The sequence below is a fragment of the Botryllus schlosseri genome, chromosome 10, assembly GCF_051294905.1.
Source record: "Botryllus schlosseri isolate E-star chromosome 10, Bs_hap1, whole genome shotgun sequence".
NCBI lineage: Eukaryota > Metazoa > Chordata > Ascidiacea > Stolidobranchia > Styelidae > Botryllus > Botryllus schlosseri.
The window spans coordinates 23,401,890-23,690,247 of record NC_137245.1 but is presented as its reverse complement, the minus strand read 5'-3'; the positions used below and the strand labels follow the sequence as shown (position 1 = coordinate 23,690,247).

Here is a 288,358-nt window from a genome sequence, read left to right as displayed (position 1 = left end):
ACAAAATTTCTGCTTAACTGTGACAAGACTAAAAAGACCAACTATAACCAGCTGATGGTCTGTGGCGGCTCAAGACCAGTCATATTTATGGGGGTCTGAAAGTGTGTTATTAGGGCCCGGATTATACGACAGTCATTTGTAAGATTACAGATGAGCAATAAACACTCAAGTGGTCAAAGCAATAATTCGTAAACCACATGCGGCCCTTCAACCGGAATAGTGGGAAAATGGAACCCTGATATATGTTTCATTAGAAGTATAATCCACATTGTCAAGCCCGCTCAGCCAACTCAAGGGTATAGACACGATCAAAATACGAGATTTCCTAAAACAACACGAACCCGCAATACTACGCAAGCTATGCCGAAATGCATCGTCGTTTCCCGGAAGTTCTACTTCATTCGGTTTTACCGGTAATGCTTTGTACGACTGTCGCATCGCAGCGGCCAGTACATAGACGTCTCGTTGGGCAGAATGGAATAAGTATTTGGTTACACATTAACATCGAACTTGCACGATAAAGACACATTAGAGGGCATCGTCTGTATAGATATTTGACACCATCCTTGCGCCATGCAAGCACAAAGCGAGGGCGTGACGGCGTAAGCATAGATTGCCTGCAGCCCTACGCGCAGTGGCCATCGCATATTGTATTGTCAGCAGTGATTCTGGCAATTTGATTTGGACAGTACATTGATCACTTATATAACACGGGAAAAGTTGTCACTGGGTATACACTACTCATTCGACGCAATAGGAAGCTGACTAAGCAAAACTAAGGTGGGAATTATGTTGCCAGACTAGGAACTACATATCAACTGGTATATGTCACGTTTAAAAAGTACAAACAAAATAGCGTCGAATAAAACCGACATGCAACGCAAGCATAACTTTATATTTGCTTATTATCGCCAGTATATATCATTACTGTAATATGTTTCTTGTCACTCATAACCCGAAATTATACCATGTCCAAAGCCCTGATATTCTTTCACTGCCATTGCGACACCAAATACAAACAAAAACTTTGAATGTGTAACTGAACGCGTATTTTATTTCGTGATTATACAATATCGTTTGGTGCTTTGTGAAAGAATTCCGTGATTCATGATAGGTTGGAAAACAATGCCACAGCTCACAATATCATTAATTAAGGACATCTACAGAGATCTACAGTTCTACACCTCTATTCTAGATGCATGACTGGTAAATTCCATATCCAATCTCAACATGAACTGGATGATAACTGATTTTGTGAGATACCGGGAAAGTAATCCATACCAAACAGCGGCAAATTTCCGTTATCATAGTTCAAGGCGCTATTGTATACATTACGCCTTTTATCGCTTGTGGTTACATGTTCCGGCCGGCGTAACATTTTCCCATCATAAAATGTCGGTATTTGCTGAAGCATCAAATATTATCGTTCCGTCACGTTCGTACTATGTCGCATTGGACTTTGAAATTATTGTAATACATCAGTACAAACGAATATCAATATCCATATTGAAATAAACCCTAATATTTTCAGTTATACAGAATTGAGAAAAACATCGCAGATCAACAATCGCATCACCAAATATGACGTCATCGGCATGAAAATTAGAGTAGCCGAGCTCAATGTACAATTTTTAGATTATACTTGAACTCATTTTTGGCGCAAATTAGGTTGACGGATTTTGATAAAGTCTACTCTGAGGTACATAAATGGAAGAATAAAGGGCCTTTCCCGACGACACGAAATCTATCGTCTCGGTCTTTTTCCACACAAATAAATTATCCATAATTATGATTAATTGTTTGTCAACGGCAGAATTCATGGTATAGTTGCCTCCCCCGATTAGAGCTTCAGATTTTCACTTATGCTTCGCAGGACCTCACCTAAAATAGTTTCCATCTCAATAAATGCTTGGTGGATCTGCAGAGTCGTATACTTGTCAGTATTGAACCAAATTTGGTGTGCAGCGCTTTTTAGTGTAACCTGACAATTTAATCAGTGAATGGCCTGAATCCGGAAAAATAAGTTATTTTTGAACAGCCCTAATGAGCAGTGCGCATATAGGAAACGGTGGTAGCAGAATATCGCTTTCGTGGCGATTTCGACTCATAGGTTTTGTGTAATTGTATGACTTAATGTTTCGATAGGTAAAGTCCAGTAAAGCGATATAATTTCGTTTAATATTGACGCTGAATAGCCTCGCATAGGATCGACTCCGCATGTAAGAAATTGTTGTTGCAGAATATCGCTTGCGTGGCGATTTCGACTCATAGCTTTTGTATAGTTGTATGATTTAATGTTTTGATAGGAAAAGTCCAGTAAAGCGATATAATTTCGTTTAATATTGACTGAATAGCCTCGCATAGGACCCGATATATTAATTTTTCGCGAGGCCATCAGGCAGCAATTCACACTGAATACTACAAAGTTAACGCGTTATTATTATGCGAGATCTACGATGCGTGATGGTATCTTAAGACTCATTCTTTGTTTAGTGTTGGGTCAGGCAGCGTGCAATGACCACCATGATAAACCTATGACCTCAATACACAGGAAACTGAAAAATCCGGGAACGTTTCATCATCCGCGAATTTTATAGTTTCGGCTGGGTGTAGCGTTACGTCGAAAGAGCGACGACGTACGTATCGTGTCGTTCACAACATGCCTTTGTGTCAGACAAGAAACGCGACACCACAAATGATATCGAAATCTTTTTGCGCAACCCATTCATCTCTCGACCAACACAGGAGCGGGTAACAAGAGATAGCGTTCCATCGAATCCATATACACAAAACGAAAGTCATAAAATCGGTTCAGTTCATGTCAAATCTGCGTTTCTTCTCGGAAGCACGATAATGGAAAATGCCTGTTCAAAAAGCTAGATATGTCGAGCTCCTGATAACTTCGCATCTGATCAGGTAAAATCCCGTTTCAAAACGAAGTACAAGATAACAATTTTCACGTATATTGACGACGCTGTATACGCGTGTCATCTGCATCTCCATTCTCCAAGGAACAGACCAGGGGCGAGCAACATACAGTCCACGCGGGTCGATTCAGGAATCCGGTCCGCCCAGTACTTCATTTTCCCCATATCAGGCCCGCCGCCTGGAGACGTTGCCCGCTCCTGGAATAAACGATAGTATGCGTAATAGATGGTTATGGTTATACTTATACTGGTACCGAACTCATTATTCGACAAGTTGCAAGGTTAGAGCCTGTCACTTCGTATTCGCCATGAAAGTAATGCACATGCGTGGAACAAATTTAATGGTATAAATTTTACCGTAAGTTCTGTCGTTCTTGCGATAGATTCAGTATCTTTAATGAAAATTGAGGGGAATTATGCAGTTCGGTGTTGACAGCTATTACGGTATGCTGTTTCGGTGTGCGAGATGCCACGTAGCCACAAGTGCGTTGGTCGACATGGGTGGTGGGTCACTACTTTTACGAATAGCAGTAATTGACCCGCGAGCGGGGTTGCAGCCAGCTCACGATGTTCCGAGTCATTCTCTGCTTTTAATTTTTTGCTCAAGTCAAGTCGTGCCTTGCCATCGGGTCAGGTCCGAGTCAAAGTCATGTTACGAGACGACGTGTCCGAGTCAAAGTCACAGTTTTCAGTCAGAAGCCATTTGCGAGTCATTTCTTGAGATCTCGCTCTTGTGACGTTTGAAATATAACACATTAACGTAATTTATCATGAAAAATAGTCAAACCACATAGCGTTTTGTTATCGACATTTATATCACTGTGTGTTGTGAATCGAGACATAAACGAAAGATCACAGATTCACTGAGGTAAGATGGGCGGATGCGCTTGATCGCCAAACGCATGCAGTCTCATTTTTACATCTATAACTCGGTACTGTGTCCGACAATTTAGCATTCAAGTGACCGACGCAATGCTAAATCGCACAAAATGCATAGCCATCATTTCTTTTCTATTTTGATAAGTATCAGGAATTCCAAATCGAGATACGATGGAATCGCATTACGAGCGAATCGTCAACATCGAAGCGAGATTTTATGAATAGCCTCGCCTACGGCTATAACCGTCAATGGTTAACCCAGCAACCCGCCTTTTTGCTTCTTGAGTACGGAGGGCAAAAATCATGATACCACTACAGATTAGTATATTAGTGCGCTCTAGCTTATTAATATTACACCGTGTTCTCGAATAGAGAACAGGATGAATATTCATTACAAATTAGTGAATGAAACGATGATATGTTTAAAGTTACGGCTGTAGCTGTCATATTAAAACTATGCTCTTGAGTCGGGAACATTATGGCAATTTGTACAAAATGTACAGCTATTCGCCAGTTGTTTGTGTCGTGCAAGAGCTTTGATCATCCCTATCTCATCGATGTCATCGTGTCCGCGTTCCCCCACGGACGGATGCCATGTCATCTAGCCACATATATATTTTATCTACCAGAGATGGAAATCTACAGTCTTCATAATGATATATCCGTGCCTTAGCAATTAAAGTGCAGTTGGTGAGCATTCGGATAGTCTGTCATCGATAGTTCTGTATATTGACATATCGAATGACTATAACGCTGCTTATTTTTCCTATTCGATCACGTTATGTCAATAATAGCGTTAGCAGCGTACACTATGCCGATAAGTTTGCGTCTCGTTTGCAGACTATACTGACAAAGCTGTTGTACAGTAAGCGCATTAGTTTTTTTAGGATCGATCAGCTGTGATCTCTGACCGAGTCCGTCATATACGCCTAGCAAGAGTCTTGACGATTGCGTAAACGCTGAATACAATAAGATTCGCATGGCTGGCGAAGAGTATAACCACAGAATGACAGTGATTGTTTCGAGAGTGTAGAGGTCACGTGAACTCGGCTATTTCTTTGGAAACTCGGCGTACCGCTGACGATATACGAGGCTTCCAATATCATAGTTTCGCATTAATTGATTATGTATTTATCCTCAATTGGGCTAATCAGATTCCGTGGTGCGGATAACGTAAACTTATATAACAATTCGGCTTTTGATATGTGTCCGCGAGTAAATATCGAGAGAAAGAATACATTTTGCGGATGTGGTAGTACCACCGCGCTGTTTATAAATATGTAATTCCTCGCGGTTATGTATCTGTGAAAGAATATTGACATATGACCTAGCAGTGTTGAGATATATTTCGTAAATACTGAATCGAAACGACAGTCCCGTTACCAGCTGATGGCTGATATAGTGGGAACGCATTAGGGAAAAAGGGATTGAGTGCATCTAGCGTGGTGCCAGTATCAATCATGTGTGAAATGTCTCCTTCTGTTTTGTAAGCAGTCCCTATATATATATAAATGCCGGTACGCAAGACACCCTGAACTAATGATTCAATGAATGAATGTGAGTTAACAGAGAGGCAGCCCAGAATCAACTTGAAGGAAACATTTGCACCGAGCTGTCGGCATTCAAGCGGATTCTTAGTAGGAATAATTTTACCTGCATGGAATTTGAAATCTCATCCTCAACATATTATATATATGGGATATGTATCGCACTTGCATCCTTCAGAGGAGCGCAAGTCGTCATGCATGCATTCCGTAGCAGAAAAAGCGAATCCGATAAATCTGGCTGGAATACGAAAGAGATCAAAAAGATACACGCCATACCTTCAGCGCCATGGGTACCGCTACTTGGTAGCGTGCCTTTTCTTGGACGACACCCATGTCGTACCATTTCGAAATGGGGAGAAGAGAAGAAACTCGGTAACATTTTTCGAGTGAAATTTGGTAGATTGGACGCCGTCATTCTGAACGATTTCGACGCCATACACCAGTGTTTTGTGCGTCACTCTCATCTTGTGGCTGGTCGTCAGCAAAATCCGTTGGTAGTGGAACTATGGAAAGGGAACGGCCTGTTGTTTTTGGATTACGGCGACAAATGGAAATCGCAGAGTGTTTTCTGTCATTCTTCGTTTAGAAAAGTTCTTGGTAATGGCAAAATCCAGGAGATAGCAATCGCGGAAAGCAAGGTGATGGCTAAGGCATTACACATGCAACTGAGCAACCAGTTTACTAGCGAAAGTAACATATACGGAAACCATAGAAAGACCAATCTGAACTGCAACCAGAACAATTGCCCTTGCGTGGCTGCTAGTTATCATTCACGTGACCAACTTGATGACGAATGGACCTGCCTAAATCCTCTGCAAATATTAAATCAAGCTCTCGCAAACGTGGTTTGCCGGGTGCTGTTCGGGCGCAATTTCAAACCGGACGAGACGGAATACTGCGACGTAGTAGCAGGTATATATATATTCCAGTAAATTATTCGAATATATAAGCTGAATAATCCTTTGAGGACCATGCCAAATACCAGTATTCAACCATTATCACGCGATCACATTTCTGACACGAAAGATTTCCGCAGACAATTTATTTCACCATATACATGACGGACGTAATTATATATACCTCATCGATATCGTAGTACCAATCAAACTCCATTACTGGCAATAGCCATCCGTATTCTGTCCGTGGAACTGAACCCGTTTTCGATCATAGTATACATTGACTATAGTCACAGCCTTGTAGCGTAACATCAAGGAAAATATCAATATTTGCGAATTCACGCCCTATCGCTGGTATACGCCCACGCCTCAACGAGCCAATGTCAGGTATGTGATCGACATCGTATGACGATGCTTATCATGTATACCTCTACTTTATCGACGCGGCTTCATTTATAACTGTTTGAAAATATATCGTGTTGTTCGGGCCTAATAGTGCTTTATAAGCTTAATATTTTGTAGCGATCGGTCGATATTCAATTTGACCATATAGAGATATCTCGCTAGCTCGCTCCTATATAGTTCCTGTAGTAATGTGGGGTATGAAAGACTAATGTAAATGCGTTACGATTTATTCTGCTTATTATGTTAAATTTGACGTAAGGCCGTGGTCGCTAATTAGAGTGACTTTCCAAAATGAACCAATTTAACGCGCAAGTGCCTGTGTAAACTGTACAGTGTACACCGTGTGAGTGTACCAGCGCCAAGTATGTATTTCTGTTTTTGTTTTTTTTTGTTGCCAAAAACGGTAGCAATCACTTACGTAGCAGGCACATCTAACAGTCAAGTCTGACATTACTTTCGCCGTAAAATTTTGATACGCTCTCAATCCATCAACGAATATTTAAAATGAGAACAGTGCGATAAGCAGAGATGCCGAAGAGAGTAGCTTGCCAACCAATCGATCGTTGCTATTACCAACCGATCACGTGACCGAAATCCCGCAAATAGCCCGTTATACATACATTGCTGCACGGTGCACAGTGCACAGACTGCACACTAAAGGGTTCAGGGATCATTTGAACTGAATTTACCAGTGACCTTGCTATCATCTCATATGGGCGCTTGGATTTTTTAACATTCTCTCGAAACGAAAAAGATCGACAGCAAATCGCTCATGAAGTCAATTACAATATTTTGGTATACATGCTGTGTTCTGCAGTGTTCGCTGCTCATAGTGGGAGAAAACTTGAAGTTAATGCTAGTAGCACTCGACGAGGATTTAGTCAAAGGCACCGTAACCTCTACAGGTGGTAATTTAATTCGACTCATTGCCGCGCTGCGATGCCGTTTCACGCTCTGACAACGTGAAACGTACCTAGATTGGGTTCACGCTTGAAATATACATACAATCGAAAATCAGCAAGGATCGATCAATGTAGTTGGTCCTCACACAAGGAGCCTATCATTTTGCTAATGATTGTTTCAGAATAAATGTAGCTCTAATCAATCCACCTGTTTACGGCCCTATTTGGGCATACAAATTTGCCGGCTACGAAATTTCAGAAAGAATTCTATTTTCTAAAATGCAATGATCGATCTATCTGAAAATTTATCATCAACAATTTACATGATTGCAGAATGCAGAATGACCAATATGCATTATTGCAGCAACATGATGTCATTCCTATTGTTGTTTTCTTATGTCATTAATGTATCCTCCCGTCACCAAGTGATAAAAATTAACATCCGAACGCAGCGAGATACGGTGTGGTATCATGCGAACTCGAACTTTTTAAGACATAAGGAATGTGTCATCTATTTGACTCGACTGACTCAATTTCGAAATCGAAAGTAAAGCAATCCCGATTAAGAATCGCTGACTTAAATACTACGTTTAATCAAGCTTTTCTGTCAATTATGCTCGTTACAATTCCTCGGCGATTGCAAACTATATGGGTATATGTTATAACTAGGGCAATATTTTTTGACATGTCAAAAAAAGTCAAAATTAGCTCAAAGATGTAGCGTTAGTCAGAAAATGTCGAAATTGTAAACGAAGTCAAAATTTTTTTAAAACCTGCATTTCGTTTGTATCGTAGATTTTGCACTGTCGGGGAACTTATCATTTGGCATTTTACAGCTTGTAGCCTACTTCATAGACCTACCGTTGTAGTCGGCCCATTGTCTGGTCATTGTGAATCATGAACATTCAAATAAAACAAATAGGTTGACATGGTGTTATGCTCAACGTACCGCAAAATCCTAACTGAAGCATGACTGCGTGGACATTGCATAGTTCTTATATCAAGAAGCGCATGATGAAGAATTGTTATGTAGACACCATTGTCAAAATGAAGCAACACGGTGTGTCACCAGCAGTGTAGTGTGTAGTGTATGCACCAGTGTTGGGTCATGACTCGAGTCAGACTCGAGTTACCTCTTTCGTATGACTTGACTATACTAGAGTCGCTTTACTAAAATGACTTGTCTTGACTTGACTCGGCGTATCAGAAATGCGGATCGACTCGTGACTCGGAGCAAAATTCACGAGTCAATTTCAAGTCATCAAGTAATCGGGGTCGATAAAAATCACAGTAACTTGCATATGTTCGTGCTGTTCGCGAAACGCTGGTGTAACCCGTGAGAGCGACCAATCATTCAATTATCGTGCGTTTTACTGAGCCTCCATTGTTCTCTCACAAATCAATTAACCGAAAACGAAGTGATCGAAGCTTACAGCCTACGTTGTCGTAAACTAGTATAGAAAGGTCATTAAATAGCAAAATGTGTATTTCTGTTCTCTGTTCTTACCTTAACCAAACCTCTTGTTTTATTGAAATTGTATTCGAATATAGTTTATATAGTCCTCAACCATTGTCGCAGGCTCGATTTATATCATATCAATTTGTAAATGGGTAATCTATGGCATCTTATCAATTCGTTTCTCTATTCTCTATTTTGGCTGGTAACTATAAACTGCGGCTATGCAATTACTTATGTAGTTTAGCGATACAGCGCCTTCTTTCATGTATATATTTAACTCTATATTCGTTCATCGGTTCAAAATCAATGAACACTCAATCTGTTACTTTCAGACAGCTAGTATAATTCAATGACGTGATCATGCCTCATACTCTGAAAAGGCAACTTGTCTGAATTGTGACTTGACTCCTGACTTGACTTGACTTGACTCGACTTGACTCGAGTCACGTCCAAAAATTGAGTGACTTGACTTGAGTCGAGTCAAAATGTGCAATTACTCGAAATGACTCGTGACTCGAAGGTAGTGACTCGATCCCAACACTAGCACGCGCGCACAACTTCAGTGTTGTCTGCCAACAACTACTACAGCTACTGTTGAGCGTTCTTTGTCCATTCTTGGCAAGCTACTCAGTGAGGACAGTCACTTTCTACCCGAGAATGTAGGAAAGTATCTTTCGTATGTATACAGATTTTAATTATTTCTACCGTAATACATGATGTAATGCTGGAATTCTTCATAGGGCCAGATTCCGTTGAAATCAAGTTTTTCACGAAAAAATTGTCAGTTTTTGAGTCAAAAAAGTTTTTTCAGGACGAACTACTTCGTAAGGACAGACAGTTCGAACCAGAAATGAAGATAAGTAGTGCAATTTTAACATTATGCGGGAAAACACCTAATTTGCGTACGTTAGGTCGAAATTAAGTATATTTTAGGCCAAAATTTTAATTTTTTAGGTCAAAGTCTTCCGTTTTTAGGGAAAAAATTGCCCTAGTTATATGGTGAATAATAACATACGTAATCCACCCTACTGTTGGAGAGTGTCCACGATACAGTCACAGGCGTGCATCCCACAAAAGCTGCTGTTCGCCTTTACAGAAACCCCCATACAAGCACGCAAGAGCTTCGAAGCCTTCATGGCCGCGTACCTCATACCCGTCTTGCGCAGAATCCCGCCTTTTCGAGGAATAATCAACGAGGCGCTGGAGCTGAGATACGCGACTTTCAAGATGATCCGCGAGATTGTCGACGAGCGTGCGGACGAAAGCGCCCACGACGGCGGCAGACCGGAATTCATCGATATGTACCTCGATAAGATCACGCAAGAGCAATCGCTTCACGGCGATTCTACCTTCACCGTAGAGCAACTGCACGCGACTTTGTTCGACATATTCACCGCGGGTTCGGAGACATCGTCGTCGACTTTGATGTGGGCACTGTTATATCTCGCGAGAGATGATGACCTGCATGGGCAAATCCGAGACGAAATCACAAACGCACTGGCACACACCGGCGGGGAAGTGACTGAAGAATTAATACCTTATCTTAATCTCACGCGGGCCGTGCTCCACGAAACTGTTCGTATAAGACCAATCTTAGCATTGGGCGTGCCGCACACAGTAACCAAAGACTGTGACATCGCTGGCTATCGATTTAGCGCAGGGACAGTCGTGATGCCAAACGTGTGGTCTGTCCACCATAACGAAAAGCAATTCCCGGAGCCAGACGTCTTTGATCCTAAGCGGCACCTTAACGAAAACGGGAAGTTCACGAATTCGAAATACGTAGTGGGGTTCTCTATAGGCACACGGAAGTGTCTCGGGCGGAAAGTGGCCGAAGTGGGCATGCTATATCACCTGGTAGCCTTGGTCCGAGATTTCGAGTTTCGGCTTCCGAGAGTTTGGAGCGATACGAAGAAAAGATACGAAACGATGAAGATTGACCTCAGCGGTATCGAAGGGCAGATTCTCCTTCCGCCAACGTATTGCTTGGAATGGAAAGTCATACCGCCGCCTGATCAGTAGATGATCAGCAAGTGATCGTCTGAAGTGATCAAAATATTCGTATCGCAGTATTCGTAGCTGTTGGTCAGTTTACTAATCCGCGAACCCGGATTGATCACTCACTATCTACACCATTTTGCCGTTGTGCGTTTTCTGTCATGCACGAACACGTGTCTTAGTCAGAGGTAGCCAGTAACGAAGCACTTCCCGTTTTTCGTAGTACTCAATTATGCTTTGCCTTCTTGGAGTACTTACTTAAGTCATGATTTTTTTTGTACTTAACAATTTTCAGTTTCTAAGCAAATTAAGTCTAAAATACCTATTTTATGACGTTACTTCTACATGAGTAACAATGACGACTATACTTTGACCACCCGTGGTCCTATTCCGGATGCATCAGAAGGGTAACCATCATCTTGCCCAACTCCCTGCCCCGGACTCTATTTATGCCATCTATCACAGGTACATGGCGGACCGAAATAGCATTTAGTACAATCGGCTATAAATAACGTCTTTATAACGTTGAATAATGACCGAAAGAATATAATTTCTTGCCAATAGGTAGGCCTATTGAAAATGCCTATCTGCGATGCAACATTGGCGTGTTGGTAACTGGATCTTACCACTTCATTCTAGTCGGCACCATATAGATCCGTTTGTGGTGACGCAATCCTTTCTCTTGCACTTCAATCTGGGCTTGACCTGGAAGTCGTTAACACCATACAATATGTGTATAGGTATTTTTAATGTATACTTTTAATACAACTGATTATTGTCCCTATATTGAACGCGAAATGATTCCGTTATGTTTCCGAATCGTCATTCAATCGAACATTGCCACAGTCAATAATTGTAAGCGATTACGTTTTCCCTTCACTAATAAGGTGTACTTTTTTAAATAATTGGTATAGGGGTGTCACGTATGAGACAATTATGATTAGTTCCGACACTGACTGCCGTCTCAATTTGATTTTCATCGTGAGTTGCCACAAAAGACGAAAAGTGTTTAGCCATTTTTGATGAAGCAGCATACTTTTTTGCAATAATTTCAAACGTTTTTTGATGTTTTGTATTTTTAACACGAAGAGCTCTTCAATTTTAACCACCGCATTTATCCCGCTGTGGCCTCGAGAGTCATAGGTACGCATATACTGATACCTTTTTTCATATTATATATTGATGGATTTAATATTCTATATAGAATCTATATATATTAATTAGATATGGAAATATGTATTATTATATATGTAAGCATATGCTTCTCTATTGCACTGCCTGCGATGTATCCCATGTGTGATCCAACTTAGCATTTTTAAATCTACGCTCGATTGGTATGTAACCGTACAGTATTATTTTGGAATCCAACTATAATATATATATATATCATTTTTCAATTACACGATTGCACAAATTCCATGTGTGCGGGAAACGGGGTTAGGATATACCATAAGGATAGGGGTGTCAGCACTGAAGTGTTGCATTTTGGGACTTTCATCATTTGGCAATATGCTGGAAGTAGTCCACATTAATAGCGTGCTATACTTTTTGAACGGAGATCTCAAACAAAATAATTGCAATCGCTCCAATCACTGAAGTTGTTATTTACAAATCCTGTAATAGACCAGTTACGACGTATGATTGCATGCGGACAGTATTATAGGGCAGTAGTCGGGAACCTATGGCTCTTTTGGGTATAATATATGACTCTTTGACATATTTGTTTTTAATTTTGTACTTAATTTTATTGATATTGCAGCAACTATTTTTTTTGTAACGGCCAGAATAATTATTCTCGTGACAGCATGAACATGTATATGAGAGTTCAATGCATGGGCGTATCCAGGGTTAAGGGCTCGGACCCCTTTACAAAATCCTCAAATTAAAGTTGCCTAACGGCAGCGACCAATATCTCTCGCGAATTCGATGTACCAGGGATCGCGCGCTGCGTATACTCTAATCTTGGATTGCACCATATGTTGGTTTATAAAGAGAATAGCATACATGGAGAATCCTGTATGACAATCCAGTTTTAAAATACACATTGTCTTCCCGATCTATACGCCGATAAATGAACTGCCTTGGAAGTGACATGCCAATTACAAATTCAAATTACGAACAACGCTTCGCTATCCACGTCCAAATTGATAAGTAGCTTTCTATAGCTGCCGAATTACGATACCTAAGTGTTGGAGGTTTACCTAGGCTCCGCCTCGCCACCTCATTCGCGTCAGCGGTGTCTTACAAAAGCCTAGAGGTGGGCCGTGCTATAAGTCGGCAGTTACGGAAAATAAGAAGAATATCGGCCTGGTGTAAATGACCATAGTAGTCGACAAACACCATGAATACCCCCGGGGAAGCGAGTGGCGCAGTGACACCAATGGTTGGTGGTTCGAGTCACGGCTCTGCCATGTTTCTATGTGTCGGAGGTTTATCTGGGCTCCTCATCGCCGATCTCGCTGTTAATACAGCGCCTTGAAAAGCCCAGAAGAGAAGAGAGAGCCGAACTCTGGATAGATGGCAGCTAATAACCAGAAAGACGAAGCAAGACCGCAAAAGACCATTGTGTTGATGCAATTCATGTGCTGGGCGCAAATAACCATATATGTGCGATAAGCGCCAATGTTGTAATAAAACAAAACAAAAAAAAACCATGAATACCCCCAGAACAAAAATAACTGCCGTTAAAATGTAGACTTGTAGTGCAACGTTTATGTTACCGCCGAATTGAGAAGTCGATCAATATTTAGTTTTTTGGAATCAGTGCTATAGTTAGGCCTATATTAGATTATTATCGGTTATAATAAATTCTGAGCTACTTACGATGAATTGCCCTATCCCAGGATGATTAGTATGCCTACGAATTTTTACAGAGAATATATGGCACCGGCGACGAATCCTATGTAGTGAATTCGAATTATAGTACCACAATGATTCCACGAATTTTCAATAATGACATAACAATTGATTGACACGTATGGCTCTTTGGGAGTTAAAATGGAAAATATAGGGCTAACATGGCTCTTCAGACGAAAATGGTTCCCGACCACTGGTATAGGGAATATGATTGTTCAGATTTTTATTATTTTTAGAAAGATGCGATAATGTTCGATAAAGTTGAGATTCGAGCCTAGAGTCCAGTTTGTTCAAGTTTCAAGCCTCATTGATTTACGTTACCCAAATACATCTGAAAATGATATGTACAAGGGTTTATCTAATAGGGGCACCATGAGATATTCTGCTGAATTATGCGCCGTAAATCCTCGATATAAATGTCAATTACTTACTTTCATGTATAGTATGTAGTGACGCAATCCGTATACCACCTCGGCGTAGCTAATACCCGGATGTACGACTTTCCGTGGAGTCCTACGTGGTTGCTGGTAAAGGTGGAGTATGTTGTAGATAGCTAACGCATGCAAGCGGATACACGTTTAATAAATATGCGTGCTGTTAGCTTAATCTGCAAAGGAAAAGAAAATTAAATAAAGAGTTGGATTTGATGATTTTATTGGGGTTTTATATTTTCATCCGTTCAAGACAAACACAATGGGCAATGCGGCACACAATGCGATGTAATGAACAGATATGAGAATGCGATGCCGAAGCAACCAGTCACGGTTTCTTTAATCTGGCATCCACTTCGGTCTATAGTGCCCGATATGTCTATTGTTAGATATTAATCTTTATTCGGCTGTCTTTCCATTTTAGACGCTTTGTCTATTTTGGCCGAATTTCATAACTATTTTGAAGCGGAATTTGGACTACACTGTAAATGAGATAAAGCGCAATCGCCAAATCTGCCGCTTGTGGCAGCACAATATCGTGCTAAAGCGCCACGACCGGGAGTGACCTTTAGTGCTGTTCTTAAACTTCCTCTTTTTTCGGCCGTTTCTCGCTCTTTTGCGATGTGGTGTGATCGCGATGACAGGGAATCAGCATGCGGATTTTAAAGCTTTCTTCGCGAGTGACGGTACTGCATGGCAGCACATCCAGAAATTGGAAGGTGAGTGAATAAGTAATATAGCTTCCGCAATGTGCCCTGACTAGCTAATCGAGACAGTTTGTGCAGTTATATTCAGTACATCTTGTGTGGAGTTGGTTGAATGCTGGTGCCAATTGTGATCTATTAGAGTGGTTACTATGCAGCTTAGGTTATTATTATCGTGTACTTTTGATAAATGTCTAACGGACAGTCTTGTTATTGGTTGTGCCCCTTTGTTGGGAGTTCAGATCGGCTTACAAAACATTTGCTGAAACGTCAAGTCTGATTTATACATGCAAGCTCTGTCAATTAATGTTATGTTCAAATTTATTTCATATCTCAGAGAATAACATAGATTCGGATATTTTCACTAAGCTTCGTGATAAAGACCTATTGGCAAATGACGTACCAAATGACATACCGTCTGGCGTCTGTTGAGACTGCAAGAAGTACGAGCTAATTAACTATGGAAGCTCCGTTCATGCAACTAAATCTTGTTGTTACAGTTATGGAAGAAACTAGCAACTAATGGAGGTCCAGACAATACACGCCATGAATCTTTCTCAGTCGCAGACCCAAACAATCCGTGCGGTGAATCAGCGTCACTCGCAGAGTCGGACACCACCTTGCCTGTGGATGAGTCGCTCCGTATTGATGTAGAATCAGTCGCGCAGTCAGATACCACCCTACCCATAGAGCCATCAGTCCGGGAGGATATATGACCTTCAGCCATGTCAATACCGTGTAATCATTATTTTGTAATATTTTGCTATGAATTGAGCTAAACTGTCTGTGTCTGCAGCTCATATCTCGGGGAGATGCCGGAGCAACCAATGCAGATCTCCATGTGGATGTTATGGTATTTATCCGCATAATTCTAGTAAGATTCTATCTTATATTTCGATCAATATTGCAGCCGTCGTGCAGTCCCAAAGACCCTGAACTCATTGCTCCGATGCCCTTGCTGGTATTCAGCTTCAAAGTTCAGCAAGCGCTCGAATCACGTACACTCGTACAGCTTATGTAGACCGCAATTGGCACAAAGGCTTGTCTCTATTCAAGCATCAAGATACGGACTCCGGCGTTCTCAGCTAACGAAGAAAGAGATTTCTTGGAACGTTCCCTACCATGGGCGACATCAGACTAGTGAGTATGCATGCAATTATCACAACTTCTTATTGCTTTGTTATAGAGATTATGTGCCAAGGCTGTTTCTTCACTGTATGTGTATGGCAGGGTTGTAACCAAGTCACAAGGCTCCGAGTCGCAAGTCAATGTGACATTTTTAGTTTTGACTCGAGTCCAGTCGAGTCATTTTCAATTGCCACCACCGAAAATTTCACTTTCACTGAGTCGCCTTATACAGGCTATTGATTTTGTTGAAGTCGCCAAGAGTGTGACAACGCCTTGGGTCAAGTTTGCAGACCTATAGGAGGTTTAGGGTGTGTTATTTGACTTCTTTTAGAGCAGGGCCGGCCAACTCGTGGCCCGCGAGACGGTTTTGAGTGGCCCGCGAGGTATTTTCCGAAATTATTAATGTTATAAAAAATGGATTGCACAGATTGCGAACTTGCAAGGCCAACCAAAATTTGATTAGAATGGAAGCAACACTTGAGATGTGATGACTAAAATATCAGTTACGACGCATTGGCATTTCCATGAGCCAGTCACACTTTGGTAGATCTTCGTACACTACAATGAAGTAGAATAATTTGAGATAAATTTATCAAAAGTAAATATTGTCTACACGCTTCGCGCAACATGCTGTCACTCGATTTTTGCTTTTAATATTGGTACCCCTTTGTGAAAATGAAAGAACGCTTAATGTATCAGATTGAGTCCAACTATATTCTCCATTATGAGACACAGTGTCGTTCTACATATGCGACCTAGCGTTTGCGCTGGCAGAAAGACCATCGACCATGAAACCTAGGCACAAAATAATTGACGCATGTTGGTCGAAGCTTTCGAAATTGATATTTCCAGGCGCTGAATAGTCCAGTCCTGGCAAACTGTGCCCAGCGATATACTGCAGGCCCGCAATATAGTCAAGTGACAATATTATTGAGCTATGAACTTGAAGAAATTTCCGCGCTTAGCGCGGCTAGTGGCCCGCGAAATATTTCGTCGATCGAATGTGGCCCTTTGGCTGAAAAGGTTGGCCAGCCCTGTTTTAGAGGGAGGGTTATCGCTATGCTCTTTCGCTTTTTGGGGGGAAATATTCCCACATTGCGTATTTTCTTGCTGCGTCCCTGGATAAAATGTAATTGTTCCCGGTCTCGCCAGAATTTTTGGCTTGCTAAAATGTCTGTTAAATGGCAAAGTGTAATGGCAAGTATCTCATACCCTATTAAATCATCCAAAATTATAAATGCAACTTTTCACTGCAACTTTTGTCAAAATTAAGAGCAACTTTCTCGCGATTTTAGTGCAAAAAACTTGCCCTAATGGTCACGCAATCTGTATTTCAGACAGCTAGCAGTTCGTTTTCTATTCTTTATTTTTGGCGGATGGTAACTAGGGCTATGCAATTACTTGCTAGGTTTAACAGTTCTGCGTATATGCGAGCGATACAGCTCCTTATTGCGTGCATATTTAACCTAATATTCGTTCATCGGTTCAGAATCAATGACCACTCCATCTGTATTTCAGACAGCTAGCAAAATGCAATGATGTAATCATGCCTCATACTTCGAAAAGGCGACTTGACTTGAAATGTGACTTGAGTCGAGGCACCGCCAAAAATCGAGTGCCTTGAATTAACTCGAGTCACCTTTGAAAATCGATTGACTTGACTTGACTCGAGTCAAAATCTGCAATGACTCGTGACTCGAAGGTAGTGACTTGATCCCAACACTGGTATCTATCTGGTTACATTTTCAAGTACCAGTACCAATAGATGAACTCTCAATTGGGTGGTTATACTTTACTACTCTCGAGATTACATGGAAACGTCGCTCTTGGCCGTCGGAGTCTCTAGTCTAGTCTAGTCATATGACTTGGTTCGAGTCATGCGTAATGACTCGAGTCCAAGTCGAGTCGATACACATATTGACTCGAGTCAAGTCGAGGCATCAGAAAATCGTGACTCGAGTCCGACTCGAATCGAGTCATGACTCGAGTCATTACAACCCCGTTGTATGAATATATTCATAGATCTGATCATATTCTAATCATTCTTTTAGACACATACATTCTCTTACAGGTAAGGGAAGATAACTGGAATTTGATCGCACCAACCACAGTTGAAGAGATCAGAATATACTACGAAAGAAGGATGCTCATATTGGATAAGATATTTTAGGTAAATGCGGACTCGCAATTTCATTCTGAATTAAATTTGATTGATAATACCCCCTCAATCATTCAATGTTTTCAGTCCAATACTAATGAAGTGAAGCTGCAACAATTACAATCACAAGTTACCGATCTGAGAATAAACTCGAAAAAGAAGACCGCAATATCTGCGTTATCAGTACAACAGGTACTTGTTTATAAGATTAATTTAACTTTCAGTTTATAACGAATGTATCATTTGAAAATCACGCAATAGCTTGATAACTATGATGACCTTGAGAAGGTTTTTATTGTGAGCATTATTGTTGTAATGTCAATGAGTTTCGTAGTGCCTTCTGTTAACACAGATGATTGTGCAGACCAGGGGCGGTAAACCCCTGGCCCTCGAAATGGTTTGGAGTAGTTACAATAAAAAAATTGCCTACATTTCAGGCCCATGACATTCACATCAACAGCAAAACGTCCGAAGCTCCACATTTGGTGGTTTCAAAGCATGGAAATGGAAAGATACAAGGATGGATTCTGGCTGATGGCCAAACGAGCAAAGGCCTGGGGCGCAACAAGACGGCTACATTGCCTCTTCCACTCAAGTGCCTCACCTCAGCTCAAGACCCGCATTTTCCGTGCCACTGTCGAGCAGGCTCTTCTCTACAGAATAGAAGCACTCACGCTTACAGAAAAGCTGGCTAAGACACTCAACGCCAACTACGATGTACTCCTCCGCTACGCACTCGGCATCCACCACCCGGAGCACATATCCACCAATGCACTGCGCAAACTCACAAAAACGGTCCCATGCCGTTTGCTGGCTGCTGAACGATGCTTCCGCCTAATCGGTCATCTAGTGCGGCATCAAGACAAGCAACAAGTTGCCGCCATCATCAACCACATTCCGACAGAGCCATGGCGCAGAGGTGGCTGGAATAGAACCACATGGCGCTCGACAATAGAGAACGAGCTAGCGCAACGCGGGCTATCGCCCGAAGACGCCCACGATCGTCCACGCTGGAGGCGCTTAACAAGGGCCCAAAACTGATTATCTTTATGTTCTTTTGCCCTTTTCTTTAATGGAAAGTCGATATATCTATATTGGGACCTGTCTTAGCCCAAAGAATTCCAGCTCCTGGAGTTCGTGCAATATGTCGTTGTCTGTGACAAGAATAATCAATATGTATCCACCAAACTATCTGATTTTTTTCATAAATTCGAACAGTCTGCTGCAGCAGAAGACCTCTGTTAGCATTCCATTAGGTTTTACAATCATTTGTTGGTCCATTCGCATTTGAAGTTGGCAATTCTACTCATGTCTTGTCATATACTGTTGAAGTAATCTGACATTGCAAATATTCCAGCAGTGTCGCTTATCTTTTCGTTATGCTAGTTCCTACTTTTAGCTTGGCATCTAACTGTGAAGGCAGTCAGTACTTTTGAATTTGCACCACCTCGTACTTATTGAAGTGCTAGTGCTGGCTTGTACAAGCAATCTAGTATGGAAAGTATCCCAGGAACTTGATGGTTCGGTGTCCCTTATCTTTTGTCTATACTTGTTCCCACTTTGGCCATGACATCTAGATATCAATAAGTTCTATAACTTATTTGCACCTCTGAAGTTCTACGTCTGGCATGACTTGACATGACATAATGGAAGTATTGTCAAATAGTTCAGTGCTGCTTAGCCCGTTAATTTACAAGTTTGTTCTTCAATCTTGACCTCTATGCTATACATTCAGGTATATGTGCAAGATTTGTAAATTTTGTTTAATGTCTACAAGTGCATTTTTTGATAACATGTTTTCTTGAAAGCATGCACATTAGGGTTGTTCAAAAAAAACTTTTTTTTCCAAATCTCACTCGCCTAGTGACTAAATCGTCAGGTTGTCCAAGAAAACGATGCACACCAAATTTGACTCAATTCCAACCAGTAACGGCCGTGCAATCTTGAATTGAAATTTTTAAATTATTATTAAAAATGAAAAATGAAAAATTCTCAAATTTTTCTGTCAACCCCATGAAATTGTTGAGCTGTCTTCAAAGACGATGCAAAACAAATTCGAGTCAATTCCGACCAGTAGAAGCGGAGTTATGTGAGTTTTTCGTTGATAAATCGCGGATTATCCACCAATCAAGGATAATCCGAGAATTAGCAACTAAAAACTCCAATAACTCCGCTTCTACAAGTCGGAATTGGCTCAAATTTGTTTTGCATCGTCTTTGAAGACAGCTCAACAATTTCATGGGGTTGACAGAAAAATTTGAGAATTTTTATTTTTTTATTTTTAATAATAATTTAAAAATTTTAATTCAAGATTGCACGGCCGTTACTGGTTGGAATTGAGTCAAATTTGGTGTGCATCGTTTTCTTGGACAACCTGACGATTTAGTCACTAGGCGAGTGAGATTTGGAAAAAAAAGTTTTTTTTGAACAACCCTAATGCACATCACTTGTTTCGTTTATAATAAAATGTTCATATATTGCTGGTTTCGAACAGGATAAGTCGTCGAGTACGCCAGATTATTTAGTAATCCATATCAAGCCGTAGCACAGCTCAGATAGCGCTTGAATCATGAAGCACTATATATATAGCACATAAATCTTAAAACACAATATACACAGCATCAAGCACATTTTATTGTGATATCTTTTTGAACATGAAACGTGATATCTTTTATGCTTTTAAAGACACTAAATTATTTACAGTGTAGTAGCCTACATGGAATATCCATCTTCCATACAACATTTAAATAAAATCTCCGTCATTGCCGAATGTCAATCTATATATGATACGAAATGTATTATGGATTTGCGCTAAGATTTCGAATTTCAAATGCGGGACAGGATTTTGATTTGAAAATATCGTTAATTCAGGCACTTCTAGGAGTCTGGTAGAAATACACTGTACACTACCGCAGGGGTCGCCCACTAAAAACGGGTCGAGGGCCACTTTTCAAATTTCCTAAAGGCCGCGGTCAACAAGAATGCAATATCGATAGAAAATAGACCACACAGTTGAGAAACCCCGCTTTTAAAACTTTACGTCAGCATACAACGCTCTGCTCTCTAACATCGGCGATGAGCATAGTACCACAAAAGAAGTAATAATTTATTTAAAAAGTACCAATACAACAAGAAATATCATGATCATCAACTTCATTTTATTTTGAACGATGAGCTGCGCAGGATACCTGACAACGGTTTTCAGCGAATCGATATTGGGGCTAGTGAGAGACGTCGGTACTTCCTATAGCTGAAAGACCATCTCCCCAGGTTGGTCTTGTGGAGAAGCGCTAAGCCGTTTTCTACGCGTCTCTGTCCTGGCAGTGTCTGGGTCATCGCACGTCAAGGCAATATGCCCATTCACACAGCTCATTCTCCCCCGATAGAATGCTGTTGCCATCACCGAAGCCGTTTCAGCTAGTGAGGAATAGTGATGTTGGGCACAGGTAAATATCTTATTTTGAAACAACAACCAACAACGACATTTCGAAACTGAAATAAATTTCAGCTTTTTAAAATGATTTACTTAGCGTTCTCCGAAATCTCAAATCAGATCGCTGGCCGCAAAATATTACGTCGCGGGCCGCGTGTTGGTGACCCCTGCCGTACATCGCTTTGGCGATTCGTGGGCGACGCCTCTCGACGGGCCTCTAAAACGAGAATTCTCAATCGTGGTTTGTTGTTGCCTATCAAACAAAACGTCAATCGTGGTTTAAAACCACCTCGAGCCGCCATGAACGGGTGCCTTTATTTTGTGCTAGGAAACTTATGAAAATTATGGAAACTTATGAAACTTATGAAAACTTATGAAACTTATGAAACTTATGAAAACTTATGAAAACTTATGAAACTTATGAAACTTATGAAAACTTATGAAACTTATGAAACTTATGAAAACTTATGAAACTTATGAAAACTTATGAAAACTTATGAAAACTTATGAAACTTATGAAACTTATGAAAACTTATGAAACTTATGAAACTTATGAAAACTTATGAAAACTTATGAAACTTATGAAACTTATGAAACTTATAGGCACCCTCTGTAAATGGAAAATAGTCAGCGGCACCCTAGCATTATCGGCCTTTTTTGGCTAGCAGCACACTGTAAACTACCGGAAGATTTGACAGCACCGATAGACACACGGAGGTGATCTCTGACGAAGCTATTTTACCTATTCGGTGACCGCGAGTAGGCTTTGCCTTCTTGTACTATTCAGGGTTGCCATCGACATGGACCCAAAAATAAGGACAGTCGAAAAATTAGATTAGCATGAAAAAGAGTTTTTTTTAAATACTTTGTATTTATACGAGCCGAGGCATATCACATTCCATACTTTTCGCCAAAAATAATCGTTGACGAGGAATGATTGCTGGTGTTTGACAGTATGGAATGCCCAGGTACCTCTACAGCAGCTTCCTTGTAGTCTGTGGTTGTTGGTGCTGATCGACTTGTGGGAAAATTATTCATCGACTGGTTCAAATTAATCATTATGACATACTTCTTGTGTTTTGGGTTATGAATGTGAGTTGAAATAGCGGTCTTTCCTGTGGCCTCCAGGTTAATGTCACAATTGCAGATATTGCAATCTGCGAAACACTGGCCCTTCAAGCTTCGTTAGATACCTTTGAATTCTATCTCATAATCGTCACGAAAAACGTTTTTACGCCTGCTCATTTGAACTAATCAGATTTAGCCTTATTAGTAGCTAAAACTATATGCGCAAGTGCAATATAATTTAGATAAATTTATCAATTATTTACGGCTTTACTACTTTTTAACCAATGTGTCGACTGCACTGCGCCTTTTCTCACTACTCAAGAAATGCTGTCTTCTCCGCAGCTTGAACCTATTCTGCTGTAGACCAAACAGCAGGAACCTGGTACTGCTGTTTACTGCTAAAATGATGTCCGCCCCGGTTGCTTAATTGGTACAGACGAAACTGCTATACCACCACTCACTGCCCTAGCTATCTCACCACTTAGAAGTCAAATCTTGTGGTGTGGACGTCACGAGAGTTCCTTTCGTTTATGATGTCATGAAATCTCGACGCAAAAGCATAATTTTAGAATATTATGCAACACAGATACCAGAGGAAAGCAATCGAAGTTCAGCAGTGGTTGAAAATGAGACAAAATAAGGACGCAAGTCGAAAATAAGGACATTTCTTAGAAATAAGGACAGTTGAGTTTTTTAAGACGTGGCCCTTCAAAATAAGGACAAATCTTAGAAATAAGGACGGTATGGCAACCCTGACTATACTTAAAACTATGCGGTAACTAAGTGCCAGCACGCCTAATAAGAGAATGGGGACTGTTCTGATTGCAATATGAATTTATAAACTTGAACATCGACGACGCTTCATTTCTTAGTGGTAATTAGGAAGGCAATGAGGTTTTAAAAACCGCATTGTCTCACAGGCGCCGGTATGTCTTCGATCAATCAACGCATCGTACAAAACTGGATTAACCCTTCTCGGCACTCGATACGTCTGGTAAACCGAGTTCGCGTGGATATTGGTTGTCGACTTGTCGGCATGACAGAAATAATATTTTTACAAATAAACTTCACATCGAGACCGACGGATTATAATTTAGATCAGTGGTTCCCAAACTTTTTCGGTGTCAGGGTCAAATTTAGAATTTCAGAGCACGGTCGGGGCCGCACGAATACCAGGGCAATTGAACGGACCCAAAATGTCATCAAAATATGATGATTGGTCGATGTGCGGTGATTCTATCTACAATTCTACATATAATTTTTAAAATCATAATCATTGGGAACGATAAGTAACAACATAGTCATACGTCACATATGAGTGTATCACGACTTCGCGAGTATCTTCAATAATATCGCGAACCGAAAAGGTTGTCTTAAAGCAGAGGTCTCAAATTCAAATGTGCTCGCGGGCCATTTCCTAGTTTTTGATGACGCCGCGGGCCGCAGCATCAATAATCGGGATATTCAATGTATAGGTTCCAACTAGGCCTTATTTGATGGGTCCTTGCAGACAGGCATTTCAAAAGCATCGTGGAAATGTGATTTACTATTGCAATATTCACGCTTGACACGAAATAAAATCACATTTTCAAATATTCCCATAATTTTTTTGTTACGCGTATAATTTTTCTAATTAATAAGCTATAGACATAATACGAGAGGATGCATCACGACATCGTAAAACTGTCGGGTTATAATGGTGCAGCTAGTAGACCTTTGACGTGCCACAATTTTATGTAGTATATTTTAAAATATAATGAAGATTGATCTGATATCAGAGCATTTGAGCGGTGTAGCCTAACCCTGGTTTTGTTAAAGTCGTGATAAATATAGGCTATTGTTATTGTCATTGCCAAAGTCAAATTAAATCAGCGTTAGATTTTGCCTTCGATTACTATTGGAAGATATCAATAACAACTTGAATATAATAATTATTGAGCCACAGTAATAGCATTGCTTCTTAGCCTTTTTAGCGATCGTACCCCTTGTGCTTCCAGTGAGATTTCTCATAGCGCCTGTCCATTTTCAACACAATTTCTGATGGCACCTATATATTATAATCAGAAAGCCCATTCACACCAGACTATTTTCCAGTTGAATAAATTGGCCAAGAAAATATTCCACAGCATATAGGCCTAATTCCACAATGCATCTCGCACACCCTGATGTGGTGCTTCGCACCCCGATGGGGTCTACGGACCCTATTTATGAACCACTGGAATAGAACTGTCTAATCGACGAATAATTCAATGGTGTTGCAGCTGTAGAGCGCAGTGCTACCCTACTCGCCTACGATAATAACATGGACAAAGAGAACAAACAACACCCAGCATGTAACCAACTATACGTCACAGGGGTTATAGAATGCCAATGGTTATATAATCACCCAGTCAATCCGAAACGCAGTAATTTTACGAGGAGGTCGCACCAAACCAAATCACAATTTCAAGTCACGAATCATGATCTATCGTCATGAACTAAAAATGTGACGTAATAACTGATCTTCTACCTCATGGTAACTTCTAAAAGTGACGTGATAGTGAAGTTTGTTGAGAGTCCAGTGATTTTTGTAGTAGTTTTAGATTGAACTTTAATCTCTTATATCTAAAAAATATATGGCACTTGAATATATTGTCGAATACTGGAAATTCCATAATGCCGTCGCGGGCCGCACAAAATGCTCTCGCGGGCCGCGTGTTTGAGACCTCTGTCTTAAAGCATAGTTTAAGTTTATCTAAATACTTGAGTGGCATTGACGTCGACTATTATTTCCAAGATAACAATTAAGCGTCAATCAGCAAACGCGACTGTGTCGCAATCTTCATATGCTAAATTGCCTACGCGTGACCCAATTTGATTGCCGCGCGGGGAAAGTTCAAGATTGCGCAATGTGCACAATATCTCAGATGCGCTGGTAGACGTCTCATTGTTTTGATGTACTCTTTGTTCTCTACAACAGATTAAATAAAAATGCTAACACTCCGGACGAAGCTTTAATTCTTCCACAATTAGGAACAATGTTTATGTAAATTGCAATGTTAATTTCGGAGAATACCAGATGCCCTGATTCCGACATAATTGTCTACTTAAAGCGAAATGCTGGTAATCTCTAATTTATTTCTGATATTTTTCAATGCTTTACAATTTTGAATCTAATCTACTTCTGGTTTTCCGGAAAATATTACTGAACTGTATAGTCCGGAACGAACCGAGGTTGCTGTACGGACATTTGCCATTCTCGTGCTTATAACAAAGAGCTCTGATTTGTTATGAACTGAATTTATCTCAATTTCCACAACTGGTCGTGAAAATTATCCGAGTTATCCAACTTCACACTGACAACGCCCACGGTTTTTACTTGGCATTCGAAATAAATTTAAGCAAAGTAAAGGTGAATGAGTCCAGTATAATTCACGGTAATAATTTTTTTCTTTCCAGTAAGGTTTATAATATAGGATGAAGCGGGTGCGGACGGTTTCAACTAAAATTGATTGATTTTTTGGCTTGTATTCATTATATCATTGCGATTGTTGCTTTACAATGTTTTTTTTTTTTAATTCTCTACTAGCTACTGACGATTGCCCCTGACCTGTTTCAGCCGAAAATAATCGGGTTCATTTCAATAGGAAGATATTCTTAAATTGTATATTGAACGGCTTTTCATCCAAGAGCTCTTTATCTTCATAAGTTTCCATAAGTTTCATAAGTTTTCATAAGTTACATAAGTTTCCATAAGTCTCATAAGTTTTCATAAGTTTCATAAGTTTCATAAGTTTTCATAAGTTTCATAAGTTTCATAAGTTTTCATAAGTTTCATAAGTTTTCATAAGTTTCATAAGTTTCATAAGTTTTCATAAGTTTCATAAGTTTTCATAAGTTTCATAAGTTTCCATAATTTTCATAAGTTTCATAAGTTTTCATAAGTTTCATAAGTTTCCATAATTTTCATAAGTTTCCTAGCACAAAATAAAGGCACCCCCATGAACTATTCACTCACTCACTCACTCTCACTCTCGCCAGAACTCTTCAACAGTTTTGCTTTGGTGATTGTGATATGTGCCGCGAGTGAATATCGAGAGAAAGTGTACATTTTACGCTATAGTACCAGCGAGGTGTTTATAAACACTGCAGATGATTCCTAGTGGTCATGTATCCGTGAAAGAATAGCGCTGCTACCTGCTGATAGCAGATACAGTGAGAACCAGACATGGGGTGATTACTTCGTCAATGTAAGTGTAATCGCAATGGCTGGCGAGTAAGATTACTTCGGATTACGCGATTACGATTACTGCAAAATCTCGGAGTACTCGATTACGATTACAATTACATTTATGTTGCTTCTGAGTACTTGAACCTGAACACATATTGGAAGCCTTCAAACGATGATTGGTGCGGTATCGCAGCAAACGATAAATCTAGTACAAAACTATACGCACGCTCATGCAAATGACACCTCGGGTATGGTATATCAGTAGTCCTTAAACTATTTGTAGGCCACGACCTAAATCTGAGTTTAGTGGTATCTCGCGACCCAAGCCTCACACATACAAAAATCATTTGTAATATTAGTATGCTATATACGCTTTTAGGACATGTATAGAGAACGCACAGACGACAGTTGCACGCAAAGAAATTCTATGTAACATTTCTATAACACGCTATTTCAAAGTTGGATGCTCTTTTCTCCTCTGCGGGGCGCATTTGTACTGCATTTGTACTATTGTCTACTCAGATTGCAAGGACGTAACTGTGCCGGTGTCGACGATTTCGACTACGGATATATCAATGTCCAAGCGGCAGTCAATTTTGGCCAAGGTCTTATCGCCGCAGATCTTGTTGGCACCGCACTTTTCCGAGCCATACGCTGACCATAACTTCATGTCTTCATTTGTTACGGCGAGGAAGGGGTTGGTATCAAAATACTTGTGTGTCATAGTCCCGCGCCCCCTTGTTTCACAACCCTACACTAAAGCATCCCAAAAAGCATCCCAACGGTCTCCGAAGGTGTTTTCTAGAGAAATCCATGTCGGATAAACCTTATCATGGATTCAAAGCAATTTGTGTAATACAAAGGTCGACACATTTTCATGATCAAACCATATTGTAGTAGCGACGTTTCTGCATGTCTCGCTTATTGGTGATAGTAATATTATATACACTTATACGTAATAAAAGATCGCTCTGATGCCGTCGCGACCAAAAATTCTACACTTCGCGACCCATGTTTAGGTCGCGACCCATACCCCATACCCATAACCCCTGATATATATATCATCATGCGTTTTTTTTCAATACTTCGACGTGAAAATGATCCTGTTTTATTTGACGAGCACAAAATAATCTAAACAGTAATTACGTTACTATTTAAAACTAGTAAGAGATAGTGGTGTCCATGATACTATTCCATGATACTATTACATCGAATATCTATCTATTCACAACGTGTGGATAATCCCTGGCCAGTGATGAGCAAAGCTACCACTGGTGATACAGTCATGAGTAGGCTAGTCTGTACATTTGTTTACTACGCGTGGAGAATTCCTTACGACGTACGAACAAATATAAAACTTGTGATGTAATAATAAGTGGTGGAATGGAGTGGAGTGAAGTGGGGAGAAATGGAAATCCCGACCATTCTGCTATCAATAACCTGATGTAAATATCGCATTATTCTTTGTTCACTGATGTTCAGTTCATGTCATAGTCATTGTGCATCAAGTTAAATGAGATCATTCTTTTACAAAGAAATCGATTAGATATGTGAAATAGTCGATTGCGGCGACGATTACTGCAGATTTTTTTCGAATGTAGCCTTATGCGATTACGATGACCTGGAAATGCTGTAATCACCGTAATCGTTTAGGATCACAAATCGCGATTACCCCATGATACGAATGAATTATGGATTTGGATTTGGGCTTAGATTCGTATTTCAATTTGAATGCAAATTATTGTTATTCGGTCATATCTATGAATCTGAATCAGACTACAATTACACCGATCCGGCGATTCAATGGGCCTCTACAGCGAGAATTATCAATCGTTGGTTTGGTTAAGACCATCCCACCCGCCACGACGCATTCACTCTTAGAGATGTTCGCCATTTTTGGTTTAGTGATTTTGATCTGTATAAATTTTGTGGTTGCGGTAGTGTCACCGAGATGTTTAGAAATATGTAATTCTTGGGGATCATGTATCCGTGAAAGAATAGCCCCCCTACCAGCTGATAGCCGATATAGCGAGAACGCTGTAGGGAAAAAGGGCTTGAGTACATTAACTTCAAACTAGCGAAGTACCAATATACCAATCATGTGTGAAATGTCTTTTTTCCCGTGTTGTAAGTAGCCTCAATATATAAATGCCGGACACTTGGACTCATGAATGAATGTGAGCCAAGACAGACCGAAATCAACTCGAAGAAAGCATTTTCAACCACAGTTGCCGACATTCAAACGGTTGGCTAACAGGAATAATTATATCTGGATGGAATTTGAAATCTCATCCTCAACATATTATATATATGGGATATGTATCGCGCTTGCATCCTTCAGAGTAACACAAGTTGCCATTCATTCATTCCGTAACAGAAAAAGCGAATTCGCAAATACTGGCAGGAATACGAGCAAGATAAGAAAGATACAAACCATACCATCAGCACCATGGGTACCGCTACTTGGTAGCCTGCCTTTTCTTGGACGATACCCCTGTCGTACCATTTCGAAATGGGGAGAAGAGAAGAAACTCGGTAACATTTTTCGAGTAAAATTTGGTAGATTGGACGCCGTCATTCTGAACGATTTCGACGCCATACACCAGTGTTTTGTGCGTCACTCTCATCTTGTGGCTGGTCGTCAGCAAAATCCGTTGGTAGTGGAACTATGGAAAGGGAACGGCCTGTTGTTTTTGGATTACGGTAACAAATGGAAATCGCAGAGTGTTTTCTGTCATTCTTCGTTTAGAAAAGTTCTTGGTAATGGCAAAATCCAGGAGATAGCAATCGCGGAAAGCAAGGTGATGGCTAAGGCATTACACATGCAACTTAGCAACCAGTTTACCAGCGAAAGTAACATATACGGAAACCATAGAAAGACCAATGTGAACTGCAACAAGAACAATTGCCCTTGTGTGGCTGCCAGTTATCATTCACGTCACCAACTTGATGACGAATGGACCTGCCTAAATCCTCTGCAAATATTAAATCAAGCTCTCGCAAACGTGGTTTGCTGCGTGCTGTTCGGGCGACCTTTCAGACCAGAGGAGACGGAATACTGCGACGTGATAACAGGTATATATACATTATACATGCCATGTAGCACATGTACTGTTTTTGCAATGGCTTACAAACAGAGCAGAACCGCTAAACCGCCGTTCTGTCGCACTAATCGCACTGCATCGTCGGAATGAACTAATTTAACTAGACCAGTGGTTCTCAAACTTTTTGAACACCCCGTTCAGATGCTTTGCCGCCCCTAGATTGAGAACCACTGAACTATATGGACGAATTTCGTATACCTTGTATCCTTGATGTCGGTGTTAGATACCGCAATACTACATAAGAACACCAAGTAGTTTATTGGGTTTTTACTGAAAAAGGTATTCCAACCACGGAGCAGGTACATATAGCATAGCCAAGTCTTACATTTTTACGCGGTAAATTTCTGATACGTTCGCAACCCTGCAACAAATATTTCATATGAAAACTTTGCAATAAGCAGAGAAGCAGGAAAGAGCAGCTTATCAACCAGACGATCGTTGCTCTGAACAACCGCGATCACACGACGGAAGTCCTGCAAGTAGTCCGTTACTCATCCATTGCTTCAAGGCGCTCGCGTACTCGCGAAAAGGTTCAGAAATCATTTGAACTGAATTTGCCTGTGACCTTGCTATCATATCTCACGCGCGCGCTTGGATTTCAACATTCTCTCGAAACTAAAAGAAAATCGACAACAAATCGCTCATGAATACCAAAGATAATTAGAATATTTTGGACTGCGCATATCGGGAGCTAACCTTGTATATAATGCAAGTTAGATTCGAAGACTTCGCCAAATGCACTTTGACCTCTACAGATGTAAACTTAAATCTCTCAATTCGCCCTTCGATTTCACGCTCCGTGTGACAACGCGATACGTACCCGCATCGGGTTCAAGTTCGAAATAAAAATATTATCGAAAATATGCAAGTATCCATCAATGTTGTTGGTCCGCGTGCAAGTAGCCTGTATTTTTCTGATGACTGTTTCAGAATATTTAGCTGAAATCAATCCTTCTTTTTAAGGTCGTATTCGGACATTCAGATATACTATTGTTTCGGACTTTTGAAAACGTATTCGATTTACTGAAGCACAATGATTGAACTATCATCAGATTCATTATTAGGGTCACAGAAGGACTTGCATGCAGTATTGGTTGTTTTGCTAATACATTAATATATTATTACGTCACCAAGTTATATACTTCTACACACGAATACACCGTAATCCTGCGTGGTATCGTGCGGACATTTAAAAGAGGGATGCGAAGGAATGTCTCAGTTCTTTGCGCTTTCGAAATTGAAAGTGGCACAATCGCCATCGTTCATCATGCATGTGCGCATACCTTGAGGGTTTCGACAATCACTTCCGATAGCACTATGGCATTACAGCGCCTCACCCCAAAACACATTCGAGACAAAAACAGCGATCTGCGGCATTACAGAAACATTGCAACCGGCCTGTTATTCGATGAGGATTCAAAATTAGCACCAATTGACCCATTTCCTCACGATCGAGCTCGAGTAAGGTCCTGACAATTTATTGGCATATTAGATGCTTGATGTTTAGGCAGAGGTGATCACAGTAGTCTACATTGCAACCCAAGTCAAATTAGAAGTCATATTATTTTCATTAGTAAAATCGTGATAGTGGCGCCTATCGCATCACGGATTTTGTGCGCCACGCCAAGAGTTACAATAGGAAATGAAATTATTTTCGTAAATTTCTACTCAATTACACGTATCAATAGCGAATTCCAAAAAAACGCCAAGGCGACTTTAAACTGAGGTACAAAAGCAAAGGTATGAATAATAATAGAGTAAAGCAGATTTGGATAAGGTGGTGCGTGGTAAATCGAAATTTGACGATGCATCTTCGCGACAACGCAGAATGGCCGATGCCTCCAGTGCTCCACAAACAGCGACTTCCGAAATTATATATTCTATTACCATGATACTCGGTCATTTCTCCCGGATGCTATGATAATTTCACTTAGGTAAGTGATGCAAACCAATCCAAAATTTACTTTCTACTTTGCGCAAGTCCAAGCGTAAAAAGTAAATAGTTTCGCGTCACAAATCTTTCTATTAGAAGTAGGCTTAGTCTGAAAGCATAACCGCGCTCGAGTCAGTCTAGGCTACACGCATTGGAGCACTCCGAAAAAGCAGTAGTATTAGTTACTGACCAGTGACCACCTCTGTATTTAAGTATGAAGTTTATCCACTCTTCTATGTCAATTATGCAGATTCCTCGGAGAGTGAGAACTACATGGATCCGGATATCTTACTTTTTTAATACTGTTTTTAACGGAGGTAATACATACTATTTTAAAGGGATTTACGGAATAGAGGCGATCCAATACGGTTCGCCGATAATAACAAGTCGATATCGCACTTTGAAAGAAATATGGATAGGGCCATTGAAGATGACAAATATCTGCAATATTCGTGATGTCAGAACATGGTAGGTAGTTAGGAGTCTGGAAGTATAATCTTCGAATACTACAGTACTACTACAGCCTGGAATTTTGATAAATTTCATCTATCTTACAGGAGTCATGATGCAGGCTTTCTAGTTTGTTTTATGTCCAAGCATAGCAACGGCTGTAAACATGTCCAATATACGCTCTGAAGTTTTGGAAATGTATCTCAAGCTAAATGGCATGTACCTATAGAATATCCGCTGAATACACCGGTGTTATCGGTGAAGGTGCTAGCCATCGGTATATGCCCAAAACTCGATATCGGTCGTGCTGTAGGCTACAACAGACACAGCTTGCATTCCACAAAAGCTGCTTGCCTTTTCAGAAACCCCCAGACAAGCACGCAAGAGCTTCGAAGCCTTCATGGCCGCGTATCTCATACCCGTGTTGCGCAAGATCCCGCCTTTTCGCGGAATCATCAACGAGGCGCTGGAGCTGAGACACGCGACTTTCAAGATGATACGCGAGATTGTCGACGAGCACAAGTACGAAGGCGCCCAAGACAGCGAAAATCCGGACTTCATCGATATGTACCTTGATAAGATCGCGGAAGAGCAATCTCGACAAGGCGATTCTACCTTCACCGCCGAGCAAATGAACGCGACTTTGTTCGACATATTCACCGCGGGTGCGGAGACATCATCGTCGACTTTGATGTGGACGTTGTTTTATCTCGCGAAAGATGAAGTCCTGACAAAGCAAATCCGGGAGGAAATCACAGACGCGCTGGCACACACAGGCGGAGAAGTTACAGAAGAATTAACGCCGTATCTTCACCTCACCCGGGCGGCTATCCACGAAACGGTACGCATAAGACCGATTCAATCCTTTGGCATGCCGCACACAGTAACCAAAGACTGCGACATCGAGGGCTATCGATTCAGCGCTGGAACAGTTGTGATGGCTAACGTGTGGGCTGTCCACCATAACGAAAAGCAATTCCCGGAGCCAGAAATCTTTAACCCGCGGCGACACCTAAACGAAAACGGGAAGTTCAGGAATTCGAAACACGTAGTAGGGTTTTCGATAGGCACACGTAAGTGTCTCGGTCGGAAAGTGGCCGAAGTGGGAATGCTCTATCACCTGGTAGCTCTGATCATAGATTTTGAGTTTCGGCTTCCGAGAGTGTGGAGCGACACGAAGAAAAGATACGAAACGATGGACATCGACCTCAGCGGTACTGAAGGGCAGATTCTCCTTCCGCCGACGGATTGCTTGCAATGGAAAGTCATATCGCGGGACGATCAGTAGACAATGGTGGTCAGCCGTAGTCATTGTTGGCGCCGAAGTAACGTATAGTAAATTTCTATTCGAGTACAAGTAGACATGTAGCGATTTCAGACCCAGAAAAGCAAGTATTATTGGCCTATTGAATAGAAAACTTTCAAGTTGGCTTAGAATTAGTCTAAACCAAATGAGTAAGTAGATTGAAAGTAGGCGAAATACACTTGAGATAAAAATACTTCGTTTCTAGACACCTCTGAAAATGAAGAGTGTATAATTACGTGACGGATTGACCCACATTTTAGCATGGGACTTTGTAAGCTCCCAAAATCAATCCTGACCCTTACCAGAGGTGGTCAGTAACGCAGCACTTCTACTTTTACGGAGTACTCAAGTATAGGTTCTGTCTTCTTGCACTGTTTACTCAAGTGGTTAACATGACAGTGATTTTAGGCTATAAAATACATGCTTTTTTACTTACTTGAAAATCGCGATGTTTCACTACTTGAACTGGAGTAGAGATTCTTGAGGTTAATTCTACTTGAGTACCTACGATTACTACGTTGACCGCCTCTGGTCTAATTCCGGCTGCGCTATAGAAGGGTACCCAACCAATTTCCTAACACATTACCCCGGATTCCATTTAGCCTGAATTTACAGGTATATAGGCTACATGGTGGGCTGAAAATAGCATGAAGTACAATGGCTAGTAGCGTCTTTACTAAATATTATTGAATACCGACCGATAAGTCAAATTTTATGCCGATATAGGCTCCTTGAAGATGCCTGTCAACGATCCCAGATTTACGTGATGGTAAATTGATCTTACCACTTCATTCCTCAACAGAGTCAACACCATATAGATCCGATACAGATCCGTAGTTGTGGTAACGCAATTCTCGCTCGTGCAATGCAATATAGGCTTCACCCGTATACCCTGCTTGAATGTTTACTGCTGATTATTCGTGTCTTTTATTATTTTTTTGTAATTTTTATGTCCGTTGGTGCACTCTCATATTCGTTAGTCTTGATATACCTACATCTTGCCATATTTACTCGTTTATAACTCCGCTGGGTGGCGACTGAATCGAAGACCTTCCGGTCCCCCGCCCTCTCCCAATCCATACCACGTTGCATGTTGTGTTTTTTAGTGAGATGAATAAAACATACTGATAGACTGACTAACCAGTGACCATACAATATTTTATGTACATAAGCTCTTTTTTTTTAGATTTTTCTAATCTACCTGATTATATTGCCCCAATATTGAATGGAGCGCGATACTATTCCGCTAAGTTTCCGAATAGTCCTTTTATCATACATTGCCATATTCGATGATCATAAAATTCGTAAGTAGTAACATATTTCCTTTTCTAATATGGTGCGACTGGAATATGCGTGTCACGTATGAGACAATTAGTATTAGTTCCGAATAGGACGTTGTACATTTGTGTCATTGATATTTCGCGGCATATTCACTTCGACACACGATCTGTGCAGTGTGCATGTATACCACAAGTTAATGATGTGCATATGCCGCTGGGCAAGAAAGGTGCGGATATGGCCTTGTAAGGCTTTTTAAGTCTTGCATCACACCTCCATGCTATCAATGAGCGCCAAGCGGGAAAGACATGGATACCAGTGTTACTATAATTAGGTACTGATCTGACCCGACCGGGGATCGCACCCACGACCTACAGATCAAGAAGCCGTACGCCCACCATGACGCTATCTTACGCTATCTTGTCGACTCTGATTGTCGTCTCAATTTAGTTTTCATCACGAGTTGCCGCAAAAGACTGAAACTGTTTTAGCAATTTTTGATGAAGCAGCAATATATTTTTTGCAATAATTTCAAATATCTATATTTTTAACATGATGAGCTCTTCAATTATTCCGCTGTGGCCTTGTGAGTCATACCTATAGGTACACGTCGAATGATATCGTTTTATTCATATTAAATATTGATAGATTCAAGCATCTATATATAATATATAGAAAGATTTCAATTAAATATGAAAAGTAAGTATGTACTCTATCTCTTTGCAAATTCTGCTCTGTTGCTCTACCTGATGTCTCCCTCGTGTGATCCAACTCCATTTCTAAATCCATACAATATTATCTTGGAGTCCAATAATATAATATATATCGTTTTTGTAATTTTCAGAGTAACACGGATTTTGTGTGTACGGGAAACTGGGTTAGGATATATTGTAAGGATGTGGGTGTAAGCACTGGTATTTTATGTTTTATGCTATTCTATTTTTCCATTATTGTTTCAGAATAAGTAGCTGGAAATTAGTATACCTTTTCAAGGTTGCATTTGAAAAAGGAGATTTTCTGGGAACCAAACCATCATCTAGCTTCGAAATTGTGAAATGTATACGATTTACCGAAACGCAATAATTGATTTATAATCAAATTCATAGAAAATCATCAAGGAGCGATCAATACATTTAGTCTGCCAAATAAATCATTCACACGACTGCATCGTCACGCCTTTGTGTGACTTATGCCTCGTACCCGAGAATGTGGATCACTTCCTCCTCGCATGCCCAAAATACGATTGGCACCGAGCATATTTGATTGATTTCTGCTTGAATTTGAAAGTTGAGTTCACCACATACAACCTTCTCGTACGGCCAGAACTTCTCTCGCCTCTCGTTGAGTTGGTCCTGGCCAGCAATGTTTTGATTTGAGCAATTTTTTTTTAAGTGCACGATTTGCGATGTGTAATACGACATTTCTGTCGTGGCGCACCAGACCGATAATGTGACAAGCGCCACAATGTCCAATTTTCAAAATTAATAATAATAATTCACACGGCCAATGAGCATGGTATTTCATGTTATGTTCTTTTTTCATATTGTTTCAGAATAAGTAGCTGAAAATTAGTACATATTTTCGAGGCTGTATTCGGACATTGAGATTTTCTGGGAAATATACAATCATCTCGCTTCGAAATTGTGAAATGTAAGCGATTTACATGGTTGATTTATATCAAACTCAAATTCATGAGCAAAATGATATGTCAAGGCTCGAATATCTACACTCTACACCAGAGGCGGGCAACTTTTCAAGTTGGCGGGCCGAATGTAAGAAAATTAGGTACTTGGCGGGCCGGACTGCTGAATCGATACATTATTCGCCCATTTATCCACATATACAAGGAATAAATCGTATTTAATGAATGTATTTTAACGACAGCAATGCAACTTCAAAGCCATTCCTCGCCAATAATGACGAAGACAATGTGGATTTGTGAACAGCATTGTCATACTGGCACCACCATGTCTGCTTCTCTCTGATCAATCAACAGACGGTGCAATCCTTCATTACGATTTCAAGGCGTTCGATAAGCCCGGTACCCCAAATTTACCAAGATATCAATGCATTAGGGTTTAGTAGGTGACGAGATAGCGTGGTTGTTTAACTGTGTGGTCTGTTTATCTCGATATTGAATTCATGCAGACCGCGGCCTCGAAAATTGAAAGTAGCTCGCGACCCGTTTTTAGTTTTGAAACTAGGGTGAAGTACATCGTAAATGCCGATAATGCAAGTCTTCTCGCTTGCTTCGACGAACTCACGCGTAAGCTCCACCCTCGCTCTCTGCACTATGCACAAACATGTGTTAATAACATACAGTCACTAAAATTTGATGTAAGCAATTGGTGGGGAATATCGGAAGACTGGCGGGCCACATTATCATGTAAGACGAAAAACTGTCTGCGGGCCGGATCCGGCCCGCGGGCCGTATGTTGCCCGCCCCTGCTCTACACCTACCGGGTTACAGAATAACCGATATGTAGTATTGCCATGATGCCATGCATATTATGTTGTTTTCTTGGGGTATTAATCTATTCTTCACGGAATGATAAAATTCTTTATCCAAATGTAGCGAAAGAAGTGGTATCATGTGAGCTCTTGAACTAGTTACGACGGAAAGAATGTGCCTGCTATTTTACTTTCGATACTGAAAGTAATGCATTCACCGTCGCTCATGCAGCTCGAATGCAGTGTGTAGACCTTGACGGTTTCGAGAATCACTTTCGACAGGGATCGCCATTCCATCTTATTTTGGTATAACCTCCGAAATACATTCGACACCGAAACAGCGATCTTCGGTATTGCAGAAATGTTGCAATCAGCCTGATATTAGAATGGGCTTAGAAATAACCCCAATAATCCCACTCCCTAACCAAGGAGATGGAGTAAGGTCCTGTAGTTTAGTCGCACATTAAAGAGATGACTAGGATATTCAAGGAGACTTGATCAACATTGTAGAATCACCTTAAATTCCTACTCTACAACTCGGGTAAAAGGTGACGCATGCTTTCTTAGTATAAATAGGAGACGTGGTAACATTATCAATTTCACCATGATCATCGCGACATTCCAAAATGACCAATGACTCGACAAACAGAGCAATTTTCGAAAACCTACATTCAGTTACCATGATACTACGGGCCCCGTACTAGGCTATTTCTCCCGGTTGCTGTGATAATGTCACTCGCAAAAGTGTGGCTAAGTAAGCGAAAAACTACTTTCGGTTTACAAGTGTACTAGTATGAAAAGTAAGTAGTTTTGCGTCAAAAAACTGCCAATTAGAAATACCTCGGGAATTACCACATTTGTATTTAGGTACTAAATTCACAACATGGTATAGTGGGGAGTCAGAAAGCTATAATCTGGGACCGCTAGACTGGAAATATTGATACATTTCTGATAGCTTACAGTCTTCCAGATACAGCCTTTCCATAGGTTATTTTATACCCGAGTGTAGCAATTGAAGTAAAGCTGTTCCAATTAATAAATTCTCTGAAGTTTTGGAAATGCGATTTAAGCTGGATGCCATATCTTTCGGATATCGACTGAAAATATCATGGTTTTCGATGAAGGTGCCATAGTTATTGGTTTTATCGGTACCCTTTCGAAAACCAGATAAAGGTCGGGCTCTACTCTAGAACACAGTCATAGGCGTTCACCCAAAAGCTGCTCTTCTTTACAGAAACACCCATACAAGCACGCAGGAGCTTTGAAGCCTTCATGGCCGCGTATCTCATACCCGTATTGCGCAAGATCCCGCCCTTTCGCGGAATTATCAACGAAGCACTAGAGCTGAGATACGCGACTTTCAAGATGATTCACGAGATTGTCGACGAGCACACCGGCGAAGGTGCCCAAGACAGCAATTATCCGGACTTCATCGATATGTACCTTGATAAGATCGCTAAAGAGCAATCGCGAAAAGGCGATACTACCTTCACCGCCGAGCAAATGAACGCGACTTTGTTCGACATATTCTCCGCGGTAGCGGAGACATCGTCGTCGACTTTGATGTGGACGTTGTTATATCTCGCGAAAGATGAAGATTTGAAGCAGCAAACCCGGGACGAAATTAGAGACGCACTGGTACACACAGACGGAGAGGTGACAGAAGATTTAATGCCGTATCTCAACCTCACCCGAGCCGCTATCCACGAAACGGTACGAATAAGACCGATCCTAGCCTTGGGAGTACACGCACCGTTACAAAAGACTCCGAAATCGCGGGGTATCGACTCCGTACGGGCACAGTCGTGATGGCGAACTTGTGGGCTGTTCACCATAACAAAAAGGAATTCCCAGAGCCAAAAGTTTTTAATCAAAGACGGCATATCAACCAAAACGGTAAGTTCAGGAATTCAAAACACGTAATCGGTTTCTCGATTGGTACGCGCAACTGCCTCGGGCGGAGGGTCGCCGAAGTGGGCATGCTGTATCACCTGGTAGCACTGATCCGAGATTTTGAGTTTCGGCTTCCGACAGTTTGGAGCGACACGAGGAATAGATACGAAACGATTGAGATTGACTTCAGCGGCATCGAAGGGCAGATACTCCTTCCGCCGGCTTATTGTTTGGAATAGAAAGCTTTATCGCCGGATGATCCGTAGACAGAGATGGTTGGAAGAGGTGGTCGAAGCATTCATCGTTGGTACTCCAGTAGAACTATAACGACATTAATTAATTTTTACTGATGTTCAAGTAGAAGTAGCGAAGTAAATCGTAAGTAGAAAAATATTCCAGGCCTAATTTCCTTAGAAAACGGAAAAGTTTCAAGTAGAGATTTTCGAGGTTTCTTATACTTGAGTGTAGAGAGGTGAAATATACGCATACCCTAAAATACTTGTTTCTGCGTTCTTGAAAGTCACTACGTTTACCTGTGCTTAAGTACATATTCACGATTTTGCTCCTACGAGAGATCCAACGATGACTATTTTGACCACATCTGGTTTTATTGCGGATGCAATAGAACCATACCCAAATTCTTGCCTACACCCCAATCAATACTACGGTGAGCGTATATAAAATGTCCGCCGGTGTGTGCTAAACAACTTGCGTGCGAAGTAATTTGGTGCCATCAATGCAGCGCTGATCGCTCATCCGTGATACCTTAAATATATTTCCGTTAATTCGATTTACTCAAGCCTCAGGGGAATTGACGAAACCAATCATGACCATTAGACTTGGATCCAAACTGGAGCACTGGTGACCAATGACCGTATCTCCATCATATACCTCTGTTGAAGATTATCGTTTGATATCGGATAAGATAACATTCAGATTATATTTTCATCTGAACAAGACACACAAAATATACAATGCGATGGAATCAACAGATCGCAGGATGCCGAACCACCAGTTGCGGTTGCTGTCTCTTAAATTGGCACCCACCTAGGCCTACCTAGTACCCGATGTCGCAGGTATTTCTTCTATGTTTGTCTCTATTCCGCGCCTCTTTGCTGCTCTTTCCATTCTCTGTAAGTGCGTTCTTTCATCGGATATATCAGGGCTTTTTGTCGCCGTAATTACAGCGAGTCGTAGCAATACATACACCACTCTTCTTTATAATTCCTTGACCATTTATATGCTATCCTTTTGCACTTCTAAATCAGCGTGCAGAGTGCATGGGTCATTAAATCATGCTTTGCGTTTAATTGCCGTCAGTATCAGTATGCAAAGGTGGGTGTATGATTGATACGCCTCTGGTCGATAGACCATCTTCGGTTGAATGAGCATGTGTAAGAAGATGAAGTTTACGGTAGGGGACCAACTGTGCAAGCGGTTACAAGTCTAGGTATAATATTCAGTTGCGTGATGGTGTGGCGTATCTTCAAGGGATGCATATGGATTTAGAGTTCGAAAAAACCGGCTTAGGAGAATTTAGGCCGAGTTATGATCAGATTTCGATTTATGATTATTCTAAAGCTGGATCTGGACCTGAGCATGGAATTTCTAATGGTTGACAATTTCCCGTCATTACAGGATCTGGACTATACAAAATAATTTATGGAATTCGATTTGGACCTAGATTTTCATTCCCAATGCAGAACAGGATTTTGATTTGATAATATTGAATTCGATCATATCTATCAACCTGATTGATAAACTTTACACTACAACGATTCAGCGATTCGCCGCCGACGCCTCTCAATATGGGCCTCTAAAACGAGAATTCTCAATCACGATCTGGGACCCTCATCAAACAGCCATGATCCAGTCACGATCTCAATCAGCGCTTTTCAACCTTTTTGGTTTGGTGATTTGATAGGTGCCCAGAGTAAATATGGAGAGAAAGAGTAAATTTTGCGGTTGTCGTAGTATTACCGAGGTGTTTGTAAATATGTAATTCCTAGCGGTCATGTATCTGTGGAAGTATATCGACAAACCAGTATTTTCGATTTACTGCGTCAAAACTAGAGCCCGACCGATTATCGGTTTGCCGATAATATCGAGTCGATATTACACTTTGAAAGAATTATCGGTATCGGCCATTGAAGCTGATAAAATATCGGCTATTTTCATGACGTCACAACATGATGGTAGGAAGTCGGTGAACTATAATTCTTGACCGCTAGACTGGGAATATTGCTATATTTCGTACAGCTTACACTTTCAAAGTGCCCAGATGCATCCTTTCTAGTCTATTTCATGTTCAAGTATGACAATGGCTGTAAAGTTGTTGAAATAAAGGCTCTGAAGTTTTGAAAATGCGCCTTTTGAGGTAGATTCCCCTTTATTTGAATATCGGCTGAATATATCGGTGTTATCGGTGAAGATGTCAGATATCGGTTTTATCGGTATCGGCCCAAAAATCCAATATCGGTCGGGCTCTAGTCAAAACTATAACCTCGTTACCAATGAATACCCGGTATGTGGGAATGCAGTAGGGAAGAAGGGATTGAGTACATTTACTTCAAATCAGTACCAGTACTAATCATGAGTGAAATGTCTCTTTTGGGTTTTAAGCAGCCCCTATATATATAAATACCGGCATACGCAAGACAGTCTGGACTAATAGGCTAATGAATGAATGTGAGCTAACTTAGGGGCTACGACCTCGAAGAAAGCATTATCGCCGCGTTGTTGGCATTCAAGCTGTTGGTTAGCAGGAATAATAATATATGAATGGAATTTGAAATCTCATCCTCAACATATTATATATATGCGATATGTATCGCACTTGCATCTTTCAGAGGAGTGCAAGTCGCCATGCATGCATTCCGTAACCGAAAAAGTGAATCCGAAAAATCCGGCTGGAATACGAACAAGACCAAAAAGATAAAAGACATACCATCAGCGCCATGGGTTCCGCTACTTGGTAGCCTACCTTTTCTTGGACGACACCCCTGTCGTACCATTTCGAAATGGGAGAAGAGAAGAAACTCGGTAACATCTTCCGAGTGAAATTTGGTACTTTGGACGCTGTCGTTCTGAACGACTATGACGCCATACACCAATGTTTTGCGCATCATTCTCACGTTGTGGCTGGTCGTCAGCAAAATCCACTGGTAGTGGAACTATGGAACGGAAACGGCCTGGCCTTTATAGATTACGGTGAAAAATGGAAAGCGCAGAGTACTTTTTGTCATTCTTCGTTTAGAAAACTTCTTGGTAACGGCAAAATCCAAGAGTTAGCGATCGCGGAAAGCAAAGTGCTGGTTAAGACATTACGCATGCAACTAAGCAATCAGTTTATTAGCAAGAGCAACATATACGACAACCATGGAAGGGACAATCTGAGCTGCAACCAGAACAATTGCCGGTGTATGTCTGCTATCTCTAATTCGCCAGACCGACATAATTATGAATGGACCTGCCTAAATCCTAAGCAAATGTTGTTTTCAGCTCTCGCCAATGTGATATGCCGTGTGCTGTTCGGGCGCAACTTCAGACCGGAGGAGACTGAATACTGCAACGTAGTAGCAGGTATATTTATTCCAAATAATTATGCGAAATGGAGTAACCCTTTCGGGACCATGCTAAACCTGGAGAACGATCAGCGGATCTCACCCTATACCGATGTCGCTGTATTTCGCCCCCTTGATAGGCTGTAGTGTATGTGTTATCCTTGCGGGCGTATGAAAGGCTAATGCGAATGTGTCACAATTTCAATCAATCAATTTATTATTAACAATTTCATCATTTCCATACACCATAAGACTGCGATATAATGAAAAGACAGGAAGGTGTCGAAACGACTTGGAGTAGTCCTTGAAATCAGACACCAACCTGGCCTAGGCGATGTAAAAAGGAGGCATGCACAATTGCACACTGAATAAAAAGTAAAAGAATATAATATAAACAGTGGTTCTCAAACTGGGGGGGGGGCGTCAAAGCATCTGAAAGGGGCGCAAAGCCGCAGTTAACTTGAAATAAATTTCGCGTTCGGCGCGATTTACCGTCAATCCATAGCTTTTTGCTTCGTACATTGTCCGAATTTCATATTTCAGAATTCTCTCATCACAGCCACAACCTTCAGTGCCGTCAAACTATCCGTTGGGATTGCTAGCATTCTGATTGCTGTCGTTAATACTTTTTGATATCATGATAAGTGGACGCGAAATCTTTCACTATCACAAGGGGGCGTGTCGAGAAATGTTTGAGCACCACTGATATAAACAGACAGGTGACAAAAAGAGGTGGCATGTGTCGTAAGGCGAGTTCGATATGTCAGGTCGTGGTCCGGTCACCTTGAGGACTGATTAGTATCGCTTCAGTGAAATTGCCTATATTTCGACTTGAATGTGGACATAACCAGCGACCACTTATCACACTAACTCACCGGAATAAACCAACATCACTAGCCGATGCCTGCTGTGTACTAGACGACTTTGTGCCTTGTGTCCTTGATGTCGGTGTTAGATACCGCAAGACTACAAAACAACACCGTGTTAATGCCAAAAATATTATGAAACTCTCACGGAGAGGGCACGACTAAGCTATAGCCACGTCTCAAATTAGTTTCGCCGCGACACTTTGATACGTTCACAGCCTTAATACGAAGATTTAAAATGCGAACTTTACCGTAAGCGGAGACGCGGAAGAAAGCGGCTTGCTAACCAACCGATCGTTTCCATGAGCAACCAATGACGTGAACGAAATCCCGCAGACATTGCTGCAACCTCTCTAAATTTAAAATTCAAGGATCATTTGATCTGAATTTGCCAGTGACCTTGCTATCTTATCTCACATGCGAGCTTCGATTTCAACATTCTCTCGAAGTCGACAATAACTCGCTAACGAATACCAAAGATTATTAAAATATTTCGGTATACACTCCACATGTCGGGAGCTAAACGTACATTGAATGCAGGAATATCTAGCTTACTAGATACCCCTGATAGAATGCTATTAAGAATCGAAGAGGATTTAGCCAAATGCACAGTAACCTCTAAGGGTGTTAATTTGATACTACGTATTCGTGCCCTGCGATTTCATGCTTTATATATACAGTTTCGAAATAAATAAATATATATATTATAGAAAATCATTAAGGAGCGATTAAAACATTTGGCATGCCAAATAAATCATTCGCACGCGCACGGAGCATGGTATTTTATGTCTTATGTTATGTTATTTTTTCATCGTTGTTTCAGTTAAGTAGCTGGAAATTATTACACCGTTTTTGAGGTTGTATTTGGACATTGAGATTTGCTGGAAAATTGTTAAATGTATACGATTTACCTAAACGCAATGGTTGATTTATCATCAATTTCATGAGCAAAATGATCAACCAAGGCTCAACTATCTACAGTATTGTATTACATAGTAACTAATATGCAGTATTGCCGCAATATGATGTATAGCGAAAGACGTGGTATCATATGAACTCTCGAACTTTTCAAGACAGTAAGAATGTGCCGGCTATATTTTACATTCGAAATTGAAAGTACTGCATTCGCCGTCGCTCATCCGGCACGTGTGCAGCATGCGTACCTTGGCCGTTTCGAAATTCGCTCTCGACAGTACTCGCCTCCAGCGTATTACGCTGTAGCCCTCCAAATACATTCGACACCAGAACAGAGAGAGATCTGCGGCATTCCAGAAACGTTACAACAGCCTGATATTCGAATAGGGTTAAAAACAATCCCATTTGTCCCTCTCCCTAGCCAAGGAGATAGAGTAAGGTCATGAAATTTAGTCGCATATTGGACAGCTTACTGGAATATTTAAGCAGAGCTGGTCATCATTGTTGTTTGTTTTTGGGGTATTCATGGTGTTTGTCGACTACAATGGTCATTTACACCAGGCCGATATTCTTCATTTTTATTCCGCAACTGCCGACTTATACCACGGCCCACTTCTAGGCTTTTTGATGATAATTCTGGGATGATCCACCGATCAAGGATAATCCCAGAATTATCAAAGAAAAAATGAAATAACTCCACTTCTACGGCTTCAAATTGGGTCAAATTTGTTTTGCATCGTTTTTGAAGACAGCGCAACAATTTCACGGGGTTGGCAAAAAAATTTGAAAAAAAATATTTTTTTGCATTTTTAGGCAAATTCAGAATTTTCAAACTGTACGAAATTCGCAAATATTGGTTGTAATGAATTCAAATTTGGTGTGCGTCGTTTTTTAAGGCAACCTAACGATTTAATCACGTAACCAGCAAGATTCAGGAAAAAAAGTTATTTTTGAACAGCCCTACTAGATAAGTATAGGAATTATAAAGTCGACCTCGGTCGGACTCGAAGCTCGAACCCGCAACCCATCGGAGTTGCAGCCGTGGATTATGACACGGCGTTATCTCGCCACCCCAACATTGCGATTCAATTCTACGTAGAAGTAGAAGTATCGCCTTAAATTTCTACTCTTCAACCTCGCGTAAATGGTTTAAAGAAAATAGATTTGATGGAGGCGACGCGTGCTTCTTGGAGTAAATAGGAGTAGAGGTCACTTTTTCACGATGCATGTTCGCGACATTCCAAAATGACCGATGACTCCATAAACAGAGAAATTTTCGAAAACATACATTCAGCGACCATGTCACTAGGCTATTTCTCCGGGTTGCTGTGTTAATTTCACTTGCAAAAGTGAGGCAAAGTAATCCAAATACTACTTTCCATTTACAAAAGTTCAAGTGTAGAAAGTATGTAGTTTTGCGTCAAAAAGCTTCCAATCAGAATTGCAAGTAGTCTGACACCATAACCATACTCGAGTAAGGAAGTCAAACCCACTCTAGCACTCGGAAAAAGTATAAGTACTTCGGGAACGACCACCTTTGTATTTAAATACTAAGTTTATTAACTCTTCTATGTCAACTACGTTGATCACATTCGTCGGTGATTGCAAACTACTTCCATCCGGATATCTTGCTTTTATAGCACTCTTACTAACAGTCGTATCACACATCAGTTGATACCGCACTTAGAGAGAAATATCGGTATCGGCCATTAAAGGTAAAATATATTCGTGACGTCACATAATGGAAATATTGTTACATTTCTTATAGCTTACAGGCGTCCAAATACAGTTATGTCATGTCCGAGAATAGCAATTGCAGTAAAGCTGTCTCCATTAATGTTTTTAAGTTTTGGAAATGCGATTAAAGCTTGTAGATATCGGCTGAAAATATCGTGGTTTTCGATGAAGGTGCTATAGTTATCGGTTTGAAGCGGCACGCGCGCGAAAACCAGATATCGGTCGTGCTCTACTTTAGAACACAGTCATAGGTAGGGGTGCATTTAAAACAAACGATGTTTTAAAACACTTTGCTTAAAACATGTTTTAAACAACGTTTTAAACAAATGCTTTTTGAAAAAAAAAAATTGTGTTTTTTAAAACGTTTGTCTAATTATGTCATAATTGTGTGAATACGTCCAAAAGAACATGTAATATGAACCTACGGATGATTTGCACCCAAAGTAGTCAACGTATACGATGTAGGGTGGCTGGAACCCTCGAAATCGTCGTCGGTTCATCAGTTTTTGCACGTGCACGGGTGTTCTGATGATGATGACCGCCGACCGTAAAAATGCCGCATTACGATGTAGTCCTGGTTAAAGATATTTTTGGTCGGTTTATGACAGTGATCGGAAGCCCTTTTCGTCGAAGGAGCCATATTTACCCATCATTTTCAGTTGTCAATTTCAATCCACTGTGACGTCAAAATCAAATATTCGTGGCGTCACGGCAAAACAAAATACATTAAAAGACATGTTTTAAACAAGGGCCATGTTTTTAAACATGTTTGTTGTAAATTGATTTTTGTTTTCAATGTAACCCTAGTCATAGGAATACACCCAAAAGCTGTTCGCCTTTACAGAAACACCCATACAAGCGCGCAAGAGCTTCGAAGCCTTCATGGCCGCGTACCTCATACCCGTCTTACGCAAGATCCCACCTTTTCGAGGAATAATCAACGAGGCGTTGGAGCTACGAGCCGCGACTTTCAAGATGATCCGCGAGATTGTCGACGAGCACGCCGTCGAAGGCGCCAACGACAGCGAGAAACCGGAATTCATCGATATGTACCTCGATAGGATCGCTAAAGAGCAATCCCTTCGCGACGATACTACCTTCACCGTTGAGCAACTGCACACGACTTTGTTCGACATATTCACCGCAGGTGCGGAGACAGCGTCGAATACTTTGATGTGGACGCTGTTATATCTCGTGAAAGATGAAGATTTGAAGCAGCAAATCCGAGATGAAATCAGAGACGCGCTGGTACACACACGCGGAGAGGTGACTGAAGAGTTAATGCCGTATCTCAACCTCACCCGAGCCGCTATCCACGAAACGGTACGCATAAGACCGATCCTAGCCTTGGGGGTACCGCGCACCGTTACTAAAGACTGCGACATCGCGTGGTATCGATTCCACTCGGGCACAGTCGTGATGGCTAACTTGTGGGCTGTGCACCATAACGACAAGCAATTCCCAGAGCCAGAGGTATTTAATCCAAGACGGCATATTGACCCAAACGGGAAGTTCAGGAATTCGAAACACGTAATCGGTTTCTCGATTGGTACGCGTAAATGCCTCGGGCGAAAGATCGCCAAAGTGGGCATGTTGTATCACCTGGTGGCTCTGATCCGACATTTTGAGTTTCGGCTTCCGAGAGTTTGGAGCGACACGAGGAATAGATACGAAACGATGGAGATCGACCTCAGCGGCATCGAAGGGCAGATTCTGCTTCCGCCGACTTGTTGCTTGGAATGGAAAGCATTATCGCCGGATGATCAGTAAACAGAGTTGGTCAGAAGAGGTGGTCAAAGCATTCGTCGTTGGTGCCTCAGTAGAACTATAGAACGATTGTCATTAATTTCTACTTATGTTCAAGTAAAAGTAGCGATTTTTAAGTAAGTAAAAAAGCTATTCTAAGCCCAATTTTGCTTAAAAAACTAAAAACTGTCAAGTAGAGAAAAGTAGTCTAAAACGTATCCAATTGAGAAAGTTGTGCAAATAGGCGAAATATACTTGAAGCAGAAGTACTTCGTTACTAAACACCCCAAAGGGTTAGTGACGAAGAACTTTAACTTTTGGAATACTCAAGTGGGTCCTTCCTACTCACACTGCTAACTTCAGTTGTTATAATTTAAGGCTAGTTTTACTTAGCAGTTTTGAGATTTGTAGATAAACATAGCTTAAAATGCTTGTCTTTTCGTACTTCGACGTCGTTACTTTTACCTGTCCCTGAGTAAATATTTACGAAGTTGCTTCTACATCAGTACCAACGATGACTACTTTGGCCACCTCTGGTTTTATTCCGGATGCATTAGAAGAGTACCCTAACTCTTGCCTAACACCCTACCCCATACTCCATTGTCGCCTAAAAGAACAAGGACATGGCGGGTTGCAATAGCGTGAAGTACAATCGGCTTTAAGTATCGGCTATATTACGTTGAAAAGATTTGAATATTTTTGAATACCGACCAAAACTCAGATTTCTTGCCAGCGCGTAGGCCAGGCCTATTGAAGATTAGTTCTGCGATGCAGCATTGGCGTGGTGGTAAATGGATCTTACCACTACATTACTCGGACACCGTATCGTGTGGTAACACATTCCTTTCTCTTGCACTTAAATCTAGGTTTGACCTGGATGTCGTTACCACCATACAATATGTTGTATATATATATTTTTGATAAACTTTTCTAATCCATCTGACTATTGCCCCTATGTTGAATCGAGCGTGAAATGATTCCGTTAAGTTTCCGAATCTTCATTATATTAAGTATATTCAATCACCATACGTAATTACATTTCCCTTTTTCTAATATTGTGTCTATTATATTCAAATAATTCATATGTGTGTGTCATATGTGATTTTCATCTTGAGTTGCCGCAAAAGACGAAATGTGTTTAAGCCATATCTGATGAGGAAGTATCTCTTTTGCAATAATCTCAAAAGTTCTTTGATGTTTTATGTTTTAACATGGGTAGTTCTTCAATTTTTACGACTGCAATTATCCCGCCGTAGCCTCGAGAGTCATAGGCATACATATACAGTATACATCTATGGAAAAGTAAATATTATTTTGTCTGTAAGCATATGCCTCGCCGTTGCACTGCCTACGATGTATTCCTCGTGTGATCCAACTTGACATTTTTAAATCTACGCTATATTAGTATGTAGCCACATAGTATTATTTTGAAATCCAACCATAATATATAAAGCTATAACTATCATTTTTTAAATATTTGGTATTGCAAGATCTGTGTGTGGTGGAAATCGGGATAGGATCTAGCGAATTCTGATGCATTACATCATGCATTCGTGATATGAATGCCAATTACTTCCTTTCGTATAGTCTTAAAAAATGCCTGTATTTGATAATGATTAATGACATGCACAGGAAGAAATTTGCTTCCATAAATCGGACGCCCGTCGGTGACACCTCGCTTGAGGAATATATTCCGTATTTAAGTCGGTTTACTCGACAGAATCGTCGAAATCAATCAAAATTAGTTGACTCGAATCCGAGCCTCATGATCAGTTCTAAATGTGAATGACCAACTTGACAGAATCTTTATTGGTCAATCGTGCAAATAAATAACATGCAAATCAATAACATACAAAGCAAGCTTGCATTTGGGTGAAATATGATACACATATAAGCCAGCTATAGACGGGAAGCTCCATGTATCAGAGTCATCTAAACCGAGCCACTCGACCGGGAGCATCTTGCTACAGAAGTCGTTACACCCAATGACAATGACCGGTCAAATTTCAAAAAATATTTGGCGGACCGGTGTACTTTCAAAAGTTTAAATCAACGCAAAACGTGAAGTGTGCAGCCGTTTTTTGCAGGTATAGGGTGCTGGATAGAGAGAGAGAGAGAGAGAGAGATTTTGAGGGTTTTGATCGTTAATAATTATGTTCATGATGACATCCATGTGATTTTACCCTAGTGAGTCTGCTGAGTTGAAGTAAAATGGCAATGAAATATTTAAGGGTAAATTCGGTAATTTTGGGCTTTTTAGGGGTATGAATATCTTCTGACAAAGAGCCAATCTGACAAAACTAATGTGATATTCGTAATCAGCAACCTCAAATACCCCGGAACCGGCTCTCGGATGATCTGCCTAAAAAAATTGTTTTCATTTTGTTGACTAGTGTTATACAAAAATAAATAACAAAAAATTTGAAAATTTCCTGTTCACCCCATGAAAGTGTTAGGTTGTTCATAGAAACGATGTTCACCAAATTTGGTTCAATTCCAACCAGTAGAAGCGGGGTTATTATCGTCGAAAAACTTGGATTTGAATAAAATAGTATTTACGGTGGGCACCACTATAATAAATAATTAAAGAATGGGTCACCTTAAATACTATTTTATTCATAATCCAAATTTTTCGACGGCAATAACTGATGATGAGCATATGAACAATGAGCATGGATTTAGATTGAAATGCAAACATATTTTATGATTCTGGCCGGATTTCGGTATCTGGATCTACGAACACTTTTAAGGACATAAAATTTCCAATAATTTCGACTTTTCAGACAATTTTTAGCCATTAGCGGATTTTGACTTGGATTTCAATCTATATTCTGGAACAGGATGTGGATTTGAAAACATTCAATCCGCTGATCTTTGGCGACGACGAACATATGGCTAACGTAAGCAAGCGGTTACATGTCTCGTTCATAATAAGTCGCGTGATGGTGTCTTGCAGCCGTTAGGTAAAACTGCGAAGGAGAAGAAAATTAATATTGAATTTGGATTTGATGATTTTATTGGGGTTCCCTTTGAAAATTTTGAAATCTCAATACCCTCCCTATTACTTTCAAAAAAATAACAATGCATTTATATTAAAAATCTAGTGTATACAGTTATGGTGGGCTGGACAATCTGGACATATACAAATGATAATTTTAAAAAAGTATCATTTTGCAATTTTTTTCATGGCCATTGCCCAAAGGTTAATTTAATACTAATTAGAGTTGGATTTGTAAAAAATAGTGTATGATGGAATTGGGATTTTTGATTATTATGAAGCTGGACTTGAAATTGGACATGAAATTTCAAATAATTTTCTATTTCCACGCAACATTTGAATAAAACTTCCGTCATTACCAGATGGATATGGATGACACGAAATGAATTATGGATCTGGGTTTCGATTTGAATCTTGAATTCGGTTCGGAATTTTGTTCGAAAAATACTAAATTCGCTCATATCTATGAATCTGATGCTAATACACTTGACATTACAGCGATCCGATGATTCGTGTCCGACGTGTCTCAATATGCCTCTAAAACGAAAATTATCAATCGTGGTTTCAGATATCTCCAGCCGTATCGAGTGCGCACTCATTCTAAGCCGATATATCTTTGAAATTGAGCAACGCAGCTGAAAATGCTGCCAGTTGCGCAGTTCGAGTGAAGTGTATGTCTCGTAGACCCCGGCCTGGGCGCCATGATTCGAGCATTAGGCTATAAATCCGATTCATGAAATAATTGCAGATATTCAAGTCTAGAAGTGAGGGATGATTTTTTTCGAGTGTTGAAATTATACGCCACCAGCCTTGCAGAGTTATATTATCTACATTCTATATGGCAACTATAGTTTCGATATCTGCCCTAATTGATTCATTCAACCGAGAAACACGCGGGATCCAAATGCTGCGGGCTAGATAACGCTTGATTGTATGTAAACCATATCGCGGAGCAAATAATCTTTTGATAATTTGGAACACATCGAATCATACACATATATATTACTAATGCTAAATGTTATGGGTGCAAAGGCGCGAATGAATTAGATGCTGATGCTGGTATGAGAAAACCGGTCAACTATCCCAACCACGCCTACGCAACACCACGACCTCTACACTGTGATTGGTTTATCATAAACCGGAGAGTCTTACTTTACAGTAGCCTGACAAATGCCGCAGTGTATTGACAGTCTTTGAAGTCAACCTATACATCTTAAACATGAAAGGAATATCGTATTGTTTCCATCCGAACGAGGAAGGTCCGCTGCTGCAACTATCAAGATTGTAAAGTCCAACTCAAGTTTCATGTTTTTGTCTGAATCGATCAGCTGACGACGGCTGAGCGCCTGAGCGGGTTGGAAAGGTTACGTAATCACGTCGGTGCAGGAATGTTTTGTACAAAAGGACGCAGATTCGCAGAATGAACAAAGCTCGCCCGGCTGTATCATCATAAGTATGAGTTTGTTGTTGTGCCTGCGCAGTCAGGCGTTGCACACTCACTCACCTCTGGCTAGTCTGGCAATCAAATCGACATCGCGACAGGCTGGTATTTGCATTCGTGTTCGACCAGTTTAACTTTTGTGACTAGGCATGCTACAATGAAAAAAGGACAATTGTAGACAAATCTATAGATTTGGTATTGGCAATCGCCTATTGGGTACAAATAAGCATGTTGCAGTCTTAGTGCAAGGTTGGCAAGGATCTAACTCAGTTGGAGAACATGAGGTATATGTATTACTTTCAAAACAGAAAATTATATGATCACCTGAACAATCTGGCAACCCACATACCTTTCTGCTATGAACCTCCGACTATTTTCAAAATCATGAGAATAAAGTCCTTAGTAATGTTCGATTGCAATCCACGCAAATGTGTAAAGCCAGTATACCTCTCTATAATCTCCTACCCAATTCTTGATAATCCAGCCGCTACATATCCTACCCAGGGTTAGAAATAGCAAGTTTTTGGATTGGGGATGAAATTGTTCGCATCAAAGTATCTACACGCGGCCGTAATTATTTAATTAGAGATTCCGTTCTCCTTATCAAAGGATGATAAGTGTAGTGACTTGAAATAGTATTGACAATGCAATGCCATAACCCCATACTCTGCAGGAATATGCATTATTGATATCGCAATTGAAAGTTAGAAAAAGTATATATATGACTGAGGGTGTTGTCAATATTTAGACAACTGTCCGTGCATAGATTGGCTTAAATTAGTAAATAGCTATTTACAGTATGAGACGAATCCGGTTTTAAGGCAGTTTTAAATAATTCAGTCAATCGTAGCCAATCGTGCTTGAGATTTTAAAATTATCATTCAAATTACCGTCGTCGGTGTCATAATGTTATGGAGATTTACGACCATATCTGTACAGTCTGACGACCTCAAAAATCCTCATATAACACACGGCTACAAATACAATACCGACCGTTTATGAAAGAAATCGAGCACGAATACGTCTAAATACAAGGTCTTGTTTTGCACAATGTAAAGTTGTGTGAACTCCTTCGTCAGGTCAATGTGCGGCGATGGCTCACAAAGTGAATCTGCTGTACTTGCGTAATCGGATAGAAGGCTGTACTGTACGTACGTCGTACAGATTGTGCGCAACACGTGATTCACCGCTTGTGAATTATTAGTTAGCGTTACATCCTGCCTTCTTCAGCAAGCAATGTTACGAGCGTTTCGAAATGTGAAGGAGGCCATACCGCTGTCAGCAGATCCGCACAGTGTGCTTTTATAGCGGAATGTCATCAGAGCGCTTCTATTCGGAAATCACGCCATATTCAGTTCACCTTGTTGTGATAATGGTGGCGTGTGGGTCGTCAGTGAGTAACATCGTTTCGCTTCATGTTAGTTCTCAAAATTTGCAAATGTGTTGTACGTAGATTTGGCATAACGTAATGAATTGTTCTTCCGTTACGGATTTTGACGCTGGCGATTATGCAAATTCATTGGCGTTTGCACTGCCCATTGTCAGTGAGTCACATAGTTCCAATTAGGACGATTTCTTGGAAACCTTCAGATATTCGGTTCTGACGCATGTAGGACGATACATACATCTATTCTGCATACGGTTTAATACATTGTTTACATGTTTTTGATGTTTGGCTGGAATGCGATAATGCCGTATATTTGCGAATTCGCAGTACGCTAAGTGTTATGTAATCTCCTATCAAAATCAAGACGTCGCCAATTTTGTGACGTTAGGATTGTGACCACTATTGAGATTCCAGTTCGATCTCACATTTCACAAAATGCTTGTTCACTTTCGCCAATCGCAAATCCCCAACCAGATCTTCAATAATGTTACCCATACGCCATTGCCATATAGTCTGCGGCGATATCTATTGAAACTGATGCGAGAATCGTGGCCAATATGTGTTCTTTGTAATGTCACAGGCGCTTAGGTGATTGTCTTGTGTATGCGATGCACGTCATTGGCTAGTTCGGATCAACTGGATGGACCAATATGACTATCCGGCATTGGAAGGCGGGTGGGGTTGGATGGTAGTTTTGTCGGGGTTTTCCATTCACGTCCTGACTAGAGGATGTCTGTTTTCTACCGGAATACTCTTTGCCGAGTGGTCCTCGTACTTCAACAACACAACCAGTGAAACCGCGTGGATAGGATCCATCGCTACCGGCTCCGCCTTGATGATCGGTGAGAGAATGCTTAATCGAGTGACTCGTACGACGATAATCTGCTCAAGTGCTCAATATGTTCTGTACTTCGTAGTACGGCCGAGAGTGTAATGATGACGCCCTATATCCCGCTGTAGTAAATAGTATTTAGAAATATTACAGTACTTAAAATGCCAGCGTTCCGGATGATGGCTCGGCTAGAAAAGTGCGTTGTGTTCGGCATCCAGAATACTGAACACGAATTATTGCAATTTTCCTCTACCGTGATTTCGTCATTATTCGCTGGACGATTGCAAATTCAAGATACAGTAGTGAGGCGTCTTCACATTGTAACATACACCCTACATAGTAGTTTTTTTCTCCATAGCATTTTTTTTTTCAATTAACGTGCTCAAACATGTCCCATCAAGTCAATCGTAAAGGTAATGTCGCCATGGTAGTATGTAGATACTAAAACATCACGATCATGTGTATACTTAGTATCTTAGGTCAGGATGTGTAACGTACGGCTCACAGAGAAAAAAATGGTGCGGCGGACGAAGTAGTGACAATTTGGAACCGTGTGCGGCCAGTCAAATGGGATCTTAGTTTAGGGCTGATAGAAGGGTGGATGATCACTAAAATATGCATATAATGAATTTGCACATGAATATTTTTGAAAAAACTAGTTCAATAACTTGAAATTCTTGCGTATTATCTAGTCGTAGGGGAAATCTTACTAAAATACAAACACGCGCTCCGCCGAAGACAAATACCAGACCAACCGCAAATTTAGCAAGTTCGAACATTATTGCATCATCAACTAGAGTAGACGATGATCGATTATTATCTCTAAACAGATTTTCAATTCAATCGCTTCATGGCACAGGTCCGTTCGCGAGCAAGATGGTGGAAAAGTTTGGATACAGGAGGACATCGATTGTTGGCGGACTGCTATCTTTCGTTGGACTTTTCGCAAGCAGCTGGGCCAACTCCGTCCTCACCTTGTGCTTCACTTATGGAGTCCTGGCGGGTAACGAAAACCTGCTTTCTGTGATAAATCGGTAGCGAATTCTCTGTGTGTCGCACTGCAGGTACTGGGATGGGCATTAGTTATCTCTGCGGCGTGGTGGCTGTTGGCGAATACTTTGATAGAAGACGGTCTATTGCGTTCGGTATCGCGTCGTCCGGAGCTGGATTCGGAGCAGCCGTTATGGCGATTCTCCAACAAACTCTAATTGACGAGTAGGGTAACAAGAATGGTGTTGAAGCTGAGAACAGCTATGTGATATTCCTTTGTGCTTTGAAGATATGGCTGGAGAGGTTCCCTCATAATTCTTGCCGGTCTTAGCGGTTTGAATCAAATTGTCTTCGGCGCGTTATTGCGTCCTCTTTCCTCCAGTATTAACTGGAAGTCAGACGAACGCAAAGCTGTTTTGAAGAATCATATAAATTCTACAGATACTCAGCATCTGAACGCAGGTAATTCACTTACTATCGATATTTGTGCGTATATTTATGTTTGTTCTGGTGCAGGAGCTCTTACTAGAATATAACTATAGATTCATGATATAGTTATGGTATAGTTTTGTGTGAGTAACTGATTTGCGTCTATATCTATACACGATTTTTGACAGTTGGGGTCGAAATTTTTTTTAAACCACAAGAGCTGTTTACGTCATGTAGTCAACATCATTTGTGATTGATACCGCTGACAGGTTCATCACACAATAGAAAGTATCCGCGATCGAATGATGTCGAAGTTTTTAGGCAACAACGCTATCATTTGCAATTCCTTAGACCGCCCTCTAATTACTGATTTTGGAGGACACGTATGATGATGAAAGCATCAATATGGGTTCATATACGGATAGAGTAGGCTCGGGGCCTACGTGGACCCCAGCAGACTACATATAAAATAACACAAAATCGCCACTATCATATGAAGCAGTCTTAATGTTGTCAATTATTGTTCTCGCGGTGTGATTTGCATGAGATATGTGTTTGAAGCGTAGTGCGCGATTGGCCAGCACGCAAACGCGAAATGCTGTTATTCACTTTTACTGAATTCACCAGAAAAGCTCTCGGCATTAGATGGTGCCCTTCGCATTGCCTTGATCTGAATTCCAGTAATAATGTCCAGTAATGTTGCGCACGGAGATTAAAGACGAGCAGTATACCTGAAGCAATATCCCCTTGCTTTATACTTATTTATTTATTTCATCCATTAGAATGCAGATGCTATGTTTCACTTTAACAGAATGGAAGTCAGTGTTTACAACTCGCCTGCGAAACTGCATGATCTTGCTAAAGCAAACAGTAACACTACACTATACCTGATACATACGTCATTCTTGCCGCCGGCGAAGGTTACTAAATTCCTTAGTAAAACCGACGTCTTCTATTATTATTATGCCTACTGCGTGATTGAACCATCCAACAGTTTGATTTTGCTCTACTGAGAGCCTGTCATTCTAACATGTTGATGTGACTATCATGTGGATAAAATGTGAAGGAAAGTGTCGGTTCCACAAATTCATTCCATAATACCATCTCCTGCATTTCATGTTTAAATGCTAAGAGTGTTAGTGCAACTATTGCCATTTCTACTTCGAGTTGCGTGCGCATGTCACTGTGGTATGATGTGATGGCCTGATGGGTGTAGCGAGGGCTGTGCTGTGCATGACCAACAAGCGAAAACACCCGTAAGTCCGGATATGCAATACTTTAGCTGCATAACGACAGCCTTTCTGAAATGGCGCAGTCGTTTCATGCATATAGCGGTCTGGTTTTGCCTACTGATATATCCCCCGGCCATGCCGCGTTAACTATATGCTATACATTTTGTTGTTCGATATTTCCTTGAATAAGTACTCTTCGTTTTGAGTCTGCTGTGCACTGAGAGTTGGTCTCAAATTACAAGGTATGGGTGAAAGTATTTTTGCAGCATCCATTTTCCTCAGAAAGTCACCGTTTGAGCTCTCGAAAGAACTTGCACGAGGTGTAACATGCCATTCCATACCTCTATGGTATTGAGGTCACGCGTCATCACCCTTTGCTGCGAAATTTCTGGTTGCCGAACGAATATGGTGGCTCGTTGAGGAAAATAGCTGCTGTTAAAAAAATATTTTCACATTTACAAACATTAATTTGAGACCAAATCATATTTAGAGCGCGCAGAGCTTTTTTTGATGTTGGGTTTCGTACTGAAACCGGCATAGTATTATTTCTTGTGCGAGAATCCTGCTGAACAATATAAATACAGTATAGACTATGTGGTGATATATGGTGTACGATTTGGTCGTTCAGTTACGCGTTAACATATAATGATTGATCTCGAATTGAAACCAATGAAATGTCATTATCTCGAATGGGTGTACTGTACAATTATTCTGTTGTACTCTAGCATGTCACTTGCATATCGAACATTTACTTGACACTTTCACAGTCACAGTATAGCTGAAATAGCAATCGCTTCTGAAATTTGATCAATATAAATAATTTAATATATCCGTCGTAAGTCAAGAATTTAAACGCCTGAAATACGCCGTCTGCATGATAAATCTTTGGTGTTGAATGTTGTTGAATCCGTCATATTGTGTGTATTCCAATTTTACAGCCGTCCGGAAACACGTTTTTCCAGTGTCGTAGGCGTTCTACGTCGGTGCCAGTAAGCTACAGGTATCCAATAGATAATTACCACCGTAATAAGATAACGCGCAGATAGCTTTCTTTACGTTGTGCGTCGCAAATTTCCTTTGTATGAATCACAATTGGACGTGGCTTGATTGATTGCTTGCGTTTCAGCGCGCCGTTTTGCGTATGCCGCTGACATATCTTTCCGTTTCACAATAAGCACCGAATTTCAGGAAGGCCTAAACGGCCGGGGAGTGGCAGCAGTTGGAGTGTGTTTCCGGCTAGCGTCAACGAACTCTTGGACGAACTTGACGCAACAGAGGCAGCTTCTCGACACTCATCACCACGCTTAAGAGCTGCAGCGATGTCTCCGTCGTTGCTACTAAGACGGAAGCAACTGCTTGCATTGGAAACTATCAATCACGACTCGAAATTGGAAGGGTACGACCCTGGCATGCACACCGGAATTGAGATAGTTTTGAGCGACGCAGACGAAGACTGCGACGTTCAATATTTCAACTCATCCTCTGCTTCAATACCGGCTTCATCAAATCATTTGAAAATCACCTCAAGCGACGCGATGTATCTCTCCACTTTGAGCATCGCGTCCTCTCGAAGAGCAGCCGAAAAGATATCGAAAACCAGAACCAATTGCGAAGAGCCCGATTGCAATATCTCGAACGAGAGCGTTTTGTATCGCGAAACAGACGGGAGATTGTACGAAGGGAATAAGATCTTGGTGTCGGACGCAAGTCGAAGTCGCAACACAAGAGTGCTTTGCAATTCGTCCTTCTTGATCCTTGCGATTAACCAGTTTTTCACGGGGCTTGGTATCATGATTCCCTTCGTGCACCTGTCTCAGAAGGCGATCCTGATGGGATTCAGCTCGAAACAAGCGGCTTACTTAATATCCGTGATTGGTAAGTATATATTGCTGTATGTTGAGTAATATGGACTGATATATATTTAGGGCTCTTCAAAAACGATTTTTTTTCTCAAGTCGTACTGGCTACTTGATAAAATTGTTAGGTTACCTAATTTCAGCCTACACACAAAATTTGGTTTAATTCCAGCCAGTACCCGCTTTGCTACAGGAGGAGAAAGTTTCTCTTTATTATATAAAAATAAATAATGAAAAATTTGAAAATTTTCTGTTCACCCCATGAAAGTGTTAGGCTGTCTATAGAAACGATGCTCACCAAATTTGGTTCATTTCCAACCAGTGGGAGCGGGGTTATTGCCATCGAAAAAATTTGGATTTGAATAAAATAGTATTTACGGTGACCGATTCTTTGTTTATTTATTATAGTTGTGCTCACCGTAAATACTATTTTATTCAAATCCAAATTTTCGACAGGGCTCTTCAAAAATGACTTTTTTTTCTCAAATCGTACTGGCTACTTGATAAAATTGTTAGGTTACCTAATTTAAGCCTACACACAAAATTTGGTTCAATTCCAGCCAGTACCCGCTTTGCTACAGGAGGAGAAAGTTTCTCTTTATTATATAAAAATAAATATTAAAAAATTTGAAAATTTTCTGTTCACCCCATGAAAGTGTTAGGCTGTCTATAGAAGCGATGCTCACCAAATTTGGTTCTATTCCAACGAGTGGAAGCGGAGTTATTGCCGTCGAAAAATTTGGATTTGAATAAAATAGTATTTACGGTGACCGATTCTTTGTTCATTTATTATAGTTGTGCTCATCGTAAATACTATTTTATTCAAATCCAAATTTTTCGACGGCAATAACTCCGCTTCCACCGGTTGGAATTGAACCAAATTTGGTGAACATCGTTTCTTTAGACACCCTAACACTTTAATGGGGTGAACAGAAAATTTTCAAATTTTTTATTATTTATTTTTACATAATAAATAGAAACTTTCTTCTCCTGTAGCAAAACGGTTACTGGCTGGAATTGAACCAAATTTTGTGTGTAGGCTTAAATTAGGTAACCTAACAATTTTATCAAGTAGCCAGTACGATTTAAGAAAAAAAGTCATTTTTGAAGAGCCCTAATATATATTCATATTCAAATTCATACACGTGCGTATGCGTTTCTACGGCGTCACTATGTATTACCGATTCACCGCAAGGATTGTTGTTGGGGGCGCACGGGTTTGAATTCGAAATTGAGCCTACAAAATATAGATTTTGTGCGAATTCTGATTCAAAGTTATGAATTTTTGAGAAACCTTATATCGTATTATAATTCGGATTTCAACCAGTATTTTCGAATCATTGGGAACATCCGTGTAACATCTGAGATCATTCGAAGAACTATCAGACACTGGTTTAGATTTGGGACATGATAGCGAATGAATCGAAGATTTAGATTTGATTTAAAGCTGAAATCTCGAACTATTTTTGCATTTGAGAGGTCATATCTGATCTAAATGATATTGCATTAACCAGTGGCTGTTACCGTCTTTGTACTAAGCCCTGTGAGTCACGAGCACGGAGCTCGCGGTTCGAGATTCTATAAAGTCTTGAATATGCATGAGAAAATATCTATTCAAGGTATCGGCAACACTGTGGGGAAAGTCACGCTTGGAATTATATGCGACATGAGATGGTCAAACCCGGTGGTTGTCTTCATCACGACTCAGTTCTTTCTGGCCGTGTCGGTTGCCATCTACCCTATCGCGTCTGCATACGGAATCCTGGTGGCGTCGTCGGTTTTGTTCGGCTTTTTTTACGGCAATTACTGCGCCATTCCGAATCTGGTGGTTAAATTCGTCGGGCTGAACAATCTGGCGGAAGCCATTGGATACATAAATTTCTTGGAAGGTGCCGCGGGCATGATCGGGCCCCCATTGGCAGGTAGGGATCTATCAAAGCATTAATAGACACTGCTGTAGGGAGAGCGCAGGTCCATGGTTTTTCAAGGTTGCAGTACATACAATACAATAGGATAGGCGAGTTTTACATATCCATTTATGTCATGAAAGATATTTGAATCGCCGGTAACGAAACAGTGTATCATCAACCGAATACAAATCGATTCGTAACATGAATTGACGCGTTTTGTTTTCAGGGGCAATATACGACTCGAGCAAAAGCTACAACGTTGCCTTCGCCGCCTCGGCAGGTTTTCTCTTCGTGAGTCTTGCAATCCTCGTTTTGCAGCCTTTACTTCACCAGAAACGTTGTACCTGTTCGTCGCGATCAAACATCACCGACTCATTGAACCGCATGTATCAACGTGACGACGACATAGTTGTGGATTACAATGACAATACCATACGTAAAGGAGACCCTAAAATCGAAACACGGCAATAATCTAGCAGTGCATTGACATTCTAGTATGTTCTTCGTCCATAAATTCGAGTACAATGTACAATTGTACGTACATGTACATTGTACTATGTGTACACCAGGGGCGGGGGCAACTTCTCCGGTCGGCGGGCCGGATATAGGAAAATGAAGTACTTGGCGGGCCGGATTACAGAATATATACATTAATCACGTATTTATCCACCTATACAAGGAATCAACCGTATTTAGTGTAAACTTTAAGTTTAAAGCATCGTGACCCAAAATAAGATTTAATGAATTTATTAACAATAGCTGATGAAGTCAATCAGACAACTGTGGTTGGTCAAAGTTGGTCATCAAGTTCTTTGAACTCTGGCTGCATGCCGTATGTAGAAACCCTTGGTAAAGACCTGAACGTGAACATGAGTTATTTTGGAACGCAGCCTTGTCTCGTTTATGTTCATTGTTCATGGTCGAAAATTTATGTAGACCCGAACTGAGCAAGTAGTTTCATGTCCATCTTTCTCAGGTTCTCAAACTTGGATTCATGCTGTGACGCATAATATTTGAGTCCGGATCCGGCCCGCGGGCCGTATGTTGCCCGTCCGTGGTGTACACTGTACCCTGTACAGTGTGCAAAGATGTGCGAGTGTGCGTACTTACAGTGCGCTTCATTTACTAGTCACCGCACTTTACTGGTGTACAGTGCACTCAAGCCATGGTAAAAATTGGCCGATTAACAAGGATGTATCAAATAAGCTCTCGAGATATTTTGCATCCTGAATATGTATATTAATAGCACTTTTCAAATACATAGGCCCGGTGGAATTGGATGGCCACCTCAATTTCAACGTCGCTGTTGCACAATGCACAGCACATATTCGCCGTAAGCATAGAATGTGATTAAATAAGGACTTCCTCTACAATCGATTGCATAGATCTGTTCTACTGAAGCTCATATGATGAGATGCTGCATAAAAAGGATTGTTACACGTGTAGAAGCGAATAGTCTATGCGTTACTGGCGATTAAAAAAATGTTGGTGAAAATTATTGGCAAATTTGGGAAACGACGATTTCATGTTTCCTTCCAACTAGCGACAGAAATCCCATTACCGCGCTCGGAGATTTCGATATCGTGGAAATCCTTGTATATATTATTATTCCTCGACGTATAATACTGAACCGCTAATACCTCAACACAACAGTCACACGCGTGCAGTGTGACCTTTTACTTTTTGTATATTTTGCCTTTTACCTGCTGCGCTTTTTGCTTAAGCTTACTATTTTTTCTGTTTGAATGCCTATACCGACATGTATACATTTCCGTGTGAATATTCTAGTAACTTCATTACCGCTTCTTGGCATGAATAATCCATTTTTGGTTATTATTTGCAGCCGTTTTTGAGCACTGTTACTACGGTAAATATATACGATAATTCCCTTTTGTCGACTGGCTGTGACAGGCTAGCATCTGGACCCAACTAGTCGATGTGTAAGTGGAGTGACAGCGGGTATGTCCTACTATATGTAATGCGTGGAAGTAAACTATATGGTTACATATAACAATGGTAAACACAATTTTTGTTGACTTTTATCAGACATGACTTCTTGGCGCTGAATTAAAATTATGACTTCGTTTTTCTCTATTGCGTCACGTTTTTGGGGTAGGCACCCACCCCATTGTCTCATAACCCACATTAAATACTATTTTTATTATTTTGTGTTTATTTTATGAAACGTTTCCAAAACCACAATCAGTCGAAAGTAAATCAATAGACTCCAAATTAACATTTGCAATGCTTCATTTGGTTGATTTAAACCAGTGGTTTTTAACCTTGTCTCCAGCGGGATCCGTACATCGATCTCAAACCAAATGCTATGACCCCGTAGCCAGGCCTGGGCAGAGTGCGGCCCGCGAAGCCATTCTGTGCGGCCCGCGAAAGGTTGCTTGGAATTCATAAAATTAAACCTGCTTTTTGAATGTTCACGCATGGTCTAAAACAGTGGTTCTCAATAGGGATGGTGTGAACCTCTGAAAGGTTCAGGTTCGTGTGAACGCGAACCTTTTTGAAAGGTTCTGTGTGAACGCGAACGTGAACCTCATGACGTCACGTGACGTCATATTGCTAATTCCAACCCTACATTTCAGTGAAGTGATTGCGTATCTTAATATACACGATACCTAGCTACGACTCGGTCCATATAATCATAATGCCACTATGCTGAAGTATACATATTGACGTTTCAAACGTCGCCAAATGTATCAACTGGGGCAATCATATGATACAATAATCCCATAAAATCAATATATTCCGTCGCTTTGCCAACAATTTCAACGAGGACTTGCAAGGGAATAAGTTTACACCTTAACGGGTCCATTTCCGACCGGACAATGTAGGCTATATTCGGCGTTTGAGTTTTGCCACTTTGATATTGAGCAGAGTGTAAACGGGTTTCTATACTTGCTACCGATGTTACCCCATTAACCAGTTATACAGCAGTAACCATCACCCCAATCTCACGGATTTGGTTTTTATGGTACAATAAACATATGAAATCAAGATTGTCCCCGTGCGCCTGCTTGGTTTTTTACATCACACAAACGACAGCGATATCAATTTCATCGGTTGGCTGAATAAGCATCATTCGCTGAATACCTATATATGTAGCGCATTTTGCCCTCGATGTTGTGTGATTGCGGGTCAAGATCACAGCAGAGAGTCACTAAATATTCGAGCAAACTTTTGTAACAAAGCAAGTAATATTTTTGAGATTGTCAAGGCACATGCTTGTTTAGTGTTGATTTTTTATGCTGGCAACGCCGTGCATATAGTGGCCCACAGTTGAAATGCAATAAATTTCAACCTAAGATGTCATAATGAAGTGAAAATTGTAATATACGGAAAAGGTTCACAGTGCAGAACCTACCAAGGTTCGTTTGTGACCGTGAACCTCTAAATTTGCGAGGTTCACACACAGAACGCGAACGTGAACCTCGCGTTCACACCATCCCTAGTTCTCAACCTTGCCTCCAGCGCCCCCCAAGGGGCGCTGGCGATTTTGAAGGGGGCGGAAACGCTCAGGGGGCGATATGGGGGGCGCTGGGCTTAGGGGGGCGATAAGGGGGCGCTGAAGAAAGATGGCTTCGCCGTAGAGGATGTGGTAGTAGGAAATATTCTTAATGAATATTCAGAACGAATTACCATTCCACAATACATGTCAAATCCCGGAATTTTGATCGCGCTAAACGACAATGTTTGCTGCATATATTTACATAAATGTAGTGAATTATTGTAATTCATGTAAAACGAATTATGCGTAATTTTAGATCGCCAATTTCCCGTTATTAAAAACACTTCCGTCACACTTGTTAGGGTTATTTTCAACAATATGTTTCGAAATAGGTATATATCCCGCAGCGCACAGCGTGTGAAAATCGAAGGAGGCACTGTATATCCCTCTTATTGAGAGTGAAAGCCTCTTCTACATGAAATAAGTTTTGAAGCTCTGTGCACGACATGAGTAACTAAATATACTTGTATTTGAGAGCTACAAAATTAAATCGTCAGAATATTTCTTCATCGTATCATGAAGGATGATATCATAGTAATTTACGTTCACAACCTCACACGAACGTTATATAATATGAGTTGCTTCATTTGGAATACATTCATGTTAAAATTAATATCTAGGTACAGTAATAAATTCAATGTGAGCAGATAGATGCCTCCAATTCTTAGTTAACTTACTTTTAGTTACACAAAGCACTAAGACAAAATCTATACCATTAATTTCCACGTATTGCCAATCGCCGATGTGAATTTGGGAGGGCTCGAACCACAGGCAATGAGACTGTACCCGATTGTTGATATAACAACATTGATTTGACACTGAATATACCACACACCATAATTATATGGTTTATTATAGTCGAATGGTCCTCGAGCGCGATTAAAGCGCGAAATATTTCCTATACAAAAGTTCTCAAAATGCCGACTGAACTTTGACCTCTTACCAAGACCGAAACTGCTGCAACCCTAACCCCCGATCGGTTAGCTCGAAGTATGCCCTAAATTATTTCAGTGAATGAACATAAATTGAACATCATGTTTTTACGACTCCCCCACGGAAGAATACGCATAATTATAGAAAAGAGAAATAGGCATTTCGGCGTCGGCCATTACCACACCACGATGCACGAACACATATGAAGTGTCGGTGAATATGGGACTCCGAGAAGTGTCGAAAAGATCGTCAGCGAGAAGACGAAGATGATTGTCCTTATGCTGAGCGTAAACTTCGATTTATATAAGTCTAATTGTCCATAGGTGCTTAAATCGGTCGTGCCGAATTATCATTTCGTCGCAATCTGCACCCCACGCAGGACAAATAACATCCATTAGAGAAAATTATTTGCCAGTGACAAAATACCATTTTTAAATCGTGTGCTTACTTTAGTTTATTACATTTATGCGTTTCAATAAGCTTTGACTATATAGCGGACAAGAGGTAACAAAATAACACGTAACGATTTAATTCTACCAACTGGCACGCTTGAATATATTCGATTATCAATCACGTGGCCTTCATTTTCCAATACAACATCTCACTCAGCGCTACTGGTAAACCTGATTACGTGGGCTGAGAGGATAAAAAGTTTATAGTGACATGTATATGCAATTACAACCTATTCCATTCATGCATTATGGAAAATTTTGGCTCCTAGGGCGACCAGGCCACATAAACTTTGCTGACCATCGAAATCACGCGACGGGGTTCTTGGGGGCGAAGCCCTCATGAGTTTCGTTTATCACGCTATGGGTGCCCAAGACAATCGTTTTTTTAGGGGGCTGACAGTATGAGGTGGGGGGCGCTGGAGCACGATAATTTTTGAAAGGGGGCGCTGGAGGAAAAAAGGTTAAGAACCACTGGTCTAAAACCATAGGCTGTATCAACTAAACAACAGGTAATTCGTTCACTTTGAAGCCTGTTCATTCATATGACACGATTACGCTACCTACGTACCTCGCATGCGTAATCCAGATTCAAAATAAAGGCAATGTGGCAAAGTATGAGTAACAATAATATTCACAAGAAATCACTATTTCAATATAGTTTAGGTCAAACCTTCTTCGTTGCATTGTCGGGTAGGCTACGTGTTTCAAATTGTTACGTGAGGCGTTTCCTAATCCCTAATTCAAACAAGTCAAAACAAGTCAATCAGTGCTCGTGATTATTATATGACTCATCATATCGATCACCGATAAAGGATGAATGGACATGTCAAAAAGAGAAAGCCGAAAGCTGAAATTCAAAGAAGGTTTAGAGCACTAAATATTTGTATACTGGAGTTGGGGGTAAACCCGTACTTTTAGTTTTTGCCGAGCTCGAAACACTCGGTCAAGGGAGGGCTGAATTAAAAAAAACTTCGCTCAACATCAAGGCTACTTGAGCTGCATACTGTTCGGAATGCAGCAACAAAGACAAGCTTTGTACTATCCCATATACATCGCAGTGCAGTAGTTCTCGAACTGAGGGGCGTGAATGCATCTGAAGGGAGGCGCGAAGCAAAAGATAAATGAAAGATTTTTCGCGCCCGGCGCGATTCAACCTCAGCTTCTAGTTTATTGCTCTGTTTATTGTCCGATTTTGATATTACAGAATTCTCTCATTAACAACCATAACCTTCCATGCAATCAAACTATCCGTCGGGATTGCTAGTATGCTGGTTGCTCTTTTAATATGTTGTGCTATCATGATAGGGGGGTGGGCGGGAAATTTCTCACTATCATAAAGGGGTGTGTCTAAAAAAAGTTTAAGAACCAATGTTTGGTGTCTTAATAGATGAACGTGGATAGGGTTCTAGAGAAAGTTAAAAATGTATGATGTTTAACATTGTTTCGAATCATGACGGCAAATAGATTTTTTTTTTAATTAACCGCCACTATCTTATTACCTAACGTCAACACATTCACTCAGCAGCATTTATTAAAATACGCTGGAGAATGTTAGCTAAAATTTTCCACTCGGCCCGCTAACGTATTTTCTACTTCTCATTTGGCCCGCGTAGGAAAATAATTGCCCACCCCTTCCGTAGGCCATACCCAATGGTTGTTATGACAACCTGGATTTGATTCCGAAAATAGCACATACAATTATGCCGTTCATTAGTCGAGTGGTCTAATAGTAAAGTCTTAACCCGAAACCAGACTTCGACCACTTACGCATTGTTTTTTTTTTACTACAGTCCTTAAAATATAGGGGGCGCCAGACCCAGGAAATTTTTGAAAGTGGGCGCTGGAGAGACAAAAGGTAAGAACCACTGATTTGAACTGATATTGCTTCTGCAGGACAAACAATGCGAGTTTTAGGGTCCAAATTTACGTTAATAACTCATAATTAAGTGGGTTGTCTCGCTTGATACTCGAGCAACATTCAGCCAACATATGTAATCTCCAATCTACTCTGGTATCTTACCCCCATCATCTTGAGATATTGGGGGGTGCTTTCTCTTGCCCATCGCTAAACCAAGGTTTTCTAGGAAGTTATTCAGATATTTTAGCCTTTCGCATGTTTGCTGTCCGACATAAACACATGGCAGTATATATATAGATATATCGACTTTTCAATTAGATGAAATAAAAAGGGCAAAAGAAAACAGGAAACCAAAGAACATCGAGATAATCAGTTTTGGGCTCGTGTTAAGCGTCTCCAGCGTAGGCGGTCGTGGGCGTCTTCAAGCGACAGCCCGCGTTGCGCTAGATCAGTCTCCATTGCCGAGCGCCATGTTTTCCGATTCCATCCACCTCTGCGCCATGGCTCCGTGGGAATCTGGTTGATAATGGCGGCGGCTGTTGTTCGACTTGATGCCGCACTAGATGACCGATTAGGCGGAAGCGTCGTTCAGCTGCCAGCAAACGGCAGTGGCACATGGCAGTGGCACATGTGTATCAGGGTTACATGTGCATTATTACTGTCTGACCACCAAGAACACACATTATGTCAAAGCTGTCACATATGATCCTATCCCAATTGTGTTGTGATATTGCAACAATTCAATGTTTATGCATTATTCTCAGTGTTTCTGTATTATTCACGACGACTAACTGAGTTTGCAATTGTCACTGCACCTAAGACGTTGCTTGCTATTTTGGAGATTGTCACATCCTTTTTGAGATACCAATAGAAATTTTACATTCACTTGAGTTGTAAATCGGGATTCCTATCTCCTCCAGTAACTCATGGTAACAGTATCATGCCAATGCCAGTGTCACGGCAATACACAAAACTACCGAAAGTAGCCCTGCGATGAAAACACCGTTCCTCATGATCGAAAGTCAGATATCTTCGCTAACTTGCCAAGTAATATTTTCTCAATTCGCAAGGATGCTAAAAGTTCCGAATATTTCTCTTCCAAATCCCAAAGCCTACGTCAGATCATTTAACTTGTGTTGATGGACTACTCTACGTTCTGAATCATCTTCGATTTCAAAATCTTCATCGTTAGGCCTGCCATTCCTAAGATCTTCATCTTGATCCAAATTGTAGTCCTTATAGGAGTTGCAAGTTACACTGAATAAGCTGAATAGGGCATTGGACCTATAGCTGACAGTGAATGTAATGTTTATTTTTCTTGTTATATCATGCAGTTTGCATCAAATATGTGTCTGAAATATCCTCGGATGATTGCATCCTCTAACCAAAAATGGATGAAAGCATCGGCCTAGATCGATACCCGTACCTTTTTTCCAAATAATTCAATTACCACTTGTCTATATAACTTATAAGTATATAAAAGTGTGGATTTCTATGTGGTATGGAAAAGTAATATGGCTAAATCCGTAAAAATTTGAATATTTTGAAAATATGTCGTAGAGCAAAAACATGACGAGCTAGAAGAAAACCAGCGGCATTTTTGGAATCAGCATACCAAAATTAGCCCAAATGAAGTGCAAAATCAAAGTCAACAAATTTGTCGTTCAAAATCGTTGCCCAGAGATATAATCTGATCACTCATGCCTCCCTGATCAGGGTGCGTCATGTTCCCTTTAATTTGTCAAGAGTCTGCGCAAACCCGCCAACTCCATGTACAGTCCCTTCGAAAACTGTGGGCAACATCCAGGACGCAAACAGCACTTTGTCAGCCCCGTATAACGCTAGCTTTGGGTCCCACATGGTGTTCATCGTGTTCATCGTCATCCGTACCCCCTGTTTCTGCGTGGCAAGCTGAATCTTGCACTAAAAGCGCAGAAGCCTGTCTAAATTGGGTCATCTACGGATGCTAATCGTTGTAATTCATACACGTATTCCATGACTTTATTAACACAATAACACGCTCAAGTCGGATTCGAATAAAGATAGCTGACAAACAACGCTGCAACAGCAACATGCAACTAGATGAAGATAGCAGGCACGTAGTGCAGCAACAGCATCATACGAATTAATGAAGATAGCAGACACGTCGTACGACAACAGTAATATACAACTTGATGAAAATAGCTGACACTTAGCACAGCAACAGCAACATACGGCCGCCGACGAACGTAACAGAATTAAGATTAACGTAAGCAAGGAACCAAAGTAAGATTTACAATTATTTTAGCGTCAACGCAGACGCTTTATATAGCGGTAAGAACAGCCTATCTGAAAAGGCTTGATTACAAATGATTACTAAAATCAAGATTAACAAGTGACATGCGTAATCGAAAACACCCCCTCGGTCTACAGATAATTTCATGACTGTGCTTTAATCTTACTATTCACGAACACACACTATCTCACCGCAGCGAACCAAGTCCGGCATTATGCGATTAATCTCGATCGAGCTGAAAAAGGTAACGGACGAACGCAGGATTCATCCATTATTTCCACAGCGCCTTACTAAGAATGTGAGTCCTAGTCGCGCGAAGCGCGAAAAACATAAGTCGAGGAATGATTTTTTTAAAACAGTGGTTCTTAACTTTGCCGATTTTGAAGGGGTGGAAACGCTCAGGGGGCGATATGGGGGTGCTGGGATCAGGGGGCGATACGGGGGGCGCTGAAAAAGAATGGCTTCGCAGTAGATGAAGTGGTAGTAGGACATATCCCTAATGAGTATTCAGAGCAAATTAACATTCCACAAAATATGTCAAATTCCGAAATTTTTGGTCGCGCTTCGCGACGATGTTTGATACATATGTTTTCATAAATGTAGTGGGTTATCCTAATTCATGTAAAATGAATTGCGCGTACTTTTAGATTGTTAATTTCTCGTTAAAACACTGCTGTCTACTTGCTAGGGTTATTTTCAACACAATGTTTCGAACTAGGTATTATATCCTGCAGCGCACAGCGTGTGGAAATCGAAGATGCTGTAGCCTATATCACTTTTGAGAGTGAGAGCCCCTTGTACATAAAATATGTTTTGAACCTTTGTGCACGAAATGAATAACTATTTGAGAGCTAAAAAATTAAATCGCCAGAATATTTCTTCATCGTATCATAAAGGATGATACTATCAGGTGTTGTGGTCCACAACCTCACATCAACGTTAAATAATATGAGTTGCATTGTTTTGAATACATTCCTGTTTAAATTATTAACTGGGTACAGTACTAAATTCAATGTGAGCAGATATATGCATCCCATTCTCTTTCTCAGTTGACTTACTTAGTCACACAAAGCAATAAAACAAAATCCAATACCATTAAATTCCCCGTATTGCTAATCGCGGATGTGAATTCGGGATGGTTCGAACGACAGGGTATATGAGACCGTACCCGATTGTTGTTATAAAAACCTTATTTTGACCCTGAATATACCACATACAATTATCATATGGTTTATTATAGTCGAGTGCATGGTCCTCGAGCGCGTTTAATTCGCGAAATATTTCCAATACTTAAGTCCTGAAAACACCGACTGGACTTTGTCCTCTTACGAGGACCGAAACTACCGCAGCCCAAACTCCATATTTTGAGCTCGAAGGGTGCCCTAAATCATTTCGGTGAATGAACGTAAATTACACTTCAGGTTTTGACGACTCCCCCACGAAAAAATAGTCATAATTATAGAAAATAGAAATAGACATTTCGGCGTCGGCCATTGCCCCGTCACGATGCACGAAGACATATGAAGTTCCGGCCAATTTGGGACTCCGAGAAGTGTGCACCTTGACAATCTCAAAATTTTTACATGCTTTGTTACAAAAGTTTACTCAAATAATAGTGACTCTCTGCTGTGAGCTTGACCCGTAATCATACAACATCATGAGCGAAATACTCTACATGTAGGTAGTCAACGAATGATGTTTATTCAACCAATCAATGAACTTGATATCGTTGTCGGATAAAAAAGTAATCTATCACGCGTACGGGGTCCATCTTGATTTCATACGTTTATTGTATCATAAAAACCAAAACAGTGCGATTGGGGTGTTGGCTACTGTTGTATAACTTGTTACAGGGGTAATATCGGTAGCAAGTACATATACCCGTCTTACATTCTGCTCAATATCAACGTAGCAATACCCTGACGACGAATACAAGTCCTCGTCGAAATTGTTGGCAAAGCGACGGAAGACATTGATTTTAAGGGATTATTATATTATTTGATTGCCACAGTTGATACATTTGGCGACGTTTAAAACGTTAATATGTACTTCAGCATTGCGGCATTATATGACCCGGTGACTCGTCGCTAGGTATCGTGTACAACTGTACATGTACTTTAATATAGGCTATCACTTCACTGAAATGTATGGTTGGAATTAGCAATATGACGTCGCGTGACGTCATGAGGCTCACGTTCACGTTCACACAGAACCTTTCAAAAAGGTTCGCGTTCACACGAACCAGAACCTTTCAGAGATTCACACTATCCCTAAATGGACCCAATGGTCCATATTAACATCAACAAATCTAGCGACACTAAAGAAGAAAAATTTCGCGTTGAACGAAGCTACTGCAAAATGTATTTTTTTGTTGATTTACGAAGAACTTTGGGTCCCGTTCAAGCTTACCCTACAGAATAAATAGTCAAGGTCAGTATTATTATTTATTAATAAAATCAGAGTATAAGTATTGCTGGTTGCTGCAACTGGCGTAGCATAACCCCCGTGCTCGATCCCAAACCGCCGTATCACTTGAGGCTGAGCGACACATATCTTGTATGCAACACTTCGATCTGCCGTTTCGAGACGTCACCTTAAAACGAATTGTCCCGAGACAACTTCACCGCGTCAATGTGCCTAAAACGTTGATCAGCTGCTGCGTACCGACGCTTAATTGCTTGGATCAGCTATATAGTAGTCACCGGTCGGCCGTTCACTGACTCACGATGAAAAATAGCACAGAATGAATTAAAATGCGCTGATTTTATTTTAATTTCATATTGATTTTTTTTTTCTTGTGCGCGGCTTAAATTTTCTGTGCGCCGATACCGCTTCAGCAGTTGAGCACGCGCACGCGTGCAGCTTTGAGTGGAACAGTGTGCGTGGCAGTGTGGGTGGATCTTGGACCCGGATTAATGCTTGTAGGGTAGGGCTTACTGCTTGCGCCTGTCGGCCACCGAGATCGAATGTGACATTGTCCCAATAACGAGGAGCAATAACCAATTGAATAATGTACTTCTATGTTGATGTTATGTAGCCTGCATTCATAAATCCGTTACTAGGAGGAAATCGTATTTACAGTCTTAGATAAGCAAAGATTATCAAGAATTGCGCGAGGAAAACCAGCGTTTCGAATAAGGCAGGGTATTACGTCGATTGAGTTTTCCCTTTTGCGGCCCGTGAGGCTATATCATAATCCTTTGCGGCCTTTGCATTGCCTTTACTCACAGTCTGGGAACGCCCTGTGTTATAGGTATATTCTTTACTTACACACGAACACTATCCACACACTATCCAGCCTGGTGTCCGTTCTGCAAACCAATATCGGCTGAATTCGTAAAATCGTTACAATTCGCCACACGCGCTGCTGAACAGTTTTATTAATTTTATTATTAATTAAAGGTCTATTAATCCTGATCGCCGTTTTCGAAGTTCATAACTGGAATCGTATGCATCAACTGGTTAGTGAAAGCGGAAACGTTTTATCGGTTCGAGATAGCCAAGATTATTGCGGCTTTACGCTATAGCCGCAAGGTATAATCGTATTGGTAGAAACATAAATGCAAGGACTCGCAACACGTGAGAGGCTGACAATTCAGGTTCTTGCGTTAGTTATACTGAATAACGAAATGGATATCGAAGAGGGTTTGGATGTTGAGGTTGCTTTGGAGGCAGCAGGTAGTTGGGGTCGGTTTCAAAAGTATATGCTGATTTTGTCATTTGTCGCCGCCGCTCCCAACGCATTTGCTGCTATCCATTTTTTGTTTTCCCAATATGAACCTTATCACCACTGCAGTTATCCGGCGGAATATTTCAACAAATCTATAAACCTAAATGTGAGTATACAATTCCTGTCGCAATGACATATATATATAGCAAGTGATCAGTAACGTTACAACACAGGTTTCAACTCAAGATATCGTTTCGACAATCATTCCTCTAGAGCTGAATGACAAAAATATGTGGGTGAAGAGCCAATGCAAAATCTACGACAGAAATTACAGTGAATATCCAGTACTGGCATGGCCGCAATATTTCAAAAACGACAATAGTTCCACCGCTGTAAATTGTAACATTAATGGAATAACGTGGGTTTCGTCAGGTGCCGAAAAAACTGCTGTTATGGATGTAAGTCGGCTGATGTGGTAACCTCTGCTTTTCGTATGGGCATACAACTGTCGATGATCTTTGAACAATAACAGTTCTCCATGATTTGCGATGACGATTGGAAAGCACTTGTCGCAGTCTCTATGTACCAAGTGGGAATGATTGTCTCACCATTTTCGGGAGTATTGGGGGATTGGTAAAGTATATGTATTTCTGATAGGGACTGTAATTAAGAGTAATGCGTCAAGCGTGCTTTGCTCCACCTTTTTATTGCAACAGAAACGGCTAGCGTTAAGTTTGACTGACGGGGCTCGTCCAAACAAAGCGATTTAAGATATTGACCCTTCATGTGCACTTCGACATCCTGCATTCTGTTAGTTACATCTCATTGTATCAGACTTGGACAACTAGACTATTTTCAACTTTTCCGAATTAGATTAGAATTAGAATTAGAGCTACATAGTCATTTCCAAATTAGATTAAAATTAGAATTACTGAATTCGCAAAAACTTGGAATTTGAATGAAACTGTGAATGAGAAATATATACAGTGCATTCCCATAACCACGATGTGTGTGTGTGTGTGTGTGTGTGTGTGTGTGTGTGTGTGCGTGTGTGTGTGTGTGTGTGTCTGTGTGTGTGTGTGTGTGTGTGTGTGTGTGTGTGTGTGTGTGTGTGTGTGTGTGTGTGTGTGTCTGTGTGTGTGTGTGTGTGTGTGTGAATGAAACAAACAAACATACTGGCATTTCGCTCTAATTTAGTGAAATTAGACAAGAATTATCAAGTTGTCTAAGTCTGCATTGTATCTTCCGTAGGCCTATTGCATCATGGGCATTGGGCGAACGAAAATAACAGAGCCGCTGACTATGATCATCAGCTCAGGTTATTGCTGGGATTTCTTGCATCACAGCCGTATACTTGAACTTATCATTTGCAATAGACAATTTGGGAGTATTGTACCAACTTCCTTTCGCAGAATGGACTTGTAACTGCTGGTCGCGTGTTCGCGGATAGTTAGGTACTAATTATATTTTTATGCAAAGTACATACATTACAATGCATTCAAGGTACGGTCGCAGACCAATGTTTATCATTTCCTGCGTTCTGCAAATAACGGCTCAAGCGATCTGCGCGCTGTCTTGGAATTATACTATGTACTGCATCTCGATCGCCTTGGTTGGCGTATTCGGGCTCACGAATTACCTTTTATGTTTCGTACTCGGTAATACACAGACGATGCAGTTTGTACTAGTATTAAAGCGACAATAATAATAACGACTACTTGTACTTGCAGTGACTGAAGTGACGGGATATGGATGGCGTAATTTCATCACCATTTCATCTTTCTTCGGATACACTGCTGGATACTGCAGCGTCGCCTTGTTTGCGTACGCTTTGCCACACTGGCGAATTTTTCTTGGTGTTATGAGCGCCGCCGCAGCTTTACTGTATTTTCCTTGCTGCTGGTGAGCATCAACATAGCCTAGTGTAGCTTACAGAAATATATATTGGGGCAAATAAAATGTAGATTGTTACGCCAGGACTTCAAAAATCGATCATTGTGTCAAATAAAATGAATGACGTCTTATATACTCCCTGGTTATATATAGGTTACGTCCATGTCACGGAGATGCGAGCGGTAATGTGTGATGTCATGAATTCTTAAGGTTCTTTCCGGAGTCGCCACGTTGGTTGGCTCAGAAAGGAAGAAGTGATGACGCGATAAGATATCTTCGTGTGATCGCGAAACAAAATGACAGAGAGACGCACTTTCAAAAAGCGCTGACAGTATATCTCAATAACTTTTTCGTGCACATTTACTTTTTACTTATTGTCCTGAAACTTTCTTCAGAATGCGCGCAATTGCGTCACCTGTAAAGAAAATGCGTCGTCCACAGGTACCATGGAGACCGCCAGAGTACTTTTTAAAAGTGGAATAGCTACCAGATTTTGCACAGTTGTGTATGGGTGGTAGGTTACGACAAATTCCTATATGCCGGCTGACGCGCTGTTATTTAGCAACTGTATTTTCATAACAGGCTTATAACTTCATCAGTATACTTCGCATTCACGCTTTACTCAACAGACTTCAGCAATGACCGGTTTCTCAATTGCTTATTTGGAGGTTTGGCAGAGACTCCGGCATACCTAATTGTTTTGCCGCTAATGAAGTATTTTGGGATGCCACGAACAGTCCTGTTGTTGATGATTATTTGCGGGATTTCATGCATTACTCTGCCGTTTCTACCATCAGGTACGGATGTAACGCAAAGTGTCGCTTTGGCTTTGGAAATAAACGCCCGGATTGTATAAAACTCATATCTTTCATATGTCATAAGTGAAGTTTGGCATTATGGCATTTCGATGAATATTCGCTGATGTAGTGGTATAGGTTAGCGATATGAAAATAACGTCCTTATGTGAGTGTTAGTATAAAGTCTACCCGCGATTAATCTTGCTTGCATCTCCAATGCCTATTTTGCAGAACTGCCTTTGATATCAACCATTTTCGCAATATTGGGAAAGGCATCCATTTCCGCAGTCTATTTCGCCTGGTATTTGATGTCAACCGAAATAGTTCCAACACTACATAGAAGTGCAGCCATCAGCATTTGTTCCGCAGTCGCGCGCATTGGATCACGTGGCACCCCATATTTGATGTATACTAGTACGTCCTTTATTATTGATGTGTAGCATATATTCTCGACAACGAAACGCTATATCTCTACTCGCAGGAAAGTACAATTACTTCGCTCCGAACGTGTTCATGGGAACCGCAACCATAATTTCCGGGTTACTTGGAGTTATGTATGTTCCTGAAACGCTCGGTGTTGCCATGCCCGATACCGTTGAAGAGGCGAGAAAAAACAAAAGGTAAAAAATAATGAAAGTATTTGTTCCTAGGCGTATACGTATCGTGTAATCCAAGTGATACAGAGCAGTTGGATTCAATAGGTTAAGAGGAGAGATCAAGTCTGACCGAAGTCAAAATCAGTCAGTCCGAATCAAAGTGGGCTAGGTGCAAATGACCGCTGCAGAGTTGGATGAATTACAATAATTCAGTTAAATTACAATTACAATTACAATTACTCCCTTGCATGTTTCAATTACATTACAATTACAATAACTCATTGTTAAAAATATCAAATTACAATTACAATTACAATTACTGCTAAACATGTAATTAATTACAATTGCAATTACAGTTACTGTTAAACATGTATTTAATTCGGTAGAGAGGTGTTCTTTGACAACCGTAGCGATGTAATTAGCAAGAATCTCAAACAATTCATGTTTCATTCAGGATACGTAGAACCCTTTAATTAAAAAAAAACTCGAACGTATTCGAACTATTCCTAATCATGAGTACTGAAAACTACAAACACAAAAAATGTTTCAAGCGACTGTTAACAACCAAAAGTTTAAGCGACTAACAGCGAATAGGCTACAGGACAGTCAATGAAGTGTAATCAAACGATTAGGCTACTCGTCAGAGCTGAGTGAGGATAATGAAGTGTAATTGGCAAGGCGTCAGCGATAAGGATGATACCGATAAGATGTGTAAAATTAGAATAGATGCAAAAGGACAGAACCTCCTGTTAACTACGAATTACAACATTTTGGTTCGCATTTACATTTTCACATGCTCGGAAACTGTTAGATTGCATTTGATGAACATTTGGGTGCGAAAATTTCTGGCCTCAGTAAATTTGGCCAAGATTGGAGGTAAGATTGGGATAACATCTCAACAAATGCGTGATCAAGTTTGATGAAGCCTTGGTTGGAAACTTGAATTTCTTTTTGCAATTGTTGCAGCAAGCCTCGGTACTGGTCAGAGATTTAAAAATAAAACTTTGACCGTGGTGTAGGAAATGGTTCAGCACAGGTTTAAGAAGAGTTTATTTGCTGTTCTTGCATTTTAGAAATATTAGGATTTAGTTTAGCCCACTGGTTCTCTAACTTTTTTAGACACGCCCCCCTTTATGACAGTGAAATATTTCGTGCCCCACTTATCATCATATCACACAATCAATCCAGAATGTTAGCAATCCTTACATATAGTTTGATGGTATGAAGGGTATGACTGTTGATGAGAGAATTCTCCAATATGATATTCGAACTATACACAGAGCAATAGCTATGAAATCGAGGTGAATTGCGGCAAGCGCCAAAAAAAATTTCAGTTTACCGGAGCTTCGCGCCCCCTTCAGATGCTTTCACGCCCCCCAGTTTGAGAACCACTGGTTTAGCCAATATTCTAATTCACAAAGCTTTCTGTTGATACTGAAGTATGGGAAACAGTTTAGCATGTCTGAATTATCTAGTTATAACGCGGCACGCATAGAACACCGATGTAAATAGGCTAATTATGACAGGTGGCGACTGTGTACTAAGGCCTCAAGGCCTTGAGGCCCCTCGTCGTCATCCTGGTTCGTATACCGGATTTTCACTGGTGTGACGAATAAATGATTGATTGATTGAATATTTTATGTTGTGATTGTCAGGTTTCCATAACAATGTAATTGAAATTGTAATTAGGCAAAATTTTTATCAAATTACAATTACAATTACAATTGCAATTACAATTGCAATTACACAGAATAGAAATGCTTCAATTACAATTACAATTACATGAAAAAATGTAATTATTTACATTCAGCTCAGTTACAAATTACAATTGATCAACTCTGGACCGCAGTATAGCCGAACAACGGTCAAAAGCAGTGATTCTCAAGCGCGGCCCCCAGATAGCCTTCTTGCGGCCCCAAAAATATATTAAGAAATCGATTTATGACAAAAAATAAAATTTATATTTATAAAATACTCTTGCTTGGCTTGGCCTCTGTAGTTTTTAATTATAGAATTGCAGGAAAGTTGTGAGTATAGACTGCTAACGTTACGTCACTGCTGTTTCAATGCAATGTGCCCTAACTTTCCAGTTGAACGAGCAATAGCTATGGATATAAATAGGTATTGATAACTTTCAAAACCGGAGGAAAATACTGAAAAAATAGTAAATTTTTCCCACTTCGTGGTCGCTTGACTCAAAAAGAAAAAGAGGCTCAACTCCCGGAAAATACAGTTTTCCTTTCACATTAACAGGTGGTTGACTGAAAAAAATGGTCAACTTTCCGGTCCAGCTCCCGAAATAACCGCCGTAGCGTTCCTACAGTGCTGACTTAATGTATATCAGTCGAATTTGGCCCTATATGTAACCAAAATCCTCAAAAAAGAAGACATTTGGGCGTTCTCCGAGGACACTTTGAAAAAATCAAAAAAGAGGAGAAATCATCTTAAAAGAGGACGTATGGTAACCTTATGATAACTAGATGTGCAACACGTGACTCACGGTTGAATACGCCGAGATGCATACTGCTTAGCCGGCTAAAAGCAGCATAATTGGTAGTCCTATAGTCAGGGCCGTAACTGCCGCACCCCAAACCCCCCAATTGAGGGTGGCCGAGCTCGACGGGGGCCCCAAATTATTTCGTGAATTAGCATAAATTATAGAGTATTTTTTGAAAATTTATACAACTTTTTCAAAACTTTTTGCTCCCTGCGCGATTTCAATTCGTCACATATCTTGATTATTGGGTACTCTTCCCCAAGAAAAAAATACGCAAGATTTATTGAAATGGGCATATCAGCGTTGGCCATGACTGCACCACAACGCACAAAGACATATAAAGTTTTAGGCCATGTAACATGTGACTCCAAGAAGTGTGTCAGAACGATCGGCAGCGATAAAGCCTTGGCCGTAAAGGCCTGCTTTTATGCTGACCAAAAACTTCGAAATACCAAAAACTTCGTTATATATACAAAATACAGATAGGTTTAATTGTCCATATAGGCGCCTAAATGACTGGCGCTGAATGTCCTTGTCTTGGCAATCTAAACCTTACAAGACAAATACCATCCCGCAGGAATGAAAATTATATGCCAGTGAAGAAATACCAATCTGAAATCGTGTGATCTTTCAGTTTAGTAGGTTTGGGCAATTCTACATTTTTTGATATAGCAGACAGGAGGTCACAAAATAACATCATGTAAAGAAGTCACACCTAGGGGTCCGTCCGCCCGAAGATGTTTAATTTTACGGGGTCTGCAGTTTCATAGACACCTCTCACTCAGCTCTACAGGTAAATCTGATTACGTGGGCAAAGAGGACAACCATGCAACTCCCGATCTTATTCACCGATTTTATCATGAAATATCGAAATATTCGCGCGTCGCGCTGTCTCACTAAACAGTACAACTTTAATTTCGTGGCAAAATCGGACAACGTGATGCGGGGTCAGTTTATCACCCTATGGGAGCCCAGGGTCCTTACGAAGTGCTGTTACGTTCCTGCCAACGGGTATACCCCCGGAGATGTTTAATTACTATTGAGGGGGCCTATACCTTTTCAAACACACCTCACTCAGCTCTACCGGTAAATCAGATTACGTGAACAGGGACAGGATGAAAATTGATAGCAATACATGCAATTCCCGATGATATTGACCTATTCAGTCATGAAACTAAAGAAATTTCTCGCGCTTCGCGCGTTTAGGCGAGAAAAGCTGATTCACTCAACGGACACCCAATGCAGCAGATAAGTAGCGGTAAACAGTGTACAGTTTTGAAATCTCGCCAGGGCAATAAAACTACTCCGAAATAGCCATGGTGACTGTTTGGGTCCGTTTCATGGCGGTAGTATTCGTGCGGCCCCGACCGTACTCTGAAATTTTAAATTTGGCCCTCACACCGGAAAAGTTTGGGAACCACTGGTCAAAAGCGAACATTTTTCACTTTGAGAAACATCGTCTACGCTATCTACGCTACCTCTTTCAAGGTGAACACGTCGGACGGAGGTCGTAAAATTCTGGTTTCATAGTGCGCCGTGTGCGTCATTCATCAGGGATATCTAGAACTACAGGATGAGTCACTATCGAATTTACACTCTCGGCGCCGAGTTCTGGATATCCCTGGTCATTCATGATGGCCCTGAATAACGGCGGTATTTCGAAATTGAAATTGACAAGTAAACAAACTTTTTTAGCACCGTGATGACCATGAGGTAGATGACCATCAGGTCAGAAAATCAGATTTCACATCTGTTATACAGGGGCGGGCAACTTCTTCAGTCGGCGGGCCGGATATAGGAAAATTAAGTACTTGGCGGGCCGGATTGCTGAATCGATACATTATTCGCACATTTACCCAGTTATAGAAAGAAAAAAAATCGTATTTAATGAATGTATTTTACCGAGAGCAATGTCACGTCAAAGTCATTTCTCGCCGATAATGACGAAGACAATGTGGATTTGAGAACAGCATTGTCATGAATATGAAGCCGCCATTTCTGCTTCTCTCTGATCAATCAACACATTGTGGAGTGGAATCCTTAATTAAGATTTCAAGGCGTCTGATAAGCCCGGTACCCCAAATTTACCAAGATATCAATTCATTGGGGTTGAGTAATGAGTAGGTGACGAGATAACGTCGTTGTTCAACTGTGTGGCCTATTTTATCTCGATATTGAATTCATGCGGCCCGCGGCCTCTACGAAATTTGAAAAGTGGCCTGCGAACCGTTTTTGAGTTGGCGACCCCTGACATATGCGATCCTACAAAAGCCTAGAAGTGTGCCTTGCTACAAGTCGGCGGTTACGGAATCAGAAATATGAAATATCGCCCTGGTGCAAATAACCATTGTAATCGACAAACACCATGATTACCACTAACGACATTAGGGCTGAGCATATCCGGTAAATGCCGATAATGCAAGTCTTCTCGCTTCATCGAACTTGAGCGTAAGCTCCACCCTCGCAAGCTGCGCATAGTCCTACACGTAATAACATACAGTCACTAATATTTGACGCAGTAAGCAAGTATTGGGGAATCTCGACAGACTGAGGCCGCTGGCCACATTATCATGTAAGACGGAAAACTGTCCACGGGCCGGACAAAATCCCATCGCGGGCCGGATCCGGCCCGCGGGCCGTATGTTGCCCGCCCCTGTGTTAAGGCCAGGATTCAGGTCAAATGATATTATAGAAATTGATCGTCACGCAAAGGAGATTTCGATGTATATGATGATTTCAGATACTACCGGTGGTACATTTTCAAATCATTTCCGAAGACGACATCTCATACGCGACAGAAGATTCCCTCCTCCGAAGAAGAAAAAGAATCGATTTTGGATTAATGTATTTTGGTGCCAACAGGACATGGAATATGTCGCTCAATTGCTATGCGTCTAGAATATTGTCCAGATACCGCTATATGGGTAGCAGCGTTGCCAGATTGGCTCTGTTGGAGCCAAATTTCACAAATTTGGCTCTTTTTAGAGGCAGTTGGATCAAAAAAGTTTGTTTGGATCCTTGGCTCTTTTTATTCTCGATATTTGGTTCCTTTTGGAAGCAGTTGGCATATATTATCAAACTGGCTATATTAATAAATGTTTTTCGGAAATTGATACTGAAAAAGTGTTATTACGATTGTTTAGAGTTTTAAACAGTGTTGTCGCAGAGTTTCACCTTCGTTATGGGCCAATGTTCGTGAAGAGAGTATTCTCCTTTGTCACTTCAGTCAAAACGAAAACAAGAAACCGCATGCAACGACAACTTCTGGATGCTATTTTCAGGGTAAGAGCACATCTTATATTTTCAAACAAGTCATGCTGCAAGAACCTTCCAGCATCACCAAAAATGCTACAAAATTTCACAGCTGACAATGTTAATGCTAATGCCAAAGATTCGAGTCGAAACACTGTAGAACAGTGGTTCTCGACCTTTTTTTGTCTTCGCGGACACCCTTTGCACCGTCACCGACTCCGCGGACCCTCCAACTTCTAGTACAAATAGAGCTCAATTATCATGCAACCACCATCTGTCTTGTGCACATATTAACTGTATAGATTAGTGATAAGCATCATCATGCAGCATTTTTACGGTCGGCGGCCATCATCATCAGAACATATATTCCGTTCCAGTTATATACTAGGTGCTATATAACTGTTGAAGCGTTGATGATTTCGAGGTTATAACCATTACACATCCTATACGCCGACTGTATCTGTGGCAAGTCGCCCCAAGGCTTATATTACATGTGTGTGATTTTTTTTCGAAAGTATTTACACAATTATGACAAAATTATACAGACTTTGAAAAATAAAACATTTTTTGAAATGGCATTGGTTTAAAACAATGTTTAAAACATGCTTCAAACAGTGTTTTAAAACACCCCATGTTTTAATGCAACCCAAATCTTGAGCATACCGAATTCATTACGGTAGGTTCGGGGGTTACCAACGCGGTGCCCGCCGGCGCCAGGTCGCCGTAAGGTCCAGAGGACTCGCCCTTGCATTAGCAAATATTCATACTAAAGCTTTTAAGGTCGAATGGGAGAAGGGTTCCATGTGAACAACAGTTAACATTTGGTCACTATATCCTAAAGAACGATCGGGGGACGTTGCTCGTCTTTTTCGTCCGTGCAGAATCCGAAAGGGTTAATATTCCCGAGCCTCGACTTGGAGATTGGCGCTTCGGCGCCCAGTGCCGCAACGCAACTAAACTAGTCCCGGGAAGAGTTATATCAGTACCCAAGAAGTTGCTCTGGTTTCAAAAAGGTGGATAACCCTTGTAGACTATACCTTCCACGAGAGACCATACGAACTTGGAGTTTATGTGGTTTGTTAAAACCCGCGATTCGTTACACCATATCGATACGTTTGTCGCTGAAGTGATAAGGACCGATTCTGTGTGGGAATATTTTTCGTCTCTATGAAACGTATACTCCCTATAAATTATTTCAGGATTAACTTACTAAGCGGTATAATTCGTGGAAAATGGTCAAGTATAATTGATATCTAGTTGTACGAATTAGAAGGGTTTCTGACTTTTTGATGGGTATTTTTGACAATATCATCCTGAACGACGATAAATTAGCGTGCATAAGAGTTTTCAGGAATCTCGGATTTAAACAACGGAGATGGGCATAATGTACTTATTTAACAAATAACGAGGCTTCGCTAGACGTAGAATTATACTGGGTCAGTATCAGGGTTGTAATGACTCCAGTCATGACTCGACTCGAGTCACGATTTTCTGATGACTCTACTTGACTCGAATCATTTTTTCAAAATACGGAAATGACTCGACTCGACTCGACTCGAGTCAATCTTTGTATTGACTCGACTTGGACTCGAGTCAATGCGCATGACTCGAACCAAGTCGTTGACTCGAGACCCAAACGGCCAAGACCGACATTTCATTGTATTTCCGAAGCCAACACACTATTGGGATTTCGTCTGTTGGTACTGGTACTTGAAAATGCGACCAGAAACTGCTAAGAGTGAGGAAAATTGGTATATTTTAAATGCGAACAGTTCGATATCACCAAACAGAGTTATAATAAGTGGGTTTACCAAGACTTTAACTGGAAACTGAGCAGTCAACACGATGACTTGGACCCGGACTCGAGTCATAATTCCATGACTCGGACTCGACCCTCTGCTCGCTGACTTGGACTCGGACTTGACTCGGTGGTGAATTGAAATGACTCGTCTTGACTCGAGTCAAAACTATAAAAGTGAAATTGACTTGTGACTCGGAGCTTTGTGACTTGGTTACAACCCTGGACAGTTTATCCATCAATCAATGCATATAAAGAATGTCCACAGCTTGAGAACTTGAGAACAACAGCTTTCAAGGTATGAGTATGATCACGTGCTTCTCCTTATCATCACAACAAATGCTCAATGCTGGGGCGGTCCTGCCCGATCACATGCGTGTTCTGTGTCCGACGGCCGCTTATCTTTCTATATGTGGCTTGGCTGGAGTCATAGTGCCTCCACAGACGGCAGAACCGGCCCAAAAGATGACCGACTCAAAGTGGCATTTCTTCACGTAACGCATACTTAATATTTATATTTACGGGTGACATTTGTAACGTAGGGCTCAGATTGCCAAGACAAGAATATTAGGCGCCAGCCCGTTAGGCATTGGGAAATTCGATATATATTTATCGGTTTCGGCGAACATGAGGCGGTCCTTTTGGGTCAACGTTTCCTCGCCGTCGAGATTTTTGGCAGCACACTTCGCAGAGTCGCGTATCTGTCGAAACGTCATTATCAACGTCTTGATATGTCGTGACGAGGTAATTGTAGCCGCGAAAGAGGGGTGGAAACTTCCACGTATACACGATAGAGATATAACTGTCCTATCCAACACCCCAAGATGACGCGTTTCTGCCTGCTTCGTTGGTTTTTATTTTACACAGACGAAAAACGGTTTTCTGAAAGCATTAATACACAGCGAATTAACACACATTGTTTAGTACCGGATAAATCAATATATACTTACTTGACGGTGTTTCCTTTAGGACAGTTACAAATTTCGAATCAGACTATTCATAATAATTATTTTAGGATCTATAAAAATTGCGATGTAAATACGATTGAATAAGATTGATAGTCGAAATATTAGCAACTGATACAAAGCAGGCAACGAGGGCGAAACTGAACGGCAGTGAACTATATAACAGTTACGTCACAAAGGTCATACAAGGTTTATTGAACCGTGATGTTTATGGCTCTTGAAGTCCGAAATCGCGACTTCATCCTGGCCCTTTAAAAATTGAAAATTTGAATTTATGCAAGTTTGGCAATTTTTACGCAACTGCAAATCCACAATGAAAGCACAAAGAAACGAAAGGTTACAATACTCAAAAAACTGTAACAAATTTCAGCTCTCAACAGTCACGAGCTTCACAGAGAAGCACCAATTTGTTTATGGGTCGCTTCAAAATATTCGTTTTGGTAAACACTCTCGCGCTTCTCACCAACCCAGACTTGTCAGGTAGGGTTTCAATCACGCGACCTAGCAACCACATGTTACGAGGTAGGTTTTGATCCAAAACAAGCACGACATCACCTACAGTGATATTTCTTTTCTTTTCATTCCATTTTTGGCGAATCTGAAGTAGTGGAAGGTATTGTTTCTTCCACCTTGTCCAAAAAAGATCAGCCAAGTACTGGACTTGTCTCCATCTTTTTCTGGAGTAAACATCTTTGACATTGAACACACCCGGTGGTAGCATGGGTTTATCTTTCAACAACAATAGACTGTTAGGGGTTATTGGAGTCAAATCATGAGGATCACTAGACACGGTTGAAATGGGGCGATTATTCATAATTGATTCACATTCGCACATCAATGTTAATAGAGATTCATCAGACAACATTTGTTCATCACACAAAGCACCCAAAATCTTTCGCACTGTACGAATTTGTCTTTCAAATACACCACCATGATTGGATGCACAAGGGGTCTGAAACAACCAAGTTATTTGTTTTTGCACCAACAAATCTTGTATTTTTGTTTGATTCCAAGTTAAAATGTTTTGTCTCAACTCCTTCTCACCAGATGTGAAGTTGCTGCCATTATCTGACCGTATCAAACTGATTTGTCCACGGCGTGCAATACAGCGACGCAGTGCCATAATGAAAGAATCAGTGTCCAAACTATTCGCAATTTCAATATGGACAGCGCGAGTGGTAAGGCAAGTGAACAAAACGCCATATCGTTTCAATTCAGATCTACCACGCTTTACCAAAAACGGACCAAAACAGTCAACCGCAACTGCGTGGAACGGCGGATCATTTGGAGTTAATCTATCAGATGGTAGATCAGACATTTGTTGAGATTCTGGTTTTCGTTGACGTTTCCTACATGAGACACAATTTTTCAGAACGGATCGTACTTTGGAATTGATTGTGACAATCCAAAATCTTTCTCTGACTTGGGCAATAACATATTCCCGGCCACTGTGGCCACATGAAACATGAGCATCTCGAATGACCAATTCTGCAATTGGACTCTTTTTTGGGATGATTATCGGATGTTTTGAGTCGTAACCAATAGGAGCATTTTGATTTCTGCCTCCAACCCGGAGGGTCCCATTATCCAGAAATGGTAGCAATTTGTAGATCGGGCTAGATCTTTTGATTTGTTCATCAGTCTTCAGTCTTTCTACTTCTTCAGAGAAGTGCTTTGTTTGCTCATGACGTATAAGCATTTCTTCAGCAGCTTTAACTTCAATTAAAGTCAATGCCTTGTTTGTCAGCTTTGCATTTGGTTGTTTGTTTCTCGCGTTGGTAAGAAGATTATTTTTAAAGCGCAAGACCCATGCCAGCACCCTTTTCACTCGAGTCCAGCTTGAGATCTTGGAGATGAGTTCATCAAGAACAGAACTTGGAGTGGTAATTGTAAGAAAACACAATTTGTTTGGCTTTTTGATTTCAGGGTCATCACCAGACAACTCCTCTAGAAATGTTGGTTGTTGAGGCCACTCCGAAGAATCTTTCCACAAGAATTCTGGACCGAATTTCCACATGTCGCAAGTCAAGAATTCAGAAACAGTCTGGCCCCGAGAAGCAATATCAGCAGGGTTTTGTTTTGAAGGTACATACCTCCAGTCCGATAATTCTGAAGACTCTTTGATCATATTGATTCTGTTCGCAACAAAGGTTTTGAAAGCTTTGTCTTTGTTTGTGAGATATCGCAAAACAGTTGTGCTGTCAGTCCAGAAGTATGAATCGTCAATAGGAAGGTCCAGCTCTTTTAGCAGAAATTTGTTATTACTGGCAGATATTGTTGCAGCGGACAACTCCATTCTCGGAATGGTAGAACCTTTAATGGGGGCGAGTCTTGTTTTTCCACAAACAAAAGAACAGTGAATCTCACCTGCATCATTCACATATCTCAGATAAGATACTGCACCATAGCACAACTCAGAGGCATCTGAGAAGTGGTGAAGTTCGATTCTTGTCACCTGTCCAAACTTTGACGGTTTGAAACATCTTGGAATCGTAAAGTTTTCAAGCATCTGTAGTTGAGATAACCAGTCGCACCAAATCTTTCTGGCTTCTTCAGGTAACGGGTCATCCCAATTGTAGTTATTTTTGCATAAGTGCTGCATCAATACCTTCATTGGTTGCACTATAGTCTGAGCCATTCCCAGCGGATCAAAAATTGAGTTCACGATACTCAGAATTCCTCTTCTGGTACAAGGTTTGTGTTTTTCTTTGACGCGGAAGCACCACGAATCATCTTCTATATTCCACGCAAGCCCCAATGTCTTCTCCATCGGTAGCTCATCAGTTAACAAGTCAATATTTTTCAGATTTTTGGCTCTGTTTGATTCCGGTATTGCTGCCAGTACTTCTCTGCAATTGCTTGCCCATTTTGTCAGTTCAAATCCACCTTTGCTTAGCAGAGAGCTGACATCTTCCACACGACGAATTGCAGCAGGAGTATCCTCACAGGAATCAAGAAAATAATCAACATAGAAGTTCCTTTGAACTGCATTTATGACATCAATGTCATAGGCATTTTTGTTGTCTTCAGCGACAGTTCGTAGAGCAAAGTTGGCACAGCTAGGGCTGCTCACAGTCCCAAATAAAAACACAGTCATGCGGTACGTTTCAAGTTGTTGGTTTGGGTCATTATCCTTCCACCACAGGAAGCGTAACAGGTCTCTATCAGATTCATCAACCTTAACCTGGTGGAACATTGATCGAATGTCACCTTGGATCGCAACTTCATTTCTGCGAAAGCGCGATAAAACACCAACAAGGTTATTTGTTAGGTCTGGCCCTTGCAACAGAAGGTCGTTTAACGCCAGGTTATTGAATTTCGCAGATGCATCAAAAACAACGCGGATAGTCTTCTTTTCAGGGTGATACACCCCGTGATGGCTCAGATACCAGGTTTTACCAACTGGCCCATCATTGTGAACCTTCTCGGCATATCCATTTGTGATCATGTCAGACATGAAAACTTTGTATTCATCGAAGAACTTTGGATCCTTTTGGAATCTTTTCTGCAGATAATTGATTCTTTGTTTTGCTTGATGTTTGTTGTCGGGCAGTGTTAAATCCGGATGTTTCAATGGTAATTCCATTTGGTAGTGCCCGTTCGAGTCAAGTAGGATTGTCGATGACACCTTTTCCATAAATAGTTTATCATTTACAGAGAGTTCAGTTTTGTCATTTGCAATGGAATTGACCTCATCGTGACACATCCTGCACAACAGGTTTGGATTGGTTTGAATGAAATAGGAGTGAGGTTTGTAAGGTTCGGATTGTTTTGGGCATGTAAACATCCATCCGATGACACTTTTCACTGCGAAGTAATCCTCAGGTCCATATATAGTTTCCAGAGGCTTATGAATTTTGGGGTTGTTTTTACCAATCAGCAGACCGATGTCTCCAGAAAGATCTGGGATTGGAATGTCTTCAAATTGTTGAAATTGATGTACATCACTTTGTGTTGGCCGCAGGTCGTTGTCCAGAGCGATTTTCTCTGTAGATATCAGTGACTTCAGAGGTACGTATTCTGATCCCTCGTAATCAGAAATCTCTAAACCACGAACAATGGTTGACTTCTTGGTATTTTTAGATGGTTCGATTGTCTGGAAAGTTACGTTTCGCTCGGGCCCAGCAAGACCGAGTAGTTTCACGAGTTCTTCAGATATGAATGAACAATTGCTCGCATTATCAATTAATGCCAAAGTGGCGATGTACTCGTCAGTGCCAACGATCCGTAGTCTTGCCAAGACTACATTCAAAGTAACACATTCATCATCATCATATTCATTGTCATCGCAGGAAGCACTGAAGAAAGAGGTAGCTTCTTTTGAATCAGAAATTTTGCCTTGGCCTTCAATTTGTTCATTTGCTGAATCCAAGGTTTTGTTAGCAACCTCTTTTATCTTTTCTTCAGGTGGGTGAAGAAGTGTTGTATGATTGCCTTTGCAACCAGGCCTTATACAAGCTTGAATGCGTTTGCATGCTTTTCCGAAGTGTCCTGACTTTAGACACTTGAAACAGAGCCCTTTGGATTTGACGAATTCAACGCGATCAGGATACTGCATTTTGCGGAACTGGATACATTGATTCAAGAAATGCTTTTCATTGCACATGAAGCAAAGTTCCAATGTTGGAGTCACAACTTGTGTGCTAAATGATGCCTTTGGCTTGCCAGTTTTGAATACACCCGTCACTTGCTTCTTGGATATTTCATGATTAGGGTTAGTATATTTACTAGTAATTTCTCTAATTTTCTGGCGAACATAGTCATTTACATGTTCAACAGTCAGTTCGGTTTTCAGGTCAAAAGTGACCTCCGCCACTAAGGTTCTCCAACCAGGCTGCCAAGAAGGGGGAAGTCTCTCGGCAATTTGTTCAACCATAGAGCGTGAAACATCACGAATCCTTCCAAATTTGGTTAACTTATTGGTGCAAGCGGTTAACGATGCATGAAATAAGAGGAGAGAATCGTTGTCACCTTCTACGAATTTCGAGCCATTTATAACAGTGTTTATGTAGCGGTCACTTATTTGGAATGGTTGACCAAAATTGTCTCTCAATACCGCAAGAGCTTCATCAAAGCAGTTTTCCATATCTTCACAAGCTTTAACAAAAGTATTGGCAATACCACGGGTATATTGCAAAAGATGCATCAACTTCTGCTTTTGCGTCCATGGTTGACGATTCAAAGTAGCATTTATCATTTCCTTGAATGTATCAAATTCAATTGGGTCACCACTAAAACATTTTGGTTCCAACTTTAATGGAACAATTTGATCATTAGGTTTGACCTGGTGAATGACATACGGATTCTCACATTGAATCAAGTTTTTCGGTTGGTTAGGCTTTACATTGAGATCAGAGTTTGTAGTTGTGTGAACTGCGCAGCCTGCTGTAGCTGCCTGATTTGAATAAGCTGGCACAAAGGGTTGTACGCTACCAGATGCAAAAGAGCTAGGCAAATTAGTAGTTATTTGTGTATCAATCATGGGAGGTGCTACAACAAGGCGACTATTTTCGGCATCAATTACAGGCGATTGATTTTTGGGTGCAATGCATGCGTCCAAACGAGCAGTCACACAATTACTAGATCTTTCACGCACACATACATTCTCACTTAGGCCTACAACATTAGACATTTGGCGAGAACTGTGAGACATGCTATTAAAAGGAATAGCCACACCTGCGTATGAAATATTCGAAGATATCGACGGAGTTACATTTGGAGCAACACTTGCAGACGCTTCCGCAATTGGAGTTATTACATTGTTCGTAGGTTGAATAGTTGCACTGGCTTGTTGTAGTTGCTGTTCCGGAACGTTGCTTATTTGAGGAGCCAGGCTCCTGTTCTCAGATGGCTGCAGATCTGTCGCTGTCAGTTGAGGTGAACTTTGCGTTGATACACCACGTCTAGTGAGTTCTAGTTCTAGTTCACATGTATTTTGCAAATGTTCTTGTCTTACACGGCGAGCTGTTTCGTCAGCATTTTGCTGCATCCTTTGTTTAATCATTTCACATTGTTGATTTTGCCGTCTTTGTAGTTCTTGTTCTTCTTCCTCCAACTTCCTCTGCTCTTCCTCCAACTTCCTCTGTTCTTCCTCCAACTTCCTCTTTTCTTCGTCTAGTTTCTTTCGTAGATCTTCTGCTAACTTCTTTTTTTGTTCTTGAAGATTGGCTCGGGCCAAAGCAGTCTGATTTTGAATTGATTGTATTTCTATGTTCATTGAAGCCTGGATATCTTCAATATCCTGTTTTGCTCGTGCAGAGCTTATTTCTTGCAGTTTCTGATGATAATTTACGACATTTTCGACGTTCATTCCACTATAGCGAGATTTAGTTGAGTGATTTGATGTAAAAGTACCGGTACCTGTTGATGACCGATGACTTGAACTTGATTTGCTTGAACTTTTCGGTTTCAAGTATTTGTGCTCTAAAACCTTTGACATGGATCTCGTTTGAACTGATGATTTTGATCTGGCACCATGAGACCTTGAAGACTTTGGTTTGTCTTTTGTTTTGGTGACTTTGTTGTCTTCTTCGCATCTCTGTGTAACATCCAGATCAGGATCTTTTGTTTGGTTGTTGAAATCCATGACAATGACAGTTGAGTTTTCTTTGTTGATTGGTGCACTTGTTGATGGAATTCGTCAAAAAACTTTATGTAGCCGCGAAAGAGGGGTGGAAACTTCCACGTATACACGATAGAGATATAACTGTCCTATCCAACACCCCAAGATGACGCGTTTCTGCCTGCTTCGTTGGTTTTTATTTTACACAGACGAAAAACGGTTTTCTGAAAGCATTAATACACAGCGAATTAACACACATTGTTTAGTACCGGATAAATCAATATATACTTACTTGACGGTGTTTCCTTTAGGACAGTTACAAATTTCGAATCAGACTATTCATAATAATTATTTTAGGATCTATAAAAATTGCGATGTAAATACGATTGAATAAGATTGATAGTCGAAATATTAGCAACTGATACAAAGCAGGCAACGAGGGCGAAACTGAACGGCAGTGAACTATATAACAGTTACGTCACAAAGGTCATACAAGGTTTATTGAACCGTGATGTTTATGGCTCTTGAAGTCCGAAATCGCGACTTCAGTAATGACCGACGCCGAAATGCCTATCTCTATAAATTATGCGTTTTTTCTAGGTGGTACCCATATTAATATTAAGACAGCTAGCAATAATAATTCAAGCGAGGCGCGAAGAAAAATTGAATAACGCTCCATAAATATTCAAGAATACTCTATAATTTATGTTCATTCACGAAATAATCTTGGGATCCCTTCGAGCTCGGGGGTTAGGGGTGCAGCAGTTACAGCCCTGCCTACATGTTTCAGATATCAGTATGCGGTGTATACGCAATACGCATTCATCACGGTCACCAACGTCTGCATTCGCTTGAATTTTAAGGAAGGAAGGAATGACGAAAATCAAACATGAAGGTCCAAAATTTGACTATGCACGTTTCAAATCCGTGCATATACCTCATCTTTGCGGCACGCACTGCACTCGAATGTGCGAAACTGCACTGGATCATATACCCCAACCATAGGCCGTGTTATTTTTAGCACATGCCAAAAATAACAAATACATCGTCATGATATCATATTTATAGACTCGAACTCGAATCAACCATGTCAAACGCTTCAGTTTGGCCTTAAGTCAAAAAACATGCAGTATCAAGACTGTGCCATCAAACCGCAAGATTTAAATCCGAATTGAAAACGATGTTGAAGACCAAATTTACCCGTTACAAAATCGAGTGCTCCTGCAATATCTATTCTCAATAGTCGATTCACTATATGCAGCGTGCAATATTACCGGTATTCACACAGGTCACAATACTTATAATAACAAATCAAAAGGATTTCTGAAAAGTTTGAATCGCCGCCTTCACTACCCAACCAATTGTTAGAAATCCAGTGTTGGGATCAAGTCACTACCTTCGAGTCACGAGTCATTTCGAGTCATTGCACATTTTGACTCGAGTCAAGTCAAGTCAATCGATTTTCGAAGGTGACTCGAGTCAAGTCAAATCACTCGATTTTTGGAGGTGACTCGAGTCAAGTCGAGTCAAGTCAAGTCAAGTCACGAGTCAAGTCACAATTCAGGTCAAGTTGCCTTTCCGAAGTAGGAGTCATGATTACGTCATTTCATTATGCTAGCTGTCTGAAATAGAGATTGAGTGTTCATTGATTTTGAACCGATGAACGAATATAGAGTTAAATATTTACACGCAAGAAGGCTCAGTTTATAGTTACCAGCCAAAATAGACATAAGAGAAACGAATTGATAAGATGCAATGCATTACCCATTTACAAATTGATATGATACAAATCGAGCCTGCGTAAATGGGTGAGGACTATATAAACTACATTCGAATTCATTTTCAATAAAACAAGAGGTTTGGTTAAGGTAAGAACAGAGAACAGAAAGAGACATTTTGCTATTAAATGACTTCACTATACTATAGTTTACGACAACGTAAGCTGTAAGCTTCGATCACTTCGTTTGCGGTCAATTTATTTGCGAGAGAACAATGGAGGCTCAGTAAAACGCACGATCATTGAATGATTGGTCGCTCTCACGGGTTACACCAGCGTTTCGCGAACAATACGAACATATGCAAGTTACTGTGATTTTTATCGACCCCGATTACTTGATGACTTGAAATTGACTCGTGAATTTTGCTCCAAGTCACGAGTCAATCCGCATTTCGGATACGCCGAGTCAAGTCAAGTGATTATAGCAAAGTGACTCGAGGCAATCAAGTCATACGGAAAAGGTGACTCGAGTCATCCCAACACTGTAGAAATCAAGAGTGACTTTAATAATCAATATTTATAATATGAAAAAGTATCAACCAGGCAATGAAAAACTTGGACTGAATGTATGTGGTACGTATAGATTTGGAGGCCTTTTGTACCATGTCCGTCCAATGTTCATTGATGAAACTATGTCCCTATTGGGAAACGTGACACAATCTATGAGTTTATGAACACAACAATGAACACGCAGACAGTTTTCATTTGCAAGTTAAAGGGGAATGGTATTTGGTATAACGCACATTTAGCTAAATGTAGCCTCGGTCGCGCGTGGCGACTATACACGATGTAACAAAATGCAAGAGCATTACCAACATGAAAATACCAAGTAATCGCCCTAAATTTTGAAATCAGGACCCCCTACCATAGATTCTGAAATATGCTGAATCCTACTTTGTCTTGCAGAAATCCTCTACTTCCAAATCGCTTAATACCATCTACTTCCTAATCGCTGGATATCATCTATTTCCTAATCGCTGGATTGCTCAATCCACAGATCGGCCGTAAATCCAAATTTATTCACTGGACTTTTTGGCCTTTTCATTCACCTTCCATGGACCCTTTGGATAATATAGTCTGCGGACCCCCGAAGGATGGACCCTAAGTTAAGAATTCTGCTCTGCACACTTGTTTTGTCGCTTCATACACAAACTCCGGTCAATTCTTGTGTTGTCATTTTTATCAAAATCTTTCATAAAAACTATATTTTCAAAAAATCCTTATTTTTGGCATTTAATTTTTTTATTTTTGGCATTGCCAAAAATAACACGGCCTGTTCATTATCCAGGGGACAGTGTTGTTGTCTACTTCAGTGGTTCTCAACCTTTTTGATCTCGCAGACCGGTAAAACTCGCAAAATAAATGCTGCGGACCAATAAACCTTCAAAAACAACATTATCCTTAAATACGACAAATGTATGCAACTCAAATGTAATATTGAAAACTTCATTTCATGTTGTCTTTTTGATATTAGATATTTATACGTGCCTCTTCTATTGAAGTCAAACGCAATGCTTCAGGATCTTTATGCCCATCTCACAAAAAAAAACGGGGAGCAACTGCAGTTTGCATTTGGGGTTGTTGCTGACCTCCACAAAATGGGCCCCGACACCCTCAAACAGAGCTTACTTGGCAAAATACAATGATATTGGTGATCCTGGTACCCCCACCAATGATCAGCTATTAACCAGACGAGGTAACCCAGGCTTTTCAGCGTTGACCCAATAGCAACTATGAATTTACTATATATGTTCCATAGCTGATATAGGTAAAATTTCGGATCCATTGAGGCACCTCTGAAAATTATTGAATAGCAATCAAATTTTACGCAGTGTGTTTTTCAACCAAAAGGAACATTTTGGCAGGGTAAGACCAACAACTTTCCAAAATTCGTTTTTTAAGGACCACCCTGTTGTACATTTAAAACTAACCACACATTGATTTGATGACAACGTTCACGCGTCAGAAACAGTGACGAAAATTTAGAAGCTGGTCGTACCCAAATTAGGTAGGGTTGCATTTAAAACAAACGGTGTTTTAAAACAGTTTGTTTAGGTTTTAAACCAGAGGTCTCAAACACGCGGCCTGCGGGCTGCATGCGGACCGCGAGAGCATTTTGTGCGACCCGCGACGGCATTTTGGAATTTCAAATATTCAACAATATATTCAAGTGCCATATATCTTTTTTAGATATAAGAACTTAAAGTTCACGCTAAAATTACTATAAAAATCACTGAAATCTCAACAAATTTCACTATCACATCACTTTTCGAAGCTATACCATGCGGTAGAAGATCAGCTATATTACATCACATTTTTAGTTCATGATGTTAAACATTACCCGTTGATGATTCGTGACTGAAAATTGTGATTTTGTTTGGTGCGACCTTCTCGTAAAATTATTTGATTTCAGATTGACTGGGTGATTAAATAAAAATGACTCGAGTTGAGTCGGGTCAAACGATATTATCAGAGAAGGACTTGCGACTCGGAACGGTTACTTGTAATCCTACAGACGCAACAATCTATGAAACTGTCATGGGAAATAGTAATATATCAAAAGGTCGTAGCTTGTGTTGCTTTGGGTATATAGCTATCTAATCAGGTCAGTATTATATGGCAACCATTGGTATTCTGTGACCCCCGTGACGTATAGTTGGTTACATGCTGGGTGTTGTTTGTTCTCTTTATCCATGTTGTTATCGGTGGCGGGTAAGGTAGTAATACGCTCTACAGCTGTAACACCAATGAATTCATCGCCGATTGGACATTTTTATTCCAGGGGTTCTTAACCAGGGTCCGTAGACCCCGTCGGGGTACGAAGCACCACATCACGGTGTACCAGCATTGTAGAATTAGGCCTACATGCTGTGGAATATTTTCTTGGCCAATTTATTCAACTGAAAAATAGTTTTCGCGCGATTTTCTGTAGATGAGCATTCTGATTTTAATATAGGTGCCATCAGAAATTGTGTTAAAAATGAACAGGGGCAACGAGAAATCTTATTGGAAGCACAAGGGGTACGATCGCTTGAAAGGTTAAGAAGCAATGCTATTACTATAACTCAATAATGATGATATTTAAGATGTTATTGATATGTTCCAATAATAATTAGGGCAAAATCTAATGCTGATTTAATTTGACTTTGGCGATGACAGTAACAATAGCCTATACTTATCACGACTTTATCAAAACCAGGATTAGGCTACACCGCTCAAATGCTCTGATATCAGATCAATTTTAAAATATTCTACATAAAATTGTGGCACGTCAAAGGTCCACTATAGCTGCAATATTATAACCCGACAGTTTTATGATATCATGATGCACCCTCTCGCATGATGATAACTCATTAATTAAAAAATTATGTTCGGCACAAAAACAATTTTATTCAAATATTTGAAAATGTGATTTTCAGTGTCAAGCGTGAATACAATAGTAAATTAGATTTCCACGATGTTCGTGGAATGCCTGTCTTCAAGGTCCCGTCAAATAAGGCCTACTTGGAAATTATACATTGAATATCCCGATATAGATGCTGCAGCCGCGACGTCATCAAAAACTAGGAAATTGGCCCGCGAGCGCATTTGAGTTTGAGACCTCTGTTTTAAACAGTGTTTTAAAAAAAGGCCTTTTTAAAAAAAATGTGTTTTTTTCAAGTTGTAAAATTATGCCATAATTGTGTAAATACTTTCCAAAAAACATGTCGTATGAGCCTGTGGACAATTACCACCAGATATAGCCGACGTATATCGATATGGGAAGGTTGGAACTCTCAAAATAGTCGGTTCAACAGTAATAGTACAGATATTTCGTCAAAGGAGCTATATATACCCTATATTTTCAATTGTCAATGTCAATCCACTATGGCGTCACAATTGATTATTCGTGACGTGATGGATTGAGAAAAATTACAAACATGTTTTAAATTAGGGCCTTGTTTTAAAATTGTTTGTTTTAAATTGATTTTTGTTTTAAATGAAACCCTAAAATGAGGGATGAAAGTTGGTTTTCCCGATTCTTAGAACTGGATGTAAATTTGAGTCTGTGAGCAGCGATCTGTTTGCTGATCATATACTTATGGTTTAACTCCAGGACACACAATGCTGACAGCATTATAACCATGTTACCTTTAAATACGCTTCTACAATATCTAAATATTATAAATGTAAATACTTCTAGACATACAAAGAACGAATCTATCTAATGCACTCCTGAATTGTGTTTTTTGGAGTACAGCACTAAAAGTAGTAAACTAGCTCGTATTGCCAATTTAAAATCATACTCGTTGTCCGAATTGAGTCATTTACGTTTCACTTTCTGTAATGTTTACCAATTGCAGCCTCCAAATCCAGTCAGTTTTGAAATATTTTCATCATTTCAAAACACCACAAAACTGCGATACAATGAAAAGATAGGAAGGTGTCGAAACGACTTGGAGTAGTCTTTGAAATAAGACACCCATCTTGGCCTAGGTGAAGTAGAGAAGAGGCATGCATACTGAATGAAAAGTAAAGCAGATAATATAAAAGGCAAGCGACAAAATGAGGTGACATGTGGCGGAAGGCGAGATCGATATGTTAGGTCAAGGGTCGGCAACCTACGGCCCGCGGGCCGGATCCGGCCCGTCATGCGAAATCGTCCGGCCCGCGGCATCATAAATAGTTATCACGAGAATACGGCCCGTCGTTTCTTATTGAGTTGAGTTAGCTCTGTGTAGGAAAATTGTAGCATTGTCACGACATAAGTATATTTACTAGTCTATTGTTACGGCATAAAACTGGCGCGTAGACGGTATAGGTCAGTGGTTCCCAACGTGGGCGATATTGCCCCCTGGGTGCGATTTGGCGGTCTAGGGGGGCGAAAATGACCAAGGGGGCGATAGGGGGCGAAAATGGACAAAGGGGTCGAAAATAGCGAAGGGGGCGATAGGGGGGCGATGGCGCGTTAAAACGGCTTAATTGGAGCCAATGCGGAGAAATGACTTTTTTTTTAAGTCAACCCACGAAAATTTAGCTGCAAAAGTGTAAAAGTTCGACATTGAGCCGAAAAGTTGACCTTTTCTTTAGTCAACCAACCGGCCATTACTGTTTGTGTGGAGCTTGAAAAGGGGCGATGAGCCGAAAAAGGTTGGAAACCACTAGTATAGGCCCACTAGGCCTACACAAACTGAGTCACCGACAGTTTCGCCATCTCTTACTAGAAACAGAAAACCTAGATGGCGATGTCCTGAATTTCTGCGATGTTCGCTCGCTAAGTCGAGGATTTATGGTTGCACGAGTGTGTAAGTTGAAAATAAAAACATTAACGCCACAGAATTTCGTGATCCGGGGTAGGTATCCTAAACTTGCTTTTTTTAGTAAATTCAACGTCACATCTGAACAAATTGAATTTGCAACTTAGGGGAAATAACAAGAAACAATTAATAACTGATACATGAGATGTGGAGGCATACTCGCATTTGAAAGAAAACTGCCACTTTGGGTTTGTAAATGGGACGTAAATTGGACAAAAAAATCATGCTTACTTTCCTACACTGGAAGAGAGCAAACCTCGTTGCAGCACTGTATTGGTTACTGCGATACGAAATTGAGTTACTAAATTTTCCTCACGCGTTTCCGACATTCGTTCTCTAGAAAATAAACTCAGGCTATTCAGTACTTCGTTTGATGTGGACGTCAATAACATTCCCACAAAATTTCAAATGGACTTTATTGAAATGCAAGGCCGGGACGAAGGAAAAATTTCATAAAATGGGCATATCGCGGCTTGACTTTCACAAAAAGTATCTCCTTGAAAGTGGTCCCAGCTTGACCAAACATGCAAAAGAGATGGCATCTATGTTTGGTAGCACGTACACATAATTAAACAATTGTTTTCAATAATGAAATTCACGTAGAGCAAACTAAGAGCAAACTAAGATCGCGCATGTCCGACGCCTATTTAGAAAAAGTTCAGTTTCTTGCTTCATCTGGCTTGGTACCACATGTTAAAAAAAAACTTTCAAAAAGAAAGCAGCATCAAGTGTCACATTGATCCTGTGTTGTTTAAGTGAGAATACACTTGCTCTTTTTGTGATTGGTATATGATTGAGATCGCAAAAATGTAGCGTAACATACTGCAGTGACAGTGAGTGTGAATTATAGTATGAAAAGTCCGCGGCCCGCCAACGAGTTGTGCATTCGACATTTGGCCCGTGACTAGCAAAAGGTTGCCGACCCTTGTGTTAGGTCGTGGTCCGGTCATCCTGAAGGCTGACTAGCATTTCAAAATGCATGGGCCGCGAGGTCGGGCTATCACGTCATCAATAAAATATAAATGGTAAGAATATTACTTATCATTATCATGTTGAAATGTATTAAGAAAAAGTCTAATCAGGTATCCACAGTAATTTGATCTTTAGTAGGCAATTTATCCGTATTTTTACGTTTCTTGAAGATTTCGCGGGTCGCACAAAACGGTGTTGCGGCCGCATGCGGGCGGGCCGACCCCTGCCCTAAACATAGAATGTGATACAATAAAGACTCCCTCTACAATCGATTGCATAGATCTGTTTTACTGAAGCTCATATGATGAGATGCTGCATAAAAATGATTGCTGCATGTATAGAAGCGAATAGAGTGCCAGTCGTTCCCAACCTTTTCCCACCCATGTACCATTTCGAGGTTTTACGCCGTGCTCGCGTACCACTTACATAAGTTACGCGTTCCGAAGGCGGTCAAAAATGTTTTCACCGTGTTGAGCTTCCAAAGGCAGCGAAACAGAATATAAAGTGCCCATTTTAAGGTGCAGTATGTGATTTCTAGTGGATCCGTTTGGAATTCTTGTGGTCAAACATATTAAGACGGAATTTGGTTAGGTAAGAATCCCAATGCTTGTTTTGGTTGTATTAAGGCACGCATCGAGTAGCTTTTCGGCTCAGCTCCAAACTAGCCGCCAGAACGTTACTTCAGTGCTGATCTACGGTATCTCAGTCTGATTTTGCTTTCAAGAAAGTCAGAAAAGAGGACAAATCGGATGTAGAGGACGTATGGTAACCCCACGTAAAACCCCTGTTGGCCGCACCCCAAACAGAGACGAAACTAAGAAGGAAAAAAGAAACCTGGAGTAACTATGGGCTCACTGTGTCCAACGACACACTGTAACCCTATTACCATCGGGGAGTGGCTGCAGCTGGGTGTAAAACCTCAGCTGTAGTCACAACATCCCACGGGGGAGGTTAGCTGTGGCCCTTCCGGACTCCTATAAAAATGGGCATCGTTTCTATAGACAACCTAATAATTGCATGGGGTGAACAGAAAATTTTAAATTTTTTTTTCAACTAATTTTAGCTAATGAATAAAAAACTTTCTTCTCCTGTAGCAATGCGGCTACTGGTTGGAATTGAACCAAATTTGGTGCGCAGGCTTTAATTAGGTAACCTAACAATTTTATCAAGTAGCCAGTACAATTTGAGTAAACAAGTCATTTTTGAACGCCCCGACTGGACATTTCAATATCGAAGAGGGTTTCAGCCAACATGCTACGATCAAGGTTTAATTGCCGCAGATATTCTGGCAGCCCACTTCCCGGAGTCACGTGCTGGCCGAAATCTTTGATGGGTGGAAATATCCATCACCGCAATGATTGTGCCTAAAAGTCCTGCACCAGCAGGTTGTACCTCCCTATTATAAGCAGCCCAACGACCGCAATCTCGTTCCCTCCTAATTTCGACACAATGCGAGTCATTTCTGTTGAGCTTTTTCTTATATTATGTGTTATGTTCTTGATCTTGTTCGAACAATTACTCAATACGACGAGGTTGCAATATGAAATCAGTATATATATTAACAGCAGAATAACTTTAAGGCAGCGACACGATCCAGAGTTCAGTTAAATGAAAGACCACGAGACAACAGAACACAGGGTATAAATACAAGCATGACACACGAGGAAATAATGATTGGCTGAAATTACTAATCCTATTAGAAAGAAAGAGTTCTACGACACCGAACGTAAATGCACGAACATAACAGTCCTCCCTTGTAAGTTAGAGGGTTGCCCACATTTACGGTCTATAGAAATCGGTGGGTTTCCTATTTCTAAGAGGATATCGTCTGCCCGACGATCGAGCAGGACTAACTGCAGGACGTTGTGCCCTATTCCTGACCAATGGTTGCTCAGCTTGGGACTGTTGAGGCTGAGCAACTTCCTGTGTGGCTGTATCATGACCAGTGGAAATCAAGCGTGGTTGGAGTTGGTTTTTGTGCCTCCTCCAATACCCATGATCTGTTTTTATGATGTACACAACACGCCCCAGTATTTCCGTCACCACGCCAGCAACCCACTTTGGTCCGCTTCGGTAACTTCGAGCGTAAACCGAGGAACCAATCTCGAAATGAGTGACTGATTGTCCAGGCGTAACGGGTTTCGATTTATCAAAGGGCGAGCACAAACTTAGCAAATTGCGCGGCTGTCGACCATGTAAAATCTCGGCAGGCGTTTTCCAGTCTATGCCCGGGTGCGGTGCACATCGGTACGTAGCGAGAAGTGTTTGGAGCGCGAAGTTGAGATCTTTTCCCCCGTCGCAATTTTTTATTAATCCAGCTTTTAAAGTCTGGACGAAACGCTCCGCTTCCCCGTTCGAGGCAGGGTGAAAAGAGGGTGATACGATATGGCTGATTGCCAAATTAGAACAAAACGTATCGAATTCATTCGATGTGAATTGCGGCCCGCCATCCGTAACAATTGTTATGGGCAAGCCTTCAATAGAGAAGACTTCCCTCAAAGCGTTGACCACACACAAGGTTGTGGTAGAACCGACATTCATTACTTTAACGAAAGGATATTTCGAATGCGCATCGACGATGACAAGAAACATTTTATTGTTTATTGGACCTGCGAAATCCAAGTGAATTCGTTCAAAGCTTTCAGAAGTTTTTGGCCATTCGCGATACTGACGATCAGGCGCTTTCATTACCTTACAGCAAGCGTCGCAACTCTTAACGAGATTTTCAATGTCGCGATTAATGCAAGGCCATGCGATGTAACGTCGAGCCATCTGCTTCATTTTCGCGATACCCCAATGTCCTTCGTGCAACAATGACAAGACTCGCGAGCGAAGTGACTGCGGAATTACTACGCGCTGAAAACCATCAATATTGAGCATGACTATGTCTTCGTGCAGAGAAAGCGAATGTTTGCGAGTCGAAAACCAAGAAAAATCATCAATGTGCATCTTTGGATTCCAATTACCATGAGTCACAGATAATTTCACTAGTTTCATGGTTTTGTCCTTCAGCGTCGCGTCGCGAATTTCATTGCGAGTTAACGGTAAGCCATCGAATACCATATTAATAGCGTGAACGATCTCCGCGTTTTCACGAATTTCCAGTTCGTCAAACTCAGGGTCTGGACCCTTTGGTAGGCGAGATAAACCGTCGGCGTTTCCGTGCTGATTAGTCGGTTTATAGCGAATATCGTATTGGTAAGCCATGAGCGTTAGTGCCCATCGCTGTAAGCGTTGCGCTGTAATCACGGGAATTTTCTTGTCCGGCGAGAAAATAGCTAAAAGCGGTTTGTGGTCCGTTACGAGCGTAAATTTTCCACCATACAAGAATTGACGAAATTTAGTGACTCCGTAAATGATTGACAGAGCTTCCTTCTCTATTTGAGAGTAGGATTTTTGCGAATCCGAAAGCGTTTTCGATGCGTGCGCGATCGGTCTCTCTTCGCCATTGTGCTCGATTGAGAGGACAGCGCCGATTCCGAATTGAGAAGCATCAGTTGACAAAATGAGCTGCTTGTTTACATCATAATGAGCTAACTGCGTAGCGTCGATTACGTCGTTTTTGAGAATGCGAAAAGCTGCGTCACAGTCCGCATTCCAAATGAATTCCACGTCTTTTTGAAGAAGACGGTACAAGGCAGCGGCTTTATTCGTGAAATTAGGAATAAACGCGCGATAATAATTGACTTTGCCCAGGAATGCCTGTAGCTGGCGAACATCCTTAGGTTTAGGCAACTGTTTGATTGCTTCAACGGATTTGTGAGACGGGCTTTTGCCGTCCTTGTCGATTATATGACCAAGGTACTCGATACTACTTTTGAAAAATTCACATTTCGCGAAATTGACGGTGAAACCGTATTCGGTGAGGCGCTCAAAGAGTAGCGATAAGTTGCGAAAATGATCGCGTTCATCAATGCCAGTAACGATTATGTCATCGATAAAACTAGCAACACCGGGTAAGCCGGCGATCATGGCATCAATACAGCGTTGAAAATTTGCGGGACTAGATGCGACTCCGAAACACATGCGTCGATAACGGAATAGACCGAATTGCGTGTTGATGACACACAAATTCATCGCATCATCATCTAATTCTAGCTGAAAATAAGCATCGGCAAGATCAATTTTCGTGAAAATACAACCACCCTGTAACTTGTGAAGGATTTCATCCAAGGAGGGCAGGGGATGTTGATCTATCTGAATTTGTTGATTCAATGCTTTGAAGTCACCACAAATGCGTACTGATCCATTTGATTTAGTGACGGCAACAATTGGTGCTGCCCAATCACTGTAATTGATTGGTTCGAGGATACCTTGATTGACTAATCTATCCAATTCGGTTTGAACAGCGATTTGCCTTGCGAAAGGCAAAGGGCGTGGCTTGTTGAATACGGGCTTGGCATTAGGTTTCAAGTGAATTGTCACCTTTGTCTTGGTGCATCGTCCTAATACATTAGAGAAAACGGAGGGAAATTTGGACTGAAAAGATACCAATTTGTCGTTCGAATCAGAAATGTCAATAGTATTACCTGATTGCGATTTGACCATCTGCGAGGAAATTGCATCCAAAGCAGACGTTCCCTTAGCGGTCATGGAGAAAGCATCGCTCCAATCGAGACCAAAAATGTTTTGCCCACGGTGTTCGTCGAGAACTACCAATTTTAAGCCAACTCGAACTTCAGAACCCACCTGCACGGTTACAGTGCAAATACCTTTCACTTTCAGTGGCTTGTCGCCATACGCTACGAAAGAGCAATGGTATGCTGAGAGTTTCGGAGAGCCCAAAGTTTTGTACCCAGTCAATCCCACCATGGCGGAGGGTGCACCAGTGTCCCACTGTGTCGGCAACGGAATGCCGTTGATGCTGGAGTTGATCCAGAGCTGGTTTCCTACGCGTCGATATAGTTGATCGATGTCGAAGGAGAGGAGCGGCACTGAGCAGAAATTGACGGATGTGACCTGTTGCGTGATACTAGGTTTGGACATGCACACAGGTTTGATATGGCATTTACGACCACATTTCTGACATACTGAATGTCGATATTGACAGTCTTTTCTCTGGTGATCGATGAAACAGCGGCTGCAGGATTTCAGTCTTTCCGGGAAGTTGCCTTGGATGGATTTGGAAGGTTTATTCCCCTTCTGATAACTTCCCGTCATTTTATTGACGATGGAAGTATCTTTACCGTTACTCTCGCCCTGGATAACCCTATCAGTTTCCAGCGTTCTCACGTATGTTGCAGCTACTTTGAGAACGTCGTCGAGGGATGGATTGGTTTGTGTTAGACAATGCCGTCTCACATCCGCGTGCGGCGTTTCTTTAATGATGAGATCGCGCATTAGCTCATCAACGTAGCTTTGATCACAGCCATCTCTTGAGCATATGAAGTTGCAATCCTTGGAGATTCCGCGTAGAGTAGCGATCCAATCGGCGTACGATTGCCCCGGTTGCATTTTGCAATTGTAAAATTCGTACCTGGCTGCTTGCACATGAATTGAGTCCTTGAAGTGTGTAGACAATTTCTCAGTCAACGTGTCGAAAGTTTGCGCGCTGACATCAGCAGCACCAAACAAATTACGTAGGAGCGAGTACGTTTCAGGTCCAACCCATGAGAGTAGACACGCTCTTTTCTTCTCCATGTTGGAAATGCCGTAAATTGCTAGGTGATGGTTGAATCGTTGCAGATACTGGTCCCATTTCTCCTTTGATTTTACAAATGAATCAGACTTGGGAGCGGTAGCTTCAGATGTTGAAGCACCGGGATTCAACCTCAGCGTTAACTGCGCCATTTCTTCCTTGTGCTGAGCATTTTGTTGCTGCATCATCATCTCTTGCTGCTTCGCTTGTTGCTTCAAATCTTCTTTGTGCTGTGCCATCTCTTCTTTGTGCTGCGCGCGTTGCTCCGCCATCATTTCCTGCTGCTTCTCGAGCAGCTTCAGTATACCTGAATCCATGCTTTATCTTCGTCGCAGCAATAACTATGAATCCGACTTCTGACACCAATTGTTATGTTCTTGATCTTGTTCGAACAATAACTCAATACGACGAGGATGCAATATGAAATCAGTATATATTAACAGCAGAATGACTTTAAGACAGGCGACACGATCCAGAGTGCAGTTAAATGAAAGACCACGAGACAACAGAACACAGGGTATAAATACAAGCATGACACACGAGGAAATAATGATTGGCTGAAATTACTAATCCTATTAGAAAGAAAGAGTTCTACGACACCGAACGTAAATGCACGAACATAACATTATGTTTATGAGAAGGGGTGGGAGTATATATACCCAATGGTCCATACCAGCATCAACAAATCTGGTGACACTAAAACGCGCGCGGCCCGAAAAAAGATTTCACGTTGAATGAAGCTGCCGCAAAATGTGTTTCATGTTGATTTACGAAGAACTTTGGGCCCCGTTCGAGCTTACCCTACAGAATTAATAAGCATGGTCATTTTAGCACTGCGTATTATTAATATTATTATTATTTATTACTAAAATCTGCGTATAATTATATTGCTGGTTGTTGCAACTGGCATAGCATAACACCCGCGCTCGATACCAAACTGCTGTATCACTTGAGCTACACACATATGCATACTTAAACCAGATTTTTGTTTGCAACACTTCGGCAAGTCGTTTCGAGACGTCACCTCAAAACGAATTGTCTCCGAGGTGACTTCACCGTGTCAATGTTCCTAAAAACGCTAATCAGCTGCTGCGTAAACGCATAATTGCCTGGAACAGCCGGTCGGTCGTTCACTGACTCACAATGTAAAATAACCCATAATGAATTATAATGCGCTGATTTTATTTTCAATTCAGATTGAATTTTTTTCTTGGGCGCAGCTTAGATTTTCTGTGCACAGAGACCATTTCAGCAGTGCGTAATTGCGCACGCGTGAAGCTTAGAGTGCAACATGGGAATGGCAGTGTGGGTGAATCTTCTTGGACCCGGATGAATGCTTAGCTTAGTGCTTACTGTTTGCGCCTGTCGACCACCGAGATCGAATGTGATATTGTTCCAATAACGAGGAACAATAACCAATTGAATAATGTACTTCTATGTTGATGTTATGTAGCCTGCATTCATATATCCGTTACTAGGAGGAAATCGTATTTACAGTCTTAAATAAGCAAAGACCATCAAGAATTGCGCGAGGAAAACCAGCGTTTCGAATAAGGTAGGGTATTACGTCGATTGAGTTTTCCACTTTGCGGTCCGTGAGGCTATATCCTAATCCTTTTATGCACCCTGCTTTGCTCACAGTTTTGGAACGCTCTGTGCTACAGGCATATTCGTTACTTACACACGAACACTATCCAGACTGGTGCTAACCAATATCGGCTGAATTCATAAAATCGTTACAATTCACCACACGCGCTACTGAACAGTTTTATTAATTTCATTATTAATTGAAGGCTTATTAATCCTGGTCCCAGTTTTCGAAGTTCATATAACTGGAACCGCATGCATCAAATGGTTGGTGAAAGCGAAAACGTTTTATCAGAGTGTACTCACTCAGAGTGAGAGTGAGTACACTCTGGTTTTATCGGTTCGAGATAGTCAAGATTATTGCTGCTTTACGCTATAGCCGTAAGGTATAATCGTACTGGTATAAACATAAATGCAAGGACTCGTAACTCGTGAGAGGCTAGAGCTGACAATTCAGGTTCTTACGTTCGTTGTACTGAATAGCGAAATGGATATCCACGAGGGTTTGGATATTGAGGTTGCTTTGGAGGCAGCAGGTAATTGGGGTCGGTTTCAAAAATATATGCTGATCTTGTCATTTGTCTCCGCTGTTCCCAACGCATTCGCTGCTATCAATGTTTTATTTTCCCAATATGAACCTTATCACCACTGCAGTTATCCGGCGGAATATGTCAACAAATCAACCAACGTGAATGTGAGTATAAAATTGCTGTTGCAAGGACATAAATATATGAAATTATATAGCTAGTGATCAGTAACGTGGCAACACAGGTTTCAACTCAAGATATCGTTTCGACAATCATTCCTCTGGAGCTGAATGACAAAAATATATGGGTGAAAAGTCAATGTAAAATCTACGACAGAAATTACAGTGAATATCCAGTACTGGCATGGCCGCAATATTTCAAAAGCGACAATAGTTCGACCGCGATAAATTGTAACAATGGAATAACGTGGATTTTGTCAGATACTGAAAGAACTGCTGTTATGGATGTAAGTCAGCTGATGTGTTAACCTCTGCTATTCGTATGGGCATACACATGTCGGTGATCTTTGAACAATGACAGTTCTCCATGATTTGCGATGACGATTGGAAAGCACCTGTCGCAGTTTCTATGTACCAAGTGGGAATGATGGTCGCACCATTTTCGGGAGTATTGGGCGATTGGTAAAGAATATGTATTTCTCATAAAGATACCGTAGTGATTATGATAGTATATGTCAAGTGTGCTTTGCTCTACGTGTTTATAGCTATAGAAACGATTAGCGTTAAATTTGAGTGACGGGGCTCACCCATACAAAGCGATTTACGCTATTAACCATTCCTCGACGTTTCGACACCCTCCATTCTGTTTGTGACATCACATTGTATCTTGTGTAGGCTTATATCGCATTGTGCATTGTGAGTATTAAGCGAACGAAAATAACAGAGCCGCTGACTATATGATAATTGGGCTATTTTTTACCTAAAAAACGGAAGATGTTGACCTAAAAGTGCCGAGATGGCTCCAAGCAAACAAACTAAGTTTGAATGCAGATAAGACCGAGATGCTCGTTTTAAATAATGCCAGTCATAATTTCACTGTGAACATCAATCATAAACAAATTTCAATATGTGACTCAGCAAAATATCTCGGCGTCACCATTGATTCCAAATTGTCTTGGAAGCAGCATATTGAATGCACAATATCAAAACTAGCTCGGTGTGTGGGAATAATGACCCGTCTCCAATCTTTGGTTTCCAGATCAGTACTACGAACCATCTACTTCTCTCTTTTCCACTCTCATCTGCAATATGGAATCGTAGTATGGGGAAATGCATGCACAACATTTTTGTGCAGAATTCGAACCCTGCAAAACCGTGCGATACGGTTGATCTCATCTGTACCTTTACGTACCAATTTATCGCCTTACTACCGTAAGCATCGAATTTTGCGAGTTGATGAACTATATCGCTTCGAAGTATCAAAAGTTGTTCACAAATATTTTTCCAATAGTCTGCCTCCTGTGTTTGATGACTTTTTCATACCTGCTAAACATGTCCATTCCCATTACACGAGATCCTCGTCTAAAGGAAACATCTACTTACCCCCACCCAATAGCAACCTAACTAAGAGATCTATCGACTACTCGGGACCTATCATCTGGAATGCATTACCACCACATATCCGTGAATTGCCTTATAATAGATTCAAAAAAGCCCTACTTGACCACCTCTTGTCGTTACACTAACACTGTTGCCCTACCTCGCCCAGACATTGCTTCATTGATCATTGCTACCATTGTTTGATTTTTTTTCTATTTTCCTTTCTTAACTAAACATTTTTTACAGCCAGACTGTTCAGAGTCAAGTGTACCTGTTTGATGCTGGTGTGATCAGACTAGATGACCTTCACGGTCTTATCGATCATTCCTATCTAATACCGAATACTGTGCACGCATATTTTCTGTACCACCATCACTGCCGTTTGTTATGTATTTTGGTTCGATGAAAATAAAGACTCTCTCTCTCTCTCTCTCTCTAAAAAATCAAAATTCGGACATTTTTTACCTTAAAAATATTTTACATGAAAAAACTTTATTTTAACGAAATCTGGCCCTGTGAAGAATTCCAGTAGTTACATTACGCATTATGGTAGAAAAAAAAATATGTAGTACAACGAAAGATACTTGCCTACATTCTCGGGTAGAAAGTGTCTTTACTAAGTAACTTGCCAAGAATGGAGAAAGAACGTTCAACAGCAGCAGTTGTTGGCTGACAACACCGAAGTTGTGCGTAGACTGCTGCTGACAAACCGTGTTAGGGTTACCATACGTCCTTTTTTTGGAGGATTTGTCCTCCTTTTTCGGGTTTTTGAAAATTTCCTCCGAGGACGCCTAAATGGACTGTACTCCTTTTTGGCAATTCGTCTTCAATTACAGCTTTTAGAGCTAAGATATTGCATAGAATCGAGTGAAAATGGGCATAGATGACGCTAAATAGGAAATTCGTGGTTCGAACGAAAGTGAAGACCTTATTTTTAGTCAACCAACCACAATGTTGTGTAAAATTACCTTTTTTCCGGATTTTACTTCAGTATTTAAAGTTTGAAAATTTTGAAAAAGTGTCCTCTTTTCCCGATTCTAAAATATGGTAACGCTAGTGTTGCTTCATTCTGGCAATGGTGTCTACATCACGATTTTTCATCATGCGTTTCTTGATATAAGAACCATGCAATGCCCACTTAGTCTTGCTTCAGTTGGGATATTGCGGTACGTTCTGCATAACACCATGTCAACCAATTTGTTTCATTTGAATGTTTATGACTCACAATGAGCAGACAATGGGCCGTCGACAACGGTAGGCCTATAAAGTAGGCTACAAGCTGTAAAATGTCAAATGATAAGTTCACCCACAGTGCAAAATCTACGATACAAACAAAATGCCGGTTGTAAAACTAAACTTTGTAAAAAATTTGACATTTTTTGACCTAACGCTACAATTTTGACCTAATTTTGACTTTTTTTGACGTGTCAAAAAAAAATCGCCCTAATGATAATCACCTGACGTTATCGTACATGCTGCATCACAGCTATACGTTAATAAAGACAATTAATTCCGAATGGAATTTCGGAGTATTGCACCAAACTTCATTCCGCAGAATGGACTGCTGGTCGCGCTCTCGTGTATAATTAGGCACTAATTATATTTATTTAAGTACACTAGTACAATACATTCAAAGGTACGGTCGCAGACCAATATTCATCATTTCCTGCGTGCTACAAGTAACGGCTCAAGCGATCTGTGCGCTGTCTTGGAATTACATTGTGTACTGCATCGCGATCGTCTTGGTTGGTGTATTCGGACTCACGAATTATCTTTTATGTTTCGTACTCGGTAATACACAGATGATGCAGTTCATGCTAGTAACTGAAGCGGCAATTTTAATAAACACCACCACTTGTACTTACAGTGACTGAAGTGACGGGATATAGATGGCGTAATTTCATCACCATTTCATCTTTCTTCGGATTCAGTGCTGGATACTGCAGCGTCGCCTTATTCGCGTACGCTTTCCCAAAGTGGCGAATTTTTCTTGGTGTTATGAGCGCCGCAGGAGCTTTACTGTATTTTCCTTGCTGTTGGTGAGCATTTAAAACATAATATAGCCTAGTATAGCAAATTGGGGCAAATAAAGTGTAGCTAGTGCCACGGCTTCAAGATTCGATCATTGGGTAAAATAATATGAATGGCGTCTTACCCCCTCGTTATATATAGGCTACGTTCATGTCACGGAGTTTGATGTCGTGCATTAAATACGACTTTCATCGATCATTTTTAATAACCTATTTCAATCAGTTACATGTACCGTTCACCATACGCAACCTACTCTCGTCATCGCAATTGTCCACCGCCGTCGCTGAGTTCGTGATAAGTTGTAATAAGTTCATTTAGATACTGCTTGATTTGAATTTCCTGACGACCGTGGTGCACAAGGCCATGAATGGCGAAAAGCACAACTCATGTTTGTGATAATAATAATAAAAAAGCACCACTCATGTTTGTGATAATAATAATAAGGTTGCTCCCCGGATTTTGTGTGTATTGACCAGTTTCTTACTGTGAATAAAGAATATAATAATAATGCCACGGAGTTGCGAACAGTGTGTGTGATGTCGTGAATTCTTAAGGTTCTTTCCGGAGTCGCCACGTTGGTTGGCCCAAAAGGGGAGAAGTGATGACGCGATAAGATATCTCCGTGTGATCGCGAAACAAAATGACAGAGAGGAGCGCTTAGAAAAAGCTCTGAAGGTAAATTTCAATAACTCTTTCCCTAACACATTGTACTTACTGCCCTGAAACTTTCTGCAGAATGCGCATAGTTGCGTCACGTGTAAAGGAAATGTGCCGTCCACAGGTATCACGGAGACTACCCGAGTACTTTTCAAAAGTGGAATAGCTACCAGATTTTGCACGGTTGTGTATGGGTGGTGGGTAACGATAAATTTATGTATGCCAGCGGGCGCATTGTTGTTCGTTAGTAAGCAACAGTATTTTCACAACAGGCTCATCACTTCATCAGTATACTTCGCATTCACGATTTACTCGGCCGACTTCAGCGATGACCGATTTCTCAATTGCTTATTCGGAGGTTTGGCTGAGACTCCGGCATACGTACTCGTTTTGCCGTTAATGAAGTATTTTGGGAGGCCACGAACAGTCCTATTGTTGATGATTATTTGCGGCATTTCAAGCATTTCTCTGCCGTTTCTACCATCAGGTAAGGATGTAACGCAAAGTGTCGCTTTGGCTATCGAAATAAGCGCCCGAACTGTATAAAACTTATCTATTTCGAATGTCTTAAATAGAGTTTGGCATTATGGCATTTCGATGAATATTCCCCAATGCAGTGATATAGGTTTCGGGAAATGGAAATAGCGTCCATTAAGTTAGTGTTAGGATAAAATATATACCCTTGCCTAATCTTACTTGCATTTCCAATGCCTATTTTACAGAACTGCCATTGACATCAACCATTTTCGCAATACTGGGAAAGGCATCCATTTCAGCAGTCTTTTTCACCTGGTATTTGATGTCAACCGAAATAGTTCCTACCCTGCAGAGAAGTGCAGCCATCAGCATTTGTTCCGCAGTCGCGCGCATTGGATCATTCGGCACGCCGTATTTGATGTATACTAGTACGTCCCTCGTTATTGATGAGTAGCCTATATTCTCGACAACGAAACGCTATATCTCGACTTGCAGGAAAGTACAATTATTTCGCTCCGAACGTATTCATGGGAGTCGCAACCATAATTTCTGGTATACTTGGAGTTATGTATGTTCCTGAAACTCTCGGTGTTGCCATGCCCGATACTGTTGAAGAGGCAAGACAAAACAAAAGGTAAAAAAGAAGTATTTGTTTCATAGGCGATAACTATAGCAATCATATTGCTATTTACAATACGTATCGTGTAACCCAAGTGATGCAGAGCAGCCGAATTGAATTGGTTGAGATCTCAAGTCTGACCGAAGTCAAAATAAGTCAGTCTGAATCGAAGTGGATGAATCGAACGTATGGGCTAGGTGTAAATGACCGCAGTATAGCCAAGCCAACGGCCAAAGGCAAACATTTTCACTCTGAGAAACAATTTGTTTGCGCTATCTACGCTATACTTCTTTCAAATTCAAGGTGAACACGTCGGACGGGGGTCGTAAAATCTAGTTTCCTAATTCGACGTGGGCGCCATTCATGGCCCTAGCCTACATAACGATGGAATTTCGAAATTGAGATTGACAAGTAAACAAACTTTTGATAACCACGAGGTAGATGACCATCAGGTCAAAAAATCAGATTTCACATTCGTATAAGTATGATTCAGGTCAGATCATGTTATAGAAATTTATCATCACGCAGAGGAGATTTCTATGTATACCATGATTTCAGATTTTACCGGTGGCATCTTTTCAAATCATTTCCGAAGACGACATCTCATACCCGACAAAAGATTCCCGCCTCCCAAGAAGAAAAAGAATCGATTTTGGACTAATGTATTTTGGTGACAACAGGATATGGAATATGTCGCTAAATTGCTATAGCATATAATATGCGTCCCGAATATCGTCCAGATAGTGCTGTATGGGTAACAGGGTTGCCAGATTGGTTCTTTTAGAGGCAGTTGGCTCAAAAAAGTTTGTTCGGTTCCTTGGCTCTTTTTAGTTTCAATATTTGGCTCCGTTTGGCAGCAGTTGGCATATACTATCAAATTAGCTTTTTAAATAAACGCCTTTCGGAAATTGATACTGAAAAGTCTTATTACTATTATTTAGACATGATGTCGCAGAATTTCACCCTCGCCATGGGCCAATGCTTGTGGAGAGAATATTCTCCCTTGTCACTTCAGTGAAAACGACGACAAGAGTCCGAATGCAGCCACAACTTCTGGATGCTATCGTCAGGATAAGAGAAAACGTTATGCTTTCAAACAAGCGTTGCAGGAATTTTCAAGTATCCCCAAAAATGCTACAAAATTTCACAGCTGACAATGTTTATACCAATGCCAAAGATTGGAGTCGAAACACTGTAGATGAGTGGTTCTCAACCTTTTTGTCTTCGCAGATCCCTTCTGCACCGTCACCGACCCCGCGGACCACTCCCCCCGACTTTTAGTACAAATTTAGATCAATTATCGTGCAAGCGCCATCTGTCTTGTGTACATTAGGGCTGTTCAAAAATAACTTTTTTTTCCGGATTCCAGCCATTCACTGATTAAATTGTCAGGTTACCCTAAAAAACGCTGCACACCAAATTTGGTTCAATTCTAACAAGTATAGGGCTCCGCGGATCCAATTAAAAATTTTAATTTATACAGGAAAATTAAAAAAAAATTCCAAATTTTTCTGTCAACCCCATGAAATTGTTGAGCTGTCTTCAGAGACGATGCAAAACAAATTTGAGTGAATTCCAACTAGTAGAAGCGGAGTTATTGGAGTTTTTCGTTGATAATCATCGGATTATCAACTGATCAAGGATAATCCGAGAATTATCAACGGAAAACTCAACTCAAACATACATTCCGTTCCAGTTATATGTAACTAGGTGCCATAAGCGTTGAACCGATGATGATCTCGAGAGTTCCAACCATTCCATATCGTATACCTCGAATGTATCTAGTGCAAGTCGCCCCAAGGCTCATATTTGTTGTTGTTGTATTTTTTCGTAAGAATTTCGACAATTATGACATAATTATACAAACTTTGAAAAATAAACCATTTTTTTTGAAATAGCATTTTTTAAAAACACTGTTCAAAACATGCTTTAAAAACTGCTTTCAAACACCCCATGTTTTAAATTCAACCCAAATCCTGAGCATACTGAATTCGTTATGGTAGGCCAGAGGGTTACCAACGCGGTGCCCGCCGGCGCCAGGTCTTCCGTAAGGACCAGATGAGTCACCCTTGGTGGCAGTAGCAAATATTCAAATTAGAGCTTTTAATCTCGAAGGGCAGAAGGGTTTCCTGTAAACAGCCGCAGTTAACATTTGTCACACGATCCGAAGGAACGATCAGGGAACGTTGCCGTCTTCGTCGTACCTGTGGAATCCGAAAGGGTTAATATTCCCGAGCCTCGAAGCGGAGATTGGTGCTTCGGCACCCAGTGTGGTAACGCGACTGAACTAGTCCTGGGAAGAAATATATCAGTTCCGAAGAAGTAGATCTTGGTTTCAAAATATTGGATAACCATGCAGCCTACCTTCCACGAGGCGCCATACGAACTTGGAATTTATTTGTGGTTTGTTAAACCCGCATCGTTACACCACATCGATACGTTTGTCGCTGAAGTGATAAGGACCGATCCTGTATGGGAATATTTTTCGTCTCAAGAACCGTATACTCCTTACAAATTTCTTCTGTATTAACTTACTAAGCGGTATAATTCGTGGGAGATGTATACGCGTGCGGTTTGTTTGTTACATGTTTAATTGATATCTAGTTGAACGAATTAGATAAGTTTTGACTTTTTAGTGGGGGATTTTGACAATATCATCCTGAACGACGATAAATCTGCGTTTATAAGAGTGTTCATGAATCTCGGACTTGTACAACAGAGATCAATCATCATGTATAATGTAGGCTACTGTACTGTACATGTATAACAAATAACGATGCTTCGCTAGATTAGACTTATACGGACTACGGAGTCGGTATATACATCATTCAATGCATATAAAGAATGTCGACAGCTCGAGACCTTAGGAACAACTGCTTTCAAGGTATGAGTATGATCAAGTGCTTCTCCTTATCATCACAACAAATGCTCAATGCTGTGCTTCCCCCGATCAGATGCGTGTCCCGTGTCCCACGGCCGCCTAAATTTCTATGTGTGGCTTGGCTGGTGTCTATTGCCTCCAACGATGGCAGAACGGCCCAAAAGATTATTTAGTGAAGATAAATACCAAATACAGTTGGCACGCGTCCTGGATATCCCGAAGAAGAATATTTATACCATAATTTAAAAGATACTATACATACAATGCCTATACATACAGGACCGTAACACCACTTCGTTAATTGAGAACCACTGCCCCACTATACCGGATCGCTAGAAGTATATATCACATGTCCGTATGGGGGCAATATAGAGTTTAACTTACATGCTTTTAGTTCGAGATGTTGTGCGGACTCCAGACCAACATTGCCACGATTAGCTGCGAATGGTGACTAACCGAGAGATCTCGATGGGAAAGCATGATCTGGGAATGTAATCATAGACAATTAAATTTATATTCACAACAAACAGATTAAACTTTGTATCGCTTTATATTGTACATGACATAATTCAGAATGCGTTTATAAATACTTGCAAGCTTAATGTGTCGTAAGGTAAAGCATATTAAATATATGCACTTCAAATCGGCAACATGCGGACGAAGGAAGGTCTGGATATTGAAGAAGCATTGGAAGCAGCAGGCAGCTGGGGTCGATATCAAAAACTGATATTATTATTATCGTTTTGCGCTGCTATCCCTAATGCTTTCATCGCTCTGCATTTTGTATTCTCTCAATTTGAGCCGCACCACCATTGCACGTATCCTCCAGAATACCTCAGTTACATTAATGGAAGTGTAAGTACTGACAAGCGTACGCAGTATAGATGGTGGATGTGCTTGCAATACGATTTCTTCCAGAATGCGGACTTCACAGATATTGTATCCACTATCATACCGCTTGAGCGCAATCAAAAAGGAAGATGGGGACCCAGTGAATGCAAAATTTACAACAGAACGTACAGTCAATATCCGGTGGAGACTTGGGCCGAAAGATTTAACGGGACAAATAATACTCATGTGATTGACTGCCCTTACGGATTGACTTACGCTTTCACGGAAGCGGAGAGAACTGCTACGATGGAGGTAAATCGTTTGTCAATCGAGGTCGTGGTAGGAATTACGACCATGCGTATGCGTATTCAGGAGAACGAATATCCATAACGGCATTCCTTAATAATGTAGTCCGCGCACTCCACGCTGATAAATTGTGGGGGGGGGCTTTCTTGGCCCACTGAGACATTACGGGCATATAGGGATGTACTCAGCTTACCGAGTCGAGGTGTAGTGTTTTGAAATGATAAGAAATAACCATAATGGTGATGAAACAAAAATAATTGATGCTATATCTTATGAATTTGACACTTTGAATCTTAATGGATGATATTATGCAGTTTGCCATGGTCTGCGATGATGATTGGAAGGCGCCACTAGGAGTCTCCTTTTACCATTTTGGAATGGCGATAGGTTCCTTTCTCGGCATCACGGCTGATTGGTAAGCAAAGCATGCAATGAAAGTGGAAAGAGATGGTATGGTGCCGAACGACTTTTGTGACATGGCATGAGTTCAGCTGTAAAACTGCTTCATCTTCGTTGTGTATATACACAATGCGATATTGTTGGGATCCAGTGGTCCTCCAACTAATTTTCCAACTATGTAAAATTGTACCATATGGTAGCGGCTCAATGGAGAATTTCGATAGTGTTTTCGAATATTTTTACAGGTACGGTCGCAGACCGATTTTCATAATTGCAAGCGTCGTGCAAATCATATCGCAAATTGTATGCGCTTTGGCATGGAACTTTCCCGCTTATTGCGCTGGAATTTTATTAAGCGGAGTGTGTGGCCTGATGAATTATGTCATCGGATTCGTACTGAGTAAGGCGAAAAATATCCTAAACACCTCCTTCGAACAGATTATTAATCATCTTCTGCAGTGGCTGAAGTCACCGACTACAAATGGCGTAACTTCATGACGATATCATCCACGTACTCCTTCTCGGCAGGCTACTGCGTAATCGCCTTTGTTGCGTACTTTTTCCGACAATGGAGGTCGTTCATAGGGGTTATGGCTGGTATTGGTTCTATTTTGTATGTTCCATGTTGCTGGTAAGAAGCCAATTGCCTAATTTTCTTACACGATAATTGAGCAGTTGCTACGTAACGCCTTAATTCCGAGGTTTTTCCCGGAGTCTCCGCGATGGCTGGCGCAGAAAGGCAGGAGCAGAGACGCAATAAAATGCCTTCGGCTGATCGCCAGAGTAAACAAGAGAGAGGAAATATTTCAGGAGGCATTGCAAGTAACATTTCCCTTCGTTGCTTTCAAGCTATGGGCCTGGTATTATTATTATTTTATTCAGATGGGAGGTAACCGAATCATGTCCAAAAGTAACATCACGTCTTCTGGAATCATAGAAACAATTCGGGTGTTATTCCGATCGGGTATAGCGACGAGATATTGTGCTGCGGTGTATGGATGGTTAGTATGAATTTGAATATACATACGCTGTTTAGCAGTATTTCACATGACCACGGGTCGGTCTTCGACTCACGATTAAGTACCGATGGGCTAATATTTGAAATGAACCCTGCGTTGTCAAGTTCAATGCTCGACTCGTCTCCAACATATCATCCTAACACATCACAATTCATCTGGTATTTTTTCTGTCAGCCCAATGCTTTTTACCTGTCATAATCGAAGTCGCCTATTTGATTTATAACTTACATTCGCAGGATTGTTACGTCGATGTTGTACTACGCAATTTCTATATACTCCTCGGATTTTAGCAGCGATCGTTTTATCAATCTATTCCTCGGTGGTGTAGCGGAATTCCCTGCGTGCATTATCGGATTTTCCCTTCTAAAGTACCTTGGAAGACCACGGGCGGCTCTTCTTCTGATGTCAACGTGTGGCATTTCAAGCATAATTCTTAGTAGTATATAGTTTGGGCGATCGACGCCCATTCGCGATTTATAATAAACAAACAAAGATTATCAATATAATAAGTAATTAAAGAATTTGCTCATTCTCAATTTTGCAGCAATACTTTTATGACCCTGTGTGCGGCAATCAAAAAAGGGGGAATAATTAACGATAGAGAGAAAACGAACAAAGAATCTGGATTGACCTTTGTACTCAGACATGAGACTTGAGTCATTCTACTTGTACTTTTCCACTCCTGATTTTACCTCGCTTGACCTCTGGACACGAGACCTGGGCTTGGTAATAGTTGCCTGCCGACAAATCGCCCTGACCTATCGTTTTGTGGTCCAATTTCGTGACGGGGCTTTGGGAATAATTGCCTGTCAAACCACCCTGGTTGACTTGTCGTTTCGCGATTGACTCGATTTCGTGTACGGTGGGGCATAGGAATAATTGCCGGTCGTGACGTCAATAAAGTTTTCTCCTGATCGGTGGGATCCTGGTGCGTGATTTAGGTGTCTATACGTTCGGCTGTGCATAGTGACGTTTCTAGTCTTTTCCATACTGTCGCACTTGCTCTTGCTTTGTTGTCGACTTAAATAGTAAGGAGAAATGATCTGATCTGGTTATAAATATGTGTGTCATTTTGAGTCATATCGAGAACCAGAATGTCGTGTATTAGAAATAGGTATTAGGCGCCCCCGATATAGATTAACTTAAATAAAGTAACATTTATAATATAATAAGTAATTAAAGAAATAGCTCATTCTCAGTTTGACTCGCATCAACGTGTTAATTTCCGATATTACGTACCTAGTAATTGGTGCAAGCAACAACTGCTGTTCCACACCTTTACCGCTTTCTAGCGTCTTAGGACAGACAGTCCCAACCGAACAATGTATTTATGATGGGTTCTTTTTACTGCTTCACGTCTGGTCAAGCGTAATCATGCCGGTGTCTGTAAATGATATACAATTTACCGCGGCATATTATTTTTGTATGCTGTACAGTGTACATGATGTACAACTTGAATCGATCAGTTGTCGAACTAATGCTTTACCGGTATGTACGATCGATCGCGAGCTCACCACGCACTTGTCGTTCGAGAGCGACTCATTTCGCTATAGACAATCAGCTGTGTTCGCGTGTACCGTAACATATCCTCAACACATGTTACGCCAACACCGCCGAGCATATTTGCAGCATCATACTACGGACAGATTGAATCGGCGAAGTGTTACCGTCACCGAGAACCAGAAAGAATGTCGTGTATTAGAGATAGGTATTAGGCGCCCCCGAAATAGATTAACTTAAATAAAGTAACATTAAGAATATAATAAGTAATTAAAGAAATAGCTGATTCTCAATTTTGCTCGCATCAACGTGTTAACTTGCGGTAGTACGTACCTAGTGATTGGTGTAAGCAACAACTGCTGTTCCACACTTTACCGCGTTCTAGCGTCTTCATATAGGACAGACAGTCCCAACCAAACAATGTATCTGTTATTATTATAAATATGTGTGTCATTCCGAGTCATACCGAGAATCAGAATGAATGTCGTAGTAGAAATTTGTATTAGGCGACCCGACATAGATTAGCTTAAATAACGTAACATTATAAATATAATAAGTAATTAAATAAATAGATGATTCTCAATTTTACTCACACCAACGTGTTAACCCCCGGTATTACGCACCTAGTATTCGGTGCAAGCAACAAATGTGGCTGTTCCATACCTATACCGCGTTCTAGCGTCTTCATAAGGACAGACAGTCCCAACCAAACAATGTATCTGTTATTATTATAAATATGTGTGTCATTCCGAGTCATACCGAGAATCAGAATGAATGTCGTAGTAGAAATTTGTATTAGGCGACCCGACATAGATTAGCTTAAATAACGTAACATTATAAATATAATAAGTAATTAAATAAATAGATGATTCTCAATTTTACTCACACCAACGTGTTAACCCCCGGTATTACGCACCTAGTATTCGGTGCAAGCAACAAATGTGGCTGTTCCATACCTATACCGCGTTCTAGCGTCTTCATAAGGACAGACAGTCCCATCCAAACAATGTATTTATGATGGGGTGTTTTTACTGCTTCACGTCTGGTCAAGCGTAATCATACCAGTGCCTATAAATGATATGCAATTTACCGAGGGATATTAATTTTGTATGCTGTACATGATGTACAACTTGAATCGATCTGTTGTCGTACTGATGCTTTGCACGTCTCTACGATAGATATGGATCACGAATTCACAGCGCACTTGTCATTCGAGGGCGACTCATTTCGCTGTAGACAATCAGCTGTGCCGTAACATATCCTCAACACTTGTTATGTCAACACCTACAAACATATTTACAATGTCATGCTAAGGGTATATTAGTTCGGCGGGGTGTTACCGTCAGAGAATCGCTGTGTCATCCCTTTCAAGCCTCGTATTTCCCGTTTGAACTCGGTAACTGCGAGTACGATGTCAGATTCAAGTGACGAATCGGGGTAGCGCGCTTCATCGGGGTGGACTGACCTTATTTGGCTGAAACGCGCTCGGTGGTGCAATAATGGGAATGAATTGTGACAGATCATACGTGATGCGATCTATAGCCTGCTTTCGGTGAGGTGTAAAGATGAGTGGGAGATTTCGAAATCGGAATCCACTGCGACTATAGGTTTGCAAAAGCAAAGTCCAAAAAAATCCGACTCGCACGTGAAGTCCTGGTATTTCCATGTATTAGGCTGGTAAAATGTAGCATAAATCCGACTCTCAAAGACACTTGGCCGCATCCAGTCCGGGTTTAACCAAAACTGATGGAATCTGCGCCGGGTCCGGAAACGAATCGTGACCACCCCCGTCCAGACAAAACAGTTCTGCTGTAAGGGGAGTGTCGTTGTACATTAATTTGCGTACAGCGAGACTTTGTATCGACTCATTGGCGGACTTCTGTTTGTCTGTACAGGTGTTAATAGTGCAATTAGATTTGCCACCACAAGGAGCATATTGGCAAAATCACACAACGATAACAACTTTACCCGTCAACAACTCTCATGACTTGTCGTTCGAATACTTGTAATTTCGATGTGGTGCGATGTACGCAAATCAGCTGTGGTCAATCGAGCATGGCACAATCGATGTCAGTCATCAATCCCCCTGTTTGACAAAACTCGCGTTTTCTGGTTGACACCAACACAATACGATCCATTTAATGTCCCCATCGACCCTCCTTTCTAATATGGTTACCATACGGCCTCATTCAAGGGAGCATATGTCCTCCTTTTCCCAGATATGTCACCCCTTCGCCCAAATGTACTCGCTTTCTATCAATTTGTCCTCCTTGTTAGCTTAACATATCCGAAAAAACACCACGAGTAACGCAAAATGTGGGCCTAGATTACGAAAGTCGGGTATGTAGCCAAATCGGAAAAATGACGCTATGATGGTATTGTGCAGGCTATTACGTGGATACGGGGGCCTGTGTAACCATGTGAATAGTAAAATCGCCCCAAACTCCCGTTACATGAAAAAAGATCGAGCGCAATCGACCATGTCGGGGTATACCCACCTTAGTACAGCCAAATGATCCAATGTCGTGCCGAGAATAGCCGGGGTGGTGGTACATCATTCTCACAAGATGTACTTTGGAATGCGTGTGAAATCGTCATCGTCCGCTACTCGACTAAAGCAGAATATAGCTTTGAAGTACTCAAGTAGAAGTAGCTTTAAAAGAAATGTCGTGAAATCGCTTTCCATCCTAATTATAAAGAGTAGGCCCCATAAAACTATCGAGTCAAAATACAGTTTCGAAGCGATCCGGTAATTTGTAAATCTTATTTATGGGTTGCACGGTGTGTTCATTGATTAGAGACAAGCATAGAAACGGCGGTGCTTGTATAACGAGGCTGTTCTCAAATCCACATTGTCTTCGTTATTATCGGCGAGATATGGCTTTGTAGTGACATTGCGGACGTTAAAATACATTGATTAAATACGATTTATTCCTCATATATGGGGATCAACGGGTGAGTAATGTATCGATTCGGGCAATTCGGCCCGCCAAGTACCTAATTTTCTTATATCCGGCCCGCCGACTGAAGGAGTTGCCCGCCTCCTTGTATAACACATATGTAAATGGTACAATAGCGACAGCTAACGGTTGTTAATCATCCATAAAAATACAGCTAACCGGTAATACAGCCCTCAAGGATAAACTAGGAATATCTGTGTGAGTCGCCTCGATTGACCCATGAGGCAAGTTTAGACACAATTTGAGGTGTGATATAACCCTAGTAATTGTACTGTATTTTTCCACACATACCACAAACAAAAACGGGGTTCGTCCATCCGATCCCCAGCGTTTGCCTCGAACAAAAGTATCGGAGTGATCATGGATATACGCCAAGTCTCCTCACCACTTTTGAGTAGGTATTCGGAAAGACCGAATCGTGATCACCTCCATACAAGGCACAATAGTTCTGCGTGCAGCGAAACTTTGTAGCGACCTGCGGGCTGTGCATGTGTTGTTAGCGCAATCAGGTTTAACCCAACAAGAACGTAGTCATTTGAGGATGAATAAAATCTTACCCCACAACGATACCAACTTTACACCCCTCAACGACTCCAGCGGTATGTATTTATGTAGATTTCATATTTTTATGAAAAAAGCTAATCGTGCGTACGTACCATCTCTTTCGGTAGGGTTTGTTAGTACTGTAACATGATGATCGGGAGCTATGGTCTTTTACACTAGGTCTAAAAGGGTAGGGGTATTTGTTAGTGATACACCCGTCTGACGGTGGGTTATTCGACAAAATCACTCTGTTTTTACTACGGAAACCATGATCACACTTACGAGCTCTCATCACTTGTCGTACGAATGCTTGTAATATCGGTGTGATGTACTCAAAACAGCTGTGATCACTCGAGTGTGACGCGATCGAAGTCAGGATTTTATTTGTTTGTTGTTTGATGGATAAGATTGTATTCAATCATAAACTACTAATATACTTCTTGTGGTGCTAAACCCGATTATACAGATGAATCAATCGGTATTCCGCCAATTGGGAGTAGTTGTCCGTCGTTGTGATTGACCTTCTAGTTCGCGGTGGTAACGAAGAATGTATAACAGAAAGTGTAAATCGTACAATGACGACAACTAACTGTTGTCAGTCGCCGACAACAATTCAGCTAACCAGTAATCTATAGAGCTTTCAAGAATAAACTAGGAGTATAAACGGTTAGTCCTAACTTGTCGTTCCACGACTGAATAATCCGATTTCGTCACGACGGGGATCGGTAGTTGTTGCCCGTACGATATAGTAAATCAATCTCAAAACCTAATGCAATCCTAATTCAACAAAATTTCACAAATACTTTTTTTTTTCTAAATCCTATGCTCATCTCTGGCGTATACGTACAAGTTTTGTCAAAGCAACAGATTGATGGAGCGTGGCTGACATTGATTGCGACACTCGATCACAGCTTCTTCCGGTGGAGTTTTTCGAGCGGTAAATCCAAGGCTAGGTCGAGGGGGTCAAACAGCATTTCTCTCACGGTAGCACTCCGCCGAGTCAATACGTCCATAGTATGATATTTTTCGCAACTACGTTTTGTTGGGGGTGATGAGGATATTTTGCGGTACACGTTTTTCACAGGTTGCAAGTTGCGATTGGGGAAGACGTATTTTTATATTTATACCGCTAATTTCATTAGATTGACTAGAAAACAATGTCATTTCTTCTGACTTGACTACCGAAATACCCGTCAATTACTTGTGTTGTGCGAGTTAGCTAAATGAAAGGTCACTCACCGAAATCGATCAGACCGACATTTCGCGTTATTCGTGGTGTTTTTTGTTATTTTAAGCTGAAAATAAGGACAAAATTACAAAAAAGGAAGACATTTCGGTGAAGGCTGTACATATTTGGGAAAAGGAGGAGGACTTTGGTAGCCCTATAAATATAGGGATCGATGTGAACACCAAATGTATCGCATTGCTGTCAACCCGCTCGAATATGCGAGTTTAGTCAAACAGGAGATTGACGACTGACACCGTTTGTGTCGCACTCGATTGATCACAGTTGGTTTGTGTACATCACAGCGCATCGAAATTACAAGCATTCGAACGGCGAGTGATGACCGTTGGGTTTGCTGACAGTGAAGTTGTTATCGTTGTGAGATGGATAAGATTTTGCCAATATACTTCCTGTGGTGCTAAACCCTACTGCAATAACAACATATGTACAGACAAATCAAACAGAATTCCGCCAGTGGTTCGATACAAATTTTCGCTGTACGCAAATGAATATGCAACGAAACCCCGCATATCGTGTAATGACAGCAGAACCATGTTGTCTGGACGGAGGTGGTCACGAATCGGTTCCGGACCCCCGAATTTCATCGGTTTTGAGTGAAGTCGGGACTGGATACGGCGACGTATCTTTGAGAGTCAGACATATACTAGATTTTGTCCTCACAACATGGGGAATAACAGGACTTTGCGTACCAGTCTGGATTTACTCCAATTCGCAGTGCAAACAGCCTTTCGGTTCACCCGATAACGCGCGTCCACCCTCCAAACACATAGTTACGGGGTATGGCGGCGACCCGGAAACTCGGGGCATAGCTTATTAGTAATTTTACCGGATGACTTATTTTAGCACCGGTTGGTTTTATTGCTTTGCCGTTGTCGCGTTTTATCGGACGAGTGTAAAATTTCAACTAGATGTACCCTGTGCACTGTGCATACCACCGACCAAGCAGCAGCGTTCAAATTGCGTTTAACCCAACGAAACACCAATAATTACGTTACTATTTGAAACTACAGACAGAGTGGGGGTTTATTTGGCAAAAATAACATCCATTCAAAAGTCACTTGAAAAAATTTATCAACCCCCGTATATTAATCGATGTAGTCAACTGGTTTGTGTTGTCTAATTTACTTTCTGCACCGACTTCACTGCTCCACACCAGGTGTAAACTCGGGTAAACACATTTATTTAGGCGTAGCACGCAGTGGGGTCCTTATGGATCACGTTCAACACTTGTTTTGATGGGCACCCCAGAAGCCTACATATAGGCGGTCATGTGACGTTGAGGGAATAACGAAATGACACGTTAGCGCCTGTGTTTTCACAGATCATCGGCTTACCTATGAGTAAAAAGTGACGCTTATCGTAGGTGCGGTAAACGATCGGATACGGTCCGGGCTGAGATGTGGCAAATGCGTATTGTGTTGAACGCATCGAATTTGTCCCCCCCTGTCTATTTATGACCTCACTCGATGATAAAAAAAAATTCTAAGGCATGAAAGAACGTACGAACGAATATCGACGCTAACAAGAAAACGATCAGTCAATGTTCAACTTGGTAGTGACTTTCCGCTTTAGTAAGTTTACCAAAGCCACGAGGTCGTGCAAATAGGACAGGCGTCAATTTCTATATTCTACACATGACCGAGTGATCGCTATTACGAAGTTTGGAATTGGCACTACAAACAGTGAGATAGACAGATGCTAACAGAGGTCTTGGAGGGTCAAGAACCACGACTGAGCAGATTGGGACTATCCGACTATATTGATCAGTCCGGGGCGTCTCTAATCTGTATTGTCTGACCACAGAGCCGTAATATAGACAACGTGGTAATACTGTATACTTCAGGGGTAGGCAAAAGTATATCCGTTCGACAGTAGATCGACGCAAATCGCACGCAAAATTAATATACGATCGACACGAACATGGTATACCATTTTACACACAGCGGATTGATTACGCAGGTGGTGATCAGGTTTTGATCGATTTTTAATGAGGTCGGGCACAGGATAAAGTGGTTTGAGATGTAAATTGAATTTGCTTCACTGAAATACACAAAACAATACCACGTTTTTAGGTATGTTGTGGACTTGGGTTGAGTAATGGTGTAAAAAGACGCTACTGGTTCGAGTACTCGGTACTAGTGCTATATATCCAAGTCGTTGTAACTTACTCCTCAACCGTTTCAGGTGAAATTACTTACTCTTTGCACGTTTGACTTTAAAAGCAGAAAGTAATTTTGTAATGAGTTTACCTCACTTTTACAAAGTTATAAATCAGACCTACACCAAAATCCTACATTTGAATAACAGGATTATGCGAAAACAGCAAGATAGACCCTACCCGCTTCTCCTAGGTCCCTATTTCGCGTTATTCACGGTCTTTTTTGGGTATTTTAAGCTAAAACGGAAGATAAATTCACAAAAATGAGTACATTTATGCGAGGATATTTTCCTGGAGAAGGACGTACGCCAACCCCATTAGTATGAGGATCGATGGGGACATCAAATATACCGCATTGCCGTCAACCTTTACAGCCAGACTGTTTAGAGTCAAGTGTACCTGTTTGATGCTGGTGTGATCAGACTAGATGACCTTCACGGTCTTATCGATCAATCCTATCTAATACCGAATACTGTGCAAGCATATTTTCTGCACCACCATCACTGCCGTGTGTTATGTATTTTGGTTATATGAAAATAAAGACTCTCTCTCTCTCTTTATCTCTTACTGAGTATACGAGTTTCCTCAGACAGCTGATAGGACTGACTTCGATCGCGTCACACTCGAGTGATCACAGCTGTTTTGAGTACATCACACCGATATTACAAGCATTCGTACGACAAGTGATGAGAGCTCGTAAGTGTGATCATGGTTTCCGTAGTAAAAACAGAGTGATTTTGTCGAATAACCCACCGTCAGACGGGTGTATCACTAACAAATACCCCTACCCTTTTAGACCTAGTGTAAAAGACCATAGCTCCCGATCATCATGTTACAGTACTAACAAACCCTACCGAAAGAGATGGTACGTACGCACGATTAGCTTTTTTCATAAAAATATGAAATCTACATAAATACATACCGCTGGAGTCGTTGAGGGGTGTAAAGTTGGTATCGTTGTGGGGTAAGATTTTATTCATCCTCAAATGACTACGTTCTTGTTGGGTTAAACCTGATTGCGCTAACAACACATGCACAGCCCGCAGGTCGCTACAAAGTTTCGCTGCACGCAGAACTATTGTGCCTTGTATGGAGGTGATCACGATTCGGTCTTTCCGAATACCTACTCAAAAGTGGTGAGGAGACTTGGCGTATATCCATGATCACTCCGATACTTTTGTTCGAGGCAAACGCTGGGGATCGGATGGACGAACCCCGTTTTTGTTTGTGGTATGTGTGGAAAAATACAGTACAATTACTAGGGTTATATCACACCTCAAATTGTGTCTAAACTTGCCTCATGGGTCAATCGAGGCGACTCACACAGATATTCCTAGTTTATCCTTGAGGGCTGTATTACCGGTTAGCTGTATTTTTATGGATGATTAACAACCGTTAGCTGTCGCTATTGTACCATTTACATATGTGTTATACAAGGAGGCGGGCAACTCCTTCAGTCGGCGGGCCGGATATAAGAAAATTAGGTACTTGGCGGGCCGAATTGCCCGAATCGATACATTACTCACCCGTTGATCCCCATATATGAGGAATAAATCGTATTTAATCAATGTATTTTAACGTCCGCAATGTCACTACAAAGCCATATCTCGCCGATAATAACGAAGACAATGTGGATTTGAGAACAGCCTCGTTATACAAGCACCGCCGTTTCTATGCTTGTCTCTAATCAATGAACACACCGTGCAACCCATAAATAAGATTTACAAATTACCGGATCGCTTCGAAACTGTATTTTGACTCGATAGTTTTATGGGGCCTACTCTTTATAATTAGGATGGAAAGCGATTTCACGACATTTCTTTTAAAGCTACTTCTACTTGAGTACTTCAAAGCTATATTCTGCTTTAGTCGAGTAGCGGACGATGACGATTTCACACGCATTCCAAAGTACATCTTGTGAGAATGATGTACCACCACCCCGGCTATTCTCGGCACGACATTGGATCATTTGGCTGTACTAAGGTGGGTATACCCCGACATGGTCGATTGCGCTCGATCTTTTTTCATGTAACGGGAGTTTGGGGCGATTTTACTATTCACATGGTTACACAGGCCCCCGTATCCACGTAATAGCCTGCACAATACCATCATAGCGTCATTTTTCCGATTTGGCTACATACCCGACTTTCGTAATCTAGGCCCACATTTTGCGTTACTCGTGGTGTTTTTTCGGATATGTTAAGCTAACAAGGAGGACAAATTGATAGAAAGCGAGTACATTTGGGCGAAGGGGTGACATATCTGGGAAAAGGAGGACATATGCTCCCTTGAATGAGGCCGTATGGTAACCATATTAGAAAGGAGGGTCGATGGGGACATTAAATGGATCGTATTGTGTTGGTGTCAACCAGAAAACGCGAGTTTTGTCAAACAGGGGGATTGATGACTGACATCGATTGTGCCATGCTCGATTGACCACAGCTGATTTGCGTACATCGCACCACATCGAAATTACAAGTATTCGAACGACAAGTCATGAGAGTTGTTGACGGGTAAAGTTGTTATCGTTGTGTGATTTTGCCAATATGCTCCTTGTGGTGGCAAATCTAATTGCACTATTAACACCTGTACAGACAAACAGAAGTCCGCCAATGAGTCGATACAAAGTCTCGCTGTACGCAAATTAATGTACAACGACACTCCCCTTACAGCAGAACTGTTTTGTCTGGACGGGGGTGGTCACGATTCGTTTCCGGACCCGGCGCAGATTCCATCAGTTTTGGTTAAACCCGGACTGGATGCGGCCAAGTGTCTTTGAGAGTCGGATTTATGCTACATTTTACCAGCCTAATACATGGAAATACCAGGACTTCACGTGCGAGTCGGATTTTTTTGGACTTTGCTTTTGCAAACCTATAGTCGCAGTGGATTCCGATTTCGAAATCTCCCACTCATCTTTACACCTCACCGAAAGCAGGCTATAGATCGCATCACGTATGATCTGTCACAATTCATTCCCATTATTGCACCACCGAGCGCGTTTCAGCCAAATAAGGTCAGTCCACCCCGATGAAGCGCGCTACCCCGATTCGTCACTTGAATCTGACATCGTACTCGCAGTTACCGAGTTCAAACGGGAAATACGAGGCTTGAAAGGGATGACACAGCGATTCTCTGACGGTAACACCCCGCCGAACTAATATACCCTTAGCATGACATTGTAAATATGTTTGTAAGTGTTGACATAACAAGTGTTGAGGATATGTTACGGCACAGCTGATTGTCTACAGCGAAATGAGTCGCCCTCGAATGACAAGTGCGCTGTGAATTCGTGATCCATATCTATCGTAGAGACGTGCAAAGCATCAGTACGACAACAGATCGATTCAAGTTGTACATCATGTACAGCATACAAAATTAATATCCCTCGGTAAATTGCATATCATTTATAGGCACTGGTATGATTACGCTTGACCAGACGTGAAGCAGTAAAAACACCCCATCATAAATACATTGTTTGGATGGGACTGTCTGTCCTTATGAAGACGCTAGAACGCGGTATAGGTATGGAACAGCCACATTTGTTGCTTGCACCGAATACTAGGTGCGTAATACCGGGGGTTAACACGTTGGTGTGAGTAAAATTGAGAATCATCTATTTATTTAATTACTTATTATATTTATAATGTTACGTTATTTAAGCTAATCTATGTCGGGTCGCCTAATACAAATTTCTACTACGACATTCATTCTGATTCTCGGTATGACTCGGAATGACACACATATTTATAATAATAACAGATACATTGTTTGGTTGGGACTGTCTGTCCTTATGAAGACGCTAGAACGCGGTATAGGTATGGAACAGCCACATTTGTTGCTTGCACCGAATACTAGGTGCGTAATACCGGGGGTTAACACGTTGGTGTGAGTAAAATTGAGAATCATCTATTTATTTAATTACTTATTATATTTATAATGTTACGTTATTTAAGCTAATCTATGTCGGGTCGCCTAATACAAATTTCTACTACGACATTCATTCTGATTCTCGGTATGACTCGGAATGACACACATATTTATAATAATAACAGATACATTGTTTGGTTGGGACTGTCTGTCCTATATGAAGACGCTAGAACGCGGTAAAGTGTGGAACAGCAGTTGTTGCTTACACCAATCACTAGGTACGTACTACCGCAAGTTAACACGTTGATGCGAGCAAAATTGAGAATCAGCTATTTCTTTAATTACTTATTATATTCTTAATGTTACTTTATTTAAGTTAATCTATTTCGGGGGCGCCTAATACCTATCTCTAATACACGACATTCTTTCTGGTTCTCGGTGACGGTAACACTTCGCCGATTCAATCTGTCCGTAGTATGATGCTGCAAATATGCTCGGCGGTGTTGGCGTAACATGTGTTGAGGATATGTTACGGTACACGCGAACACAGCTGATTGTCTATAGCGAAATGAGTCGCTCTCGAACGACAAGTGCGTGGTGAGCTCGCGATCGATCGTACATACCGGTAAAGCATTAGTTCGACAACTGATCGATTCAAGTTGTACATCATGTACACTGTACAGCATACAAAAATAATATGCCGCGGTAAATTGTATATCATTTACAGACACCGGCATGATTACGCTTGACCAGACGTGAAGCAGTAAAAAGAACCCATCATAAATACATTGTTCGGTTGGGACTGTCTGTCCTAAGACGCTAGAAAGCGGTAAAGGTGTGGAACAGCAGTTGTTGCTTGCACCAATTACTAGGTACGTAATATCGGAAATTAACACGTTGATGCGAGTCAAACTGAGAATGAGCTATTTCTTTAATTACTTATTATATTATAAATGTTACTTTATTTAAGTTAATCTATATCGGGGGCGCCTAATACCTATTTCTAATACACGACATTCTGGTTCTCGATATGACTCAAAATGACACACATATTTATAACCAGATCAGATCATTTCTCCTTACTATTTAAGTCGACAACAAAGCAAGAGCAAGTGCGACAGTATGGAAAAGACTAGAAACGTCACTATGCACAGCCGAACGTATAGACACCTAAATCACGCACCAGGATCCCACCGATCAGGAGAAAACTTTATTGACGTCACGACCGGCAATTATTCCTATGCCCCACCGTACACGAAATCGAGTCAATCGCGAAACGACAAGTCAACCAGGGTGGTTTGACAGGCAATTATTCCCAAAGCCCCGTCACGAAATTGGACCACAAAACGATAGGTCAGGGCGATTTGTCGGCAGGCAACTATTACCAAGCCCAGGTCTCGTGTCCAGAGGTCAAGCGAGGTAAAATCAGGAGTGGAAAAGTACAAGTAGAATGACTCAAGTCTCATGTCTGAGTACAAAGGTCAATCCAGATTCTTTGTTCGTTTTCTCTCTATCGTTAATTATTCCCCCTTTTTTGATTGCCGCACACAGGGTCATAAAAGTATTGCTGCAAAATTGAGAATGAGCAAATTCTTTAATTACTTATTATATTGATAATCTTTGTTTGTTTATTATAAATCGCGAATGGGCGTCGATCGCCCAAACTATATACTACTATTCTTCCATTCATACCCGAAGGTATGACTATCGATACCTCAATTGATACTAAATGAATCTCTAATAACCTCAATATATCAATGTCTGACGTGTATAGTGCTACATTCCTCATCTATTTGCGGTTAGCAATTGCCTTGCGTTAGTACCAACGTAAACTACGGCACCCCCGAAAAGATTACCGTTTCCGTAATAGATACGCGGTGCACATAGGCACGATGTCTGTAACGTCCGCGACTTTTGACGCGAGTTCGCTGCACTTAAGATCCCAAAGTTTGATAGACGACATTCATGTGGCAATTGGTCAATCTGCAGCCACTATGACTAATGACTATGACAAGTTTTTATTGCAGTCAAAACCGTGGAAAGTAGCATTTATTTTTCACAAAAGTTGTAGCAAAAAGTTGCATTTATTTTTCACAAATTCGCACTAAAAAGTTGCATTTATGGACAAGTTCCTTGAAATTATTAGGGTATGAGATACTCGATTCGATGCGTATCCTAGACACTGTAGCAAAACTCAGTGTTGGCGACTTCAACAAAATCAATAGCCTGAAAAAATTGACGCATTGACAATATATTTTTGGCGGTCTAGCCTGTATATACGTCAAACAAGAAAGGACCTCAAATTTGAATGATCTATTTACATACAGGCCTAGTGCAAAATATTTTCAATAAAAAGTCAGTTGCAAGAAAAATCGAAATAAATTACAAAAAGTTGCCCGAAAAAAATTGAGAAAAGCTACAAAGAGTTGTACCCTCCAAACACCTTAAAATGCTATACTACATAACTTGTGAGTATTTAGAAAGCTGCCGGACGCTGTAAAACAAAGTTGCAAAATTAGCCAAAACTTGACCTGTAATGACTGTATTATGGTGTAACCTGTAACGCGTCTACGTCTAGCAGGTTTGAAGAACGGTTTTAGTACTTGTATCGCATGTTCTAAAACTCTGCTATTACGACTGCGTCTATGCCCATAGGCCTGGATTGAAGAATGTTGAAAAACTCAACAGTTTTTATATGAGAGGTTGACCGCTCAGTGTCTGATGTTTAGGACTATACCTCGGGAAGTGCACTGTCCTATCCATGTGTTGCACAGACGCCTATAAAATTTCTACTAGTCAAATACCGAAAAGGAGGTCTACAAATCATGTTCTTTCATCAGATCTACCGTCCCTGTCAACGACATTGGCGATTTTGGGAAAAGGCTCCATTGCTGCAGTGTTTTATGGCTGGTATCTAATATCATCTGAAGTGGTTCCAACTCTTCAGAGAAGCGCCGCTATGAGTATATGCTCCGCAACAGCAAGGATTGGATCATTTAGCGCTCCATACCTAATGTACACAAGTAAGCGAAATTTTATTCAACTCACAGAAATGCGACATGGAAGGCTACTTCAGTGTAAGCAGCCCATATACGCCTTGTCTATATACATTGTGCTTGTAAAGCGAATCAAATTGTCCCACCTCAGCGAAATGCAACATTAGAATTATAGAGGCCGATACCGATAACGATTATCGACACACTCACATAGCCGATAACCGATAACATAGGCCGATTTTATTATGCAAGGAGCAAATATCCATTTCTCTTTACTCTGTTCGTGAATCACGTGAATCGCATAGTAACGGAATGGGTCCGCCGCGCTTGCGCCTGTGAGTAATACGTATGCAGATCCCCCATAGGTTTTTTTGGAGGGAGGGGATGGATCCTCGAACTCATCCAATATTTACCTTTCCACTCGAAAATTATTCTTCTGACTACGCCATTGTCCTCATCAGTACTGAAAACCCTCTCCGTTGGAACAATCGTTGGAGTGATGACGTCACTGAACAAGGCGCAAACTTGGCCGATACCGTTATTAATACAAAGACTGATATCGATCCGACATATCAGTCCGGCTTTTATTAGCTAGCAAAATAACCGAGAGGGAGCGGCTAAAGTGGTTTATTTCTCGGCAGCAAAAACATCGGGAAAACATTTCAACAGTGTCTATCCGGACGTAGGCGAAACCGCTGAAGCGCTTGTTATCGATTTTGATGGCAAAATATTTCCACGGTTTTAAAACATTGATATACAATATAATCTTCAGTTGTGTCAGGAATCTGATTTCACTATGTATTGATTTATTTTCAGAGTTGATTGCGATCAGGTGCGTTTTCCCAAGATAATTTATCGTGGAGCAGCGTATTTTCATTGTTATCGTCAGATATTGCTCTCCGCCCCTTCTTTTTTTCGGTCCATCCCGGAGGTGCTCCACCATGGTACCTGAAACATAAACAGGGCATTTCCTTCACAAATTTTATATAGTATAGCGAACGTCGGTTCGAAATTGCAGTAATCTGATTTTATCATGTCTTCAATTTCAGAGGAGTTCAGGGCTTTGCAGAAGAAGTAAAACTTTATGGCGAACGCTTTTTATTGTCGATCTTGATTGTTATATACCAGGGGCGGCCAACCAGTGGCCCGAGAGAATATTTTGAGTGGCCCGCGGGTTAATTCTAGAAATTATTTATATTATCAAATAAGAAATTACCAGAACCAAATAACCCAAATCAGATTAGCCTGACAGCGAAATTTGGGATTTTTATGACTAAATTATCAGTTCTGGCGCATTGGCGTAGCCAGGGACCATCCACATTTTTCGTAGAAAGTCGTATGTGACCATAAAGTGCAATAATTCGTATGTTACCCGAAATCTTCGATATTTCGAAGTCCAAGCGTCGGATAATCATGTCCTTGCCAAATGAGCCCGGCGGTATGCAGAGGCGACCCGCAATATATGCAACTCACCAGCAAGTAACATTATCATCCACGGAATTCAATCGCTAAATTTAAAAAAATTTCGCGCTGGGGGCGCCTAGGTGGTCGGTACACACTGAGTCTTTATGTCATAATTGTTATTGATTTTGATGCGTAATAATTAGGGATCGTGTGAACGTGAGGTTCAAGTTCGCGTTCTGTGTGTGAACCTAGGATATTTAGAGGTTCACGTTCACAAACGAGCCTTGGAAGGTTCTGTACTGTGAACCTTTTTCTTATATTACAATTTTCACTTCATTACAACGTCTTTGATTGAAATTTATTGCATTTCAACTGCTGGCCACTCTATGCATGGCGCTGGCAGCATAAAAAATCAGTAGTAGTCAGCTGTAGTCAACGAATGATGCTTTTTCAATCAATTAACGGAATTGATATCGTTGTCTGATGTAAAAAATCTAATAGGTGTAGGGGGTCAATGTTGACTTCATATGTTTATTGTATCATATAAACAAAATCCGTGCGATTGTGGTGTTGGCTACTGCTCCAATTTTTTAATGGGATGATATCGGCAGCAAGTATAGAAACCCACCGTTTTACACTCTGCTCAATATCAACGTTTCAATACTCAGACTCCGAATACATTGTCCAGTCTGGCCTGGACCGTTACCGCGTAAGCTTATATTCCCTTGCAAGTCCTTGTTGAAATTGTAGGCACAGGGACGAAAGATGTTGACTCTATGGGATCATTATATCAGTTAATACATCTGGCGACGTTTAAAACGTCAATATGTAGTTAAGCATAGTGTCATTATGTGGCGCGGAGTCGTCGCTAGGTATCACTTCACTGAAATTTAGGGTTGGAATTAGCAATTGACATGAGGTTCGCGTTCGCGTTCACACAGAACCTTTCAAAAAGGTTCTCGTTCACACGAACCTGAACCGTTCAGAGGTTCACACCACCCTTAGTAATAATATATGCCTTGTTTTCACCGTTACATAATACGGTTCGCTCCCGGAAGACTAAAAAAAGGTCATCAACATCAAGTGGCACGCGCAATTGTTCGTATAAATCTCATGCGGCCCTTTGGCCGAAATGGTTAGCCACCTCTGAGATACAGAATAACCGGGGCATTTGACTAATTCGTCAAAGTGTACTCGTACTGTATCTGAACTAACCTGGTTTCCGATATGCCTTTGCCGTCCTTTGTCTTACTTTTTTTTGCGAGCGGCGACGTCTCTGCATTGTATCAACAACAAAACAATGACCAATGCAATAGCGTGTATCCTCCTCATGTCTTCTGGACGGAGCGATTACACCCTACATGGATTACATATTACAATCAAAATTGTGTCATGCAAAATTTAAATTTTATATTTGCGAATTTGATTAAAGTACACCTCACTCCCCCTCTCTCTCGATATAGGTATTTATAGGATTTTTAAAAACACTATAACACCCGAGCGGTGATTGCGACGGCCCCGACTCGCTACCGCAGAGATGCCAGACACATTTCTGTGCTAAGTGCGGTGAATAGCAGGTTTTATATTGTCAGACTGAAGACTCGATTAATAATTGTTTCATGTAGAAGCTAATGTCATCGCATGGCGAAGTAGCAATTGCTCATGACGGTATAACACAGTGGTGCTTATAGCCTTAGTGAGGCTTTGTGCTCCACAGTTCAATGCATTTTCCCTCTCTCTCTCTCTCTCTCTCTCTCTCTCTCTCTCTCTCTCTCTCTCTCTTCTCTCTCTCTCTCTCTCTCTCTCTCTCTCTCTCTCTCTCTCTCTCTCTCTCTCTCTCTCTCTCTCTCTCTCTCTCTCTCTCTCTCTCTCTCTCTCTCTCATGCTGCCAACTTATAGCGCGGCCCACTGATTTCTGAGCTTTTTGAGTCCCTGCAATTGTGAGGTCGGCGATGAGGAGCCCAGATTAACCTCCGACATGTAAAAGCATGACAGGAGCCGCTGTACAGGACATATTAATTAATGTCCGTATTTCGCCCTTTGGTATAATGCATAGTTGATCAATTACAGATACAGGTCGGGTGTCGTTTTTAATTATTGTCCTTTGCTTGTAATATAAGCTGCATTAAGCAGTATAGTTCTGAAGTAGGCCTATATAGCTTTGAGCCTACTTTATGAAACCCTCTATTAGTATATAGATAGATATCTATCTATTCTATCATATGTATCTATTCTATTTTTAGCAAATTGATTTTCAATGCTCTTTAACAGATCGGCTTGAATTTATATCAAAAGCTATACTGGGACCTAGTGATATTGCTTATAGTTTGATATGGCTTTTCAGTGTTCACTGTTCATGTTCCTAACTAGTTCACGTATCACGTATCATGATAGGACAACGGCTCTCAATAAAGACTCTGTGAGCCGCATATGGCTTCCTGCAAAGTTTCTAGCTACACCCACCAGTATATCCAGAAATGATTAGTGTTCTACCGTCAAGCCAATCCTATCATAGGCGCCGAACCTGGGCATACAAGGCATGCCAGGCATACCTAGACATTTTTCAGGTATGCGGCATGCCTAGAATTCGGTTTGGCATGAATCGGCATAAACCGCGATTGTGTTATTTAGAACGAATTGCAGTGTATTTCCGTTTACGACATTACAAGCGCGTTGCCAATTAACGAGATTTGTCTGTGCACACTACACAATGTAACGCGACGCGATCTCCCGCTGAGATGATTGCGAAATTGTGTCATTGATTGCCGTGCGCTCGGCCATCATCGCTTGGGACGCTTGCCTGATGCCTGCTTTATCGCGTCTCCGACAAGCCTAGTTTCACTCGCTTGAGCGTGATGAACAATCACATCAGCAGTAGGCCCGGTGCCATCGCTGCCTGCACTATCGCATCTGTATTGACGCACACGATATTATCGCTTGCCTACAAAATCACATCTGCAGCAGGCCTGGTACGAAAGATATCATCGCTGGCCAACTATCGCGTCTAGAGCCGAGCATGCGTTGGCTCCCATCTCTCGAGCCTAGCATACGTTGGCTCCAATCTTTCGATGGCTTGGTGACAATGCCGTTAGGTGTTTGTTGGTTAGCGATTGTAATTAAAGAGCGACATCGCTGACCTGAATGACATCGAATGTCCGCAGACATGTGCGATTGTGAGTGCGCCGTGCATGCGTAAGTGGATTCCGCTAATACCTAAACATAACCATCAGAAGGTGTGTGTCAACTGTCAAGGCTTGAGTTGCAAAAGACGAGAAAGGTTTGAACAACCTGAAATCGGTGCCATTATAGAACAGATTCCATAACAACTCGGACATTTTGCCTTGCGCAAATCGTCACGGAGGCTACGTAATACGCGTTGATAAGCGGCGTATTTAATTGTTTGCTAGCGATCAGGGACTCGCTAATTGACAGCACTTCCGGACTCTTTGACAAGCTTATCATACGCGCAAGTTTGTTAACACGAAGATATTGCATAATCGGCATTTATGCAGGCACTTAACCCTCATGAATTGATGCTATATTATCCCTAATCATCAATTCCGTCGGATCATGACGTCATTCCTTTGTGACGTCATCGAACTCGCATACCTAAGGAAAATTAGCGTTCGGCGCCTATGAATCCTATGCGCGTAAGCGGTGTCTTACAAAATATTCGAATGGTAGTATATCGTGTTGTTAATAGGCAGCTCGGAAATCATAATAAAGGATATTAGTCCCGTTTAAAAGGGCCAGTATATTCGAAACACAGCGAATACCAAAAAACGCCAGGAAACCGTTTATAGTTTAAATTTTAAATCTGCATTTTAGGACTTGAATTGAAATTTGAAAAAGATGTTGCTCACTCGTTTCGATTCGGGGCGGACGGGTGTGCTCATAACAAGGCCATTACAATTTGCTTAACGATTTCGACGTATTTTCACGCCGCTGAACAGGGTTGCAATGACTCGAGTCGAGATTGTTTGGTGACTCGACTTGACTCGAGTCATTTTTTCAAATGACTTGACTCGAGTCATTGTGCATAACTCAAACAAAGTTCTATTACTCGAGACTTTAGGACGGCCAAGACAGACATTTCATTGTAACTTGGAAGAATGGGAAATTACAATTTTATTGATATTTCGTCTATCCGTCCGGATATTTAGAAAATTTAGGTCTAGAAACTGTTAAGACTGACAAGAATTACGACATTATGTATACGAGCCATTCTATATCGCTCGAGCAGAGTTGAAAAAGTGGGTTGAGCCGGACTGAACTGAAAACTAAGCACCGAACAGTGAGCACAATGACTGGAACTCGGACTCGAGTGAAAATACTATTACTCGGACTTGACCCTCTACTCCAGGGGTGGCAAGCTTAACTGCGCTCGCGGGCAACATCAAAATTGCTCAATCCCAAAATACTTCAATATCCATGCACTCATTTTCATTTGAATACTTTCTTTACCAGCCTATATATGCACAATAGTATATTGCATTATATTACGGATCATAGCGGTTCTACTCTAACTGCACCTTTATTCGCTAACAGTGGAATTGGCAATGATGCGATGATTGGTAGGCCGAATACAGTTATAAAACAGCGGCTCTAACGATGTAATAACTTGGCATATGCTCCCTTCGTTTTAGCGATATATTGGGATCAACCCTGCGTATGCGTTGTGAGGAATGCAAAAGATTTAACTGTAAACGTGGACTTGGGCATTTGTTACATACTATCACATCGCGATTCGGGTTTCGCTGGGGGCTGGAGACCATGTAACCTGCATATCAGGGTTTTGATTGGCGTTTTCGCTTCTGTGAATAACTAGTTTTTGGTATAGGTGAAATTAATTCGCACTTGCTTGCCTTCACGGAATCAGGTGTCAATGTCAGCGACCTGCTCCTAATGGTGACTAGAAACCACAACACCGCAGTCGGGTGGTTATAATGCAGGGGTGGGCAAACTTTTGAGCTCGCGGGCCGCATTCAACATCTGAATCCATGCGCGGGCCGCACTATATCAAATTGGGATTATAAACCAAAACACAATATTGGTATTCGATTATATAGTGATGACATGGAGATGTGTTTATTAAAAACAAGCCAGATGTTGCTTTGATGATATCGTACACCCGTCAGAAACATATAGTGGCGAGATTTCGTAGGCTGGCGGACCTCAATAACCAATTTGTCAAAACTATAGAGATGAAAGTCGGTTGGCCCGATTCTTTGAACAGCATTGAAACTTCAATCTGTTAGCAGCGATCTGTTCTTAGATTTACCAATTCCACTATTGGTTCAGTTCCAGGACACAAAATACTGATAGAATCATAACCATGTTAGCTTCAAACACGCTTCTACTATGAGTAGATAAAGTATGAATAGGCCCTACCCCCATTCCACGCATACAGACAACGAATCTACCCAAGACACGCCGGAATTGTTTTTATAAGCACACCATTGAAATAATTAAAAATGGAGTTGCCAATCTGAAACCCCACTGGTGATCCAAATTATGTCAATCTCATTTCTGTGATATTAAGTATTTACCTTAGATCAGTGGTTCTCAAACTTTTTAAGACCCCCCCCCCCCCCTTATGACGGTGAAAGATTTCGCGCCCCCTTATCATCATATCACAAACCGCAGCCAGGATGCTTGCAAACCTAACGGGTAGTTTGATGGCATAGAAGGTTACGACTGTGGATGAGAGATTTTTAAATATGTAATTCAGACTAAGTACCGAGCAATAACTATGAATTGGACGTAAATTTTTTTTTTCAGTTGAGGTCATTTTCGCGCTTCCCTTCAGATGCTTTTGCGCTCCCAAGGGGGGCGCGCCCCCCAGTTTGAGTACTACTGTCTTAGAATTATAATGATGAAATATACTAAGAAAAATTAATCAAGTCCCTGCATTAATTCGATATTTAGTACGCATTTTCTCAATATTTTTAAAAAGTTTCTTTAGACTCTCGCGGGCCGCACAGAACGGTGTTGCGGGCCGCATGCGGCCCGTGGGCCGTAGTTTGCCCACATCTGTTATAATGTGACCTATAAGCATCCTCGACATGTGCCCTTCTTGAAGGACTATTTATTGGAAGTATTTCTCACTAAAAATCTCAACATTTGTTAGAAATGTGCTGGATAATACACGCATTTTTCAATCTACTCAGAATTGCTTCGCGGCCGGATTAAATAATCTGGCGGGTGGGATGCGGCCCGTGGGCCGTATGTTTGACACCCCTGCTCTACTCGGTGACTTGGACTCGGTGGCGAGTTGAAAATGACTCGAGTCAAAACTATAAAAGTGAGATTGACTTGTGACTTGGTTACAACCCCGTCGCTGAATCCATAAATGTGTTGCATTTCAATAAATAGAATTGAATTGTGACCATTAATACATACTTGTAGCCCTGCGGTTGTTTTTTTATATGACAAATAGACTTGATGCTTCTCGCCTGACCGCCCTCCATCTGTACAGTCTAAGTACGTGGTCTGCTGATTACTCTCTTCCTTCCTTCTCTGCGGCTACTGTTGCGCGTAATAAAATGTCGCTGATTCCACGTTGTGATGTCATAAGCAGAGGTGGTCAAAGTAGTCAAGAAATCTACCCAAGTAGAAGTAGAACTAGCGACGAAAAAATCTGCTCAAGTACGAGTAGAAGTACTTCTTTCATAAGCAACCTAAAACTACTTGAAGTAGAAGTAGAATTTACCGACTTTAAATCTACTCAAGTAAGTAAGTAGTTGTGAGAACGATCCTAATTCGTTCACATGAATTGTCAAAAGGTGCAAATTGAACTATGCGAAAGGTGCCGAGCTCGATTCATATTGATGAATACCAGGAGGTATTCAATTTTCGACAGCATAAGCATTCTTCCGCATCATGGGATGAAAATGATAATATTGATATGGAAATGCGATACTAATCCTCCACGTTTTAGAAAATATCGTGGTATGGGGCCTTCCCCATATTACAAGGCCCATAGTATAGTCGAAGAGCAATACGGAGAAGTTGTATAGGATATGGTGCAAACACTTTGCGCGATTAGTAAACGTTAATAAAAAATATGGTGAACCGTAAAAATGCCATATTGTGTAGCTTTATTTCCAGAAGTTATAGGCATTACTACACTTGATTTTATATTTCAACATGTATGTTGTCCAGACAAAATAACTGATATTAATTGGAACTCAGAGTATATGATACTGGGAATTGAAAGTGAAATATAAATACTACTTCTAAAAGCGGACTATGTATTTCATGTAAAGCTTCAAAGGTGGTATGCTAAAACAGCTCTAAAACTTTAAAAAAAAATCAGATTCCACTTTTTCAGATTAGGACACTCCATGGACAATGGACATGCTAGATTACGATATGATAAGTAAATGCTAGATTGCGAAACATCAGTTTCAAACGTTATGATGAGCCATATATAGTGTGATGAAATATTTCTTATGGGCGAAGGGCGACAATGTGGTTTGAACGGAACCACGCCAACCCGCTACCCAAATTATATTCACCGATACTTTCGTGAAATCAAACTGGTAACTCCTTATCCACTGCGCGCAAAGTGCGACGAAAATTCTGGGCTTTACTTAACTTTTATGAAAATTAAATGTTAATACTCCGTGAAAACAGCTCCAAAATTCCTCAGATCATCTTACTGATAGGAGGATTGAACTACTTCTACTTGACAAACTTAAAATAGCGAAAAGTAAGTAAGTAGATCACAAAATATTACGAAGTAGAAGTAGCGGAAATCATATCTACTTGAGTAAGTACCAGAAGTAGCGGGAAACTACTTGGGTACTTCGAAAAAGTAGAAGTACTTCGTTACTGACCACCTCTGGTCATAAGCAGTCAGCGTCACCACGTTGTGACCTGAAAAACGTTGTTTTTGCGTGTTGTTGTGTCTTAGTTGTTATAATCTCATTCGTCTTTCTGTTTAGGGAAATACAATTATTTGGCTCCAAACATGACGATGGGGGCCTTGGCCTTGTCTTGTGGGTTTGCCGCGGTGTTCTTTGTTCCTGAAACGCTAGGAATGAATGTACCGGACACCGTGCAAGAAGCCAGAGAGAACAACAGGTGCGGTGTAGAAAAATTAATAAATTAGTAAGACCCCGAGCATCGATACTACGAGCAAGTGGCGTAGGAACATATGCTGCCTCCCATGGCTTTCCTTGAAAATGCCGCCAAAATTTTGAAATGGTTTCATACTTTTCAATTATATTTACTGGAAATCTTGTGTTGACTAAAAAAGGTCTTCAACTCACATTTAGCCACTCCGCAGTGTTGGGATCAAGTCACTACCTTCGAGTCTCGAGTCATCTCAAGTCATTGCACATTTTGACTCTAGTCAAGTCAAGTCAATTGATTTTCAAAGGTGACTCGAGTCAAGTCAAGTCACTCGTTTTTTGGAGATGACTCGATTCAAGTCCAGTCAAGTCAAGTCAAGTCACGAGTCAAATCACAATTCAAGTCAAATTGAATTTTCGAAGTGTGAGTGATGATACAAAGTCATTACATTTGCTAGCTGTGTGACTGACAGATTGGTTGGTGATATCTCTTGAAATTAAATAGCGAGTATCAAGTTAAATATACGTGCAAAAAGGCGTTGTATCGCTCACGAACTCTTAAAGCTGGTAATAAAATACGTCAGCCAAAATGTAGGATCGAATACGAAGCGCCGAGAAGTTGACACAAATTGATATGGTACAACCCATCAACACATCCGTGAGATTATAAACGCATAAACTATATTCGTTCGATTCAAATCATACTGGAGGGTTGGCTAAGCTGAGCACTTCGCGATGCAAGCACTGAGCCGTCTAACAAACAGAGATACGTAGTTATTAGATTATTCTACAGCTAGTACATAAATGTAAGCTGTGATCATTTCGTTTTCGGTCAATATATTTGTGATGTAACAATTAAGGATCAGTGAAAAGTACATACTGTGAATGACTGGTTGCTCTCACAAGTCATACTGGCGTATCGCGAACAATCCGAACATCAAAAAGATGCAGCAATTTAATCGACACCGTTTACTAGATGACTTGAAATTGACTCGTGAATTTCGCTCCGAGTCACGAGTCAATCCACATTTCTGAAGCGCCGAGTCAAGTCAAGTGAAGTCATTTTTGCAAAGTGACTCGAGTCAAGTCAAGTCATGCGAAAAAGTTGACTCGAGTCATCCCAACACTAGTCCCTAGCAGCCTGCCGCCCATGGCGCAGAGCCATAGGCCAATAACCGTTAAGTGACTGCTACGCGCCGAATGTTTAATAAAATTATTAATACATTAAAGACAAAAACGTCATATTCCTATCGCCATTTAGGTTTTACAAATGGAATATCTTCAAAAAGTTCGAGACCTGTAAACCAGAACAGTCATCGACTCCGGACGACGAGGAAAAAGAGCTTATAATTTAGATTTATTTTCCTGCCTGCCCGATTGATATCCAACGTAATTCTTTTGATGGTCCGTGACCAGAAACCAACTGATATCCAAACGTTTAACCGTTACTGATTTGGGCTGGTGGATTTGATATTTGTTGCGCCGTAATTAGAACTAAATCCATGTCAATCGCAATACGAAACGCGACAATATAATCCATAATTTAATGTAGAGGTGCATTCAGTCGTAACTTTGGAATCGGTTACAGGCAGATATGAACTAAAGAAGCATTCCGTATGACGTATACCTTTAAAACTACCATACATCTAAATTATACTCGCTGGAAGGTCCATCCAATTTTAAAGTCGCGGTTTGCATTCGACCATGAGATGTGACTGTATTCGATATCGCGTGACATTCCACAATCACACAAAACAGAATTCTCAGCATTTTCGCCCTATTTCACACTGCAAGAATCCCTCTTACAGTAGAAATCATCCAAACATATCTAGTTTAGCCTACAACGTTACATGTCAGTACTGCACAGGAATAATATTTACGTCCCAGCGAAACTGAGAATTCGCCAGACTGCCATCTGGCCAGTGCGTCGACAAATTCCTGGAATGTCAATTGTATATTACCACTAAAAATACCCTTTATTTTCAACCAACTCGTGAACTGGACAATCTCGATAGAAACATGGCATGCAATAGGTATAGGTTACATGTCGTGTAGTAGACCTATAGGCTGAGCTGGAAGCATTTTCCGATTCCTCTTTAATTTATGCGTTTCACCTCTTAATTCAAGTCGACTACAAAGTTTTTATTTAATGATCGTTTTCTATAAATTGCTCTACTGTACTCTGTTTATTTGCAAGCCAGTGAGTGTCTCCCGACACGAAGGTGCTGACTCATGATTCGGGATTCATTTGCAAGAGCCAAGTTAACTACATCGACGTCTTGCCTCTTCGAAGTAACGCACATAATCCACGAGCAAAAGATTTGCATCTTCAGGGGAAATCAAAAGTACATAGCCCTATCCTAAAATTAGTTCTCGCCTAAAACGTATCGCAACGGCAGAGAAGAGACGATGATGTAGAAAACACTGTTATGATTTATGTAAAACGTCATACGCTGGACTTAAAATCCGCTGAAATACTCATTTCAAACGTGCAACGAAGCAAACGAACTTCGGTCATTTATCAGCTTCGGTGAAGACACGTCATGTACTGATCTCTTGTAATCGCTCGAAGAAATGTTGGTAATCCTATAACACGCGAGTAACGAAAACCGTAATAAACACTTGGAATGGTGATTTCATATCGATAACAGTATTGCGAATAATGAGATGCAATGGGAAGATAAATTCAAATGAAGATGTATAAAAATTACCAACTGAGTTTGAAGATTACCATAGCACTACGCTTACGCATGAGTGGCTATCGACCAGGGATATGCAGGCATACCCCCTGATACAGGCCGTACAAATATATGTATCCTATCAAAATGTACGACATAGGAACTTATGAAAATTGGATAGGTTTCCGTTACATTTTAATCTCAAGAAAGCTTCACAGCTTGGTATAATTGTCTTCGTACGTCAAGTCTTCAGGTAGCGGCTTAGAATCGAGATCCTCAGGATTAATGTAGGTGTCATCGGTCTCAAATGCCGGATTCTTCATCGGCTTATCGTGACCGCTTTCGTACTCATGATCGTTTTTCATTTCTGCCATAGCCTCCTTTTGTTTTTCCAAAAGTATAGCTTTATTGACTGGCGGACCTGCGTCGAAAGTAGTCAGTAATATATGCAAGATATCGTACTAATATCAACACGATCCTGCTCACCGAAATAACTGAGAAACACCGGAAGGAATATTAATCCGTGCGCCATTCCCAACAGCGTGCTCACCAGACACATGCGGAAGAAAAATATCTGGATTAGCTGCGACTTAGCGAAGGCGAGCACGACGATTCCCGGTAGGTTTGTCAGTGCCACTCCCGCGAAAACCTGCAAAACAAACCCATCTTTAAACGTCTCCTCCGTCGACGTTCGGACTAATATGTCGTTTGGATTCCATCCAGTGCGATAATGTTGCAGACCAAACTCCGAATGATCAGCTTCGGGATTTTGCCATATCGAATCTTAAGCATACTCACAGCCGGGCCCATAGTTCCCATCGCGTCGATGATTCTTCTCTTTCGTCCCTTCTTGATGCTCAAGGAAAATGACCTCACGACGTGACTTGTGAATTCAACTGACAGGCCGATGGCCTGGACGAAAATAAATTAGGTTAACTGGACTTGGTAAAAGAAAATTTTCGAGGTTACAGCTACATTTGTTATATCCGAATAGAGGGGTTGCGATCACACTGCAGTACCGCAGTAGGCTACCACAGTTTTCTCAAATATGAAGAGATACGTACACTTTTTCGGAGTATTCAAGTTGGTCTTACCTATACCACTTACTAAAGTGACTATGTTTCCAGACTACTATAGTTCTTTTTGGCAACTCCAAGCAGAAAATATTCCTGGGACATGTTTGCATCACGTTAAATTGGCACAACAACTTGCCGAAGAAAACCGCATCACAGTAACTGAACATATTTTCTGAAATGGCGCTTATTTGTAATGAAGTTTTGATGAAGTTGACGTACTTTATTTTGCATCAGTCGCGGGAATGCATCCTGTAGTTTCGAAATACGCCACCTCCGATAAACTGCTAAAATTATGTGACCCCATGACCAAATCTGCTTTTTAAAGCTACTCACCAACGCTGGCTACTTGGAGCAACCTCTGCCAACATGGTGGCCTTTATATATTGCCAGTAAAGTAAAATTACGCCGGCAAGTTACTATGACATTATGCAGTGTGAATATCACGAGAAATTGATATTATGTCTGACATCAAATCAGCATGCTGCGTGTAGTAATACCCTAAAGCTAGGGATGAAATCTCATAAATTGACTGGACTAGTAATAATTTAGATAGGAATTTAGGTAGCAATTCAGATAGCAATTTACCGCGACCAAGTTGATCAGTGATACTGCATTCAAGTCCACGCCCCACAAGGAACATATGGCTGCGGTATCCACGACGATCATCAAGATAGTAAAGGTGGTGATGAATCCTGAGTAGATGTCAAACCCGAGGAGAACAAAGTTGAATATGAAGGTGGGAATAAGGCAGACGCATATTTGGATAATTGTCTCTGGCACCATGGTGAGATACTGCTCGTAGTAGACGTAGTAAATACTGAAATTGAAATAGGAATCGGCTTGCATGCGCTCGTAATCACTCGCGTATCCGAGCGCATTGGATAAAGCAAAGTCCTACACCCGAAGGGGAAGTATGCTTCATCGGGACTGGTTCAAACTGAGGAACATCACCAGTATATGTTTGATCGAAAGATCACACTATTTATTCAGGGTAGGCCGTACCGGATGGGGTGGGGTTCATTCAGTCCCGCCCGATACAAAATTAATGAACAGAACAACAGAAGACAAAACGCTAGCGATTCAGAGTATCGTGTGACAGTTAAAAATTTCGAAGTGTGTGAACCTCAGAAACCGCAGACGAACCTTGATTTGGTAGGTTCTGCACTGTGGACCTTTTTTTAAATTATTACAACTTTCACGTCATTATAACATTGTTGGTGGAAATTATTTCCATTTAAACTTCGGACGACTCTCTGCATGGTGCTGACAGCGAGAAAAAAAGTTCAGAACTAAACGGGCATGCACCCTGCTCTTTTCAAAATTTGTGTTTGCTTTGTTATAAAAGTCTACTCAAAATATCCAGCTTTGCGTTTGTGAGCTTTGCCCGCAATGACAATCATTTATCAATGATTGACATCAACGGAATTGATATAAAGAATGCATAGTTGTCTCCTGCAAAAATTATAGCAGTCGTGCGGGATCTATCTTGATTTGTCGTGTTTATTGTATGATAAGAACCAAATACGCCTGATTGGGGCGTTGGCTACTGATAATTTAATTTTGAGGTAATATCTACAGCAAGCATACACCGACATTGTGTGACGGATTGATATATTGTCTGGTCTAGCCGAGACCATTAAGGCATTCGCTGATATTCCATTGCAAGTCCCCGTCCAAATCGTTGACAAAGCGACGAAAAATATTGATTATCTGGGAATATTATACCATTTGATTGTTCCAGTTGATTAAGTTGTCAGCATTTTGGCATAATTTGGTCTGAGTCCTAGCTAGGCATCGCGGACATTAATATATTACTTTACGGAAATATAGGGTTAGAATTAGCAATTAGCAACCTTTTAAATGGGTTCGCGTTCAAACGATCCAGAACCCTTCAGAGGTTCACACCATCCCTAATTATAAGCATTTATGATCCAACGTCTGGATAACAAACTTTGTCACAGTGTACATTGTAACTCATTCTTCCTTACCTATACGGATACACTTCAAAATCGCTCGAATAATCAGCCGTTTCCAACGACCGTAAAGTAGCGGTCATGTTCTCGGTAAGTTCTCTTGCCCTGCGTAGATTGTCCGTGCATTCAGTTGATTTTATGCAGATACTGTGATACGCCATGAAATAACTCCCGACCACTTCCTCTTGGCCGTCGCTGTTAGGGCGAATCGACACGGCGTCGCCATAAGAAGCGTGGCCTCTGCAAAAGGTGATGTGAAGCAGCGGTTGAGTATCCTTGCGCAAGTTGTGGGAATGCATGTCCATAATTGGATAGGAAACATATAAGTTGGATTCCACTTGACGACCGACTATATAGGGTCTGCCCGTGGATACTAATCAAAAAATATATATTCTACACGATTGAACAAATGCTGTCATGTGTACAGAGAATATCCCAGTACGAACAAATAATAAATTCGATTACAGAGGCGCATATGCAAATTGTATGCGCCTGCATGAAATTCAGAATATCTAAACCTTCACACTTTGTCTGCAGCTGTGGTTCTCAACCGAGGTGCCATTTGGAATGATCAAGGGTTCTGCAACATAATCAACTATTGGAAGATGATACGGCCTCTTACTTTGTTCCGCTTGAACGCGTTGGGAGCGAATTTTTTGTATTTAGAACCAGGTGACGTTGCGGTTCGTCATGAGAAAGGCACTGGCTACCGGCGACTTTGCCGTTTACGACTTAAAATCCGGGAAAACGGGACACAACAAACTGGATACATTGCTTTGACAACGCTATATTCAACCTATGGTTGCATTTAAAACAAAAATAAATTTACAACATTTTTTAAGCCATGACGTCACGAATATTTAATTGTGACGTCATAGTAGATTGACATTGGCAATTGATAATATTGGGTAAATATAGCTCCTTTGACGAAATATATACGTACTATAGCTGTTGAACTGACTATTTTGAGGGTTCCAACCATCCCATATCGTAGTCGTCGGCTCTGTCGGGTGGTAATCGTCCGTAGGCTCATACAACATGTTTTATGGAAAGTATTTACACAATTATGGCATGATTTTACAACTTGAAAAACTAAATTTTTTTTTAAAGGGCCTTTGTTTAAAGCACTGTTTTAAACAACCATTTGTTTTAATGCAACCCTAATTCTACGGTTATTTGAAATGCTGAAACCTTATAAAGTTGATACAGTGCTGGGGTGCCGCGAACTATCTATTCACTGGTTAGCAGCATTACCATCAAAGGACTCTTTCATCAGGAAACCGCACTTAATGTGTAGTACTGACAAATCTACTCAAACCAACTTGTCGTAAGAGCGATATTTATTGTTGCTTACGAAATGCGAAATTTATCCATAATATGGCATGAACAAATAACTTAATGGCACAAAACGCCCGATGGAGAGATAAGTCCCACGTGACAGATCCTGCACCATCGCCTGCAATGGATGATCGGGCTGACTGTTCCTTGTCCAGTTATAAAGCAGTGGTTCTCAAACTTCACTAGATACGTCCCTAGGGTTGCATTTAAACAAACGCGGTGTTTTAGAACACTTTGTTTAAAACATGTTTAAAACAGTGTTTTAAAAAAAGGCCTTTAAAAAAATTATGTTTTTTTAAAGATTTAAAATTATGCCACAATTGTGTAAATACTTTCACTAAAACATGTTGTATGAGCCTACGGACAATTACCACCCGATGTAGCTGACGTATATCGATATGGGATGGTTGGAACCCATTAAATCGTCGTTTCAACATTAATAGTACAGATATTTCGTCAAAGGAGCTATATTTACCCTATATTTTCAATTGTCAATGTCAATCCACCATGACGTCACAATTGAATATTCGTGACGCCATGGCTTAAAAAAAACATGTTTTAAATTAGGGCCTTGTTTTAAACATGTTTGTTTTAAATTCATTTTTGTTTTAAATGCAACCCTACACGCCCCCCTTTATGTTAGTTAAAAATTTCGCGCGACCATTAGCGACGTATCACAAAATGCAACCAGAGTGCCAGCAACTTCAGCGGATAGTTTGATGGCATGGAAGGTTATGATAGTTGATCAGAGAATTCTAAAATTTGAAATTCGAATTATACACAGAGCAATAACTATGAATTGAAGGCAAATCACGCGTGGTGCGAGAAAAGTTTTCAATTTACCGCTGGTTCGCGTCCCCCTTCAGATGCTTTCACGCCAAAAATTCGCTAACGTACCCTTTAGAACACAGCTCTCCTGGATTGTCGATCAAAAACCACGGTAGATATTGCATGAACTGGTCGGGTGTCGGCGCCTGCTGGAACCTGCCAAGGCAATTATTGCAAGTATCTTCTGTGTTCGTTGCAGGACAAAAGTCGTCTTGATCACTCGGATTCGTCACGTTCACGGTGTACCTGTGAATGGTGGCATTAGAACACTGCGGCACATTGATGCGATGTTACCCTCGTATCACCTGCAACAGTCCGATATCCAGTCGTTGTAATCGTCGTACCAGGATGTGGCAGGTGTTGCTATTTTCCAACTGTGATATAATGAGTGGAGTTTCTAACTAAGATATATTTATATTCTGTCTGTCACATATTTAAGCCAAATTTGTTATGTCACGATAATATTTCAAACGAAACTACATATATTCGATATTTGCATCATGACCGTTATATGTACAAGTACACTGTACAATAGGGGTCTTCAAAAATGATTTTTTTTTCTGAAATTGTACTGGCTACTTGATAAAATTGTTAGGTTACCTACTTTAAGCCTACACGCCAAATTTAGTTCAATTCCAGCCAGTAGCCGCATTGCTACAGGAGAACAAAGTTTCTATTAATTAAAGAAAAATAAATTAACACAAATTTCAAAATTTTCTGCTCACCCCATGAAAGTGTTAGGTTGTCTATAGAAACGATGTTCACCTAATTTGGTTCAATTCCAACCAGTAACCGCATTGCTACAGGAGAACAAAGTTTCTATTAATTAAAGAAAAATAAATTAACACAAATTTCAAAATTTTCTGTTCACCCCATGAAAGTGTTAGGTTGTCTATAGAAACCATGTTCACCAAATTTTAATCAATTCAAACCAGTGGAAGCGGAGTTGTTGCCGTCGAAAAATTTTGATTTTAATAAAATATTATTTACGGTGGGCACATTTATAATAAACAATTAAAGAATTGATCACCGTAAATACTATTTATTGATAATCCAACTTTTTCGACGGCAATGACAACGCTTCCACTGGTTTGAATTGATTAAAATTTGGTGAACATGGTTTCTATAGACAACCTAACACTTTCATGGGGTGAACAGAAAATTTTGAAATTTGTGTTAATTTATTTTTCTATAATGAGTAGAAACTTTGTTCTCCTGTAGCAATGCGGTTACTGGTTGGAATTGAACCAAATTAGGTGAACATCGTTTCTATAGACAACCTAACACTTTCATGGGGTGAGCAGAAAATTTTGAAAGTTTTGGTAATTTATTTTTCTATAATAAATAGAAACTTTGTTCTCCTGCAGCAATGCGGCTACAGGCTGGAATTGAACTAAATTTGGTGTGTAGGCTTAAATTAGGTAACCTAACAATTTTATCAAGTAGCCAGCATAATTTGAGAAAAAAAAAGTTATTTTGAAGACCCCTAATGTACAATTGAATAGCATATTCATTCATATTGAAATAAACCCGCTTAGCTTCAGCTGACACTCGACTGTATATCGAAGTTCTGCGCCTCAAAAAGTATATTTACACATATATATGTATGCATTTAGGGCTTTTTCGCAATATCATCGGTATCCGGGGGAAATATAGAGGCTGGTGTTGCAACCCGTAGGCCTGGGCAGTGTGCACCTCTCTTTTCAAGGATAAGTCAGAAAAATGGCTATCGCAAATTGATTAGGTGTGCGCAGCTGACGAGACATAATAAGAGGAGAACGAGTTTACTGTCAACTCAAACTTACTATTCGGGTTCTTGCGACGCATACGTTATCTGCTGAGTCAAGGAGTAGGGATCGCATCCGGCGTAACTGCATACTAGATTGCCGCCTCGCGGATCGGAGAAATTGTAAGCGCCTACGTGAAATGGGAGCACAATCAGCACATGTATACTTCTACCGTTACTAAAAATTCCAAATTTATTGCAAACGCTATGTACGTGCTGGCTGATTTGCCTATAGACCTGATGCAAATACCGTTTCAAATAAGGGAATAAATCGCGGGACAGAGGTGATTAATGGAAAACGGAAATGTACAGGTTTTCGCAACAAATCCTTCATGAGAGCATTATTAGAGTAGGGCATGGTATGCTGGTCCCATTGCCCATTGCCCCCACGAATTTCGCTTATACCAGCCAACAAGGTAACTACCATAATTTCATTCCCGAGTCATAAGCAAGGTCAAAAAGGCTTGAATTCAATGAAAGACAGTTTTCACGTCCCATCGATATGAGAGAAATGACGACAGCACGAAACATAAATACCAATGGCTTGCGAGGAATTGCTCTCGATAATAATCTACTACGCGTGTAAATAAATCATTTATACCGATCACGGTAAATATTATCAAATCTCCGTAAGAGTAAACGTTTCCTGACGTTTCGTTTAATCTGGGACACGGTCATAGTCTTAGCGAGAACCAATCGAACGACATTCACGTCGAAAAATCATGTATATACGCACCCCTGGTGACAAAGTAAACGGGAACTCCCACCGACAAATATTTCTCCATGTAGTCGAAGTATTCGAGCACGTAAGAATCAAGAGGCACGGACAGGTCTTGATCTAATCCCACCGTCATATTTGACGCCACGTAGAGCGACCAGCAGAACAAAGCCAAGAATCCGAGGAGCTGCAAAACGAATCGGTGACTGATCGATTCGCGCTAGATAAACAGACCGCACGTACCACAATGACTCGAATGATGTTGTTCATCAGCGCCGGTCCGTAGTAGTCCTTGAAGGCATCCTGTAATCGCGTCGGTGCCGGTTTCGGAGTGGATTCCGATTTTATGCAGCAAAGGAGGTCTGTTCTGTTATTCTATAAGAGGATGTTAGAAAGTGTAACTGTGAAAGTGTAACGCATCATTTTGCATTTCATTTCAAAGACTACTACTCCAAATCTTTTCGACACCTTCCTATTTTTTCGTTGTATCGCAGTCTTGAGGTGTTTTGAAATGATGAAGCTGTCCATAAAATGATACAGTCCAATTTGGGGTTGTGTTTTTTTTTTATTTTATTTATTTTCAACTTAAGACCTTGGTAGATTTCACACTCTATTTAACGTCCACTTGCGAATGAATATAACTTCATTAGTTACAGCACGAGCTTTCGCAGCGTCGCTCCTTCATCCGGTGTCGAAGCGAATGTAACGTAAAAAGAGCAACGCAAAAAGATTTTCAATTTGAACATATGCATATTATGAGATCATTCCCATTCCCTTTAAAACCGGATGAAGGAGCTGCGCTCCTAAACCTCGTTTAACTGTGGACGTTAAATAAAGCGTGAAAGCTACCAAGGTATTACGTTTATATATATATCGTCTGCTATCGGCGGAACAAAGCACTATTTTCAACTAATATTCGCAATATCATCTTTCGGCGCTAAAATCCCATTACATGCAGTTGTCTTTTGTTTATCAATTTGGATTTGATGATGTGCAAACACATTATAGCCTTGCCATTTCAATGTTCGTTACGGGACTATTTCCATTTACTGGTCTCAGTCATTGATCGAAAAAATTTCAAATAAACTATGGTGTTTCTTGTGAGATATAACCAGAATGACTCTTGGTACGTCCCGGACGTGTAATTCGTGTCAGATTGAAGTAATTGACGGGCGGACTTGTGCCATTTTTCGAAACCGATCGCTTGACAATATGATCATCGTATATCACTGACATCGCGACCACGGAAACGGTTTTTACATGACAGCTTTGGTATCAGACGTCAAACGCACCACTACGCCTAAATTCACGAATTTAGCATTTTTCAACAGTTTCATCTATCCAACCACCCTCCGTTTAAAGTAAAGCAGTACTTGTAAAGCAGTACTTTCGATGATAATTTAAGCATATGTATAGGCCTACTGTTTTTCAGTGTATACTGCAATCTTATTTGAGTCGAATTCAATTGATGCTTCTAGCGATATCAAGGCCTAGGTGAGAACATTATGTATTAATAGTTCGGATGTTAGACAAATAGAATGACGGCCGATATATATTCAGCACTGTTCCTGGTTTCGGATAAATCGTGTAACTAGACATTTTGGTCGCAACTCGCAAGTCGCGTTGCATCTGTAGCAATGTTCGCGCCACGGAGAAAATGAGATTTCTAAAGGCTATAAGACAGTCATTCACCTCCTGTCTCCTGGCATCCAGCGTCATCACCGCCACAAAGACAGAAACTTGCAGGAGAAAATCAATCAGAATCGCGAGTGCGGCACACGCCGCGAATTGCTGCACCGCGGGCATGTCGGAAATGCAACCGAGGAAAAACGCGACGGATTCGGTCAGCGAACATAGCAGCATGCTGGGCGCGACTTCGCCAAGAACCCTTCCCACTTGCGCTTCCAAATCCTCACCGGGCCTCCTTCTGTCGCGCTGCCCGAAAATCGAAAATTTATATCAATTCCCGTGTTTCCCTAACCATGATTTCTGGTCGTTTACCTGGAATTCAAGTGTCAAGATGAAGACATTATCAGCTCCAATCGCCAGTACCAGAAACGGTACTACTTCGATAACGATTAACGACGTTGCTATTCCAACGTACCCATAAAACCCGATGCTCGCAAACACACTCCCAAGAATGACCAGTATACCAACGAAGCCCAGCGTCACCTTTGAATCGACCTGGTAACGACATGTGGTGCATATCAATATTGATCGCCCCATCACATTGTCAGCAGCCATCAAATTAATGACCGCGCCGACATTGCAATGTCTATCAAGCAAAGAAAACAACAGCATTTATTGGCTGATATTGTCACGACGTTGTAATGTATACGAACACGTACAGATACAAGCTGCGCGCCCGAATGATTTACTGTGCAATCGAATGCCGATATTGCAGCAAGAAATGTCTAACGACCGACACACGCTCTTACGTAACATGGGCTCGTCTTATAAAGGCATTATTTGCGCTGTGTGCAGTGAAGTCATGAACTATCAGTACCAACAAACCCGGAGTTCACAATAATGCTGCCGTGAAAATTAATCGATAACCCAATGCTTGTTAGCTATCATAACCGGATACAAGTTTTATTAGATTTTGTTACGTAATCTGAGCAATACTCACCGGCACTCGTCTCAACGAAGTGTAAGTCCCAAGTCCAATTGTGATATAAAGAAATATGGCGATGTAGCTGCCTGCGAATATGATCAAATCCGCCTGGCTTTGGCGCACCAGCTCATCTTCAATCGATCTCTGGTAAATTGAAAACGTGATCCGCGTGATGAAATGATGTAAATTCAAAATTAAAATCATTAATGGGAAAGTCTGCACATATTCTGACGTATGTTCATTTCGACATCCTCCTATCTATTGATTACATCGCATTGTATATTGGGTATCTTAATCAACTAGTTCTCAACCATTTTGGTGGATATACAAGGCTAAATCTCCTCATCCAAAGAACATGTTGCTGGATCAGTGAAGGTCAGCTTTTCCGACCATTTTCTACGCCAGTGCTAAGTGACTATCCCCAGTATTCAGCGAGCAAAACGGGGGGTTACCGACTAAAAATGGACTTCATAATAAGCACTGGCCAGCATTGCTTGCTTCATGGACATGAGCAATGAAAAAAAAACATACAATGAAATCGCATTTTGAAAAGGGGTGCTGCAACCGAGTGATAGTGCCTATCTTATGATATTGATTGATACAGAAAGGGAAATAGCGATCTCCACTTCAGCGCCATGACTTATACCTCTGAGAAATAGGCGTATGTGAAATTTTCGTTCCCCCAATTTTGAATGATGTTCAGAAATTCTGCCTCCCAAGCCGTTGCCATTTCGAATTCGAGAGAATTTCTGGGGACGTTGTTGACTATGAACGAGAGAAGAACAGCTTTCGCTTTATGATATTCGTCCTCCTGAATATCATAAGTTGTATTCTTAGCAAGATCATTAACGGAAGAGGAATATAATGCAATACATACCTCATACCCTCCCAATGCGACATACGGAAACACTGGCCCACCATAGTCACCCAAGCAACTCTGAGCTAACCCGGTAGTATCCTGAACTGAACTTGGGGCTCTGAATCAAAGTACATCTTCTGTTTTACATCTCCCTATAAGTAAATTCAGCTCTGGGTATGAGAGTGTTAGCCTCTGTACTCGAATAGTGGGCGAAAATGAGGATGTTAACTCACGAACACCCGCAACACATATCTAATATAGTTTACAGCCGGCTGACTCACGAATAGGGATATCTCAAACGTTCAATTTGCAGAGAACTATATACCTGTGCGATGACGTGCCAATGCGGGGTGAATAAAGATGTACTTACTGGACGCAATAGTGGAAATGATCGCGATAGTCTTGCGTAAAGTTAATCCTCTGGACCTCGTCGTAGAAGTACACGACTTTGTCAAGTTTTTCTACTTCATTTTGCCAATAATTCCACACGGACAGTATGGTACAGTTCGTGTTGTCAGGTTCTAGCGGCTTGAAACAGATGTCCTTCACAAAGATTAAATAAGCGTACAGCGTCGTAGGTGTGAGTCTCTATCAATATTTCGTAACATACTTACATTCAGAGTAATATAGTCGCGACCAAATCTCTCTTGTGCGCCTTCGAAGGGCACCTTGACATATCTTATTTTGTTTTGTAGTTCCAAGATTTCCAACAATCTTCCTCTGCCTAGTATTGCAGAATAATTCATAGTAGGGCCGGTCCACGACTGGTGAGAATACGTGTCCCCTTCGAGATCGTCGCGCAGTTTCAAAATGACTTGGTTGGTGCGGTAGAACGGCGCGAAATTTTCGTCGAAAAAATCCTTCTCCATTCTGACCTTCGAGCCCTCGGACGACCACAATTGGATAGGGTCGGTGGTAAGCTCCACTAAAACAATGCCGGCTGTTAGGACGCCCACAAGGACCGTCGCCACCAGAATCACCCATCCCGGGTGTCTCGCGACGAAGGTGCCCCACGTGCGGAAAGATTTGGATATGAACGCCTGGCTCGTTTTCCCCCAATTCTCGAAGCAGCTGATATCCTTTTCGTCTACCAGCGACCTTTCTTCCATCTGTTCGAATTTAACATTATGATATTCGGAGGGTTTGCTTCAAGTAGCGCTGCGCTTAAATGCGACGTGGTTTTAAACACAATGTCGAACACTTGTTTTCAAACACATCTTACACAGGGAAGCCGTAGCGCAGTTGGTTAAAGGGGCACTGCGCTCCAAAAAATGATGTGGTATCAAATTAAAGGGAAAAACGAAGAAAAAAATTTGGCCGCAGCCATTTCCTTCAGAACGCCACCGTAATGGAGCTGCAATTTATCGAAATTTCCACAGGACCTTCACGCTCCAGCTGTCACGACTGCGCGTCATTCCTTAACCCGTTACATGGCACGATGTCTTCGCCGTCGCACTTGCTCGACGCGATTAGGCAGTCACGGAGAGAACGAACTTTAGATAGTTGTTGACATATTCCATAACATCGGCTTAAAACTATCTAAAGTTCGTTCTCTGCGTGACTGCCTAATAGCGTCGAACAAGTGCGGCGGTGAAGACATCGTGCCATGTAACGGTGTCATGTGGAAATTACAATAAATTGCAGCTCCATTACGGTGGCGTTCTGAGGGAAATGGCGGCGCCCAATTTTATTTTTCGTTTTGGTCTTCAATTTGAGACCACATCATTTTTAGAGCGCAGTGCCCCTTTGAGCACCAGCTCAATTACATCGAGCCGAGCTTTAAGTCGACAGCAAAAGAGCCGATGAAGCGCGCCTGACATAGACTGCCTGAGAGAGGGCAAGAAAATGACAGACCCGGAGAAATGCTTTGAACTGTACAAAAGTTGTCATGTCGTGGAGCGCAAAGCCTTCAACACGCTAAAAGCACCACTGATGTGTATGATGATAACAATAATAAAAAACACATCTTACAGAAAACCCTTGAAAGTTTTTGCTTATAATTTCAAATTTTGTATAATACGTCTGGAGTCCGGAAATCTATAAATACACGCAAAATTTCTCCACTTCCTGATGCTCCCAAAGTAATCGGGGTATAACGTGACCCACGACGTAGGCAGGAGAGGTGGGCGCTCTTTCGAATAGCGAATTTTGACATTTTGAGGTCAAGAACTGTGTTTTCCGCCTTATTTGAAAGTCATAATGTACCGATGGTTTTTAAATTTTAAGTTCGGGCGATGTTTTAGGCATGGTTGTTAAAACAACTATGTAGTCACTGTATAAACGAAATTCGTGCATTTCACCGATTTTTACACTAGCGAAGGGTGGAAATTAGGTAAAAGGCACTTTCTGATACGAAATTTTGATTTCGCACCAATTGCAATGAAAACGCGCCAACCACCAATTCATCCTGATCCTGTACATTTCTAGACAGAGTGGATTCCGTTCCCGTGCACCGCCCCAAGAATAGACCCCACTATATATACTCCTGGGATATATCTGATTAAGGATTGGTGTATGTGACTCGTTTCACCCATTTGAATGAGACCAGATTTGCACCCTCGTATATGATGGATTCATCTATTTATACCCTATAAGTATGCGCAGTCCCATTGAATAATAGGTGTAAACACCATATTGTATGGTATTAAAATGGTGGATACACCTCCACCCATACGCTCTGGATAATACACTTATTCTCCACCCATGCATTTCAAGTGTAGTTACCAAGCATGACTAGGCCTATATCCCGAACGATCACAGCAATATACAAAACAATTACTGTTGGTATTTGGTTTGTGTCGAGAGATCTACTGTATAGGTAGCTTATTGCCCCATTTACGCACTGCATATACAGTAGATCACTTACCGCTCGCCTGCCTTCATTAAGCAACACTGTTTGCGGTCGATTTTTCTTCAATAGAAACCAAACCAGAAGATAGATGACAAAGGCACTCGTCAGACAGCAGTAGATAATTATCGCGATGACCAGCATGCCCTCTTTATCTCCGATCTCAAACGGTGGTTCCGGGGTGGGAATAGGGGGCGCCACGGGACAGGTCAGGGGGCAATCTGTGCAACTGCATGGGTTGGAGTCGTTGGAGGGCTTTTCGGCGCAGCTGTATACCCGACTTGAATGCGCCACGAAGGGTTCTGGTGCTGAAATAAGCGGGCTGAGCTGAGTTGAAACATATTGGACTGGTCTCATAGGCCTATGCCCTCACTTCATTTTGTATGGATTTGTTGCTGATTGCACGGTTATACTTGTAACATGACACCAGATGTGGTCAAAGTAGTCAGCGTTGCTAGTCAAGAAGAACTGGCAGTAACGCCGTACATTTCTACTCAGGTATACAAGTATAGAAGTACAGCGACACAGACAAGACATGTCAAAACTATTTCAGATAGAGGTATAAATGACAGGCCCGACAAGCACTCTAGTTAGTTAGGGATACCACGTCCTCTTTTAAGAGGATTTGTCCTCTTTTTTCGCAATCCGTACTCTCGATTTTTTTAGAGTTAGGCAACTAGAGACGACTAAAAAAGGTCAATTCACCACCATGTACAAAAGAACTACCGCGGAGGTTAACTAAAAAAATGGTTAACCCAACAGAAACTGTCCGTGGAAACCCAGATTTAGTATACTGACGCGGTAAATTTACCTACTTTTTTAATCGATCAGCATTATCTGTATAAATTTCCCATTTTTATGTCTCTTATTGTACCTTGGAAAAAAGTGTCCGCTTTTTCGGGTCTTTCAACATGGTACCCCAAATCAGTCGTTTGAAAGGTAGATTTGGTCGAGGGCTCGCAAGAGTTGTTCAAAAATAACTTTTTTCCGGATTCCAGCCATTCACTGATTAAATTGTTAGGTTACCCTTTAAAATGCTATACAACAAATTTGGTTCAATTCGAACTAATATAAGCCGCCGCATAGCCAATCTAAAATTTTAATTTATCATGAAAAATTGACAAAGAAAATTAAAATTTTTCTGTCAACCCCATGAAATTATTGAGCTGTCTTCAAAAACGATGCAAAAAAAATTTGACTCAATTCCAACGCGTAGATACCGAAGTTATTAGAGTTTTTCATTCATAATTCTGGTATACTCCACCGTCAATGCTATTTTTGCATATCCAGAACTTTCAACTGCAATATCTCCGCTTCTACGGGTTGGAACTGAGTCAAATTTGTTTTGCATCGTTTTTGAAGACAACTCAACAATTTATGGGGTTGACAAAATGTTTTGTTTTTTTTTATTTCAATTTCTCATAATAAATTTAAAATTTTAATTGACTCTGCGGCGGCTTATACTGGTTCGAATTAAACCAAATTTGTTGTACAGCATTTTTAAGGGTAACCTGACAATTTAATTACTGAATGGCTGGAATCCGGAAAAAAGTTATTTTTGAACAGCCCTCGCATGATTTATATACATTATACTGTTTATCTGAGATGGCCACTTTCGAACTTATATTTGAGTACTCGGAAAAAGTAGCAGTATACTTCGTTACTGACCACCTTTTAATATAGCGAGCCTGACATGTTATAAAATGGAAATCCTGTTTCGACGTGGTGGACTACGGCGCATCACAGCACGGGTGGGCAAACCACAGCCCAGGTAGCCGCATGCGGGCCGCGACAACATTCTGTGCTGACCGCCAAAATCTCAAGAAACGTGATCAAAAATATTGATCAAATACGTATAATAAACACATGATTCCGACAGTGACTTGATTAAACATGTTCCTAATGAATACTACCATGTTATTGATAAGTCTTATGATAGTATTTTTTATTGCTGGGGCAATATCCGAATATTGAAGATGAATGTTTTGGAGGTTGTTTTGCTGTTGCTTATTAAACAAAATATTAGGTGCTTATCAGCTGTTGGTCTTTTGCACCGCGATAAATAATTACGTACGAAGAAATGCGTCAGGGTCAGTAAATATCACACGTCGAAGGTAATGCAAAATGTACGACTGATTAATGAATCCGCTACTGCAATTTGGTGCACTACTTTAAACCCGAAATCCCAATCATAAACACAATTCATCAAATTTTAAGATGTCGAATAAAGTCTACTTTGGGACAATAGCAAATTATGTTGACATCCTCGTCACGAAAGAAAGTAAAGAATAAGGCAAGTTTTACATAGTAACACAGTACGATATTCCTGACAAGAGTCAAAACTTCAGTCATACAGGCGCAAACAATATGGCGCTGACGATATATGCGTTGTTGTCACTGCACGATGCATTCATGCAATAGGCAACGGTGTATGTTCTTGCGCTCGACGAATGCACGGTGCTGTCGTATTGGCGTTCATATAATCTGTCATCCGTCCGCGTGTCTTATAGTGGAATGATTATAACTACAGCACCGGTACCAGTCACTAACAATCCGACGAATTGGACGTAACCGTCAATGAATAGTAAGCCCCCGTTCGAATGGAGTTGAACCCGTCCCATGCTGAGCATGACTGGAGTTTAAGTTTGAGAAGCGTTCACGAATACGGGCATTCATACCATAACCAGCATCGTAACTGCCGCACCCCAAACCCCCCAATTGGGGGGGGCCCGAGCTCAAAGGGGGCCCAAAATTATTTCGTGAATTAGCATAAATCATAAAGTATTTTTTGAAAATTTATGCCAACTTTTCAAATTTTTTTCGCGCTGCGCGCGAATTCAAGAAGCCATTTATCTTTATTATTGGGTACTAGGCCATTACCGCGCTACGACCCACCAAGACCTACAATCAGGTTTTAGGCCATATAACATGCGACTCCAAGAAGTGTGCCAGAACGATCGGCACCGAGAAAACCTTGGCCGAAAAGGTGTATGCCTTTATGCTGACCGAAGACTGCGTTCTATATATAAAATACACATGGGTTTAATTGTACATAGGCGCCTAAATGACTGACGCCGAATGTACCTGTCTTTGCAATCTGAACCTCACAAGACAAATACCATCCCGCTGGGAAAAAATTTATGCCAGTGAAGAAATACCAATTTGAAATCGTGGGCGTCTCTTAGTTTAGAAGCCTACGTTTGGGCGATTCTATATGTTTTGATATAGCAGACAGGAAGTCACGAAATAACATCATGCAACGAAGTCATATCAACGGGTCCGCCCGCCAAAAGATGTTTAAATATTATTTACGGGTCATCCCGTTTTCAAGACACTTCACTCAGCTCTACCGGTAAATCTAATTACGTGAGTAGGGAGGAAAATAAATTGATAGCATAATAAATATGCAATCGCCGATCTGATTGACCGATTTTATCATAAATTACCAAAAATTTTCGCGCTTCGCGCTGGCTCACAATGCAGTACAGATGATTTCGTGACAAACGCGAACAACGTGATGGGGGGGTCGTTTTATCACCCTATGGGAGCCCAAGACCCACGTTTTTGGGGGCCTGACGAGGTGCTGTTTCCTTCCTGCCAACGGGTATACGCCTGAAGATGTTTAATTATTAATGGAGTGGTCCTACCTTTTCAAACACACCTCACTCAGCTCTACCGGCAAATCTGATTACGTGAGCAGAGAGAAGATAAAAATTCATAACAATATAGGCAATTTCCGATCATACTGACCGATTCAATCATGAATTCTATAACCCTATGGGGGGCCCAAGACCAAAGTTTTGGGGGGGGCTGACGAAGTGCTGTTACGGCCCTGACCATAACTATTACCCAAAATGGCGGAAGCGTATACTTCTTGCTTTCGCAATGTCCTGGTTACATATTTATGTATCTCCCTTTGGCAATAGGCAATTTGTTAGTGTGTAAATGCGAACTAGAAGGGATCTGCCAAGTATGTGGTTATTCACTTAATGCCATTGATGACTACGCCGATCCCCGGCTACATAATGAAGCAGGAGACACAATCAGCGGCGTAACAAATGCACCCTTTCCCCAGTCTAAATTTTATACTTGCATTGTGCATTCTGATGTAATTTGTGTTCACCTCGTACTCCTCAATTTTCAGTCAGGCAACGGATATGGAATCTATTATCATTTATAAAGTAATAACTAATAACTCACGTTCAGGTGGATCCGTTGTGTTGTCATAAAGATTATACACGATGTCCAACGGAGCGAATCCATTGGCTGTACTACCAATAAACGCGAGCCACCTTTCTACGGTGCAGTCCTCCCCACTGTAACCACCACACATTAAATCTAATGCAAGCCCTGTTGGTAAGAATGAGTGATGTCAATAAAGTCAAATGTAGAAACATTATAGTTTCATTATTGATGTGTCCAGGGATTTTTAGAAATCCCTGAAAGTACCATGCATTAGTTCAACGTTAAGGCGTACCGTTCGTTTGGGGGTATGTGACACTCTTGCAAGAGTCGTGTATATCTACAGCGTAGCTTCTTTTCCAGAAAGCAGTGTATTCCAGTGATAAATTTCCCATGAAGCGCGTGACGTTGACAAAGGTCGATTGATTCGGTGAGCACGTGTTCTGATACGAAAATTAGGCGTTATTCGAACCCTGAAGACTAGACTTCATAATCTAAATCTTTTCACGGTAAATATTCATCGATTCAAAATACGACAAGAATCCCAATTAGATAGGAAGGAGTGGTGCTGTTCATTAATCGAATTCCCCACTCCGTCAATAAAGCATTACACACTTTCCCGGATTCCAGCCATTCACTGATTAAATTGTCAGGTTACCCTAAAAAACGCTGCACACCAAGTTTGGTTCAATTCTAACAAGTATAAGTCACAGCAGAGCCAATTAACACTGGTAGAAGCGAAGTTATTTCAGTTTTTCGTTGATAATTCTCAGATTATCCACCAATCACGGATAATCCGAGAATTATCAACGAAAAACTCAAATAACTCTGCTTCTACTGGTCGGAATCGAGTCAAATTTGTTTTCCATCTTTTTTGAAGACAACTCTACAATTTCATGGGGTTGACAGTAAAATCTGAATTTTTTTTTTATTTTTTCCTAATAAATTAAAACTGGCTACTTGGCTACTTGTTATAGAATTGAACCAAATTTGGTGTGCCGCGTTTTTTTTGGGGGGTAACCTGATAATTTGCTCAGTTAATGGCTGAAATCCGGAAAAAAGTTATTTTTGAACAACCCTATAACGTAAACTGATGTGTAAGAAATAACCTACAGACGTATATCAAGAAATGGGGACGCGAAGCAGCGGCGTGATTCAGCGCTGACCGGACCAAGTCAGGCAGTCAAAGACCGATAAGAAATTTTCGCTAGCCACGGCGAAGATCGCACTGTATGGCGTGATAGATAACAAGAAGACACCACAGACCAGAATTTGACCAGATTTTCATAATGCGCAACTAGTACTGGAATTAGTAATAGAACTATTCAGAGTACAAAACTCGCGACTAGAACTAGAACTAACGACATTTAAAAGTTCGCATCTAACTAACCAGATTTAATTGCGACGCCACTCATCAATTTCGTTGAGCTAAGAAAAATTGGAGATAGAATAAGCATTATTTACTAGTTTTTCGGTAAATAAATTGTTTTTAAATAGGCAATATTAGAACTAGAACTAGAACTAAAATTATGAACATTACAACATTCATAACCGTGGCGCGAACGGCAATAGGCGATAGGCGCCAAAAATTGCTCAATAAACAACTGATCTAGAACTACCAAAAAAACAGTAGCTATAGCTGACTTCCAAATAACTATAGGTAGCTTGTACACTTGTACAGGTCTGCCGCAGACCGTTTGGAACGCACCTCGCAAATCATATTACGAAAGTTTGCCGCACAGCTCGGGCACCTCTGCAGCAGAAGATTAGAGCCCTTGAACTCCTCTATCATGGAATCCAGCTGCGCGGGCGCACAGCAAGCGAACACTTCGGATCCGTCATCCGGAACTAGTAGCGGACACGTTTCTCTCAGCTTTGCTACGAAGCCCGGCTGAGACGCGTATGAGGGGGCGGGTACATTATTTTTGCAAGGGACGTTCCCTGAAAATATCAAAAAGGTAAGAAAGATAATATCTATCATAATAGCCAGCAATACATAGAATGTATAGGCTATACTGAAACCACAAATAGAACAAATCATAATATAGCCCGACGGAGAATCGCTTCACCGATGATAACGACTCGATGTCACACTTTGCAAGAAATATCGGTAGCGTCCATTTAAGGTAAAAAGTCATCGGCAATTTTCGTCACTTAACACCATGATAGAAGGGAGTCAAATAACTACGGTATTCTGTTACCGCTATATGCTTCGAATATATTTCTTACAGGTGCCCTGTCCAGATGCACCCATTCAAGTTCACTTCATGTCCAAGAATAGCAATCGCTGTAAAGCAGTTCAAATAAGTGTCCCGAAGTTTTGGAAATGCACCTCAAGTAATATGCCATATCGACTGAATATATGGGGCTTATCGGTATCTGCTCAAAATCCGATATCGGTCGGGCTATAAATAATAATAAAAAGTCCTAGTTAGCAACCACGCAGATACGATATTGAAACTAAAATGCAAGGCCTCTATAGTTAACTTGCTATCTTGACATATGAAAACATATAGCTGCAATTGTTCAGCATGTTGAAATTCAAATCACAGAGATTTGTTGCTACCAATCAAATCGCCTCGTATACTAGTTATAATTTCACCTCATTGTACTGACCGATTTCGGCCATTTGAACGGGCTATATCAGGGCCTTACGGTACATAGTCAGAAGACGGCGAAATGGAGAGCGTCGCGCGATCGTAGGAAAATGACGATATGTGAATATAGGAGTAATCGCTGATGACCGCGTTACAGACGGTGTCAAAGTGCTGATGGCTTTAACTAAACGTTCATTATAGATTTGGTTTGTAACTCAGTTCCTATTTGTATAGACGTAATTTCTTTTTAATTTGGACAGTTGGTGGATTTGGCTTCCAAGTACGCTTCTTCTATTTTATTTTTTTAACTACCGCAACATTTTTTACAGCCAGACTGTTTAGAGTCAAGTGTACCTGTTTGATGCTGGTGTGATCAGACTAGATGACCTTCACGGTCTTATCGATCATTCCTATCTAATACCGAATACTATGCTTTCATATTTTCTGTACCACCACCACTGCCGTGTTTTATGTATTTTGGTTGGATGAAAATAAAGGCTCTCTCTCTCTCTCTCTTAATATGTGTGTAGGCAACTGTTATGTCCGCTCGGGATACTTGCAAGAGCTTTCGGCCACGTATGGAGGCATGCTATGCAACAGGGGTCGGCAGCCCTTTGTGCCAAAATGTCAGTAAATGTCAAAATATTATACGAACTGGCGTGTCAACCATTTTTACTTTTGTCATATTTAGCGATTCAAGCAAGGAATCCCAATAACCACTTATCTGCAGCTGACATCGTTTACTCCAGTGACTCTTAAAGTATATTGGTCGCGTAGGCTATATATTTGGGTCGCAACGATATTACACCATACGAGAGTAGGTTGACGCTCTTTCGTAATTGCTGACACGGTTGATCTCGTTTCTGTAGATTACGCATATCTTTAAAAATGACTTCCGATATATATATTGGGGAGGGGGTCCCCACATTATAATCAAGAAAACACGTTCCAGTAAATTGCGCGAAACGCGTAAACATTTTTCACGATCAATAAAATCTGCTCCAAACTACTCTTATTTTATATTGATTTAGCCTGCAAAACGATTTTGGGTCGTATACGAGCTTTGTATACATTTTAAAAACGTCTCTTTCAATCGTGCTAAACACTGTTATAATATGTCGGGTGCGTCAAACCATTTGACGTGCAATGAAAAATCATCGCGCGTGCCACAAACGGCATGCGTGCCGGGGTTGCCAACCCCTGTTATACAATATGTAGGTAACGACTACCGACACAGGTCTAAAGCGCCAATTGATACGCGACACTTACCTCTAAGGGCAGGGTTCGGCAAAGTGGGATTTTCGCCGCATTCTCCATAGAAAACACACCATCCTTCAGCATTTGTATCGCACATTGAGCATGAGATCTATTAAGAAAAAACATGTACGACTGCTGCTTGTTACCTTTATGAAATGTGTATACGAGATAAGCTCATAATTCGACGTGAACTGGTGATGCCGAGTATTTCAAGCTGCATTTCAAAATCAAGTATTATCCAAGATCGTTTTACATGTGCACGTCGCAATGAGTGAAATATTAAATTTTCGAATTGATCTTACCCATAATGAAGATATCAGTAAAAATAGTCTAACGGCGTAAAAACTCATCATATCCTCGTGCAATCAATGTGTTTCGATGAAATCATCCACGTAGGTCAAGGAGTAATAAATTAGAATCTGTAAAAAGAAGTTATTATTAAAACGAACATATAGGAGTGATCTCAGTAATGATTGATGTTGCGGTATAGATGCAGTCGTGAACGCGATTCAATCTTTCTCATGGAACGAATGCTCTATCGATACTATACAACCACCTTCGCCAAAACCTATTATTCTATCCAACTGCAATATCATTACGACGTATAGCCAGCGTTGGACATTGGATTCGGGTTTTGTCGGGCTTATTTGGACTTTGTATCGTGCTATATTGCTCTGTAAACATCTAGAAATATGGCGTGATCCGTGTTTGCAGTTTAATAATTTACGTATCCTCAAGTCCACAACAATATAATGATTACTTTAATACGTTCGGTAAGACAGAAGATTCAGGGGATATGTTGTTGTTTGGGCCTTTTGGCCTATTCCATTACATTTACTGGTACGTTCGTAATAACATCGAAACTTCGTGTGTTTATACACAGAGGCTACTAACGTATGCTGGACATGCTGCCTTGTATATTTAGTAACGCAACATCATTGCATAACATAGTTTACCTACGGCGTGATTACGTCACTAAATCAAACAACATTTCCACAAACAAATACAGAACGTGATTATCCACACAGGCCCCAGCGGGTTAAGTACCTTACCGATCGCGCTCAGGCAAGTCAAGTCTTCTTTGAAACCTACGTGCTTGTAACGATTTTCCATGACGCAATGTTGGAAAGAGAACTGGTACCATCAGTGTCATCATTGGACAAACATTGAACACTTGATAAATCGCTTTGCGTGGGAAAGGTAAGATGTTTCAAATTCTTACCATATATTGCAGAACGATTATGATTGTACAGAGCGATATTAACAAGTCCATAAACACCAATACCCAAAGATCAATCAATTAAACAACAGTTGATGTGGGCGATCTACAATCATATAATAATGTACTACATCAGTGCCTCCCAACCTTCTTCAGTTCGCGACCCACTTCCCATCAAGGTTCTATTGCGCGACCTACAACGAGATAAGGCCAAACGAATGAGAACGTCACTCAACGCAAAATTCGTCGTGTGAGTAACGAGTTGAACTATATGCCGAAAAATGAGCGACTTTCCGCGATAATTCGGGAATACGATTGGATCTAATCTACAAGAAGGAGTACACGTAACAGATGATCACAAACGAGAAGTGCGTAGCCGTCTTTCACATCGAACACGATGAGGTTATGAGTAGCTTTTGTCGCCCAATGTTGATTGATTATGTAACGACACACCAGGCGGGATTGCTACATTTCCCGCTCAACTTTTGCTAAGACGGAAGGAAATAATTCTAATTCTCAGGCATACATTATAACACAGTGCCAAATTTCGCGTTTCAATCAAAAGGACTGTCACAAAAATCTGGTTCACGAATTGTTATGAGTACGTGAGTACGGGAACGTGGCTTATGTCGATTATGGGGGCAAAAACAATTTAATTTAGAGGAGGAGAAAGTTTATTTGCTCGTCTATTTGCGGGAACGTGAAGTGTTTGACCTATTCTGCAATTTGAACTGGAAACTGTATTATTTATAAATTCTTCGCGACCCAACTGAAATAACATCGCGATCCACCGGTTGGGAAGCACTCTACTAGACATCATATGATCAATTTGGAGTAACATCTGATCCATACGCACTACGCATACATACTATTTTCTTGGATACGAATCGGATGGATAACATATACATATGTACGAACGATGGGGTTCAGAGAGGGAGTCATACGGTAGCCTCGACTATACGAATTCAGATAAACCCAGATGAAGCGGTGTCTCCCATCCAGAGGTGGTCAAAGTAGTCAAGAAAGCTACTCAAGTAGAAGTAACGACGAAAAAATCTACTCAAGTACGAGTACAAGTACTTCTTCCATAAGCAACCTAAAACTAATTGAAGTAGAATTGACTGATTTTAAATCTACCCAAGAAAGCAAGTAGTTGTGAAAACAATCGTAATTCGTTCGCATGGATTATCAAAAGCTGCAAATTGAGCTATGCGAAAGGGGCAGAGCTTGATTCATATTGATGCATACGAGGAGGTGTCGAATTTTCGACAGCATAAGCATTTTGTCCACATCATGGGATGAAAATGCCTAGTACTGATATGGAAATATGATACTAATCCTCCGTTTACTGGAACAGCCCGTTTTAGAAAATATCATGGTATGACACCGTCCCCCTTATTATAAGGCCCGTAGTTTAGTCGAAGAGCAATACGGAGAAGTTGTGATGGATATACGGTGTAAACACTTTGCACGATTAGTAAACGTTGATAAAATATATGGTGGATCGTAAGAATGCCATATTGTGTAGCTTTATTTCCGAAAATTGAAGGCATTACTACACTTTCTTCTATACTTCAACAAATCAACATGTATGTTCTCCAGACAAATGAAGTGAAACTAATTAGAACGCAAAGTATGATACCGGTACTGGGAATTGAAAGAGAAAAACAAATACTATTAAAATGTATTTCATGTCTTTAGTCCAGAAAAGTTTCAAAGGTGGTATGCTAAAACAGCTCTAAAACTAAAAAAAAGTCAGAGTCCACTTTTCCAGATTAGGACACGCCGTGGACTGCTAGATTACGATATGATAAGTAAATGTTAAATTGCAAAACTTCAGTTTCAAACGTTATGATGGGCCATATATACTGTGATGAAATATTTCATATGGGCGACAATGCGGTGTGAACGGAACCAAGCAACCCGCATCCTAAATTATATTCACCGATACTTTCGTGAAATCATATATACCGGTCACCTCATATCCACTGTGCGTGAAGCGCGACGAAAATTCTGGGCTTTACACAACTTATATGAAATTTAAATGTTGATACCCTGTGAAAACAGATCCGAAATTCCTCGCAGGCTATCTTCCTAATCGGAGGATTAAACTATACTTCTTGACAAACAGAAAATACCGAAATGTAAGTCAGTAGACCACAAAATATTACGAAGTAGAAGTAGAGGGAAATTTGATCTACTTGAGTAAGTACCCAAGTTGCGGAAAACTACTTGAGTACTTCAGAGAAGTAGAAGTACTTCATTACTGACCACCTCTGCTCCTATCGCGGTTCAGGGCATTGTGGATCACCCCATTTAATTCCCTACAATACATCGCGCATTCGGGGCATATTATAATTACAGGGTACATACATCAAAATTTAGGACTGCGGTTCAGGTTACCTCGAATTTCAAGGGTCTGACATTTCTACCTCGCCTACCGACATACGCAGAATTCATTTTCGTCGCTTCCTTTTGTGTTTGCCTTCGTAAGTCCAGTGTACGTACGTACACGTACAATGTACAATTGCGCATGCCTCTTATTTACAATAGGCCTACATGTCGTAGGCCAAGGGTGTGTCTGATTACAAGACTACTCCAAGTCGTTTCGGCACCCTCCTATCTTTTCATTATATTTGCAATCTTGTGGTGTATTCATTTGAAACAATAAAATGGCGCTGATGATGATGATGACCGTTAATTTGCTGCCACGAACACGAGCATGATTCGAAATACTGAATGTTAAGCAGCAATGAAATCACACCCAGCAAAGCAATAGTTTTTACTGGAAAAATATTGCACCATTTGACGTAGGCCTACTTGCAGTAACGGTTTCCTGCTGCAATCTCGATGGGAATGTGCGAACCACTTATGCGGCATGAGGTAATTGCGTTGCGATCGGTTTGACTCGTGGTTATTGTATGTGTGTATAAAATATCCAGCAGTCAGCTGATCGATAACAGCGCTATCGATGGATATCGACCGTATCACGCGATAGGTAGTGAGTAGTGTGTGTAATAGTATGGCAGATGGTGTTGGCGATGTAGACAAAGCCGTTATACTGCAACTGCTACTAATATACGGTACATTCTGATAATTTCGGGATACGTCAAAGTGTCGGATTCCTACATTAGATACCTATTTCAGTTGAGGTTGACCAAAGCAGCAATACCATGCCTCGTTTCGTGTATATATCCAGGTATGGTACTATTACACATAATTGCCAGATACTATACATTTGAGCAGAGAGAGGGGGAGGTGTGCAATGTGTGTACTCCTACTCTAAACAGGTCAGTCGACATCAGCTCCGCGCACAGACTACACGCGCATGACCTCAGTACAGAAGAAAATCGGAAGATATATGGAAAATGCAACCATATCAACGGACACGGTCACAATTACAGGTTACAAGAATTATGTGTCACTGATCATTTCGTGAATGATAAATCCGAGCGCAAACGTCGCGACTAAGCGCGGTTTATTCTGCACTTGCATTGACTCTCGTCGGCGCCCCTTAGGAAGAATAGGCGACTTTTTCATATTCCAGCAAAGTTAGAACTTGAAATAGGTGCGAGTTGACCATAAATATTCTAAAGATAAGACCTGTTGATGCATCGATGTATTTGGTGGCTTTGCGATGCTGGCCTGCTGCCTTGCGATGGAGGCGACTTAGCTAGAATTATCAACAGTCGTCCTAATAAGGTAGTAGGCTATGATATTTTAGCGAGCCGTTTTACGACCGCGTCGCTACGTAGGTTTGAGTTAAGCAACTATAAACCGGTATGCCTACTGTTTTACGAGTTTAGTATGCCGAGATAAACAACTATTCTACCATAGTCATATCGTGATGGGTGCAATTCATCCAGGAACGTTCAAATACATCAGGTTTTCGTGGATGAATTTGGCTAGACTTTCACCGAATGCCACATGGCTTAAATAAATAGAATAGGCATTAGGCATACATATATATTTAGTTTTTGTACACATGCCCATCAACACATGCGCCATTCATTTTCATCACTAGTCATTTTATCTTCGCCCTTATTTCTTTCCATCCAGTGTACAGTACACTGTACATTAGGGCTCTTCAAAAATGACATTTTTTTCTCAAATCGTACTGGCTACTTGATAAAATTGTTAGGTTACCTAATTTAAGCCTACACACAAAATTTGGTTCAATTCCAGCCAGTAACCGCTTTGCTATAGGAGAAGTAAGTTTCTATTTATTATATAAAAATAAATGATAAAAAATTTGAAAATTTTCTGTTCACCCCATGAAAGTGTTAGGCTGTCTATAGCAACGATGCTCACCAAATTTGGTTCAATTCCAACCAGTGGAAGCGGAGTTATTGCCGTCGAAAAATTTGGATTTGGATAAAATAGTATTTACGGTGAGCACAACTATAATAAATAAACAAAGAATCGGTCACAGTGAAGACTATTTTATTCAAATCAGAATTTTTCGACGGCAATAACTCCGCTTCCACTGGTTGGAATTGAACCAAATTTGGTGAGAATCGTTTCTATAGACAGCCTAACACTTTCATGGGGTGGACAGAAAATTTTCAAATTTTTTATTATTTATTTTTATATAATAAATAGAAACTTTCTTCTCCTGTACCAAAGCGGTTACTGGCTGGAATTGATCCAAATTTTGTGTGTTGGCTTAAATTAGGTATCCTAACAATTTTGTCAAGTAGCCAGTACGATTTGAGAAAAAAAAGTCATTTTTGAATAGCCCTACTGTACATGCCTTTTTCGTTACATCGCGTAGGCCCAAGTGGGTGTCTGATTCAAGGACTATATGCTCCATGTCGCTTCAACACCTCGCATATTTTTATGGTATCGCAGTCTTGAGGTTAGGGTTGCATTTAAAACAAACGGTGTTTTAAAATACTTTGTTTAAAACAGTTTAAAACAGTGTTTCAAAAAAAGGCCTTAAAAAAAACAATTTTTTCAAGTTGTAAAATTATGCCATAATTGTGTAAATACTTTACTAAAAAAAAACATGTTGTATGAGCCCACGGCCAATTACCACCCGATATAGCCGACGTATATCGATATGGGATAGTTGGAACCCTCAAAATAGTCGGTTCAACAGCAATAGTACATATATTTCGTCAAAGGAGCTATTTATATCCTATATTTTCAATTGTCAATGTCAATCCACTATGCCATAACAATTGAACATTGGTGACGTCATGGCCTAAAAAACAAAGAAAAAAAAACAAGAAAAAACATGTTTTAAATTAGGGCCTTGTTTTAAACAAGTTTGTTTTAAATTGATTTCAGTTTTAAATGCAACCCTACTTGCGGTGTTTTGAGATGATGGAAATGACTATTAAACTGATACCGACACATGTAGGGATGGAACAGCACTTCGTCCGCCCCCAAAATATCATTGGTCTTAGGCCCCCATAGGGTAATAAACCCGACTTATATGGGGCTTCCCCCACCGGAATTTCCATTTTCATCGCCATTTGTGTGCGAGATTCCTTATGCTCAGTGATTAGGGCTTTTCTCTGGCCCAATCAAAATTTTCCATAATTCATCATTGAATCGATTAATAATATTGGTAATTGCATATATATTGGTATCAACTTTTTACCTTCTCTCAGCCCACGTAGTCAGGGTAACGGCAGAGATTAGTGCGCTGTTCTCTTTGGAAATTTAGGGCCCGTAATAATAATAATAAACTAAACATATTCGGGCTGGCCCGTTGGAATAATTACTTCTTCGCATGCTGCTATTTCACGACATCCTGTCTTCTATGTGAAAGGATATTGAAATTGCCCATAAGTACGAAACTACCAGGCGGAGATAATAAAGTTGGATTAACAATAAAGTCGATTAGCGCGTTCGTTAGGATTTATCAACCCAGGATTAAGGAAACCGGTGGATCGCTGCGCAGTAGGTTAGTGTTAATCTCATGATTTAAAGAACCGGAACAACTATAGATTACTAGTTATCTATAGAAACTGCACACACTGCGCACCATTCCTACGCCGAATTACTCCCGATAATGATTATCTCCTAGGTAATGTCTTCACTAAACGATCAACGAATTATGTAAGCCTACCCGCCATTGCAGAGATATCCGTTTCTTTCATTTTTTCATCACAGCTTTCATTTCGCGATGATAATAATTCTACCTATTACAGTGGCAGTATCGTCATTAGCAGGCTGCTGATCCATTATGGAGATTGTGGGATCTCTATAGTTTCATTCAACAAATTGACAACTAACAGCCTACAACGCGTTTTCGCATTATGATGCAACAGATAACGCCACTTGATGGAAAACTCGGGACACCTCGACTAATCATGGCGCGTATCCTTCTCCGACTTCATGCCTCGCGATTAGCAGGCTTTAATCACACGATTAGCATTCTTCCGGATCAGATAACTTTATTATCTCCGCCTAGAATGGGTCCCGATTGACAGTTTTTAATCAAATGATTAGCATTCCCCGGATCAGCTAACTTTATTATCTCCGCCTAAAATGGGTCCCGATTAACAGTTTTTAATCACATGATCAGCATTCTGCCGGATCAGCTAACGTTATTATCTCCGCCCTAAAAGACGCTCACGATTCCAAATAGGTATTTCTTCCCTGCCAAATAATTTTTCGCTGCGGGATGGCGTTTGTCCTGTGGGTTCAGACTGCCAGGACATGAAGATTCGGCAGCAGCCATTTATAGACGCCCATGGGCAATTAGACATGTATACATCGAAGTTTTCGGTCAACATAAGGGCAATCCCTTTCGGCCAAGGTTTTCTCCCTGTTGGTCCTGGATACATGGAATGTTGAAGATGGTTAGGGCAAACTGTGGGGGTTAAATTTTTAATCAATCGGTTCGGGGTTAATGAATCTGTGTTCTCGCTTTTCAAACAGGATAACCGTAACACTGCGTGGTCCAACAGACAAGTACGGTATGGTTATGAATCTTACAGATCTCAAAGCAGTCATGGAGGTAATCATTTTGTCGTGATGTATATTTTTTGTGGCATATTTTCACAGTAGTCCCGTATTTCATGATTGTTCAGAAAGTTATTGTTGAGAGAATGGATCACAAATGCATCGATCTTGACATAGAACACTTCAAAACCCACCCATCCACTGCGGAGAATATAGCGATATATATCTGGGACGAGATGATACAACATATAACGAAAGAACTCGTGTACGAGGTACGAGTTGAAGAGACATCGAAAAATGCAGCATATTACAGGGGTGAATAATCCCCACGTGGACTTTCTACGTCGATTTAAAAAAGGCAGTGTTCAAGTCCCGTTAACGACGACCATTGTCCTGGGATTGCTAAACGGACGCAACTATGATATTGTCTCTACTCGAGTGCGTAGGCTATAACATCGCGCCGTAGCTATAATGCAGGGGTGGCCAACCTTTTCGGTCAAAGGGCCACATGAAATTGACGATCCATTGCATGGGCCACCAGTCGCGCGAAGCGCGAAAATTTCTAGAAGTTTATAGGTCAATAATATTGTTACTCGAGTATATTGCGGGTCTGCTGAATATTGGCTGGGCTCAGCTCGCAAGGACAGGACTGTTCGGCGCCTGGACATATCGATATCGAACGCTTCGGCCTACTTGCGTTGGCCAATCATTTGTGCCTAGGTTTCATCGTCGACACAGTCTTTCTGCAAACGCATAAGGCATGTTGGACGACAATTTCTCTTGTAATCGCGAATATGGCTAGACTCAATCTGTTAAATTATGCGCTGTTTTCATTTTCAGGAGAGGGTAACAATATTAAAAGCAGGAAATCGAGTGACAATATATTGCGCAAAATATTCTACTTTATTGTAATGTACGAAGATCTACCTGAAATGTAAATGGCCCATGGATCTGCCAATGCGTCGGAATCGATATTTTAGTCATCAACAACCCGAGTGTTGCGGTCATGCTAATCATTTTTTGGTTAGCCTTGCAAGTTCAGAATCTGGGCAATCAATTTTTGATAATATAACTTATTTCGAAAATTACCTCGCGGGCCACTCAAAACGTTCTCGCGGGCCACGGGTTGGCCGGCCCTACTATAATGTATATAGCCAACGTGGATTTACATTGGTCGGCTTTCCAGGTCCAGTGTACCACAATCTTTTGGTTGGTACTGTTTTTGTTATGCGTGGCGTTTTTCGACTGCAATGGTCATTTACACCTGGTCGAAACTACTTTTTATGATTCCGTCGCTGCCGAGTTGTAGCACGGCCCACTTACGCGGATCTTTTAGTGTGAATTGGTTGAATGTTTAGGAAAATATGAACGAATTGAACTGAGTGTTATGCCTCTACAAATGAACACCAACTCGTATATTGATACCCACCATTTGAGACCTACCCATATCATCGGTTGTGTGTTTATGTTTACTATAGATAGCTAGGATCAGGATTGTAATCGGACAGGAATCAGGCAAGATTTTTGAAGCAGAATTGGATCCACATACCGATACGACCCGGGACGAGATTTTGAGCGGTCAGCAGACAGTTTCTACCTTGACAGAGAAATTTCAATGTGAATACATTGAAAAATTTTATGCTTCACTACTTGCTGAGATCGGGTCTGCATATACATTACGGCTGTTCAAAAATAACTTTGTTCTGGATTCCAGCCATTCAGTCATTAAATCGTCAGGTTACCCTAAAAAACGCTGCACACCAAATTTGGTTCAATTCTAACAAGTATAGGGCTCCGCAGATCCAATTAAATTTTTTAATTGAAACGGGAAAATTAAAAAAAAATTCAACTTTTTCTGTCAACCCCATGAAATTGTTGAGCTGTCTTCAGAGACGATGCAAAACAAATTTGACTCAATTCCAACCAGTAGAAGCGGTGTTATTGGAGTTTTTCGTTGATAATCCTCGTAGGTTAGTTATCTATAGTTTCACACCGGGGTGGGCGAAAACCTCTACCAATGTCCAATTATTCGAAATATACCTGAACGTTTTGCTACTTCTTCGATATAAACTGCATGTCGTGAAGTGTTCCTCATGAATTGCCTGTAAATCTTGAAGATTAACAAGTATTCATCAAGATTGCTGGCTGGAAGAACTGTACAAAATAGATAATTTTGGCATTTGCGTGCAACCTTGTATGGCATCCTATTCATTGAAAGGTTAGGAAATGATGTTGTGCGTACGACCGTACGTCTATGGTATTTTATGTATAACCTTCAAGATTTTTCGCTATTTGCATCACACTTCATGATCTAAGCATGAGCAGCAACTTGCATTTGTATGTATATACTGCGTCAAATACTGTTATTTAAAATGCTACTGTAACCGAGCTACTAAGCCATTCACAGCGTATGCTTGGATTTCAGTTAGTGAGAGCTCCTGAAAGTACAGTCTTGCGTATAGGTAGGCTACGACAACCTGTTGAGATAATGCTATCTATAGTTACGATTGTCAAACGGCACACTTGAAACGAAGCGGGTACCTACCTACCCGCGCAGTCAACAAATCTCGACTTCAACACTGCCACCGCATGCTATTGCTAATAACTTTTATATATATCATAATCCACCACAAACCGCCACACACTTATGAACCAAAAACGTACACAAACTCAGCATAGCTATTTCAAAAAGAACAAAACATGGAACACGGCAACGTAACAAAAAAAGTAAATCATCATAGCATCATTCATCGGGTTCGAAATTGTTCGCCTGTGCAGACGGGTAGGTAACGTTGAGTTGATCGCAAGCCCCCTGGGGCGGAGCTTGGCGATAAGGATTGAAGCACGGTCCCATAGCGGCCAACCGTGGCTCGTGGATGGGATGAGACGGGACCTGGCCTCTGTGGTACTGTGTGAACATGCTGGGCTGTGGTAGAGAAGATGTGCCCGCGTACTGGCGAGGATAGAACGGCTGTGAATTCGGATTGATGCCGCCCGCGTTTGCAAAATAAGCGACCGCCGCCAATTGTGAAGTTAATTTGCTCACAAGCGCTCTACCCTCAGACGGCCTGATTTTCCACATGGTCTTCTGCAAAAACAATCGAGCATGCACAAAATTTCTAATCAGCGCTGAGCTGCTTCGACCACCTGTGAATTTTCCTGCATGCAATCCTCCACCGTTACGGGCTGCCTCGAGAGCCATTCGAGAGAGAAGTAAGCCACCAGATGCTCGCCCGACTGCTTTTCGTCTTTCTCCCAACCGAAATTCTGACTCTCGGCGGCGTTCGCGAACCTGGTTCCGGGCGACGACAGCCTCGCGTGGCCCTTCATGCAACACATGGCCCGCTAGTCCATATTCTAGCTCCGGCACATATTTGAGTGGCCAAAATTAAATTAGCTCTCATTCTGATTATACGCATTCGACAAGCACGTCTGGTAAACATGTCGAGCTGGCAGCATTTATCCAGAGAGCACTCATTCGAATGACACTTCTTCTGGTGACATACATTCAACAAGCACATAATCTGACTAAACATGTCGAGCTAACATATATTATGATAACAAGTAAAACCCTCCGATCAGCACTTGAGGCAAAATTGATACCTGTCAGGCCAAAACTAGGACTGTAAACATGACACTAAAAATCTCACGCTGTGGAGTGTATAACCACACAAAGCACGCATACATGAACAAATGACTCTGGCAATTATGATATATAATAAACTAATTATAGCAATACCTCACATCCTGTGTAGGGTGCCACTGCGCATAAATGATTCTGTCAGCCATATCTAGTAATTCTAAAAAGTGAGCAGCGGAATATTTGAGGACAAATATTCGTAGCACGTGATTCTGTAGTCTTCACACCTTTACTATAAACAGACAGACTAAAATCAGCTAACCACGAAAAAACACGATTCCAGATATCTGACACGCAACCAAGAAGATATATAAAATACGATGTTCTCAATTTTCCTTCACCACGCACTTGGCACAACGCGTAACGTACCTGCAGGAATCTCAAATCTCTCAAGAAGACTAACAGGATAACTTTGCTCGAACTCATAAACGCGGAACGCAACAGCTCTTCCTCCTCGCGGCAAGCTAGCCACACGCCGTTTCTCTGAATTGACACCGCGAGTGAACACCTGCCCTGCCGACGCTATCTCAAATTTCAAATCTTTCACCTGAGCGATGTGAAGGTTCTTTTCGGAGTTGCAAAGCACTGACAGGACAGTCGCATCTTCGTTTGCGTCCTCGGATAAGGTTCCTGGAACAGTGCACGGATGCGGTGTCTCGACTGATTTACAAAATGAAAAAAAAATGCAGGGAGATATGAGGCATATACTTTTCTGACTCCGGAAACTAAGCCCAGATTCGAAACACAAACCATTACGCCAGATAGATTTCAAGACACACTACCATTGTTTTATTTTTTGCATGTATTTTTCTTCAATTCCTAAACAAAAACAAAAGCAATGACATCGTTGACAGTCTAGTGACAAGCTTCTATGCCTAGCTCTTAAAACTTTTCAAGTCTTAGCATACTACTGTGCAGTGAGTATACTTGAAGCAATGATACCGGGAAACCTTAGCATTGAACACCACTACAAATGCTTAGATCAGTTCTTGTGAACTTCAAACTTCTTTAGAAAGACACAAAATGGCAAAGGACAAGTAGCGGAGTTACGGAGATCAATTCAAGGTAAAAATACCACCGTATTACACATCAGGGATTGACGATGAAGTCACGTCACCAGGTTAAACACACGAGTTTGTAAAAACATACCGCCAGCAGCGCTGTGAAGAAATCAACAAGTCAGAAAAAAACTGATATCTCCATATTGTCTAAGAAAAGGATTGCCACCATACGTTTCGTCTTCGTATATGAACTGTATCATTGCGTTATGATATAAAAAAGGGAACTTCATATTGCAACACACACAAAGATATAAGACACAGTGTAGCAGTGTGAATATCCAAAACCTCTTCAGTTCAAGACACTCAAAACCGTCCCCACTTTCAGTAACCGTGACCCATAGCATCCACGAAAAAATACCGCCCCATTTTTCCAACCATGTCCTAGGACCACAAGTCAGCGCGTAACGAAGCGCAGTTACTTTCTCTTGGAAACGTAAGTTTTACCAGGGTTGGGAAGGACCGCTTCTTTAGCTCTGGGGCTCGATTCCGCGCTGTCATCGCCCACGGGCATTCTCTCGTTAAGAGGCTTTCCTTGCAGGCTGAAAATTATAAATCGTCAATTTGATACGCTGTTCTATGCGACAGCGCAGGAAAACGCAGACCTAGTAGCAGGCATCAATCCTCTGCCTTTCGCAACGTCCGGTGCTTTTTTCTTGGCCATTCTGAATCTGGCGCCGGTGAATCCCTTGCTACTGTCTTCCTGAGACATGGGGCGTGGCCTTTGCCCGATCCCACAAGGTTGCTGAAATGATATCCTCATTTTACCGACAATTGCGGTAAGCAGCAACCAGACAGTTAAAAGGATGCATGCAAGTAGTTTAAGCGAGTAATGTTGTGATGTTCTACTCAATTACAAGCAAAAGCAGCAAATTTTGAAACGTAGTAAAACTGCTTCAAACAAAGTAGCAAACGGAAGCTCAGAAAAGCACTCGTGCAGTGCTTTTGAAAAGTAGGTTCATTTAAGGGGTTGCATACTTTTGACAGTTAATCAGAAGCGACGGCATTCTGGTTGCATTTTGCGATATGACAATAAGGGGGGGCGCTCCCATCAATGCGTATAGCTATATATCAATTATATTATCAATGTATAAACCGTTCCATGTGCAGGTTGAATACAGTAAAACGAATTTCAAGGAAGCCAGTCAAGCGATCAACCTGACATAACTAGGTTTAGAAATGACGTCACGGCCAAATAACCAAACGTTTTTTTTCTTTTCTTGGAGATAAATCAAGAACAATTGGTGTTATCACACCATCACCTCCCGCCCTCGAAGTCGCGGGATTAGCTCAGTCGGTCGCAGTTTTAGGCAATGTTTTGGGCCCGTGGTTCAGATTTCATGAATTTTTTGTGAACACTAAAAATTTTGGCATGGGGGCCCTTAGATTGAGACAGTTCAAAGAGTCAGCAACTAGGGCTACATACATAGCCAGTTTTTGAACTTATGCTGTATCATCTCCGTTCCGGGTGGTAACAGTCTGGTCGGTACCCGTCACGAGGTAAAACTTGCCGGCACTCACCAGTAAATTATGAGATTGATCCTCGCTGCTGAGTATGTTGATGATCGTCGACAGAACGCCTTCGTCTTCCGTGGGCCACGGTTTGGCGGGCGATCGAATTCTCCTCAGAAACAAGCTGTACCATTTGGTCCTCAGGTCCACAATCATCTCTGCCAACTGACATTGAAAAACGTTACACGACATTTCAGAGAGAATAAATAGTTAATCATAATTTCCGGGTGCTGAAGGAACGGTCTATAACAGTGGTTCCCAACCTTTTTCGGTGTCAGGGCCAAATTAAGAATTTCAGAGGACGGTCGGGGCCGTACGAATACCAGAGCAATGAAACGGACCCAAAATAGTCATCAAAATATGAAAATTGGCAGTGTTCCGATCAATCGCTCGACGTCATTGGCCATTGTTATGGTAATTGTGCTGCTGCGCTCCCATTGTTCAGAACAATCGGCCTTGGGTGGCTATTTCGGAGTAGTTTTATTGCTCTGGCGAGATTTCAATTCGTATGTGCGACACTAGCTTTCGATAATGACCGGACCTATCAAATTATTCGGACGCTTCGGTCGTGAGCTATGGGACTACCAATTATGCTGCTTTCGGGGCAGTTTAGTGATGCAGCTTTTACCGCCTAGACGCGCGAAGTCCGAAAATGTTCTGTAATTCATGATTGAATCAGTCAATATGATCGGGAATCGAATATATATTGCCATCAATTTTTATCCTCTCTCTGCTTATGTAATCAGTTTTACAGGTAGAGCCGAGGGAGGCATATACCCGTTGGCAGGAACAAAACAGCACTTCGTCAGCCTCCCCCCCTCAAAAAAAATAAAAAAAAATAAAAATAAAATAAACTTGGGTCTTGGGCTCCCATAGGGGATAAACCTAGCCCTATTACCTTGTTCGCTGTTGCCACTAAACTAGCTTTACTGTTAAGTAGGCCAGCGCTAGGCACGAAAATTTTCGATAATTCATGATAAAATCGGTCAATATGATCGGGAATTGCATACATATTGCTATCAATTTCTTGTCCTCGCTGCTCACGTAATCAGATTAACCGGTAGAGCTGAGTGAGGTGTCTTGGAAACTGTAGGGCCCGTTAGTATGATTCCGTAACATGTTATTTCGTGACCTCCTTTCTGCTATATCAAAAAAATATAGAATCGCCCAAACGTAGGCTACTAAACTATAAAAGACGCAAACGATTTCAAATTGGTATTTCTTCACTGGAATATAATTTTTCCCTGTCTCGTGAGGTTCAGATTGCCAAGGCAGTATTTTGTATATATAACGAAGTTTTCGGTCATCATAAGGGCAGTCCTGTTCGGGCAAGGTTTTGTCGCTGCCGATCGTTCTGACGCACTTCTTGGAGTCGCATGTTACATGGCCTAAAACTTAATATGTCTTGGTGCGTCGTGGCGCGGTAATGGCCAACGCCTATATGCCTAATGCCCATTTCTATAAAGCTTACGCATTTTTTCTTGGGGATGAGTACCCAAAAATCAAGATATTTGGCAGCATGAAATCACGCCTAGAGTGAAATAATTTTGAAAAAGATGCATAAATTGTGAAAAAATACTCTACAATTTATGCTAATTCACGAAATAATTTTATGCCCCGTTCGAGCTCGCTCCCCCCTCCCATTGGGGATTTGGCGTGCAGCAGTTATGGTCCTGTCTTCACCTAGTGACGTAACGATAGCAGTATACTCACGACTTTTCTGCAATCCTAATTAAAAACTCCAGACTCAAAGCCAAGCAAGTGTATTTTATAAATATAAAATTTTTGTTTTTGTCATAACTCTATTTCTTAATATTTTCTGGGGGCCGCAAGAAGGCTAGCTGGGGGCCGCGGTTGGGAATCACTGGTCTATAATATCGCATACTCACACAAGCGGTCACGGGTCTTGTAAGCTTTCGCTCACTTGCACAACTGATTCCAGTGGTTAATTTATGTCATCTTTGACTGTTCTATTTATACTGCAGCTCATTTTATGCAATACTAGTTTTTGATCTTTGAATTATGAAAAGTAGATGTATCGGTGTCTTTTCGTCGTGCGCATGGCAACATGAATATGATTTCGAAAATTGCACCACTTTCTAGTGTTATTAGTAGGGCGATTTTTTGACTAAAAAAGGAGGATTTTGACATTTTGTGACCTTGAAAAACGTATTTTTGACCAAATTTTGACCTAACGTATGGAAATTAGGTGTTTTCCCACATAATGTTTGAATTGTACTGCTTATCTCCATTTCTGGTTAGAACTGTCTGTCCTTACGAAGTAGTTTGGCCTGAAAAATCTTTTTTGACTCAAAAACTGACAAACTTTTACATGGAAAAACTTTATTGTAACGAAATCTGGCCCTATGAAGAATTCCAGTAATTGCAACCCGAATTATGTTAGAAATAATTAAAATTTGTTGTAGTACAACGAAAGATACTTTCCTACATTCTCGTGTATAAAGTGTCTGTCCTTACTAAGTAGCTTGCCAAGAATGGAGATAAAACGTTAGTAGCAGCAGTTGTTGGCTGACAACACTGAAGTTGTGCGTATGCTGCTGGTGACACACCGTGTTGCTTCATTCTGACAGCGGTGTCTACATCACAATTTTTAATCATGCGCTTCTTGATATAAGAACCATGCAATGCCCACGCAGTCTTGCTTCAGTTGGGATATAGCGGTACGTTGAGCATAACACCATGTCAACCTATTTGTTTCATTTGAATGTTTATGATTCACAATGAGCAGACAATGGGCCGTCTACAACGGTAGGCCTATGAAGTAGGCTACAAGCTGTAAAATGTCAAATGATAAGTTCACCGACAGTGCAAAATCTACGATACAAACAAAATGCAGGTTGCAAAAGAATTTTGACTTTTTTTGACCTAACGCTACAATTTTGGCGGTCGAGTCAATGCTGTGAAATGGAATCTATGGCAGTGGTTCTAAAGGGCCGGTCTGCCACATATATCAGAATTTTATAACTTAACTCATCTCGGTAAAGCAAAATCCAAATACGTAGATTTCTTGCCAAGACTGACGTCAGGATAGGCCCGCCGGTGTGACGAGACAGACACCCTCACCCGATTTTGACTCGACTCAACTCGAGTCAGAATTGAGTCGGCGGTCGTTACCTGCGGGTCCATTTTCAATTTGATCCAATCCGTTATCGTCAACGTCGCCAGCGTCTCCGTCGGTATCGTGTCATTTTCGCTGTCGCTGTCAAACGGATTCGTGTTGGCTCGAGAAGACGAAGGCCCCGAGATCGCGTCGGTCTGTTTCACATGAGGCACCAAATCAACAAAATTCCAAGAAAATCTGTTTTCGTCAGCCTACCATGGAAACTTTTTGGCCCACACGGAGTAGCAAGCCAAGCCACATGTTACACGCATCACAGAAAATGAACCCTCCCACCTCCCTCCACTCAAGTCGGTGGTTGTGACCTTATTTTATCACAGAACCCTAAATCTTTTCGGGTGTGGCTGCGTTACCTAGTTCGAGAAATTTTTCGAAACTGCATTACCACAGTTGTTGCAATCAACGTGAAAGTAAGGACGGCCAAAAATTCTCAGCAGTCTAACCGCTAAATGATGACAGATAACTGAAAAAAAGGTCATCAATTACGGAACCGTGACCTCATTTTGAAATCTGGTCCTGTTGATTTAAAAAAGCTACCATTACTGTGCTTCCGGCCTATAGTGAGCGCTGAAAACATGACAAAATAATGACAGATCTTGTAAATAAGGACAATGCAGTTTTTTTTACAGTTCGAACAATATATTGATATCGAAATAATCCCGACTATTTTCGGCTGACACTCGTCAGCTGTAATCGCCGGCAACTAGCAGAGATTTCAAAAGAACTGTGTATATCAACAGTTTCATCACCAAATATGATAAAGCAGGCACAACAATTTGAATAATGACAAGAACAGATGTGATATTTTTACATTTGATTCCTTGTTTGCAGTAGTAGAAATAAAAAAATCCCTTTAAAACGCCAAGTTAAGCACTCCTTCGTAAGTAATTATCCAAATTCAAACACACCCCAAGACAGCATACCTGCGGCACGTGCATCGGTCCTGAAAACAAGGAAACGCACGCAGGAGTGACCGCGGTACAGCATCGCGCCATGGCAAGCCCGGAGAAATGCTGGGCGGGCATTGTCAGTTCGTCGTACACGACCCAGCTGGTGGGGAGAGACGTCAACGAGGCCGCGTGTCCTCTCTGCGAAAACAGCGATTTCAGATAAAACATTGCTGGCCGATACAGATATTTGAACAGAGGCATAAATATTAGGGCTCTTCAAAAATGACTTTTTTTCTCAAATCGTACTGGCTACTTGATAAAATTGTGAGGTTACCTAATTTAAGCCTACACACAAAATTTGGTTCAATTCCAGCCAGTAACCGCTTTGCTACAGGAGAAGGAAGTTTCTATTCATTATATAAAAATAAATAATAAAAAATTTGAAAATTTTCTGTTCACCACATGAAAGTGTTAGGTTGTCTGTAGAAACGATGCTCACCAAATTTGGTTCAATTCCAACCAGTGGAAGCGGAGTTATGGCCGTCGAAAAATTCTGATCTGAATAAAATAATATTTACGGTGACCGATTCTTTGTTTATTTATTATAGTTGTGCTCACCGTAAATACTATTTTATTAAAATCAAAATTTTTCGACGGCAATAACTCCACTTCCACTGGTTCGAATTGAACGTAATTTGGTGAGGATCGTTTCTATAGACAGCCTAACACTTTCATGGGGTGAACAGAAAATTTTCAAATATTTCATTATTTATTTTTATGTAATAAATAGAAACTTACTTCTCCCGTAGCAAAGCGGTTACTGGCTGGAATTGAACCAAATTTTGTGTGCAGGCTTAAATTAGGTAACCTAACAATTTTATCAAGTAGCCAGTACGATTTGAGAAAAAAAGTCATTTTTGAAGCGCCCTAGTATGCGTGCCAACCACTACTGGTTAGCATGGTGTTAAATCCATCCGAAGCTGCAGAAGTCAGTCCGACAGACGTTAAACGCAAAACGTAAACCCCGATCAACGGTCGTACTTGTGTGCCTTTCGGCTTCGACAAAACGGAAGACATGTGAAAGCGGACTTTCTTGTGCTCCTGCGACCGCAAACTCATCTCGTCCCGGTTGAACTTTAACACGTTGGGATGCGCGCTCGCGCAGATCGCCGCCTGCGGAACAAAAACCGAGACCTTAACGCTAACGGCCGCTATTCGCAAGCAAAAAGCGAAGGGAAGGTGAGGCACAATAAGCCAAAAAACACGTTTTAGTCACAGACTTATTTCAAATCCAGAAATACAAATGAACTTCACCAAAACAATGGACAAACATAAAACGTATATTTTCGAAGAAAAATGACTTGAAAATACTAAGAATTACGAAAGCGCAGCCCCTGGAAAAACGTGCCCATAGGAGGGGCACAATGGGAACTGTTGAAGAAAAGGATGGATCAGCAGATGTTCAACACCAGTTATAGTTTACATCTCTAAATTTGGAATGGTGATAAAACTGACATTAAGATCACTGTCGGCGTACAGCTCCACATTGATCGTCGGGAATGATAAATCCCCTCAATGTCCTCTATTTAGTGTGTGACACTACAAAGATTTTAAATCGCAATCTTGCGTCTAAAACAGTACACGGGGCGACTAATACTTGCTCCGACTCAGCTGTGGACGAATTTCAAGCACACTAAACGAGAAATACCTACCAAAAGCACGATAAAAAAGTAGATGAGTAAGATTTCGCATGTTTGCAAAATTAAGAAACTCGTCATTTTCTCACAAAAAGGCCAACCCAAGCAAAATCATGCCACGTCTGGATTACAGCTGATATGACAATACTAAATCATTAAATCATATTCTTCCTGACGGATTCCATAAATATCCAAGATGTATACCCCTACACCCCTGTAACCACCTTTCCCTACCTTGACGACGGCCCAATTCTCCGAGTTGGTGTTCAAGTCCCGAATATCGCTGCCCCCTCGGGCCCGGACAAACCCAGCGGCCCGAAGCTGTCCCAGAAGCTGCGTCCGCATGCCTGGCAATGGAGTCGAAAAGGTCAGGCAGATGTCTACATCAAATGGTCACAGCAAGCCACAAGAGATTTTGTGGTCGTCCAACATTTCAGCATGCGACACTTTTGCACAGTGGTTCTCAAACTTTTTTTATCGCGATCAAAATCTGAGACTTATTAACATCTCGCGGCCCAAGCTTCACACATCGGAAGAAATGCATTTCCAAGGTTAGCGTGTTACGTTTCACGTTTTGCAGTTCCATGAGTAAAAAAAATCATCGATTCAGTGAGGCTGAAAATTCACCTTGTTTGTAATGCAACAAAGCGTTACAGGAGTAGGCAGATTTTTTATGATCAAGTAATATTCAATTAATAAAAAAGTGAATAAAACTAAATAAGCGTTTTCTCCTCGCGAGATTGCATATCGTCGCTGGAAAACCAAACTGTGCTATGTCTATTTTTAGCATTTTTGGATTTTTTTCTTCTATCACTATTTCGACGTAGATCTTTTGTATTAACCAGGTTCCAAGCTCCTACGTAGCATGAATTTCTAGTGAATTTCTACCTGAATTTTCAAGGTAAACTGAAAAGAAAACTGGATTATATCCAAATTAGATGGTTTCCAGCGACGATACAGCAACAGGGGCAAAAAGAAATAGTAAATCTCACCTATTATCATCTGCATGGTAGCCGGCGACAGGTAATTCCGATCACAGAAAGATTTCTCCCAACCATCGCTCCTGGCTTTTTGCCAGGCTTGAAACGCACGGAGCAGGCACATATGATCGCTAAACGCGCCTGACAAATCGCCATTGCCGATCATTGATAAATTCAAAACAGGATCGCGTCTCAAATGGTACCTGCTGAAAATTTCCCCCGGCAGTGAAAAGCCAGTTTCTTCTCCTCCGGGGCTTGCGGCAAGAGAAAGGGGTCCTTGTATGCCAGCGCGCACGCGATGGTCAGCACCGGGTCCAAACATTTCAAGACGACAGAGTAAAGAACCATTTTACCTGTGATTTCAAGACACGGCACTATGACTGCAGAACTGAGTTCTCATTTAAAATAATATGCGGATATTTTCAGTACCCAAAAGAAATCTTGTGGAACTGCTAGAGACTTGAAACGCTACGTCCAGCCCCAGCCACAGCACATTCACATATGTCAAACAACCCTTAAACGCAAGATACTTTCCAATAGACAAAACTGAGATCATGAAAGGAAGTTAAAGTGATGAACCACACAAAACCAATCAGGGAAGCTACTCGAAAAGTTCTGGAAATATAAAAACGCTTTGATACAGCTCACATCTCACTGAAATCGACATGATATAAGCAATATTAAATGGCATACTCATGACTGAAATAGCATTGCTAAGTAGCAGAGAACTGAACGGGACACGGACTGGCATAAAGAAAGCTAACTTTTTGAAGCGAGTGGCCACAACCGGTACCATTAAATCTTACTGAACTAATGACACCTAAATCGGCACACCTGCACTCTTACTCAATCAGAGACAGACGAGAAAGTTAACTCTTATCACGAACGCGTTGCACTAAATTCGCCTATAACAACGTTACGTTACCTAGTCTTGGTTCAATAGGCAAATCCACCAGATGATGCCCCAGCTCTGATAGATCCTCCCAAGGGTCCAACGCGTCGATCGTCTGCACGCCAAAATCACAAAATCCACGCATTAGCACAAATCCCTGGTTTTTCAGTCTTGAACAGAAGAATTTTTTGCGGATTTGACTAAATCGTTAAATATCCCGAATTTCTGTTCCTTCCCATTGTCACTTTACCACGATTTGGATTTGGCCAGGATCACTGGATTCAGACTCATATTTAAAGATTGCATTGCTGTTACAATTATTGCGGCAGCCAGATACTAGTTAACCAATAACAAATTACATCTACTAACTCTACATATATTTGGGCTAACTAATTACCCGTTAATCTATAGATTTTGAAAGTACAAGTATTTTCGGGTAACGTTTGCATCGACCCCAAGTGAAATTATCATACGAAGCTGGCAAAATAGCGGCTGTACCACACTGACTGAATTTATTTTCAATAATTGTGTCAAAAAAGGAAATCGTGTACCATCTAAATATAGTACTTTGAACACTCTCTTATTCGGAGTTTCATGCTGGTGATTTTGCTGATGCGATTGTGGATATACGATGTTCTTTTCAATTCTCTACTAGTTGCTGACGATTACCCCTGACGAGTGTCAGCGGAAAATATACGGGTTCATTTCAATATGAGTAGACTCTTCAATTTTTATTAGTCGCATCTATTCGTAGCAGGGTTATTAAACATTTTACGTTAGTCGTACAGACGCACTCCCAATTCCAAAAGTATCGGATATCGAGTAAAATTTAGGACTTCATTTCTAATACATCTACTTCAGTACCAACAATGGATACTTTGACCATCTGCGACATTCCTAGATCATCACAACTCCAGCGCATACAGCTTTTCACCTTGAGCAGAGTAATCGCGTTATCGATCATGATTTTTGATGGCGTCTCTGGCGCGTTGGCCAGAAAATCGGCTATCGATCCCGTCGCGTCTGACCTGGACTCCACACCGTCCGCGGTATCCCCTTTGCTTCTCCGCTTTTTAGCGGAAGCAGTCAATAACTTTGCCTGCGAACAGCACAACTCGTAACGTAACACGTCATCGCGACGCAACTAACAAGGCGCAAACCTGCAGGCAAAGCTCGTGAAGAGGCGTCCTCAGTATTTCGGCCGTTTGAAATTGGGACATGGCGTCGTACCGCGCCCGGCTGAACAAGTGGAAGCACACGCCCGGTCTGAAGACATTTTCAGAAATCAAATCTCGATAATAATAATCATAATTATAGTATTGCAATTATTTTCATCCGCTCCAGACACAATGTAGGCTACAATGTGATACACAGGCAGAGGTGGTCAGTAATGAGGTAGTCATTAATGGTGTGCAGTCAATACCGAGAAAACCATTACCAAGAATTCCATTACCAAGAATGGACATTACCTAGAATGGACACCCCGAAGGATGAATATTACCATTCCCGGTAATGTCCATTATCGATAATATCCATTCTCGACAACGGTTTTCTCGGTATTGGTATAGAACCCTAGCAAACTCCTACTTTATCGGAGTTCTCAAGCAGTTTTGTCTACTTGCTAAGTTTTATTATTTTATATTAATTCTGCTTCTACTTCAGTTTTCAATTTTAGACCAGCTAAGCCTAGAATGGTTACTTCTACTCGAGTGCCAAGAATGATTACTTTGACCGCCCCTGTATACAAGAAACAATGTGACATAATGAGCACAGAAGAGGATGCAGTATTGGAGAAGTGCTTTGCCACTGTTGACCTCCGCTAAGGTGCAATAGTGTAGCGCCGAGTCGGCGCCGGAAAAACATCAAAAGCTCTAAACGCCGTGTAAGAAAGTTTTACCTGCAACGGCCAGCCCTGCCTTTTCTCTGCAAAGCGCTCGACTTGGAGATCCAAACCGACTTGAGAGTGGAGGTCGAAGTCAACGCTTCGTACATCTTGATTTTCACTTTCCCGGAGTCGATCACATAAATGACGTCTTCGATCGTGACCGCCGTTTCCGCGATGTTCGTGGACAGGATCTGGCGGACACAGAAACATGTTTATCAAAGATGTCTTTTGAGTCCGTCTCCGTCACGATTTTAAAGCTTGTAACGCATACGAAAGTGATTGAATAATATGTTCACCTTGAAATAAACTCTAATATCTCCGACTGACACCCGTCAGGGGTAATCGTCAGCGACAAGTACACACTTGAAAAGAACTTTGCATATCAGCAATTGCAGAAAATCAAATAATCGAGATTCAATTTATGTGAATTGGAGTGGACTTTTATCAACATCGGCCAACCTAGTGTGTGCCAACAGAAGCTTGCTCACCTCAATTATAGGAACTTTCACGTCATGATGATGTCATATTCTGCGATACGATTGTTGATATACTAAGTTTTCAATTCTCTACTAGTTGCTGACGAGTGTCAGCCAAACATATCCAGATTTATGAATATATTACTCAATTATATACAGAAAACTACTCAGTAAATGAAAACAATTAAATAAAACCTACTCGAAAAGTACGGTAGGTGTAGGTGAGGCCTAATCAAGTACTATGGTAAAGTACTTCATTACTGATGATTGGGGCAACTTTTTATCTAAAAAACGGAAGATTTTGACCTAAAAAATCAAAATTTGCCATTTTATATCTTAAAAAACTTAATTTAGACCAAATTTTGACCCAACGTATGCAAATTAGGTGTTTTACCTCATAAAGTTACAATTGAACTACTTATCATGTGTTAAACAGTGTTGAGCATAGCACCACGTCAACCTATTTGTTTTATTTGAATGTTTATGATTCACAATGAGCAGACAATGGGCCGTCTACAACGGCAGGCCTATTAAGTAGGCTACAAGCTGTAAAACTCCAAATGATAAGTACCTTAACAGTGAAAAATCTACGGTACGAACGAATTGCAGGTTGTAAAAAAATTTGACTTTTTAACATTTTTGAATTAACGCTACAATTCTGACCTAATTCTTACTTTTTTTTTCACACGTCAAAAAAATTGCCCTACTGATAACCTTCAGCTTTCAGTGGGGCAAAAAAGATATGTCGAGCTTGATCCAAGGTCGATGAATCAAAAAAGTTTGGTAACCGCCATGGAAGGCATCTGATTAATAAATAGAATACCCCAAGTTGTTCTAATACCATCATATCTTATCGCAGTCTTACGCCATTTGGACTCGATACAAATACTAAATAAACGAATGAATGAAAACTCACAATCTTTCTATATCCAGCCGGAGGCGGCCTGAAGACGTGTTTCTGATCTGACGAGGACTGCATCCCCGAGTGCAGCACGTACAATTTAATGTCGCCCAGCTCGAGCGCATAGTCGTCGGACATGATTTTTTCGCGCAGCATCACGATATCGTCGTACCCCGGCAGAAAGATCAAAATCGCCCCTACGGTAAAATCACAGGTGGTCAAGGCAAGGCAGCCATGGTCGGTACTCGTGTGGAAGTAGACTTGACTTTAATAATTTCTACTCAGTAAGTAGCACACGTCACGATTTCCAAATAAGTAAAATGCAAGTATTCTAGGCCTAGTCTTGCACAGAAAAAACTGAAAACTGTCCAGTAGATGTGGCTGTCGCGACAATTTCACCCATGAAAGTCATGCAAAACCATCACAAAAATGACTTTCCACTTCCGTAACGTAAAACTCGAATAGTGATCAAAAAACTGTAGCGTACACATGGAACTAGTCTAGAAACTTACGGCAAAACCTACTCCAGAAAAATACAAATATTTCGTTTCAGACCCCTGGGCGAATGCCCTTTCCAGAAAGGGTCACTGTAGTCATCGTTGGTACTAAGTAGAAGTAACGTCATCAATTTTTACACAGGTAAAGATAGTAGTAATGATTTCTAAGTAAAAAAGCAAATATACGAGGTCTATTATTAAAAAACTGAAAAGCTGGAAACAGTCTAAAATCATAACTACACGAGCAAATAATGTAGGTAGGGACTCTCAAGTACTCTGAAAACGTATTAAGTACTTCGTTAATGACCTCTTAAGGGTAAAATTGAAACCAGTTGCTTTCAAATTGACTACAGCCTAGGAAATAGTACCTTCATCATTTTCGTTAGCGAGCAGTAGAAGCAGCTCCATGATGAGATCGGTATCAACGCGGGCGTCGTCGAACCCCTTCTGATACCTGGACACCAACTGTCTGTCCTCTTCCGTCATTTCGAGCGCCCCGGCGTCGGTATCTTGGGCGGGTTCGACTTGATTGGCATTCCCGTGCAGAATGTCGCCTTGTGAGATTCTAAAATAAATACACTTTATTCCATAACAACTCAAGATAAAAATCAGTCGATTAGTGTGTAAAGATGCAGATGTGGTCAGCAACAAGTACTTCTATTTTTCCCTAATACTAAATAAGGTTATGCTTTAGCACTACTTCCACTGGCATTCCACACAATTGCAATTAAAACTTCTTACATTTTGGAATTTGTAAGTAGAGAAGTAGTTTTGGGAAATAGATCTACTTCAAATTTTCAACTGTCCTTAATCTGTGTTCTATGTCAATGGCAACCTCTAATATCTCACTATCCCGTGGCACCCTTGAGCGTCCCAAATGGCGCCCCAGTTGAGAACCACTTGGTTAGTATTAATAGTCAGCCGAACTGACACTTACACAGTGTTCAGTATGTCGGCAAGATCGTCGTGGCCAAGATTGAAAGCCATATCCGCCGCAGTCCAATCGTTAGCAGCTTTCAGAGCGGGATCGGCACCGAGCAGAATCAATCTCTCGCATTCCGCGATAGCGCCGTGCATTGCAGACGCCATCAGCGCAGTGACGCCCGTCTCGCTATGCCTGTAATTGACTGCAAAGCCAAGAGAAACAAAACAAAAATAGGTTACCATAAGTTGAGACTTGATGAATTTGGCATTAGAATATAATAACTATTATTATTATGAAAGCGAATCAATATTCGATCAATCTATTTGAAAATGAATGTATCACTGGACATGAGCATGAATTGTAGTAGAGGGCACTTTGGGAATTTGGCATTGAAAGCGATGCATCAATATTGCATTGATGAATACGAAGATGAATGCTTCACTGAATATGAGTCGGAATTGCGATATATGGAACTTGGTGAATCAATAACAATTAACATACTCATATTGAAAGATGAATGCTTCACTGACTATGAGTGGGATTGCAGAATATGGCATTTGGTGATTCAATAACATACTCGTATTGAAAGATGAATGCTTCACTGAATATGAGTGGGAATTGCGGTATATGGCACTTGGTGATTCAATAACATACTCGTATTGAAATACGCTAAAATATTTTTGGATGGCACTTGATGAATTTTGGATTAAAAATGTAACAACTACTACTATAATGAGAGCGACCCGCCAATATTCTACATATAATTTGAAAATGAATGTGACCCTGAATTGTGATACACGGAACTTGTGTATTCGGGTTAGAGGTTAGGGGCACGTTTGAATTGGGGGCACCAAGTGCCAAATTCAACACGGTGAATTCACCAAGCGCCAGATTAAGTGGTAAACGAAAGGCACAAAAAATGTTCCACAAACACAACTGACCCGGGACGTTCTCGTACTCGATAAGATGAAAGATTTGGGGGTACGGATCGATGACGCCTTCCGGATCGCAGGTCTCATCCACCATGGAAGAAGCGCGGTGCCACAAAGAGTACAACGCGTCGTCCATCGATTCAATCCTCCAAGAGTCCCTTCAAATACGTCGACATATCTTCACAACGCTCAAGCACACGACAATAGGCCAACGCCAAACCTGTCGACAGAGTCTGAACTATTTGAAACGCGTGGCTCCGTTGAATTTGCCTGAACACAAAATCAACTTGTTAGCGACATAGTCTCACGTTGCAGCAGTAAAGTCCGACCTGATGGCTGGCAAGTGTGTCAACAGTCGATTTAGATTGCACTGAGAATGAAAGACGCATCCCGTTACGTATAAACGAATCTCGAATAAATGTCGTACAAACTTACGTTGCTCCCAAGCCGACAAGCTCGACACCCCATCGCCAAATTTTCCAGTCCTGAACATTATTTTAACACGCATTAATTTGCGATTATCATAAGTAATTCTCTTTGTGGTGAAAAAAATTCAGCGGAGTCAGAACAGTGCATTCGAATGTTAATCGGTATATCAAATTGCAATCAACACTCACATTTTCAACACGTCTTCCAAATAATATTCCTTCACATCGTACATTCTTCCTGGAACTACAAATATCGTATTAGTAAACCACGGAATCCACCAACAAAGGGGCGGCGAAACTCACTATTAACGACGGGGCAGTTGTTGAAGTAACTGACAAAGAGATCAACGTCGAGGGCGGCGCTCATGAGGATGAGTTTGAATTTGGGGTGGCGCGGCGAAGTTCGCGAATACGCCAGCTGCTTCAGTTTGATTAAGAGAAAGTCGCAAAAGCGATCTCTCTCGTGTACTTCGTCCTGTGGTGTTAAGGTAATGAAACCGTTGATTAATTATAAAATCTATTTGCGCCAATAGAATTCAAGAATCTTTGATGTCGAGAAAAACCAAGAATTAGCTACTTCTATCCTTAAGTGTATTTAACGAGGGCAGCATTCTGCAAACTGATTTCTCCAGCATGGAAAAATACTTTTAGATATACAAAATACTTTGTCAGAGCATCGAATATAAAATCAATGCGTCCTGAACACCTGAAACTAGTTCACATCCAACTAGGGTAAAATAACTGCGCAGTTTAATACATCTCTCAATGAAACAACCCGCTCTATGGTCAAATGTTCCTATTTTGTATGCAAACTTACACGGCCACATACTTTGGCCATGTCAACACATATCTAACAAGGTAATACTTACCACAATTACATGAGTTACTGTGGATAGGGAGTTGTCTCCAGCCATCAAAGTACGCAGAAGGACTCCATTCGTGCAGAAAGTTAAAAGAGTGCGTGGCGAAACCCTGTAATAGGAATATGTCTTATGATGCAAGAAAGTTCCAAGGGAAGCGGTAGGTTACACATAGTTCAATCGGCAATTAGTTTCGTAGAGTGATCAATATGTGACGCAATGCATGACCGTCGACCAGTATTCATGACAAGAACCAGTCTATAAGAATGTATTGTCTGAGTAGGTACGGTTATTGCAATATAACGCATTGGCGCATACCATAGTAGCAGATCATAGACATTGACCTTTAATGAAAAATTCAACAGCATCAAAACTGATATGCAATAGCCCTGCAATCGATAATGTCAGCTGATGGATAATGGATATTACCTTTACTAGAATAGCCTCAGGGTATGTAATTTGATAAAGCAACTGAAGCACTAAAATGTCAACTAGCAAGACAAGGCAAGAACCAACTTCTAAGTTAAGATAAGCTTTGATTTGGTGTAGATCTTTGGTTAAGATTTAGTAAATTCATACCGCCGAAATATTGATCAATGTTCAATCAATAGCGAGTGATTAATCTTTGAGGTACGAGGATAAAAAATTTGATGGTTGTTAAATTGACGTGCATCGAGTAATCTATGTATCAAAGATAAGAGCTTAAGCGAGGAATAAAAAGAATCATTGAACCTTGTTCAGTCATATGAACGTTAAGTGCGTTTGAAGGTAGGCTACTCGGTTTCCTGCTAACGGGCAATGTTTATTCTAGATTCAGATTACTACTACTTATTACTAGATGTCAAGGTCAATGTGGCATCATTCTAGAGACAAGCGATGTTATTTTATGCAAGATTGAGATGTCATCAGTGCAGTATAATTAGCAGTTCGATTACATTTTGATATAGGTGCAATGTTGGGAATAAAGGAAATAGTAGCATCACAGCAGATGCATACCATTTTTAGACTACCTACCAGTTCAGCTGCATACTAAATTAAACCAATTTATAAATATCCATATATATCAATGTTAATATCAAGTTCAAATAGGAGTAGGCTGTAAATTGTGTGATAACATTTTATTGCCACTGTGATTTTGTTCAATCGTAGTAATATAAAACGCAAGAAATAATAAGATAGACATATCGTGAAATTCACTGCAGATAAGATAGAATAGGCTGGGGATAATTTCAAGGCTGGTATAACCAGCTTCACAGGCTAATTAAGATTCTAGTCAGTCATATCTTATCCAGCCGCATCCCCCCAAAACTAACTCCGATAGACCATTACGTCTACTTCAAGAAAGGTCTATCATCAATAACAATGTAATGAGTCTGAAAGAGAAGACGTCATCACCGACATCGTTGATTTCACAAATCAACTCGGATTATTTGACATGCCAGATATGCATCGACACATACCGGCAACCGAAAGTGTTGAAATGCCAGCATACCTTCTGCAAGGAGTGCCTTGGTGAGTAACCGACATGTAACTATTTGTTTTATAACCTACCCAATCATTCAGAGGATTTTCGTTCTCTAAAATATTTAGTTACAAAAACATTAGAAATTGCCAGACTGTAAGTTTGAATTCCACTAACTCTTACTGACTACTTTGCAATATTGTCGAGCATGGTAGGAAGTAGTTTGTAGATATATGGCTAAATCGGTCTTGAAATTAAAATTCGCAATACCAAAGGGCCAGATATTTCCTTTCTGATAGTAGTGGCATGTATAGCCTGAAATCTGACCATATTGCTTTGAGCATTGTTACATACTGTACTAATATTGATACACATCATCATAGTATCAAGTAAATTATCAATTTCAAAAAAGGTGGTAGACCATCAACAAAACTACTCAAAGGCACCCGAGTACTTTCAATTGTTTCATACTACTTACAGTAGTTTTGGCCTGCCTTGGGCTGTATGCCATCCTCTTTTAATGGAGAATAACACTCGTTCACACTGATACTACAGAATAACAGAAAAATTTGATCATCAAATCCTAGAGTCTTGCGAAAGATCGGACAGCGGCTCATACATATCATGCCCAGTGTGTAGAGAAAAGACCTTGTTGGGATTGAAAGGAGTGGTGAGCCTCAAAGACAATTTTGCATTCTCAAGTATGATCGACATGATCGATTCCCAAAAGAAATCCAGAGTGTGAGTATTGAACCTGAGAGTAGGCCTACTCGAAATTTGCCACAATCTATCATGTGGAAAATAGGGCTTGGGGGTGAAATATAGCATGCGCTAAGTTTGCCAATACGATGAAGCTTATCTGATCCGTTTATGCATGCACTCGACCCTAAAAAATTGATATTACCTTCGTAAATTTCTAAAAATTTCTCTTCGCTGGGAACGTGCCTCCTGTGTGAGTTGCATAACAAAAAATCATTATCAGTAGTAAAGTTCGCAAGCCTGAAACAGGAATCCATTCCATTTGTGACACCACAGGCCTGTTTCAAAATCTGGATCTGGTTCTGAATCAAAATCCAAAAGTAAAGAAATTCGTAGACTTTCAATCATGACATCGTATGGATATTCAGATCTGGAGATCACAAGCCGGTATCCCACGGCAAGACTGTATGTACCACGTGCCCGGATGAAAATAAAACGACGGCGACGTATCAATGTCTCGATTGCCTCGATGAGTTTTGCGCAAGTTGTTCAGCCTTCCACCGGAGAACGAAGTTAACCAAGGACCACGAGGTGTGACGGGTTGCAGAGCAACAACGGAACCTGACCGGATTTCAATTTTTCTTACGAATTCCAGGTGGTGTTAATCGATGAAATCGAGCGGGGCGATCATGAAGACAAAATAAGACTGCGGCAGTTGAGCAGATGCAGAGATCACCAAGTGAGTCCTCTACTAAAACGTTGACTTGAACAAGTTGACAGAGATCTATTATATCCACATTTCAAGTGCATGATGTGCATATGACACTGGCGCAGATAAAGCCTTGAAAGGCTTTCTAAGTCTCGCACCACCATGCTATTCTGGTAATGCTGAGCGCAAGGGGAAGCCACAGATACCAGCTTTACTGACCTGGTCTTTGGAAGAAGCCATACGCTCCTACATCTGGATAGGGGGTAACACATATTGCATCCTTCAGAGGGCTGGGTGTATTGCTAATTTCATAGTTTTTATTATGGATTAGCATATCCAAACTCAAAGGCTCAAGAATATGCTCAATATTATTTTGTCAAGCTTGACTATGTAAGAGTGCTAACGACTTTCAATATGAAAAAAATCGGTGCAATGAGTTTAATGTGTTACACTATTCATCATAGGTCGAGATGTTGCATTACTGCTGCGAATGCGAAAAGCCAGTTTGCAAAGACTGTGCAATCGAAAGTCACAAATCTCACCAGTTACAAACCATAAAAGAGGCCAGCGAAAAGAGAAAGCAATCAGTGAGTGCTAGAAGTTAGATATTATAGTGCGACTACACGGTAAACTTATCTAAACCGATGTCAAACATAGGTTGCAAAGCTGAAACTCGATCTTGAAAAGGAAAAGGCTGAATTGAACAAGGAGTCAGAAAAAATAGAAGACCAAAAAATCAAAGAACTTGCAAAGTTGGAAAAATACAAAAAAGGCATCAAGAGCCAAGCACAGAAAATTATAGACAACGTAAAACAGGTGAGAAGGTGCGCCGTGTTACAAGAATGATTTCCACTCGACCTCTCACGCAATCTAGAGAAAAAAGCAACTACTCGCAAAGCTCGCAGAAGTCGAAATCAGCAATTCAGACAAAATACAAAGTTGCATCGGTCGATTACAGACGCAGACAAAATGCATCGAAAACTGCACGCAATTGTCGTGTCAAATTTTAGAGGTGCAAAGGTTTTGAACGTAGAAGGGTCCGATTAACAGACTCTCCTGTATTACAGGCTGAAAACCCTTACGAGTTACTGGCAATAAACGGGAAGATACAAAACACAGTCCAGCACCTGTCAGATAAGACCAACGAATTGTTTGAAAGGAATAAGGACACCCTCAAAGAGTTGATCAATATCAGGTATGATTTGCATCGGTTCAAGTGAACTGGAAATATTGTTCCTCTTTTGATCAGATACAACATTCCAAACGGGCAAGAAGAAACATCGGTAGGTGTGATCACAGAAGTATCACAAGGTGAGTTATATACAAATACAAATGCAAATGGGATATCTATAGGTTGGATACACATAGGTGAAGACGTGAAAGTACTGTAATTTCTCATGTAACTATGTAGACCACCTTCGAAAATGGGTTAAAATTGTAGCAACAGCCATTCCATTACACATAACACATGTAATATAATATAGACTAGACAGTAGATAATGTTAAAGAAAGTTGAAATCCATTGGGTTTATTCCAGCAAATATGACAAATCTCTTGCAAAGCGTAAATCTTTGTGCACTTGTGCAGCAATGGCCATGTTCCTGTGTATCACTCAACTGGATGCTAAAATCATTGACAGAGCATAATTTAACCAAAAGTTCACTGCTGTATGATCTCAAGTGTAAATTATGGCTTTTTCCCCTCTTTGCGACAGTACAATCCTCTTCCTCAAAAGTATTCTGTGGGGCGTTCATTATCATTACTTATCCTCCAATCTAACTCAGTGCCATGGGCTATGTCACAAAATCATCGTAAGTGGCCTCATCTAAATCAAATATCATTCATTTCCAAGTGTCCCGTGATCTCAAGAACAGAAATATACTATCCTCAAATTTCGTCATTCAAATATTCGTTAGCAGACAGTGCAGAACCTGAAGAAGCAATCAACAATGAAGCCGCGATAACACTGTCATTGCCAAAAGCGGCGCCAAGGAAAAATACTGCAACAACTCAAAAAAGGCCCAAACCGCCAAACAGATCAACACAACTCATCACAGCGAAAGAGCTAGCATCTTTAAACGAAGCCCTTGATAATGCACCGGCGTCCAAAAGTCAAGAGCGACATCTATCAGTTGCCAAAGATGACAATATCTACAGGTCTAACAGCATGGGAAACATACCAAGACCGACAACATTTGAAATAGGAAGCAGCGCAAAAAGTGCACCGCCACGAAAACCAAAAGCCCCAAGACCACCAGTTTCCCGACCAAGTGCCCCACCCGCACCACCTCCGCAACACAAAAAGCCATCGATATTAAAAACTACAGCCTTGCCGTTAAGAGGAATACTGTGTACAAAGTTTGGAAAGCGCGGCAAAGTGTTGACAAACGGCGAATTCACCGGACCTACGCAACACATTGTGTTCAGCAAAACAAAATTCAGAGTGCTGGCGCTTGACGCTGATAGCAAACATATCCTGATATTTAAGGGGGACGGAGTCTTCAAGAAAAGTTTCCGTGTAGCCGCTTCGGATCAAGGTACAATAACAATTTGAATAGTGAATCGTTTCCACATCTTTCAAACAGAATCTTAGTTATTGAGATAGAGAGTCTTTGACACACTTGGAGGTACAGAACTTTAATATCCAGTTGAATGATAATACATAATGAAATATAGGCAGAGGTGGTCAGTAACTAAGTAGTTCTACTTTTTGGAAGTACTCAGGTAGTTTTCCTCTACTTCTTGCTTACTTTTTGCTATTTTCAGTTTGTCAAGCAGAAGTAGGTTAATCCCCCAATACAAAAGATAGCCTGAGGAATTTCGGGGCTGTTTTCACGGAGTACCAACATTTAATATTCATGAAAGTCGAGTAAAGCCCAGAAATTTTGTTGCGCTTCGCGCACAGTAGTTATGGAGTGACATATATGTTTTCACAAAAGTATAAGTGAATCTAATTTAGGTATCGGATTGCTTGGTTCCGCTCACACCGCATTCTCGCCCATATCAAATATTTCATCAAAGTAAAGATGGCCCACCATAACATTTGAAACTACCGTTTCGCAATCTAGCAATTACCCATCATTTCGTAATCTAGCAGCCCATGACGTGTCCTGCTAATCTGGAAAATCCGGCTTTTTTTAACGTTACCGCTGTTTTAGCAGATCACCTTTGAAGCTTCATGGACAAATATCATGAAATATATTTTCCGCTTTTTGGAAGTGGTATCTGTATTTCACTTTCAATTCCGAGTATGACACTTTCAGTTCTTTTGTCTGCAGAACATACATGTTGAAACATAAAAACAATTTTCACAACTACTTACTTACTTGAGTAGATTTAAAGTCAGTCAATTCTACTTCTACTTCAAGTAGTTTTAGGTGGCTTATGGATGAAGTACCTCTATCCGTACTTGAGTAGATTTTTTCGGCGCTACTTCTACTTCTACTTGAGTAGCTTTCTGACTACTTTGACCACCTCTGAATATAGGCCTACCTGACTCTCATCAGAAACTAGTAGACAATTCATTCCTTTAAATTCTCCAAGTTGTTGACCTTTACCCTTGACAAGTGTCGAGTTTATTTTAACATGAATATATTATTCAAATAGAATATTAGTTTGGTTATTTATTTGCAGCGCTAAAACCGGTAGGAATGGCCGAAATGGGAAAGCTGCATGTGCTGGTCTTGTTCAAAAAATTCATCATGGAATGGGCTTGGGATGGCCGACTGATCAGCAAGTGGGGCGAAACTGAATTGGCGAATGCCAACTGTATAATAACAGACACGCAAAGTGAGTAACATGTTAGGGTTAACATAAATAATAATCAGTTAACACCTATTTTGAACAGCTTATCTTACTGGCAATAAAAATGATTTCCTACCGTACATTTCATCGAGTTTTTACACTTTCAGGTCGAATTTTGGTCAGCGATCAAGAAAAACACACCGTATTCATATACGACGGCTCAACAAAAACAAAATTGATGCAGATTGGCGGTTACGGCGAAAGCGAAACCTTGTTTAAAAGCCCAAGGTGAGCAGAACGAAACTGACGAAAGAATACAGTCGCAATTATGATAATAACTTCGCATTTCAGGTACATCACCACAAACAGATTCGATAACATACTAGTGTCGGACCATCACAATCACTGCATCAAGCTTTACGAGAAGAATGGCACGTTTTTACTCAAGTGCGGAGGAAAAGGTGATAGAATTTTCGTTACGAAACGACGTTAAGTGGTAAAACCAACAAATAACTTCACACTGAAATCCACTTGAAGATTTACTAGGGTGTAAGACACACGACACAACCATACGTTGTCTTAGTTTGATCCCAAATCAAGGAACTCAATTTAGATAATATAAAATACTGTACTCTGAGTTGTGGTGAAATACCAGAGGTGGTCGGCTACAATGTACTGATTTTTGGAGAACTAGAGTGTTTTCGCCAACGACACGACTCGACTTGAAATGAGTCAAAAAGTGAGATTGACTTGTGACTCGGAACCTTGTGACTTGATTACAACCATGGACATTACTTCTACTTGGGTGCCAATGATGACTAGGCTACCTTTGTGCAATACTGTGTTCCATTGTCTTGGTTCTACACACATGACGGTTCTGAGCCAAAATTACTCCTGTTAATAGAATCTATCCTGTTGTTCTTGTCACTGCATATTATTTACTCCAGGATCATACGACGGCGAGTTGAAATATCCAGAGGGAATCGACACGGTGACGTTATCGGACGGCAGCGAGGGAATGATTGTGGCGGACGAAGGGAATTGTCGAATATCACTATACGCACAGGACGGGAGATTTTTGGGACACGTTCTCACTAAAGCAGACGATAAAAATCTACAAAGCCCGCAGACGGTGTCTATATCACACACTGGACAGGAAATGGCGATAAGGCAGGCCAACCAAGTTGGAATACGGATTTATAAACTGTCCACGGTCGGCAGTTGACAATATCAAGCGACTAAAACCCAGAAGTCTAACAGAAATGACATCTCCAGAGTCAACTGGTTGACCCTCAACTTTTATTTGCCTCCCATTATAAAGTACGTTAGACACTTCTGAAATTCAACGACTCAAAGTCTGATGGATGAAGAATTTAGATCGCTATTTGTAAAACAAACCACAAATATGTGTGTTCACCATGTCAAGGAAGTGTATAAGCCTAATACAAGGAAGCTGTACTTGCTATGTACAGGATATTCAAGTGGAATTTATAAATGAACTGTCTGAAAAGTACTCAAGTATTTTCAGAAAGCAGATTTTATCGAGGGGACATATGCTTTAGCCGTTAATCGAGCTTTCGAGATTGCAAGACATATCTTCATGACCGATTGATTATAAGATTTACATTTTACAGCAAATTTATCTTAAAAATTGGAAGTGACAGTAGTATTTTGAAGTCAAAACTACCGTAATATCCCATGTTTAACACGCACCCTTAAAATGGCATGTAAATTCTGGGAAAAAACCTGTACCAATGTATAGTACGCACCCTGCATTCGCAGTACATGAATAGTAAATGCGTAAAGCTGATTATACTAGCTTCTCGTGTTAACAAACTTGCGCGTATGATAAGTTATCAGCGATGATTATGCTTCAGTATTCGATGCCATTCTGTTTTGCGATGTCACTGTCGAACAATCATGATATAACGATCGCTAATGATTATACAATCAACGGCATTGTCTCTAATCGATTGTAGGAAGATACCAGCCAAAGCCTGTGAGGCCTGCGATTGTTCAGGCGAACAATTATATCGTGCACACCAGGACTGTTGGGGATGCGACTGTTTAGGCCAGCAATTATATCTTGTGCACATGGCCTGTTGTATATGCGATTGTTTAGGCCTGTCGTTGACCCGATAAATTGGTGGGGATTGCTGCGCGTGTGCAGCAATCAATGACCTAATTTCGCTCGCATACAAACGGCAAACCAACTCGACAGGAGATCGCGTGCTGTTATGCAGCGCAGACGACTCGCGCTAATTGGCAACATGCCTCTTGGTAGCGTGTAACACTGATAATACGAATTACTGGGCAGGATACAATGGCAGAATGTGATGCGCGATTGAAATCAAGCATGAAGAAAGGTGTGATTTCAAGTTTTATTTCGAGGGAGATTTTTTTCAAGGCTTGTTGTACCCACGCATAATGCGCACCCCCGATTTTAGAACAAAAAATCGGTAAAATTTTGCGCATTATACATGGAAAATTACGGTAATTGTAGAGGTGATACAAGTAGCCTTCAGGATGACTAGTGTTACCATGTTACTTAACACTGTTAGTCAGCATATAATTGTGTTGAAACCTGAGCATTGATGCCGCGAGAGACCAGACCGACGTTCCCTAAGTAAGTACCGACTACATTGCCAGCCCACAAACAACGTAGCGATCATCGCAAACAGAACAAGGCGGTCTCACCTGCTCTCCAACCGAATCTGGTAGCCGACCGTGTGTCCCACATTCTCCCCGCGCTCCGCGGCCACACGCTCCGCCATGGACACCGCGGAAATACGCCTCGGCTGCGTGCAGATGATTCGGCATCGTTTTTCTCCGTGGTCCGAACAATCGTCCAGAATGAACTGGGGAATCTGCAAGGCGCATTACGCAGAGGTGGTCAAAGTGTAGTCGGCATTGGCATTGGTAGCCCTACTGAAGTAGAAGCACAAGTAGCATCATACAATTCTACTCAATTACAATTGGAAGTAGCCATTTCAAAGATATATCAGTGGGAGTAGAAGTACAACAGACGAATCGTCGATGTCGGCAACAAAGGATGAACAAAGTTATTGAAGTCAACAGCAAGGTGCATTGTACACGGGGCCGCATCATATCATAGATTTATTGGCGATAAATATACAGTTGCTCCATAACACACTAAGCTTACCTGCGTAGTCTTGCCCGATCCAGTTTCCCCGCAGATGAGTATGACGGGATGCTTGTCGATAGCGTGAAGTAGATCGTCTTCCATTGACGCAACGGGAAGTGTCTTTCTAAACGCGTCCAAATCCGAACGTAATCTTTTCACAGGAACTTGCGGGATGCCGTTGTTGAGTCTGCCACTAGTTTTACTAGCGTCTGGGCGAAAACCTACAAAAATATGAAATTGCAATTGTCACATGATCGCAAAGCTCCAAGTCACAAGTCAATTTGACTTTTACAGTTTTGATTCGAGTTCAGTCGAGCCTTTTTTGATTCACCACCGAGTAAGTCCGAGTCCAAGCCGGGGAGCAACGGTCAGAGTCCGAGTCAATAGTGTTAAGACTCGAGTGCGAGTCGTAATCATATTGATTTCTGTTGAGTATCGAGTTCACAGGGTTGTAACGAAGTCACAGGTTCCGAGTCACAAGTCAACCACGCTTTTATAGTTTTGACTCGAGTCAAGTCGAGTCAGTTTCAATTCACCACCGAGTCAAGTCCAAGTCAGTAGTCGAGTCCGAGTCATAGCGTTGTGACTCGAGTCCGAGTCCAAGTCATTTTATTCACTGTTCAATTTTGAGTTCAATCCACTTTTTTTCAACTTTGCTCGAGTGATATACAAAGATTCGCATTCACAATATCGTAGTTTTTCCTCGGTCCCAACAGTTTCTGGCCCTATTTCCCAAGTATCAGGACTGATATGAGAAAATATCAATGATGTGGTGACTTTACTATTCTTGGAAGTTATAATGAAATGTCTGTCTTGGTCGTCCTAGTCTCAAGTCATATGGCTTGGTTCGAGTCATGCACAGTGACTCGTGTAGAAGTCGAGTCAATACAAAAATTGACTCAAGTCGAGTCAATTGAGTCGAGTCAATTGACTCAAGTCGAGTCGCATTTGAAAAAATGACTTGATTCAAGTCGAGTCACCAAAAAATCATGACCCGAGTAGGACTAGAGTCAAGTCATGACTCAAGTCATTACAAGCCTGAGAGTTTAAGTTAAGTACAACTTATGTGTCAAGTCATACGACTTGGTCCAGTCATGCATGACTCATTTTCCATTTTTTAGAAAATGACTCCAGTCAAGTCGAGTCAACGAAAAATTGTGACTCGAGCCGAGTCATTAAAACCCTGTTTGAAACATTGTTTATATTTGCATTAAATGGGGTGGGACAACTATATATAAAAACAATATCAGCTGCACCAGAGAGCTATCCACAACGTCATATAACATTAGCATTATACAACCATTAACCACATAACAATATAATGACATTTTAAAATGTACAATTTCGGTGTTGTGACCAATGAAGTGATCAGGCCCTTCTCACCTAGATTTTCTTGAGAGGAGCTAGTATGAAGTCGCGAAGACCTTGGCTGCAAATCCATTTTCTCCTTGAGTTTCACGGGCCATCTGGAAATAAAAGGAAGGTTGCAAAAGTTGTACAGATGTGTCAACCCTTCTTGGTCACAATGCTCATCTTATGACAATATAATCAACTAGAATTGACCCCATGAGATATTTATATTATTATTTTTTTATTCAACTTACATGGACGTTAAATCATCAATCGTCATTATATGAGGAATATCAACATTCTGCTTATTTACTTATTACATATTATTATATGTATTATTATATATTTATTTATTTACTTATTAAACACACGCAAAGTCCTGATGGTTACACAGATCAATGATATTAATTACAAAAAAAACAGCACAAACTTGATGAAGAAATACCCAATTGGGCTACCCACTAACTTCATAAGAAGAGAGTGTAGAACTCTTGTGGAATTCTGACCGAAAGAGAAAACAGAAACAGGATCAGTAGCATCACTTTTTCCTTTCCTTGAAACTACAACGCGTCGGTGAGGATTTTTACTGGAACATAAAATAAATAATAATGAAATAATCGAGGTTAGAGATGCAACCTGTCTTTACCCTTTGCTCTTTGATTTCAAACCCAATTGCGGGCAGAGCTGGTGGATATAGGCTCTTTCCGTGTTGGTTAGAGAAGAGGGAAATTCCAATTCTACAAATTATGAAAAATATGAATTACGGTACGGTACATTTCAACACATCAGAGTATTATCCTGATTTTACTCAATAAATTACACATGACGATTCTCGCCAGCGATATTGGGGGTTTGAGGTTTCATGGCCCTGACCAGATTCAACTTATAATTTGTTAGAATCAGTGCTATAGGGTCGCACACAGTCACAGACTTGCATCTATTGGATTGGCGCTGGTATATATTTATTTTAAGTCAATTCAGAGATGGCCGGTCCCTTTTAACCAAAATAATCAATTATGGCAGGCGTTCATTTACTGAGTCCTTTCTTCTTTTATCAAATAACAAATAATTAAGGATGGCAAAGACCGTATTGGTATACGGTACCGTACCTGTATCACTGCCTTCCAAGAACTTGTCGATACTAAGCTGGATCGAAATGCGTACTTCCTCGTCAAGGCATACCGGCGCTGCCTTGCCCCTCCCTTTCATTTTCTTGTTGGACATCCTTACTGTCCCACAGCACCAATATAGCGAATTGTCGTGGATGCGTGAGGCGAATGCAGATGTGTACGATGCAGATTGCAGATGCGGATGCAAAAATCAGACGACATCGATATCCCGCTGTGGCGACCACTCAGGCGTGAGAATACCAACACAATCATGGATTTTTGAATTACGGCGCAGATTATTTCAACTTTTTACGAAAGAGTATCTATTGTAGGCCTACTCTTAGATTGAGAATCGCCTACCATACGTCTTATTTTGGGAGGATTATCTCTTTTTGTCGGGAAAATTGAATGGTCCTCCGCGGACGCTGAAATATGCCCAAATGTCCTCTTATGTCACATTTGGGAGTTATAGGAGCTTCAATAATGCATTACAGATATGTCATTGATGGTTGCTTATACTTTCACCAATACTTTTAGGCGAGACTTATTTATTTCCAAAAAATACTCCATCCAATGGCAACGAGCCATGAAACATGGTTTTCCAACAAATTGTCCTACGTTCTCTTCTTGATTGTAATTGCAAATGTTCTCTGTAATATATTTGGCTTTTCTGCATGCAAGGATCATTTTCCGAGTATAAGTTCGAACGTAACAGATCTACAATTTGGATCGGTTTCAAGCATCTTAATGGCTGACATTTCGTCTAAACAATTTCACTATTTTTTTTTTATAAATTTATCATTCCTTGTTGGGCTTGGCAAGAGCAATTATTCATTGCCTGAATGTGAAAAATAAATTTGATTTGTTTTTGCATCTGTTTTTGAAACACTTGCTTCGCTCTGTTTTTGTAACTTTTGATACAAATTGAATGCAAAACATCATCAAACTCAAACGTAACAATTCTAGTATCGTTTTACTTGCCGGCAATAACCTATAGATAACTAACCTACGTAGGTTATAGTTATCTATTATCAGAGGTGGTCAAAGTAGTCAAGAAAGCTACTCAAGTAGAAGTAGAAGTAACGACGAAAAAAATCTACTAAAGTACGAGTAGAAGTACTTCTTCCATAAGCAACCTAAAACTACTTGAAGTAGAAGTAGAATTGACTGACTTTAAAAGTACTCAAGTAAGTAATAAGTAAGTAGTTGTGAAAACGATCCTAATTCGTTCACATGGATTGTGAAAAGGTGCAAATTGAGCTATGCGAAAGGTGACGAGCTTGATCAATATTGATGCATACCAACAAGTATCCAATTTTCGATAGCATATAAGCATTCATTCCCATCATGATAGTATTGATATGGAAAGGCGATACTAATCCTCTGTTTTCTCGAACAGCACGTTTTAGAAAATAGCAGGACGCCATCCCCCCGTAGTTTAGTCGAAGAGCAATACGTAGAACAGTGGTCGGGAACCTTTTTCGTCCGAAGAGCCATATTGACCCTATATTTTCCATTTTAACTCCCAAAGAGCCATACATGTCAATCAACGATTACGTCACAATTGTAAAATCATGACGTGACGAAAATTCGAAATCACTACATGGGATTCTTCCGTTTGCATTATCTCCTCTGTAAAAACTCGTAATAATCATGCTCATCGTCTTATTTGTGTAATGAGTATGCGAAACTTGAGTTACATAGATCTTTTGCAAGTGGCCTGTGATATTTTTCGACGCTCAAACCATTAACTTAGATTTCCAACAGACGAAGACAACCGTAAAAGTATGAATATACTTTTTACACGTTTTTACAGTTAATGCATCTTTTGGTGTTGCATGGTATTCCTGATGGCTTTGTAGTCTGGTTGATAATAATTGTTGTTCATACAAAATTTGAGAGTTTCTTCATCTTCAGTTTTACGAGATCGTAGGTTCGTCCTGCTGCTATTCTTAAATGCGAGGACCCATGATGACATAAGTAGGTGGAGTCAAACTTGGTCACTATACAGCAGTATACATACCCACTGTAATGTGTAATGTTTCAGTGACGTGGGGTTAGGGAGGCAATAAGCGAGGCAGCACCTCACCTGTCTACTAGGTTTTGAATATTTTCACTACCAAATTGTTCGAAAATAAAGCTCGAAAGTAGAGGTAAGGCATATTTAAGGCACGGCCATGCCTCACCTGTCATAGCGCAATTCAGAGTACATATCTTTGAATTAATAATTACTGATAATAATCGAATGTAATTATCGCACTAATTCCGATTATACTTCTCAATTCTCAAGGTATTTGGCGGTAACATAACGTTGCGCAATACGCCTAGATTTGAACAGCGACTACAAAGCTACGTTATCAATCAATAACGTGGATATAGCTATGGCGTTGTTAGTAATTTGAATTTGTAATTGTGAAAGTCACTTCCACTCACGGCAGTTCATTTCTCGCCGAAGATCAGGAAGAAAATGTGTATTTGAAAACTGCGTTGTGATACAGGCGCCGCCATGTCTCCTATAGTCTCTTTGATCAATCAACGTATCGTGCAATCCAAGATTTCGTGGCGGGTATATCGAATTCCGGAGTGATATTGGTCGTCGGCGATATAGCAAACTTAAAGTTGAGGATTTTGAATAGGGGTCCGAGACCCAAACCCTGAATACGCAACTGTATAAACCTCTAGAAGACGTGTTTATACTACCACAATAATAATTATGCTGGTAGTGCTGAAGTTTCAATAAAAAGTTGCTGCAGTTTTAATAAATTGAGCAAAAACAAAAATTTTGAAAAGAGCCATATCTTATGCCCAAAAGAGCCATATATGGCTCGCGAGCCATAGGTTCCCGACCACTGACGTAGAAGTTATATAGGATACGGTGTAAACCAGTGGTTCCCAACGTGGGCGATATCGCCCCCCAGGGGGCGATTAGGCGATCTAGGGGGGCGAAAATGACGAAGGGGGCGACAGGGGGGCGAAAATGACGAAGGGGGCGACAGGGGGCGAAAATGGACAAAGGGGGCGACGGGGGGCGAAAATAGCGAAGGGGGCGATAGGGGGCGATGACGCGTAAAAACGGCTGACCTTTTTTTTTTTTTTTTTTTTTTTTTTTAGTCATCCACCTAGCAATGCGGAGCGTAAAAACGTTATTTTCAGCTGTGAGCGGTGAAAGATGACCTTTTTTTTTTTTTTTTTTTAGAGTCTGTATGCCCAATTATCGGTGCACAAAATTTGGGGGGCGATGATCGGTGTGGACCTTGAGAAGGGGGCGATGGGTCGAAAAAGGTTGGGAACCACTGGTGTAAACACTTTGCGCGATTAGTAAACGTCAGTGTTGGGATGACTCGAGTCATGACTTGACTCGAGTCAGACTCGAGTCACCTTTTTCGTATGACTTGACTTGACTCGAGTCACTTTGCTAAAATGACTTGACTTGACTTGACTCGGCGTATCAGAAATGGGGATTGACTCGTGACTCGGAGCAAAATTCACGAGTCAATTTCAAGTCATAAAGTTATCGGTGTCGATAAAAATCAATGAATCTTGCTTATATTCGGATTGTTCGCGAAACGTGTTGTAACCCATGACAGCGACCAATCATTCAATTATGGTCCGTTTTACTGAGCCACCATTGTTCTTCCACAAATAAATTGACCACAAACGAAAGTGTTCGAATCTTACAGCGTTTTTTTTTATATATACTATCTTCTTGTACTTTTCATTCAGTGTGCAGTGCATGCCTCCTCTTTACATCGTCTATGCCAAGGTGGATATCTATGATGCTTTTCGACTAGTCCAAGTCGTTTCGGCACCTTCCTATCTTTTCATTGCATCGCAAATTATACGGTGTATTGAACTGATAAAAATCGTTAATAAATCGAACACCGAAGTATAGCCTACGACACGACGATTGTGACAGTGCCATAGCAATTTACGACGGAGTGATGTTGTAAGTTGATATGGCAATACGTATCATTATCAGTTTATTAATAATATTCTCATTTGATCATAACACCACAAAGGTCGCGAAGAAAAGATAGGTGCCGCGCCATAATATTAAAGTTCCCTCTGATGCAGCCTAGAGACTCTTCTCATCTTGCAATGCCTGGCTTTGCGTTTATTGGACTTCTAGTCGAAAAACGTTGATTGTATCGCAATCCTATGTTGTGTTCAGCAGACAAAAATATTAACAAACGTTCGAACATCTTGATTGCAAATGATTGGAATTGAACAATCGAAAAATCTGACAAATAAAAGCAATGTGAAGTAGATACGTGTCGCAGACTTATGTTGGTCAACCGCGCACGCGACAGCCTCTTAAATTGCAAGGTGTGTCTAAACCACAAACGCAGAATGACAACTACAGACAATTCAGTACTCGAGATCACCGCACCATGATCTGATATATCGAATAATCGACCTCACCTCTCGTCACATGCTACTTCATCCTCAGTGCTTGCCTTTTCATGTTTTCTTCTCTTGCTTTTCACCCAGTGTGCAACTATAAAGTGTGCAGTCTTTTTCGAGGACACTCATCCACTGAACAACGAATCGGTGTGGAAACGAGGTCTTCTCAGCGCTTAGTGCCAACAAGAAAGTATATAAACTAATTGACTCGTCTGGCTCATGGTGTCATACTGTGACAAGAACTGGGCGATGTCTACATACTGTTACCTTCCCTAGCGCATCCGACATCCCACACGCTTGAATAAGACATGATTGCAAATAGCAATAGCAAGATATACGCGAAGGCACATTACCAAAATGATGCATTAAAATATTATGGTCCGAAATATTCGTCACTTGATTGTCACTTGATTAAATATTCGCACGCTACCATAGTTGAGTACAAGGCTTTGACGCTTGGGAACACAAAGTGCTAATAAAAAATTGAGCCTCATGATTATCAGACTATAGAAGGCACGATAGCAGTAGAACATAAATTATCTGACACAACACATCAGAAGTAAAATGTGCGAATTCAACAGGATTTCGACATCACTCTTTGCTAGTGTGAAGACAGGGTAAAGAGATGAAGTCTGTGACACATGGTCGTTGAAACAAACACTCCTAACCCATAAACTAGCACAATACACAATGACATCGTAAAATATACACAAACAATTGATCTGAATAGCACAATGAAGGTTAGGTGTGACATCGTGAACGTCATACACTCGCTTGATTGAAATTGCTAACCGACCATAACATAGGCAGAAATAGACACAATAGAATAGTTTTTACCCTTTTTAGACAGTGTTACATTTCCCCGGATCTGGAAAACCTTGGCTAGGTCAGATACATGATTTCTCTGATTTTCGCAGCATAAGGTTGAAACGAGACGGTTACTTCTTCACCAGCACCACTTATTTGACTTTTAAACGTGATTTCTCAGTTCAAGTCAGAAAGTTGCTGCTGATTTTCTGTAATATTCCCCAATGCTGAACTTTTTGGGCACAAAATCAACAACTGCTGCGACTGGTTCCGAGAGAAAGGGAAATGTCACTGCGAAAAGACATCTTGAAAAATTGAGTTAGTGAACATCTCACGATTTCCCATAGGAGTTTAGAAAGCGTGAAGGCTTGGTTCAAGTTACTAAATAAGGCACTAGAAACGAAATGTCCACATATTTTGAGGTGATTCAGACAGATTTGAAGGTCAGGCACGTATCTCTCTAATAAATTTGTTTAAAAGTGCATAGGATACTTCCAAACTGCGATCATTCCAGAAAAGACTTCCAAGACGAACCTTGTATACGGGCAGCATCAAAATCGTCAAATATATATCACAAGAATTGATCACAACCTTATCACCATTGGGGCTGTCCTATAGATATTCCATGAAATACTACATAACTGCAAGTGTCAAAATATGAACCCGTCTTACAGAATGGATTCGTATTGACAGCAAATGACTGACAATTGATAATAGAAGGGCAACCATCGGCGGTCCAGTAAATAGTGCTCGGATAAGCTAGTAAGTGATCAAAACTATCTCAATTCGAATAATGACTATAACGCCAATAAAAAATTTGAAATGTCTTCAATCTACACGTCAGGGTCTAGAAAAATTCAAACGATGACTCGACAAGCGTTGGAAGAATCTTTTGTGAAATTTGCACACGTATAACTATAACTGTCCGATCTGCCTCCCCACAAATTTTCAAGCAAAATACGCATCATTCTTTCAGAGTTTGACCGATCCTACTCCAACTCTGGTTATATCTTGGCTATCTGATTCGAAAAAGTTTTACGGCTATCGTTACCTACAAATTAGACTTGGTTGAATAGGAGTTGATGCGTTTATGGGGTTCATGAGTTCAAACGTATCAACATTTGGACACGTGACAGAATTAACGGAAGCCCAGTCGCGACTCCAGTACTGATAAGAAGGCCTACCACCAATGGGAATCAGTACGTGATACAAAAGGGTTTCATCAAAGATCTGAATTTCATCAGTAAACACACAAGGTTAAGCCGGATCCAAAGCCTCACAACATAAAGTAGGCTACAGGTTTCTAAATAAAATGGTGATCGGCAACACAACAAAATCAAAGTCATCGTATACAACGGCAAACGCTGACACCGTAGCTGCCACAAACACCGATAAGACGACATATTCTTGAAACAATGACTGATAAATCAGACTGCGATGCCTCGAAATGATTCAAAAAAGTAGTAAACAGTCACTATGTCGGCTAATTCAGGTGTTAACTGCTTGTGCAAATCGGCGACTCAAAATTTCCGACGGTGTCAGCGTGAGCCTGTTATTATTTTTACTCTCAAATTGAAGAAAACGGAAGCAGCGAAGAAAAATAGCAAAACTACAAAATACGAGTACAGCTTGCAGAGATTCGGCATATATTACGCTACGGACATGGTCACTCGTCTTTTCTGTGCCCTGGCACCTGGACGTTGAAATACTCCGGGTCGGATTTAAACTTTTGATGAAGCCGCCGGAACGTGGGCCGGTCCTCCTTCTCGTACTCCCAACATTTGCGCATGATCGCGTACACTTTGTCGGGGCATTCTGCAGGCTGCTTCAACCTGCCTTTGGCGTCTTCAATATAATTTATCACCTGAAAGAGATTGATGTTGATAGAAAAAGTATAGGCCCGCAGCATTAAAAATTTCAGTCACTGTGATGAAAATTATGTCAGTCAAACGATGTCTTTGATAAATCAAATATGCAGCATTATAATTTCTGCGCCCGTGATGCAAATGCGATGAAAATTATGTCAGTTGTGTGCTCCTCAACAAAGACTCTTGTTACAGTTATCTGCCCAGAACTTTGCGAGATATGTCAAAGAAATGTCTCTGATAAAAATGAGTCAGTCATCAGAAAATGAACATTTCTCTTCGAGTAGTGTCGCGGGAAATATGTTTTGTACTCAGACGTAGGCCTCACCAGTATTACATTTCTATTGGGGTTTCCATGTGAAATACAGTGATCTACAGTGATCTACTCACCTTTGGCAAAACCAAAATTTTAAGCCTAGTCACAAAAAAATCTATCCCATTAGACTTCCAATACTGTACAATGAAATATCGGCGCAAAAAATTAAATGTGCATCAACAACAGTGCTAAAACCGCTTTAAAACAAGATTTTCACACGAAACAAAAGGTTATCACAAATATATACTGCAAATCAGTCTTGACCTCCAGAGAAACCCTGAGACTGGGGTTTGTGTGAACCTGGTGAGAACCACCGTCTGCAATACATTTAAAAACTTGGAAACTGAATATATGGCATGACGTGCCACTTGTAATAAAATACGGCAGCCTCAACCAAATGCTTTTTACCCATGCCGTAGCCCGACCCTACTAGGATCAATGTAATCGTGAATCGTCCTGGACTGGACAGCTGGCAAGCGCCCTCTCTGGTTTTTGACAAATAAAATACGTCCCCACTCTTCAAACATTAGGCTACACTATCAATCACCTGAGCGCCCGTCATATTCCCGTACGGCTGATCGCCTTTAGAGAACATTTCCCACAACGTGACCGCGTAGCTCCACACGTCGGAAGCGGAAGAAAACGTGCCGTAATTTATGGACTCCGGCGCGTACCTGCGACAAAAAGGCGGCGATTGTTACCTGGAAAAAAACCCGCCCGCGATCCGACTTCCTCAGAAGATAGCGACAAGAATTCAGGACCCGCAAGGTAAGTTATGTGTAATGGTGGCCAGAACCAAAGTGACTCGAGTACCGTAATTATCCATGCATAATGCGTAAGATTTTACCGATTTTTTGCCCTAAAATCGGGGATGCATATTATGCATGGGTACAACAAAAAAAAAAAAAATTGAAATCATGCTATTCTTCATGTTTGATTTCAATCGCGCGCCCTAAAAAAAAAAAAAAAATTGAAATCATGCTATTCTTCATGTTTGATTTCAATCGCGCGCATCACATTCAGCCATCGTGCCTAGAAATTCGGACAATCAGTGTTACGCGCTCCCAATTAGTGAGAGGCGTGTTGCCAAATAGCGAGACTCGTTTCTGCCGAGTTGGTTTGCCGTTTGTACGCGAGCGAAATAAGGTTATCGGCAAACCTCGCTAATCTGTCGAGTCAACGACAGGCCCGAGCAATCGCATCTACAACAGGCCATGTGCGCAAGATATAATCGCTAGCCTAAACAGTGACATCGCAAAACAGAATGACATTGAATACTAAATCATAACCATCGTTGGTAACTTAACATACGCGCAAGTTTGTCAACACGAGGAACTTGTAAAACCGGCATTTACGCATGTACTTTGCACTGCTGCCCACCACAACTACTATTATGACCAATTACTGAATGCAAAGATCAATTTTTTTCGTGATTTCCTTGAGGAATAGAGATTAATTTGAAAATCCAATTTTTTATCAATCATACTGCTTCAAAGTACATTTTGCAATAATTTTTTTTTGTGTAAACGGAATCCCACATGGATTTTCAAGTCTGTTCCCCCCCAATTTTGTTTCGTCCGTAACTTTTTTTTCTTCGAGTTTAGAGCGAAAATGTCGATTTTTTTCAATTCCTTGGCCTCAAAATTGTATAATTAGACATTTTAATTGATTCTCCACCATCATAACAGCAAAAAATATGGATTTTAAAGATTTTTGCATGAAGCGCCACCTAGTGACATGAGAAGTTTGAATCGCATTATCTTTTGAACCGCTGGAAATTTTTCAATCTAATTTTTTTAATGTACCCAAAATTCAAAAAAGAACAACATTTGTAAATATTGGACAATTCTGAGGGTATGCATTACAAATGTCAGAAAATTTGCTAAATTATAATGGAATGAGTCATACTTGCACTAAGCCTACTTGCTCGAGGTTAATAATTGGTGGCAATATGTCCAACTACCAATATTATCGACGAAATTCGTTAATGAAGTTCAAATAATTCCCATGCACCGTGCGACTAAACAATAAATCCCCATTGCTTTACATATTTTAATATTCACGATTTCAGTGCGTATAGTAGGCCTGCGCGTGCCTTCTGCACTCACAATTAGATTAATTCCACAAAGGACACCACGAGGGCTGACCGCTGTGCGAAGTCACCCCAGTAGCCAATTTAACATGGACATTTGGCGTCCAGGTGAGGCATCACGAATGTCCGCTGGAATGCGACCGTTCGCTATACACGTAATCGAAATGCCGCCGCGAATAGTGAAAGGGTTATGTTTCAGGCTACTTTTACTTTTAAGTAAAAATTCTTCAGTACTGACAAACCTTGCCTCCTGATCGAGCAACTCACCATTTAACTGGCCACCTTCCCCCCGCAGACGCTTTATAATAATTGCTGCCGGCTCCTACAGCCCTGCTCAACCCGAAGTCGGAGATCTTGATGAGTTGCGGCGACGACAACAAGATATTCCTGAGAGCCAGATCCCGATGAACAAACCTGACAACAAGACGTGGCGACGAGCTCGACACGCGGGAGTAAAATTTTCGCCGTTCATCGAGCTCACCCTTTCTCTTCCAGATAATTCATGCCGCTGGCGATTTGCGCGGCCCAGATTTTGAACTCGTTAAGCCCGACGGCGTGCGGGTAGTCGAGGATGAAGTCGAGGGCCGAGCCCATCGTGACAAGCTCTTGAACCTGCGTAGCAGTGAAGTTAAAGCCAGGGGCAAACGCTAGTCCATGAGTGCTGATTTGTGTTTCATTTTACAAAAGGATTTGATGATTTTTGCCGGATTTCGATTCACGGTTTTAGCTAGATTTTCAACAATGTTACTTCTGAAGACAAAGCAGCGCACCGTCTTGGATATTCAATATCACAAGCGGCTGTATTTTCTCAGCACCAGTCCAGCGCTCAAGACATTGTCAGAGCGCAACCAAGCTCTACCATCACATTATCTGAAAATGCTATGAGTAACCATCACCATCATGTTTATAACGTGTTGCATTTTATCATTCTACAAAGTGTTACTGTATGAAACAGTTATTAAAATGTTTCTCAATTTCAAAGGTTCGAAAAAATAACGGGGTCATTGACATTTCAAAATTTTCAAAGGCGGCCACGGTGTAAAAAGGGTCAGGAACCCCTGACCTACAGCCAGGAAATGTGTCATTCACGCGTATTGTTCAAATACCATCATCAGCGTTTCTCCTTGGCATATTCCGTACAGCTTGACAATGCAAGGATGGTCCAGCCCCATCATGACGTCGGCTTCCCGTTGAAACTCAGCCTCCCCGGTGTTGACATGTTCTCCGTGCAGCGTCTTCAACGCCACATTAACCTGACAAGGAACACGAAACAGACTTACAAAAGGCGCAAATGCCAACAATGGAAAATGCCGAACAATAAGAACGCAGCGCTCGACTACAGGCTTACCTAACCCCATTGCCGGTAGCGATCTAAAATTTGTCATATTTTGTATGAAAGGAAACACATAGTTCGGCCTTCAGCACTCCGATATACTGCAAGCCTCGTCTACACTACGCAGTGACGGATACCAATATGCTAAACGACTATTACACCAATTTGAAGGATGACTAATGTCATATAATTAAGTGAGAATCAGGGTTTTAACGACTCGAATCGTGATTTTTTGGTGACTCGACTCGACTCGAGTGAATTTGTGTATTGACTCGACTTGTACTCGAGTCATTGCGCATGACTCGGACCAAGTCATATGACTCGAGATTGCGTCTACCAAGTCAAACATTTCACTGTAATTTCGAAGAATAGTAAAGTTATCACTGGAGTAAGTTAAATCCGTGGAAAGTTGCAAAAAAAAAGGTCAACTTTCCGACTAGGCTCCCGAAATACCCGTTAGAGCGATACTTCAGTGCTGGTTTATGGTATTTCAGTCGAATTTGTCCGTGTATTTCACCAAAAAAAAAAAAAAAAAAACAGTGACCGATCTATTTAAATACACCACCAAGTATTTCCACTAAGTTGGTTGCATGAAAAAACGAATAAAATTTCATGAAAAATCAAAAAAGTTGCAAAGAGTTGCATGGAAAAAAATTGGACAAATGTTGCGCTATAAGATTCCTTCAAACAGCTTAAAACAGCATTCTACATAACTTTCGAGTATTTAGGGAGCTGCTGGAAGCTGTAAAAAAAGTTGCAAAAACTTGCCCTAGTTATCACACTATTATTATTTTGTGTATCAGTACTGGTTCTTGAAAATGCTACCAGAAACTTGTTGAAAGTTACAAAAATTAGTATATCATGAAATGCAAAGCATTCGATATCACCGAGCAGAGTTGTAAAAAGTGGGTTTCACTTGACATTAATTCGGAACTGAACAGTCGACACAATGACTTGGACTCGGACTCGAGTCAAAACACTATGACTCGTACTTGACTCGGTGGCAAATTGAAAATGACTCGAAAATACAGAAGTGAGATGGACTTGCGACTCGGAGCCTTGCGACTTGGTTACAGCCCTGGTGAAAATCGATGAGCGGGAAACGAAAAGTGGAACGAACTTCAGCACCGAACACCACCGCAACAAACGACGAAATCAAGCATAAAAATATCCCAAGAATAACGTACAGGCTTCCCGGGCGACTCCTTCCACACGCCCATCAGCACAGACCCAAACTCTCCCGTCCCGAGTTCGCGTCCGATTTGAATAAACTCGCTCGGTATGATCCTGGTCTCGTTCGTCGACTTTCGGGATGACGGGGGAAAGCCGACAGGCGGGCCGCCGTGCGGTACCGGGGTGGGCATCTGGGGCCGGCGTTCGACTGGTTTCGGGACAGCTTCGCACATGATGGGACGTTGCAGTTCGTAGGGCAGGCCGTCGGAGCAACGGCAGTAGTAGTCAATCAGGTACTCCAGGCCGCTGAAAAGCGGCCCGTCGTCGATATAATACCATATTCGGTTCTGAAACAACAAAAACGTGTTCGACACAAGACACAATCATTACATGATCAAAACCAGTTAATTTGCTAGTTGGTGGCCCCTAATTCCAATCCAACCCAGGGCTGTAATGACTCAAGTCCGACTAGAGTCACGATTTTCTGACGACTCGACTCGACTTGACTCGAGTCATTTTCTCAAAATACGGAAGAGACTCGACTCGAGTCAATCAGTGCAGTGACTCGACTTGGACTCGAGTCATTGCGCATGACTCGAACCAAGTCATATGACTCGAGAATCGGACGGCCGAGACCGACATTTCATTGTGATTTCGAATAATTGAAAAGTAACCACACTATTGGGATTTCGTCTATTGGTACTGGTACTTGAAAATTCGACCAGAAACTGCTAAAAGTGAGGAAATCAGTGTATTACAAATGCGAAGCATTCGATATCACCAAACAAAATCTTAAAGAGTGGGTCCTAACCTATCCCCAACATAATCGCTAATTTACCAACATACCATTAATACATGGCCTACATCCCAATTATCAACTGTAGTATATCACAATTCAGTGGAACATTCGATTTCGAATTTTTTCCTACAATATCGATGCATTGCTTCCATAATAATCATTATTATTACAATGCTAATGCCAAATTCACAAAGTGCCGTAAATATCAACTCACACTCATATGCAGAGGAAGATTCATTTTCAAATTCATCAACACAACATTGATGTATCGCTTTCATAATGATAATAATAGTAGATACATTACTAATGACAAATTCACCCAGTGCCATATATCACAATTGGCACTCATATTCAGTGAAACATTCGAATTTATCAGTACAATATTGATGCATCGCCTTAATAATAATGCCAAAAGTATCGGATTCGACATGTCAACTTCACCGGTAACCATCGAAACCACCTGTACCTTGGCGTCCTTGACTTTAATCTCGTAGTTATACACCGATCCCTTGTAGGACATGGTCAAAACGTACTGGCCGACAACCCTCTTCGAGGCGCGCACTAGAAAAAAACCGTCCGACAGCCCGCCGTTGTGAAGCATTTCAATCGCTTTCTGCAGATCGAAAAGGCATGAATCTTAGAAACGAGTGACACGAATAAGATGTGCTGTGGGCAGTCCATTACAGTAAATATATGTTATATAGCTGTGGTTTTGGGAAAAGTAGCAATCCAATACCTAAGAAGCATACTCTAGTCTTGCAACAACATTGACTATCGATCGAGGAACTGCACACTCTACCATTACATTATCATGTCGTCGGATATGCAATCATTACTAAATGAATATATATTCAAACAATTCTATCAAAGAGAGGATAAGTTGTAAGTTTGAAAATGGAAAAATGCAAGTTGGTAACAAAACAGTATGGGCACCACCCAAACAAATGGTTTCCCACGCTGCAGCCACACAGACAGAACACCATAATGCGAGGCTCGAGGAATTGATTCGCATACGCAACGCGATCATCAATGCCAGAGAGGAAACTTGAAGCCAACTGTCAGGGAAAATTCGCGACTTTGTTACATCGATCGCATTACTCACATTACGTCATCGAGCGATGAATAGTGAAAATATTATCCGCAGACCTACAGTAACCGCAACTCACTTAAATGAAATCGACGTACAATGGCCCACCCTGTATCATAAAAATGATTTGAATAGAAACCCTACATTCAGAATATAAAATTAATGAAAGCACTAGACAATATTACTTGTTGCGTCATATTTCGAAAAGAAAAATGAATGCAAGTCTGTCTAATTTTCGAAGGAACACAGCACCACTGTAAGAGGCACGCCACATAATCAGGCAGATAATTTCAGAAGAATATACATCCGAGATTACATTCCTATCCACGTTCCTTTGCATATATTGCTGCGGCTGAAACTTTGGAGCTGGCGGCTTGTAACTGTCCAGGTGGCTGACACAGTCCCGGTGATGCTTCTTCCGCGCCAGGTCTAACGGCGTCTCCCCATTCACGCATCTTACGTCAACATCGCATATTACTTACGCTGACCCCGGACACGACAAAGTCAGACTGCACTTACCTGGGATGAGGCGCCGCACCCTGGGACAGGAGTACTTTGATGCATTTCACGTGCCCCGCCGCCGCCGCGTCGTGCAGCGGCACGCGGCCTGTGCCACAAAATCGGTCTTGCGGCTTGGCGCTGCAGGTTTTCATCAATGTCTCACACGTTTCGGGATGGTTGCTTCTGCACGCAAGCTGCGGAGCACAGACGTTATCATGATCACAGACTACAGAACACTACGAAGTACGACCAGTAAGCCAATGCCGAAAGCAAAGATGCATTTGTAAGCAATGGTTCCCAACCTTTCATGGCCGGAATGAAATTACGACAAAAGTATGCAACTCCAAACAAAGAATAATGCGAAACTTGCTGACAACGCCTGTTAGCGTGGTTATTTTGAACATTGTGCAATACAAAGTACTGTTCATTGTTCAAACCACCAACTCTATTTTTGGGTTTCTTTCGAATGATATGCGTCTTTGCTGTGTGCAGATTCCGTTACACTGGTAAATGTCGCGAAATTGCTATCGATGTACTGGTGAATTGTACATCACACACTAATAGTCTTTAATGAGTCCCAAGCTACTAGAAACAAGATTGTACAACGTATAACACCTGCACCACTATGATGGGACAAGTCGAAAATAGACCACTAACTCAATATCAAATCGGAAAGTTCTCAAAATTACTTCATACCTCATAGTCATATCATATTAGTGGATAATTATGTTACCAGACCATCAAAACTACCGTCGACATACTACATCTCGGTCAAAATCCCAATGATAAGCAACGCAAGAATGGTTGCTGTACAGGTCAATACTATATTATGCTGGGTGCATATGATTCAGCAACACGAAATTCGTAACCTCCGTGAATCACTATACAGTCATTCAAATGGCTTAAAACAATAGCAGACTGCCATAATATCTCCAAGAGATTCAAACCTGCCCAGGTAAAGATTAGATAGCTTGGATACAAGACTCAAAAATGCAACCAACATAGTTATCAAAACTTTATAATAACGAAATCAAGAAATTTCCATTGCCTTGGCAACACAATAGACAGTGTATTATTATTATCAATGTTATAAAGTTGACTTCCTTGTACATAATGTGCAGCCATCACAATTCACAATATATTTGCAAACTAGTAGTACAACGTCCGCTCTCTCTCTATGCCACAACAAAGCATGCTACACAAAAATACAGAACCAGCAGCACAACAGAAGCAGTCATAACCAGTAACAGATTTGCAGCCAAGGGTCAGATTTTACTCATTACTTATACATTCATACAAATCAACATAAACATACCAGACCTGATTAGTCTCTAGACAAAGAAACTTGTCAAAGTCGATTCTTAAATTTCTTTTTCAGGCCTGATCTATGTGGTTTCTGGCTAGTTGGATCGGCACAGTGCACCTTCTCTACTAAAATCCCCTTAATACATACTTCGACTTCTCAGTGTAACGAAACGAGACAAGTCGAGAAGCACAAGATGATCTAGACTAGTACTCACATGAAGTGCCGAGCCTCCATCCGCATCCCTTGTCTTGACATCGGCACCGTGATTGTATAATTCAACAATATGCTTATTCAAACCCTTCATGGCAGCTTCATGGAGCGCAGTATGGCCAGTTTTATTTCTACGCAACGTACAAACATGGGTCTGCACGAGCATCCACACGGAGAAATCTCACAAAAGTACCTTATATCGAGATGGGGCCTTTGCGGGTCGGCCAGAAACCTTCGAAAGTCTTTGACGTCGATGCTCTCTTCGATGCATTGATGAATTACAGTATTATCGGAATATTGGCGTAAATGTGCCGGAAGTGCCTGTCCTGGACAGTGGGGACCCAACGACGTCGGAAGACCGTTCGACCCGCCTCTGATTAAGTGAATAAAAACAATGTTATTAGAATCCCTGATACTATTTTGAATATCCTAGCGACAGTGGTTTAATATGGACCAGTGGAGCATTATGTTTGAATGTGGCACGCTAGCCTATCTTGCTTAGGTATATGATGGGCAGACAAACCATTTTGTTCAATTTCCCATTGGGCAAGAAAAAGATGTTTACATAAGTATTCCATATCTAAAAATTTTTTGTGAGAATCTTCACTTGTCTTATGGGTTTGTTTCGAGTCACTACATATTTCGACTCGAGACAATTTCCAGTCATCAAATGTTCACAGTTCAGCCTCATTTTTAATGTGCGGATGCTTACGAATACCGACCATCCCACGAAGAACTAGTCACTGTAGTCAAACGTAGTTCCATGCAAGTTTATACTCGAGTCACCACAATAATTGATGTCAAATGATGACAACGCCGATCACAGCCACAAGGTATGCTGTAGGCTTATTGAAAATAATACTGGAGTAAAATTCAACCTAAGCAACGTTTTATTGACTGAAATGCTGCATGAAGACTGCAAAGGCAGCTCCAACCTCATATTTGTGCAGAGGAAAATAATGCTTGAGCGTGTGATAGACATTTGTAACCAAATTCCGTTGAAGTTACTAATTAAAGGAGCAACTTCACATCAGCACTTTTAGGGCAGTGAATCGAGTCAAGTCTAGTCATTTGCAACACCAATCATCCCGACACTGGGGTATAGTGGATGCAGTGAATGCTCAAGGTGAACAAACAGACCCTGATAGGGGCTATCATGTTACTAAATCTCCGAAGGCATTGTGTCATCACAGAATCGTACATTTGCGTAAGTGCGCCAATGGAGGTAAATTTAGCTTTTGTCAAACATAGGAATCACAAGGAAGTCACTTCAGAATAAACATATCAGTATGAGGAAGGATTAGTTGTATGTGCACCAACTAGTTACTGTATGTTTATGTATTTGTTTCGTGGAATTGGTGATTCATGCAGCCAGCCTAAAAAAAACAGACCATTATCAACTTAAATGGCAGGCTCCAGTAAAGACGAAATATGGGGAATCTAAATTGTCCGTTGTAGTTTATTTGGTATTTACATTGCAATGAAAAATATTCAAGCAGTAAAAATGAACCTAGAAATGAGCAGAACGGCAAACATAGTCCACACAATTAGATATTGTTAAACATATGAACACAAGTATAAAGGTTTCCAGTTTCCATGACGGGTTTCATTTCACGCTTAGCCACGTGTGATAACGCTCTCATAATAATATTCCCTACCAGACTGTGCAAACGGCATCGAGTATTGACATACACCAATCTGTCAAGTAGGTTACTGGAGAGAACTATTCAATGAAATGGCAGCTACATTAATTCTTCAACTAATTACATGATGCAACAGCACTTCACAACAGCTTTCATAAAATGGAAACAAAACTACGTGAAAGAAGAGTATACTTATAAAACTTTATGAGCTGGTCCAGTCCCACAAAAGGCGGCCCATTGTCGATGCTGAAACAGCCCGAATGTGGGGATGCATTGATTTGAAAATGTTGGGTTTCTCCCTTGTGAATGAGTGAAAGCACAAAACTTCCTGGCACGTTGACGCTCTCCCGCACTACAAACATCCCCTGCAATGCATAGCCGGATTACATTCGGGTTCTACACCACAATTTATACTAAGATCCACCACGCAGTTGTACGGTACAGTACAGGTGTAAGAAACAAATCAAGCAGCGATCCATGCCAATTCGATGAACAGGATAGGGTCTATCGTCAAAAGTAATTACGGTAGGGCTCTTCAAAAATGACTTTTTTTCTCAAATCGTACCGGCTACTTGATAAAATTGTTAGGTTACCCAATTTCAAGCCGAAAAATTTGGCGTTCACCAAATTTGGTTCAATTCCAACCAGTGGAAGCGGAGTTATTGCCGTCGAAAAATTTTGATTTTAATAAAATAGTATTTACGGTGATCACAACTATAATAAATAAACAAAGATTCGGTCACCGTAAATACTATTTTATTCAAATCAAAATTTTTTGACGGCAATAACTCCGCTTCCACTGGTTGGAATTGAACCAAATTTGGTGAACGCCATTTCTATAAACATCCTAACACTTTCATGGGGTGAACAGAAAATTTTCAAATTTTTTATTATTTATTTTATATAATAAACAGAAACTTTCTTCTTCTGTAGCTAAGCGGTTACTGGCTGGAATTGAACCAAATTTTGTGTGTAGGCTTAAATTAGGTAACCTAACAATTTTATCAAGTAGCCAGTAAGATTTGAGAAAAAAAGTCATTTTTGAAGAGCCCTAACGTACAGCAGCCATTGCTGAACTACATCCAACAGATCACAAGTCCCGCATCCGAATAGCTAACTTTGAAAAAGGTCAATAATATCATATTTGGATAGCCAAACCTGTTTCATCCCTCCTTTTTTAAGGATGTGTATCGCATTTCCTCTTGTGAGCTTTCCATGAAACCACTTGTTCTAAGGGATGAAGAAAACAGCTGTGTTAGATATGTTTCCTTTGCAGTCTACAGGAAGCGTCTACCGAGCCTGCCCATTCGCAATTCATAGTAGCCTACAATGCAACATCGGTAATACAAAGCATTGGATTCAGTACTGGTACTGTATCCAGTTAGAACCTCCGCACAAATTTTCATTATTTCAATAATGGAGAGTTCTAGTACACAAAGCCCACGTTTGGGATGCTCAGAAATAGCAGTAAAGTACACAGTAATCGGCTTCCACAGATCCACGCCAAAAGGTTGCGTATTTGTATACCTCATTGTCTTGCTTTGCAGATTTAGCATTTTGCTCATTGAAGTGACGAATAATATCAGGCACAGAATCGCCCGAATGCAGCTTATGGGCAATGCCTTTTCCCGAGTTCTTTGGCATCTTGCGTTTGTATTTAGAAATCAGTAGAGAGCATCATGAGATGACAAAGTATAGTAGGTAATGTAAGCCCACCGTGTTAGGTATAATCTCTAAAGACAAAAAAGTATCCTTTTCAGTATTAATGAGTCAACACAGGTAGCAATTCATTACATGATTAACTTTCAATGGAGTCACATGTGGTCAATCTGAAAATTTGCATGCATGATGCACTTGCTAAGTGTGCTGCTGCAGTACTGTGGGCTGGGTATACACATGGATAACATATAATCTCGATACATGATATTTTCAAATTTCCCAAAATTTGTCCACATTTGAAAAACATTGTTGGGCCCACCTACAATTTAATTACCGACTCCTTCGTAAATACTGGGTGCTACTATGCAATTTAAGATATTTAGGAATGAATATGAATGGGATATTGTGGATTTTTGTGCATATGCACACCATGATGTATCCCATTCCCTCTGGATTGGGAAGGCGCAGAGCCTTGTAACTGTAAGGCTTTCTAAGTCTTGCACCACCCCGCCATGCTATCCCGGTAATGCTGAGCTCCAAGCAGGGAAGCCACAGATACCAGTTTTACTGACCAGGTCTCTTGTCTGACGTGCATCAATACCTGTCACTATCATCCTACCCAAAGTCCAGAAAATATGATAGTTTTGGAATTGTTAATTTCACCCGGTAGTTTAATCCTTTCATCACATAGCTTCTCGATATTTGAAAGATCTATTTTTTGCCTACAAGCTCGATCCAATCATTGGGTCAACTGAGTCTAGTTACGAAAGATAAGTCCACAGTGTTTACACATGAAATACGTGTTCTTATGGTGTAGAAATCAGATAACTGCCTGCAGTAATGCGATACTACAAAGCATATAGATTTCTCGTAATCATATCTTCAATCAAATCGACAGAGTCTTGCAACCATATGAAAGGGCTAGTGACCGAAAAGACCAGTAATCATGAATTATATGCCAATAGTTGACATTAATGACATATGACGTTTACTGTCCTCTCCAAATTCCAGTGAACGAATCATACATATGTATTTACTATTTACATTCATCACCATAGAATTAAAAATATATCACAACTTCCAAATACCAAGGCTTTCAACATTCACTAATATCATCATATGTGCGCATATATTCAAAATGACGCCTTGATGATGCACATCTATAACAACAGCTCTTTGCATTCATTTTAAGTCCTAACAACTATTGCAGTACATGATTGATGTATATAAATACATCTTCGTATTGCAATTACGCCAAGTCAGTTGAGACTAATTATATGAGGTTACAAACAGCCCAGGTATATATGCATAGTTGCATACTGTTTAAATCAGTTGTTCAACCAGCAGTTTACTCATAAATATTCAAGTTGGGGGTGTGACCAGGAACAAAATAGCGTGTGCTGACAATATAGCAAAAATATGACCAGAGGCAGAAACCACAGGGGGGCAGAAACCACAGGGGGAAAAGACTCTTGCATCTGAATAGTGCTTGCAAGAGCCGCGAATGCATTGAAATAGGGTAGCCTATACTTTATGATTGCACACCTGATTTCACTGCGTAAAAACACACTTGTAACACCTCACATCAATAGACCTACTGCTCCACATATAGGCACTTGAACTACTTCTGACTGAGAAACTGTAAACTGACTCACAGTGGATGAAGACTCTCATAGTAACCAATGCCTGGCATACAGCAATGACATAAAAGCATCTGCTAATCAAAATCCTTTTTTCAGTCCCGTTTTAAGAATGCATTACATAAAAACAAGGCAAATATTTGTCCACAAACCGATTGTTTGATGATATATATATATATCGCACCGCAACTGGTTTCTAGCAATCACGGCTAGGCTATAAATTATACGATACCGGCACTCCACAAGATAGTTAATACAAGGATTTTATTTGCAATTAAATGGAGAATGATATTGAATGGAATGAAATAGAGCAGTACATTCTGGTATAAAGCATTAGAAAATACGAACCAGGCTATTCAACTATAAAAGCATGTTACATACTGAGTAATAATTTGTGCTCTTGAAAATCTAAATGCCTAGGCCGACCAACTGCTTCTTCAACAGACCTACCCAAGGCAACACTAACTCACAAACACCCACAGTGTAAGTGGGCTGTACAAAGCGAAATGAAGCATTCATAGAATACTTATCCTGGTCAAGCCTGCAATGATCTATACAACATTTAACAGACAATTAATCTAAGATAAAGTCTGATGATAATATGTTTTCATGTCTGTTAATATACCTTGTCAAAAGTGTCTTCTTTTTCAGATCTCGAAATATGGTAACCCTATATCAATATCTATAATAACTCTACATGTTAGTCTCAAGTTGAGTTGGTAGGCAAGGCATCGATGCCTATTCATACATTCTCTCTACTCTATAATAACAACAAGTGCAGTACAGCATGTAATACTGAGAAAACAAGTGCTCGTTCTTGGAAATGATCAATTCATCAAATCAGGCACAACCCCTTATGCATACGCAGAATTTCAAAATGAGTAGTCTGTAGGTTATAGAAAAATACTTGAGTAGCTTTCAAAAGTAATTTAGGACAGCAGATCTCACAGCCTTCGACTACTTCCGAGTTTAAAGATACCATATCCTTTGAGAACACAGAATTGCTGAATTATGCTACTTCAGATTCTAAATTATAGAATTATCTACAAGAGTGTGAAAGGGTAAGCATTGCCATTTGCCATATACAAGTAAAGCTATAGACCCGCATAGAGACCGATATACTTTATTTCAGAAAGCTGACACAATCTAGCGACACAATCCGGCTAGGCTAATACAATTTGCAGTATTTGGTTGTATCAAGTATAAAACAATACATTGATTGGATTGTGATGCCTAATGATGGCACAAGGGACCAGCAGGAAAGAAATACACTGATTATAATACCATCTTGTTGACGCTTGATGTTGACGGACAGAATTGTTTTACAAAATGATCGAACTGGTCGATCTCATGAATCAAGTCAAAAAACTCAGACAGTGCTGAATTCCGTAACGAACATATTGAGAGATCATAGAAAAACTTCATAGGCCGACCGCCGGCAAGGAACTATCAGTCAAATTTGAAAATAAAAAGAAGACGGTCTATTAACTTGGAACCTCCAATAGAGAAGCATATAGAACTTGAGCAATATGAGAGAAAATGTCTATTATGAATAGAGACATCTTTGGCCTTAAAAAGAAGACTGAATATTGTTATGGGCACTATCCATAGATCCCCACATCACACGGGTGTATCTATTTTTTTCAACGTGCCAATGCCGACTGTTCTACTTGATTAGCACTAGAATTATAGGTACACTTGAAGTGGGAGGGGTTCCGACCTTCGAACTTCCTGGCTACATGCCTAGCTGCTACTCGGGTAGCATAATGGAACAGTTCCTGGAGTCAGACTTGGACAGTTGTCCAACTAGACGATAATTAGAGCGAAATGCCACTAATCTAATTCTAATCTGATTTGTGAAATGTTTTTTGTTATAATTCTAATCTAATATGTTTTATGAATCATCTAATTTCAAAGATATTGTGTAGTATTAATTACAATTCTAAATGCTAATGCTACTTGAGTAAGATAGTTGTTGACTTAGTCAGCATTGGCGACAGCCGACATTTACAACATTGACAAAATAGATGCACCCTAACCACACCAATGTTCTATTGACACTATTAACAACCTGTTATTAGAAGAAATATTCCAGACCAACACCAGACCTCGTATATTTAGCTATTCAAGTCAATCACTGATAAATGATCCTACTAGAATAACTTAGCAATAGATCACATCTTCACAAACCACCACTCACCATCTTGCATATTTCACCTCCCCATGCTCTATAATCTGTAAGATTGTTAATACTTTCTTCAAGGCCGAAATCCAAAATATAATCAATCGCAAGTCGCAACGATAGAAAAATCTCATTGGAATCATTTTCAGCTGAATTTTGAAACAGGTAATTTACCTAGATCGTGACTCCAGAGTTGAAACTAACCAATTTTTTGGCTATTTAATAGTTCTATTAGTTCCCAAATATATACCGCTCTGCAAAATAGCGCGCGAGGAACACAGGTTCCCAAAATTTAATGGTTCCCTCATGCAACTCGGACTGGGAGTGAGCGACATACAAGGAATTTTCTTTCACGGGGTGACAATGAAATAGTTATGTATAAGAAGTAGTGTAAAATCCATACAGAAGTAAATGTGATCTCAATTTAAAAAATCAGAAGTAATTATATTATATGAATCAATACGATAAATTGAGCCCGTCTCCACCTCACCTCTCCTTCCGCTCCATTTGTGAACAATAAATAAATGCAAATCACGCGGAGATAATAAAGTTGGATTATTAGCAATAAAGTCGATTATCGCTTTCGTCAGGATTTATCAATCCAGAATTGAAGAAACTGGTTGATCGCAGCGCATAAAGTTATAAAGTGTTAATCTCAAGATTTAACAAACTAGAACAAACTAGAGCTAACTAGTTATCCATAAAAACTGTGTACAATCCGTACCATTCCTACGCACAAATATTTCCGACAATGACCGTGCCGATTGTCTCCTAGGTAATGGCTTCACTAAACAATCAACGAATTATGTCCCCACCATTGCATAGTAATATCCATATCAATATTCTATATAATCCGTTTCTTAGCTGTACAGTATAGTAATTGGACACTACTTCCATTTCACGATGATGATAATTCTACCTATTACAGTGGCAGTATCGTTATTAGCAGGCTTCTCTTTCATTCAACAAATTGAATACACCCGACCCACCAATAACGCGTTTTTGCATTATGATGAAACAGATAACGCCACTTGATTGAAAACCATCGACTAATCATCACGCGTAACCTTTTCCGACTTTATGCGTCGCGATTAGCAGAAGGCCTATTTAATCACACAATTAGCATTCTTCCGGGTCAGCTAACTTCATTATTTTCGCCCAAAATGCGTCCCCGATTACGGCGATTAGCAGTTATTATTCACATGATTAGCATTCTCCCGGATCAGCTAACCTTATTATCTCCGCCCTCAGAGTTTAAAAGTGTATACAAAATCAGTTATTCATGACCATCACCATCAGTAGACAAATACCGATATTCATTGACGGTTTTCAGTCTTTTCACTAGTCTCCTGCTTATCCTGACGACAGTTGAGGCACTGCCTCCCCGTCCCCTGATCCTGACAGCACACCCCTGCTCACCTGCTGTCTGCTGAGCCCTGCCTTTACACACCATACACAGTATAGTGGCACTTGGCTGCTTGTACTGGTATAAAGCCACAGCCCTCCGGTCAATATAGGTGGATCTAGTCTACTTACTACATAGTTGAACCGTTTAAGAGAACCCACTTGCTTAACGGTTTTAAATGGACGATTCATCACCTACTACATACTATCGGCTACTAATCCCTTAGTGATAGTACCATACGCCCGGGTCACAACCAGACTAGGACAACTACAGGGATAACTTGGACTTATCAGAGCGAAATGCCAGTAATGCGAGTAACACAATATATCAGTTGACAGTTGTTGAATGTTTCTTTGCTCTAATTGAAATCTAATTTCTGGTTTTGCTGAAAATGCTAAAATTCGGTGATTCTAATTCTAATCTAAGTCGGAAAAAACTGTGTAGCTATAATTTTAATTCTAATCTAATTTGGAACTCTGAAAATTTCCCAGATGCCAAGTCTGGTCTGGTCACAACATAGCCCTACTAACAGCAACAGCAACAGGGCATAACCAAAGCCGCTGCGGCGCTGCGCATCACATTTCTGACCGCTGTCATTACGGCACGAATTTCGTATAAACGGAAATAAGAATATATAATTCTCCATTGAATTTATTTTCGTTATTTTGTGAATAAACGACTTCTGTCCGAACCACTGAGCTAGTGGCCACAAAAGCATTCAATTCAGTATTATTTTCCTGGTTTGTTTTATCAGTAATGTTATCAATACAAAACATCACGAACGTGCGATAAGATGAAAGATACGAAGGGGTGAAAATGACCTCGCATACCGACACCAAGCAGCATTCATTTTTGTCGCTTACTTTTATCCAGAGTATGCCTCTTATTTATTTGCATGCTGCAGGCCAAGGTGGGTGTCTGATTAAATGACCAGTGCAAGTCGTTTCGGCAGTGATCGGCACCCTCTTATCTTTTCATTATATTACAATCTTGTGGTGTATTGTGAAGATTTTAATAAAATGATGACAACATGGATTAGTCTTCACAACACCCACCTAGATACAGTTATTGGTAAACTGCGGTTACACATCCCATCATACATGCTTTAGAACAACCTTTTTGTGCAATAGAGACCCAACCACCACAAACTTTCAATAAAATTTATTTCATAAATAAATTAAGAAAGATAACATTAAAAGCAGAAAGTTAATACTCCGAGACATCAGCGAGCGCATCCTCTAAAGTCGAATAACTCTGACATCGTAAGTTTCCCGTGCCATCAGAAGAGCTGTACTCGATACAGGGAGTTAGCCGATGATGTCCCTAAAAATACAAGTTCCCCATTACAGCCAACTACCAATTGGAGCAATATGAATTGCTGCATACCCTTTTGTGAGCATCTCTCATTTCCAAAAAATCCGAATAGCATTCCGCCTGCGTGAGAATGCTGTTAGACGACGGGGAGCTTTGCCGCCCACATCTTAATGTATCAAATGATCCCATCTGAGCTAAAACACTAACATTTTCGTTGCTGGAAGTGCTGTTTCGAGACAGGCACAGGTTGAGTATTGGCGGTGATTCAATGAGGTTATGACTTTGGGACGATACCGAGACACGCTCGCAATCTTCGTTCAAAACATGGGGAACAGGGTATCCCTCAACTCGCAAGTAGTACGAATCTTTCTTGCCCCTCTCCATGAACGAACAGGCTTGCAAGGATTCGTTATTAATTGTTCTGTGGTTAACTCGAAAAGGTTTATGCGTATCAATTGTTCTTTGCGATATCTGTCTTTCACATCCCAAATGGCTGGAGTCCGTGCATTTCATCCCTCCAATTCCAGTACCTGAAATCCATAAGCAATGTAACTGGGCAGAAAACGTAGCACAAGGTACACATAGCAGTTCATATCTTGGGAAGAAAATTTTTCGTGACACAGCAAGTAACAATATCGGTCAGTTAAGGATAGATCCGAAAAGTACTCAAAGTAGTTTAAGATAGCACGTTATAGTGGAGACTTAGAGAGAGAGAGAGAGAGAGTCTTTATTTTCATCGAACCAAAATACATAACAAACGGCAGTGAATGTGGTACAGAAAATATGCGTGCACAGTATTCGGTATTAGATAGGAATGATCGATAAGACCGTGAAGGTCATCTAGTCTGATCACACCAGCATCAAACAGGTACACTTGACTCAGAACAGTCTGGCTGTAAAAAAATGTTTAGTTAGGAAAGGAAAATAGCATACTTTTAGCATACTTTTTAGCATTCAATCGGGGACGGGCTGCTTCCGGATTTGCAAGACTAACGCAAAATGATTGATCCCATTATCAATATACACAATTTCAGGAAGTTAAGTCAGTTACTGTAAAGTAAATAGTTTTGTTTAAAAACGAACTGCCAAGTAAAGAACAGTCAAATCCCCTTAATTCAGGTACCAGATAGCCCGGATAGCTAACGGAACAAAAGTAAAATTTACTCTAAAAAAACACCCGTTAATTCAGACAATTCTCCACATAATCCAGACAGAGGTTCGCGACTCCTATCGTTAAGTTGTGATAAAATAAACTGTACTGCGTTTGTTAGCACATGAGTGTTTATGGTGAAAGAATGATGGTCCATGCAGTATCAATCGATAATAATGACCTCATACAAGGGCCTACAGGCCCACTGAAGCATTGTGTTCTGTGGATCTAGCCATCAGGCAGCGATGTTAGCTTCTCTATAAATGATTTTCTGCCCGACTAATTCTTCTGGGTATAAGTCTATGAAATGGAAATGCCGTTTCAGTAGTTTTTTGCCTGGCTTAGTACTGTATCTGAAGAATTACGGTACTATTTCAAGTCTGTATGTGTGCTATGCAGTAATACAATATACTGTATTTGTCGGGATCTGAATCGTTTGGTATCGAAATATTGAATACAATTACCCGAGGGTAAATCTTATGAGCGTTTTATGCGATTAGTACCAATTTCTGTAGTACAGCTCAGCTGCAATTCATTTATTGTGAAAAAGTAAGGTGTTTGTAACGTGTTGTCAGCCTTTACGCATGACCATCAACAGACAATTGTGGTTTTCCGCTCAATTCGGCTAACCAGTGGAACCAAAGTGTCCGAATTAAGCAGTGCAGACTGTACTTCATCATCAACAGCCTATTCACATTGCAGAACGCTCATGCTGCACGTACACCACCATGAGTTGCAATGATCTTACGTGATAAATTTGCAGAATCTCCCGTCGATGACGCACTCGCATGGCGCAATAAGTGCAGCCCACCTCGACTGACCGGTTCGTGCGATTGCGCTATCGTTTCGACCCTAAGAGGAGAATCGCGCCCGTCTGGATTCGATCCAGGGGTTCGATTGACCGACTCCACCCTCAAATCCCACGAGTCCGGGGTAGGATTTTCCGTTGAGCTCGAAGAGTGGATCGCACGGTCTGCTTTGTCTCGATCTCCTAGCGAATGAATGAAGATGATTTGTATGCAATACATGAGCGCGAGCCATAGTGGTCAAAGTAGTCAGCGTTGTGTCGGTACTCAAGCAAAAGTAGTTTCTCCATTCTTGGCAAGCTACTTAGTAAGGACAGACACTTTTTACCCGAGAATGTAGGAAAGTATCTTTCGTTGTACCGCAAATTTTTTCAACTATTTCTACCATAATGCCTAATGTAAATACTGGAATTCTTTATAGGGTCAAATTTCGTTAGCATAAAGTTTTTCCGTGCAAAATTTTGTCAGTTTTTGAGGCAAAAAAGTTTTTTTGAGGCCAACTACTTCGCAAGGACATACAGTTCCAACCAAAAAGGAAGATAAGTAGTACAATTCCAACATTATGTGGGAAAACACCTAATTTGCATGCGTTAGGTCAAATTTGGTCAAAATTCAGATTTTTAAGGTCAAAAAATGTCAAAATTCAGATTTTTCAGATCAAAATCTTCCGATTTTAGGTAAAAAAAAATCGCCCTAGTGATAACCTTTCATGCCATCACACTATCCGTTGAGGTTGCTAGCGTTATGTTTGGATTTTGTGTTATGACGATCAAGGGGCACGAAATTCTTCACTATGATAAAGGGAGGCGTGTCTAAAAAACGTTCGAGAACCACCGTCCTAAAAGAACCGACAAACAAAAATTAACGCCGAAGAAGACTGACATCGGGCACTAGGTCGAGGTGGATACCAGTTCAAGAGACCCCAACTGGTCGTTCGGCACCCCCCTATCTGTTCATTACATCGTGTCGTGTCTTGCATATCGCATTGTACATTGTGTGGGTGTCTTGAGCATATGAAAATATAATCTCTAAGTTGTCTAAAAACATAATCATTTGACCATGTAGTACAAATCTGCAAAACCTACTGCAGTACCCCGAAGAAGACCTATCCCGCACACAAATAATATTGAAGTGCAAGTTGAAAAAATATTGAAAAAAGTGGTAGACGAATCACAAGATTTCCATGTCTGCCGCAATGAGCCCCGCCCGGGTGGTGTTGCGCATGTCAGCCAACGAAAACAACCCACCTGAAAAGCTCCTGTTACATAATGGGCACGATCTCTTCTGCTCGAGCCAAAGATCGATGCAATTCACATGAAACTCGTGCTGGCACTGAAGAACCCGCAAGTCCTAAAACAACAGACCCCAAATGAGAAAATAGCACGTTGGCGCAATAACAATGCTCAGAGATAAATTCTCATTCTTCGTCGACTACATCAAGTGAGAAAAGATAGCTAACAAGCGTATCTTCTACGAACAATACCCATCTACATTAGACTGCATTTTTACCAGAGGTGGTCAAAGACAGCACCATGTAACAAAAGAAGTAACGTCAAAAATTTATTCTCGAGTACAAGTAGAAGTAAGGATTTCCAAGAAAAAGTACTTGATTAGTGACAAATTCCGATACTACTAACCTCGCCAAACATAAACGCGTCGAGGCAAATTGCGCAAAGCAAACCGGTCGACGAAACGCTGGATTGATAACAACGTATCGTATTGCTATCGAATTCGGAGTTACCGTGTTTTCGTGTACGATACTTCTTCCTTTTCGAATGGTTCAACATCCAATTCTGTAATGATCTCTGCGAAAATAAAAATCGCACTATCGGGACGACGCAACAATTTGAAAAATATACTCGCATCTTACCTGTTGCCTGATTTTCCTGCATTTGGTCTGAAGATATGAAATGACAGTTTTAAGCAAGGTTACAAATGCCTTATACAATAGTTTCATTTAGATTCACTTCATTGACTTCAACCATTCTGTATCAGTGGTCACATCAAGCAAATACTTTTCAATGACTATAACCTAACGAGCGTTATACTTACCCTACAAATTAAAAAAGCGATGGCAATAATGACAAAAGCCGTGACGCTTAGCAGCAGGGCCGGGTCACGCAATCCCCCGCCGAAAGTCTCCTGCAATAAAATACTGAACTAACTAATCCGGGTAAATGATACATTAGAATTGTGCAATTTGAAATTTTCAAGGCAAAACATAACATATCAAACTACTCTTCCAAACAATATAGTAGCCTACGTATAACCTTTCAAATAATTAGACCTGATTAATTTTGATGATTTGGCTTTTTGTTATTAATTGTAAAGCGCTGGCCTGTCAAACTACATGCCATTGCCCGCCATGTGCACATTCATGCAACTAACACCCCCAATGACAAACTTGAATATGAAAGCATCTCACAGTGTACGTACACGCAACAGTTACAGCAGTGACAAACCTATCATGGCTCATGGCTCAATGGATGCACAACATTGTACATAAGTTTGAGTTGAATAGTATATTCATATTGAAATGAACCCTAATATTTTCGGCTGACACTCGTCAGGGGTAATCGTCAGCAACTAGCAGAGAATTCAAAAGAACAGCGTATATCAACTTCAACAATCGTAACACAAAATATGACTTTTATCAAAATACACCAGCCAAGGCCGTGTCAACAAAAAGAGTTCGGGTATCATCCAAAAATAGTACATTGAACACTATCGTATTCAACATTTCGTGCTGGTGACGTCATATTTTGTGTTACGATTGTTGATATACGCTGTTCTTTTGAATTCTCTACTAGTTGCTGACGATTACCCCTGACGAGTGTCAGCCGAAAATATTCGGGTTCATTTCAATATGAAAATACTATTCAATTGTATATTGAAGTTCTGTACCTCCAAGAAGCTGTTCAAATAAGTTTGAGTGTAAATTGGTGAAAAACTGCAAATTGATCAATAATTATAAAACCAAAGATATTGATATCCTGTCGCTACATAAAACAGGCGTCCCTTCAAACAGACAAAATTTATAGCAAATGCATGACATATACAGGCACATACCCGGTCAGGTTCACCTCTCTTAATCACGGCACGAGCTATTTGCTCCTGTTGTATGATATCCATCAACTTGGTGGCGTCACCACCGTTCACCAGCACAATAGGTTGATTCAAGCTATTGAAGGAGTGCTCGTTCAGCTGGAGAAAAAGAGTGGAGTTAGCTGTGAGCAGGTTGAACATCTCAGGCTGTTTACCATTTGCATTGCACCAGGATGATCTGATATGTCAAATATTACAGCGGTTGCGCCCTTTTCAACTGCCGCTCGTGCCTAAAAAAGAGTTTATTTCATAACCTTACTTCATATTATATTTTATAGCCCTTTCATGAACCTTTTCAAGGTATGAAACTTGTTGTATAAACAAGTCTTTGTGAAATAGGCCTACCACATGACATAATTTCCAAGTTCAATCAAGGGGCCACCCCGGAACAGCCCCATTATTCGAATAGTTGATCTTATTTTAGACATTTCTATCAGTGTAAATACCATACTGTGTAGTTATTATCAGTGTAATCATACAATAAATCAATGACAACGACATCATAAGCATGTATCATGTGTTACTTTGGAGTGTGACAGAATATGTGACAACGCAAGATTAGCTACAGCTAGACGAAATCTCATAGCTGTCGATCTGCACTCGGAATTAAATGACACCGGTATCAATCAAAAGCTGATGTCAATGTCATCTGTGCAAATTTGTATTATGATCTGGTTAGGGAGGGCACTAAAACCCCATCAAAATTACCTCCAAAGAGTAATATCAGCTTTGTTTCAAGAAATCGCAGCGCATCAAAACAATACCGATTGTCATCTTTGAGAATGACTGCTTTTTTGGGAGGGGGTTCTGGTGCTTTTACTATATTTGTACAAGTTATATAATCGGAAGAAGAGTAGATCTCCATTGTAACCGGTTTCATTTTATTCATATATTTTGAGCTTGGGTTAACAGTTGGAAGATTATCCATAACAAAGGTGTAATAACAGCTTACCTTTTCTGCAGCATGACATGCGTTGCTCAGATCAAATGGCAGCTTTACCACGCCAACCCAGCCATATTCATATTTTTCTTGACTGTCCGAGTCTTCACACAAGGTATGAGGATGCATCTGAAATGTGAATGCTTTTATATATGGTACGCAGAACTGCTAGAACAGTAATCATAATCATACAAGACTTGGGTGGGTAAGACTCAGGAGGTGGTCAGCAACTGAGTGGGTAAACACTTCTATCTAGGTATCCAGAGTTTATACGAGTTTTGAAACGAGTCATCACTATTAATAAAGTTGCACTAATTTGGTTCAGTTCATTAATAATAAACATCAATTCAAAACATCGCAAGATTGCGATAAAATGAAAATAGGAATCGAAAGGACTTGGCCAAAAACACAAAACTTGGTTAAAAAATGTGAATAAGAGGCCTGGTTGTATTTAGCGTTTGTAAGTAATTGCACACTGGCCACATCTGAAATGTGTTAAGTTGCAGCCGAAGTATATGTTTGTCAAGATTTTGGAAATTTAGAAATGAAAAACAGCCAAGATCATGCTTCAAGCAATATAGGCTACTGCTTTGGAAACACAACAAATAGCCTAACCTTCAGAAGAACTGGATGGCCGTCGAAACTAAATTTTCCGTATTTCACAAATCAGAACAATATAAAATACCTGGATAATGTCACCCTCTGCACGGTTGGCAGTTCCAAAGTTGGAGAATATTCCATTAATTTCTCTCTTACGAATTAGATAGCGTCCATCGTCTTGGTTGATTTCGTACAAGATTATTTCCAGAAACGCTTTGTTTGCTTCGACATATACGGTTAGATGAATAACCGTGTGCAGAATAGCTAGATATCGCATCTTCCGAGTTTCATGTGTTTTGCACTGTGCATAGCATCCCACTGAAGTTTCGGTTCTTCAAGACTAAGGACATACCGGCAACACTACAGTAATCACAGTAAACATCATCAAATCACTACCTCTGCTGGCTCTGCATCTACTTGGCAGTAAATGATTATTGTTACAGTCACAGGTTATTACAATCAAAGAAGAAGAGGAAAAGGTAATCTAATCTACAATTCCAGAAGCCTGAAGTGAGGGTGCTGGTGCTTTTAATGTTATTTTCAGTTAATTCAATATAACTGTACAATGTGTACAATGTACATTGTACATGCATCTCGTTTACATGTACTAGGCCACGTTCATGTCTGATTGAAAGATTACGACCAAGTCGCTTCGACTCCTTATAATCTTTTCATTGCATCGCGAATACGACGACTAGATCAGCAAGCTCCGTAGTAGACAATAATGAATTCCTGTGTTTTTATTCGGTAGCACTGCGCCCTCGAACGGTACAGGATTGAGACGAGTCATCATCATCATATCACTTTCCTTATGGCAAAAGGCAACTTTACGGTAATTTTTGACCGGTTTGCCGAGCGCGAAATTTGAATAACATTGGTATCAATCGAAATCTACCGATGTACTCATTACGAAATATAAATTTTATTATGCTCGTGGTCCTAGAACCCCTAGAAATCATCCTCAAATTTTGATTGCATTGATCATAACATCATTTCTGTGAAATTTTTATTAGATCATCAGATTGTAATGTAATGAAAAGAGAGAAATGTGTCGAAACGACTAGGAGTGATCTCTTAATCAGACACCAACCTTAGCCTGGAGCAGGGGTGGCCAGCCTGCGGCCTTAAAACAACAATGATTCGGCCGTCTACCAACGTACCAAAGTTGTAAGAATTTAAAGGTCAACTGCATCTCTATCAGTGATGAGCATCGGAGTGGAGTCGGAGTGGATTAGGAGCTGAGTTTTGCCGATTTTGTGACAGTCGGAGCGGAGTCGGAGTCTACTACAGATATTTTTTCGGAGAATGTCGGAGTATTGTAACTTTTGTCTCCGATATCTTTGGATAGCTCTGACCAGAATACACTATTGATTATGATTACAAACGAAAACGCAGACAGTTGACACCTTGTAAAGTTGTAATATGACGGGTAACATGCAAAAATGATTGCCAAGTGCATAAAAATTAGCCATCTGCACTGCAATTGGGGGCTGGAGAGTAAACAATACTATGAGTCAACCACATTATCACATGTACCACGTGTACCATGTACCATGCTTGCCACTGTTTCGGATACTTGACGAGATTCATCGGAGTATCTCAGAGTCTGGGATTGAGCTCTTCGGAGTCGGAGGGAGTTTTCCTCAGACCCTAAAGTTGTCGGAGGGATTCAGAGTCTCGAAAAGCACTATCCGCTCATCACTGATCTCTATAGACAACTTTGCGGAATCATGTTCAGAACATTTTTTTATACCGAAATTACCGACTATTAGATAGAATGCAATGTAATGACTCGCGTCGAACTTTTTGGTTGCACATTTGAGGTTTTTATTGTGTCCCCTGACGGCCACATCTCACCCTACCGTGGATAAGTTATGGGCGTCAGGGGTTACACATCTTCTGTAATAGTTCTTATGCCGGTCATATTTTCACTTTATCACCACACCCCCTCTTCGAGCTGATGTACGAGCTCGTCGAGGATTTGTTCAGTTGGTTCTTGGTTTTCGAGTTTTCTTCTTCTTTTCAGTCTTATTCTGATTGATTTGATTATCCAAACTTTGTCTATTTGTTTTCTCTCTTTTTTCTTGAGGTTTCTTCCCTTCCAAACAGCTTGTTTGTAAATTGATAGTATTTTGTTCAATGCGATGGTTTGGCTGAGTGTTAGTGTTTCCGTCGGGTTCATTCGGACTATCAGTTGGTTCCCTGGTGTCTTGATACCTCTGTTGGTTACGTTCTCCCAGGCATTCAAGATCGTGTTGAGCACGCCTGATGTTTGTGTGCATTTCACGAAAAGACGATCGTGGGTTTCTGGCCTTAGGCCACAAAGTTCACAGTCTGTAGTTATTGTTGCTAAGTGGGCTTCGAGCCTGAAGTTGGTTGGGAGGATTCCCTGTGCCATATCCCAGTTTAGATTTCTTTGCTCTTGGGTAAGGTAGCTCTGGTGGATGTTCTCCCAGTTGGTGCCTTCCATTTCTGATATTTCCTTCCTTAAATCTCTTTCTAAAGTGTCATTGTATATGTCTTTTCTGCTTTTTCCTCGGTCATCAGTTACAATGCCAATTTTTTTCATAGTTTTGTCAATCTGTTTCCAGTGTGGGAGCGGTTGTATCGTGTGCGGTGTGAGATTGGAGATTGCTTCTTTTTTGAATCTTTTCAATTTGAAGGCAAGTTGGTGCTCCAACCTTTTTTGCCACTCGGAGGGCTCTGTTTTTTGTTCGTTCTTTATGTGCTGGATACCAGGCTTAATGAATGTCAGGTCGGTTTTCCACGGAATATCAATCAGGTTTCATCCTCCCCGGTTCTTTCTTGGGAGGAGTTTCTGATATTCCATTGTTTTTTCATTTTTTAGTATGAAAGACTTGATTTTTTGTCTTAACTTTTTGGCAATAGGTCTGGGGCACCGGGAAGTCGCGGCTTGGTAAGTAAAAATTGGAAGTATGTTCATTCTTGTGATCTCAACTCTCTGGTTTCTTGGGAGGTTCATATTTCCAACTTCCTGGATTAGCTGTTCTGCTTTGACCATGCCTTCTTCCCATTGTTTTTGTCGGCCGCTTCATGGTATCCAATTATGTTGCCCACTATTGTTATTTCATGTTCCCAATTTATTTCTGGGTTTTGGTTTGTGATGTTGCCTCCGCCAAAGTGTATACCTTTTGTTTTTTCTTTGTTTATTTTCATAGCACTTGCCTTGCCAAAGTTTTTTAGAATGCTCATCATTTTTCTACAGTCTCCTCCTTTTCCAAGATAGTTACTGAGATGTCGTCAGCATACGAAGGAGTTACGACCTTGTTTCGGAGTCCTGTTAGTTGGTACCCCGTTATGTCGTCGTTCAGGCTTTGCAAGAGCGACTCTGTTGTCATCGTAAATATATACGTCGATAGGGGGTCGCCCTGTTTGATGCCTGCGTTTATTGGTATGGGGTTTGCGACATCTCCATTGATGGATAGTCTTGCTTGACTTGCATCATATATTTTGTCGATATATTTTCGGAATGTTGCCCCCAACCCTGCTGCTTCCAGTCAAGGGCGTAGCCAGAAAAAATATTTGGGGGGGGGGGCGAAAAATTCGATGACGTAAATGAGCCCCGCCCACTTAAAGATAAGGAAAAATGGGTTGGAAACGATGGTCTTGGGCCCTTATTGGATGATTAACACAACATTTGAGGCGATCTTGATGCATATCTTCCACTCATATAAAGTGATGTGTGATTGTAGACAACTCTGACGTCAACACTTTCGAAGACTGAAAATTGTTCATTATATTGTTACTTGCATATTGCAAATACGTTTTCATTATCAGATTTACCGGCAAGGCTGATAGAAGTTGTGTCATCGAACATTCAGGGCTAGTACTGACCTATGTTCATACCGCAAGACTATATAGAGCAGTGGTTCTCAACCGGGGGTCCGCGAAGCATTTTCAAGGGATCGACGAAAACTCAAAATTTGCAAAATGGTTGATAACCTAATAATAATAAAATATTTTTGGTTTGTTTTAAATTAGAGAGATGATGAAGCCCTTTCGCTTCATAACTGCTAAAAGTTCAGGACTTACATAAACAGAGAATGGCCGTCTGAGATGAAATATTCCACCGTGCAAAGTCATTTTAATTGCCGATAGCCTACTTATGCTAACATATTGCTGTTTAGGGATGTTTTGCTGGGGTTTTGGAAAAAATTGTATGCAGAGATCCATTTTCTTCTATGACATACACGACCGCTATTCCAGAATAACTTCACGATGAGCTGCTAGATAGAAATGACTAGGCTGGAGGATATATTGATGCATGTATGTTGCCATAATAGCCAAATGTGTCTTCGGAAGCGTTACACGTTATTATTACATTCGCCACCACCTATCTTTGTGGAAATGGATTTTCGGCACTCGTTCATATCAAATTTAAAATTTTCAAGAAAGGTCATTTCGCTGTTGTTTATCACTATAGCCTACAGTTAATAATTGCACAAGACAGATGAAGGTTGCATGATAATAGAGGCAAATTTGAAATAAGAATTGGGGGTCCGCGGTGGTACGCGAAGGTGTAAAGAGGGTCCGCGACGACAAAAGGGTTGAGAACCACTGATTTAGAGTTTCTATAGGGTGGGCGCCGGACGGGACAGTTGTCATTTATTGCTGTTACTTCATGACTTGCGGAGAAAGCTGTCACCACTCAAGAGATCGCTCACACACAAGGTCGTAGGCAGAATTACATTTTATGAGTTTAAGGAAGCTCCCCCGTGGAAACACCTCGCAGAACTGTACATCCTGCCATGGGCTATTTTCATCACTACCCTTTATTCATACGATTCTTAGACACACACACACACACATACCGTGGCGAGATAGCGCAGTGGTATAATCCGCGGCTGCGACACCAATGGGTGCGGGTTCGAGTCCGACCGAGGTCGACTTACGAATTCGATACCTAAGTGTTGGAGGTTTACCTAGGCTCCTCCTCGCCACCTCATCCGCGTCAGTGGTGTCTTACAAAAGCCTAGAGGTGGGCCGTGCTATAAGTCGGCAGTTACGGAAAATAAGAAGAATATCGGCCTGGTGTAAATGACCATAGTAGTCGACAAACACCATGAATACCCCAAAACAAACAAACAAACACACACATACCCTATGGAAGCTTCCAGTTGCAAAATATCTTGTATTAGGCGATCGTTTCACGAAGTGATGAAAATCAGTGTGAATTTCGGACCTGGTCGCGCGGAGCGTAAATGTTTTTGAATAAATGAAAGTATTTGATCAATAATATTGGTGCGTGTATATGAGCAAGTGGATTCCAGTCTTATTAATTACTTCGTTGAAGCACTGGTATTTAGTGACCTCTGGTAAAGATTGATGCTAGTTTAGAGATTGGAATTGCTGATATATATACCAGACCATGCCGTGCGATTTCAAATTAGCACTTTTTAACGGGAGGTGGCGATATTTTCCTGTGCCAGTTGCATTTATGTCGGAGAAGTCTGATTGCAGGGACAGGATCATTAGGCGCCAGCCATTTAAGCACCCGAAAATCTATATCGAATACCTGCGTTGGTTTTATGGCCGTCAATCATTTTGGGAGCGCACTTTGCGGAGTCGCATGTAACCTACTTTATATGTCTTCGTGTGTCCCGTAACGGAAATTGTCGGAGCTAACAGTCCCCAATCCCCATACTGAACTGACAATTCTAGACTCAATCAACCCAACGACCTTGGGTTACTCTCGTGTATCTACTGGTACTGTTGTATTCTCATAATTAAGAATGCAGCTAAATTCAATTGTGGGTATTTGCGGAAGATTTTTTTCGGGACACCGATAATAAAATCAATACAGTTATGATCATGGACACGAAATCGCGCGAAGCGCGAAGAAATTTTTTAGGTTCCATTCATCTGCCCTAAAATAATGTTATATTTATTGATTTTACGAAAAATTTTCAAAAAGTTTGGGGGGGGGGCGATCGCCCCTTTCGCCCCTCGCTGGCTACGCCAGTGCTTCCAGTGCCGATTTCATAAAACTATGATCGATGGTGTAGTAGGCTTTCTGGAAATCTATTGAGACTATTGTTCCTCTTTTCTTTTCTCTCATGTCTGCGGTGATTTCCCGGATCATGAGATTAAGTGGGCTGATCTTGTTTGGCGGATTGATGTATTGGTGCCGATGCGTAATGAAGCGCAGGTTGTTTTTGATTCTGTTGGCTAATATCTTGTTTAAAATTTTGTAGTCTGCATTGAGCAGTGTGATGGGTCGGTAGTTCTCAATTTTCCTGTTGTCTCCTTTCTTGTAAACTAGTTTGATGATTCCTCGGGCTGTCTCTGACGTAATTTTTTGTTCGCGGTATATCTCGTTGAGGGTCTTGGTGAACTCTTGTATCATAGTTTTGCTGTTGGCTATGTACATCTCAGCACTTAATCCGTCTTCACCTGGTGTTTTGTTAGGGCGTTGTTGGCTGATCGCGAGTTTTACTTCGTACGGTTTTATTTCTGCATCTATGGACTCTCTCTGTTCTTCTGTTAGCGTTTGTTTGTGCCGGCTTAAGAAAGCTTTCGCCATCTCAGTGTCGGTGTCTTTTTTGCTATAGAGGTTTTCATAGAAGTCGAACTTTTTCGTTGGCTCGACTTGACTCGGGTCATTTTGATAAAATGGAAAATGACTTGAGTCAACATTGCACATGACTCAATCAAGTCATAGAATATGACTCGACACATTCTATATATGACTTATTCGCAGGGATTTCTACTTATTCGAGCCTGGTGTCGGATCACCATACGTCCTCATTTCGGATAGGGTTGCCTAGGGTAGAGTTGCCATACGTCCAGAATTTCCCGGACATGTCCGGAACTTCACTGTTCAAACTTGCGTCCGGGAGGAATTTCTAAAATATGCCGAAATGTCCGGAATTTTGAAGGCTTGACTTTCGTAAATCAACATAATAAGATTAATTCGAGAATATAGTATTTACGGTGACCGATTCTTTATTTATTTATTATAGTTGTGGTCACCGTAAATACTATTTTATTCAAATCAAAATTTTTCGACGGCAATAACTCCGCTTCCACTGGTTGGAATTGAACCAAATTTGGTGTGCATCGTTTCTATAGACAGCCTAACACTTTCATGGGGTGAACAGAAAATTTTCAAATTTTTTATTATTTATTTTTATATAATAAATAGAAACTTTCCTCTCCTGTAGCTAAGCGGTAACTGGCTGGAATTGAACCAAATTTTGTGTGTAGGCTTAAATTAGGTAACCTAACAATTTTATCAAATAGCCAGTACGATTTGAGAAAAAAGTCATTTTTGAAGAGCCCTAGTGGATATTTGACGTCCGGGTGGTCTATTAAAACCGTCCGATGGAATGTGGCCGCGCACGCTATATTACAAATCCGAATTTGGCCATTGATAGCAATAAGGTTGAACACCCCTGGCCTAGTCCTTGTAAATAAGAGGCATTTACATATAGGGTTACCACATTCTGGAAAAATAAAAGGAAGACACTTTTTCAAAATTTTCAAACATGCAAAACCATTTGAAAATCCTGAAAAAATGGTAAATTTTTTCCCACTTCCTGGTTGGTTGACTAAAAAGAAAGAAAAGGTCAATTTTCTAGCTCAGCGCCCAAAATACTGTTTTTTCCTTCGCATTATCTGGTGGTTGACTATCAAAAAAATAGGTCAACTTTCTCGCTCCGTGCCCAAAATACAGTTTTTCTTTCGTTTTATCAGCTCCCGAAATACCCACCGGAGCGAACTTCGGTGCTGGTTTATGGCATATCAATCGAGTTTGGCCACGAATTTGACCAGGATTCTCAACAAAGAGGACAAAATCTCAAAAAAGAGGACAAAATGGCGTCCTCCGAGGACGCTTTTAAAAAAAGTAAGAAAAGGGGACATATCCTCTTAAAAGAGGACGTATGGTAACCCTACATTTACACTTGATGAGAACAAAAAGATCACATTTAAATCTAAAAATACTAAAAGTCTCTTCCAGATAAATTTCAGTTACTTAATTGGCCCGACAAAAAAGTGGGCCGCCAATTTCTTGCCACGTGCGTCTTTCATTTCATCGAATGTTATAGCAACATTTCGAAATTATCATCACTGACATATCCACCCGTTAATACTATACAGCCGTATACGCTCTCATTATAGATTGTGGAATAGATAGGCTAAACTGCCGTGGCGAAATATGACGTGAAATTGGTGTTTATTATTTGCGATGTTGCCGTAGGGAACATACGATATAGAAATATAGCGTAATGCTGACTCTATTATCTATTTTCCTCACGTGATTTGGACAACAAGTAACGATATTTTGAGATAGCCCCGACGAGTGTTATGCACTATGAGAAACGCCATCAGATTTCAGCGCTAGAACGCCAAAGGCATATTATTAGCCTACATAGATCAGGAGACTTTAATTGTCTTCGGGCTACGAATCGTGCTTGCACTTATTTACATTGAATGTCATCGTTGTTGACTTTCATTTGCACAGATAAAACACGGTATACTGCGTATCTTAAGGTATCGTACGGTTATCTCACTGTACGGGTAATCTTACTACAATCGAAGAAGTTGTGAATTGTGATATCGTCAATAAATTATTCTATAATGTTTAAAACTAGAACAATCTTCCTACTGACAATATTATTTGGTAAGTAGCCTACTTAGAGAAATTACCGAACAGAATTTATTAGAGGTAGCTTTCAATTATACATATTTCCTAGGATACTCGCGTAGCAGTGACATTCTGAGAAAAGATGAGCCAGCAACGACAGGACACACCGAGGCTGACACAGTAGCAGAAACCTCGTTAAGCGTTCAAGAAACGACCCAACGAACGATTGAAGATGACACCTTATATACAACGGGTAGGGTATATTGGAAGTTGAACACTGAGAAGTCGAGAGAAACAGAAACCGATATTCCAGAAACGACCGAAGATGCGACTGAATCCGGTATTGGGACAACAGCGGATCCAGTTGGAGAATTCGATAATATTACAACGGATATAAACGCAATAGAGAATTCGACTGAAGTCGGTACATGGCCCCCTTCCAGTACAGATGATATTTCCTCTGACGCTACGGAACAGGTACATGAGGGAACGATGCCAGATACGACCACAGCAGCTCCCACAAAAGACGCGGCTGCAAATGGGGAGACTGGTATTTTTACAACACTAGCAGAGGATTGGACTGACTACATTATTACAACACCTCAATCAGAGGATTGGACTGATTACGTTACAACGCATTCTGACAGTAGTATCCACGAGTCAGTGGATCCCCACACGACCACTACAGCTCTTAGAATGAGCACGGCTCCAAAACGTGAATCCGGGGATGTCTCTACGGATGGATACGCAACAGAGATCTGGACCGAAGACGTTACAACTTCCCCTTCCAGTAACAATGACGCTACAGAGCAATCATATAATGTGGATGTGGCGAATACCGATACGACCACCACATCGCCCAGAAAAAGCACGGCTCCTAATCTTGAGACCGGTAATGTTGCGATGGATGCACACACTACGGACAGCTGGGCTGAGGACGTGTCAACGTCCCTTTCCCCTGCCTCTGACGTTACAGAGCAACCATATGAGACAAAGACGACAGATAGGATCTCCAGAATAGTCGCGGCTGCGATTGCAACTCAACGACCTGTGGACAGTACCTCCACTACCAAGTCATCATCGTGCAAGCTAACGAGCTACTCCATATTGACATTTGTTTCTGTCATCGTAGCTACTACTCTGGCCGGCCTATTGTGAGAGTTTGCATGATGGCAAAAACCCAAAACGACGGACGGGTCTATGCTTTTCTGGGCAAATTGAGCCATTCCGTAGCGAAGTACAACCTACATTTTCGAAGTACCGAAATAGATTTTGACCACTTCCTGAAATGGTTAGGATATTAGATAACTTCTGCCTAACCTTTCTCAGTTGTTGTCTGGGCCTGCAATACTTACTTTTTACTTGCTAAGAAATCGTTATCTATTCTCGGGTAGGCTATATATCAGTGGTCGGGAACCTTTTTTGTCCGAAGAGCCATATTGGCCCTATTTTTTCCATCTCAACTCCCAAAGAGCCATACATGCGAATCAACTGTTACGTCACAATTGAAAATTCATGACGTCATGGTAGCACAAATTCGAGCTCACTGCATTGGATTCCTCGTGTGCGCCATATTTTCTCAGAAAAATCTGATATTATTATTGTTCGGAAATAAAGGTCGAGAAGAGAGGTATAGAACAGACGGGCCAAGCCTCACCCTTGATAACGCAATTCATATGTAGCTTAGAATTTTTTACAACTGATATTAATCGAATGTGACTGTCGCACTGATTACGAAAATCTAAATACTTATCGACTTCTCAAAGGCGGCAACATAACGTTGCTCTACATCAGTGGTTCCCAACCTGTGGTACGCGTACCACTAGTGGTACGCGAAGGTCTTCCAGGTGGTACGCGAGCATTTTCCCGTGAAATCATTGATCACCTCTCAATGCTCAAGGCTGAGTTGAATGTTCCATTGTAACGGAGTTTGGTATTGTGACGCAACCATGCCGTCTGAGGCTCAGGAGCAAGTCCGCGCGAGAATGAGAGTGCGAATGCTCAATCGCTTGCGCTACAATGGCCAATACGCTTGCTGTTTGTGCTGCTGCTCAACTGCTCCAAGACGGCATGGTTGCGTCACAATACCAACCTCCGTTGGATTGCAACATTCGAGGCCGATTTTGGGGGGTTCCAATACCACGAGCAGAATAAAATCTATATTTACGAAAGCAGTACCGCGGTAGCTTTCTATTGATACCCGTTTTATCAAATTTAATGCTCGGCAAGCCGTTCAAAAACTACCGTCAGATTGCCTGTGACCAAATGGAGAGTGTGACGTGGACCAATTTAACTGAGCCGCGACATTTGCTTGTGTCCACACCATGTAGGCAGGGCCGTAACTGCCGCACCCCAAACCCCCCAATTGGGGGGGCCGAGCTCGAGGGAGGCCCAAAATTATTTCGTGAATTAGCATAAATTATAGAGTATTTTTTGAAAATTTAAGCAACTTCAACAAAAATCTTTCGCGCTGCGCGCGATTTCAAGTTGCCAAGTATCTTGAATATTTATAGAAATGGGCATATCAGCGTCGGCCATTACCTCGCCACGACACATCAAGACGTATAAAGTTTTAGGCCATGTAACATGCGACTGCAAGAAGTGTGCCAGAACGATTGGCAGCGAGAAAACCTTGGCCGAAAAGGACTGCCCTTATGTTGACCGAAAACTTTGTTATATATGCAAAATACATGTGGGTTTAATAGTCCATAGGCGTCTAAATGTTTCTGTCTGGACAATCTGAACCTCACAAGACAAATACCACCCCGCAGGGAAAAATTATATGCCAGTGAAGAAATACCAATTTGAAATTGTGAGATCTTTTAGTTTAGTACGTTTCGGCGATTGTATATTTTTGATATAGCAGACAGGAGGTCACGAAATAACATCATGTAACGAAGTCATACCAACGGGTCCACCTGCCCGAAGATGTTTAATTATTATTTACGGGCTCTACATTTTCCAAGACTATACCTGACTCAGCTCTACCGGTAAATCTGATTACGTGAGCAACTGAGTGTAGAGGACAAGAAATTAATAGCAATATATATGCAATTCCCGATCTTATTGACCGATTTTATCTTGAATTATCGAAAATTTTCGCGCCTCGCGCTGGCTTACTACGCAATACATCTATACTTTCGTGGCAAAGTGAACAACGTGGTGGCGGCCTGGAGGGTCGGTTTGTCACCCTATGGGAGCCCAAGACTCCAGTTTTTTTGGGCCTGACGAAGTGTTGTTTCGTTCCTGCCAACGGGTATACAATACATCCGGAGATGTTTATTTATTATTGAGGGGTCCTACCCTTTCAAACACACATCACTCTGCTCTACCGGTAAATCTGATTACGGGAGCAGAGAAAGGATAAAAATTGATAGCAATATATATGCAATTCCTGATCATATTGCCCGATTCAGTCATGAATTATAGAAATTTTTCGCGCTTCGCGCGTTTAGGCGATAAAAACTGACTCACTAAACAGACACCCAATATAGATGATAAACAGCGGTAAAGAACGTAGAGCCTGAGGGGGGCACCAGAAGTTAGGTTTATCACCCTATGGGGGGCCCAGGACCAACGTTTTGGGGGGGGGGCTGACGAAGTCCTGTTACGGCCCTGCATGTAGGACACTACGCTGTGAGCAAACGTATATGCCCACTTGCCCAGCGTCGGCCAGTTAGTGGAGAACAAACAAATGTAGCCATCGTATTAAATAAAATGAGTTTGGTTGTTTACTGTTATTTCGTTATGTTGTTCTTCTTCTTTTGACTGGTGGTGTAAAACAATTCCACGCATCCCATCAACCCTGACTGCTAATGCCTGGTTCAATAGAATTTGTTACTACACCTCACATAGGTCAAATACGTGATTATGACGTCATAGATTATGGAACTTATCTAGGTGGTACGCGAGCACTGCATAATACCTCGAAATGGTACGTGGGTGAAAAAAGGTTGGGAACCACTGCTCTACATGTATACATTTTATCGCCGGTGTTGTTTGTAATTCGAGTTTGTAATTTTCACATGTCACATTCACAACAGTTCATTTCGCGACATAGATCAGGAAGACAATGCTTACTTGAAAACTGCGTTTTGAAATGGGCGGCGCCGTGTCTGCTATATGCTCTTTGATTAATCAACGTAGCCTATATCGCGCAATTCAAAATTTCGAGTCGGGTACATAGAATTCGCGAGCGATATTGGCCGCCGGCGTGACAGTAACTTGAATTTGATGATTTTGAAAAAAGGGGGTACGAGCCCGTAAACCTGAAAACGATATTGTCTTTACCTTTCAAATACATGTTTGTATACTGCCACGAGAATAATTATTTTGACCGTGATTAAAATTTGCCAACAACCAGGGTTGTAATGACTCGAGTCATGACTCGACATGACTCGACTCGGTCAGGATTTTCCGATGACTCGACTTGACTCGAGTCATTCTCTCAAAATACGGAAATGACTCGACTCGACTCGAGTCAATTTGTGTATTGACTCGACTTGGACTCGAGTCATTGCGCATGACTCGAACCAAGTCATATGACGCGAGACTCAGACGGCCTAGGACCGATATTTCATTGTAATTTTGAAGAATAATAAAGTAACCACTCTGTGGGGATTTCGTCTATTGGTACTGGTACTTGAAAATGCGACCAGAAACTATTAAAATGAGGAAAATTAGTATATTATAAATGCGGACCATTCGATATCACCAAACAGAGTTATAAAAAGTGGTTATAACAAGACTTTAACTGGTAACTGAGCAGTCAGCACAATGACTTGGACTCGGATTAGAGTCATACTTCCATGATTCGGACTCGAACCTCCGCTGGATGACTTGGACTCGGACTTGATGCGGTGGCGAATTGAAAATGACTCGACTTGAGTCGAGTCAAAACTATAAAAGTGAGATTGACTTGTGACTCGGAGCCTTGTGACTTGGTTACAACCCTGACAACAACTCGTTGCAAGATTGATCAATTCAATACAAAATACATATTTGGCAAATAGCCATATATGGCTCGCGAGCCATAGGTTCCCGGCCACTGCTATATATACTCACGGCGTTACTTGCACTCGAGCATCAACGGCGACAACACCTGTGTTTATTGGTATCTGGCGCGTCTTACATCAGAGGTTGTAAAAGCTACTCATACTACGAGCCAATGCGCTATCTCTGCTGTTGATAACGGCAAGCCACAGATTAAGGGTTGCGCTTCAAAATACCTGTTGAAAAATTTATTACTCGACCATTCATTCAAACCACGTAATGCAATGCATTATATCAGTGCTTTTCAACATTTTTGAGCTTAATTCGCACTTTTTTGGAGAAATATCTTTCATCCGCACGAACCAACCGAAAATTGTTCTACAAAAACAAGATGAAGATACTTCACGATATTTTGTTCAGATGTGCAACTACTATAGACTATAGGCCAGGGGTAGCCAACAATTTTACTATTCACGGTCGCATTTCGATGACTTATGTAGCCTATACGGCCGCATTCCGGACATAGTCGCGATCAGGACCGTAACTGCCGCACCCCAAACCCCCAATTGAGGAGGGCCGAGCTCGAAGGGGGACCGAAATTATTTTGCGAATTATAATAAACTATAGAGTATTCTTCAAAAATGTTTGCAACTTTTTCAAACATTTTTCGCGCGATTTCAATTTGCGAAGTTTCTTCATTATTTGGTAGCCTACTCTTCCCCAAGACAAAATACGCAAGATTTATCGAAATGGATATATCGGCGAGACATTTAAAGTTTTAGGACATGTAACATGCGACTCCAAGAAGTGTGCCAGAACGATCGGCACACTGTCTTGGCAATCTGAACTTCAGAAAACAAATACCATTACGCAGGGAAAAATTATATGCCAGTGAAGAAATACAAATTTGAAATCGTGTGATTCGTTAGTTTAGTACAGTGGTTCTTAACCTTTTTTCCTCCATCGCCCCCTTTCAAAAATTATCGTGCTCCAGCGCCCCCTTCTCCCCATATTGTAAAGATTGTAATAAAGCAATGGATAAGAAGGAGGGCAGTAACAGCACTCCGTCAGCCCTCTTAAAAACGATTGTCTTGCACAATCCGCACCCATAGCGTGATTAATCAAACTTATTCTGGGGGCTTCGCCCCCAAGAAGCCCGTGGCGTGACTTCGGTGGTCAGCAAAGTTTGTGTGACCTGGTCGCCTTAGGCGGCGGCGCAAAATTTTTCTATAAGGCATGAATGAATAGGTGGTAATTGCATATATATGTCGCCATAAAACTTTTAATCCTCTCAGCACACGTAATCAGATTTACTATAGTAGCGCTAATTGAGCTGTTGTCTTGGAAAATTAGGGCCACGTAATTATTAATTAAACTTATTCGGGCGTGCCGGTTGGCAAAATTATATCTCGTTATATGTTGTTATTTTGTTACCTCTTGTCTGCTACATAGTGAAAAGATTTTGAAACGCATAAACGTGTAAAACTAAAGAAAGCACACGATTCAAAATTTATTCGCTGACAAATAATCTTTCTCTGATGGATGTTATTTATTGTTCTGTGGGGTGCAGACTGCGACGGCATGATAATTCGGCAAGAGCGAATTAAGCACATTCAAGCACCGAAATAATTTAGGGCACCCTTCGAGCCCCCCGATTGGGGGTTTGAGTTGCAGCAGTTTCGGTCCTGGTAAGAGGTCAAAGTCCAATCGGTCTTTTCGGGACTTCAGTATCAGAAATATTTCTCGAGGACCACTCGACTATAATGAACCATATAATAATTGTATGTGGTATATTCAGAGGCAAGTCAAGGTTGGTATAATAACATTCGGGTACGTCCCCATGCTCTGTGGTTCAAACCATCCCCAATTCACATCTGCGATTGGCAATACGGGGAAATTAATGGTAATGGATTTTGTTTTAGTGCTTTGTGTGACTAATTAAGTCAACTGAGAATGGGATGCATATATCTGCCCACATTGAATTTAGTACTGTACCCAGTTATTAATTTTACCATGAATGCATTCCAAACAAAGCAACTCATATTATATAACGTTCTTGTGAGGTTGTGGACGATTTATTTTGAAGCTCTCAAATACAAATATATTTAGTTATTCATTTCGTGCACAAAGCTTCAAAACATATTTTATGTACAAAGGGCTCACTCACTCTCAAAATTGATATACAGTGCTTCCTTCTTCGATTTCCACACGCTGTGCGCTGCAGGATATAATACCTAGTTCGAAACATTTTGTTGAAAATAACCCTGGCAAGCGTGACGGCATTGTTTTAACGGGGAATTGGCGATCTAAAAGTACGCGCAATTCATTTTACACGAATTATAATAACCCACTAAATTTATGAAAACATATGTAACAAACATCGTCGCGAAGTGCGACCAAAAATTTCGGGATTTGACATGTTTTGTGGAAAGGTAATTTGCTCTGAATACTCATTAAGGATATGTCCTACTACTACACCATCTACTGCGAAGCTATTTTTCTTCAGCGCCCCCATATCGCTCCCCTGATCCCAGCGCCCCCCATATCGCCCCCCGAACGTTTCCGCCCCCTTCAAAATCGCCAGGGTCCCTTAGGGGGCGCTAGAGGCAATGTTAAGAGCCACTGGTTTAGTACATTTGGGCGGTTCTGTATTTTTTTATATAACAGACAGGAGATCACGAAATGACATCATGAAACGAAGTCATACCAACGGGTCCGCCCGCCCGAATATGTTTAATTATTATTTACGGGACCTACAGTTTCCAAGCCACCTCATTCAGCCGGTAAATCTGATAACGTGAACAGAGAGGACAAGAAATTGATAGCAATATATATGCAATTCCCAATATTATTGACCGATTTTATCATGAATTGTCGTAAATTTTCGCGCTTCGCCCAGGCTCACTAAACTGTGGCCCTTATTTCGTGACAAAAGCGAACAACGTGATGGGGGGGGGGGTCGGTTTATCACCCTATGTGAGCCCAAGACCCAAGTTCTATTGTAGGGCCTGGCCAAGTGCTGTTTCGTTCCTGTGAACGGGTATACGCCCGAAGATGTTTAATTATTACTGAGGGGTCCTACCATTTCAAACACACCTCACTCAGCTCTACTGGTAAATCTGATGACGTGGGCAGAGAGAGGATAAAAATTGATAACAATATATATTCAATTCCCGATCATATTGACCGATCAATCATGAATTTTGAAATTTTCCGCGCTTCGCGCGTCTAGACGTGAACAGCTTCCCCACTAAACGGACGCTCAACACAGATGATGAGTAGCGGTCAACAACGTGTAGCCCAGGGGGTCTGGGGGGCTTCGGTTTATGACCCTATAGGGGGCCCAAGACCAACCACGGTTTTTGGGGGGCTGACGAAGTGCTGTTACGGGCCTGATGGTCGCAATGATCGAACTGGACTGCTGGACACTAAATAATCATGTGGAACTGTCCATGTCGATTACAGGGGAACTCCGGACTAATCTACATTTTCAGATCATCTTACTATAAGCATCGATATCGCTATATAGTGGTCATGTAATGAATAGTTACTAGGATCGGTTATGGTCGCGCAAAGTGCGAACATTTTTTCAGGTTCACGATTGAATTTCGTCGTTTAAGATTTGAAGATCAATTAATCTCTCAAAGATTAATTATAATCGCTCAAAAATTCAGGAGTCAATTCGTAAATTCAATTTTCATGCCGCCGTCAACACATTCTAACTGAATTACCGTACTGATCCACGCCCGCAGGTCTAGTACCCCTGGCTTAGGCCATCAAGTGCAACACCCTTTTCCCTCGTTTTGATTTCAATTATGGTGTACTAAACCCCTCTCGGCCAAATAAACTTATTATACAAGAACGCGTCTACTAGTACTTGGATGGTCAGACCCTCTTCAGTGTACAGTGTGCACTGTGCAGATACTACGTAGCCTACGTATAGGTCTTATAATATGCATTCAAGATAAAGCAAATATAGGCAGATGTGGTCAAAGTAGTCAAGAAAGCTACTCAAGTAGAAGTAAAAGTAGCGACGACAAAATCTACTTAGGTACGAGTAGAATTACTTTTTCTGTAAGTCAGCTAAAACTACTTGAAGTAGAAATAGAATTGACTGAATTTAAATCTACTCAAGTAAGTAAGTAGTTTTGAAAACAGTTTTAATTCGTTCGCATGTACTTTCAAAAGCTGCAAATTGAGCTATGCTGCGGAAGGTTCAGAGAGCTTGATTCGTATTGATGCATCCCTGGAGTTATCAATTTTCGACGGAATAAGCATTCGTTCGCATCATGGGATGCAAATTATAGTATTGATATGAAAATCCGTTACTAACCCTTTGTTTACTAGAAAACCCCGTTTTAGAGGGCATCATGGCATGGTCCCCTACCCCATATTATAAGGCCCCCAAGTTTAGGCGAATAACAATATGGAGAATTAAGTTGTATCGAATATGGTTTCAACACTTTGCACTAGCCTATTAGTATACGTTAATAACAAATATTGTGAATCGTAAAATTTATGTTTAGTGTAGCTTTATTTCCGGAAAATAGAGGCATTACTGTACCACGCCTTATATGCTTCGAAATGTATGCTCTGCAGAAAAAAAGAACTGAAAGTAATTAGAACTCAAAGTATCATACTCGGAATTGAAAGTGAAGTACAAATACCACTTCTAAAAAGCGGAAAATATATTTCATGTCTTTTGTCGATAAAGTTTAAACATGATCTGCTAAAACTACTTCTACTTGACAAACTGAAAATAGCGAAAAGTAAGTAAGTAGATCACGAAATATTACGAAGTAGAAGTACAGAAAATCAGATCTACCTGAGTAAGTATCAGTAGTAGAGGAAAACTAGTTGAGTCAGATCTACCTAAGTAAGTTTCAGTAGTAGAGGAAAACTATTTGAGTACTTCCAAAAAGTAGAAGTACTTCGTTACTGACCACCTCTGAATATTGCTAAGTATGCCATGACAATAAAAGTCAAAATTAACGGTTTCCAGGTAGTTCAAAACTTGTTTGTTGCCTGCTACATTCCAAATTACTCGGTCTATGTCTTAAATTGTGATGTCATGCGTTTCCAATCCATAATCCGCAAAACAAGTCAATTATAGTGGACGTGCGCTGCGATCAACTAAAAATGATGAGCACTGAACTTGAACAGTCCTGTTAAAAATAGATGTGGAGGCTGAAAGGCAGACAGATTTGGAGCAGTTAATATTTGTTTACTTGAGACTGTGGGAAGCCCGTCATTTTAGTTTGTGGTGATAGGTCGTCGTGTTCAGAGATGTATTTTGAATTAGCATTGCGAGAAAAACGCAGTACACTCGTCGCCTGAGGCCGGGAGCGCACATCTAATACCGGAATATTGATTATATATACCGCGGGAAAAAATGGGTTTTGCAAACATTTCGAAGTCACCCGGATTGACCTGCACGGCCAGGACTTTTACATTTTACAACAAACCCCATCAAAATGTGCATTCTGTTGATGTGAGTAGGCTATACTGAAGTTTTAGCAGCGATGAAGTGAATCTGCCTCGTGATTTTCCGAATTTGAAGAAATACAAATTGGGTTATTAACCATTTTGCAAATTTAGAATATTCGCGGGCCCCCTAAAAATACTTCGGGGACCCCCAAGGGTCCGCGGACCACCGGCTGAGAACCGCTGGTCTACACTATATATGGGCCACTCAGATTGTAAGAACGGGACTATTCAGTGCCGGCAAGAGAACATATACAACTCGAAAGTTTTGACCATCCAGTGAATAAGGTCATTCTTGGCCAAGGTTTTGCAGCAGTTGATGTTTTATAGGCACCGCATTGTATGTATCAGCGATAGGCCTATGTTGGCCAAAACTTTGCGTCTTCATTATGTGCCCCGACGCAGAACGGGTTGACCTCGAAATGAATGAATTTTATAAGCATAACTCGCTGTTCATGCACACCCCTACACCAATGTTCCCTTTAAGCTGCGCGCGTGCGCGGCCGCGCACTGCTGACGAAGTCTCCGCGCACAGAAAAACTTATCCCGCGCACAAGAAAGCCGAAGTGATGACCTTTTTTTCTGTCGTTACGCACTGTTTTCCGAGGGACCGCGCCAGTGAGTTGTTGAGTGTGCGCAGACTCGTGAAAAATTAGAGGGGATATTGAGGGGCAGTATTTGATATTGAAAGCGTGTTGCCTTTGGGGATTATTTAACGCAATTTTTCAGGGATATAGCCACAAAATGACGACTTTCAGGATTAAACGAACTTTTGCCTTGTCGGAGCACTACGATGCATATGGTAGTAGTGGATGGGAGATGATGAACTAATCTAAAGTCTTATTCACCTCTCCAAACCCAAGATACCCTATACCAGGCCTGAGCAAAGTGCGACCCGCGGGCCAAATTCGGCCAGCGGAGCTATTCTGTACGGCCCGCGAAAGGTTGCTTGAAATTGAAAATATAAAACCTACTTTTTAATGTTGCTGTGTATGGACTAAAACCATAGGATGTATAAATTGAAGCTGAAATTCGTTTACTATCAAGCCCATTCGTTAACATGCCGCGATTACGCAGCCTATACGTACCTCACATGCCTAATCCAGATTCAAAGTAAAGTCAAAGTAGCAAATTATACCGTTACAATTAAAGTCACAAGAAGTAACCAAACCTTCTTTCAGGGATATCTAGACTGTGCGGCCCGCGAGAGTCAGAAGAAACTTACTAAAATATTGATAAAATGCGTACTAAAAATCGAATTAATGCGGGGACTTGATTAAACTTATTCTTAGTAGGCTATATTTCACCATGATAATTCTAAGGCAGTGGGTCTCAACCTGGGGGACCCGTGCCCCTTGAGGTCATGAAAGCATCTGAAGGGGATCGCGACGCTGAGCTCAACTGAAAAATTTTCTCGCGCTCTGCGCGATTTACTTCCAATTCATAATTATAGCTCTGTATTTTAGTATGAATTTCATATTTAAAAATCTCTCATCAATAGTCGTAACCTCCCATGCCACCAAACTATCCGTTAGGTTGGCTATAGCATGCTGGTTGCGTTTTGTGATATGACGATAAGCGGGCGCGAAATCTACACATATATAGTAGAAGCGTGTTTAAAGCTAACATGGTTATGATCCCACCCCTAAAACCTCAGATAGTCGAGTTTCTAGGTCCAGAGGACTTCACCGTTACCAGGCAACAGCTTCAAAGTAAAAAATCTGATATGTGCGCTGATCATTGTATTTCATATTTAATTAAAAGATCTCAAGGTTTTTCAACTGAACAGTATCTAAATTATTTTGGTGATAAAAAATGTGAGAATGATAAAATTGTTCGTGTTTTTGTAAAGAGCTTGATTACAGGTGCCTAATAAACACATTAAATGTATACATCTGTGATTCGTGATATACTTAACACAGTGAGTCAGTTTTGCGCTGAGCGGTTGTATTTGGTTCGTATTGTGTACGCTCACGGATTGCTTCTAGACCAGTGGTTCCCAACCTTTTTCGACTCATCGCCCCCTTTTGAAGCTCAACACCGATCATCGCCCCCCAAATATTGGGAACCGAAAAACAGCACTTCGTCAGCAAACTCCCCCCCCCCCGAAAATAACGTTGCTCTTTGGCCCCATAGCGTGATAAACCAAGCCCCAGACTCCCCTCAGCCAGTGGGCTTTTTGTCGCTAAATATCAGCTATACCCTATTTCAAGTACTGTTTGGTGAGTCACCGTATTTCGCCTAAACGCGCGAAGCGCGACAAATTCACATAATTCATGTTTGAATCGGTAAATATGGTCGATGTGATATGTTGGAAAAGGAAGACCCCTAAAAAATAATTAAACATCTTCGGGTGGAATCGTTGTTATATTGACTTCTTTACATGATGCTATTTCGTGACCTCATATCTGCTATGTCAGAAGATATAGAAATCGTCAAAACGTACCAAACTAAAAGACGCACATGATTTCATATTGGTATTTCTTTACTGGCAAATAATTTCTAAAAAATTACTCTATCATTCATGTTAATTCACGAAATAATTTTGGGCTTCCTTCGATTTCGGGCCCCCCCCCCCCACCCCAAATTGAGGGGTTTGGGGTGCAGTAGTTATTGTCCCGACTCCAATATAGCCGTTGTAACGCACCATCGCCCCCCTATCGACCCCTTCGTTGTTTTCGTCCCCTATCGCCCCCTTCGTCCGTTTTCGCCCCCCTATCGCCCCCTTCGTTATTTTCGCCCCCCTAGACCGCCAAATCGCCCCCTGGGGGGCGATATCGCCCACGTTGGGAACCACTGTTCTAGACCAACCTGTTCCACGGGAAACAATTCGCGATATAACCACTATAGTGATTCAGTGGACAGGATACCATAGTCATTTGTCCCCGCGGAATATGTAGGTCACTACACATTAAAAACACCTGTTTTCAAAACCGATCGTGGAAAATCAACAATATGCACGATATACAGTGTAATTAGTTCCACGAAATACACAATGCACGTCCATGAAGCACCACAATGACGCTTTTCCGAAGCTCCATAGGCTGATTTTCGACTGCTAGCTAGCTCAAAATGCTGCGTTTCTGGCTTCGAAATGCAACATTCTTGACTTCCGGTATTTTACGCTTCACGACCGAACAATTATACTACTAACACATCTCACTCGATCAGCTTTACCTGTAAATGTGATTACGTGAGCAGAGACAGGATTAAAATTGATAGCAATATATGCATTTCTCGATGATATTGACCGATTTGATCATGAATTATAGAAAGTTTTAGCGCTTCGCGCGTTTAGTTGGAACCAGTGGTGGCTTTTGGGGTGGGCGAGGTGGGCGGTCGCCCGGGGCCCCCCCTGGTCGAAGGGGCCCCCCCTATTTGGATTTTGCACTTTTTTCAAGGAGAATGACGAATAAACATGGAAATCCGTGTACCAAGCAAGAATATGATTCCGTACAGATGTGTCAATCATCATCAAATCACTGCATTTGTCAGAAAAGTCCGTATGCCGATAATCATCACGTCTCTGCATGCGGTAGAATTACTTAGTTTTGATGTAGTCTATCCTTGCACACATGCAAAACAGACATGGCCGAATCCAGGACCTGGCAAACCTTTTTCGGCGGTGAAAGATAGCTAATAATAACCGATGCGGAAGGGGGGTCTGGGGGGCGGAGCCCCCCATAAGTTACGGATAGATACTTATAGGGGGCCCCCCCGATAAGTCTCGCCCAGGGCCCCCCCGTTCGTAGGGCCACCACTGGTTGGAACGCCTACTAAACGAAGACCAGACACAGATGATTAGTAGCGGGGGAAAGCGTGCAGCCCGAGGGGGGTCTGGGGGGCGAAGCCCCCCAGAAGTTCGGTTTATCACCCTATGGGGGGCCTGGTTGCGCACTGTTGTCCAAGGGCCTGCGCAGTGAGTTGGCGTATTTGCGCAGACTCGTGAAAAATTAGAGGGAACATTGCCCTACACTAGTTCATCCCAACGGTCTTCGACCATGTTTTCCAAAGAAACCATCAGTCGAGGACAGTTTATCATGAATTAAAACTCGAAGTCGGTACCAAGCAGGGTTGTAATGACTCGAGTCATGACTCGACTCGAGTCACGATTTTCGGATGACTCGACTCGAGTCATTTTCTCAAAATACGGAAATGACTCGACTCGAGTCAATCTGTGTATTGACTCGACTTGGACTAGAGTCATTGCGCATGACTCGAAGCAAGTCATTGACTCGAGATTCAGACGGCCGGGACCGACATTTCATTGTAATTTCGAAGCCAACAGACTATTGGGATTTCGTTTGTTGGTACCGGTGCTTGAAAATGCGACCAGAAACTGCTAAATGTCAGGAAAATTGATATATTATAATGCGAACCATTCAATATCACCAAACAGAGTTAAAAAAGTGTGTTTAGGAAGACATTAACTGGAAACTGAGCAGTCAACACAATGACTTGGACTCGGACTCGAGTCATAATACCATGACTCGGACTCGATCCTCTGTTCGCTGACTTGGACTTGACTCGGTGGGAATTGAAAATGACTCGACTTGACTCGAGTCAAAAATATAAAAGTGAGATTGACTTGTGACTCGGAGCCTTGTGACTTGGTTACAACCCTGGTACCAAGCCATATATTCTGCGTGTCTATCGCTAATTGGTTATAATAGTACCAACTCAGCAATGAGCTTGGATATGTAAAAACTATCGCAGGATTTTTTGCAATAAATTCAACGAATATTACATACATATTAATAGGGTTACCATAATTTGGAAATCTGAATAGGTCACTTTTTCAGAATTTTTGGGACTTGCAAAACCGGAAGAGAATCCTGAAAAAATTGTAAATTTTTCCCAACTCGCGGTCGTTTGTCTAAAAAAAGTCAACTTTCCGGCTCAGCTCCCGAAATAGCCTACCTGCCGGAGTGGGGCCACCCAAAATCGCGAGTCATAACAGCCCCGCTGAAAATTTATGCTGAATTTACATTCACACAATGCGAGACCGCTAACTATCAGCAAATTCGTGAATAAAAACTGTACATGGAACCGTTCAGACGTCGGTATCCAGGAATCCACGACGCCTTCGGGACGCAGTCATCTTTAACACTTCAGCCCTTCATCAAGACCTGCCTAATAGCCATAAAATCGTGAAATCCTCTGTTCTTACACTTACTCATCATGTTTAGATGGAAAGAGTGGCAGAGTTCAATGGACAAGTTACGCTTCCACGAGCACAACCCAAACATTCGAAAATTATGCAACAAACCATTCTCGCAGCCGCTTCGCGACAGAGCGCCCTCGCAAGAGAGCGCGTCGTCGCGAAAAATTGCAAAAAAAATCTTCACAAAGCAAGCAAAATTACACGAGGGATGATTACCAAACCGAAACAAGCAGTAATTCCCGTCCACCTACCACAAACCTAACAAAACGCATGCGTAGACAAGCCGCGTTCCAGCTAAAGGATCTTCTACATTCGGTCATAGCGTTACCAGCCAAATAAACGTCGATTGTCAAGAGTCAACACACAAAAACGTTTTCGACACACGTTACAGTTTCGCAGACGTAACGCGAGTCTAACCCATACGCAACTTCAACAACGTGGCTATTTCATAAAAAATCGACACAAAACACGCACGACGCATACGTCGAAGTTGAACGCAGCAGCAATTAACGGCTAATTAGGAAGCACCCAGTATTAGGCGTCCGCCATTTCACGGCAGGCTCGCTTCGTCACGGAATAACATCGATAGAATTTCGAAACCAAAATATGCTTAAAAATCCAACAACGCCGATCCGCGCACGCCTGAACGACCCTCTGTCACGGGGCGACTCTCCGTCATGAGACAAGATGACGGAAAATATGATTTGTCGGCTGACGAATTTGATAGCAGCGGCGTTACAGCTAATTCAATTTAGCAATCGCGCACGACTGCAAGGGTTGTCGGTTAGTAGCGGACGATCCACTGCACAAAATCCGACGCATAAAGTCGGAGTTACTAGCAAAACAATCGGAAAACGGAGTCGCGCTAAGATCTAGCGATAGAGTCACGAAGCGGACGCCCGGCAAGAAGCGTTCTCTCGAATTCGCGCGAGAGACCGTCGGAAGAAAAAGGCGACGCGCGCAAAGGACGCGCCGCGACGCCGCGTGTGTCTGACAACAATGCGTGTGAAGAGAAGATGCGCTTCGCGAGCGCGTTCATTCGTCCGCCTGCGGATCGGGCTTGTCGGTCAGCGTCAGCTTCTCCTCGACTTTCTTCTCCAGGTCCTCGAGGCCCTTCTCCTGCAATATCTGCTCGCGGGGCTTCGCACCGCCGAATATAGATGACTGCGGGTTGGCGATTGAGTTGATGGGCGCCGCCACGGAGCGCGGCTTGAGCTGCAACCGCGGCCGCGCGCCGGCATCGGATTCCGATGGGTTTCTGTCCGGGGCTGGCGGGAAGAAAACAACGGTGTCAAAGTTTTGCCAAAATTGTTTACAAAGTCAAATTTTTTGCAACCTACATTCGTTTGTATCGTAGATGTTAGCACCGTCGGTGAACTTATCATTTGAGATTTTATTTACAGCTTGTAGCCTGGACCATTGTGATTCATAAACGGTCAAATGAAACAAATAGGTTGACATAGCGCTATGCTCAACGTATCGCAACATCATAACTGAAGCATGACTGTGTGGGCATTGGTTCTTATATCAAGAAGCGCACAATGAAAAATTGTGATGTAGAGAACATTGTCAGAATGAAGCAACACGCTGTGTCACCAGCAGTTCACGCACAACTCCAGTGTTGCCAGCCAAATTTAAATTATTTCTACCATAAGGCGTGATGGAATTCTTCATAGGGTCAGATTTCGTTGAAATAAAGTTTTTCCATGTAAAAATTGACAGTTTTCAAGTAAAAAAAGTTTTTTGCATGTGTGAGGTCAAAATATTGTCAAAATCAAGTTTTTTTCAAGGTCAAAAAATGTCAAAATTCATCAATTGTCGAATTCACTGGTAACCGTACAATGGAATGAGCATCTTGCATAGCTGATACACACAGCGACAAAGGTGGTCAAAACAGAGAAATCGTTGCTACTCAAATAGGGAGCAGAGGAAAAGTCTAAGTTCCTACTAAAGTGCGAGTAGTAAAAAGTAAGTGTCCTAGAGCTAGTTTGAAAACTGTGAAGTAGAAGTAGTCATAAATCATATCATGTCAAGCAAGTGGTACAAGTAGGCAATCTACTTGAGTACAAGCTTATGACTTTACCAAGTGGTTACATTGCACTTCTACTCAACCGTCGTTCAGGATCAAACAACTTTTACGCTGTGATTTTTAAAAGTAGAAAGCAGTCACGAGAGGTCTGCAATAGGGTTGTTCAAAAATAACTTTTTTCCGGATTACGGGATCCGCTGATTAAATTGTTAAGTTGCCTAAAAAAGGCTGCACGCCAAATTTGGCTTGTTTCCGACTGGTAGATGTGAACGCACCCCGAGTACTTTTAAGACATCTAATTTTCTACTTCCTCTTGAAATAGCATTGACGTTTCTTGTAAATTGCGACTTGTCACTGAGGAGAAATTTACAGAGTTAAGCCTTGTCATACTTGAGTAGCAATGTCCACCTAAGTTTAATGGTCTGATAAGTTTGAGCAAAGGTCAACTGGAATAAGAGAAGGGCAGAAAAATACAAAAAAATATGCATATGCTGAAGATTCTGATAAAATGATGAAAGTTGTATCAAACTGACCAACTTAAGAGACTTTTTACACAGAATTTGTTAAATTTCAACAAGTACAATGAAGCGACATTCGACCAGCAAAAGGCAAAGTCGCAGTCCTTTCAAAAGAAACCAAGCAATCAAAATCAACATGGTTTTAACAGGACATCCCCTTGCGGGAACTTCGAAAAGTGCATATTAATGGCAGCAGTCAATTTATCATTAATTTGAGGTTACTTTCGAATTACATTGTCGTAATTACATTCTGGATCGATTTCGATTTTTTAAATTTTACAGGTGCTTAAAATTGTTTTTAAAATTCACAGGGCTGCAGGCAGAAAAGGTTGAGAAACACTGCTTTACGTAGTGCGTCCGGAATCGCATTTTCGTTGAACTTGAACGAGCAATAACCTGACGAACTGTCCCATGGAATCATTTTCAAGCGGCTATCGACACAGCAACGATTTGTTCAATGATACATAACTATCGGCTTCCTTGGCAGTGCCTAATTTTAGGACTTATTTTAGGTTCACATGACATATCGGAGCTTTACAGATCGGGATTCAGGTTTGCTACACATTAACATTTAAAGGCCTATCGTACTGTGATTAGGACTGCAAATAGCGATTCATGCTGAGTAGTGATCTCGCGCTCGAGCCATGTTTTTGGGTACTTAAATTATACGTCCCGTATCATAATATCATTCACTCCATGCAACAGGTTACTCCTATTGGCAAAAATATTTCCGTACGTTAATGACCGACCTCATTATAGCGTCATTTAGCAGTGACACATTATATTAGTGTCAGCAACATTCAGATAATTTACATACACAAGTGTAACTGGCATTATTCAGTTTGTGGTCGTATATGGACACTTCAACGTATTCGGACGCCCTGTTGTGACGCCACGAGTGGTGTGCACCAGGGTTGTAATGACTCGAGTCATGACTCGACTTGAGTCAGACTCGAGTCACGATTTTCTGATGACTCGACTTGACTCGAGTCATTTTCTCAAAATACGGAAATGACTAGACTCGAGTCAATCTGTGTATTGGCTCGACTTGGACTCGAGTCATGGCGCGAGACTCAGACTCGAGTCAAAAATATAAAAGTGAGATTGACTTGTGACTCGAAGCCTTGATAGCGACTTGGCTAAACCACACTCCTTTCACATCACGATTATCAAATTTCTCCAAGACTTCTTCATCAGTTAATGATGCACAGCAGCACAGCACAATGAAATTTACAGTAGCAATTCAAAAAGGTCAACATACCGTTTTCAGGCGAGTACGACCGGTCCTCGTAGTGCCGCTGCGGACTATAACCTCTATCGTGCATATATCTTCCGCCGCGGCCTCCACCGCCCCTGCTGTATCGATCGTCCCCACGGTAGTTTCCGCGGCCTCTGCCCCGGCCCCTGTATCCGTCCTGGTCCCGGCCTCTGTATCCTGCGCAAAGAAGTCGCCGCTAATAATACGCAACCACAGATATTCACAGGCACGCAGAATTTTAAAAAATCTGAAAAAAAAAAAGTTCTCCCTGTTCAGTAGAAGTTCGGGTTTGTATTGAGTCGAGTCACGATTTTCGGATGACTCGGCTCAACTAGAGTCATTTTCTACAAATACGGTAATGACTTGACTCGAGACTCAGACTCATTGTAATTTCGAAGAATAGTAAAGTAATCACACTATTGGGATTTCGTCTTTTGGTAAGTGTACTTGAAAATGCGTCGTTGTAAGCGGCTGCAGAATACAAAATGAATACCCAGGTCACTGTGAAGAGATGAAAAAATCATCAATCGTGGCCATCTAATAACATCATTCCCTCTACGCGACATGCTTTTAGAGAAGGAGGGCGAAAAATTAAGGCAGGAGGGAATTATATAATAATTGCGCATAATGTTCGGACGGTTGGTTTCGAAGTGGTGTTTCAAATTGTAGTCTTCAAATGCAGGAAAGCATCGATGACAAACCACCCACATTGCTCTCCCTGCTACATCTTAAAAGAACCATGCTTTTCAATTTCTAATCGAAAACAAAGCCTTCGTCTTCAACATCACATGCAGCGGATCTTGGTGTTTTTAACAACATAAGAATAAAAAATGTAAGGACGTGTTTGTCCCACACGAAGTAGCTTTCCCCCTTCGAGTACGGACGTTTCAGTATCACCAGCACTCACCCCCTTGATTATAACCACCTCTGTGTCCGTCTTGAAAATTCCCGCCGCCCCTGCGATTTCCTGGGTTATCCCGTCTGCCTTCAGCTACATTGACCCGCAGATACCTCTCGTCGAAATGCTGTATAAAGTTGCGAAAGCTTATAAATTCAACATGCTGTCCGGAGTATGGGGAACAGCGCGTCGTGCACTTACAGCGCCGTCGTACTCCAACGCCGATCTTAGAGACTCCACATCTTCGAATTCTACGTAGCAAAACCCTGAAATATTCCCGTGTCATGGATTGACTTGAAAACATTGCACTTTATAGGCTATTCGTTACGGTTACGGCTATTGGTCAGCAACACGATCAAATCTGAGTTGCGCGTCGAATTGAATGATTAAAGTGAAGAGCTGACAATCGGTTTTACATTCATACATTCTGCTGCTAGAAATAAGTGAAAATTTTCATTCAGCCAAGCGATTATCAACATCACAATTAGTCAATCTATCTCAGCTTCTAAAACTTGCACGATATGCCAATGCAATCAACCTAGTCTCAGGACAACGCAGCAAAGTATTTTCGATGCAGAATTTTTTGTGGTTATAGAAAATGTTTAAATATGAAATCTCAAGTCTTACTCCAAGCATAGTCCTCCACACCGAGTCGTAAAGGGGCACTGCACTCTAAAAATGATGTGCTCTCAAATTAAAGGGCAAAACGAAAAAAAATTTTGGCCGCAGCCGTTTTCTTCAGAACGCCACCGTAATGGAGCTGCAATTTATTGAAATTTCCACAAGAACTTCACGCTCCAGCAGTCACGCAGAGATCGAACTTTATATAGTTGTTAGCAGATGTTATGAAGGAAATATGTCGTACACGTCAAGGTGGTTTAGATACCGCGTTCAACGGAAGATGTTCACTGTTCAGTAGGGCGGTTCAAAAATAATCTTTTTTCCTGAATCTTGCTGGTTACTTGATTAAATCGTTAGGCTGCCTCAAAAAACGACGCACACCAAATTTGAATTCATTCCAACCAATATTCGCGGATTTCGTTGAGTTTGAAAATTTTAAATTTGCCTGAAAATGCAAAAAAAAAATTTTTCAAATTTTTATGCCAACCACATGAAATTGTTGCGCTGTCTTCAAAAACGATGCAAAACAAATTTGACTCAATTCGAAGCCGTAGAAGTGGAGTTATTTCAGTTTTTCTTTGATAATTATGGGATTATCGTTGATTGAGGGATCATCCCAGAATTATCATCAAAAAACTTGAATAACTCCGCTTCTGCAGCTTGGAATTGAGTCAAATTTGTTTTCCATCGTTTTTGAAGACAGCGCAACAATTTCATATGGATCGAGGGAAAATTGGAAAAATTCTATTTTTTTGCATTTTCAGGCAAATTAAAAATTTTCAAACTCTACGAAATCCGCGAATATTGGTTGGAATGAATTTAAATTTGGTGTGCGTCGTTTTTTGAGGCAACCTAACGATTTAATCGAGTAACCAGCAAGATTCAGGAAAAAAGGTTATTTTTGAACCGCCCTACTGTTCAGTCAGGAGATTTATGTCAAAATCGGGCCTAGAGTATTCTATTTCTGTCGTGTACGACATATTTCCTTCATAACATCGGCCGCCAACTATATAAAGTTTGATATCTGTGTGACTGCTGAAGCGTGAAGTTCTTCTGGAAATTTCAATAAATTGCAGCTCCATTACGGTGGCGTTCTGAACAAAACGGCTGCAGCCAAATTTTTCGTTTGTTTTGCCCTTCAATTTGAGACCACATCATTTTTAAAGTGCAGTGCCCCTTTAACAGCCAAATGGTCATACATGTTGTTTCAATAACTTGACTTCGTTTAAACAAGTGTCTAATCGATCATATAAGCAATTTGCACCTTTGAATTTCCCGGATTCCTTGTCGTGAACAAGCCTGACAGATCGAATCTGCAAAACGCATAACATCCGAATTTTACTGCTGGAACGTATCAATGTTCATGTGAGGGATCTTACTTGAAGATCTTTGAATATCATGTCAATATCGCCCTGCACAGTAGCGGGAGGTAAATTCCCAACAAACGCGGTGTACGGAGGTTGACTTGGGAGTTCTCTACTTTCCCGTCTCATTCCTCCCCTTCCTCGGGAATTGTAGCCACCACCGCCATATCGCCTGGGTCATGGAAAGGGAAATGAGAAATCACAATTGATGCAGTGTCCTAGTGCGGGACCAGATGCCAATCACACTGGTGCAGGGGTTAATTAGTGTATCTAATCTCGTCAACTAGCCTACTCTACCTCGTCTCCACCAGGAAATATTTTGATAGTATACACGAGCAGAAGTAATCGAGTATCATCAATCAAGTAGATAGATAATTTATTAGATTCGTCTCACTAGAAAAAACTTGAAAATTTCAAATTATCGATATGGACGGGGAAGGGATGATACGTCCGGGCGGTTATCTAGTTAATCTCTTCCCTGGAGAGCATACAAATTATATCTCACAGCATCAGAGACGAGACAGAACGAACGAGCACAACGGTTAATTTCAAAAACACAAAACGAAAGAGATCAGTATAAGCACACGACATACACGTAAGAGAGCTATGAACATTGAAATAGTTTCTGGAGGGGTCGAGATAGTAGACGACATCGATGCTACTCAAGTAGAATAGTTGGCAACACTGACAAAATAGATAATTCCATTCTCAACATGGAGTCCTGGTCAATGTTGAAAATACAACTATAAACTACACTGCTCTTTATAATATCAGCGAGAAAAGATGTCCAAGAAAACAGCCAATGACTTCTGTAGCTGCAACAGCACTATTATCAAGTATAGAGAACATTTGGTTCGATTTTAAAGTAGTGTGAGTAGGAGCCGGCTGAGTCAGAGTATTTATGGAAGTCCGACTACAGACAGTATTGCCAATGTGTTTTTCCAACCATGACCACAGAGTGTTACAAAATTCCTGTGACTACTACAAATCAAACGAAACTTTGACTTCACAGCCTTGTTACTCTGCTAGACTCTAGTAACTCAGTATAAATAATTAGGGCTGGGCAAAATCGAGTACCTGAGTGATTCAATTCTGAATCACGTAATATGCTTCGAGTCGAGTAATCGAGTATCACTCATTATGACGTCATAAAAGAATGTAATACGTCAAAGTTCAAATATGTACCGTTTATGCCCCCACAAGGAATATAATGCCTTTTATCCGTCTCATAATTTGGTATTTTTTCGACCATACCGATTTCATTTCACTTGGTGACAATGTTGTGAGATAATCATGACTTCGGAAATGTGCTACGTCCAGTAATCTTCGTAGCTTCGTACCATATGTTTCGTATGCTACGATACCGCCAATCAAGGTTTCATGGCTTCACCAGTCAAAATTAGTATCGAAACCATAATTCTCGTTGATAAATTAACTTTCAGTGGCGAGGAGCGTATAATTTCAGTACTCGAAAAAATCGTCTTTTACTACTCGACTCGAATCATTAAAATTGATACTCGATTCAGATTCGAGTACTCGAATCATTGTGCCCAGCCCTATAAATAATATAGTTGGATGTGATCCATTTTGTGGATACATTTGGAACCAGGATTTCACATTATTTATATATGCACACAATAATCTTGACAAAATGTGTACAACACAAACTACAAAGCAAAAGAATTTGCACTTCTTCGATAGTAGGGAGACATCGAACAATATTCACCATGATCACCAATAAATGTTTCTCATGACCACATCAAAAAAAATTTTTTTTTTCGCAATGGGATTACGGTTGGGGGATATTAGGACTGGGGTGTGTGATATTAGGGTCAGGGAATATTAGGGTTAGAGGTTGGATAAGGTCAAAGCTGGGGTGGGGTATCCAAAGATTAAGGTTGGAGGAAGGGGATATTAGCATTGGAGAAGGGGGGATATTAGGGTTGGGGGAGGGCAATATTAGCATTGGAGGTGGGGGATATTTGGGTTTGAGGCGGGTTAGGGTCAAAGTTGGGGTTAGAGTATCCCAAGGTTAGGTTTTTGATGGGCGCACAATAACCAACCCTAATCTTGGGATACCCTAACCCATCTCCAACCCTAATATCCCCCACATCGAATGCTAATACCCTGCTCCCTAATCTCTGGATACCCTAACCTCCCTCCAACCCTAATATCCCCCACCTCCAATGCTAATATCCCCCCCCCCCCCCCCGACCTCCAATGCTGATATCCCCCTCCCCAACCCTAATATCCCTTTCCGCAACTCTAATATCCCCTTTCTCTAATCCTAATATCCCCCTCCCAACCCAAATCTTGGGATAACCTAACCCCAACTTTGACCCTAAGTCCCTAACCCTCTCCAAACCCAAATATCCGTCTCTACGAAGGCAACAAACAATTTATTTTGACGTTTATAAATTTTGATGTGTTCATGAGAAACATTCATGTGTAATCATGGTTAACATTGTTCGATGTCTTCCTACTATCGAAGAAGCGCCAAATAATTGACTGAAGATTCCAGAATGTACGAGTAGAATAAATCGCAATTGAGAGCACCAGTGCTAGTCTGGTACAGAAATGAAAATATTTGACCAGACTGGAAGCAGTGGTTGTTCTTGGCAATAAGTTGCGCATGACAGAAGGGTTTCTTGCATAGAATAATTAGGTAACTTACCAGGAAGTTGCGTGTGATATTAGACAATTCAAAAATTAATAAAGTAATCTAATATCAAATTTAATAGCATACAAGGAAGTTATAATGTACCAAAATATTGCTATATAACAATACGGCAGTCGCGTGCCGCACGTTCTCAAGAGTTACATACGTTAAGTATAGCATACCAATCGTTTCAGTAACAGTATATATGCTGCTATTAAAACTTACCCATGCCCATAATCAGACATTTTCGCTTTAACCTGCGATGAATGGGGTCATGCGATATCACTTTGATATAAGACGATAGCGGGACACGGGAAGAACTGATTTTGTCTACTAATAACAAAATCGATGCAGTGAAATACGGGACTTTGCCGAACAATTTTCTCGCGATCTCTAATATATATATCGGTATCTAAGGCCTGCAAAAAAAAATTGATAATATATATTAAGTATTGGTATAGCAATATACCGATTCTCTGGCTACCATCGCATTTCCAATGTGCTCAAACTTCAACATCTCCCTAAAACAGTTAGAAAACAACGACAAATACAATTACAACGCCGAGCCGGGCATACTACGACGCGCGCCATTGCATCTGTTTTCGCCACGCTACTATATTTTCTTCGTGAGCCATAGTTTTTCTACCACTGAGCTGTACAAACATTCCAACGTGCATGTCACATCGAAAAATCCCCAAAAATAAATAGCATCAGTATCAGCATCAGTTTTATCAATAATGCCACAAGAGTGTGATACAATGAAAAGATAGGAAGATGTCGAAACGACTTGGAGTTGCCTTTGAAATCAGACACCCACCTGGGCTTGGGCGACGTATAAATAAGTGGCATGCCCATTTCACATTGCACATAGAACGTGCTCAATTCCACATTCACAATGGGTGGAAACTGGAAAGAAATATGCCAAGGGATAACATAAAACGACTAGCAATGAACATGAATGACGCATGTGTCGGTAAGCGATGTTGATATGTCAGATAGAGCAGTACTCTTCAACCGGGGTTTTCGTACACCCTAGGGTGTACCAGAATTTTTAAAGGGTGTACCACTCGGATGGGGTGTACAGGGGTGTACCAGATCCGAATTACAATGAGCCGATGGCTAGCTATCACAAAGGCATATTTATGCGTCAGTACAGGTGACGCACTGGTAAATGAGCAACATGGCAGCGCTCTTCAACCGGTTGTTTCGTACACCCCACGGTGTACCATAATTTGTAAAGGGTGTAGCCTACCACTCGGATTGGGTCTACAGGGGTGTACCGGATCCACATTATGATGAACCGATGATACGATAACAATAGCTATCACAATAAATGCGCCAGTTTATGCTTCAAAACAGATTGACTGGATGTGTAATATCGTACAATGTGATGTCATAAGCAAATGTTTCTAATCATTTAACCTTTGGCAATGGACTTTTACTTCCTTTTAGAGTAGAGTAGAGTGGAGTTAGCATGTGTTCAGCTTGCGATATCTGTCTGATGATTCTCGAGGAAACCACCGCTACAGCTCGGACATTTTGAATTGGTGCTTCTTGCGGCCAGCTTATGAATATGGCTGGGCACAATGATTCGAGTACTCGAATCTGAATCGAGTATTAATTTTAATGATTCGATTCGAGTAGTAAAAGACGAATTTTTCGAATGCTGAAATTATACGCTCTTTGCCACTGATAATAAATGTATCAACGAGAATTGAATTTACGATACTATTTCCCACTTAGGTAACCTTGAAATATTGATTGTCCGTATCGTAGCATACAAAACATAGTACAAAGCTAAGAACGTTACTAAAAATAGCACATTTACGAAGTTATGATCATCCCACAACATTGTCACAGAGTGCAATGAAATCTGTATGGTCGAAAAATATACCAAAGTATCTTTAATGTGATGGATAGCAGGTATTGTATTCTTTGTGGTGGCATCAAAGGTACATATTTGAACTTTAACATATTACATTCTGTTATGACGTCATAATGAGTGGTACTCGAATACTCGACTCGACTCGAAGCATAATGCGTGATTCAGAATCGATTCACTCAGGTACTCGATTTTGCCCAGCCCTAATAGCGCAGAATACATGCTTGCGCAGCCAGGGAATCGAGTTTGCGAACCACTGCATTAGATGGTGGTCCAGTAACCTCGAGCCCTGATTCGTATTTAGCATTTCCTATACGTTGCAGCCTTGCTCAAATGTTCATCCTTATTTCGACTAGGCCAGGGGTGCTCAACCTGCGGACGTACGGCCTCATTCAGCCGCCTAGAAGAAGAGTGAGCCAAGCTCCAAAGTCAGCAGCAGAGTCCTGAAGTGAGGCACGTTAGCGAGAGAGAATGAAGAATGGGAGTGCGTGCAAGCGAAGGTCGTCCTCATTACCCAAAGCAAAGAAGAGGTATGGTCAGTAACGAAATAGCCTACTTCTACTTTTTCGAAGTACTCAAGTGGTTTTCCTCTACTTCTGGTACTTACTCAAGTAGATCTGATTTCCGCTACTTCTACTTCTACTTCGTAATATTTTGTGATCTACTTACTTACTTTTCGCTATTATCAGTTTGTCAAGTAGAAGTAGTTCAATCTTCCAATCAGGTAGATAGCCTAAGGAATTTCGGGACTGTTTTCACGGAGCATCAACATTTAATTTTCATAAAAGTTGAGTAAAGCCCATAATTTTCGTCGCGCTTCGCGCACAGTGGATACGTAATTACCAGTATGATTTCACGAAAGTATCGATGAATATAATTTAGGTAGCGGGTTGGCGTGATTCCGTTCACACAGGGATATCTAGAACTAGATATTCCTGCGTTCACACCACATTACCGCCCTTCGCCCATATGAAATAATTTATCACAGTATATATGGCTCATCATATCGTTTGAAACTGATGTTTCGCAATCTATCATTTACTTGTCATATCGTAATCTAGCATGTCCATTGTCCATGGCACGTCCTAACCTGGAAAAGTGGACTCTGACTTTTTTGTTAGTTTTAGTGCTGTTTTAGCATACCGCCTTTGAAATTTTCTGGACTGAAGGCATAAAAAATGTGTTCTGCTTTTAGAAGTAGCATTTATGCTTTATTTTCAATTCCCAGTAGCATATACTTTGAGTTATAATTAATATCAGTTCGTTTGTCTGGATAAAATACATGCTGAAGTATAAAAGCAAGTGTAGTAATGCCTTTAATTTCTGGAAATAAAGCTACTCAATATGGCATTTTTACGGTCCCCCATATTTTTATTAACGTTTACTAATCGCGCAAAGTGTTTACACCGTATCCTATACAACTTCTCCGTATTGCTCTTCGACTAAACTACGGACCTTATAATGTGGGGGATGACGCCATACCACGATATTTTCTAAAACGTGCTGTTCGAGAAAACAGAGGATAATTATCGCATTTCCATAATAATACTATCATCTTCATCCTATGATGTGGACGAATGCTTATGCTATCGAAAATTCGATACCTACCGGTATGCATCAATATGAATCAAGCTCGTCACCTTTCGCATAGCTCAATTTACACCTTTTTACAATCCATGTGAACGAATTAGGATCGTTTTCACAACTACTTACTTACTTGAGTACTTTTAAAGTCAGTAAATTCTACTTCTACTTCAAGTAGTTTTAGGTTGCTTATGGAAGAAGTACTTCTACTCGTACTTGAGTAGATTTTTTCGTCGCTACTTCTACTTGAGTAGCTTTCTTGACTACTTTGACCACCTCTGAAGCAAAGACACCAAACTTAAAGAAATACACTGTCGTGACGCACAAATTCTAAACAGGCGATTATCGCCACTGTCATTGATGTGTAATAAAAATATTATTGATAACAATACAAACAATCCTGGTGGGAGGCCAAGAAATAACAACATGCAACTAGCGTTGGGACCCCGAGAAATCCCGATCCCGGGATCCCGGAATTTGAAGCAATCCCGATCCCGGGATTAATCCCAATGAAATCCCGGGATTTGTAAACAGCATTTTCCAAGGTTTACGTATAGCGTAGGGTTACCATATTTCTGCAACCCTAATTCCGGACACTCTTTAGCGCCCACTAGTGGATTTCAAAAATGGGTTCATGACGTCACACTGGCAAAGCTTTGCTCATAGACTAGAGGTGGTCACGATCCGGTTCAGGAGTATGTGGCTGTGTGTTGTGTAACCGGGGCCAAAGCACATGTTTTCAGCCCCTTCCCGCCCAAATAAACAATGATTTTGAGCCCACACTATAGGGTAATCGATGCAACTTCTGGGGGGGGGGAGGGATTGGTGCTTGCTATATGAATCTGATTTCTATATGCATCTGCTCTGTAAATTATTTGAATGAATTCTGTCAATAATATTGGTTATTCCATATATTACTATATCGATACTACTCTCCACCCACATTATCAGGGTTTGCGGTAGAGCTGGCGGAGTCTGATGAGTTCGAAAATACAGGGAGCGAATTTGCACATCGTTAAGTCATTTTCATGTCATGCCGATAAGATTGTTTATCAGCCTTATGCCGGTGCGCACCATGGAGCTTTATAAACACCCCCACATCCTATGGTATTCTAACTTTTATGGTCGCGACTTCATCTCCAATTTGAAAATGTTCCGTGGCCCAGATCAACGTTTGACGAGCTGATTACTAAAAGAAGTCAGCACCTTTGCCCAGACTTATACTCACGGGCTATTTTGGAAATTGATTACGTTCAACATATTCGCAAACCCCAGAATAAAGGCAAACGACCCCCCCCCCCCCTCCGTTTGGAACCAGTATCTTTGAATAAAGCATTTAAACGGCCATAACGATCTCTATAGGAAAATACCGTTCTCCTATGATTGTGATTACAATTAGGCTTATTCCAGTAAATGAAGGTTGTTTTTATTTATATTTTATTGCAGTTTCTGCGAGGGTGGTAGTGTCCATATTAAAACAAAGAAATGTGATGGTAAATCGCGCGAAGAAAAATATCGTGCAGCAGCATAAATATTCCCCAAAAATATTGTTTTTATGCTGATTTACGAAAAAATTATGAGCCTATACGTCAAGTCTTCAAAATTCCGGACATTTGGCATATTTAAGAAATTCCTCCCGGACGCTAGTTTGAACAGGGAAATTCCGGACATGTTCGGGAAATTCCGGACGTATGGCAACCCTAACGTAGCGCCATATCTCTTATTTGGTTGCCAGTAAACTCGCCCCAAAGTATATTCGGCCCAGGCAAATTCGGCCATTACATCAGTAAATTCGGCCCACCGAGAATATTGTATTAAAATGTATTACCAACCGTTAACATGAATTAATTACATAATTATACTATTATTAAGTGATTTGGATGTCAGGGTATGCGTAGATCGCATAATCACGGGAGATAGCGCGGATATTCACGGGGACCGAATTTACCGACGGCCGAATTCACCGGTCAATTCACTGGTTACTCGGTCAATTCTGCCCTCGGCGAATTTTTTATAAAAATATATTACCAACTATTAATGTGAATTAATTGCATAATTATATTATTATCAAGTGATTTGGAGAACAGGGTATACGTATAAATATATATATGTATATATATATGCCGATGTTTACGGGGCCGAATTTACCGACAGCCGAATTCAATCGGTATATTCGGCCCTCGTATAACATTGTGTGAAATTGTATTACGAACTAATAATGTGTATTATATTACATAATTATAATATTATCTAACCTGAACCCTAACCCTAATCCTCAACCTAACCCTAATCCTAACCTAACCCTAACCCTAATCCTAACCTAACCCTAATCTTAACCTAACCCTAATCCTAACCTAACCCTAATCCTAACCTAACCCTAACCGAATTTACCGACAGCCGAATTCAATCGGTATATTCGGCCCTCGGAGAACATTGTGTGAAATTGTATTACGAACTAATAATGTGTATTATATTACATAATTATAATATTATCAAGTGATTTGGAGGTTAGGGGTTAGGTTTAGGGTTAGGATTAGGGTTAGGATTAGGGTTAGGTTAGGATTAGGGTTAGGGTCAGGTTAGGTCAGGATTAGGGTTAGGTTAGGATTAGGGTTATGATTAGGGTTAGGTTAGGATTAGGGTTAGGTTAGGATTAGGGTTAGGGTTCAGGTTAGATAATGGTATTGTAACTGTTGTTGTTACTCTGGCCCTGGCCGAATTTACCGAGGGCCGAATTCACCGACGGCCGAAGTGACCGAGGGCCGAGTTTACTGGCAACCCTCTTATTTTGGTGATAAAGCAATGTCACAAAATCTGCTGATCGTCTAAAACTCTAAAACAATTCACAATTATTTGATATCAATGAACTACACGATCACTTCCGTCGTAGTCTACGAATCGTAGCAGTGTAACTGAGTATCGGAAAGTCACAAGGACGGTGCTGTGGAGGTGAAATACAGGTCGAATAATAGCGAATTTCGAAGATGTCAATGCGAAGAGAAAATCACATGTTTGGCGAAACTGTTTGTTTTATAAATCTACATAAAAAGCCAAATGCAACTTGTGTCAAGACGTTTTGAAAGCTTCAGTGTCTAGCATAAAGGGTCTGATAACGCATTTAAGGTCCGTACAAATGATAGTAATTGAATCATGCATGATTCAATCGGACACGTCAAAGGAAGATCAGCCAAAAATGAAAATGAGGAAGTCGATTCCTATAAAATAAATCGCATAAGCCTCGCCTCGAAGAACTTCTTAACCGTCAGTTAACTGCTGTGGACGGGTTAACATTTATTCAATTACCAAAAGTGAGTGAATTCGTCGGGCCTTCAAGGCTTATGGATATGACTTGTCAAGATGTCGCAAACGGGTTCGTGACTTGGTGATCGAGTACAGCAAATAAATCCGTAAGTGTGGGGAAGAAGAGCTTATGGCAATGAAACGCAACATTGGACGTTTTTTGATCACGTTTGACGAATCAACATCTACCCGAAACAGGCGGTACTTGAATTTAAACGCTCATTATCCGGGTGGCCTTCGGTCGCTGGGTTTCATTCGTATTCACGGCCATCACGGGAGCATGTTTTTGACTTTTTGCAGCAATACTACAAGGAATAAATGTTGTCTGTGTAGCTTGTATGTGTATTTTACTACTTTGCTAATCCAGGGAAATCCAGGGACTGAGAAGCGCAAATCCCGATCCCGGGGTTTCAAATTTGATCCCGAAGTCCCAACCCTACATGCAACTATGTGATTAATAGGAGCCGGGAGATGCATCATCATTAATATTGTACCCAATATTTTCGAAGACATCCTCCATCAGCTCTACGGGTTAATCTGATCACGTGAGCTGAGAATGAACAAATTTTTGACGATAATATGTGAAACTACCAACATTTTCGATGAAATCCATTCAAGGGGCAAAATTTTACGCGCCCCGCGCGACTTGACACATAATTCTAGTGTCTTTTCTTGACATTTATACTCGCGATTTTGGTACATATATTATATATTGTTAGCCTTCTGGGATGTTTTGCTTCTACAATAAGAAAATTTGCGCATTGCATATCTCAAGAAATCAGTGAAGGCACAGAACACCACAAGGGCTCTCCGCGGTGTTAATTTCCCAGTATCAAATTTCATATGAGTATTTGTCGTGCATGCGCCATGGCGACTCCCCGCTGGAATCCGGACGTATTGTATATGTATAGAATGTAAACGTGGAATGGCAGCGACCGATTTTGAAGCTTCGTTCCGCTTCACTGAAGCTTTACTCGAACATATTTTACGGCAGCTACTGTAGGATTTATGGCAATCCAAAAGTTGTCTTCCAGAGCTCAGAACTTACTGAATCTGGTATTGATCGAAAGCTACTGTCACACTGAATCCGAAAATGTAAATGAAAATATGATCAGGCACTGGGCCGCTTAGAATTCGTCCTTCAAGTCTGAATTATCGGCATTGTCCGAACAATCGAAGAGCTGCAATGGGTCATCGTTGTGGTCATTGTTTTGCGTTCATCCGATTGTTCTGAACAATGCAGATTTTAGATGTTGAGGGTGATTTATCATCTAAGTACGGAGCCTGATCGTATTTTGATTGATATTTTCGGAATCAGTGCAACAGTAGCTTTCGATCAAGACCAGATTCAGTAAGTTCTGAGCTCTGGAAGACAACTTTTGGATTGCCATAAATCCTACAGCAGCTGCCGTAAAATAAGTCTGAGTAAAGCTTCAGTGAAGCGGAACGAAGCTGCAAAATCGGTCGCTGCCATTCCATGTTTACATTCTATAGTATATGTCAGGGGTGGGCAAACTTTTGAGCTCGCGGGCCGCATTCAACATCTAAATCCATTCGCGGGCCGAATTATATAGAATTGAGATTATATAGTGAGGACATGGAGATTATATATGTTCCTATTTAAAACAAAACAAACCAAACATTGTTTTGATGATATCGTACACACGTCAGAAACATGGCGAGATTTCATTGGCTGGTCGAACTCAATAACCAATTTGTCAAAACTATATAGATGAAAATCGGTTGTCCCGATTCTTAGAACAGGATTGAAATTTAAATCTATGAGCAGCGATCTGTTCATAGATTTACTAATTCCAATTTTGGATCAGTTCCAGGACACACAATACTCACAGCATCATAACCATGTTAGCTTTAAACACGCATCTACGATGTGTGGATAAAATATAAAGACCCCAATTCTACGCATGCAGAGAACGAATCTGCCTAAGACACGCGAAAATCGTTTGTATAAGCACATCACTGAAATAATTAAAACTGAAGTGGCCAATATGAAATCCCACTCGTTATCCGAATTACGTCAATCTCGTTTAGGATTTCTGTGATGTTTAGTATATAGTTGAAACCTTTCAAACTGCGTGGGCCTTGAGATCGGGCTGTCGCGCCAGAAATTAAACATAAAGTAAGGAAGTATTTACCTTAAAACAGTGGCTCTCAAACTTTTTGAGACACCCCCCCTCCCTTATGATGGTGAAAAATTTCGCGCCACCCTTATCGTCATATCACAAAACGCAACTATAGGGTGCTAGCAAACCTAACAGATAGTTAGATGGCACGGAAGGTTACGAATGTGGATCTAGAATTTTTCAATATGCAATTTAGACTAAATACACAGCAATAATAATGACGTGAATGAGAATGGCGCGGAGCGCGAAAAATTTTTTCAGTGGAGCGGGCACACCACAGTTTTAGAACCACTGTCTACGAATTATCATTGTGAAATATACTAAGAAAAAGTTTATTGAAGTAACTGCATTAATTCGATTTTTAGTACGGATTTTATCAATATTTTTGAAAAGTTTCTTTAGACTCTCGCGGGCCGCACAGAACGGTGTGGCGGGCCGCATGCGGCCCGCGGGCCGTAGTTTGCCCACCCCTGGTGTATGTATTCAAAATGCGGCTCTCTGCGTTATCGGTGTATTATATGGTCAGGGGTGTACGAGTTTTGAGAAAATGTTAAAAGGGTGTACCAAAACGAAAAAGGTAGAAGAGCACTGAGATAGAGTAGTTGATATTTTGGGATCAGGAAAGAGGACACTTTTTCCGAATCACAAAACTTTTATGAAATCGGACGAGGTAACGGGTAATATCAATATTTTTAATAGAAATACTGGTCTCTTGACTAAAAAAAGGTCATCTTTCAAAATCGACTCCCGGTAGCGAACCGCTCCAGTGTCATTTTTGTCATCCTTGCAGTCGCTGCCGTCGAAATCCGCTGTTTTCTCGCCATTTATGGCGATTTGTGGTTGTGCTTGTGTATAGCATGCAGTATACCGCCTGTCCGCCAAAACTATAAAGGAGTACGGATTGCCAAAAATGGAGGACATTTGGCGTCATCTCCTAATGGTTAATGACTATAGTATTCATTCAGTAGAAATTGCTTGTATTTCCACTTGAATGTAGAGTAGACAATGGATATTTGACATGCTCGACGACTAACGGATAGGAGGCGAGGCGCTGTTCCACACTTTATGTCCTGCATACTTGATAGAGCGATGCATTTTCTTGTATTCCGACCTGATCATATGATAGTTGCTCAGCGAGAACGCCCGTGTGTTGTAGGACTTATGCGCTTTTGATTCCGAGGTGAAGTAGTCCCTGAAATTTGTGGGACATTACCTTTGCTACTGAGCCCATTTGACTTTCATGACGTTAACAGAGTTGCAAAGTAACATAGTCTGTATATGTGTATAACCTTGCTTTTTACTACATAAGAAGTAGACAAACCAATTTGAGAAACTGGAATTACAGCGATGACTATAGTAGGTATATAATCCCAGCGTAGAGGAACGCAACTCTTTATGCGGAAATTAGTATATAAATATAATAATTTCACATATTTTGTCCAGTTTTCCGACGAAACATGGTTTATGTCGTAGATCTAAGAATCCGAATCGGAGACCATCACCATGCTTTGGAAATAGGCTACCGACAGACTTGTACAAACTACTGAATTTTCAAAAAGCGCAACTATAACTAGAACTAGAACTACTCAATTTTTAAGACTCGCAACTATAACTATAACTAGAACTACCCAATTTTCAAATTCCACAACTAGAACTAGAACTAGAACTACTCAATTTTCAAAACTCGCAACTAGAACTAGAACTAGAACTAACGAAATTTAAATATCGGCAACTAACTAACTAAAACACAACTAACTAAATTTAATTCACAATCAACTCATTCATTTTTAGTTTATTCGAATTCGGCGTTCCAGCCTTCAATATGAACGTCGGTACAACGAAATTACTGAAAAATCAGACAGACAGAACTATTCTGTAATCAGTACAGGATAAACTAAACCATTTTCTGCTGCGGTTGTTGATTGCAGCGAATCAACATGAGTCGCGAAAATGTTTTTTCGTTTAATTTTGCCCTTATTAGGGAATACAAAATCCCAGCATGTGAGAAAGCCCTTTCACTGGGCGCAGATGTCGCAGTCATCCCAAGAAAATCTTTCGCCAAATTCCGTAATTCTGGCAAGTAGGTCATATTCCGCCAAGAGTTTAGCACATTCTGACCTAGGGGTAGTCGCTGTTCCCTGGCATACTTTTTCACCTCAGACGGGCCGGATTTAACTTCAAGCGGACGACACTGACTTGGAGGTAGAAAGTTAAAGAGTGAGAGTCTGGGTTTCTTGTGCGTTGGAGAGCCAGGAGGAGACGACCCAGGCAATTTCTGCAATTTCCTTTGTTAAGATACCTTGGGCGAATCCAGATCGTCTTCTCTTTGTGCCTGGGCAGGCGTGGTCGGCATCATCATCACGAATCAAATCTCGTAAGTTTAACAGACGCGACAGCTTAGTTCCGAGATAATACTCGCTAGCGCACAGCAGGAGATCACTAGTTCACATTCCAATTAGTAAACAACCTCATCGGGAGATCGCGTGCGCTGCGCACTATCGATTGTTGTAAATTTGCCGAGTTATCAGTGAACTCGGCATAATCAATGTATTAACTATGATCCAATAATGAGCATTTGATCCTTTGTCATGATCACATTAGTAACCCTAAATAACCTCACTTGTCACTCCTTGCGAGGAGAGTTCTCATGGCGCATGGCAGGACACACGAGTGTTTTCTAGTTGTTCGGCAACTAATATTTTTTTGAAATGTGCAACTAAAACTAGAACTAGAACTACTGAATTTTCAAAATCTGCAACTACAACTAGAACTAGAACTAGGGAATTTTCAAAATCCGCAACTACAACTAGAACTAGAACTACACAATTTTCAAAATCCGCAACTACAACTAGAACTAGAACTACTTAAAAAACTGTTAGTTAGTTGACCGTCAACTAACTAAATGTTTAGTTTGTACAAGTCTGGCTACCGAGCGGTAAAGGGCCAAAGGGATAGGCCTATAACTTGATTTGTCTCTGCAGACTTCTCAAATCAATGATATCTATCATTGTCTGCAACCAACTACAAAGCTAGGGCCCATTATTTGGCATGCATTATTACCACAATATATATCCATTATCCATGAATTCCGCTATGATCGATTTTGAAAATACTTATTTAATTGAAACATTTTATGGACATATAGCCTATTAACAATGTTGCCCTCCTCGTCGTCGTCCAGACTTCATTCATATACTACTACCGTTAAACTTTTCTTCCTTCGCAGCAGCCAGACCTTATAGAAAAAACATAGACTACTTGTTTGATGCAGGTGTGATAAGACTAGTTGACCTCCAAAATCGATCGATCATTCCATTCCTATACAGAATACTGTGCCTTTATGCGCATTTTTTTCTGTATCGCCATTGTTGTCGTCTGTTATTAGTTCTGTATTCGGTTGGATTGAAATATAGATTATCTTTCTTTCTTTCTTTCTCCCCCTCTCTGCTTTCTCAGCCCTCTCAGCCTTCCGTTTTCTACTACCCCACCATGTCGCTCTTAACGATGTAAATATAGTAGTTTATGTAGGGCTGTCATATTTTGGAATCGGGCAAGGAGGATACTTTCAAAATTTTCAGACTTAGGCCTACAATACTGGAGTAAAATCCGGAAGAAATGGTAAACTTTTCCCGACTTTGTGGTCGGTTGGTTGGTTGGTTGGTTGACTAAACAAAGTCACCACTTTCGTTCGACTCCAGTTTACACACTTTTTACTTAAAATTAGTGGTGTTGACTAAAAAAAGGTCGTCGCTTTCGTTCGCACCATGAATTTCCTATTTAGCGTCATTTATGACCATTTTCACTAGAATCTATCCATTATCGCAGCTCTAAAAGCTGTCAAGGAGGACGAATCGCCAAAAAAGAGGACATTTAGGCGTCCTCGGAAGACATTTTCAAAGACATGAAAAAGGAGGACAAATACTAAATGCGGTGGACGTATGGCAACCCTAAGTCTATATGCATGTTTTACGCATCGC

General features: G+C 40.9%; 16 protein-coding genes, 3 long non-coding RNA genes and 2 pseudogenes across 31 annotated transcripts; 14 read left to right on the top strand and 7 right to left on the bottom strand.

The window, feature by feature from the left end:
• The first annotated feature begins 4,786 nt into the window (after nt 1-4,786).
• LOC145447646 (cytochrome P450 2C21-like) lies at nt 4,787-12,413 on the top strand. The gene is made up of 2 exons (XM_080325893.1): nt 4,787-6,265; nt 10,112-12,413. The coding sequence occupies exons 1-2, from the start codon at nt 5,464-5,466 to the stop codon at nt 11,035-11,037; spliced, it is 1,728 nt and encodes a 575-aa protein (XP_080182019.1). The 5' UTR covers nt 4,787-5,463; the 3' UTR covers nt 11,038-12,413.
• Nucleotides 12,414-14,776: 2,363 nt separating this feature from the next.
• LOC145447660 (uncharacterized) lies at nt 14,777-19,028 on the top strand. Of its 4 annotated transcripts, XM_080325918.1 has the most exons (7): nt 14,777-15,019; nt 15,505-15,740; nt 15,801-15,857; nt 15,915-16,144; nt 18,204-18,302; nt 18,378-18,482; nt 18,728-19,028. In XM_080325918.1, the coding sequence occupies exons 1-2, from the start codon at nt 14,954-14,956 to the stop codon at nt 15,718-15,720; spliced, it is 282 nt and encodes a 93-aa protein (XP_080182044.1). In that variant the 5' UTR covers nt 14,777-14,953; the 3' UTR covers nt 15,721-15,740; nt 15,801-15,857; nt 15,915-16,144; nt 18,204-18,302; nt 18,378-18,482; nt 18,728-19,028. The 4 variants fall into 4 exon arrangements, 3 of the variants coding, with proteins under 3 accessions (XP_080182044.1, XP_080182042.1, XP_080182041.1); XM_080325916.1 differs by having other exon boundaries at nt 15,505-15,857; XR_013917674.1 differs by lacking the exon at nt 14,777-15,019 and adding an exon at nt 15,053-15,447 and having other exon boundaries at nt 15,505-15,857.
• Nucleotides 19,029-22,032: 3,004 nt separating this feature from the next.
• Nucleotides 22,033-26,643, top strand: LOC145447661 (uncharacterized). The gene is made up of 2 exons (XR_013917675.1): nt 22,033-24,175; nt 25,515-26,643. It is a non-coding gene; the product is annotated as an uncharacterized LOC145447661 (long non-coding RNA).
• LOC145447662 (uncharacterized) lies at nt 22,763-25,515 on the bottom strand. The gene is made up of 2 exons (XR_013917676.1): nt 25,005-25,515; nt 22,763-24,676 (listed from the first exon to the last, which is right to left on the bottom strand). It is a non-coding gene; the product is annotated as an uncharacterized LOC145447662 (long non-coding RNA).
• Nucleotides 26,644-26,783: 140 nt separating the features above from the next.
• On the top strand, nt 26,784-35,915 carry LOC145447639 (cytochrome P450 2C20-like). 3 transcript variants are annotated; one of them, XM_080325885.1, is made up of 3 exons: nt 26,784-27,698; nt 29,379-30,076; nt 32,851-35,915. In XM_080325885.1, exons 1-3 carry the CDS (start codon nt 27,577-27,579, stop codon nt 33,774-33,776), a joined length of 1,746 nt encoding a protein of 581 aa, XP_080182011.1. In that variant the 5' UTR covers nt 26,784-27,576; the 3' UTR covers nt 33,777-35,915. The 3 variants fall into 3 exon arrangements, with proteins under 3 accessions (XP_080182011.1, XP_080182010.1, XP_080182009.1); XM_080325884.1 differs by lacking the exon at nt 26,784-27,698 and having other exon boundaries at nt 29,082-30,076; nt 32,851-33,561; nt 33,628-35,915; XM_080325883.1 differs by lacking the exon at nt 26,784-27,698 and having other exon boundaries at nt 29,083-30,076.
• A 136-nt stretch (nt 35,916-36,051) lies between these two features.
• Nucleotides 36,052-41,351, top strand: LOC145447641 (cytochrome P450 2C20-like; annotated as a pseudogene).
• A 633-nt stretch (nt 41,352-41,984) lies between these two features.
• LOC145447640 (cytochrome P450 2C21-like) lies at nt 41,985-50,099 on the top strand (annotated as a pseudogene). Its single transcript, XR_013917672.1, has 2 exons — nt 41,985-42,998; nt 47,342-50,099. The product of XR_013917672.1 is annotated as a cytochrome P450 2C21-like (transcript).
• A 2,589-nt stretch (nt 50,100-52,688) lies between these two features.
• LOC145447637 (monocarboxylate transporter 14-like) lies at nt 52,689-63,210 on the top strand. 2 transcript variants are annotated; one of them, XM_080325881.1, is made up of 7 exons: nt 52,689-54,911; nt 55,761-55,904; nt 55,966-56,116; nt 56,181-56,353; nt 58,741-59,427; nt 61,028-61,330; nt 61,545-63,210. In XM_080325881.1, the coding sequence occupies exons 1-7, from the start codon at nt 54,710-54,712 to the stop codon at nt 61,787-61,789; spliced, it is 1,905 nt and encodes a 634-aa protein (XP_080182007.1). In that variant the 5' UTR covers nt 52,689-54,709; the 3' UTR covers nt 61,790-63,210. The 2 variants fall into 2 exon arrangements, with proteins under 2 accessions (XP_080182007.1, XP_080182008.1); XM_080325882.1 differs by having other exon boundaries at nt 54,779-54,911; nt 55,732-55,904.
• A 9,884-nt stretch (nt 63,211-73,094) lies between these two features.
• LOC145448648 (organic cation/carnitine transporter 2-like) lies at nt 73,095-83,568 on the top strand. Its single transcript, XM_080327092.1, has 11 exons — nt 73,095-74,192; nt 74,260-74,484; nt 74,559-74,659; nt 75,530-75,684; nt 75,757-75,928; nt 76,130-76,250; nt 76,315-76,433; nt 76,502-76,716; nt 76,948-77,130; nt 77,198-77,336; nt 82,550-83,568. Exons 1-11 carry the CDS (start codon nt 73,917-73,919, stop codon nt 82,650-82,652), a joined length of 1,809 nt encoding a protein of 602 aa, XP_080183218.1. The 5' UTR covers nt 73,095-73,916; the 3' UTR covers nt 82,653-83,568.
• On the top strand, nt 77,343-78,313 carry LOC145448649 (uncharacterized). Its single transcript, XR_013917987.1, has 2 exons — nt 77,343-78,118; nt 78,189-78,313. It is a non-coding gene; the product is annotated as an uncharacterized LOC145448649 (long non-coding RNA).
• Nucleotides 83,569-85,691: 2,123 nt separating the features above from the next.
• LOC145448353 (uncharacterized) lies at nt 85,692-93,608 on the bottom strand. 2 transcript variants are annotated; one of them, XR_013917881.1, is made up of 2 exons: nt 85,810-93,608; nt 85,692-85,741 (listed from the first exon to the last, which is right to left on the bottom strand). XR_013917881.1 is itself a non-coding variant. In XM_080326735.1 (2 exons), the coding sequence occupies exon 2, from the start codon at nt 92,408-92,410 to the stop codon at nt 86,198-86,200; it is 6,213 nt and encodes a 2,070-aa protein (XP_080182861.1). In that variant the 5' UTR covers nt 92,411-92,610; nt 92,679-93,608; the 3' UTR covers nt 85,692-86,197. The 2 variants fall into 2 exon arrangements, 1 of the variants encoding a protein (XP_080182861.1); XM_080326735.1 differs by having other exon boundaries at nt 85,692-92,610; nt 92,679-93,608.
• A 14,388-nt stretch (nt 93,609-107,996) lies between these two features.
• Nucleotides 107,997-115,683, top strand: LOC145448701 (organic cation/carnitine transporter 2-like). Its single transcript, XM_080327166.1, has 11 exons — nt 107,997-108,351; nt 108,429-108,650; nt 108,725-108,825; nt 111,380-111,534; nt 111,611-111,782; nt 112,329-112,449; nt 112,510-112,628; nt 112,704-112,918; nt 113,154-113,336; nt 113,404-113,542; nt 114,086-115,683. The coding sequence occupies exons 1-11, from the start codon at nt 108,070-108,072 to the stop codon at nt 114,186-114,188; spliced, it is 1,812 nt and encodes a 603-aa protein (XP_080183292.1). The 5' UTR covers nt 107,997-108,069; the 3' UTR covers nt 114,189-115,683.
• Nucleotides 115,684-116,188: 505 nt separating this feature from the next.
• LOC145448490 (solute carrier family 22 member 4-like) lies at nt 116,189-145,269 on the top strand. The gene is made up of 12 exons (XM_080326881.1): nt 116,189-117,263; nt 117,327-117,551; nt 117,860-117,960; nt 118,190-118,344; nt 118,404-118,575; nt 118,646-118,766; nt 118,827-118,945; nt 119,200-119,398; nt 132,923-132,938; nt 134,081-134,263; nt 143,590-143,728; nt 144,980-145,269. Exons 1-12 carry the CDS (start codon nt 117,060-117,062, stop codon nt 145,071-145,073), a joined length of 1,728 nt encoding a protein of 575 aa, XP_080183007.1. The 5' UTR covers nt 116,189-117,059; the 3' UTR covers nt 145,074-145,269.
• An 862-nt stretch (nt 145,270-146,131) lies between these two features.
• LOC145448487 (NPC1-like intracellular cholesterol transporter 1) lies at nt 146,132-168,897 on the bottom strand. Its single transcript, XM_080326877.1, has 23 exons — nt 168,775-168,897; nt 168,485-168,581; nt 166,327-166,559; nt 164,914-165,061; nt 164,637-164,786; nt 160,455-160,744; nt 158,203-158,697; nt 157,959-158,131; nt 157,607-157,706; nt 157,376-157,540; nt 156,745-156,873; nt 156,117-156,299; nt 155,808-156,050; nt 154,359-154,490; nt 154,134-154,302; nt 153,417-153,528; nt 151,917-151,985; nt 151,681-151,857; nt 149,461-149,685; nt 148,058-148,289; nt 147,195-147,308; nt 146,883-147,045; nt 146,132-146,817 (listed from the first exon to the last, which is right to left on the bottom strand). Exons 1-23 carry the CDS (start codon nt 168,823-168,825, stop codon nt 146,609-146,611), a joined length of 4,059 nt encoding a protein of 1,352 aa, XP_080183003.1. The 5' UTR covers nt 168,826-168,897; the 3' UTR covers nt 146,132-146,608.
• Nucleotides 168,898-168,980: 83 nt separating this feature from the next.
• On the top strand, nt 168,981-178,009 carry LOC145448492 (6-pyruvoyl tetrahydrobiopterin synthase-like). Of its 2 annotated transcripts, none has more exons than XM_080326883.1 (4): nt 168,981-169,672; nt 172,982-173,095; nt 176,586-176,664; nt 176,738-178,009. In XM_080326883.1, the coding sequence occupies exons 1-4, from the start codon at nt 169,584-169,586 to the stop codon at nt 176,930-176,932; spliced, it is 477 nt and encodes a 158-aa protein (XP_080183009.1). In that variant the 5' UTR covers nt 168,981-169,583; the 3' UTR covers nt 176,933-178,009. The 2 variants fall into 2 exon arrangements, with proteins under 2 accessions (XP_080183009.1, XP_080183010.1); XM_080326884.1 differs by lacking the exon at nt 168,981-169,672 and adding an exon at nt 172,535-172,890.
• A 1,192-nt stretch (nt 178,010-179,201) lies between these two features.
• Nucleotides 179,202-210,211, bottom strand: LOC145448486 (3'-5' RNA helicase YTHDC2-like). 2 transcript variants are annotated; one of them, XM_080326874.1, is made up of 33 exons: nt 209,540-210,211; nt 209,077-209,167; nt 208,897-209,016; nt 208,464-208,546; nt 207,099-207,301; nt 206,633-206,802; nt 197,331-197,433; nt 196,765-196,936; nt 196,651-196,705; nt 196,469-196,518; nt 196,363-196,403; nt 196,254-196,303; nt 196,043-196,191; nt 195,114-195,303; nt 194,545-194,741; nt 193,695-193,876; nt 192,315-192,493; nt 191,578-191,683; nt 191,352-191,516; nt 190,451-190,532; nt 189,729-189,878; nt 189,538-189,666; nt 188,780-188,892; nt 187,890-188,021; nt 186,882-187,046; nt 185,955-186,095; nt 182,829-182,984; nt 181,913-182,052; nt 181,755-181,849; nt 180,797-180,909; nt 180,619-180,732; nt 179,757-179,933; nt 179,202-179,697 (listed from the first exon to the last, which is right to left on the bottom strand). In XM_080326874.1, exons 1-33 carry the CDS (start codon nt 209,652-209,654, stop codon nt 179,353-179,355), a joined length of 4,473 nt encoding a protein of 1,490 aa, XP_080183000.1. In that variant the 5' UTR covers nt 209,655-210,211; the 3' UTR covers nt 179,202-179,352. The 2 variants fall into 2 exon arrangements, with proteins under 2 accessions (XP_080183000.1, XP_080183001.1); XM_080326875.1 differs by having other exon boundaries at nt 180,797-180,879; nt 209,540-210,208.
• Nucleotides 197,522-205,416, top strand: LOC145448488 (uncharacterized). 2 transcript variants are annotated; one of them, XM_080326878.1, is made up of 14 exons: nt 197,522-198,833; nt 199,371-199,524; nt 199,911-200,073; nt 200,138-200,221; nt 200,656-200,778; nt 200,849-201,007; nt 201,066-201,203; nt 201,259-201,386; nt 201,441-201,502; nt 202,108-202,728; nt 203,825-203,980; nt 204,103-204,223; nt 204,287-204,396; nt 204,883-205,416. In XM_080326878.1, the coding sequence occupies exons 1-14, from the start codon at nt 198,689-198,691 to the stop codon at nt 205,158-205,160; spliced, it is 2,442 nt and encodes an 813-aa protein (XP_080183004.1). In that variant the 5' UTR covers nt 197,522-198,688; the 3' UTR covers nt 205,161-205,416. The 2 variants fall into 2 exon arrangements, with proteins under 2 accessions (XP_080183004.1, XP_080183005.1); XM_080326879.1 differs by having other exon boundaries at nt 197,524-198,833; nt 202,111-202,728.
• Nucleotides 210,212-214,235: 4,024 nt separating the features above from the next.
• LOC145448489 (tyrosine-protein kinase HTK16-like) lies at nt 214,236-234,220 on the bottom strand. The gene is made up of 14 exons (XM_080326880.1): nt 228,603-234,220; nt 228,234-228,305; nt 227,268-227,440; nt 225,626-225,805; nt 225,437-225,563; nt 223,935-224,110; nt 223,732-223,870; nt 222,795-222,941; nt 221,544-221,876; nt 220,130-220,276; nt 219,505-219,635; nt 219,291-219,437; nt 217,479-217,605; nt 214,236-216,614 (listed from the first exon to the last, which is right to left on the bottom strand). The coding sequence occupies exons 1-14, from the start codon at nt 228,717-228,719 to the stop codon at nt 216,417-216,419; spliced, it is 2,214 nt and encodes a 737-aa protein (XP_080183006.1). The 5' UTR covers nt 228,720-234,220; the 3' UTR covers nt 214,236-216,416.
• An 887-nt stretch (nt 234,221-235,107) lies between these two features.
• On the bottom strand, nt 235,108-242,583 carry LOC145448491 (uncharacterized). Its single transcript, XM_080326882.1, has 11 exons — nt 241,962-242,583; nt 241,289-241,405; nt 240,492-240,566; nt 240,301-240,435; nt 239,284-239,373; nt 239,102-239,128; nt 238,869-239,036; nt 238,479-238,581; nt 237,174-237,416; nt 235,348-235,805; nt 235,108-235,284 (listed from the first exon to the last, which is right to left on the bottom strand). Exons 1-11 carry the CDS (start codon nt 242,151-242,153, stop codon nt 235,168-235,170), a joined length of 1,725 nt encoding a protein of 574 aa, XP_080183008.1. The 5' UTR covers nt 242,154-242,583; the 3' UTR covers nt 235,108-235,167.
• Nucleotides 242,584-250,303: 7,720 nt separating this feature from the next.
• Nucleotides 250,304-253,191, top strand: LOC145448549 (uncharacterized). Of its 2 annotated transcripts, XM_080326958.1 has the most exons (3): nt 250,305-250,520; nt 250,594-250,737; nt 250,798-253,191. In XM_080326958.1, exons 1-3 carry the CDS (start codon nt 250,478-250,480, stop codon nt 251,640-251,642), a joined length of 1,032 nt encoding a protein of 343 aa, XP_080183084.1. In that variant the 5' UTR covers nt 250,305-250,477; the 3' UTR covers nt 251,643-253,191. The 2 variants fall into 2 exon arrangements, with proteins under 2 accessions (XP_080183083.1, XP_080183084.1); XM_080326957.1 differs by having other exon boundaries at nt 250,304-250,520; nt 250,594-253,191.
• Nucleotides 253,192-266,123: 12,932 nt separating this feature from the next.
• LOC145448922 (eukaryotic translation initiation factor 4H-like) lies at nt 266,124-275,889 on the bottom strand. The gene is made up of 7 exons (XM_080327378.1): nt 275,697-275,889; nt 272,828-272,984; nt 272,713-272,761; nt 271,029-271,093; nt 270,837-270,954; nt 269,933-270,106; nt 266,124-267,392 (listed from the first exon to the last, which is right to left on the bottom strand). Exons 1-7 carry the CDS (start codon nt 275,714-275,716, stop codon nt 267,160-267,162), a joined length of 816 nt encoding a protein of 271 aa, XP_080183504.1. The 5' UTR covers nt 275,717-275,889; the 3' UTR covers nt 266,124-267,159.
• Between the last annotated feature and the right edge of the window lie 12,469 nt (nt 275,890-288,358).

Bases quoted from the DNA above. Each gene is read 5' to 3' on its own strand.
- LOC145448486 (XM_080326874.1), bottom strand. From the start codon at position 209,654: ATGTCCAACAAGAAAATGAAAGGGAGGGGCAAGGCAGCGCCGGTATGC. The intron at 193,877-194,544 runs GTACTATTTCCT...ATTTTACCGTAG, and splicing joins CGCTAACGAAAATGATGAAG to GGGCGATTTTGATCTTTCTG. The intron at 189,879-190,450 runs GTAACGTAACGT...TTGAAATCACAG, and splicing joins GCCTATTGAACCAAGACTAG to GTAAAATGGTTCTTTACTCT.
- LOC145447646 (XM_080325893.1), top strand. From the start codon at position 5,464: ATGGAATTTGAAATCTCATCCTCAACATATTATATATATGGGATATGT. The intron at 6,266-10,111 runs GTATATATATAT...TCGCCTTTACAG, and splicing joins ATACTGCGACGTAGTAGCAG to AAACCCCCATACAAGCACGC.
- LOC145448648 (XM_080327092.1), top strand. From the start codon at position 73,917: ATGCAAGGACTCGCAACACGTGAGAGGCTGACAATTCAGGTTCTTGCG. The intron at 74,193-74,259 runs GTGAGTATACAA...GTTACAACACAG, and splicing joins ACAAATCTATAAACCTAAAT to GTTTCAACTCAAGATATCGT. The intron at 76,434-76,501 runs GTAGGTTACGAC...TTTTCATAACAG, and splicing joins TGCACAGTTGTGTATGGGTG to GCTTATAACTTCATCAGTAT.
- LOC145448701 (XM_080327166.1), top strand. From the start codon at position 108,070: ATGCAAGGACTCGTAACTCGTGAGAGGCTAGAGCTGACAATTCAGGTT. The intron at 112,450-112,509 runs GTAAATTTCAAT...AACTTTCTGCAG, and splicing joins GCTTAGAAAAAGCTCTGAAG to AATGCGCATAGTTGCGTCAC. The intron at 113,543-114,085 runs GTAAAAAAGAAG...CCATGATTTCAG, and splicing joins GAGGCAAGACAAAACAAAAG to ATTTTACCGGTGGCATCTTT.
- LOC145448549 (XM_080326957.1), top strand. From the start codon at position 250,478: ATGTTTAAAACTAGAACAATCTTCCTACTGACAATATTATTTG. The intron at 250,521-250,593 runs GTAAGTAGCCTA...CATATTTCCTAG, and splicing joins CCTACTGACAATATTATTTG to GATACTCGCGTAGCAGTGAC.
- LOC145448487 (XM_080326877.1), bottom strand. From the start codon at position 168,825: ATGATGAGTTTTTACGCCGTTAGACTATTTTTACTGATATCTTCATTA. The intron at 157,707-157,958 runs GTAAGTACATCT...ACTTTGATTCAG, and splicing joins CATTTCCACTATTGCGTCCA to AGCCCCAAGTTCAGTTCAGG. The intron at 154,303-154,358 runs GTACGTGCGGTC...TTCGTTTTGCAG, and splicing joins ACATCATTCGAGTCATTGTG to CTCCTCGGATTCTTGGCTTT.
- LOC145448490 (XM_080326881.1), top strand. From the start codon at position 117,060: ATGCGGACGAAGGAAGGTCTGGATATTGAAGAAGCATTGGAAGCAGCA. The intron at 118,767-118,826 runs GTAACATTTCCC...TATTTTATTCAG, and splicing joins TATTTCAGGAGGCATTGCAA to ATGGGAGGTAACCGAATCAT. The intron at 143,729-144,979 runs GTGCGGTGTAGA...ATCGCCATTTAG, and splicing joins GAAGCCAGAGAGAACAACAG to GTTTTACAAATGGAATATCT.
- LOC145448489 (XM_080326880.1), bottom strand. From the start codon at position 228,719: ATGCCAAAGAACTCGGGAAAAGGCATTGCCCATAAGCTGCATTCGGGC. The intron at 223,871-223,934 runs GTAAGTGCAGTC...TGTTGACGTAAG, and splicing joins GGTGCGGCGCCTCATCCCAG to ATGCGTGAATGGGGAGACGC. The intron at 220,277-221,543 runs GTACGTTATTCT...GTTCCTTGTCAG, and splicing joins AGGAGTCGCCCGGGAAGCCT to GTTAATGTGGCGTTGAAGAC.
- LOC145448492 (XM_080326883.1), top strand. From the start codon at position 169,584: ATGACGCAATGTTGGAAAGAGAACTGGTACCATCAGTGTCATCATTGG. The intron at 169,673-172,981 runs GTAAGATGTTTC...TACTCTAAACAG, and splicing joins AATCGCTTTGCGTGGGAAAG to GTCAGTCGACATCAGCTCCG. The intron at 173,096-176,585 runs GTTACAAGAATT...CTTTTCAAACAG, and splicing joins GGACACGGTCACAATTACAG to GATAACCGTAACACTGCGTG.
- LOC145447639 (XM_080325883.1), top strand. From the start codon at position 29,173: ATGAATGTGAGCCAAGACAGACCGAAATCAACTCGAAGAAAGCATTTT. The intron at 30,077-32,850 runs GTATATATACAT...TTGCCTTTTCAG, and splicing joins ATACTGCGACGTGATAACAG to AAACCCCCAGACAAGCACGC.
- LOC145448353 (XM_080326735.1), bottom strand. From the start codon at position 92,410: ATGGATTTCAACAACCAAACAAAAGATCCTGATCTGGATGTTACACAG.
- LOC145447637 (XM_080325881.1), top strand. From the start codon at position 54,710: ATGGACCAATATGACTATCCGGCATTGGAAGGCGGGTGGGGTTGGATG. The intron at 56,117-56,180 runs GTAGGGTAACAA...TGTGCTTTGAAG, and splicing joins CAACAAACTCTAATTGACGA to ATATGGCTGGAGAGGTTCCC. The intron at 56,354-58,740 runs GTAATTCACTTA...ACCGAATTTCAG, and splicing joins TACTCAGCATCTGAACGCAG to GAAGGCCTAAACGGCCGGGG.
- LOC145448922 (XM_080327378.1), bottom strand. From the start codon at position 275,716: ATGTCTGATTATGGGCATGG. The intron at 272,985-275,696 runs GTAAGTTTTAAT...TCCATGACCCAG, and splicing joins ATGTCTGATTATGGGCATGG to GCGATATGGCGGTGGTGGCT. The intron at 271,094-272,712 runs GTGCAAATTGCT...GGAATATTTCAG, and splicing joins GGAATCCGGGAAATTCAAAG to GGTTTTGCTACGTAGAATTC.
- LOC145448491 (XM_080326882.1), bottom strand. From the start codon at position 242,153: ATGCGATATCTAGCTATTCTGCACACGGTTATTCATCTAACCGTATAT. The intron at 241,406-241,961 runs GTATTTTATATT...TTCACATTTCAG, and splicing joins CAGAGGGTGACATTATCCAG to ATGCATCCTCATACCTTGTG. The intron at 235,806-237,173 runs GTAAGATCATTG...TATGGATTTCAG, and splicing joins AGATTCTGCAAATTTATCAC to GTACTGGAATTGGAGGGATG.
- LOC145447660 (XM_080325915.1), top strand. From the start codon at position 15,717: ATGACCTTCAGCCATGTCAATACCGT. The intron at 15,743-15,800 runs GTAATCATTATT...CTGTGTCTGCAG, and splicing joins TTCAGCCATGTCAATACCGT to CTCATATCTCGGGGAGATGC. The intron at 15,858-15,914 runs GTATTTATCCGC...TCAATATTGCAG, and splicing joins ATCTCCATGTGGATGTTATG to CCGTCGTGCAGTCCCAAAGA.
- LOC145448488 (XM_080326878.1), top strand. From the start codon at position 198,689: ATGAGTCTGAAAGAGAAGACGTCATCACCGACATCGTTGATTTCACAA. The intron at 200,222-200,655 runs GTGAGTCCTCTA...TATTCATCATAG, and splicing joins GCAGATGCAGAGATCACCAA to GTCGAGATGTTGCATTACTG. The intron at 200,779-200,848 runs GTGAGTGCTAGA...TGTCAAACATAG, and splicing joins GCGAAAAGAGAAAGCAATCA to GTTGCAAAGCTGAAACTCGA.